Genomic DNA, 288,358 nt, shown 5'->3' with positions numbered 1-288,358 from the left:
AATAAAAGAACTAGACAACTTCCAAAGATAAGACTACAAATCTCAAAATGCTCAAAGCAATTTCCAACACAAGTCCAGCTAGAAGACCCTATCAGTCTAGGACAAAGCAACCACTAGGACTTGACTAAATTATAAACCATAAGTAATAAGATGCTAGGAAGATATTTATTGGCTGGTCCTTATGCTCCTGCATCAATAAAATTATCTCACATTTGAAAGTTGATAGTACTTACCGTCTCAGGGTCCCAAATCCTGACAATATGATTATCAGTAGTGATTAGCTTTCGTTGGTTGGAGTTAAGAGTTTGATGCCATTTGATGTTTAAAATTGGGCTGCCATACCTGTAAACAAAATTACAAAGAGCAAGAACCAGCACATTAACATTAGACATTAAGATAAATGTTAATCATCATTGCATTATAAATGTCAGCCACCTACTAGAGAACTTACATATGATCCTTCACACGCACTGGATATGAAGACCGCAAGTCATAAATCAGTACCTATATATAGAAAATTACATATTAGTGATTAGTGAAGTCGAAACACAAAACAAAAACATTAAATTTGTTTCAAAGAAAGGAAAGCCACGATATGAATGAGTTCCACAGAACAAAGTATTGTTCTATGCAAGGACGATAATGCAAATTTCAATATTTTTCTTGACAAATCCAAATTATGAGATATTTTACTCTACCTTTCTAACTAGTCTATTAGAAGATCAGGATCCTGGTCTCTTGAATCATCTTTAGTGTTGGCAGTTAAATGAATTTCGGAGGGCATAATTTTGTGATTGATTGTACATCAAATACGAGTGGACGGAAACCATAGGGTGATTGTTCTTCAGGGAGTGCTCCTAGAACATGCTGAGGCTTTGATTTTCCAGGTTTGACGGTAGAGCTAAGAGGAAGAGGAAGAGGAAGTCTGAGTCAAGGTTTGGGGGCCAGTTGGAAGAGTTGGAGCATTCACTGCAGGTGAGAGTGAATGTAGTGAAGGGTTTAGCCCACTCATCTGTACCCCATCAGTGATGGTCAACACTATTGTGAGAGTTGGGCACTCGGGCTAGACTTCTGGGACCCACCAAAGGATTCAATCCTTTGTTCTTGATGATAAGTAGCATCAAACACAAGGATTATGAGCAGGAAAAAAAAAATCCAGCTGCTTTATGGTGTTCCAGAGAGTGTCAGAAGAAGTAAGGAGTATTGAGGTCCTCTAGAAAATAGGACCTGGAAGGAGATCTAGCATTTAGGTCATGCTAGAAAGGAAGGCAATCGAGTTAGTTCAGGTTTTTTTCTGTGACCAACACAAACAAGTGATATTACAGGTAATCCTGACATTTGTGAAAGGGAACTAACTCAGCTAAAAGTGGAATTTATTTTTTTTAAAAATACGTATAAATAAAGAAAAATAATTGTTTCTACTTTTGTGACTAGAAGGCAAACCAGCATGACAAAGCCCATATCCTCCATATCTCATCAGAAGACCAACCAGCATGTTGAATATGCACTCACCAATGAGTGATAAATAAATTTGTAGCAGAAAGTTGGAGCAATGCTGTACCACTATCAGCTATTCTTGCTGGTGGCATATGAAAAGAAAACTTTCCACACACACACACACAAAAAAAAAAGATAGATAAAGCCATGTGTGGCAAATGCATATGAAGAGTATGAACATATTGGAACTTCTATACATGTAGTGTAGTGCAGACATATAGCAACATTCTATTCTCACTTTTATAACGGGAATATAGATATCTAGCAATCTTCATGGAATAACACAGAATTTGATACATGTATATATATAGCCAGTTACAATCCATTGCAAATTGATATTTTAATCATACCTTTCCAGCACTACTTCCAACAGCCATAAGGTAACCTTCATCTCCATCAAACTCGATAGCTGTAACTTCCTAGAAACAAATGAATATTGTTAGAGAGCTTAAGGATATTCCCTTGGGGGGGGGGGGGGGGGGGGAGAACTCACCTAGATAACATCATAAATTGAAAACTACAAATCACCCTGCTCAAGAATAACATGGGATATCTAAAAAATAAAAGGACTTCCATCTTCCTATATTGTTCTTTTCTTCAAAATTACAGAGGAACAAAATGATACTAGAACTCAAAAGGAGATTTAAAATAAGTGAAGCACAATACTATGGTAAGGCCATTGGTTTAACTTCAGCATGAAAGACATAAAAGGCATGAAAGGGCACGGTAGATGGTCCATACTAACAACATTTAAGAAGACATTCAATTCTGTTAGCTTTATAGATTTGTACATACTTAGCTTTGTAAATAGTTATTTGCTTTGCTTTCCTAATTTGTACCTCATAGAGCTGTATATATACCTAACACATGAATAAAAAAATGAACATTTTTTCTCTCCTACTCAAAACATCGTATCAGAGCCTTCAATGCTACAAAAACCCTAACCCTAATCCTTAGCCAGCCACCTCCCATCATTGCTGCTATCCACTGCCAGTCACCCATTTCTCTCCGGTCAATTGCGTGTTGTTCTCTCTCCCTCTCTCTCTCTCTCTCTCGCTGTCAATTGCGACCATCCACCACTGGTGACCAACTTGCACTTCTCTCTGTCGTGCTTCTCTCTCTGCTGTCACCACCATCAGTTGCGACATCCATCTAGCAACCAGATCTGCTCCAACAACTAGATCAGCAACGTCAACACCCATCTACGACGATGACCCATCCAACAACCAAATTTAACGACCCATCTGACAATTGAATCTGCGACAACCTATCCGGTAACCTTTTCTCTGTCATCTAACGACCCAACGACTAGATTTGTGATCTTCAAATCTACGATTTTTAGATCTGCAACTTGTGACCTCCATTTCGCCTCTTCTCCACCTGCAACCTTCAAATTTGCCTCAGTAAGTCGTGGTCTCAATTTGTGAGGTATGGGATCGTCCAATGCTGGTGCATCAAATCCTAGAGTGGCAAGTTCGTCTTCACCTGCAAATGTTCCTATGATTGTGCTGTCATTTTCTGGTATTCCTGCTATTCCCACTGAAAAATTGAATGGCAAGACCTACTTATCATGGTCAGCCTTCGTTGGCATGTGGTTTCAAGGAAACGGTGTGAGTGACCATCTAACTATGAAGCTATCTAATACCACTGAATTTGAAAGGATTGTATGGGATCTCGTAGATGCACAATTGGTTACATTGTGGTGGCAGTCAATAGATGTTGATTTAATCCCTTTATTTCATGTCTATGAGAACTATTTTGGCATTCGGTCCCATGCTCAATAGTTGTATACTAATGATATTGTACACTTATACAATATCATTAGTAATGTGTTCAATCTTCAGAAGGGACAAGGAGATTCAAATGTGGCTACCTGCTCGGGTCATATTTAGTCTGATGTGGCAAATTAATGCAATGCTCCCTATTACAAGTAATCTTACGGAGCAAAAGAAACAAAATGACATTATTTATGGTGCTTACCCTAGAAAGTCTTGGGGCCGATATAGAGGGTGTTTGTACCCAAATTTTGAGTAGTCCAACTACACCTACTATGGAAGAGGTGTTTGCTCAAATTCAATGTAGCACATAAGACTTTTTCTGATGTTTCAATTGGAGAACAATCCATACTTGCCTCTCAAACTCATGGATCTTCTTCCGAGATTAGATCTAGAGGTGGTCGTGGTAGGGGTGTTGGCCATGGCTAAGGTGGTAAGCAACCCTATTATAACTACTATCGTTGCCTTGGTCATTATAAGGATACGTGTTATGCATTCCACAGTCAGCCTCCTAAGGCAAATGTTATAGTTCTTGAGGGTGCAAAAGTGTAATTAGTGGTACCTCATACTTCTTCTCATATTGAGAGACCGACTCTTACAAAAACAATCTCTGTTGGGGTGTTATCAGAGCATCGTTAGTTACAAGCGATTCAGCAAGCATCTTCTCCTATAGCTTCTATTACCAGGCATCTTCTCCTATAGCTTCTAGAATGCAAGTCTGTCAATCAGGAAAACATGTTCATACTTCTTACTAGAGTCGTCTTAATAAACAAGTTGATGCTCCTTTTGATCTGTACACCCTAAACAAGGTTTGCCCTATTTTATTACATTCGTTGATGATCATTCTCATTGTACTTGGCTTTACTTAATGAAAGATAGTATTGAATTGCAATTTTTGTTCACTTCTTTCTATAATGAAAATCCTACTCAATTTGGTTGTCCAATTTGAATTCTTTGAAGTGATAATGCTATGAAATATTGTTTTACTACATTTTAGGCTTTTCTCTCATCTCAGGGTATTGTTCATCAGTTTCTCTTGCCCTTATACCTTGCAACAAAACGACATGGTAGAACCTAAAAATCGTCATCTCATTGAGACTGCTCGGGCACTTCTTCTTCACATGCATGTTCATGTTTCCTTTTTAGGATGCTACTTTTCTCACCTCTAGTTATTTGATCAACCATATGTCATTCTCCATGTTGAATGGGGTCATTCCCATTCTCTACTTTTTCCTTGTGATCCCATCTATCCTATCGCCACTCGTGTTTTTGGATCAACTTGTTCTCTTCTGATGTCACCTTTTTGAGTCTACCCCATTTTTCTCTTCTTCATCTGATGTCTCTTACTCCTCTCATGAAGTTCTTCCTATCCCATCTTTTCCTTCTCTAGTCCCAATCCTTGTTCTTGCTCCTCTTCAAACTTATAAACATCATTCTAAGCCCTGCTCCTTTTCAAACTTATAAACATCAGTCTAAGCCACTATCTGAGCCTCCTATAGTACCTCTACCACCACCTCTTGCAAATGATGATCTTTCTCCAAATGGTGTCATTCTTCAGTCTCCCTTTAGTTTTGTCCATTCTCTTGTTCCCCGTGATACGCATTCCACTCAAAATCCTCATCCCATTTATACATTTGTGAGTTATCATCATTTGTCACCAATTTATTATGCTTTTTGTCTTTTCTCTTTCTTCTATTTCTATGCCAAAGACCGACACACAAGATCTCTCTCACCCTAGGTGGTGCAATGCTATGGAGGAGGAGATGTCTACCTTACGTCTGCCTTACTACCTAACGCAACATGGGATTTAGTGCCTCTCCCTCTGAGAAAGTCTACTACTGGTTGCTAATGGGTGTTTACTGTTAAGTTTAATCCATATGGCACTATTGATCGTCTAAAAGCTTAGTCTAAAAGTTTGATTTGTTGCGAAAGACTATACTCAAGTTTTTAGCCTCAATTATGGTGATACATTCTCTCCAATGGCTAAGATTGCTTATACTCATGTCTTTCTTGCTATAGCAGTTATTCAGCAATGGCCTCTTTATCAATTGGATATCAATAATGTTTTTCTTCATGGAGACCTTCAGAAGGAGGTCTATATGGAGCAACCACCTAGGTTCATTGCTCAAGGGGAGTCTAGATTGGTATGTTACCCAAGAAAATCCTTATATGGTCCAAAATTGTCTCCCCAATGCTGGTTTAGTTGCTTCAATTATGTCATCCAGTCCTTTGGTTTGACTAGAAGTGAAGTTGATCATTTTGTGGTTTATCAGCATTCTACTAGTGGAGTAATATTCTTGGTAATGTATGCAGATGATATTGTTATTACAAGTGAAGAAGAGATTGGTATTTGGGCTATTGAAGACTCATTTTCACTCTCATTGTTAGACCAAAGATTTGGGAAATTTATAATATTTCCTTGGCATTGAGGTATAGTATCTCAATCTGTACATGGTGTGTACATTTCTCAGTGGAACTATGCCTTGGATATTTTGAAGGAGACTAGTATGCTTCATTCCCGACCTATAGATACTATTATACCGAGACAAGAGGAGCCATTAGAGGATCCTTAGCCATATAGGAGATTGGTTGGGAAGTTTAATTACCTCACCATTACATGACCTGACATCTCCTTTGTTGTTAGTGTAGTGAGTTAGTTCTTGGACACCTCTTGTGATGGTCATTGGCATGCTTCAGGTTAGTTGTCCTCCAAATAGACACTCTACCTCAAGCTATTGTGTCTTAATTGGAGGTAATTTAGTATCTTGGAAGAGTAAGAACCAAAATGTTATAGCTAGTTCTAACAAAAAAGCAAAGTATCAGGCCATGGCTTTAGCCACATGTGAGTTGGTTTGACTCAAGCAACTGATTAAAGAGTTGAGATTTGGAGATCCAAGGCCTATTCAACTTATTTGTGATAATCAAGTAGCCCTTCATATTGCTTTTAATCTAGTTTTTTCATAAGTGAACTAAACACATAGTGATAGACTGTCACTTTGTGAGACAGAAGTTGATTTCTAGAGAAATTAATACCTCAATTGTTAGCTCAAATGACCAGTTGGTTAATCTTCTAACAAAGGCATCATTTCCACAACTTGACTACATCTATACCAAGCTAGGCATAAATGATGTTTACGTGCCTACTTGAAAGGGAGTGTTAGCTTTATAGAGTTTTACATACTTAGACTTGTATGTAGTTATTTGCTTTATTGTCCAAAGCCATACCTTGTAGAGTTCTATATATTTAATTTTTGTCTCTTACTCAAAACAAATTCCATTGAGTTTGTTATCAAGCTCCACTTTGAGAAAACACCTTCTCAAGTGAAATCTTTTGCCCATTTCAATAAGCATCAGTAAGATTTACTCAAAATCAACATACACAAAACAGAGAAGCTACCTGGTCAATATCACCAGCAGGTGCAACAGCATTTATCCGACCAACTGAAGATCTCACTCTCATGTCAAAGCATTCCACAGCACCATCATCACCGCCACAAGCAACTAAGCCATGCAGTTTGCTGAATTTGAGGGGGGGAAATTATCTTCTCTTAAACTGGGAAGCAATTGCCAAACTCAAAGCAAACAAACTGCTGACTTATAGACCAATACAACATAATGTACAAGTTTCACGAACCTTCGAGTCACTACATTCAGTGCAGAGGACTGCGTGTTCAGTGAGGAGAGAAAACGTCCCTGGGAAGAAAATATTCTTGAAAGGTGATTGTACATAAGCAAAACGAATCTAATACATAGACGAACTTTGAATGTTCCCATGCAAATAATGGAGGAATGAAGATTAACAAGCCCAAAAATGATTCAGATTAGAATCTGAAAATTTGAATAAACAATAGAAGAAAATTCTAATAAATCTGTAGCACATACATACAACAAAAGATAAAAGAATTCTCACTTTCCTCCTGGTTAAGAGCGAGAGATTGCTCACGGAATATGTTTTGCCGAAGCATTAACACAGAAATTATGCCAAATTACCTCAAACTATGAAGAAGTCCCTGAACTTATCAAAGTTGAAAGAAAATATAAGATGGAAAAGAACCTTGGCTTGTAAATTCTTGTGTTTTAGTGTTTGTGAGGCGAGAGAAATGGGAGAAGTTTGAAAGTGCCAAGCTTTCGATATTTTTGCTTGACAATAAGAATTCCAATATCTTTATTTACTCCATTTAATTTCTATTCTTTTGTTATCTCCCCCTCCTCCTTGTGCAAGGTTGTAGCACATCCACATAAAAACCAAGTTTTTCTGAAGGGCCAAGACTACATTGTTAAATTGCTAGTGATTAACAATTAAAATTATATCTAAAAAACATTAAGGCAATGATTAAAACAACAATAATTTAGCTCTTCCTCTACTTGTTCAAAGATTACTGTTCAGAATGTTTAACCTGTTCCCCCTTAATCTTTTAAGAGCCAACAAAATAAACAGCTAACTTGAGTAAGAGTTTTATCTATTATAGCTTCAGAAGTACACATAATTCCGTCAGTTGGCAAATAAGAACAAAAAATGCCTAAATGCCCACAATTGGTAGTTGGAGAAGAGCAAACATTGATTGAAGTACAGAAGATGACAGCCACTGCTAAGTCAATAGAAGGCAATTACCATCTAGGGAAATCAATAAATGATTTGCCTCTAAAACAATAGTGACTATAGGTCCCTAAGCATGGATGTTTCTGCCAGTCCTCATTCCAAACACACAGAAAATTATCTTAAGAATCATGGAAAGCATGCTCATTCAAATTGTGATATATCCAGTTAGTTCTGGTATTCTAAATGCAATCACATTCTATGCAATGAAAGAGATTTTCTTCTCAAAAGAGTTCTCCTATAAGATGCCAATACAGATGAGAATAATCATACTAACAGATTCGGGACCACTATAAGATGAATTAGTTAGGCTGAAAACCTGTTCTAAATTTATCCTGTACAAATCTGGCGAAGAGGCAGCACAAATCAAGTCACATGACCAGCAATCATATGCAATATCCCTTCCCATCCTGTTTAGAAGAAGAAGAAAACAATCAAAAAAGAATGGTAAGCATACTCTTAAAATGGATATATGGATACAATGGTTAAAACACACCCTCATGAGTTACCAACAACCACTCAACCAGTTCAAGTAAATGCCAAGTTGCTAACAATACCAAACAGGTGATTCCTTTTCTCAAAAGCACTCAGTTCAAGAGTTTTAAAAAAAGAGGAATAAATACGAAAAAGTAGGACAGAGAATAAGAGAGAGATCTGCTGAACAAGAAACCAGGGAAGGAGAGAGCAGAGGTAAGAAACCAAAAGGAGAGAATCCACACGGGGGAAGAAATCAAAGGTCAGAATAATTCCACAAACCAATTATGATACCACCTATATGACAAATTATATCCAATATCATTTTAATATAAAAAGAGGGAAAGTTACCTGTTTTGGTTGCGTCTGTTTTATTTAAATGAATTAATAATTTTGAGCCAGCAGTTATGCAGATCCATGTCCTTTTTTCAATTATACTTTTTGTCTTCCTTTATATAGAAAAAGACTTCACAAACCAATCCCAGAATTTTTTATTTTAATTTGCATACGAATTAAATAACAAAAGCAATAGATTATAATCTAGGGAGAGTGGAGTTGCCGCACCAGAAAATGTAAAATAATTGACAATCAACTATAAGAAACAAGCTTTTACATGGTCAAGTTAGAGGGAAAATAGGCCATACATAATTATTTTATTGGATGTCTAATTTCTAGAAAATTTTAATTCCAAAGCACTTTAACATAAGACGCTTGTCAACGCAACTCCAAAAATTCACTAATGTTTCATACCACATCCCGATTTCCACTTCAAATAACATACAATCTGCATCCCAAGGAACATAGATTTTGCCTGGTTGAGAACATTAAGCCATCTTCTAGACAAGGAAGGAAATAAAATACACTTTAATATTAGCATTGCATGGACTTTCAGTTCTAGGCCCATTGTATAAAATTCAAAAATAATTGATAAAATTGCCAATATTAAATTAAATATAGTGTTTCCTCTTTTATCCTTGATTTATGAGTTCAAAGCAATTTTATTTGATAGTAAGAACATGGAAAAGGATAACAGTATACTTGACCAGTCAAAAAGATAAGCAGGAAAAAAATGAAAATATATACATAGAAAAAGGAGAAAAAGAACAACCTTGGAATCCGCAAACTGTAGTGACTCCCATATTTTGCATGCAGACAAACAGAACGATCAGCACATAGAAATGCAATCTTTGAGTAATCATCTGCCAACACCTTTTTAAGGTAACAATTTGCTTAGTTAGCATTGTTGAAACAGGATAAGTATTGAAAAAAGATACACAAATAAAATAAACTAGAGCTTTTGGAGTTGCCATCAGCGAACACCTGTGAAAGTAATAATTCCTTAGTTTTTCTAAACATTATAGGCATTAAATAATATGCAAATAAACTATATCTTTTCTAGCAACCTGACCGGTTAAAGTTAAGTTTGAAATGTATTCTAGACACAAGTATAAACTGCAACAAATTCTACAACCAAAAAATCACATGGGGTCAAATTGCTACTAACTTTTAGTCAGGAGCCTACCCTTGCAACAGACAAAGAAGAGCCTGGTTTCTTGGCTACTAGAAGAATGTATTTTAATCTTCTATAAGTAGTATCTGTCTGCCTCCATAAGAGAATTACAAGGCAGGTCTTTGCTTTGATGTGTTTTATTTCACTGATGTGGAGGAGATACTGAGGGTTTCCCAATTACAATGATCTGTATTACACCATCACCTATTTGCCCTAGTAATAGAAGAACCTATTTGCCATGTCCAGGCCAAGGTTCCATGATGAATGCTATCTGTATGATGGTGTGATGGTGGATGACACAAAAGAGGACATGAACGCATGTCATAGTGCATGTTATTTCAATGACTGTGTGTGATGGTGGACGGGACAAAAGAAGACATGAATACTAAGTCCAAGATATAGAGGGCATTTTAGAATCTAAAGGTTTTGAGTTGAGTGAAAATCAAATAGAAGGAATGTAAATTTTTAAAAAAAAAATTAAGTGTTGATGATATAGGAACACTAAAAGATCAATTCATATGAAGAAAAGATCAATTCATATATCTTGGATCAATCATTGAAAAAGATGAGATTGATGAGGATATTACCCATAAAATCAAGGCAAGATAGTTAAAATGAAAAAGGTGCATTCAATGTTTTATGGGATTTGTAAGATTTCATTAAATCTAAAAAGCAAATTTTATAAGAAAATTATAAGACCACATTTGTTGTATGGCACAAAATGTAGGACAATAAAGCACTAACATGTGCAAAATATCATCATAACAGAGATGTGGACATTAAGATAGATCTACACAACCATACCAAAAAAGGCAAAATTAGAAATAAGGTTATTTGTGCTCCTATTGAATATAAGATGTGTGAGGCATGATTAAGATAGTTGAGTCCAATATAAAAAAAAAAATTGAAAATCATATAAAGAGCAGATGAAATGGCACAAGTATTAGTAAAAGAGGTAGAGAAATACCAAGAAAAACTTAGTAGAATACAGATGTGATATTAGTGATAAGGGCCTTAACCGACTCATAAAATGGCATAAAGGTTTCATATATATTGTTGTTGTCATTGACTACAATATCTCATCCTTCTAAATCTATCTGTGCATATAGAACTCACATAAAAAGAAAATAGGGAAATGGAAACATTTAACAGGAAAAGGAATAAAATGAGTCGAGAACAACTAAACAAGAAGGTAGGAAGTTTCTCAAAACTCATATACATATATAAAAGAAATCCCAATGGCATATTAATAATAGTAGATTACATGTATTTGCTAGGTGTTTGTTACAACCCTCAGGTAGAGGTAGAACTCACCCTCAAAACCTAACTGTTAAGGGGAGGGTGCCCAAGAGGTTATAAACCCCACACTAGGAGCTAGAACTTCCAATGTGGGACGAGTCTCATACCCTGCAGTGGACCATAACATACCACCACGCCCCACAACTCGGCGCCCATGACAGCAAGTTGTGCACTAGCCATTGCTAGTCCCGGGCGAACACTGCAATGCCTGCGTCACCTCTGTCGCTGCTCGCTTGAACTGGGAGCCATGGGGCCGACTCTGATACCATTGTTCCAACCCTCGGGTAGAACTCACCCTCAAAAACTAACTGCTAAGGGGAGGGTGCCCAAAAGATTATAAACCCCACACTAGGAGCCTGAACTTCCAATGTGGGGACAAGTCCCATATCCTGTAGTAGACCATAATATATTGTCACGAACCTAGGGTTCGTGATCGTTTAAAAGAGGAATTGGAAGGAATTGAGGGGGGGAATTAAGGGAGAATAGTATAGAGAAGAAGATTTAGGGAGAAACGAGAGAAAGATAGGGAAATTAGAGGGAGATTGAGAAAGAATTCTAGAGAAAAAAATGAGAATATTCACTCAATCAATTTAAGCATAATCCTTCCAAGATAGAGCCTAACAGCCTTACACATACTCCCATGTGAAATATAACAACTAGCCTAACTGCCTATAGAATAGGACAAAGCCCTATAACAAAAAAACAAAAAAAAAAAAAAAAAAATTACAATTATTGTATATTGCATGCCAACTCCTACTATTATATTTACTAAACTATCCTTGGGGTCATGATAATTACCCCCTCCTTAAGAAAGTTCTTGTCCCCAAGAACTTACAGCAAGTAGCCATGGCTCTTCACCCAATTCCAGCCTTCTCCATCTGTTTCATTCCTCTTTTTTTCTTTCTCCTCCTAGGTCTCTTCTTCTTTGTTCTTAGGTTTCCAAGATCCATCCCAAGCATAATTTGGCTCAGAACTTTAATAGAAGCAACATGATCAACCTCAATGACTTTAGGTTCAAATCTGTGAGTGTTTGATGGAATAGCAGACCGAAACTGTAGAAGGTGCTTGTCTCTAAGCAAGTCCTTCACCTGAAAGAAATTTGTAAGAGGCAAAGGAAAGATGGATTCAATCTTGGATGGATCATTAGCTGACTTAATTTCTACTCGAAAATGTGAATGTAGCACATTAATCGTCTTCCTTTCAACATGACCACTCAAAATTGTCAATTCTGGCTGCTCAAATTCCAAGAAATCCATACCCTTAATGTCCTCATATGGAGGTTCCCCAACAAACAAACCATCTTCCCTTGTCCGTAATTCAGCCACATCTTCTTTCTGTTCCTCGGAATATTCTCAAAGCTCACTCTCAACATTTTTCTCCTCCACTTCAACAACACATTCTTCTTTTTGCTCACTAGAATATTTCAAAAGCTCGCTCTCCACAGCTTCATTCTCTAAGAATCCTCTGTTACAATAATTGAATTTTGATGATTGCTTGTTTGAATCAATCATCTTCTAGTGGTTGGTCATTTGAAATGTTTCTTCTCGATTTCTCAAAGAATTCAGCGGGAAAGTTGTAGTGATACTTCTTGGTCAGTATCCTAGCAAACTCCTGCAACTACTCTCGTATCATACAACCAAATTCCTCGCACGTTTTGCTAACCCAAGGGTCTAATGACTGTTCCCGAGGGTCACTTGCTAAAATTTCGAATTCTGTCGAATCCACCAATCTTTGGAATAATTAATTCATCGAGGTCGCCTAGATCTGTTGGGTAATCAATCTCCTCAAAGCAATTGGCAACCCATAATCGACTTCTGTGGCTTACGGCTAATGAGTGCCACCTCACCCACTGCTTCAAGAAGTCGCTTAGACTTAATCTGCCTCAAATGGAACCTGCCAAGATATGGGTCTGCTTCGCCTTCAATTCTGGACTCGATTAAATCAAGTAGAAGGAGTTGGCGACTAAGAAACTACTCGATTAACTCAGTTGAAAATTTCTCTAGACTGAATCGCACTCGCCGATGTTCGATTGTTCCTTAAGTTCGGTCAAACTCGTGCTCTCTAATGGAAAGCTTCGGACCCAATTAGTGATGTATCAACCTCTCGTCTACTTCCTTCAGTTTCGCTCTACCTGCGATCACTTCCAGTCCCGAACCTCTTGCCAGTGATGCATCAACGCTTCCTTCCTCAAGTTTTGCCTAATCACCTACCTCTGATTGGAATTTCTCCCGAATTCTTGAATCGCTCAAGGCTCTAATTCAATCATGACTTCCTTTTTCGCCAGCATCAGTGCCCTCGTTCTTCACCCAATCGTCGTCCAAGGGCCACAGAACCACTGACTCCGCTACGATCTGCGCGAAGTCACTGTCAGAACTCCCTTGACCTGCATTGTCTTCAATTCTGAGCCAAAGCTTGCTTTGCTCCACTTTGCCTTTCGAATCCGAGTTCAATTCCGAATTTAGTCACCGCTTCTTCCCAAACCTACTGCCAATGACTGTTGGATTCGCTTCCCTTGAAGCTCATACCTCTGTAATTGATCAACTCAATTATTTGATCAATTCTACAGCCGCTTTCGGAAACACCTATTGCACTCGATCGGTTCCGCAATCTTTCGCTAGAGTCAAGGGGTTGGCCTAAACCGCCTGCACTTGCCTGCTGCTACTGGATTCCATAGTCGCCTTCTAATTTTGAGAATCAACAAAGAAAGCCACTGAAGAACGATGGCTCTGATACTAATTGTCACGAACCTAGGGTTCATGATAGGTTAAGAGGAATTAGAAGGAATTGAGGGAGCGAATTAAAGGAGAACAGTATAGAGAAGAAGATTTAGGAGGAAACAAGAGAAGAGAGGGAAATTGGAGAGAGATTGAGAGAGAATTCTAGAGAGAAAAATGAGAATATTCATTCAATCAATTTAGGCATAATCCTTCAAACCTCAGTTGTGGCTTATATAGAGCCTAACAACCTCCTACATGCTCCCATGTACAATATAACAACTAGCCTAACTGCCTATAGAATAGGACAAAGCCCTATAACAGAAAAAAAAAAAAAAAAAAAAAAGGAAAGAAATTACAATTATTGTATATTGCATGCCAACTCCTATTATTAAATTTACTAAACTATCCTTGGGGTCATGACAGTGTTGTACTTTGCTATTGTACTATTGTACCTATAAATAAGATAAGAGTATGTAGAGAATGATATAATTGTGAAATGATATATTAAATTCAAACCCCTCTCTCTCTCTCTCTTATATTCTTCTCAATTTCCTTTCTATACCCTAGCCCAATCCTAGGATGTGACATTTGGTATCAGAGCCAACGATTCTTGGTTGTCATTTCCAGTGATTCTTTGTACAAATTCCGATCCAACTTCATCAAAGATAGATCGTAATCGATTAGAGTAGCAAACCCAATGATGCCAAACCAGGCAATTTTCAATCACTTCTCAGTTAGAATTGTGAAGGCGAGGCAAGAGGTTGATTCTCAACAGTGAGTCACGAAGAAGATCCAGGTGAATTTCGGTTGTTGTTCCATAGCGATTGGATCTAGGTCACTGCATGTGATAAAGGCGAGTCAGCAAAACTAAGAATAAGCAATTCATAGGGAGTTGCAATGAGAGCCAATCGAACTCTCGAGAAGCTAGTGTTAGGAAGGCAAATCAGAGTCGATCTCAAAAACAGTATCAAATCAAGGCGGATACAATTGTGGCTCGAAATTGAAGGAGAAGCAAAGCAGCCAAGTAGAGCCAACTAATTCCAACGAACTCTGAGGATACATATAGGTTGATTCTCAACAATAATTTCCAACGCTCCTCGACTATTAATTCCGGACGATACTCGGTTGTTGCTTCTCGACGCTTCTTAGTGGTTAGTTTTCGATTGGTCCTCAGTTGTGAGTCAAGTGATTTGCAGGCGACCTTCAAGATTAGGACAGATTCAGGTGGAGGCAAGCTACCATCAAGAAGAATGGGCCGCACTCAAAAAAGGACTCGGGAAGAATGCGTTGCAACAAGAAAAGAAATCCAAGAAGGACGCAATCAACTCATTAACCTCAAACACAAGCTGGATGATTTACTAATTCTGTTTTCACAGAAGTTCCAAGTTAGTATTCTAGCTAAATGTTTTCCCAATGAATATTTTGATTCCTTAAAAAGAAAATTTTTGAAAGGCAGTTTGTCTGTTTGGAATTTTTCTACTGCAGTTGAGGAAAGACCTGAATTAGAGCAGACAATTCAGGATGACAAAGAAGGAATGGTAGCTACCAGAGACGTTATTAAGGCTCCACTGGGAAAGAAATTTATTGAAATGAATTCGATTACAATTGACAATAAACCAGAAGAAGAGCTAATAAATCAAGATGTGCCTATTGAGAGCTAATAGGAGAAAAAAAGAGGAATTATTTGATGAATTGATAGAGGAAGCAAAGTCCATTGCAGTACCCCAAGTGCCTAGTCCAATATCTTAAGAACCAGCTAATATTCAGGAATGGAACCTTGAGAGGCCTGGTCCTGAGAATGAAGGTTCTAGGTATACTACTCCCTTGCTCTTGTCTTCGAAGAGGGCTGAGGAGTCCATGACTTTGGTTAAATTAGGCGTCAAGATGACATATCTCACTGTTGTTATGAATATGTTTGATCTTGAGCAATATGAAAGTCTTGTTGTCATTTCAGCTGGAGCAGACTAGTTTCTGGTGCTGGTCCCAGAAGAGGAAGAGCAAGAGAACAGGAACGTAAAAGGAAAGAGGAAAAAGCCTAGAAGAAGAATGAAATAGATAGAGAAAGCTAGGATAAGATGAATAACAGTGGCCAATCATTGTAAGTTCTTGCGGACAAGAACCCTCTCAAGGAGGGGGAAATTGTCACATTCACAAGGGCATATTAGTAATAGTAGATTACATGTATTTGCTAGGTGTTGTACTTTGTTGCTTTACTATTGTACCCTTTAGCTAGACAGCCTATGATTAGGCTAGAGTATGTAGAGAATGGTATTATTGTGAAATGATATATTGAATTCAGACCTCTCTCTCTCTCTCTCTCTCTCTCTCGTATTCTTCTCAATTTCCTTTCTAAACCCTAGCCCAACCCTAGGTTATGACATACATATGCACCTTAATTGAAGGAACAAACTCATTAGAACCTTCAGGTTTCAGAACAAATTTATCTCCAAAGACAGCATTGTTAACAGGCATAATTTATGCCAAAGATAAAGCTACGCTGTCAAAGATTGAAAGAAATGTCATCCTAGTGTCCAGAACCAACTGTGCCTGGAAAAACAAGTTGGATTCTCTTTTAGCAATTAAGCGCCTAATTACCTAAACCTAGCATCACCTTTCTACCAAATAGAATGTTATGATCCATCAAATAATGCCAGGGCACACAAAAGACAAAACAATGTTTATCATTTGTGTATCGGAGAGAGTATGGAAAGGCCAAAAAGTGGATTAAAATTGTCATGGCAATAAGCAATGTACTTCATCATTAAGCAATTAGACCAAAATCAAAAACAACAGTCACAAAATAATAAGTATTAGCAGGCAAGGGGCTCAGTACAGGATCAAAGGGCACCCTATCCTGCACCTGCTTGGAGGAACCCATCCCTGTCTCCATCTCAATGTAGGATTAACCCCACGATCTGAGTAGATTATATATAGCAATTATCTTGTATTGGTCACTAAATGAATTCCGCAAACTAGAGAACAGCAAGTCATACATATGCATACTGCACAAAAGAATTACCTGAAAGTTAATTATCTCAGACACTAAGTTCCTTTCAAACTTTAAAGATAGTTCCCTCAATTCATAAACTTTGACTTGTGGCGGATAAATACCTGGAATCAAAAATAAAATAGGCCTAATGGACAAAAACAGAATAGCCAAAAATTTTACACAAAAACATCCAAAATATCCTGTATATTATAACCTCCCAGCACCTGATGCAATAAGATACTCTCCATCAGGAGTTGCCTTGATTCTGGTTGTTGCTGTTTCAAACCTCAAATCCTGAACTAATTCCACCCTTTGCATATAACCTGTAAACAAATACAGTAGATAAAAAGTCATAAATGAGAGAATAACAAAAAGAAGTATGATCTATTTTTCACGTCAGACTACTTGAATCGACACTCTTGAGTAGCTCAGAAACCACATAATGGTGTCAAACTATGCTAAAATATCCAAATTCCTGAAATGTCTAGCTCTATTTTGCAACATCATCTTTATTGAGTCCAAAATAAAATGTTGACCAATATAGTACTCTTAACATTCTACATCTGAATTGGCGGCTTCAAAGGGGGTAAAAAGTCAAAAAGAAACTAGAAAATAGAAAATCAGGGATCAGTAAATACCATAGCTACGCATATTTTTAACTGAGTTCAAACAAGGGATCTATAGGATCAATATGATATGAAGTTACAAGGGTTTTGAACGAACCAGTAACTAGAACTCCTAATTACATGGCTAGGAGCAAGACAATTTAATGCAAAAAGTGAAAAAGCGTAAACGGTAGGAGTACTACCTTTGTCTCCGCGAAGGCCTCTCCGCTTCTTGGAGGAAATCCAAGTGGGCAAGGACCGGTGCTGGGAAGTAACAGTATACATCTTTACTCCATTTATGGAGATCGACTTGAGGTTCCCTCCCTGCCCCTGGTTCGCCATGCTTTGACGATAACTATTGCTTCCTCAGCTACACCACCAATCACACTGATATTTAAGAGAGAGAGAGAGAGAGAGAGAGAATCCGGTTAGTATTTATACCTAGGGCTCCTGTCCGCTGTCAGAAAGAAACTAAACCCCGACCTGCACCCAGCCGGGCGAACTTAATTTTAGGTTTTAGAGCAGTGAATATCGAAACTAAAGAAGGTGACGACGGAATCCGGTCATAGGTCTGGAAGAACACTGGTCGGGGAAGAGGAGGAGGAAGTAAGAGCTTTCGGCAATGAGCGATTTTGTCGATGGCGGCGTGAGGACCAGCCACGGGTAAGGGCAGCGATGTTTTGATGGCGGCGACAACCACCGATGTCTTATGTTTTCAACCCGGCTGTAATGTTTAGGAATTATTATATATATGCATGTTTCCGGAGCGGGCACTTGGATTGGACGAACAGAGAAGGACCGGATCCCCCCTTATATTAATTAAGTTAGCAATTTATTTTTTATTTTTTTATACAATTAGCATCTGTGATTTTAACTAAAATTGAATCGGACGGATTCGGTGCAGCATGAGAGAGACCTGTCACTGTTATTTCAGCTGTATATCTAAAATGTACTAATTTTTTACAAAAAAAAAAATCAAAGACAAAAATATTACTGTAAGTAAGTGGTAAATTTACTCAAGTCTGTTGCACAAGACTCGCTAAGGCAATGGTGGTTATGGCAATGCAATATTATGAATGTAATAATTTTTACATAAGAATGTTTCGTTAGATTAGTATCATTCTTTATTATTTATACTGTTAGTATCAATTTTTATAATTTTTACTAAAATACCATTCGAGAATTTTGATAGAATTCTGTTGATCTAATTCTAATTAATAAGTTTAGAATGCATTAATTTTTATAAGTAAAATAACAAAAGGTCTTTATGTCAAAACTTTTGTTAAATGTTAGTGGAAAAACTTAAAAGAGACCTACCAATTAGAATGATAGGTGTATGTAGGTAAGTCTCTTTCAACCAAAACTTAAATACTATGGGATATTGTTTTGGTAAAACTTTTAAACTAACATGAATTATATAAAAAATCAAAGAAAATTAATATTATTTTAATAAAAAATCATTGTATAAGATTTACTAGACATTATGCATTTTCTTAAATAAAAATACCTATAATTTGACCACACCTAATATAAAAAAAGACTCGTCAATTTATACCTACTCATTATAGACTCAAAATATCACCCGATGCTAACATTACAAATAAAAATAATAGTATTATTAAATTTTTAAAAAAAAAAATCCAACACGTGTTTGCAAAAATATCATACTTCAACATAATAAGATTTTTGTTTAAAATTTATATTAAAACAGTATATATTACAACTTTGTTGAGTCATGAATGGATTTATGTGATGCATTTTTGTTTACTATTTTGACATAAGTTGGTCATTTCATTATGTTTGCGCCCTTGGCTTCAAGTCCTAACATCACTGGCCATAACAATGAGCCTGAATAGCAAAGATACCCATACATACACTTCTTTTCTTCTGCAGATCTTCTAACTGAAGTTAAAGACAAGAAAAAACCACCTCCATTTTCTCTTATGCCGACTGATTTCTAATAACAAGCTAGAATGTAACTGCATAATCAGTAAAAAGCTAAAGAAAATAGTAACATAAACACGATAAAGATCATGTCATCAAGCAGTTACAGCAGCTAGCTGCTTCTTAATGTTGAGGATCTCCATGCCGTATGCAGCCAACTGGGACTTGAGCTTCGCTGCAGCGTCCTCATATTTCCTGTTCATGAAATTCAACTCTTCCACTGCCTCTTTATACCGAACACTAAATGCTTCCATCTTGGATTGTGTCCCTCGGAGCCTCATCCTAAGTTTTGCCTTTTCCTTGCTGTAATCGGCTTCATTCTGTTCAAGCAGATAGGAAGAAGAAACTCAGTTAAATGTAAAAAGGGATTCCAAAAACCCAGGCCACTTGTAAAGGTACATTTTGCAGCTGAAAAATTTGTGTTTTGATCAGTCACACAATTGATTATCAATAGGGGATTAGTCCTATTAGGCACAGTTTTATATTCAGTTGAGCTTTTGAGAACAGAAACCGAGTTTGGCGAGTGGATATCATATAGCTCCTGCAAGCCTCAATCACACTACGGACTCTAAATGCAGATGGCCAAAAATAATACATTAATAAATAGCCCTTCTATTTGCAAATGAAATTGTGTTGGTGGATGAGATGAAAGAAAGCTTGAATATGGAGCTCAAGATATGGAGAAACCCTTAAAATCTAGAGGTCATAAGCAGATTGAAAACCAAATATACAAAATGTAGTTTAATAAAAATAGCATGAATGATGTTATGGTAGTGCTGATGTTGCTAGGGAGGATCACCAAGTACAACCGAGCATCAAACGCCTACAAGAGCAGGGCCTTAATCCACCGGAATAGCCTCCAAAGATCAAGTTAGTACTCGGAAAGGACTTAGGATGAACATTATAAGGCTCACATATGTAAAGTTGTTGGAGACAGCTACATGTTGAGACTTTACCCTTTATATAGGTCTAACTCCCAGCAATTGAGCAATATCCTTAACAATATCATCCTCTGAGATTGCCAAGTGAAATCCACGGCTAGATCATCTCTCGAGATTTTTGGACTATGAAATAGGATATCTCAGGTGTGGATTGCTTCTCCGAATAACAGAAGAGCAAATAGGCCATGTGTCACCTTATCAGTGAGAAAGTGGCACATTCAAATTGGTGAGTCACGTGGCCTTTGATGATTTGCTCCTTCTTGAAAGGGATATTTGGGGGGTGAATTTATAAATAAATATAGTGTCAAGTCCTCCTCATCACTTGCCCTCCACACTCCTCATGTTGAACTCGCCAGAGATCAAGTGGTGGAGTGCTACAAGTATGAATTCTTCCATCTCTTGCTCTTCCTCCAACTCACGCTCACTTCCCAAGGCAGATATCGAGATGAATGTTTAGGATCACACCACACCATCAATCCTGGGAAGGACGAGCAAGATAAGGTGTCGATTGGTGTTCCTCCTCAAACTATAAATTCCTATCTCATCTTCCTTACCTCACTTCCAAATGCAGATCCATTGTTAAAAAAAGCGAGCTCATGTTCAGCGCCTCCTCCAATGTCTCCCTTAACATAGGTATGTCTTCTGCTAGTAATTCCCAAAACCAAAAAAAAATCTAGTGTTAGGGCAAGCTCAAAAAAAATCCAAGCACCAAAGAGGTTAATCTTGAGAAATAGCTCTAGCAATAATGGAGAGTCGATAAGTGATAGGCCCTCAATAAGGCCTCAGGTAAAAATTGTAGAGAAGACTAAGGTTTCCTCCCATCTTACCAAGCATAAGGTTAAGGATCTTCCTAACAACCTAATCGAGGACCACTCGATTCTCAGTAGTAAAGACATCAACTCCCTATTTAGGGAGTTCAATCAGCCCCACTAAGGGGACTGAACCTTCCTTTAACCCACCCTCTTACCATCATGTTCAAATTCCTCGACTTAAGCCCCTCCCAAGTTGCACCAAATGGGTGGAGGAACTTGATCTCCTTCCACCTATGTTGTCGACGAGCAAAATCCATTCTTCCCCATGCTTTGTTATTGAGAATGTTTAGGGTGTTAACTTTTGATAAGAATAAGGCTCGATAAACTTTCATTGTTGCCCCTAGGAAGAAGTTCAGCATTGATAACCCCTCTGATCAAGAGGTGGAAGAAAAGATACTTCTTAGTGTTACAGATATAGAACCTAATTCAATTTATGAAACCTATGCAGAACTAGCACAGGGGTCCTGTATTAGGAATCATGTTCGAATTAGAAACCCAAAACCTAAACAAATTAGGAATCCCGTTCAAATTAGGAGTTCTATTTTTGTCCTAGTTTTCATCTATAAATATGTGGGCATGACTCTTATAATAAAATAAAATAAAAAACCTTCAAAATAATGAAAAACACCTACACCGACCATGAACATAAGCATTCTTTGTCAAACCACTTAAATTTTTTCTTTTCTGTGTGCAATTTTGTTCAATTTTCCCTAACACTTAGTGTAACACCCTGTGTTACTAGTATTAAGAAAATGAGTAAGGAAGTGAGAAACTTCCAAAAATGCCTTTGAGAAGGTAATGGATCTTTGTGAATAATGGTGTCCCTATGAGAGGGGCATTTTGGTAATTTGGATAGTAAAGTCCACTAAAAGGTAATTTGGTAAATTGAAAATAATTCCTAGGTGGAATTAAGTATGGAAGTGAATTAATTTCCCATTTTTGAATTTATGTGAAGATAAATGGGATTAATAATTCATAAAGGGCATTTTAGTAATGTGGAGTAAAATTCTATAAAGGAATTAAATTATGAAAAATAAAGAAAATAGTGAATATTCAATTATGTGTGAAATAATTGATTTTTTCCTAAATGGGTGAATTAATGTGGTGATGCCACATGGATGGCTTGGATGGAAACTTGGAAGGCCAACATTAGTGTCTAGAGATGACACTTGGCAAAATCTTGTTCAAGTAAAATGGTGGGATTAAATAAATCCAAATGTTAATGGATCATTCATGTAATGATGGTGTTGGATTAAAAAGAAAATCCACATGAAAATAGTAAATGGTCATCATTAATGGTTGGAAAATGTGGGATTTATATAAAAGAAAAAGAAAGTGATTATGTCTTTCAAGATGATGGGCTTAAAAATAGTCCAAATTAAATAAATAGAAAAGAAATTCTATTTATGGGATTGGAAGGCTTGATCCAAGGGTAGTGGATGGTTTTTGAAAAATCCAAAGGCTTGGATTTAAAATGAGAAGAGCACATGGATTGTGCTTTCTTGTGTGGCTAAGATCTTGTTTTGGAAAGTGAAAGAAATTCAATGGTGGATATTTAAGAAGATTAAAGGGCATGGAGTGTGTTTCTTTCAATGGCTAAGATTTATTCTTTAAAAGAAAAGTGTATGGCCAAGATTTATTCTTAGTAAAGTGCATGGATTGTGCTTTTGGTGAAAGCTTAGGATTTATTCTCTTAAATCCACAAAGATCCAAGAGTGGGGATTTAAAGAGAAGAAATGGCATGGATTACCAAATATTAAAGAAATGAATGGTTGAGATTAAAGTTTTTAAAAGCACATAGATTGTGCTTTCTTTGGATGGTTGAGATTAAAGCTTTTAAAAGCACATGGATTGTGCTTTCTTTGGATGGTTGAGATCTAACCTTGTAAAGTGAAATATAATCCAAAGATGGATATTTCACAAGATTAAGTGGCATGGATTAAGCTATTTGTGTGCTTGAGATTTATTCTCACCAAATAAATCCAATGGCTAGGATTTATTCTTGAATGATTGGGTGCTAATATAAATAGACTAGTATATGGAAACCCTAATCCTTTTGGCAAAGTTAGTGAGAGAAATGGAAGAAGTCTCCCATTTTGTGGAGAGGAAGAAAAAGAATGGAGAAAGAAAGAATGTCTTCCAAGGAGGAAGATGGAGAATAAGGTAAGTGTTCTTCCTTTGGGAGTATATAAGTTCCCTTTTGTTCCATTTAATGGTAGCTTAGTTTCTTTAAAAATTTTGTTTCAAGGAATCTCTTAAGGAGAAGAGTTGAAAGGAAGCTTGGAAGAGTTTAAAAGCTTCAAAGAAAGGAAAAGGGATGGGAAGCATGAAAAGTCTTGAAAGCAAAGTTGGTGAATCTCATAAAAAAAAAGAGGTAAGGGATAGCCCCATGGGATGGTGGCTTTGCATGGTTGTAAATATGGTTCATGAGAAAATATGTGTGCATTGGCATGTTGTTTGTGTTTAAGGACCTATGGCCATGAGGTTGTGTGGGGTAGGGTAGTTTTAAGCCTCAAACTAAGGTGGTTCTGAGGATGTAAAAGCCCTAACTTTATTGCATTGCATGCATTGGCATCACATTTTATATTCATGTTCATACTTATTGTCATTGCACCCTTATTGAACTTAATAGCTCATGAGGTTTTACCCTCAAATATAGATTGTAAAGGCATGGGAAAAATTAAGACAAAGATGAAATGGCATGTGGACGCATGGGAATGAAGATTTAAGAACATAGTATGGCTTATGGAAGGCTTGTGATGTATTTTGCTATTGGTTGTGGCTTGTTGAAGCCTAAACATGTATTGTAAATGCTAGGTATGATTTTATTTTATTTTTTAGATGAGATGTTGGCTTGTGGCATGTGGAAGCCAAAATATTGGTGTAAACTTCATATTTGGTTTGGCTTTTGGAAGCCTATCTTGTTTATTTGATTCATGTGGCAATGAGCCTAAGAGTCGTGTAAGGAGTATTATTTTATTTGTGTAAGCTTTGGTGGGAGAAAGTGAGTATTTGTGATGTATGGATGGTGTGTAAAATTTGGAGAATTTTGGGGCAATTCTTGGTTGATTATGGGCCCCAAAGGAATTTTCCAAAATAAAGGAATTTTGGGTATTTTTGGAGAAAATGCCAAAATTTTTGGAAATTTAAATTATATGAGTTTTTCCTCCAAAATTGGTAAAAATCAATGGGTTGATTGAAATTGTGAATTTTATGAAGCTCGGTGGAATTCTTGGAAGGAAGAAGAATTAAAATAAATAAAAATGGCGATTGGGACAAAATTAATGAAAATTAATTAGTCAAGTGTGGTATGATTAAACCTCAAACCTGTTAGTGGATCCTGGGGTTGAGGCAAGGGAAGGGAAGGACGAAACCTAGTTCCCACCTAAGGTGTTTCGTGTTGAAACATAGTCCGCCCTTCACGAATGATCGGGCATGTGAGTAGTTCGGTTGATTGTTCACGAGTGGCACTCGTAAGTGGGAACGGGGTGTCACACTTAGTGTAACAAAAAATGAGGAATAATTTCCATTTCTAACTGAGTGGTCCCTAAGCTGGATTTGCACTCCAAAAATTAAGCCAATCGAGTCTTAAAAAAAAAAAAAAAAGCATGGCAACCCTAATTGTGTTAAGAGTACATTAGTGCCCTCAAACTAATTTCCAAGCAGACCTTGGCCTTAAGTTTCCTTACATTGGGTCCTAGATCCAAGCACATGAAAACCTTAGGTTGATTATTTGCACTACACCTTTTGTTTTACGGAGTTATTTTCTCCTTATATTTTTGCTTGATGCTAACTTGCTTAATATTCTTTGCCTTTTGCAAAAGAAATGGTACAGGAAGCTTAGCTATGGGGTACTTTGAAAGCCCAACAGGAAAATGCCAGGAATAACCGTCGACAAGCTCGACAAAAAGGGAAGGGGCGTTCTATAGGGCCAGAAAGGGTGACAGAGAGGGGGCAAAAAGACGAAATTGCCCCTGCCCACTTTGCAAATTTACAAAGTGAGCCACTGCTGCTCTCTCATCTCCCCTCCCATGGTCGCTGCCTCGCCGCTGCCTTCGCCTCGCTATTATGCCTCGCTACCATGTCGCCCTGCCTCGTCGACCATTGTTGCATCTGCAATGGTCGGCGAGGCGATGGTAGCGAGGCGCAATGGCGGGGCGAAGGCAGCAGCCATGGGAAGGGAGAGGAGAGAGTAGCTGTGGCCCACTTTGCAAATTTGCAAAGTGGGCGGGGGTAATTTCGTCTTCTTACCCCCTTTCGATAACCCCATCGGTAAGCGTGTCTGGCTCTCTAGACTTTTCCAAAAGGGAAAGAGCCTCCAAAGAAGAACAAAACTAACCCCATAGGCTCGACTTCCATGACTGTTCCCCCCAAGAAATGAGTGCCCTATGCCAATTCAAAGTCAAACATACTCAAAATCACCAACCCTTCATTAACCCCTACTGACATCCAAGTCAAAAACACTTTCTAGGGGTTCGAATGCCTCCAATCCTCGATAGAACCTGCTGCCCATCCACATCCCCTGCTGGACAGTCCGAGAGAACGCTGTTAGCACTAACGAGTTCATAATCAAAGAGCTAATCCACAAGCTACCATCCTTTATCGGCCATCACGCTGTTGCTAACCTAACCCTTGAGACCATCGAGGCCACATTATGCAAGAATTTTGCCCCAACCATTATTTATATGGCTCAGTTACAAACATTGTTTATTCATTGCAGAGTATCTTTCTCTTCTTCGCCTTCTTCAATAAGTTTGCAGCCAACTCCCAAAAAGTAATGAAGCTCGACCAACAATTGTACCTAAAGACCAAGGAGATGGAAGAAAAAGAGGTCAACCTCTAAGCAAGGCAAAGTCTAAGGACAACAAGGTCCCTTCCCCTGAGAAAGAATGAGCCAAGTCGTAAGAGAAGATGAAGGTCGTTGAATCAACCCTAGCTACCAAGGAGCACTAGCTCGAGTAATTAATGGGTAAGGTAAAGGGACTAGAATATTTTAACCCTCCAACTTAGCCAAAACACACTAAAGGCTCATTTGGGTGGGTACCTTTTCTCTTTCAGGCTTATTCCCACGGCTCTACGCGGTGTCTATGGATTAAGGAAAAAAGGTGGCAGAGTTAGGGTTTTGGGTGAATAACAAATGGTTTTGGTGCTTTAAATGAAGAAGGCCACTTCTTGAAAGAGAAGAATCTATCCGAACTGAACTATTGAGGGTTATTTCTTAAGTCCATTTAGTGAGTGGAAGGGAGGATCGGAAAAGGTCATTTGAAGGGGTTGGGTTTTTTTCGTCGCACTCATTTAACGAGATGCTTTGCTCATTGATTTTTGGATCCAATGTTCCCCAAATTAATTTTGTGGCAACTCGAGTTTGGGGCAGTTTTGCTCCTCCAAAAGTGGAGTTGTTTGTGTGGCTGGTCATTTGGGGGAAGATTGACACTAATGTCAATTTGGGTAGGAAAGGGATTCTACAAGGGAATGACCCACTTTGTGTCTTTTGTGGCTCTATCCCGGAATCTGTGAACCACCTCTTCGTCCACTGTGAGACTGTCTTGTGCTTGTGGCGACAAATTTTTAGATGGTGGGGCTATGAGTGGGCCTGTCCAAGATCAGTTGGGGGATTATTCATCCAGTGGGCTTATTTTGCTTGGGGTAAAAGGAAAAATAATATATGGAAGTCTCTTTTATATGTAGCGCTATGAACAGTGTGGCAGGAACATAATAGGTTAGTTTTCAAGGATCGGGAGTCAGGTGTGGTTGATATCTTTAACTTGGTGTTAGCCAGGGTTGGTGGCTTGGATTAGAACTGTGGAGCCATTTTTCCCTTTCTCAGTGGACCAGGTCATCATGTCTACTTCTATGCTCAACCGATAAGTCTTTAGGTGGCTTCGGAGTCAGTCTTGGGTGGCATGGTCTCCCTAATGGCTAGGTGTTTTTTTTTTTTTTTTTTAAAGGGGTGGGGTGGTAATGGATTGTATGGTTTTCTCTTGTTCTTGTTCCAAGTTTTTGATGGGTGGGTCCGGTGTTTTCTAAGGATCATTGTATTTCTCTTATGGTTTTAATTAATAATATTTGTGCTCACTAATTTCAAGAAAAAAACTGACCCTACTGCCTTTCTCAAATTTGAAAACTACCTCCGAGCTTAGCTACAATAGGTCTAGAAGATGGGGTTCACCCAACAGAGGAAAGAGGTATCCAAAACCTTCCTAGACTTGGACCTCAACAGGTTGTGCTTGACGAAGATGCAACTCAAGAGATGTAGAGGTAGGTTGCAAAGGCAACAATAGTGACTGAGGAGTAGCTCGACGATGACTAAGTTACCAAAGAGGTTGGGACCTTTGTAGATGAAGTAGGCAAGGCCCTGCAGGGCCATGAGGAGTGACCAAAAGATGGAGCTACCAAGTAGATAGGCCTAAGTAGATATAGGATTTCTGGTTTCCTTGGTTGATTTCCTCCAAGTTGAGAGATGTAGAGGCAAGCAACAACAGTGACCAAGGAGTAGCTCGACAATAACCAAGTTACCAAGGATGCTGGGACCTTTGCAGGGGGAGTAGACAAGGCCCTAAAGGGCCATGAGGAAGAGTGACTAAAAGACAAAGCTACTGAGTAGATAGGCCTTCGTAGATATAGAATTTCTTGTTTCCTTGATTGATCTCCTCATGTTGTAAAACTTCTCACTTAGGTAGTGTTTGTTAAAATGAGTAAAATAAGAGTTTATCAAGATAATTTATCTGTAAAGTACAAGATAAGTTATCCGAAGGGAAAGAAGAGATAAATTTATCTTGAAAGTTCTAAATAAGATGTCATATAACTTCTTTTCAGAAAATTTAACAAACATAATGAAAAACACTGTTGTCTGAAATACTTTTCACATCCCACATTTTTCAATCTATATCTTAGTTAACAAATGCTATCTTAATGAATAAAATTAAAAAAAAAAAAAAAATCTTGAGCATATCAAGTCTAATGCTTGTCTTCACGTACTTTACCACTTACAATGTTTCTTATCACATTGCCTTTCAAGTTTTTATTGCTAAACATAAGTACTTAATAACCATGTAAAATTTCAACTTCCTCTACCTCAAGAATGGTGCACCTTCTTCTGAAAGACTGACCGAGCCTTTATGTAGCTATCACAAATACCCTTGTGAATCTCCCTCAAGAAATAGCCTCGAAAAGTCAAACACACGGAAACAGAGGGTAGCTGAATGGCTTCTTATACAAGTCCAACCCAACGAGAACAAACTTCATCACTTATCACTTTAAAGCTCGAGCCTCCTACTCATTTTCAAACAATTACCCATGAACGAGATATGAAATGATGTTATCCATCCAACTTGGCTCTAGAGTCGAGCATAAAGCCACAACTACTTCTTTAATGCTTTTTTTAAGGTAATAACTCAACGAGGATTATCCGAGATGTAGTCAAATAGGTCAAGGATGCCACTTTTGACAAAGTGTTGACAAACGTGTTCTTAGAGAAGAGGATATGCTTAATTTTGAACAAGTCAAACTGCGTTATAACCTCCCTTACAAGGTTTAGATAACAGGTCATGCTTGCCTTTATTGCTTCATACTCCCAGAAACTTGTTAAACAATAAGATTGGAGTTCATCTGGACCACAAGGTGCTCACCCCCCAACTGTCATGCTAGTTTGAATACAAGTTTACCCATAGGCTCAAGTATTTTTAGCCTAGACTCTCCAAGAGGTAGCTAGCAGAGGTTGTAGTGCCCTACCAAGCAATCTACCTACTAGGGGAGGCCATGTAGCATTCTCAGGTAACTTTCTAATCCCCTTGAACTTTATCCACCCCTTAGGGGTTGGGAACTTGAGCACCATATTATAAGCTGAGGGGATTGCTTGCAAGGCACTTGAGACTAATCTCTCCAATATCATATTATAAGCTGAGGGCATATTAGCAATGAGGACATTCAATGTCACCACGGACTCCATAGGTGTAATCCCAATTGTGATTGGCATATGGATGTGATTATCTGCCTCCACCACTTCACCATTAAATCCAATTAAAGGGGTCCAAACTTGCTTAAGGTCAACTCTATCTTATAGTCCATACACAAGTAAGCATCTCAATAGAGAATCTAAAACGAGCTCTCTATATCCACCGATATTAATTAAACCACACAATCGACCACCTTAGCTAAGATAATGAGAGGGTCATCATAATTTGGCTCGCTAATGCAGATCATCAATTGTAAACACAATAACCTCATCACACCGAGGCCTCTTTAGAAGCAACCTTAGTCGTTGGGGTGGGCCCAAGCTGCTAAGATATGGATGATTAGGGGTTGTTTCGGCTCTTCAATGGGATGTTTCCCTTCTTGTCTCAAAGGAGTTCAAGAATGGTCTCAACAATTGTGTTGCCCTTATCTATTGCATGTTTGAGATTGACTTCGTTCCCTGGGGCACTTAGCTTACTGCAAGGGACATGATCATCTTCCTGAACAATGTAGTTTGCGAGGAACCCTTTATCTATGAGGTCTTGAATAGCATCTTTTAACTGTAAGCAGTCATCTGTGTGATGGAATCGACAGTCTTGTATCGATTCCTATTAATCAATGGTGCTTGCATTTTCCCCAACAGGTGAAGAATGTCCTTGTGCCAAATGTGCATCAACATAGCCCAACAACAACTATTAAGGGGGAGGAGTTACCGAACTAGACTTCGCCAACTATTTAACTAACCTAAATGGTCATATGCTTGACCCGATGGTCATCAGGCTGATGCTCAAGGGTTACCTTCACTTTCTTTTCCTTTTCACGAGCTACTCAACCTTTTTCGCCTGATGGATGTCGTTGACATTGATATGCTTCTAGGCTTAGTTCAAAATTTACAAGAAAGACTAAGAAGGCATCTTGGATAAAGAAAGAGAAAGGGTAAGGCTTTAGGCCATTCTAAAACACCGCTATAGCTACCCCTTAATCAAAATCATGAATACCTAGGGTCTCCTCATTGAAACAAGCCAGATATTCTTTAAGCATTCCCCCAATGTTTGCTTAACATTCACTAGAGTCATTGAAGTCTTAAGATGCCTCCACCAAGATGCAAAGTAAGTGAGGAACTAAGTCTTAGAGTCCCTCAAACTCGTGATAGAGTCATTTGACAAGCTCAAATACCAAATCTGAGCATTACCTCAGAGTCTAGTAGAGAACACCTAAAACCATATGCTATCAGATGTAGATTAAACGAGCATATGGGACGAAAAGAGGTCTATATGATCACCAGGATCAATTAAGTCATTGTATAGCTTTAAGGAATGGGATCCTAAACTTCTTAAGAGGAACCTCGACTATGATTAAGAGGCCAAGAGGTTGATTCAAGCTCCACATTTTTTTTTTTTTGGAAGGGGGGGGGTTCTCTCGCCCCTTCTTTAGGGACTAAATCGCCTTCTCCAAAAGTTGAATCAGTTGCTCTTACTCAGCCTGCTTGCCTTGGGTGTGACTATGAACTGAGGAGGCAAAAGCCTCCAACTTCTTTTGCTTCTTGCTATTAGAGGGTCTTTCTCCCTATCACGCACCTAGGGTTTAGAAAGGAAACTGAGAAGAATATGGAAGAGAGAGCAAAAATGGAGGGAGAGACAGAACAAAAACAAAGAGAATTGAGGGAGAACAAAGGAGATTGAGAGAGAGAGAAGACTGAATTCAAACTTTCATTCCACAATGTCATTCTCTACCTACTCTAGCATATTTATAGGCTGGAACAACTAAAAGGTATAATAGGTAAAGCAACAAAGTACAACACCTAACTAATACATGTAATCTACTATAACTAATATGCCTTTGGGGTCGTGACATTCCCTTAGAGTCCCTCCTAGATTCTCAATGCATATACCTATCCTACTCTTGCCCTTGTTCATGATGCTAGGAGTGGTAAGCCAAGGGGTTATGGTATTGTTGTGCTTTTGTTGCTCTTAAATAAAGCCACCAAGTATTTACATGAAATAACTAGACCTATAACTTAAGATTACCGATTCATTCAACAACTTGCTCAAGAGGAGGAGAAAGTGGAGGACCTCTATCAACATTTAAGGGAGCTTTGTAATACCCTAAGAGCCTAGAAAAATGTAGTATATATCGAGGATAAGTAAAGAAGGAAATAACACTAGCTGGATACCTTTTGCACTGAATGTAGGCAAGGAACTCTCAGGTTAAGCGTGCTTGAGCTGGGGAAGCTCAAGGATGGGTGACCCCCTGGAAAGTTTGTGTAGACTCATCAGGATAAGTTGTTCCGATCCTTCCTATCGCTCGATGCAAGATGTTACAGGTGGTATTAGAGCTGACCCTTAGTGAAGGCGATCCAATGAGGGCGAGAGTGGCACCAGGGCTCGAGGGCCTGTACAACGAGCGGCTTCTGGCAAGCTTCTAGGATGGCAACCCCAAAGGGGAGAAGATCTGGGACCAGTTGCACGGTCGCATGACGTGACGTCATGTGCTCAATCGCGGAGAATGAAATACCCCAAGAGCCCAAAAAAAAGTAGTATATATCGAGGATAAGTAAGGAAGGAAATAACACTAGCTGGATACCTTTTGAGCTGAATGTAGGCAAGGAACTCCCGGATTAAGCGTGTTTGAGCTGGGGAAGTTCAAGGATGGGTGACCCCCTGGAAAGTTCGCGTAAGCCCATCAGAGTAAGTTGTTCCGGTCCTTCTTATCGCTCGATGTGGGATGTTACAAGCTCAGTGTTGTCTACTTTGTTGGCTCCAAGCTAAGGGCGCATAGCGAGGAGGCATGATAGAGTGTTCAAGAGTCTAATTGTGCACGTTACAAAATAACCTAGTCCCCATGATGGGCGTTAATTGATGTTGTTTGGAAGGATCACTAACTACACCAAGCATCAAACTCCTGAAAGGGCGAGGCCTTAGTCCCCCAAAATAGCCTCCAACAATCAAGTTAGTACTCAAATAGGAGTTAGGATGAACACTATAGAGCTCACATAAGTAAAAATGTCAAAGACAGCTATATGTTGAGACTTTGCCCTTTATATAGGTCAAACCCCAATAGTTAAATGAGATTCTCAGCACAATTATCCTCCAAGATTGTTGAGTGAGAGCCTCGAAAAGATCATCTCTCGAGATTTTCAAACTATGGAGTAAGATACCCCAGGCGTGAACCACTTTTCCAAGTAATAGAAGAGTGAATAGGTCATGTGTCACCTTATGAACGAAAGGACACATGGCACACTATAATTTGATATTACTGTATTTATTGCAAAATATGTTCTCCGATGATAAGCCTTATAGCAAAGATAACAATATATAGGCCAAGGAAAGAACAAATTAAGAAAGCTATTAACAACTAAATCTCTAATCTAGGAAATAATTTGAAAGAGGAATCAGCTATGAAAAGGAAACAATGCAAAAGGAAATATCGGAAATCCTTCAAATTTGATTGTGATATTGCCAATCTTCCAACATAATTGGTAGGACACGTGGCATGCGGTGATTTGCTCCTTGGAAAGGATATTTGGGGGGGGGGGGGGGTGAATTTATAAATAAATGTAATGTCAAGTCCTCATCAATAATACTTGAAGATCAAGTCATACTAAAAAAAAATCAATTGAGATTTCTTAGATCAATCATCCAAAAAGATGGGAGATTGACGAGAATGTTACCCATATAGTTAAAATGTAAAGGTACATCCAAAGTTTTATGTGACAGTAGGATTCTATTAAAGCTAAAAAGAAATTTTATGCTATAAGACTTGCAATGTTATATGGCACAAAATGTAGGACAGTAAAACGTCAACATATGCAAAAAATAAGTGTAACAAAGATGAGATGTTAAAATGGATATGCAACATACAAGAAAATATTAAAGTGGCTCCTTATAAAAATAAAATGAGTGAGATATGATTAAGATGGTTTGACCATAAGAAAAAAAGACCAAAAAAAAGCTTCTATAAGGAGATTGGATGGAATGAAACAACCATTTACAACACAACAACATATCCAGCCTTTATCCCACTATGTGGGGTCGACTACATGAATTCTAGACTTCTATGTAGGTTACGCCCCAACAGATAATTTGTCTAGAATTCATATTTGGATCCAACTAGGTTTTATGCTGGCTGTCAGCTACCTAACGCAACCCTCCTCCTTTATCCGAGCTTGGGACCGACAGTGGATAACATCCCCTGGCGGAGTAATGATGAAATAAAGTTTCAACACCATCTTCATATGGAGAAGTTTCATGAGATGGTGATGAATGAAGATAATTGATATAGTTGTGTTCCATCGCTTAGTTGACAACCATTTAACAAAAGAAAAAAAGAAAGAGCAAGAAAAACTTGGTAGGAGCCCTTAAGTATAATATAAATTATAACAACCTTACTGAAGACAATGTCATAGATAGAAATAATTAACTAGTTATAAATTATATAAGTGCCCACACATAATAAGGTTAAATATTGTTGTTTTTTTCCTTTTCAAAATGAGGGAAAAAGATTACCAGGTCAACATCCAACATATGAATGACATGGCACCATGGCCCACATCAAGTTGACTAGATGGTGGAGGCTACGTAAAGGCTTTGTTGAGGATCCTACCTTGCACCCTTTATACTTGATAACTTGCTAGAAACATCTAGCAAACTTACAATATGTACTGCATATTTACTTGTAAACGATGCAGAATTGCATACCAGAAAAAGAGTATTCATAGACACTTACATTCTGCATCTTGACTTCCAATTTGGAAAGACAATGAGTCAACTCCTCAACTTCAGCCGTTGCCTTCGATAACTGTAAGAAAATAACCATCTCATTCCAGCTCTCAAAAAAATTATGGCACCATAGGCAGAATTCAAATTTCAACAGACCCAAAGGATTAGAATGGGTGGAACTTGAAAATCCCCAGGCTTCTAAATGTTGATCATGGGCTTAAAATCCCTCCTTTTAGGAAGTACCCCACTCCGATATCCTGTGCTATCTGATATTTTCTAGGTGTGTGGTACACTGACAGTCTGGCAGGATGGTACATGCCCTCAGTCGGACACCATCCCCCTGTGCCAAAAAAAAAAAAAAAAGAGCAAAAAGTGCAACAAGAAAAAGGAGAGACAAAAAACCAAAGATGTACCCTTTCATCGTGACTTTCACCACATAATTTCAATTCAACCTCATGGGTCTGCTGCTCTTCAATTTGAGCCATCAACTTATCCCTTTCCTTAGTAATTCTAAGAAGCTGGTCTTGAAGTATCTGCCCATGGAAAATACGTGATTACATAGCAGCAACATGAATCTACAAATCAAAGTTTTGATCTCTTTTGACAAACACTAATTAATTAAAATAAGTTTATTAGGTATTGACCAAAGAAGAAACCTGGAGTTCATCTATCAGAACTGATCTCTTATCTGAATCTTTGACTTGATTTAAGAAATATTCCTTTTCTTTCTTGAGCACACTCAATTCTTTCTGCAGCTTCTCTACATCCTCGCAAGCATCATGATGATTCAAAGCAAGCATGTCTAATTTTGACTTTAAATCCTGCAGTAAGACTTAGTTAAATAAGGCTGGGGAGGAAATCACAGTTAAATGCAGTACAATCAAATGTACTTTCTGTTGCCAAAGAATTTTGAGAACAATATAATACTACAGATGAACTTACTTCTTCAGACCTTTTGCTCTGATCTCCAGCCATTCTAAGCTCATTTCTTAGCCTCTCATTCTCTAAGGATTTCTCCATACTGAAGCCCAATTAATAATGAACAGTAAGACTGTTGTTTCCTTAATTGGTAAATAAAATAATTTGATTTGACCCAAAAGGAGAAAGTCATCAACTTGCATTTTTCTTCTTCATTCAGTTTTCTTTTTGGTTGGCTGGGCTTTTCTGGGGCATAGAGTTGTGGGTTGAATTGGAGATCTGGGGGCAATTATAGATTCCTTTTTTTTTTTTTTTTGTTAAGATAACTGGGGACGAATAGGTTCTAGGGCGCACATAAATCTAAATCTAATAGCTAATTTTCTTACATAATTCATTTAAATTTTTTCAATAATTTAAATGCTACAATATTGGAGATGCATGCCAAGAATTATAAGCAATGTGATTGACAATATATATCTTAGTTCTTTATATATCTTTGTTCTTCTCCTCTTAGCTTATCTCCCATATAAGAATTATCTGATAGTGATGTTCTCCTTTATCTCCTTCTATGCCTTGTCCCACTTTCTCTTCATATCTGCATCTTCTACTTGTATGATTCTGAGTCCGTTTGAGAATTCTTTGGCTTTCTCCATTTTCTAATCCTTGCTTCCTAACATTTCTCTATCTATCTCTCTGTTGATTCTTCTCTGCTACTTCTCTGACATCCTGGTTTTCTGCTAAGTAGGGATGTAAATGGGTCCCAATTAACCTCATTTAAAATCCTCTCAGTTAAAACTAGTATGGAAATTCATAATTGGGGGATATAGGCATCAGGCTTAATTGAATTAGTTACTAAAACAAGTATGCATGTCTTTTCTATTGCTACTATGTTTGCAAGACTTTATCAAAAACTATGGTTGAAATTGATTCTATGCATTGATAAATATTAATGTCCTCAAAACAAAAATGAAAAAGGGTGTACAAAATTTAAATTTGCATAGATATAATGACTAGGTTCAACTAATCTATATGTTTGCTCTACTAAAAATGGTATCTTGAAGGAAATGCTCTTGTGATCGTACTTGGGAAGCTACTTAATGTCAGAAATGGCCAGGAGTTCGGAACAGCCAGGGGAATGGTAATTAAGTTGTAGCAATTGATGACATCACTGAAAATCAAAATGACAACAAAACCTGCACGTCTTCTCTAATTCTGCAATTTGCTCAGAGCTTACTAATCTTTCCCCAAGGGCTTTGCATTCTCCTCTACAGGATGCCAACTCATTTCTCACCTGAAAGTCATCAGCAAAACATACAAGAGATCAGCTAGTAAGCAAAGAGAAGAAATAGTTTCAGATCTATTCATTGTCACCCATTACCCAGAAATGATGTCGTTTTTGCTGATGTGTCCGTTATTGGACACATCAGTCGCCGCATCAGCCACCACGTAAACAGGGGCACACGCTTGCTCAATCGAGGATAAAATTGAAAGTTCAATGACCAAATTGAAGCAAATGTCAAATCAAGATAAAATTGATGTAAAGTTCAAGCTATATTTGTCTATTCGGCCTTCTTTGAATCATCCTTCTGAGTAGTCAGTTGTAGTTTATCTTGGACAGCACATTTAGGGGACAGTGTTAGACGGAGTGTGTTACCTAGAAAAAGAATCATGTCTCTAGGCAGACCTTTGGTGAGAATATCAGCTGTTTAATACTGTGTAGGAATGCATATGATCTCCACCTTTCTATTTTCAACTCTCTGACAAAGGAAACATCAATTTCAATATGTTTGGTGCGTGAGTGAAGGACAGGATTCTCAGCAATGTTTTTGGTTGGCTGCACACGAGATTATAGGAGTCTAAGAGGAATAGCCCAATTCAGTGAATAGAGACTTTAGCCACAAAACTTCAGTAACTCCTTGTTCAAGAGCTCTATATTTAGTTTCCCCAACTGACCTTGCTACCACTGACTGTTTTTTGAAACTCCAAATTAGGAGATCATTACCAAGATATACACACAGTCCACTCGTGGATTTTCATGTTACTCTACACCCAGCATGATTTGCATCTGTATAAACCTCAATAGATAGATTAGAGGGAGTGAACAATAGTCCTAATCCAACAGTCCCCTTCAAGAATCTGAGCAATCTTTTACAGGCTAGTCAATGTTGTTGTTTAGGAGAAGATAAAAATTGACTGATTTTATTTACCACAAAAGCAATGTCAGGTCAAGTGTAAATCAGATATTGTAGTGAGCCAACAATAGTTCTATATAAAGATGGATCTGAAAACATTTCACCATCATCTGTCATAGGAGTCCCCAAATTAACTGGTGTGAAACATGGCTTGCAGTCTTGCATACTAGCCCCTTTCAACAAATCAACAGTATATTTGGATTAAGATAGAGACCTTTGTTGTCCCTATAAGCTTCAAACCTAATAAATAATTCATAGACCCAAGACTTTTGAGAGCAAAATGAGTGTCCAAATCATGAACAAATACTTAAAGTCCTAGGATCTGAACCAGTTATAAGATTATCATCACATACACAAGAATGAACAGAACAGATTCCTATTGTTTCTTAATAAAAAGAGAAGCATCAGAAAGTGCTCTCACCAATCCCCTGTTTTGGAATGTTGTCCTAAGCTTTGCATACCAAACACAAGGGGCTTGTTTAAAGCCATGTAGAGACTTCTTTAGTTGACAGACATAGGAAAGATTTTCTGAGCTAACAAGGCCTTCAGGTTGGGACATGTAGACTGTTTCAAACAAATCTCCATTGAGAAAGGCATTGTTCACATCAACTTGTTGAATATCCCAACCAAACTGCTAAGGTAATAAGAACACGTATAGTAGGTGCCTTTACCACTGGATTGAAGTTTCAACATAGTTTATACCGGGATTTTGGTGGAACCACTTAGCCACTAACCGAGCTTTAAACTTCAAAACTGGCCCATTTGGATTGTACTTGATATGAAACACCCATTTACAGCCAACAAATTCATGTTGAGAGAGTAAGGAACAAGCTCCCATGTACCATTATCTTGCAAGACATTAAACTCCTCTTGCATAGCTTTAACCCACCTAGGATCCAAGAGAGCATCACTACTTCAGCTAAGTTCTACGGCACTCACTAGAGCAAGAGGTGAAGTGGCCAGAAGTTGTTTGGTTTTGAAGCGATTGATCATAGGATGGATAGAAGGAAGAGATTGTGGCTTAGGTTGCTTAGGTTGTGGCTTAGATGTTGTAGGTAATGTGGAAAATGAAGGAGAACTCTGTTGCAGCAAAGCATGCATACAAGGTGAAGAAGGAGCAGGAGACTGTACTACTTGAGGATTAAGAGAAGAAAATGAGAAAAAATGAACTGGGAAGGCTACGAGAAGAAGAAGAAATAGACTGAAGTAGATGGAAACAGGGTAGGAAAAGGGAACTTGAAGGATTAAACTGAACATGTCATGAAACATAAAGTCAACCCGTGGGATGTAAGAACACGTACCCAGCTTGCACATGACTATATCCAATGAAAATACATTTGGTGGAATGAAAATCAAAATTGTGTTCGTTGTGGGGTCTAAGGAAAGGAAAACAAGCACACCCAAAAGGTTGAAGGGATAGGTAATTGGGTTGCAACTCATCTTAATTTGAGAATTATATTTAATAGTTGCAACTACTTTGTTAACACTTCTCAATAGTCCCCATCATGAACCATTCAGTAAGTCTCTTGATAGGAACAATGCATAACATCCTTGGGAATACTTTTTGCAAATCCTAGATGTGTACCTTAGAAATTTCTGAAAATAACACATCACTTGCATCACCAATATAAAGTATGCTACAGATAGCTTTTACAACTAAATAACATAGTAATAGTGATAAATTAGAAATCAAGTACGAGTAGATTATAATTTGGAAGCTTTGCCTTTTCAAATGTTCAATTTTAGGTAAAATTGTTCAGATCATAAGTAAAATTGCAACTTTCTGATATTAAATTCAGAAAATATATTTAAAGCAGCAATCTTTTGATAGCCATATCAATTTTCTTTCTCACTTATGTCAACATATCCATGCCTCATTCCATGTCTATGGTCCTAGGCCTCTAGAATGACACATTCAATGTCTAAAGTAATCTCCTGTATTAGCTATCAAAACTGACTGCAAGGAGTTTCTCATACGGACTTTACATATGCATGGATTTGATTGTGTTTAGTAATTTTTTTCCCCTGTAAATGTGTTCAGTAATTTACTTCCCGCGAGCAGCCGAGGCTAATTTGGTACTACGAAGCCCCAAAACAGAATACTGTATGATTTAAAAATTGCAGTGTCTACACAACTTTTTTCAAGATATAGATCTTAGCAAATAGTAAGTCCTCGTGGATAATGATAAGCTCAGACAAGAACAGAGTAAATCTTTCCAAGAGATGCTGATATATTCTTCAACATTTATTTAAAGATTAAATTTTGAAGTACCTCTGACAGTTGTTTAGATAAAGACATAATCTCAGCATGGTGTGAATTTGATTTCTCTTCTATGGCTTTGATGGAAGCTTTCTCCTTAGCAGACCATATGACCTTCTCTTCCTCCATTGCCATAAGGGCTTCAGTAAGTTGCTGCAAGACATAACATAGAATCAGGCAACTGATGGTACACCAAGATGCGGATTTTCATTGAAGTCTCTAAGTTGCACGGTCCAACACTCAGCTTTACCATTGCCAACTCTTCCTTTTCTTCAACCAACATCTTAGTAGAAGTTTCCAGATTCTTGTTATACGAACTTGATTCTTCCAAAGATATTTGCTGGAACAACAGAGAAATAAACAATGACAGACTGAAAAAATGGAAGCAACTTGCCGAACTACTTCTGATAATATGAAAAGAAAAAGTTCTAAATAACTAAGAAATTAGACATCACCAAGGACAGGTAAAACATGGGAAACTTACAAGGGCTGACACCTCTTCCCGCAATTCATTCAGTTCTGAATCTGAAATATTCAGAAGTTTGGATAAGGCTTGCAGGTCTGTAGCCAAACTTTCAGCTCTAGAAACAGCCATTTCCTTCTCCTCATTCGCTGTAGCTAATTCCTCTTCCAAAGAAGCAATAGTTGCCTCCATCTCAAATGCAAGGACCTCCAGCTTCTTGTAATCATCCTTAACAATAGTAAATTGAAAAAAAAAAAGTCAAACTCTGCAACTCACCAGAATCTCACATATTTCACTACTGAAAAATGGGAAGAAACATCAAGACTTTTGCTTGCTCTGATACCATGTTGAATTGTTAACTACCATCTAATTTAAAAGTTTAAATTGTTGGATAGAGGGTTAAGTTTATCTTCTATACTATTAATTTACTCTCAACAGGGTGATATAACCCTACAAGCTTAAGAGTTCAGTTATTAAATTTCTAAGCCCTAATCTGGGTGTTGAGATTCCAGTGACCAAGCTATAAAACCACAATGACTCTCTGCCAACCCACACAGAGCAGGGAGCCTCATGCACTAGGGACAACTTTTTTTTAAAATATATTTATGTCCTAATACACTACATCACCCACCCAAAAGCCTGAGCTGCTGAATAACATGGCCATCCTCTGTCTAAATGTTCAAACCTAGAGTCCATTAGATCACTTCTATTCTTTGTTTAACATGCTGCAGATTTCATAGATTTTCCATGTGCAAGATCCATCAGACACATGACATAATCTATAAGTAAGACTTCATGCATATTTAAACCTCCACATTCTTCACCACCATATGAAGAAAAATCCAGGCGAAGCAACACTCACAGCAAATAAATGATGTTGATGTTAACACAGCAGACGGTGAATTGTACATCTATAATTACACATGCAGCAGAAGCTGTTTAAAATGAAATCCACAAGCTTTAAATAGCATAACACATCCAATACACTTGCTTTCCTCAGCTAGCACATATGCACAAAACCATAGGCCATAGGCATATTTTAGACCACTTTACAGAACCAAACATGTGACTCCCACCACACAATTTAAGCATAATAGCTTTTGCTTTCTGGAGATAAGTACCCATGAAAACTAGGAGCTGTTTCTCCATACCACTTTGCCTCTACAACAGAGAATTTTAAGAGGACTTTTAAAAATAATTTATTTCTGAATGTCTAACCGAAGCCCACTTCTTTATCACCTGAAATGTCTGGTCACAGGAAACAGCAAGACCCTTTGCCCTTTTTGGATCAAATAAATTTGAACCCCGGTCAGCAACCACATCGCATCTCCTCCCAACAAGTGACTCGCGTTTGGTGATATCTCGTTGAATAAGAGCTTTTTGGCTATGAAGTTTCTTTATTTCTCTCTCTGCACACGCTTTCTCACCCTAAATTTTGGTTAAAATGTCAACCAAGAAATTTTAAGATAAGTGCCACATAAAATCAAGGCAGAAGCTATTAAAACCTCGAGTTTAGTTTTCTCCTGGAGGGCATTCTTAAGCTTGGATTCAGTCTCTCTCAACTTTGCTTTTGTTTTCTCAAGATCTTTTCTCATATTCTCCTTCTCTCTAGCCAGGGATGAAGATGATAAACATGATATTTCCTTATCAAGAGTTTGAATTTGGGAAAGGAGCTCGGACTTTGCTACATCATGCTGTTCAGAAAGTTCCTATAATAAATGTGAGCATGTCATTAACAAAAAAAAAATGTGAGCATGTCAAAGACAGACAAAAAAGTATAATAGACATGAAAATAACATTCTTTCTTAGACAAGTAACATACAGTTAATGCCTTAGCAGAACTTTGAACATTTTGTCTTAGTCCTTCTATCTGATTCTGAAGATCTACAGATTGATTGTGCAAAACAAACTGCAATCAACCATCCAGAATAAAAACTCATTAGAATTTCTTATGCGATAATAATCACAGATATCACAGGGTAGACAGCTGCACCTTCTCATTCTCAAGTTCACCAACTTTCTGCTGCATGCAAAGATGCAATTTCTCGTGGTTACTAACAAGAGATTTTAGTTGAATCAAGTACTGGCATGCCAAAGACTTAAAGTCCTGCATCTTAAAATCATCTAAAAATGAGACTATACAAATAAATGGAATAATAACTACACAAATTGAGTAAAAGGATTTCATTAGTGACCAAGAAGGATCACCCACAAAGAATAGGTTCAGAACAGAAGAAAAACTCTGCAAAGCATCATCAACAACTAAGGAGACACTGTCAGCTAGATTTCTTGAGCTTTGTACTTCCAATGTTATTTCTTCAACTTCCATTATTAGCTTTGTCATGAAGTCAAAATCAGCCATCTAAATTAAGGTAGAACAAGATAAGTTTCACATACTCAACCAGGATGGAATTAATATGATGACATCTTATATGATGAACACGCGAGAACCATAAAAAAAATGTTTAAAAAGAAAAGGATGCTACATCAGTTGTTTTAATAGATTCCACTGATGCAAGCTGTTTGCAAGCAATTTTAGCGTCCTCCTCTGCATTTAAAAGCTCTCTATAAAGCTGCAAGAAAAATAACACCACTAAGAAACAGAAAGAACAATAAGCCCAACCAATTGCAGATACAGCAAACCTCAGAATGCTTGCAATGAACATGAAACTTGCCACATGAAAATGTGAAGCAGGCAATAAAAAAGTCACAAATTGAGAAAGGTGAGAATCAAGTGAATCTTCCAAAAAGAAAACCTGAAGCACAGAAACTGAGCACGATCACTGTTGACAGCAAGGAAATGAATAAATGAACAAGATCAGAGTGGAAGAGGTGGAGCAAGAGAGAACAAATTGCACAGTAGCCTTTATTCACCTGTTGGCAGAGGAAATGCTACAAAATATACGCAGACATGCTCCTATCAAAATGCCTACTCCTAAAGAAAATTAAATTAAAAAAATAAGCATAATTTTAACTGGAAAAATATCAGGAAAACAAAAGAAACCAGATTGACAATTCAATAGTTTCACTTCCCTTTCAAGACATTATCAATTTAATAAAAATAAATCTTTGATGATTTAAAACTTTTTTTCAGAAACTATAGGAACACAATTTGCAAAAACTGACGAGAAAGAAAGTCAACCCACCCCACCCTAACCACCACTCACACACACAAAAAAAGAAAATAAAGGTATAAAGAAAACAAAAATAACACATAAATAAATAAATAAATAAGACTATAAATATAGCTTAATAAATAATACAACTGAAAGAATGATAAGACAAAATCTTTCATACTTGAATTAAGAAATGGGATCAGACCATCAAGTGCAGAAGTAGTGCATCATAATCCAATTCACGATTGGTCAAAGCTCCTTTTCAATTAGCCAAGCATATATTCAACAGTTGAAAGCAGTTGGAAGCCAAAAATTACTGTGATTTTGTGCTAACATAGTACAGCCACAAGCTGAACAAGCAATGCACTATTACCTTCTCATACTTCTCCATGGCACATATGTTTTGCTCTGTTGCTAACTCAACAACACTATCCAAATTTTGCTGGCTTGAAGATTTCTCCATCTCTAACAAATTAATCTGCAGAACAGGCATAAAATGAAATAGTGCCAAACCAAGTATACAAAAGTTCATAGAATAACAGAATCAAAGAGTTTGTTATATAAATCAAAGATTGAGAACCTTTTCCTGGAGTTGCTTGATAACAAGAATAGCCTCTGCCTCCCTCAAACTTTTGCTTACATAACCAGGAACAGTACTTTGATTAGGATATAAATCGGTCTCAGTCAACTTTCTTGTTAAGTAATCAATTTGTATCTCGCTCATAGTCCTCTGCCAGCAAGAATCAGAATCGTGAGATTCTACAGCATGTAATCATTTACAAGAACACAAGCAACAAGACTATGACCTGAGCTTCAAATTTTAGAAACAAATCTTCATAGTCTGCTTGAAAGTCTTCTAACTCATTGCTCTCCTACCAGAGAAACAATTACTAGGTAACAAAATTGAAACAAGGAAACCAAGGGAACAATGATGAACAAGAAAATAAAGAGGAAAAAAGAAATGCTACATACAACAAGTGAGCTTTTCTTCCTGACCGGTGCTTTTTTCCTGCTAGTAACATGTAATAAAGTGCGTGGATCTGGAAGCACACACCTCTCATCTCTGTTATTGCTACACTCTTCCTCTAGAGCGAAAGAGTTATTCGTGCCTTCTTCATTTACTAGTTCTTCAAAAGGAAGAAGTGGTCCCACATAACATTTTGATCTCTCGGGTTTCAGAGCAGATGCCTTTGCATGAACTTCTGAATTCAACTACAGGGCATGAACATTAGATTCTATGCAGTACGCACCAAAATATTGGATACTTTTTAATTGAAGATAAAAAGTATTCATGTTTTAGGTACAGCTTATATACTTATGCTAAAAAGTAATTCAAGAGCAGCCTGACTAAGATAAAATTTAAAAATATATAAATGATTGTATATGTTCATGCTAGAAATTTGACTGCAACCAGAAAGTTCTAAATGTAAACATGGTTGAAACTGAATCCTTACAAGTCAATATTGAAGTAAGGCGTAGAGGCAGCGAAGCATATTATGATGAGATTTTAACCCAACTCCCAACAAAGCCCCAAAAAGAGGTCAGGTAAAAATGATCTCTTTCAATCATCAAGCTTCAGTAAACCACATGCTATGGTGCAGAAATCAATTTAGAAGGAAGCTACTCCCAACTCTGACTCATCTGAAGTAAAGAAGAAAATATAATAATACAGCAAAGAGAAAGCAGTTCGCACTCTTCTATAATATTACATGCCATCAAGTTTCCTCATTATCTCATTTGTGATACTGTAGACTTAATTGATTCACAACATTCTTTGAATGTATATTGGAGAAACGGACAGTCAAATTAATCAATCATACAAACAAGCATTTTGGGCCACCTTATTACTTTTTGTCCCACCAAAGTTATAATCTCTACAGAATTTAATTCAATATATCCAAAACCTTTCCCATATAAGAACCAAGAGGAAATAAAATAGAAATAATATGACAAGAATCGAATGTCCACAATACATGTCATTCTCATTGTCATCAACAATAAACAAATTGCTCGCATCCCAGCCATCAGCCAATTTGTGCTTAATGTATTTCCTGCACTTAGTGTCAACTTAAGAAAATGAGTCTGCTGCTTGAGCACGTTTAAAACATCTTCAGATGAACACAATAAAACCCATTTACTTGACAGTCAACTCAGTATTTATTCTTAACCTCATTACCAGCGATGAATTAGTAAAAAGAGGATATTTCATGATCATTGTCATTCTGCCCAGTGAATAACTTCTTGGATTGGAACCATTTATGTGTACATTTTATCATGCAGCTGCTTGTAGCCAGTAACCACTCACCTTCCCAAGAGTCTCCCTTGAAAGATTACCAAAGCACCAAGTATCTCGCCTCTTCCCCTGCAGCAGCCAGAAAAATTGGGCAACAGAGAGATTGAAAGTCATGAAGAAATATACACAGGCATGTGTGAGTGCGCCTATATGTGGGTGTGTTTAAGTAGATAAAAGAGGTATGCACAGAGAAGAGAACAAGTGCAAGAAAAAGAATTTAAAACAAATAGCATGGTATGGATGATATGGGATGAATTTTAAGAGATTCAGTTATGAGCAAATGAAAGCCACTTTACCTATCAAATAAACTATGAGGTAAGGGTTTGAGGAGATGTGAACCCTCTAAGAGCTACTTGGCTACTTCTTCAAAGAAGACGACAAACAAGGAGTCTCTTCTAAAATTCTCTAAGCTCAAATCTAGAGTTGGACATGATCCAGGCTAGCCAAACATGATTTTTTAAAATAACTAGAAATAAAATTTCTTGAATCAAGGCCAACTCCACATGATATCAAACATAATCTCAAATTTCTAAACTCAGTACAGAATAATTTGGAAGAAGCCCAACCCTGCCTGTCCTGTTCACAACATGATGTGAGTTGACTTGACATTGAATTCCGGGAGGAAATGTTATGCTCCAATGCAGTAGTTGAATAGTTGTCAACCAAACAGCTCATGCCCACTCGTCCATAAAAGTTTCCCGTTGTTCACATGATTTCAGATATCAACATCAAGTTATATACCACATCCACAACTTGTCCAGGATTTGTTTTATATATATATATATATAAAAGTTTCCAACAAGAACATTATTGGTAATCCAGTTGCATGCCATAAAAGAAAAGATAGCTTTTCAGATTCCAAATAATAGGAAAACCATTGTAGTAATCTATGTTCTTTTTTGGTTCACAAACGTCATTGTGTGAGACCAGCAAGAGTATCCACCCTATTCAACACTAACTACTGAAAAAAACATCTTCTCCGCATTTCAATCACATCTAAGTGCAGACTGAGTGCTTTAGTCCATTCTCTGACCGGAAACTAGAGGTGTAAGCCCCCAGGTGTTGCCAGTGCTTCCATATAAAGCTGATTGAACTGATAATGGCTTTCAACAGCTGAGATATCACAGCAAAGCTAGAAAGGAAATTGAGAATTTAAAAGTTAAAACCTACCAGTGAGAGCTTGAATTCTTTGTAAAACATAAAGGAGCAATGAATGATCATGGAAAGGCACAGAACACAACATGAGATGACAATATGCAAAGCTGTGTTATGGGCTAAGTCGAGTTCTAAACTTCTTCCAGAGTGAGGCATGTAATCAAAGTCAAGCCTAAAATTCTGCTGATCTCAGCTGTCCGGGCATCAATGTAACACCAAGGCCTATAATGCTGAGGTTTACCAATCTCTGACCCCACTCTGTTCTGCCAACAATTTGGTTAACCACACATGAGAAAAAGAAAAAGAACTACAAGTCCCTGAAACTCAACACAACTGAACAAAAGCAGAAGCATTCATAGACACCTAGACTTTCTGATAAGAAATTTTGAGTTATGTCAGAATTTAGATTTTGTTTGAATAACTTAAATTTTAAGATAATGTTTAAAAACAAGGAGGGTAAAAGTTGGATTTCACCCCCTTGTCAAGACCCTAGGTTTCAAATCCTGGATTACTAGTTGACAATCGAGAAAAAAGAAAGAAAGAGAGATAAAAGAGACAATTTAGGGAGCAAACAAAGAAAAAAACAGAGGGAAATAGAGAATAGATAGAGAGAAAATGAGAGAACTTCAATTAACTTCTTGATAATCCTGAATCTAAGTGGCATAGCTTTATATATGGCTATCCATAACAGTTATTTACGGCAATTACTTGATATTTGCAGCAGTTATTTACAGCAGCTTTGGTATTTACAACAGTTATTTGGTTATATTGTTAACAGATTCTGCTAACAGTTGTAACAGTAAAATAAAACTTCAATTGTTGCTTTCTACAATTCTACTATCTCCTAATTCTTTGAGTCACGATATTTCCTTTTCCTTCAAAATTTTCTTGTCCTAAAGAAAATCAAAGAAACTAAGCAACTCGAGGAAATTGAGCTAGGAGATTCGACGGAAATTCCCAAGTTTTGTTATCCGGGTGCAAATGGATCCATAGAACAAGTACTTGAATAAGGGAAACTTGGTTCTTGTAGATGCTTCTTGAATATGGCCTTTTCTGTCAATTACAATAGAAAGCCTTCTCTGTTGCCTGCTTAACTGTTATAGGTTGTAGCATCTTCACTGTTAGCCTAAGTTCTTCACCAAGGCCACTTATAGAACTCAAATCAAAATATGCTTCCGAAAGAGAGGGGTTGGTAATGATCATTAGTGATTTAAGTTCTTAAAACTTGGTTTGATATTCCAAAATTGCTCCAACCTATCTCAACTTATTGAATTCTTCTATAACATTAATCATTTTCTTGTCCCCAAATCTGTTGCAAAATTTTTCCACAAAGTCCTGTCAAACATATTCTTCTCTAAGCCTCACCCAACCTTGAAACCATGCATCAGTTGCATCGTTCAAGTAGGCTGAAGCCAGGTTAACCTTTTGAGACTTTCCTATGTTGTAGAACTGAAAAAACTTCTGGCATCTCCTTACCCACCATCTAGGGTTCTTGCAATCAAACATAGGAATCTCCAATTTTAGCATAGGAACAACACTATGAGTATAGGAATTATTCACTGAATTGTTTTCCATCCTTCTATCATTCATCCTATCAGCCATAAACTCCCTGTCATGCATATTTTCAACTTCTATTACAGGAGCTCTAGTTTGTTTGAGATTTAAGCCATTACCTTCCAAGATTGGATCCCCATTCTCCTTGGGCGGAAAATCCTCTAGTAGGCTTAACTATGGAATCTTGGAAAACATCTGCAAGATTCCGTCCAACCTCTTGGCCAAACCCTCCATCGAAGCATCCAGCTTGTTTTCCAAAGATTGAATACTTTCCTGATTCTTACTTGCCCTAGACTCTAATGCTTCCATTCGAGTCTACAAATTGGTCACCAGGGAGTTAACCCGGTTGACCTGCGCCTCCAATTGTTTCATTCGAGTACTATCCACTATAGCTCCAAAACCTATAGATGTAGTTTTTTGAGAATAGCAATCCAAGAACCAACTACTCTAATACCAATTGTCAAGACCCTAGGCTTCGAATCTTGGATTTCTAGTTGACAACCAAGAAAGAAGAAAGAAATAGAGAGAAAAGAGAGAATTTAGGGAGAAAACAGAGAGAACAAAAGGAAACAGAGAATAGATAAAGAGAAAATGAGAGAACTTCAATTAATTTCTTGATAATCCCAGATGCATAGCTTTATACATGGCTATACACAACAATTATTTACAACAATTACTTGATATTTACAGTAGTTATTTACAGCAATTTTTGCATTTAAAGCAGTTATTTTGTTATATTATTAACAGATTCTGCTAATAGTTGTGACTGTAAAATAAAACCTCAACTGCTTTCTACTATCTCCTAATTCTTCGGGTCATGACACCCCTCAGTGCCCATCCTCGAAACATCTTTGAGGACAATCATTGTCCAAAATTTTATAGCTCTTGTGATAAGATTTTAGTCTATAAGTAGGTATCGATGATATAAACAATTGGCATGGCTGAGTTTGAATAAAATCATCTGATCGTCTTCTCTCTCGAGTCTCCCTCTTCTTCTTCAAGTCCTTTACTTCTTCTTCTCCCTTCCCCCAACTTCTTTTCCCTCTACTGCCTCTGGTTTCCCTCTCCTCCTCCTTGTTTCTACACCTTCTTTCTATCCCACATCACCTTCCAACTACTATGAGGATTGAGATTTGAAGTAGGAAAAGAGTCATTATATGCTAGTGATAAAGATGCAAAAAGAATAAGTAGAGCCTATGTCCAACAATTATGGACTTGTCAAATACAGGCCCATAAAAATATGTTCTAAAATGTACAGATGGACAAATGGAAGAGTAGGTAATAGAAGGCACAAACCTAGCACAAAACTAAAACAAAAATGACTACACAAAACTATTCCAAGCCCTAGAACTCCTTTCTCTGGACAGACCATTGTTCAGTTTCATACTCTTACATAATCATGTTAAACTTGGTGGGCTTTTCACCCATTGACAAAAATATGTAATATAAGAAAAAAATAATAATAATCCAGCAAATTAACATATGGAGAACAACACAACGGCCCCATTTGGCCTTGAGGTGAGGTGAGTGGGTTAAGGTGAGGTGAGTTTGATTACATAAAAGTGTTTGACAGAAGATTAAAGTTGAATTGAATTAGAATGGTATGACTAAAAAGGATGTAAAAATTATAATTACATATAAATATGCATAAACTAATAATATATAAATTTTATTATGACATATAAAGTATATTTTAACAAATCTTTGTATAATTTGATCAAGTTGAGTTAAGCTATGTTAAATGACTAAAAATGGCATATAACCAACTATTGGTATATTACAAAAAGGATTACTTATGCAAACTATCTTATTTAAAAAATATATTTTAATAAATTTGTCTATAATTTATAATTACAGAATATCTAATTAATATGAAAAATATTTATTTTAACAAAAGAAACAAAGAAAAGAAATAAATTTGGTTAGGGTTTTTATAGGACATAAAGGAAATTAAAATTTGTATTAGTTCTTTTAAAAGGGTAAAATGGGTATACTGAAGGAAAATTTTATAACTCACCTCAACCTCACCATTTTGGTGAGGTTGAGTTTAGCCAATCTGAACTCAATCCAAATGAGTTGAGTTGAGAAATTTGTAGTGTTACCAAACACTCAATTTTGTAGTTAAGGCTCAAACACAACTCGACCCACCTCCCACCTCAATGCCAAACACCCCCAATATTGTAGTTAGTAACTCAGAAAAGAACAACAAAATAGAGAGGGGAAAAAAATCAAGAGAAATACAAGCTGACAAGATTTCTACTACATGCCTTCTTCTGCTGATCGCATTTGTCATCCCTATTTGAATACAACACCATTGAACTCAAATTCTCAATCTTCTTGGCTTGTTCTTGCAGTCTCTTTTCTCGTTCAGCTTGGGCTTTCTTTTCCTCCTCCAACTCCATAGCTATCCTCTCCCGCTCCAGTTCAGTCTATAAAGGAAGAATTAGAACATTTAAGGTATACAACTCTTTATTCCAAAGGAAAATCAACAAACTGAAAGACAAACCTGTAATAATGTATTCCGTAGATTGAGAATCTCCTCTTCAAAATGTTCTGAATGTGAACCCTTGGATACAAGAGACAGATTTAACAGTTGATACACTGAAAAGTACAGGTACAAGATAAACCATACATAATAATATATTATCTTCACACTTTCTTTTTTTTCAAATCAGCAATGGCTACCTGCAGTTTGGCCTTGAGCTCCTCAATCTCTTTCTTTTGACGCTTTAGCAAAGCAGCATCTGTCAAGATCTGCCATTAAAATTTTTAACCCATTGAGATTTCCAAAGTAAATGAGAAAGACAAGTTAATACTAAGAAAAACGTATTCCTGATCTCAAATGTGCATAGTTCTAACCAGTAAAAAATATCTTGGAACAAAAAAATCAAAAAAGATGATTGAGAACAATTTTGTTGCAATAGCATAACCTCATTCACATGAGCACAGTTTGTCACACGCAATGCTCTACTTGCAAACTGGAGACTACTTTTAGTCTCATCAGCATGAATCTGCATCAAATTAGCATGGTCAGGAAGTAGAAGAAAACTATGTATAAGTAGCACATATCAGAACATGTACGTATCAACTAGTCACAAAAGCAAGGAAAAATTGAAAAGTAAGCTAATTTGGTGCCAGTATATATTTCCATTCAGACATGGTAACAAACAATAAACTCACTTTTAGGTAAACTCGGATCCTTGTGTAATTGTAAACTGGAAAAACAATCAAGTAATCAACTGTTGAGAATAAAATAATAGTATAAAAGATAAATTTGACCCTCTATCTAACAACTTAGCTTTTAGATCAGACGATGGTTAACAATTCAACATGGTATAAGAGAAGGCATAGCTCTTGAGTTCAAACCTCACCTCCAACCCACTATTTAAAATGTTGCACATTGTGGGACCAGTTATCAATGAAGCTTGGCCACATGTGAGGGGGTGTGTTGATAATAAAATAATAGTTTAAAAGATAAAATTAACCCTCTATCTAAAAGCTTAACCTTTTAGATGAGATGATGGTTAATAATTCAACATAAACAATGTTAAATTTTGAACAAACACCCAGTCACATGGCCTCATTTGTTAGACTTTGCATCAAATAATACTATAGGCAAGGAGCTGGAAGCTGGTAAAACTGTTCAAGCACTATTTTAGCGTAAAGCATTGAAAGATATCCATACCATCAATGTTAGAGATATGAGACTTCCCCAACCCCCACAAACCTATAACACTATGAATGCCCATTTTAAGCAAGGAAAAGCAAGAAGCATTTTTTTTTCCATATTACACACGCACAAAAATAAAGAAACAAACCAAGGAGAGAAACTATTATATCAATAATAAACATGAATAAAAGGCTTAGGAACAAGCTCTTGACCTTACCAGTGAAGAAAGGAAGAGAATGATAATTTCACTTCTATAGCAGACAGCTATGAGTAAATTTAGGTAAAATAATTTATTAATTTTTCTTTTACATTTCAGTAAAATAGAAAGAAATAGAGAGTTCTTAAAAAAAAACGTAAATCCTGAAATTATACGGCGGTGAATTGTGTCCTTGAACCACATAAAATCTGTTGGACCATGAACACCCTCAGAAAAATCAATCAGCTGGCCGTCAAAAATTCTGCCAATCAACTTTCAAGTCCCACTTGACAAAGCAAGCTTATAATGGTTCATTCATTTAGGCCAAAAGTAAGCCTCACACATCAAACCATGAGTTTGTAGCTACCAATCACAAAGCAAATGGCTTAGTTTGAATTTGATTCCCCACTTTGTCAATGAATCAATGACCCAAGACTAACTTACAGAAATGTTGTTATCCAAGGAGAGGAAGAAATGGGAACCCGAGATGACAAATCACTAATTTTTCAAACCCAAAATAAAAGCATTCTGGTAGGAGGTTTACCATCAGGAAGGTTTCCAAATGACATATTTTTCTTGCCCCCTATGAAGACAAGACATCTTGAGGAAAACACGTGAGATAAAACTTCCAAGTGCAAAAAATACTTTAACAAAAAAAAAAAAAAAATAGGGGAAAAGGACAAATAAAAGGGATAGTGAGTGAAAACACTTTTGATAACTGATAGAATATGGACAGCCAGAACCTTCGATTGATATTAAATGAAAGTATTTCTTCTGTCAGAAATCTTTGAGGAAATGAGCATGAAAAACAGAAGAAAACATAAAAATAAAAAAACTCAGAATTTCAAGTTGATATCACATGTAAACATGGATTCACATATTTGTACAATCATCATCCTTCTTAGGTAGGAAAGAATTTCAGTGAATCATGGTACAGTCGTCTACGAAGTGTCACCTGAGCAAGGGTGATATTGCATATGATTGCGGTGTTTGCATTTCCCCCTAATGCAGGTTGTAAAATGCGTGTAAGTTTACTGTCTCGATAGGGAACATGACCCCTGCATCAGATATTGTTTGATGTATATCAGCAATAGGATAACAAATACAAAATAGTTTTCTGAAACTAGTGCAGAACCTACCCTTGGCTCTCAGCACCTTCACTCAATTTCTTGATTACAGTTCCAAGGGTCATCAAGCTCTTATTAATGTGGGAACCCTCTTTCAAGCGAACACCCTCTGCACCAGTCTTTGCAGCACGCTCTGAACCAGCAAGATCCACTAAGTTCTGGCAATAAATACCACATCAAAGTAAGAAAGAGAAAACGAGCACAAAAGTGTATATCAACCCAAATGATTGATGATCACCAAAATTATTAAATTATATTGCGAGAAGAGGTAGAGTTGCACAATACATACCAGAACAGATACACGGACTGCATCACAAGAATTGCTTGCATCCTCATGTTCACTTCTCTCTCTACTCTCAATTATCTACGCAATAGAGAATAAGGGGGATAATATTGCACATTAATAAAAGTGAGGAGGACATAAGGAATAGTAACTTTACCATGCGGAATATTGTATGCGACCTACTACTGTATATATTCATGTTTGTCTCCCCAATATGCCGGTGAGCTGTAAAGTGATATTCAAAGGAGAGGGAGGAAAAAAGAAAAGATGTTAAACCAATATCATTTGCTTATACCTGTAAGATCTAGAAGTTAGCACAACCTGATGAAAGAAACTGACAAGGCTGAAAAAAATCCATAGTTAGAAAAGCAAATCAACATGCATAATGTCTGAAGTTTCTGTAACATTAACAGAAAAAAATTGCACGAGTACGAAAACATTAATTTTACCAGAAGAACAGAAACCCAACATGTCTAGCTACAGTTGGCACCCTAAAAAAAAGGTCCCCTCATAGCACTCTGGGTGTATTTCATTTTTGGGTGGAGGTGAAGAGGTGCTGAAGTGCCCTTAAACACTATCTTAATAAGAACTTGACAGAAAGAAATGTACAGAAGCTTACATTCTCCAAACTCCATAAGTTCAAGGACTTGCTCAGGTGAGGCAACAATTTCTTCTCTTAAACCAGCAACAAATATCCCCCGCTTCATATATGAAAGAAATCACCAAGTATTTAGCGGGATATCTTTTTGAATATTTATCCAAATATCATTACAGCTTAAACCATAGCAAGCCTTACCTCAATGCTTTCATGAATCTGCAATTTTCGGTGCTCGGGAGCTAATAAATCATTGATCTCCTCATTGTATATCTCCATATAAGACATTCTCAAAAGAAACTCCCGGTCCATATCCTAAGAATGTTAAGATTATGAGTGCAAACAATCAATGCAGAAGTTATTTCGACCTCACTTCTTTAGGTACAAATAGTAATACTATGGTGATCACACAAAGATTAACAAGTTTACTGGTATCTCGATAGAAGACGTTGTAAAATGGAAAGTCCATTATAGAAAGAAAATACAATGTGTTTTAGTGCAGTCCAGCAACTACCATTTTGAGGTCAAAACAATAAGTAAAATTAAAAAGTCACTAGACGACCATTAGTGTTAAGTGAAAGGCCAACTAACAATGGGATTCCCCCATGAGTAGTTCAAATTGCAATGGCTATAAAATTAATACTCATCCTATTGGTAGATATTAAATATTAATCTTCAGTTTTCCTAGTTTATAAAATAATAATATCTCTGTAATGCCTTAAAGTGCACAAGCACAAAACAAAAGTGATATATAAGAAAACTGAAATAAGTAATTAATAAATGCAAAAGGTTGAAATAGTTCTGCCTACCTCATGTATGATATCGAAAACATCGCTTACAGCAAGTGGTATAACTCCAGGCTCAGAACTGGATCCTCGCATAGTATGTGTTTTTCCACTGTTAGTTTGTCCATAAGCAAAAACAGTACCTATAAAATGGCAAATATTGCCTTCAAACACTCATAGGAGAAAATTGGGAGAAGGGTTGCATTTCCTGAGCAGATATGAGTTTTCAAATAAATTTGCTAGCTAAAACTATAGATTTTTATAAATTAACAGGTAACAAATTGTTAATCTGGATCATTTTTCATATTAGTATCTACTCTACACATGCCCCCTTAAATGTGGTCATATTTCAATGCATAATTGGCAAAATACATGCAACTATTCAAATATGAGTTTGGTGGTAAGGTTTGAGTGCAAAATACTATGTTAAATCATTATCCAATACCTCTTTTAGAAACTTAAGTTGTTAGAGAGACAAATAACTTTATGTTTTGTATTAATATTTTTACTCTAAACACAAATAATACAAGCATTAATACCCTTCAAAGCAAAAGACACCACAGATAGAAAGGCCTTAGGATCTATAGTTAACACCTAATTAGCAATCAAGAATGCCATGCTTTGAAAACAAACAAATAAGTTCTACACAAAATGGAAGGACCAAAGCAGAGAAAACTATTTTTGGCATATAAATAAAGTTCTAAAGCATGGACATACATGTGTGAGTGTTGTACTTTAAAAAAGGTAGACCATGATCTCATTCCATCTATTCTACAACTTTTCTCTTTTCTTTTTCCTATACTTATTAGGCTATTCTTCCTCTTAATAGCAATAATGTGCCCAACATGGGCCGGGCAGACTAGTTATAGACTGTTCTATGAGAAAATATGATGGCCACTAAGATTAGAGTGAATAACCTCACAAGGTGAGAGGCGAAGTGGTCTTTGAATGTGAGAGGCAAAGAGAGAAAAAGTACAATAAAAGCCAAGAGAAAAGCTAACCAGTAGTGACTTCAAACAAAATGCATAAAAACAACAATATATTGATCCAACAATATGGGGTTGGCTGCATGAATTCTAGCTCACCAATCAAAATTTCTATGGGTTTATCTTCTATAAGGCCTTTATAACCCATATCATACCTAAAAGTCTTTCATCAAGTTTTTCTTAGCCTTCCTCTACCTCATTTGCTAAAGACTTGATTCATTCCATCTACTATCCTTGTAATATCCTCTATTGGTCTTTCTTCTAATATGACCAAACAATCTTAATCATATCACGTGCATCTTTTCTTCAATAGGAGTCACTACGACCTTATTACGAATAATTTTATTTGTAATTTTTACTTTTTCTTGTATATTGTATTGCAGCATCCTCATCTCCATTACGTTCATATTTGCACATATTAATACTTTATTTCCCAGCATTCCATGCCATACAATACAACAAAGCTAGTCTTGTGGCTATCTGATAAATTTTTTCTTTTTTCTTTAACAAAATCTTACTATCATACAAAATGCCATGTGCACTTTTTTCTATTTTAATCATCTGGCCTTAATTCTAGGGGTAACATCCTCACTAATGACTAATCTCACAATCTTCTTGGATGATTGATCCAATAAACCTAAACTGGTCTATTCTTGAGATAACTGGATCTTCAAGTTTTATCATGACATCATCCACACTTTTTTTTTTTTTACTAAACTTATAATCCATATATTCAATTTTTAGTATGCTTGGCTTGAAACCTCTAGATGTACTCCTCTATACCTCAAGCTTAGTATTCATGCTTCCTTCAGTCTCATTCAAGTAGCGTACATGAAGGTACCTCCATTTGGATGTATTTAGTGAGTTCGTCCATTACTGGAGCAAAAAGACAAGGACTCAATGCAGAGCTGTGATGTAATCCGATTGTAATTGGAAAATTTTCAATATCTCCTCTACATGTTCTGACGTGTTTCTGCTCCATTATACGTGTCCTTAATAATATGCATATATACAATTCCAACTCCTTCCTTCCCAATAACTACACATATGGATTTATATTTACGGCTGGTCCCAACTCCGCATAAGGGAATCAGGTTAGTTAGGTAGCTGCCAGCCAACATAAAACTTGTCCGTCCGCTCAAACAGCATAAATTCTAGCCAAATGGAACGCACAATGAACTAAAAAGGAGCAAGCAAAAGAAGAGCGACGTTTACGAATAAAAGAGAATTGAGTGTACCGTTGAATCCACGAACAGCGGCGGCGACAATGTCTTTGGTCCGAGACTCGTAAACCTCTCGAGTCTTGCAGTCCTCTCCGAATATCCGATCTACAAATGGCACAAATGTTACTTTTCAGAGAGAGGAACGAAGGCAGTATATCTACTGAGAGGGAGGGGGTTTCTGCAATACCAAATTCGAACTTGGAGATGGAGGGGTGAGTAGGGAAGCAGATGGAGTTGCCGGAGATCCGCCAGGGGCTTGTCTTTGCTTCCTCGGGAGAGAGCGGCCTCGCCCTCACCGTCACGTGAATTCTCTCCATAGCTGAGAGAGCGAAGGCAAAGGAGGGTCGGCACTCGGGATAGGAGTGTGGAGAGGATTTTGCCTTTCTCGGTTCCTCTAATTTTCCCGCCTTCCTCTTTCGCGTTGCGGAATCTGGAAAAGGGATTTTACTGAAAGAGCCCCCGCCCCCCGCTCGCTTTTTTATTATTTGTTGAATAATGATAATGATATAACGATATTCCATTATTAACACAAGGATAATTTGAATAATTTTGTCATTTTAAAAATAACCTAAATGGATTGTAAGTTTTTGTTTTTTTTTTTTTTTTTTTTTGGTTTGAATTGTATGAGATAAAAATAATATAAATTCATTATAATTATTATTTATTAAAATTATTTTATCTTAATTACATTTGAACGAGTAATACAATATCTATAATGTTAATTAATTTCTTAAAATTATATCAATACTTCAAATTTATGCAAAAAAAATAATACTTACATTAATATTATCAAATCAATGCTGTCAACACATAAAATGAAGTTTTTATTCATAAGAAACTAATAAAAATAAGGCACTTAGTGGAATATAAATACTTAAATAGAAGTATTTTAATTTTATTATATTACCGTCACTAATTTTATCTTGTTAAAATTTGTATAGAATATATAGTTGTAACGTTTTATTCATAAATGAATCTCAAATTATTTTGTATTTTGAAAATAGTTTATTATCAAGCAACGTGTTAAAAATTTATAAATTATATAACATGGCACAATTACATTAATAATAGTGTTAGAATTTAACTCATAAAATACTACCAAATCTCTATATTCGGCAATACAAACACCAATTCCCTCTTGATTAATGAATTACACTATTTCATCTTGATATTTATCTATGTTATATAAGTAAATACCATATTTTATTGTTATAAAAACTTTATTAAAAAATGTTTTTAAAAATATTTTTTAAAAACATTACCCTTGATGTTTAAGGGTAATGTTGTTTGATATTTATCTATGTTATATAAGTAAATACCATATTTTATTGTTATAAAAACTTTATTAAAATTGAACAGCATTAGTTTACTTCCTAATATATACGAGGATCGTTGATGTTTATAAATTTTAAAATATCATTAAATTTTCTTATTTTTAAAAGTAATTTTATGGGAAAGACTTTATAGATGCTCACAGTAAAGATAACGATAAATATGTACAGGCAGCAGAACAAGCCACAAGGCAGGCAACTTTGCAAATTATATTATTATTATAAACAAAGCCACGAAATACTAGTAGCTGGCAGAGAAACACCAAGAGCTCTTAGCAAGAGCTCTTTCTTCTAACAAAGGCCATCTAATTGCGAATTTATCCTACCGCCAAGCAGGCTGTGTATCCTCGTCATTTCCTCATCTCCCTCGTACAGATTACAGAAGAGCAGAGAGCATATATACAAACTGTTTAGGAGGAGATTCACGATGAGAGGCCTCTTATATACAAGAGTAACATTTTCGATCCTGCTGCTGGACCGGGAAATATCAGACCTGAACGCCTATCCTCTGAGCAACCTGCATTAAGAAATGCAGCAGCACGTCATTTTATTGAGCGTTTTAACGCGCTATGTATGGGGTCAAAGAAACATGCCCGAGTCGCTATTTTCTGCAAGTTGATTAACATGCGATTAGTGCTAAGCACCGGCCTTCGTTACACTTACACCCCTGTCGGTTGTAAGAAAAAGCCTCGTGCAATATAGCAGAAGCAACCTTCTAAAATAGGTCAAAGGATACCGGACGACTTTAAAGAAAAATTCACCTACTTCGTATAGCAAACAGAAGAGTAAGTGAATTTGTTAATACCTCTTTGAATGAATAAACGTCGCTCCCCCAGAGCCAACCGTCACATCCTGCATCTCTGGCACCCCATATATCATTTCTGCGATCATCCCCTACATGAACAGCATCCTCAGGCTTTACTCCCAACAACTCGCAGGCTTTCAGAAAGATGGTCGGATTTGGCTTCTCTGCTGCCACCTGTTTGAGCGAGAGGGAGTGAATGAGTGATTTAATGCAAAATATATAACAGAAAAAAGTAAGAAGAAGGGAGAACAACAACAACAATAACTATAATAAGAAAAAGAACATGGAAAGGAGGAAAGCAAAAGAGAAATAAATAGACTGACACCTACTTCAGCTGACACTGCCACGGCATCAAACCAGTGATCACAATTCAGAGCCCGCAAAAGAGGTCTTAAACGAGTGTCGAAGTTTGACACGACAGCCAACTTCACACCAGCATTTCTAAGAGCCTTAAAAACCTTTTCAGCATCCGGATCACAGAGGTGCCATGCCTTCGGATAGAAACAAATGAAATTAACTTAGAAAAGACATGATTGCAATCTGCAACTAAAGCTTCAATTCGTATAGCATGTAAGCTTTGCCCAGCAATTATTTATACACTTCCCACCACCACCATCATCATTCTCATCATAAGCCTTAATGCCACCAGTTGGCGGCAGAGTACATGTGTTTTTACTAGATAATGGGTCAAGGAGTAAGAAATTATTTTGAAAATAAACCAGCTAACCTTTTCAGTGGTGTAATAGTTATACAACTCCTCAAAGTACTCAGAATCTGAACAGCCAGTTGAAGAACTGACTATAAATTGCCAGAATGGCCTCCCATCATTAACATATCTGCAATATGATAAGCACATTCTTTAGCAAGTTATTTTACAAATTATATTACAAAAAAACAAGTGAACAAAATTTCAACGACTACAGCAAAAGGGCAAGAAAATATTTTGCTTCAACAATGTACTCTAATCTTAAACATAACATATTTCCTCTAATTCTAGAATTCAAAGGAAATGCATCAAAGTCCATGACAAACTTAAGATTTAAGAATCACAAACAGTTTCTTAAATGGCTCGTGGAAGATAGCCCAAGATGCAAGCATAGCAAGAGATTATTAAGTAGTTCCTGCTAATGTAAATAGAAAAAAGGCTACAACTTGAATGTCCATGTTTTGGTTACTGGCAACACTCTGAAGTTTAGATTATTTTTTCCATCTTTCTTGTCAAAGTAGCCACTAGAGAGCAACCCTAGAAAATGTAAACCCTATGATTAAACCTCTATTAACTCTATTCATTAACTTCTTAAGCTAATGGTGAAAGCTATGGAAAATAATGAGAGTCTTGTATTTTTATTTTCTCAATGTGGCCTCTTGAATGCAATCACAATTTTCCCAAGTGTCCCTCTGCATAATGATTTATCTTACTGATGAAGAGGAACAAAATGAGAGAGATATGTCATCAGGGACCTGTATAGGTTGACAAATTCTGACCAAGGGATATTAAAGGAATAGAATATAGGTTGCTCATTTAATCATTTGTACACTGATGCCGGTAATGCTGGGTTACGATAAGATGTCCTTTCTGAAAAACTCCAATGCGCCATTGCCCCCCTCTCAAATAACACCCCCCCCCCCCCCCCCCCCCCCCACACACACACACACAGAGCAAATGAAGGAAAAGTAAATGAATTCATGAAACTCACATGGGATGGGGCATTTCCAAAGAAAATTGCAACTTTCAATTTAGACTATTTTGGATAAAAACAATTGTCAAATTTCCAACCATGTGTTTTATGAGAAAATGCTTCAAGAATAGGACTAAGCCGAGACAGTTTAGAAATGTTGGACGTGCTATAAAAGGACTTGTTCAAAAAGATTGGGTTTGTTCAAAAATGAACTTAGTATTCATTCAAGTCTCCTTCTTAAACTCAAAGGATGTGATAGGAAACTGCCATCTGCATTGAAAGAATTCAAACCCCCCAAAAACAAAGCATATAAACCAATTGAGAAGAGTACTACAGCTGGCGTTGCGGGTCAGTTTTCTGTAGTTTCGCCAACCTTGTGAAGAGAGGAGAAGCCAGAAAACAGGACTGAACACAAAGAATCCAAAGCGACGCTGGGAACTAGGATTTCTAATACAAAAAAATAAAGTTATCATAACTTCAACAGGACAAATGAAAAAGTTACAATTCTTGGTTTACCGTTGGGTACAAAAGATTACAGCTAGTCTTCTACGTAACCTTAAATATTAAATATTTATATAGGTTGTCCTGGTTCATGAGGCTCCCACGGCGGACGTGATTTTTACCTAATTTGAGCACGTAAGGGACGGAGCAATCTCACCACCGCCGGCCCTCTCTAATACATAAATATATATATATAGACACATATACATACACATATAATAATAGGAATATCCAATGGCAATGAGATTAGCTTTGAAAAAGTAGCAACGAATTGACAAAAATTGCGTCAAGGACAAACACAGTCACCTAAGCCGAGATCTACCCCAAGGCTGCTCGTAAGCCTTGCGATATCTGTTCAATATCTCAGCTTCGGAGTACTCAACGCCATATTTCTCACCGATCTGCCTGTAAATCTGCAATCCGAAATGCATAGAACAAGTTGGATTTTCAGTAGGAGAGAGAGAAACGGAGAACGAACGGAATTAACAAACACATTCAATAATTAAAGAGAGAAGGGGGACGAATGGATGGAATTGTGCCTGAGCCATGGGCTGAGAAGGCACAACGAGAGTGCCGACGGCGTCGACCAAGAGAGCCCTGTGAGTGACGCCGCCGTAGAGCGCCCGCCGGTCATCCTCGTAGTCTTTCAGAGCCAACAGTCTCCAACCTGCAACCTCCGACTCCAACGAGGCCGCCGCCGCCACCGCCGATGAGAATGACGCATTAGACTGTCCTGCAACTCCGCCTGAGCGAGAGCCGGAGGCGAAACTGGGAGCTTTGAAGGTTAAGCTGCTCAGAATCCTACTGATCTTCGTCCTCGTAGCCATTATTGCTTCATCAAACTCTCTCTGAATCAATTTTTTTTTCCTGCAAATCCTCTCTCTCTGGCTCTCTCTTTGAAGTCTGCTATTTTTGGTGCTTTCGACTCGGCTGAGGGGAAGCGTTTGACACTATGAAGACGAGGGAGTGGATGGCGAGATAGCTACTAAAACCAGAGAAACTGGAAATGACTTTTAAAAAGCCCCAGGATGCCCATATTATTACGACCCTACCCTCCGGACCACCTGTGCTGCTGTGATGGTGACTTTCATCCTCATCCTCAAACGCTGGGTGATTTTAGTTCAAATTCACGCAACTTTAAATTAAACATTTTTAGTAATTGCGTAATTGAATAATAAATTTGAAGTGTTACGTTTCCAATAATATGGCTTTCGGATAATTTTATCTAATTCCCAATAATATGTCATCAGTTAATGTTACTAAAATCCTAATAAGAATAATACTGATTAGATACATTGAAAGACTAAACATACAATTTTTTTAAAAAAAATTGATAACATAATTTAGATTTTTATTTTTTAAGCTGTTAATAATAAATATTTATAAATTCATATAATTATATGGTATTAAATAAATTCCCCAAACATCCAGAGCAATCATTGAAGGAAGGCTTAGCTGCAGAACCACAATGTAATAGAAGCGAATGGTCTGTGCAATGCTGTAAATGGACACCCAGAAACGAAACCGGGCCACCAGTCCCGGAAAAAGACGGAAACCTGACGTGGCAGACGGGGATTCCAAACGTTAGGCCCATATCGCAACTGTGGGCCCCCGGCTTCGGTTCATGGATCGTCTAGACGTCCCTCTCTCCAGTCCCACCTCCCTCCCTTCTCTTATGGGTTATGGCTCTAAGCCCTTAATCCTGGGGGACCGCTTGCCAACCTCGCTTGGCTGATATCTTTGAGCACGTATACATCAATATATATGAAAAATAAGTTAAATAACCACTTATTGAGAGTATGTATATTTATTAAGCTAATTGACGTGCGATTGACTTCGAATTAAATAGTGTTATAAGATATAAATATTAATAAAAGAATAGAATTATTTTGAAACCAGAAATTGTCATCTTCAATTATCTTTTCGAAGTGCACCGGACGGAACCTATCGACCACTATCGTAGCCATCCATCAATTTGCTTTGATTTCCCAAATGGCAATGGCTATGGCTGCGTGTCATTGCCAAATGGCTAATTTTTGAATCAGGCAGGCCGGCAGGCGGCCGCATCCCAACAACACCCAGTCCACTCCCAACGGCCATTCAAATCCTTTTGGATCCCACTCCCAGTAGATTATGCTCGTTCCGGCAGATCCTATTCATAAATTAAAACAAAATAAAAACTCAAATTCCTTTTCAAAAATATATCTTTTAAGAAAATGCTTTTTGATTTTTAGTTTTAATTTTATAATTACAGATTTTTTTAAATATTTTATGTTCTATGATATTGCTGAGAAAAAAACACGCGGTACACCAAACGTCATACGTATGCAAAAGCGGAATTTTTATCTTTTGGAATAATCTATGAAAAATAAGTTAATATAAAAGGAATTAAAAAGAAACATTAGACTACTTGTGTAAATATGTATCTTGTGTTATCTTGGTAAAAATTTTATCTTTTATATAAATTAAACCTCTAATAAGTACGTAAGATCCTTAACACAATCATCCTCCAATATTGTCAAACAAGATTCTCGATAACATCATTCTTGAGATTTTTGGATTGTGAAATAGAGTGCTCTAAGCGAGACAATTTATTCAAGTAACAAAATGAGGTATGCGATAAATAACTAACACTCTTTTAAGTGTCATGAGACGACTTCTTAGAGAAGGGTATTAAAAATATATTCATAAATAAATGATCATTCATCATTTTAATAAAAAAAACATAGTATTCATTTAAAAAAATAAAATATATATATTAATAATATAAAGTATACTAATATATGATATATTAATTATTGTAAGATAATAAATTAATTATGGGTAATAATTTTATTATAAAAAATACATCATAATTTTATTTATATGAATATAATATATTAGCAGGTAATTTTCACTATTATTTTCAGTAGAATAATTAATTTTTGATAAATGTATTTTGTTTCAAACAATTTACACGGTGTTTAGGTCTTGAGTAATGACAAACGCATCACATTTTATGATATTTTATCAACAAACAAAACTGTTATGAGACTAAGAATAATATTTTTTATTTAAAAATAAGATATATTTATTAAAATTTAACCATTATCTTGTTGCCCAACATTTCCTATACTAATGTACTTTTTTTCAACAAAGTTATAATATTGTATAGTGTATTAATAATAATAATCACTCATAAAATTATTTAAATATAATATATTAATACAATGCTAAAACATATTATATTAATAAACATTAATAATTACAATTATTTTAATATATTATATTACTAAAATAATTATAAAAATACTTAAATAGTTAAATATATTAATGAGTAAAAATGACAAATTAAGGAAATTAAATAAGCCAGGTCTCTATTCATTTGGTTTAATCAACTGATCTCGTTCAATTATTAAAATAGTGCTTCCGTGCATTGACAATATTATGATAATATCAACCTTTAACAGCTTTTTCTTCTTTTTTAGAAAGTTAGAACTTTAATAATTTTAAAAACTTGCAAGTACAATTTTAACTTTATCTTCATGATATCTGGCTGAGGCTTGCTGCTTGTTTAATATTCTTTCGTCTTTTTACAATAGTAAAAAAAAAAATTGATATTAGTTTTCATCAAACACTATTCAAATAATCATACTTGTGCAACTTCACTATTCGTGTTTTTTATTTTGATAAAAAAAAAAAGTAAATCATAGACAAAACCAGCTCAAGAGGTTGGGACTCTAGGCTATTATTAATTTAGGACTCCAACCCCTTAATAAAAAAATTAAGAATTAAGAATTTATTAATTTTATTTTAATAATAAAATTAAAATAATTATTTATTAAACTCAAAAGATTAAGATCCTAGGCACATGACTTACTAGTCTATCTCTTGAGTTGGCCTTGATAAGTGAAGTTTTATCTCACTACGTAGAACGAGAATCGAATTTATAATCCATTAATACGAATGCAACATATCATTTGTTTTACCGCTTAACGGATACTTGAGACCAACACTCTTCATTTAATAATTCACCATTTCATTGATTTCTCTGCTAAAGCAAGTATTGTCCTTGTTTTTTTTTCTTTTCATATGGGTAAGTAAAAGAAGTATTGTGACTAACAAATTTTCACCCCCTAAATATTCCCATCATTCTTTTCATTATGCTCTTTTGGTTTCCATTTCCATTTAGAATGCCCTAATACATATATATATATATATATGTGCGTGTGCGCGCGCGCGCAGTTCAGTTCTTACTTCTTAGCTAGGAAGCTTTCTCCATTTCTTGCATCCCCACAAAGGGCATGCTTATTGATCCAATCCACAGTTTTCCATCTCTCTCCTTCACCTCACTCACAAACTTCCACCCATTCCTCCTTCCATCTTCCACCACTTCCACCACTTCTCCACCCTTGCTTAACCTCACCCCCACCAACCTGGATCCGGACCCGCTCCACTTCCCAAGAACGGAGTGCAGCTTCGTGAGATCAAACGGAGACACTTCAACCACGGCTCTCCCGACCCGAGAAAACGACAGAACCCATTTCAGAAGCTGCCCTCTCCTGGCGTGAATCGCCACCCAAAACTCTCCTGCCTCGTTCCTCTGGATGTTGTCCGGAAATCCCGGCAGCCCGCCGGCGAAGACTTCGACCCTACCGGCATTTGAGCTTTGGAGCCAAACCTTCAGAATCCGGCAATTGGTGGTGTCGGCGACGAGAAGGAAGTCGCCGTCTCTGCTCAGAGCCACTCCATTGGGGAAGGTGAGGTTGCCGAGAATAACGGTTGTTTGCCCGCTTCCGGGATCGTACTTCAATAGCCTCCCCGTGCTGTCTCCCCTGGCTATCACCGAGACGTAGTTCCTGGGAATTAGTAGTTATAGTTATTAAAATCGGACTGGATGTGTACAAATGAAACAGGTCGTTGGACTACAAACTGGTAACTAGATTAATTCAATTCAACAAAAGTTGTGAATGGATGCTCATGGGGTATAGCTCAGCGATTTTAGCCATTATATAGCCTATCATAGGTCTTGTGTTCGATTCTCGCTATTGAATTCCGTAATTTACCTCTCTTGAAATCTTAGAGTTAAACTACAAAGGACTCCTAAGAAGGGATTTCACCTTTTAATCCTAAAAATCGTGAATGGACGTACAAATGGAGGGGTGTGGAGAAACACTCAAAAATTGAAGATTTAAACCGTGCGATTCATTTGTTTTCTCAAACAGGGTTTATGAGTAATAGGTTAGCAGTTGAATGAATGAACTAGTTTAGTACCTTAAGTTTAATAAATATGACTGAATTTGATGGTAAATAAATGGAGGAGGGAGCATTATTGTTATATACCTCCGGCGGTAACGGGAGCTGCTGTCGGTGAAATAGACAAACCCAGTTTGTTGATCAATGTCCAAACCGTTGGTGAAGCCGAAGGGGACACCGTCAGCTTCAGTTGCAATGGGGGTGGCCAGGCCGCCCTGGGGGCCCACAACGAGCAGGCCCATGTAGGCATCGGCAATGAAGAGATTGCCGGTCCTCTTGTTGAAGCCCAGGCCCAATGGACGCCCACAAATGCTCTCCCTTTGCTCATGCTCGCCGTGTTGTGGTCCCCCACCCTCGCACCCTTCTCTGCTCCCAGCAAGCATCAACTTACTGTTGTTATTTTTCGCTTTGGTTTTTGTTTTTATTTTCAATAATAATACAACTTCATAGTTGGTATTACGACTTCCAGCGCAAAAGAAAATCGTAATTAATCAATCCTGTTGGTGTTTGGCAAGCAAATTAAATTCAGCAAAACCTACCTACGTACATACAGCCTTATTATATACACCGATTCATGGGAACCATCACACAAAATGCATTTGGCGCACGATGTTGATGATTGCTCCGTTAGGGCAACAAATTTCAACGAGACAATGCCACATGCATGAACACCATCGAATCATGGAAACGGCACGGCGAGGCCTGGTAATTAATGAGATGAGGAAAAGGTCATACCTCTGCGCAGAGGTGACGGCGAAATCAATCCACCGCCGCTCGTCTTGCAGCCACTTGATGATCCGGCCGTCGGAGACGCCGGTGTACGGGCCACCGCCTTGCGGATCGAAGGCGAGGCTCTCTGGTCCGGCCGCGCCAGCTATCGGAATGACATTCCGGAGATCGGATTCCTCGTCGACGCTGGGAAGCGAGAAGTGGTCGAGTACTGAGAGGAAGGCGGAGAGGAGAAGAACAGTAGCAGATGTGGTTAGGAAGAGCTTGGAGCCCATGGCTTTGGATAGAGAATAAACCGGAGCCATCGGTTGCTTCAAGAGACGACGACAAACTATCAAACAACCATGGCCAGATATAAATCGTACCTTTTTAACTTTCATGGGAAAGCTCGAATAAATTAATATATAGTTATCATTCTATTCGGAATTTTATTTCTAAGTGAATGTTTAATTTTGGGTTAACACTTAACAGTGGCTTTCGTAGGGGGATGCAATTCAAATAGATTGAAACACTTCCTATCTATTTGTATTAGAAGTAATTTTTTTTTATTTAAGTTCGTTTATAAAATAAACTAATTTAACTCAAATGTATTTCACAATTGAGAAGGTATAAGGAATTCTGTTAGTCACAGGCCCATTTCATTTGGATCAATAAATAAGAAACAACATTATATATTATTTATAACGCCATTTGAATGATAATTTTTCACAAATATAACACTAAAATAAATAAATAAATACATATATACCAAGGTAAGCACTGATCATCCAATCCACAGCTTGAGCTTCCCATTCTTCTCCTCCACTTCGCTAATCAACCTCAAAACTGTTGCCTTCACTGTCTTCCAACACCTCCAAAACTTCACCCTTCTCGCGTAGTCTCATTGCATTGCAGTGGCATGAGGCTTTCCTCCCACATGCAAAATGCAAGCAGTGCAGCTGCTTGAAGCTCAGTGGAAGCTTTAGGAGCGTTTTCTTCCCAATCCATGGATTTTAGAAAGTCCAGCGTGTGACAAGAAGCCCCTTCCTGGAATGCAAGGCCACCCCAGAATTCACCCTTCTGGTGCCTTCTTATGCTGTCTGGAAAGCCCGGTAGCTCGGCAAAAACATCCAAGCTTCCCGTAAGTGCTCGGGCCAAGGAGCCAAAGCCTCAGGATCCTGCAGGCCGCGGTTTCAGCCACCAACACGAAGGACCGGCGGTCTTCGCTCAGACCTAGGCCGTTGGCAACAGCAAGACCTCTTAAGGGAACCCTCACTTCTTTGCTCCACTTGTCGTATTTCATCAGCCGGCCAGATTTCTCGGACCCGAAAACTGACGACATAAATTGCCTGCATATATAACCCAAAAATGGAGGAGCATCATAGGCTACGTACTTTGTTTTGCAATATCCAGCTCAAGATATCCAGGGGGGTTGTGAAGGAGGATAAAACCAGCCATTTTGATACTGGCCATTTGAAGGAATTCCTTGAAGATTTCATCGAAATATACATCCTTTTTGCCGGCATCTAAACGAAAAACGATGAATTTTAGATTGCCACTTATTTCCATATGGAAAAGTAAATAATGTCATAGAATTTGGGTTTTCGTTTTTACCTTCTGCTAAATAGCATGCTGGACTCTGTAAAGTAAGTCCCATCTTCTTGCTCATCAATGGCAATATCACTTGTGAAGACCAAGGGCTCCCTTGAGGCTTCAACTTCTGAGACCAGCTGAGAAGCCAAACCACCACTTGGCCCTACTAGTAGAAGGCCAAAATAGGCAACAGCGATGTAAAGATCTCCAGTTTCTTCTGCTCAAAACGCAGCTCTAATGGCCTTCCACATACATGCTCCCTTTCAGATGAAATTAGACCAACACAAATCCTTCCGTCGCAGAAACAATTCAATGGTTCAATAAATCAAAAACAGATCTAACAATGAGATGACTATCAAACGATAAGAATGAACATTACTATGAGGAGGTATATGTATGATTCAAAAACAGAAACTTAGATTTATACCCAATCCAATCCAATCCCGTCCAAGGACGGACGAACAAATCATCCGTTATTACTTATGGGGACTGGTCCAAGCGAAGTCAACCCAACCACGGTGAGTGTTCGGTATCTGCCACATGTGTGGTGGAAGCACCCAACACAGTAAGGAAAAGCAGAGAAGTTGTACCCGCCTCCTTCACACCTCTGCTTCCAGAAATCCAAATGAGGCTTTCAGAAATTCAATGGTGGCTGTCCAAAGCTGTCCAGAAATTCAAAGAGGTAGCCAGAAGCTGCCAAGTGATGTTAGAATTTGCGGCAGCCAGAAGCTGTTAGAATTTGCAGCAGCCAAAAATTCCACCAAAAGGTGCCAAAAAGTCAACTTGGTGGCAGCAATTTTCTGCCTATAAAACCAAGAGCAATTGGGAGAAAGCTAAGTAGAAAGAAGGAGAGAAAAACAGAGAGCAACAGTGAGCAGAAAAATTCTGGGCAGCCTGCGCAGCAATCGGTTACTTTTTGATATCTCTGTATCTGGTGCTCCAATCTTCACAATTTTTGGAACACAACTTCACAACTCATTGTTTTTCAAATCCAACGGTTAAGATCGAGATCCAATGGTCTATCTGGGAGGAAGTGTGTTCAAATAGTGATGGTTTTTGGTGACATATTACCTTGTTGTTTTTGAAAAGTATTTCAAGAATTTTTATTCTTGAGAGAATTGTGATTCGGTTGATTATTTTGTTACTCTTGAAAATTTTAGTGTGCCAAGAATTATTGAATTCTTAAGGATTTGTTGTGCCTTTACTGTTGTCTAGAGAAGAAAGATTGTACCCATTATTTGTTGATAGTAGAAGTTTTTGGGTGGACAGCGGTTTCATGGTTTTTACATCTTATGTTGAGGGGGTTTTCCACACAAAAATTTGGTGTTCTTGTGATTAAGTGATTGCTGCACTTATTTTAAATTATTCCATATCTGCTTGATTTTTATCTTCTATTAAGTTCACACAAGAGGGAAAGTTATTTTATTCAACTGTGATTATATGATTTGACGTGTTTTTCTCCCAACAAATGGTATCAGAGCTTGGTTAGTTGTCTTGTGATTTAAATAATTGATGTTAATACAAGCATAATGATCAATCTGAATGGTTCTAATTATGCTACATGGAAAAGAAAAATGAAAGATCTTCTTTATGTGAAAGGTTATCATATTTTTATATTTGGAATTGACAAACCTATAGATAAAATTGATGAAGATTGGACTTTAATTCATAGGTAGATATATAAGACAATGGGTTGATGATAATGTGTTCAAACCATATTGTGGGGAGACACATGCATGGACTTTATGGAGTAAGCTCGAGCAAATTGTATGCTCTAAAGACTAGAAATAACATTTTTTTTCTTGATAAAACAAATGATGGCTTTGCGGTATCGAGATGGAACTTATTTGACAAATCATTTGAATGTTTTTCAGGATATTATTAATCAATTAGTTGCGATGGGTATTGCATTTGAAGATGAGATACAAGGATTATGGCTCTTTGGTACTTTGCCAGACTCTTAGGAAACATTCAGGACATCGTTGTCTAACTCAACTCCAAATGGTGTGATCTCCATAGACTTGGCAAAAAGTAGTATCTTGAATGAAGAGATGACAAGAAAAACGAACAGGAGTTCTTCGCAGTCAGATGCGTTAGTTGCTGAAAAACGAGGGAGGAGTCCAAATCAGGGGTTCTAAGAATAGAGGCAAAAGTCGAGGTAAGTCCAACAAATTTGTCAACGTCGAGTGCTATAACTATGGTAAAAAGGGACATATTAAGAAACATTGTCGACTATTGAAAAGAGACAATAAAGGTGACAAAGGTAAAGAAAAGAAGAAAGATGACAAAGTTGATAGTGATCAAGTAGCTATTGTTGCAGGGTATTTCTACCTTGTTTATGATACTGATATTGTTAATTTAGCTTGTTATAATACTTCTTAGGTAGTTGATAGTGGTGCTACCATTCACGCTACATCTCGTAGAGATTTCTTCGCATCTTACACAGCCGGTGATTATGGAGATGGAAAATGATGGTTTGGCAAAAGTTGGGCGTATTGGAGATGTGTGTTTGGAGATCGACAATGGTATGAGATTGATTTTTAAAAATGTAAAGCATGTTCCTGGCATGCGATTGAATTTGATTTCTATTAGTAGACTCGATGACAATGGGTACTACAGTACATTTGGTGGTGGTAAATGAAGACTTAACAAAGATTCTATGATAATAGCGAGAGGTGAAAAACAATCATCATCATTATACTTGTTGCATGCCAAGTTCTCCATAGACATGATTAATGTAGCGGAGAATGACGGTACAATTGAACTGTGGCATAAGAGACTCGATCATATGAGTGAAAATTGAATGAAATTGTTGGCAAAGAAGAATTTCCTATCTGGAATGAAGAGTACAAGATTGAAAAGGTGTGTTCATTGTATGGCAGGGAAGTAGACCAGAGTTAATTTTAAGAATCTCCCTTCTTCACAAGCGACAGGTATACTTGACTTCGTCCACTTAGATTTGTGTAATCCTATAAAGACGAGGACAATCAGAGGTGCTCTCTATATTGTGACCTTCATCGACAATCATTGATCGAAGACGTGGTTCTATACCTTGAGGTCAAAAGATCAAGTGTTGGATGTGTTCAAGCAGTTTCAGGTTTTAGTTGAGAGAGAGACTGGAAAGAAATTAAAGTGCATCCGAACTAACAATGAAGGTGAATATTTATGATTGTTTGATGAATATTGCAAAAAATAGAGCATTCGATATCAGAAAACACCACCTAAAACCCCCAGTTTAATGGTGTGCCTGAAAGAATGAACATGGCATTAGTTAAAATAGTTAGATGCTTACTTTCATATACAGGGTTGCCGAATCATTTTTAGGATGAAACATTTAATACAACTGTCTATTTGTTGAATCTATCATCGTGTGTTCCATTAGACTTGGAAGTTTCAAATAAAGTTTGGACAGGTAAATATGTCTCTTATGATCATTTGTGTGTGTTTGGATGTAAGACATTCATGCATATTCCCAAATATGAAAGGTCCAAACTTGAACTAAAAACACAATAGTGTATATTCGTGGGCTATGGTCAAAATGAGTTTGGATACATGCTATATGATCTGATTGAGAAGAAGATCATTTGAAGTTGATATGTTCTGTTTATTAAAGATCAAACCATAAAAGATATTAACAAAACTGAGAAGTTAGTGCCAAATTCTTTTAATGATTTGGTTGACTTGGATACAGTTTATTTGACACCGTACCAACACATACACAAATTGAAGAAGTTCAGAATCACAGGCAGGGTACTGATAAGGCAGATAATCCTGTTCAGTTTGAGACAGAAGATGAAGCTCATGAGTAATCACCTATATCAGAAATTCCAACAGTTGTTCCTCCAAGGAAGTCTATTAGAGTTAGGCAACCTTCCACTCGATATTTTCCTGATGAATATGTGATGTTGACTGATGGGGGAGAACCATAGAGCTTTAAGGAAGCTATGGAATATGAACATAAGGAGGAGTGACTTAGTGCAATGAAAGATGAGATGGAGTCATTGCACGAGAATCATACTTTTAATTGGTGAAGTTGCCCAAAGAAAAGAGAGCTTTGAAGAATAGATAGGTATACAGAGTAAAAGAAGATGAACACAGTTCACATATGAGGTATAAAGCTAGATTGGTTGTAAAAGGATTCACTCAGAAAAAGGGAATCGATTTTGATGAGATATTTTCTCCGGTTGTGAAAATGTCTTCTATTCGTGTGGTTCTTAGTTTGACAATCAGTATTGACTTAGAAGTTGAACAGATGGATGTGAAAACAACCTTCCTTCACCACGGTGACTTGGAAGAAGAAATATATATGGAGTAACTAGAGGGCTTTGAAGCAAAAGGAAAGGAGAATCATGTATGCAGATTAAGAAAGAGTTTATAAGGCTTAAAACAAGTGCCAAGACAATGGTATAAGAAATTTGAATCAATTATGGAGGAGCGAGGTTTTTAGAAAAACCACTTCAGACCATTGTGTGTTTGTGTAGAAGCTGTGTGACGAAGATTTTATCATCTTGTTGCTCTATGTTGATGATATGTTGATTGTGGGAAAGAACTTAGCCAAAATTGTATAATTGAAAAAACAACTCAGTAAGTCTTTTGCTATGAAGAATTTGGGACTGACGAAACAAATTCTTGGTATAAGAATCACTCGAGATTGAAGAGAAAAGGCATTATCTTTGTCTCAGAAGAAGTACATAGAAAATGTGCTTCGAAGATCTATATGGATAAATCTAAAGTTGTTAACTCTCCTCTTGCTACACATTTTAGATTGACCAGTCAACAAAGTCCTACAATAGATTCAAAGAAAGATGATATGGCACGGGTTTCATATGCTTCAGTAGTAGAGAGTTTGATGTATGACATAGTGTGTACAAAGTCAGAAATAACTCATGTAGTTGGTACAATTAGTCATTTTCTTTCTAATCAAGAAAGAGAGCATTAGAATGTTGTTAAGTGGATTTTGAGATATCTATATGGAACATCTGGGGTTAAACCTTACCTTTGGGGATGAGAAACCATTATTGGTTGGTTACACCGATGCTAATATGGCCAAAGATGTTGATTTTCGAAAATTTACTTCTGGATGCTTGGTTAAATTTGAGGGTGGAGCTGTGGTATGGCAATCTAGGTTACAGAAGTGTGTTGCACTTTCTACTACTGAGACTGAATTCATTGTAGCTATAAAAGCATGCAAAGAGTTGTCATGGATGAAGAAATATCTTCAAAAGCTCAGTTTCAGGCATGATCAATATGTATTGTTTTGTGATAGTGAGAGCACTATTCATCTCGGTAAGAATCCGACATTTCATTCAAAGTCAAAACATATTGATGTTCGATATCATTGGATATGTGATGTTTGAAGCACTAAGGCTTTGGAACTTGAAAAAGTTCACACAAATGATAATAGAGTTGATATGTTGACAGAAGCATTACCAAGGGATAATCTTGATGTTATCGCTCCATAGCTGGGATGACAACTCCTTCCACTACATGAGGCGAATGGGGAGATTTGTTGGGTGTTCGCCACATGTATGGGGGAAGCATCCAACACAGTAAGAAAAAACAGAAAAGTTGTAACCACTTTTTCACACCTCTATTTCCTTAAATTCAAATGAGACTTTTAGAAATTCAACGGTGGCTGTTTAATGTTATCCAGAAAATCAAAGAGGCAGCTAGAAGTTGCCAAGAGATGTTAGAATTTGCAGCAGGCTAGAAATAGCCAAAAATTCCACCAGAAGATGCCAAAAAGTCAACTTGGTGGCAGCAATTTTCTGCCTATAAAACCAAGAGCAATTGCGAGAAAGTTGTGTAGAAAAAGGGGAGAAAAACATAGAGTTGTAGAGAGAAAAATGGAGAGCAACAATGAGTGGAAAAATTCTAGGTAGCCTGTGCAAGAATCGATTACTCCTTGATATCATTACATCCCGTGGTCCGATTGTCATGATTTTCAGATAGCAACTTCACAACTCATTGTTCTTCAAATCTTACGGTTAAGATCGAGATCCTACGGTCTATCTGGGAGGAATTGTGTCCGGACAGTGGCAGTTTTTGGTAAGATCTTACCTTACAATTTTTGAAAATTATTCCAAGAATCTTTATTCCTGAGAGAGTTGGGATTGGATTAATTGTCTTATTGCTCTTGGAATTATTTTAGTGTGCCAAGAACTATTGAATTCTTGAGGATTTGTTGTGCCTCTAGTGTTATCTAGAAAAGAAAGATTGTACCCATTATTTGTTGATAGTGAAAATGTTTGGGTGGACTCCAGTCTCATGATTTTTACTCTTCACATTGAAAGGGTTTTTCACGTAAAATTTTGGTATCCCTGTGATTAAGTGATTGTTGCACTTATTTTAGATTACTCCTTATCTACTTGATTTAACTCTTATTAAGATCACACAAGAGGGAGAATTATTTTATTCTACTGTGATTATTTGATTTGATGTGTTTTCCTCTCAACACAAAAAAGGCTAATATTGCAAGTAATGTTACAGCCAGAATCAGCTTCGCCTTCATTTCTACTTGAAACCAGCAATTGGGTTGTGCTTTGCTTAATAAAACGGCAAACGAGTTGATGACTCTATTCTTAAGCAACCATTATTATAATGATTATCTTTTTTTAATATATATATATATATATTACATTATATTTTAAAATTAATTAATTAATTAGCTTATCTGCTTGTGTTTTAAATGAATATATGTATAATTTTGCAATCCCATGCATTTAAAAAATCAATAAAAAAAACTTTTGTAAATAAAAGTAATTGTACCATAAAAAAGGGCAATAGCCATAAAAAGACTCATTTAAGTGAGATTGCTTTGCAATTAGAACTTCATTGTCTCGAACCAATTGATCGAATAGAATGTTGTGTTGTGTTGGAAAGTCTCCTAAATTATGGGATAAGGTGAACGTGGAAATTTTATAAATTAAATAAAAAAAAAAGAAAAAATATTGCAAAATCAAATCTAGGCCAAGGCTTCAACAACTTACATACTAATTTAATTGAATTGTCATATCACATCACATAATTTTGTGACCAGTTGTAGCTAATATTTAGGCAAATTCATTATGAATTGTGGTGCCATAAAATTCTTGAGTGTCCACCTAGGGGGTATTTTGGTCATTAGATGTCTATGGGTATTTTGGTCAATAAGCCTAAGGCGGGCAAATCCCAAAAGTGGTTCCGAGCCAGACACGTTTCTTAAGAAGAAACCGTGGTCAAATAACCAAAGAAGCATTGATAAAGGCTATTAGATAAATATCCAAGGCTTGGGAGGCAAAAAAGTCATAAGAAAAATATAAGAAGGGATTCCCATATAAATAACATGGAAAAAAGAGAGACCGGGGGGGGGGGGGGTTTAGGCATTTTTCTGGAGTTCCCAGCCTTATTCCTTATCGAAGAGAATTGCCTCTCTCTCAGGGATGGCTTTCTTCAAAATTGGCTCCCCTCGGAAAGGAGATCAAGCTCCAAGCAGTGGACACGCTCGCATTAGCCTCTCTCAGAGAGGCTGAAGATTTCTTAGAAAGGATATAAAGCTTCCGATAATTGCACAATGCCGATCACCCCTCCAGCTTCTCAACAAACAACTTCCAAAATTCTCAGCCCTCCCGGGAAACCAGTTCTCGGGCAATGGTCAATCTCCTCTTAGCAGTAGCCTGATGCTTTCGGGAAGGCTTCTTCGCGAGAAGTCTCTCTCTCTGTGTAATATATATATGTATGTACATAACCCACTTACGTGAGTAGTAGCCAGATAGATGGACCCATGGGTTGTGACATGGTGCAATGGCATGCCATGCTATTATAATGTACCCTCAGGTCCCTATATCACATTATGTTCACACAACGTAATATATATAATGCTTATATGATACCACACATGATATGCCTATAAGATGTAATATAATATGTTCACGTCCATGGAGTGCAATGTGTCATCTAAGGGAATAGTGGTCAAATAAGCATTACCTCGAGGCATCTCCCACTGAACTCGGAGTTGCGCTTGGGCAGGTCCTTGAGAGGCCGAGACCCTGCTTCGACAGCACACCGAGAGGCCTACCTTCTCCCGAAGGACCCCTTAAGTTGTCAAGTCCTCCGGGGGGATTCTTCTCAAACCCACTCGAGTGCTACTAACAAGCATGTCCATCTGCAGCTCCCTCTAACAATACCTTGATGAAGCCTCCTTATTTAATATCCTAGTATTTTGAGAATAAAAATAATTAAATTTTTTATATTTAAAATATTTTTAACATCCATTAGAGATTATAATTGAGAAAACTAATGGATTTAGAGTTAATGGGCTAAGTTGAAAAAGGAAAGGCTAAGTAAATGGGCTTAGAGCTAGTGGGCTAAGTTGAAAAAAAGGAAATGCTAAGTAAATAGGCTTTGAGTTAGTAGGCTAAGAAAGTGAGTTTAAAATTAATGAACTAAATGAAAGAATAATCTATTTAAAAGAAGATTTAGTGAAAAATAATTAAGGTGACAAAATAATTAAAGATAGTGGATGAAATAATTGAGAAATGTAGGAGATAAAGTAGGATGTGGAGAAATAATTAAAGATTATGGGTGAGATTTAGTGAAAAATAATTAAGAAAGATGACAAAATAATTAAAGATAATGTGTGAAATAATTGAGAAATGTGGGAGACAAAATAGGGTGTAGACAAATAATCAAAGATAATGGGTGAAACAATTAAGAAATGTGAGAGACAAAGTAGGGTGTGAACAAATAATTAAAGATTATGGGTGAGATTTAGTGAAAAATAATTAAGAAATGTGACAAATTAATTAAAGATAATGGATGAAATAATTGAGAAATGTGAGAGACAAAGTAGGGTGTGGACAAATAATCAAAGATAATGGGTGAAATAATTAAGAAATGTGGGAGACAAAGTAGGGTGTGGACAAATAATTAAAAATTATTAGTGAGATTTAGTGGAAAATAATTAAGAAATGTGACAAAATAATTAAAGATAGTGGGTCACTACAATTATGCTAAACTTAATTCAACCTTCTATAAATAGAGGAAACTTGAAAGGTTTGAGAACTTAAATTAGAGAGAGAAAGCTTGTAAGAAAAAAGATTTGAAAGTGAGAGAGAGATTTGAAAAAAGATAAATAAAGAAAATAAGAAAAACAAAATATAGAGAAAAATATCAAAAATTCCTAGAAAAATTCTATAGGCTGGATTCAGTAGTTCTTGTGAAAATTTGTAGTAGAAGGCATCGTTAGATATGCAAACTTAGGCTTCGTTGCAGTATAGAAAAATACCGAATCGCTCCACGGGAATGTGAGTTATTTTTGAAAATTTCTTCAAAAATTTCAGAAATATGAGAATTATATTTTAAAATTGTTGATGATGAAATTGGAAGAGAAATGTATGATTGGTATTTATTATGGATTTTTTAAGCAATAGATGCTTGAAAATCAAAGAGAAAATGAGAAATAAATAAAATATGAATTCTGAAAATTATGAAGAAATTTTTGGGGCTTAGGAAATTTTTTTTAGGAATTATTGTGAAGAGAAATTGAGAAAATTTTATGAGGAAATACTTATTTCATAATATTGAGGAAATAATAGGAGGAAATAGGAGAAATCTGCTTTTTTTAAATCTTGAGGAAATACTTCCTCATAATTTTATGAGGAAGTATTTAGAAATTTGATTTTTTTAAAGTAATTATGATGTCCAGGGTATGTCAAGATTCATAATTAAGTACGATTAAAAGTCCAACGCGAATTTGAGGCAAAATTATGCTAAGGGCAAAATTATCTTTTTTCAAGGTAAGTGATACTATTCAATTTGATTTAATTTATGAAATGGACTTGAAATCCTTTTTCAATACAAAACTCAATTCAGGAAAGCTTTAGTTATCATGTTGACATGTCATGATATGTTATGCATCACGTAGATTGCATTTATATTTTTTGATGATGATAGATGCATATGAGCATGATGAGATTCACAGTCATATGTTGTATGGGTTTGGGATTAGGTACTGGCTTCGTTACTTTGCCAAATGTGCACCCATACACCCCGGTCTGACAGGGAGACTGAAAAAATAGCGGGTAATCTTAAGGTGCAGTCGACCCAAACATGAGAGTTATGATTTTATGTGCATTACATACATACATGAGCATTAAAAGTTTTGTTTCCCTTACTTAGATGATTTGTCATCAAACTTGGGTTTTACCCCTAAAATATTTAAACGTTCCAGATGGAGATTGTAATAAAAATGATGATGAATGAGGTATGAAATGGTACTTAGCAAAGTGCATGATGAGTCGTATGATGAGTTGAATGTATGTTATGTAACTCATATATTTAAGTTCTGCTACTTTGAATTATGAACGTTTTGAGGAATGATGATGTAGAACCTTATTTAGGGTTAATGTTAGTTGAGAACTTATGTTATGTATTAAGTCATGTTGAGAAATTTATATTTCCTTGATGTAAGAACTAATTTATGATTAATGTTATGATGTTAGATTCGATTCTAACTTCCGCATTTGATATTTATGATGATTCTCCTTGGAGATAAATAAATGGAAATTTTGGCATGGATAAGAGCAATGATATGGTTTAATCTTAGTTTTATATATAAAAAAAAATTATTATCTCAGAATTGTCCTAAGTGTTAACGTGCTTGGAAAACGGGACGTTACACCTTAACTGGGTAAGGTACGACTATCTTATATTCAATGATAGTATTAGTGTTATCCCTTTATTTATCGTACTGCTTTTCTACCTGTACTGACTTAAGCATCGGAGGGCATACGAGGGTGAGAAATCCCTGCATGCCTTCTAATCTGTTCTTGTGAGCACAGTTAGGCCTCGAGTGCCCCGGAGTCAACTATTGAAAGTGCCCTCAGAGGTCCATTTACAACCCCAGCGAGGATATTGGGGACCGGAGCTACTCAACGTCCAGTTCCACCAGCAGACTCATGCCAGCTGTCCACCTCGCATTGCCTCGACTCCAGCTCTCCCTCAACTATAAATTTTAATTGTTGTATTTTGGCAACAACATGAACCATCAAAGGAGAAGATCTGTTCAGGAGAAAACTTAAGTATGGAAGAATGAATATGAATTTCTCCCATTCTCTTGAAATAGACTCTGCAATGGTCTATTTATAGTAGCTATTACAACATTTAATTGCCATGCATACAATTTGTTAGAAGTAACAAAATTAACATACCAACTAACTAAATTAGTTATAGTTTATAATCTCTAACTAACAAACTAAAAGAATAACAAATTTACTGTAATAGTCTCTATATCCCCCCTCAAGTTGGAGACTGTGGGAGAAGCAATCCCAACTTGGTCGCAAGATAATGATGATGAATCGAAGATAAAGGCTTGGTGAATATGTCTTCGAGCTTATTAGTGGAGGAGATGTGGAGAGGCTGAATAAACCCACGTCTAAGGTGCTCTTTGACTAAATGATAATTGATGTCTAAATGTTTGGTGTGCTCATAAAATACGGGGTTGGCAACGATGTGTAATGCAGCTTGATTATCACAGTATAGGAGAATGAGCAAATTTAAGGGAACATGAAGTTCCTTCAACAAATATGAAATCCACGGCAATTTGCACACTGTTGAAGCCATGCTGCGATATTTTATCTCAGCAAAAAAATAGGAAACAATATTTTGTTTCTTTGTTTTCGAAGAAATAAGAGTTGTTCCAAGAAATACACAAAGACTAGTAAGAGATCTCCTTATAAAGACATAAGAGGCCCAATCAGCATCACAATATGTTGTAAGAAAAGGATGATTAGATGTTGAATAAAAAGGCCCATAGAAACAAAACCTTTGAGGTACGTGAGAACATGAATGGCAACATCGAGATGAGGTTTTTGTGGGGAATGCATAAACTGGCTCAAATTCTGCATGGATATCAGGACAAGTTATATTTATGTACGATAATTGGTCAATTAGTTTGCAAAATTGATCTGAATTAGAGAGAAATATACATATATATATATATTTGAGCAAACAAACTTGACCTGGTGTAGCTTTGGAATAACCAGAAGGTGGCTGCATAAATACTTCTTCTTTGATAAATCCATGAAGAAAGGCATTGCAAATATCTAGTTAACAAATAGGCCAACCTTTAGACGTTGCTAATGCAAGGATAATCCTTACGCAAGGACAAATGGCTTGAAACTATTTGCAAATGGGTTTATGCCTTGAGATTGCTCACCTATTTTGGTTCCCTTTCCATTTGGTGGTTTATCGTGAATCTTCCAACATGTCTTCCTAGTCTATCTTGGTTTTCTGCAGAAATCACATCTTAGTTGGGACTTGTCATTAATCCTACTTTAGGTGTTCTTGCGGCTAATAACTTTGATTATTTTAAGATCCAATTTTATGGACTCTCTTTCAATCTCATTTAAAATTTTGATTTTAACAACTATGGGGTTAAAAGTCACAAGTGCCAAGCCTTTTCCACAAACCTATTAGTACTAGGTGTCTTGTTTCCCATTATCACATGTCTACAACTTTCCTCACAACGAACTTCAATAGACATCTATTTGATAGGAGGAAAAGGATTTCTTTCAATGATACATCCGCATACTTCATCAAACTCAAAATTAAAACCAACAAGAAATTTAAATACTCAAATGATATCCACCATTTTCTTGTAGTTGTTAGAATCATCCATGGATTTCCATTTATAATCATGGAATAGATCAAGATCATGCCAAATCCTTTAAAGATAATTAAAATATTTGGTGATAGCTTCCTCACCTTGGCGAATTTCGACAAGTTTCAATGTCAACTCATAGACTCGTGATTGATTTCCTAGGTCTAAGTGCATCCGTGTGACATTGTCCCATTGCTCATTTGCAATTGAATAACACATAGTTTACACTAATGTCTTAAACCATGGATTTCACCAGCTAGGTCATGACTATTGGGTTCTCAACATTCCAAGTGGAGAAGGCAAGATTCTTCTCATCAAGTTTCTGAATCTCTTTCGTGATATATCCTATATTTCTTTGCCCCCTAATATACATTTGGACTTATTGTAACCACTGCAAAAAGCTAGTTCCATTAAGTCGAATAGTGGTGATTTGAATGGGGTGATTTTTCACTAAGATCCAATAGGTTTAAGATGTGATAGTAGATGTTGATTCAGCATTAACGTCGACATGATGGAACGATAATGAAAAAGAAGCTAGGTTTGATTTGTTTTTTACTCTAATACCATGAACAAACAGAGAGATATCTGATTGGAACACCTTTCTCGAGTATCTAAGAAATAGATTACTCGAGTAGGGTATGGCTTACTTGATTGGAAGAAAAACTTGTTTAGTTTATCGCTCTCTCGAATAGAAAAATATATATAAAAAACAATCTACATCGACACAAAAGTAGGAGAGAATTTGAGACAAAACTTTAGAAGATAAAACATATCAGTAGTTTTTATCTTTAGAAGATAAAGCACAACAGTAGGGCAAGTTACAACAGCTAACTGCCGTGTGTGCAGCTAGTTAGAACTAACACAATTGAACCTCAAATTATAAACCCAACTCTTAGGAGTAGAACAAAAAAGATGAAGAAGGCTGGCCATAACGAGGGAATTCATTGCAAATTATAAACACCAAGGAAAGGCATAATCACCGACCCAATCCACAAGCGGCCATCTTTTTCCTCCACTTCACTAATGAACCTCAAATTTCTGCCTTCACTGTCTTCTAAAACCTCCAAAATTACTCCCTCTTCGCTTAATTTGATTGCAGTTGCATGTGGCTTTCCTCCCACTAACAAGTAGTGTAGTTGCTTGAAGTTGAGAGGGAGCTTCAGCAGTGCTTTCCCAATCCACGGATTTAAGACAAACCAGTCCGCCACAGTACCCTTTTTCGCGTGGAGTGCCACCCAGAACTCGCCCTTCGAGTTGCTTCTGACGTTGTCTGGGAACCCGGGTAGCTCAGCGAACACATCTGATTTTCCGGAATTAGGGCCATTGAGCCACAGCCTCAAGATCCTACAAGTCAAGGTCTCGGCTACTAGTACAAAGGACCGGTCCTTGCTCAGGGCTACGCCGTTGGCCGAAGCAAGGCCTCTCAGTAGAACTGTGACTTCTTTGCTTGTTTTGTCGTATTTCATCAACCTGCCAGTTTTGTCACCGCTTAGACTTGATGTCATAAATTGCCTGCATAAAGACAAACAATTCGAGGTGATTCAGAGTTTGATCAATCGATCAATGAGTTCTTCCCGCTGTGCAAATAAAGCATTTTCAGTGCTTTCGACAATGTGGCACTTCACTTACCTTCTATGAAAGCTTGTGCTTGTTTCTGTGAAGTAAATCACATCTTTGCTCTCATCAATGTCCATGTCATTTGTGAAGCGTAAGGGCTGGCCTTCGACTTCTGAAACTACCGGAGTGGCCAAACCTCCCTTTGGGCCTACGACTTGAAGGCCAAAGTATGCATCTGCAATATAAAGATCTCCAGTTTTTTTGTCAAATCGTAATCCTAACGGCCTTCCACATACATGTTCCATTTCTGGTGCAAATGGACGGACACATTCCTCCCTTCACAAAATAACTTAGAACGGTCATTGACCCAAAATTTCATCTCAATAAAATTATCACAGTGAAATAAGCAGAAATTTTATTTTGATCAATAGCAGCTTAGGCAAATTGGGAGGTCTCCGCCTAAGGCTATGAAATGCGTTTGTATAACCTTCATGGCATGAAATCCGGATTTACATGCATCCATTGTAAAGATTAGTGTGGAGAGATATGAAACTAATTAGGAAATTTCAATGTTATAGTCGCCTGTGCAGTGACACACATTAAAGGAATACTTTATGGTGTGTAATTTAGCCCTTAAAAGTATAAATTACGGTCTAATTAGTTGAATTCGAAGCCTTTGCAGTTTGCAATGTCCTGTGGAGACTTCTCACTTATCAATGTGTTGGTTCTTTCAATGGCCGTAAATCGGATTCCGAAAGTAGTAGTATTCTATTCAAAGCTTTAACTAGATTGGAAGGGGAAGGAGACATCAGAGAAGACACATAACTCTACATTTTCTGTGGAGATTTAAGTTGAATTAGGACCAGTTTGGGAAGTTTTATCACGGCATTTTTCATCATCAGCTTAAAAAACCTTTAGAATTTCATTTCCTTATTGTCTGAAATTCAAAATGCTAAAGAAAATCATCTTTTCACCTTATATTCCCAATGTAGAGACCAGTATCGTATTGACACCTTCTGTTGAGATCTCACCACCAGAAGGCAGGGCTCTAGTTTTCAGCAATGCATATATGATTAGAAGGGAAGTTGCACATGCAAAAGCCTGGTGAAACAAAGCTCGGGAATTTTGTAGCCTAGACACTGGGGATTGAGATTTGAGATCCCACATGCATTTAGCACACCCTATGTGGTGTGACTGATGTCTTAGGGAAGGAAATAGGGCAACAAATGAGATTCAACCACGTGAATGGTTGACAGAGAAATTTGAAGTACAAACTTGGATTGGGTGTTCAACCACATTAATTTACCTACCACAGTAAAGGGAATTTGTGACCAGAGAAAATAGATGGCCTACATACATATATATATGTATGTATAAGCACGATATCCCCAGAGAATCTTGCATTTAATTCTAAGAACAGGTGGGTGGATTCTGAATTTAATGAATGACCTTTTGATGAAAGCAACTTCTATGTCAACATCACGACAAATTAATCAAAAGAAGATAAAGCGAACAAACAGAAAAAAGGAGGACGAATTTTAGCTACCTTTGGGAAGATGTGAAAGCAAAATCAACCCAACCGCGGTCAACTCCCAGCCACTTGAGGATCCGGCCGTCGGCGACGCCGGTGTAGGGGCCTTCGCCGTCGGCATCGAAGGCCACGCTTTCAGGGCCGAAGGCGCCTGTGAGATGCACTATCTCCGCCGTGTGGAGGTCGTCATGGGAGCCCGGAACAGGAGGCGGAGTGAACAAGTGGGTGGTGGTGAAAGCTAGAAATATGGCTAAAACTGCAAGGGCTGCCGCCGTCAGGATCAGTCCCGTGCTGTTCATGGCTTGCCTGAAGAAGATGGCGACTGGATTGGATTGGATTCTCAGGAGGAAGAGGAGAAGAAGTAGTAGTATTATTAGGAGTCAAACGCTCTGATTGGCGCTTCAACTTCAGTGCATCTCATTGGTTGTTGAAGTTAAATTCCAATTTCACCCTCGTATTTTGTCTAATTATTTCATTATCTTAGAAACCCCCCTCACTAAATTTTATATTTTATTACTATTTAATTATTAAATTTTAAAATATTATTTATTAGTCATTGATATTTTAAATCTGTTGCTACTTAATCATTAAATTTTAAGATATTAACTACAATATCTAATATTTCAAAATTATAAACTTAAAGTTCAGTGACTAATAAGTAATAAGTGAGAAATAATTTTAAAATATTAATAACTAGCATGCAATATTTTTAAGTTTAATGACTAAACAGTAATAGTTATGAAATATTAATAACTAACGTATAACATTCAAACTCTAATGACCAAATATGAACAAAATTTAAAATTGAGTGATTATTGATGTGACGAACCCCTCAACCACGTATAATTTGATACAATTTGTTTTTCATTTTCAAATTGGTGTGTAATCTAATAATAGCCTAATGATTTTTTTATTAATTTATTAATATATATATCTATATAATTGTTATGTTATATGCATCACACAACATAATAATTATTCGATATGGATAATTTGATAGAAACGGCATAACATTCTCCTCCGACTAATAAATATTGTCTAATATGGGCAAAATATCAAGTCTATATATATATATATATATATATCCCGTGACAATGAAGCTTAAGTGATGTTAAGGCAACTTCATTGATTGAACGAGTGGACTCGTTTATGCCTTAGGACCGAACCCATTAGATTTAACGAGTGGACTCAATCATTCTAATTTGTTTGGGCTTGAATGGCCCAATACCTGTTGACTGGATACTGGGCGGGCTTGTGTTTGTGACTTATCACTTAGACAAAGCCCAATGCTTCTTTTCACGTATAATATAAACTATAGACTTTCTTTGCCATTTAATTAATCAAATATTTTCAAGAAATGCAAACGGATACAGCTGTTATCTTTTACATTTATTAAAAAATAGAAATATCAAGAAAGGCGAGAAAAATTCTTAAGCATAATTAATATTTCTATAAATAAATAAAATTAACGAGCCAAAACCATATTAAGGCTAAATTATATATGTAGGGATTGTTGTTTTAATTACTAGAAACGAAAAACTAATTTCAAACCTAACTTTGGAACAAATCCATGCATGTGATGAAAAGCAACCAAATATATATATATATATATATAAATGGATGGGATCAAGTAGTGTGACCTTATGAGACAGCATTGAGACACCCAAACATGACCCAGAAGGCCTCCTTAAGGGCACATTAATTTCATAATCCAAGCATCACTATGGGCATAAAGCTTTCGCCCATGAATTATATATTCTGCTAAAGATTGCACAAACCAAACAATATATGCTTTGGTGCATGAACCTCATTTGATGCCAATAAACCACTCCAATCCAATGAGCTGGAAAACTCAACTTGTAAGAGATCTCCTTGTAAAGGCACAGGAGGCCCAATCAACATCACAATATGTTGTAAGATAAGACTAACTAAATGTCGAATAAAAAGGTCCATAGAAATAAAACCTTTTGAGGTACTTGAGAACATTAATGGCAACATCGAGATGAGGCTTTTGTGGGGAATGCATAAACTGGCTCAAATGCTACATACATGGATATCAAGATGAGTTATATTTATGTACAATAATTGGCAAATTAATTTGCAAAGTTGATCTAAATTAGAGAGAAGCTTCCTTTCATTAGATGATCCAAATCATTACCAACCAATAAAGCATCATCCACATACACAAGCAATGCAATGAAGTGAAGGTTCGACTTTCAAATGAATAAGTAATGATCATGTGGTGACTGAAGGAATCTAATGTTGAATAGAAAGATGGAGAATTCGACACTCCACTGCTTAGAAGCTTCTTTCAAGCCATAAAAAAAAATATATTTGAGCAAACAAACTTAACCTGGTATAGCTTTGGAATAACCAAGAGATGGCTGCATAAATACTTCTTCATTGATAAATCCATGAAGAAAGGCGCTACTAATATCTAGTTAACAAATAGGCCAGCCTTTAGACGTTGCTAACGCAAGGATAATCCTTACGCAAGGACAAATGGCTTGAAACTATTTGCAAATGGGTTTATGCCTTGAAATTGCTCACCAATTTTGGTTCCCTTTCCATTTAGTGGTTTATCGTGAATCTTCCAACATATCTCTCTCTAGTCTATCTTGATTTTCTGCATAAATCACATCTTAGTTGGGCTCATCATCACTCCTACTTTAGGTGTTGTTGCGGCTAACAGTTTCGATCATTTTATAATCCAATTTTATAAACCATTTTTCAATTCCACTTTGGGGTCGAAAGTCACAAGTGCCAAGCTTTCCACAGACCTATTGGTACTAGGTGCCTTGTTTTCCAATATCACCTATGTTAGTTTCAAATGATGACAAATATATTTAATTGGGGGGTGAATTGAGATTAAGGTAAATTATTCGATAGCTTAAAGATCGATTGTTTACAGAACACTATGTTTCGAAATTTAAAGGAGTATATTTCGAAAACAACCTTTATGTTAAGTAGGTTTCGAAACTTACTATATATGTTTCGAAACTTTCCTTTATATTTTACTTATTTCAAAACTTTTAGCTTTTGAAAACGATTTTTTTGAAAATTTGAACAGTAATAATATGCAAATAAAATAGTAAAACGAGAGCACATGAGATTTATAGTGGTTCGGCAATCTACCTAGTCCACTATTTTCAACCTTATCCACTTGAAGAATTTTCAACCACAATCACTTTCACTAGTGATCAAACACAATAAGAGTTTTACCACGATTTACCCTAAAATCTTGTACACGATAAGTTTTATGTCTCAACTCAAACCTTGACACACTGAGTTTTGAGACTTAACTCAAACCTTACACTACAATGAGTTCTAAGACTAAACTCAAACCTTACACTACAATGAGTTCTAAGACTAAACTCAAACCTTATAAACATTAACAAGATAAATAAACTTTATCTTTTACAGCCCAACAAATTGAATCGCAATAAAATGTCTTACCAAATGGCTATACAAACCTCTTGACTTGAGGTAAGGAGAGCTAGAGAGATGAGACTTCAGATTCAACTTGCTTCTCATTTTCACACCACAATGGACATTAAGGATTGTATGTATATGGATCTTTTTTGAGAGCTTGTCAAAACAATTTTGTTCATTTGTGCTTGTGTATGTATCTTGTGTCTCTTGTATGTGTGTTCTCATGTATATCCTTGTCTTAATGCACCTGCTATTTATAAATGGTTACCTGATTTATAGCCGTTAGAGACAAGATTTAAAAGAAGGTTTCGAAATATAGCTTATTGGTTTTAAAACATACATCACATGTTTTGAAACATCCAACCTTTACAATTGATTTTGCATTGGGAGACAACATGAGTAGGAGACAAAGATTTATGCTTGCTATGATTTTGTTTTGTTCTCCTCTTTCAAAATTTGAAATTGAAATCTCAAAACATGGAGATTAAATTAAAAAAGCTTTTGAGAAGCTTTAGGATGTAAAGGAAATAAAAAACAAAAAGCAACTCAAATTTTTAAATAATCTATTAACAGACAGAGGTTTCGAAATATACCAAGTAAATTTTGAAACATAGGCTTAAATCTCATAAAGGTTTCGAAATATGATATGCAAATTTAGCAAACAATGAAACTTTTTAAAAAAAACATTTCAAAACACGTACAGAAACATGGCTGAACAATGTTTCGAAACATAGATACCAAGTTTCGAAACATGATGCATGAACTAGAGATATTTAAAGTAATTTGAATTTTTGCGCCAAATACTATTTATGCATGTTTTGAAATATATAAAGCTTATTTTGAAATATGATATTAACATAAAAGATTTTTTATTTTAAGATAGGTTTTTCATTAAACACTTTTTCTCATATATCAAAAAATACGATACAACAACCTAAATACGACTTTCCTCACGACGAACTTCAACAAACATCTATCTGATAGGAGGAACAGGATTTCTTTCAATGATACATCAATGTACTTCATCAAACTCAACATTAAAACCAACAAGAAATTTAAATACTCAACTGATATCCACCATTTTCTACTAATTGTTAGAATCGTCCATGGATTTCCATTTATAATCATGGAATAGATCAAGATCTTGCCAAATCCTTTAAAGATAATTAAAATATTTGGTGATAGTTTCCTCACCTTGGCGAATTTCAACAAGTTTCAATGTCAACTCATAAACTTGTGATTGATTTCCTAGGTCTAAGTACATTTGTGTGACATTATCCCATAGCTCATTTGTGGTTGAATAACACATATAGTTTACACTAATGTCTTAAACAATAGAGTTCACTAGCCAGGTCATGACTATTGGGTTCTCGACATTCTAAGTGGAGAAGGCAAGATTCTTTGCATCAAGTTTCTGAATTTCTTTCGTGATATATCCTATATTTCTTTGTCACCTAATATACATTCGGACTGACTGTAACCACTGCAAAAAATTATTTCCATTAAGTCAAATAGTGGTGATTTGAATGGGGTGATTTTCCATTGAGATTGGGGAGGTTTAAGATGTGATAGTAGGTGTTGATTCGGCATTAACATTGAACATGATGGAACAATAATGAAAAAGAAGCTAGGTTTGATTTGTTTTTTTACTCTAATTCCATGAACAAACAAGGAGATATCTGATTGGAACACCTTTCTCAAGTATTTAAGAAATAGATTACTCGAGTAGGGTATGGCTTACTTCATTAAAAGAAAAACTTGTTTAGTTTATTGCTCTCTCGAATAGAAAAATACATACAGAAAACAATCTACATCGGCACAAAAGGAGGAGGGCATTTGAAAGAAAACTTTATCAGTAGTTTTTATCTTTAGCAGATAAAGCATATCAGTAGGGCAAGTTACAACAGCTAACTGCCGTGTGTGCAGCTAGTTAGAACTACCACAATTGACATACTAACTAAACTAATTAAACCCAACTCTAAGGAGTAGAACAAAAAAGATGAAGAAGGCAGGCCATAACGAGGGAATTCATTGCAAATTATAAACACCAAGGAAAGGCATAATCACCGACCCAATCCACAAGCGGCCATCTTTTTCCTCCACTTCACTAATGAACCTCAAATTCCTGCCTTCACTGTCTTCTAAAACCTCCAAAATTACTCCCTCTTCGCTTAATTTGATTGCAGTTGCATGTGGCTTTCCTCCCACTAACAAGTAGTGTAGTTGCTTGAAGTTGAGAGTGAGCTTCAGCAGTGCTTTCCCAATCCATGGATTTAAGACAAACCAGTCCGCCACAGTACCCTTTTTCGCGTGGAGTGCCACCCAGAACTCGCCCTTCGAGTTGCTTCTGACGTTGTCTGGGAACCCGGGTAGCTCAGCGAACACATCTGATTTTCCGGCATTAGGGCCATTGAGCCACAGCCTCAAGATCCTACAAGTCAAGGTCTCGGCTACTAGTACAAAGGACCCGTCCTTGCTCAGGGCTACGCCGTTGGCAAAAGCAAGGCCTCTCAGTAGAACTGTGACTTCTTTGCTTGTTTTGTCGTATTTCATCAACCTGCCAGTTTTGTCACCGCTTAGAATTGATGCCATAAATTGCCTGCATAAAGACAACAATTCGAGGAGATTCAGAGTTTGATCAATCGATCAATGAGTTCTTCCCGCTGTGCAAATAAAGCATTTTCAGTGCTTTCGACAATGTGGCACTTCACTTACCTTCTATGAAAGCTTGTGCTTGTGTCAGTGAAGTAAATCACATCTTTGCTCTCATCAATGTCCATATCATTTGTGAAGTGTAAGGGCTGGCCTTCGACTTCTGAAACTACCGGAGTGGCCAAACCTCCCTTTGGGCCTACGACTTGAAGGCCAAAGTATGCATCTGCAATATAAAGATCTCCAGTTTTTTTGTCGAATCGTAATCCCAACGGCCTTCCACATACATGCTCCATTTCTGGTGCAAATGGACGCACACATTCCTCCCTTCACAAAATATCTTAAAACGGTCATTGACCCAAAATTACATCTCAATAAAATTATCAAAGTGAAATGAACAGAAATTTTATTTTCAATAGCAGCTTAGGCAAATTTGGAGGTCTCCGCCTAAGGTTACAAGAGGCGTTTGTATAGCCTTCATAGCACGAAATCCGGATTTACATGCACCCATTGTAAAGATTAGTGTGGAGAGATATGAAACTAATTAGGAAATTTCAATGTTATAGTCGCCTGTGCAGTGACACACATTAAAGGAATACTTTATGGTGTGTAATTTTGCCCTTCAAGTATAAATTACGGTCTAAGTTGAATTCAAAGCCTTTGCAGTTTGCAATGTCCTGTGGAGACTTCTCACTTATCGACGTTTTGGTTCTTTCATTGGCCGTAAATCAGATTGCGAAAGTAGTAGTATTCCATTCAAAGCTTTTACTAGATTGGAAGGGGAAGGAGATATCAGAGAAGACAGAGAACTCTACATTTTCTGTGGAGATTTAAGTTGAATTAGGATCAGTTTGGGAAATTTTATCAGGACATTTTTCACCATCAGCTTAAAAAACCTTCAGAATTTCCTTACTGTTTGAAATTCAAAAATCTGAAGAAAATCAACTTTTCACCTTATTTTCCCAATCTAGAGACCAATAAATATTCAGTGTCGTATTGACACCTTCTGTTGAGATTTCACCACCAGAAGGCAGGGCTCTAGTTTTCAGCAATGCATATATGATTACAAGGGAAGTTGCACATGCAATGATGAGAATCATGGAGGGCCGACTAACAATGATGCAATCGGACAAGTCAACCATGTCGGAATTGGATGATTGACAAGATTTGTGCATAAAAAGGAATGGTTGTTGATTGCAAGATTTGAACGCATGATTGATTGATTGATTGGTTAATTGATTGACAAGATTTGAGAGCATAAAAAGGAATGGATGATTGATTGATTGATTGAAAAGATCTGGGAATATAAAAGGAATGATTGATTGATTGACCAGATCAAGTTATTTATTTATTTTCTATGTAATTTAGGATTTTTATTAGTTTCTATGTAGAATTAGAATTTAATTATTCACCTATTTAAAGGCTTTTCCATTGTAAACATTAGACAAAGATTATTATGAATTTTTAAATTTGAGAGATCCCTCTCTTCAATTTTGTTCTCCAATGAACAAAACTTCAAACTTATCAAGGGAATGATTCCTTTGTGGTGTTCAAAACCTGAACTTATTAAAGATCTGGGTAGTCTTTGTGGCGTTCAACAATTCTTGGTTCTTGTTTCCACGTAATCAACGGGTCTAGATTTTAATATAGTCTAGGTTATTGGTTTGTGAATCAACGGGTCGGGAATTCTTTATCTTCTATCCGATTTTGGCTTTTCTGGGGTTCGTTTCAATCTTTTGTGGGTTCCTTTGGCCTTATCCCATCGTGAGTTCACATCATGCAAAAGCCTGGTATAACAAAGCTCGGGAATTTTGTAGCCTAGACACTGGGGATTGAGACTTGAGATCCCACATGCATTTAGCACAACCTATGTGGTGTGACTGATGTCTTAGGGAAGGAAATAGGGCAACAAATGAGATTATGTATGAATTACTCTTGTTGAAAATTATAAAGACAGCCCAGTTTCCATAATACCCCATTAATCTAAAGACATATCATTTCAAAATATTTATAGAAAAAGGAAATTTGTGTTTGCCCCTTTTGGATATCCATTATCATGGATAATTTAGCAAAACCTAGCAGGCTTATATATCTAAGTCCTACACTGGTTCTGATATAAGGACTCTTCCTTTTCTTTTTGGTTTTTTTTTTTTTACGTAATAAGCCTAATCAAATAATTTAGACAACTAAAATTTCCCATTTTCTTTGATTTATACAAAATTATTATTAGTATTATTATCATTCTATCAATTGAAAAAAGCATAGTGATGAAGAGTTTTCAGAATTGTCGTAAAAATAATCTTCTGACCAGCATTTTCATCAAGAGAATATAATGGCCACAAAGGGTATTATGATTATGGAATAGAGCTACTGATACAGCTAAGGGGGAGGCTGAAGGAGAGGGAAACAGGAGGAGCAACAGAACGAGGGGATTGCCGATCGGCCAAGAGAAAAGATATATGGACTAAGAATTTGTGTTTGGTTGCTAAAGAGAATTAAAGAAGTCCAGATTGGCAGAAAAATGGAAGCCGTCTGAAGATCGACTGCATTTCAGCTGCATGCTAATTTGAGACTGAAGAAGAAACAGCTTGATTGAAATCAGATATTGTTCAACTGTGAAGCTCCAGTGGAGCTGATGAAAAGATGGTCAAGTAACAACTGACTTGCTCTGCTCATGGTGGTTGCACTTTGGTAATTATTATGGTTGTTAATTCTGCATGTGGTCGTCGTACTTCGACAGTTATGCTTATTAGTTCTGTTGGCTAAGTGAGTTAACTTGAAGCGAGAAGATAGAGACTTGTATAAATTGAATGTTGTTGAGTAATCAATGGAGAGAATATTAATTCATTCTCAAATTTTCCCCTTCCTGTCTGCTTCTCCTCCTCCTTTCGTTCTTTCTGATCTTTCATCATACAAATTCTTCCGCAATTCCACTGCTGACTGCTAGAAGGTTGATGATCACTTGCTTATTAAGCAGTGAGCAAACTCTTATCAACTAACTAACTTGTGCAAATGTCAAGTTCTAGACGCAATCCGAGGATTTCAGGTTCAACAAAACATCAATCCTTGACCTCACTATGTGGGGATGGCTACATGGAACCTATCTCATCAATCCTCTTACGATTTAAGGGTTCAGATTGGAATTAATTGCTTCAAGGGAAACATACCAAAAAAAAAAGGCAAAGAAAAGAACAAAATAAAAGAAAAAGAATCTAGCAATGTTATCATTATTCGCTATTTACAACAATTCCTAAAATACACAAACAACATAGTAAGCCTTAGTCCTAGTAGATGTAGTGTTCAACCACGTGAATGTTTGACAGAGAAATTTGAAGTACAAACTTGGATTAGGTGTTCAACCAAATTAATTTACCTACCACAGTAAATGGAATTTGTGGCCAGAGAAAATAGATGTCGTACATACATATATATATGTATGTATAAGCACGATATCCCCAGAGAATCTTGCATTTAATTCTAAGAACAGGTGGGTGGATTCTGAAATTAATGAATGACCTTTTGATGAAAGCAACTTCTATCTCAACATCACGACAAATTAATCAAAAGAAGATAAAACGAACGAACAGAAAAAAGGAGGATGAATTTTAGCTACCTTTGGGAAGTGGTGAAAGCAAAATCAACCCAACCGCGGTCAACTCCCAGCCACTTGAGGATCCGGCCGTCGGCGACGCCGGTGTAGGGGCCTTCGCCGTCGGCATCGAAGGCCACGCTTTCAGGGCCGAAGGCGCCTGTGAGATGCACTATCTCCGCCGTGTGGAGGTCGTCATGGGAGCCCGGAACAGGAGGCGGAGTGAACAAGTGGGTGGTGGTGAAAGCTAGAAATATGGCTAAAACTGCAAGGGCTGCCGCCGTCAAGATCAGTCCCGTGCTGTTCATGGCTTGCCTGAAGAAGATGGCGATTGGATTGGATTGGATTCTCAGGAGGAAGAGGAGAAGAAGAAGTAGTATTAGAAGTCAAGCGCTCTGATTGGCACTTCAGCCTCAGCGCATCTCATTGGGTTGTCGAAGTTAAATTCCAATTTCACCCTCATATTTTGTCAATTATTTCATTTTCTTAGAAACTTTTCCCCCACTCAACCACCATACAATTTGTTTTTCATTTTCAAGTTGGTGTGTAATCTAATAATAGCCTAATCATTCATCTCATTAATTTACTTTCGTATACATATAGAATTATTATATTATTTACGATAAACAATATAATAATTATTTGATATAAATAATTTAAGAAAAATGACATAACACTCTCATAAATATTATCTAATATAGGCAACATATCAGACCTATAAATTAGAGGTGTTAAAAAAAATCGGTGCACTGCAGAAATCGATCAAACCGAACCGAACAAGATTGAATCGATCAAATTTTTTTTTGACGGTCAAAAATGGTTTGAAAATTGTCCAAACCGTGTAGTTAATGGTTTGGATAGTAGGCAGTTCGGTTTTAAACCGAACCACCCAAGAAAATATAAAAAAAATATTTTTACAAAAATTATTCGATATGGATAATTTGATAGAAACGGCAAAACATTCTCCTCCGACTAATAAATATTGTCTAATATGGGCAAAATATCAAGTCTATATATATATATATATATATCCCGTGACAATGAAGCTTAAGTGATGTTAAGGCAACTTCATTGATTGAACGAGTGGACTCGTTTATGCCTTAGGACCGAACCCATTAGATTTAACGAGTGGACTCAATCATTCTAATTTGTTTGGGCTTGAATGGCCCAATACCTGTTGACTGGATACTGGGCGGGCTTGTGTTTGTGACTTATCACTTAGACAAAGCCCAATGCTTCTTTTCACGTATAATATAAACTATAGACTTTCTTTGCCATATAATTAATCAACCGTTTTCAAAAAATGCAAACGGATACAGCTGTTATCTTTTACATTTATTAAAAAACAGAAATATCAAGAAAGGCGAGAAAAATTCTTAAGCATAATTAATATTTCTATAAATAAATAAAATTAACGAGCCAAAACCATATTAAGGCTAAATTATATATGTAGGGATTGTTGTTTTAATTACTAGAAACGAAAAACTAATTTCAAACCTAACTTTGGAACAAATCCATGCATGTGATGAAAAGCAACCAAATATATATATATATATATAAATGGATGGGATCAAGTAGTGTGACCTTATGAGACAGCATTGAGACACCCAAACATGACCCAGAAGGCCTCCTTAAGGGCACATTAATTTCATAATCCAAGCATCAATATGGGCATAAAGCTTTCGCCCATCAATTATATATTCTGCTAAAGATTGCACAAACCAAACAATATATGCTTTGGTGCATGAACCTCATTTGATGCCAATAAACCACTCCAATCCAATGAGCTGGAAAACTGAACTGTGGTTCGTTCACACTTAATCCACTATGTTACTGTTTTCATAATAAAGAAAGTGTTTGGTGTGGCAGATTCAAAAATTATCTTCAAAAAAAAAAAAAAATGTCAGAACTTTTAAGTTTAAAGCCTTTGGTATGAACTTGACAGTATAATCCAATTTTGTCAAAGCCCTGTCCCGATGGGGGAGAGGTCAATGCCATGATAAAGTTTAATGTAATTTCAGATCAAATATTGTTTATTATTGGTGTAAAAAGTTATCATTGATTTAATTGATTTCTATGTGAGTTGGAGGATCCCTATTTTTCTTGGGGAGGGAGAGGGAATTTAAAATTTTGTACCCAGTTTAAGATATCAAGTATTGAAGAAAGCAAAATTTGACTCATTCTCACTTTTTTGTTATTCTATATCTTTTATTAGGTTAGGATTTGATCAGGGTTTTAAAGTTAATCACTATTCGACCCATTCTACAGTTGTAATCTTTTTTTTATTCCTTTTTGATTTTGAGATGATATTGAAAATCTTCGAGTTTGAACTTGCATATGCTAGTCTAAAACAATACAATAAATCCGTAATAAATGTCATATTTGACTCTTGAGAGATCATGCCTTTATATAACCAAGTCAAAAGGTTAATATATGCCAAATTAATATCACATGGATGGTCAGATTTGATCCCATAAACGAATTAGGTAAGCCAACTATGGGCATGAGCATGAGCCTTTTGTTGTGCTCCATGCTTGAATAACCTTAGGTGTTGAGTTTTGAGTAAACTCAACCCTTTTAAGCCTCCTCTTATTAGGGCTTCAGATTAAATCAGAGCTATTGTGGGCATAGGATTTTAGCTAAGGAAGTGGAGATCTTATCATCAAAATCTAAGGTTTAGTTAGTAATTATATTTTGTGCCAATATATTCAAATTTTTTAATGCAATCTCAATGGAGTTCAATATTGTACTATGCTATGGACTTTGTATCAACAGCTTGGTTTGGTTTGACACTACAAACATAAATTAATAAAAACAACTTATACAAAAAGGAATATATATATATTTTTTTAATTAGAGAAGGTGAAGAAGTTAGATTAATGCCAAATTGTTAGGGCATTCTAAAAGATTAGAAAGTATGAGCTTTTTCAATGAAACAAAAATGATGTCAGAAAATAAAATTATTTAATATTGACTAAATTATTTAAAAATTAATTTGTGAGTAATTTGATCACTTCATCTAAATTTATTTTATTTAAAAATAAAAAATAAACCATAACTCTCAAATGCTGTACATATCTCTAAACAAGATAAAAGATAATTCCCACCAACTCAATCAATAAGTAAAGTCAAACTAAAATTTGAAATTGAGACAAACCCAATCTAAACAAAGAAACAAAACTAATCTAAAAATTCAGCTTTAGAATTCATCGTATCTTTAATAAACACAATTTTTGTGACAAGGTGGAATTTGGCAACAATGATAAATGAAGCTTGATTTGGAACTTCATGAGATGGATCAACTGTAATATTATATATATATATATAGAGAGAGAGAGAGAGAGAGAGAGAGAGAGAGAAAGAGAGAGATGAATTGGGTTAGGATAAGAGCATAGGAATGACATATATATAATATATGTATATGTATATGTATATGTAAGTGTGTAAGTCATATGGAGGGAGGGACGGGGAGGGGAGCGGAGGGGATTAAAAGAAAAGAGCGGTTTGTTGGGGATCAGAAGAGAAGTTAGAAGACATGGACAAGGACAGGGTGGCTCCCCAGCCCATGTTGTTGAAGGAAAAGGAGACCCCACAATCACAATACCGGCGAGAAAGAATCATCATGATTTGAAAACTCCCCCATCCGAATCCCTTTGTTTTTATGACCAAATCCCCCCCCTCCCCTCCTTGGAATGAGTGTTTGTTGGGACCATCTCTTTTACTTTACCTCTCCCTCCTCCCTCCCCAAAATATATATACAAAACAATTTATACATATATACCATTAATAGCATGTATAAGTCTTAAAAGATTATTACTCCCTGATCCTAATCAGTGAGATGCGATGGTTTTGGAGAAGAAATGATCTCAAGATGATTATATATTTGGATTTTATGTAATCAGTATTATTTGATAGATTTAATACTTTGTATGGTATTTATAAGATGTGAGGGCATGGGATAGAGACAAATTACATATGAAAGAAACCATATTCGACTGTTGTTTGTTTACCAGCCAACTCTTTTTGAGCTTTTGTTACTAATAACAGTACTGTGCATTTTTCTTTCCAAATTTTTAACTTCACCGAAAGGTGAAATCTCATGTCACATAAATATAACACGGAGATAAAACATTCTCTCTCTCTATATATACTCATTAACCTCATGCACAATCTGTTTTAACATATCTAATTAGCTACAAAAACAGACACTTAGCCACAAATCGATGGTTTCCAAACAAATGATGCTGTGTGATCGATCACATTATTTATGCGTTGATTTCTTTTCTGTCCAAAAAGTCTTGATCAAACAACCATTCTGGGGGCTGCATAATTTAATTAATTTCCTCTCTTGTACCATGCGTCGACGACTTTATTTAATTAAGATATGCTTAATTAAAATAACCCTTTACTTGATTTGTATGATCTCCAAGAAGATCTCTACAAGTTGAGTATATTAAATATTGGTGCGCTAATTGGATGGTTGTGCTTTGTGCGGTGTATCTGCCCAATTTGGATGATAATTTTATCATAATTGGATGGTAATACCTTCCAACTAATTAATCAAACATTAGCAGTAAACTAATCGACCATGCTATGGAGATCTCACAAGATCTGTTTCTCACCCAATCAAACTAACTTTGAAAGTTGTGGACAAACAACATTTTTGGCCTTTTAGGGCTTTACAAAAAGACATTTTCTTTCTTTTTCTTTAAAGCATTTCTCGACAGTAAGCTGGGTTTTAATTACTTGAATTAATCCGAATCCTATTAAGAAGTTAAAAATGGTTCATATATAATTTAAACTCCATGCAATGGAATGATAGCCAGCCATGCAAATATGTCGAGAAAATTAAATGAGTTTGTGGGGTCTAAACTAATGATATTCAACATCTCAAACCCCAAATGGGAAGTGTTCTAATTAATTCTATAATATCGTTCATAAATGTGTTTTTAGAGGATCTGAACATGTCTACTAGTTCTGTCATTCCACGGAGGGTTGACCTAATCCATGATTGTTTTGCAAGTCAAGTTAACATGATTATTTTCTTTATTTGGTTTGGTTCATTCATTTTTTTTATAGACTAATTATATTATTAATTAATTAAATTGTGTTCTTGCTCTAACCAGGCAAAATTAAAACTCTACATCTTATTATTGGTTGGTTAATTTCATTTTTTTTCTTAAAAAAATTTCAAACAATATATATTAACTCTTGCTCTAATTAAGTTGCTCTAAAGCATTAATGGGTTGCCCTGGGATTCCCTGTCCATGAGAGTTTCCATTGCTTGCTTATTTTATAGTAGCTTATGGCCAAACGCCACTTTGTTCATTAAATGTTGGTAATAATTTATTTATTCACTGTTCAATTATTAATTTTATTTGTTCAATGAGATGAGATCCCAAAGTACTTCATCCAAATATCTCAAAAAGGTTCAGTTTATCAACTTCTTACAATATTACTTAGTTTGTTGTTTAATCATAGTGTGTAATAATTAAGTTCCTATGCAGATCAGAAGTCATATTTTATTTATTTATTTTCTTAAAATAACTCAAATTAATTAACCAAATATTTATTCTCATATATATAATCAAACCATTAGTCTATCTCATAAAAAAATAAAATAATTTACAAGTTAACATTTAAATAATTCTCATTGTGAAAAAGGAATTAGGCAAACATATATATATATATATATATATGGTCAAACACAATAAACAAATGTCTGACTTAATACACTTTCAACTCCTAAATGTCAAAACCCTAATCCTCCAAAAAATTTATTTTCCTACACTCATGTCATTGCCACTGCTGACATTTAGATATATTATTCTTTTCACCCAATATTCTTACAAATAAAAAGGAATAAACAAAGAACAAAGCCAAATATTTGATCCAACTCAACTCAACAGTAATTAGAGAATCATATCAATGGTAACTAATTAGGTTTTCTGTGTGACCAAAATGAACCCCAATTAGGGTAGCCTTTTGGGCATGGCATTAAATCAAACATTTGAAAAGGAGACCAAATAGTGGGAGAGAGGGGACCATACAAAAAGCTTGAAGCAAATGCTACGATTGAAATGTGGACATACCATGTGATGATGATGAGATGGTGCCCAATCTTCTCATTTGCTAGATATGCCCATTTCCACTCTTTCCAATCCAAACATAGTATCCCATGCGCCAGCTTCTAACACAGATTTTTCCAGTCAATTGTCATAGTCTTTGAAAAGGATGAAGATACTCCTACAGTTCGGGAAAGATTATACAGATGTATCTAGTAAACCTTTTTTTTTTTTTTTTTTCATTTCTTTAAATTTCTTCTTATAATTATAGTTGGGTAGGTAAGACTTTAAATAGAGATTATGTTAGTTGAAATAAATTGTGTTCCCCTATTAATTAATTGAATTGAACATATTTGAAAAAGACTATTAATTAAACCTGTTTAAGTAAACATGTAAAGTTTGAACATAGAATCGCTCAAATCGATTATAAACAAACTTGTTAATTGTTTGGGTATAGTTAAAAGTTACAAACGCATTGTTCGTTTAAAAACAAGTACATATACAAATTATTTAAGATTTATAAAATCAAACCCATTTCTTAAAAGGGGGCTTATATAATAAGTAACATTATTCTAACTGTTTGTTAATTAAATTTGAATTAAGTTAAAATGGGGGAGTTGGAAGCAGAAGACTGGAACAGCATAACATGTTAAATGGAGTGAGTTTGATAACATGTTAAATGAGGCGAGTTTAAAGAGGTCTGGATGCACCTTGCAAAATTGCTAATGTAAAAGGAGTGAAACTCAAAAATAGAATCAAATTGGGGACTACTACTACTCGGCTGCGCTACGGGCTACAGCATGTGGGAACGTGGGGAAGGGTGTGAACGGTAGGATGTGGCACAATATTTGGAGGCCTACATAATCTGGGGATTTGGAGGCATCGAGGGAACCAAGGAGCCAATTTTGAATTGTCTGAGGGGGTAGTAATAATAATGAGACAAGATCCTCAGACAGATCTCTTAGGTCCTTCATGAAGTGAATGTCTTTTTAATTAATTAATTAAACACACACACACACATATATATGGATTGGATGGTGGGGTCATTTTACTTGATGATGAAAGCTTCAAGCTGAACATGCACGGTTCCATTTCACGGCCCCCACCCTCAACCGCTGGAGTCTAATTGGAAATGTAGATGTTGATTATGAATGCATAATTTTGTTTCAACAACGTTACTCTAATGTTTATGTAAAATTAGACGTGGAATTAAAGTAGAATAAAGATCAAAATATAAGAGCATGACAAGCAATACGTTGGAGTTAGTATTAGTAGGTCACGAGTTCGATACTTGATTTAGATAAGGATTAAAGGTCTGCTTATGATTTATCTCATTTGTCAAAATTTAGAGCATGAGCGACGAAGGATCGCACAAAAACAAAGATATTGAAGTTGAGAGATGATCGATCCCATGTGGGTCACGAGGGTCTATTATTTTATAAACCGATGAGTTTGTGTTTTGCTAAAATTTTGAGATATAATTAGTTTTATAACTGGGCTACTCTTATTTTTGTAACAAAATTTATTTTTTAATTAGATTCGATCCATCTTTAATATAATAATTATCACTTGTTGACAAAATAAGAGGTCGAACGAAAACGATCACTTGTTTAAAAATTGTTTTGAAGGAAGAGACGAGGAGAATTGGATGGAATCCAATCCCCACTTCCTTTTCTCTCATATTTGTAAAATCTCCTTTCCTAAATTAGAGGGTAGGGTGTGAAAGTGGATTTGAGCTCTTTTTTTTAATTAAAGATTTGATCTTTTACTTTCTTTTCTTTTATATCATGCATTAAAATTTAAAATATAAAAATTATATTAAAAATTTAATATTGAGCAAGAAGAATAACTCTTTTCCTTTACTTAAATAATCGAGCAAGAAGAATAAAATTTCATTGTTTTCTTTTTCATTAAACGTTCAAATAGAAGTAAAATAACTTCTTGCCTTTCCTCTTATTCCCTTTCCTCTCTTTTCTTTCATAAAACTCTCCAACATAGCCTTAGAAATAAAATATGTCGAGAAATATTTGATAGTGTAATTATCCACTTATATTAATTGTAACATTATAGAGCTTAATCATGCGTACATGTGAGTTGAATCTAAATACCATCACTAATTGTTTCATAATTTAAAACTACATCCTCGTTAATACAAAATTAAACTTAAAATTAAAAATTCATAATTGTTGTTGTAATGCATAATCACAAAAGTTGATTATTGACAAATTGGGGCACGACACAAGAATTGAGACACCCGATACTTAATGAATTATTAGGATCACGTATTAAGACGTCGTTAACTCAATTGAGAATTGCGTTTGCGTTTTATCACCAATGTGTTGGTTAAAATATTTTTGCTTCACACGTTAGTTTGCCATTTACCCATAGAAGGTGATTGAAAAGAAGTGTGAATGGCAAAAGGCTTGTTTTGGTGAAACTAATTGCCATTTTTGTTGATGAGTGAAAACTGAAAAGTGCCAAGGAAATGAAAGCAAAGCAAACCCCAAGACAAGAGGGGGGTTCTTACATCCCAGAAGCAAAGCCCTAAGCCCTATCACAACTCTAATTGTGACCGACCAACCAATGCATTAATTGAGACAATATGTACCCATTAACACAAACTAAACATTTTCACACCCCCTCATGCTTGTCCCTTCACTATACATCTCAAATTTCTTTGTGAAACATATTGTTGTTGCCTGTGACACAACACATGTAATTTAACAAATTATGTATTAGTAGTTGACATTGACATTGACATTGAGGAGGGATGGAAGTTAAAAAGTGGAATAAATTCTGAATCATGATGTAAAATTAATTAAAAAATGGGAGGGGGGGGTTGGGTTTGTATTGGGTGGTGGAGGGCAGGCGAGCACAGCACGGGGGATGAGGCATGCCGTGGGGTGTGAGGCGGGGGGGACTTGGAAATGGCTTGGCAGGAAGGCAATCTAGCCATGGCAGCGAGGATTACGTGTCACGGGTTGTAGCAGAAACCTAATATTGAGTTTGTCGGGGAATCTTTTCTTTGTAGCTTCCAACCAAAAACAGCAACCCACCGGATTATCTGCACTACCGTACTGTGGGCTATCTAGTATTTTTAACTGCTTATGAGTAAAAGATAAGATTCTGTAAATTTAAGGCTCGAAATATTTGAGAGATGGTATGTTATTTGCGTATGTTGTTTCATACAGTCTAAGGGAATTTGGGCCTCGAGGCGTCACCTCCTGGGGCCCATGTCCCATCTCTTAAATTATCTCCATCATATCTAACATATTATTTGACATGAATAAGATAATAATTCTATAAATATTTTTAAAGTCAAGATATATAATAGTTAAGATAAAATTGAGAAAGTCTTTAGAACACATGTCAAATGGTTGAGTCACGATAAGTTGAGATTCGCACCAATAGATTGTGGGTTCAATTACTTGTCCTGTTTAATGAGACCAAGTCTCCACTTCTAATTTACCTCATCTATCGAAATCGAGAGGATGAGTGGTAGGAGATCGTTCAAGGACAGTAACCCCAAGATAAGATTGAAAAGTATTTTAAAATTTTTATTAAATTTTTTAAAATACATTAAATGATACAAGTGTCATTTTTTTTATCTGTAAGTGTCGACGTTCAATTTCAGCCGACCCCGATTCGTCTTGAGCCGGGGTGAGTAAGTCTAAAGTGCAAGAAGAAGAAGACAAAGATCTCGGACGTGAATCGACACCAGAATTTTTACGTGGTTCGGCCAGAACGATGCTTACTCTACGATCGCACTCTGATTATTTTCTCAGAATGGTATCTGATTATTCTCTCTGTCCCCGCCCCTCATGATATTTGTGATTCTTATTTATACTGAGGGGTTTTTATAATTTAGATAACATACAGAAATACAATGATTACATAATGGGGGACAAATAACCCTTATCGTCTACACAAAATCAGGAGTGGGATCCTCATTATGAGGGGCATGGGCTATTGCAGGTAAAGTGAATAGTTCCTACCTCTGATTTCTCAGCAGCTTTACCACTTATGCGAGTTGGCAGTTTTAGGCCAGCGACCTGGACGGTCTAGCGAATTGAGGGTTTTATAGTGAGCCTATTAGTCGATCGTTGAGAGCTCGCTAGGAGGTTTTACCAGAAACTCGCAAGATGCTTGCTTTACGGGATTTGGACTTCGGTGGTGTATGGATTTCATTTGATGAGGTCGTCGGAATTTTTCGAGCTCTAGGTGATTGAACCGACCTATTAGACTGAGTCTGGCCCATAAGGAGTGATGCGGGAATAGCGTATAACAGTAAGAATCAAGATAAATTTATCTCTCAATTTATTTAAAAAAATCTAGAAAAAAATTTATGTAATTTTTTTTAAATTATTAAATAAATTTAACAAACATAATAAAAATATTTTTCATATCCCATTCTCTTTCTTTGTTAAAGCACTATTTTAATATAACTTAAATATGGATATATGGTCCTGAAAATGAGGGATATAATTGTCGTTTTGATATCTTCTGGTGTATGACAGCATTTATAATTGAAATTAATACTAAACTACTGACATCTTTCAATGGTAGAACAAATAGTCTCTGACGCAATTAATTATGTACGTCTTGATAGCAATGGAACTTACATCTACATAAGGTAAACATACTAGGATTATTCTAGTTTGGCGGTTTACATATGAGTTTGTCGAAGGAGGTTAAAAAAACCCAAATATCCTCGTTTAATCTCCGTCTCTCTTCTTCTTCCTTCTCTCTTCTTCTTCTTTCTCCCATGGTCGTGGGATCATCGACCATAAATTCTACTGTCTCGCCTCGCACCCATTGTTGCCTTGCTGCCATCGCATCGATGCCTCGCAATCATCGTCTCGCTGACCATCCCTGCATCGGATAGTTGGTGAGGCAACGATAGCTGCGAGACGTTGATGCGATGGTAGTGAGGCAAGGCGACAGCGTTGACGGTCGTGCGACCATGGAGAAATGAGAGAGAAGAGAAGCGAATGTTAAGTAGTGACATCTCTTGCAAAATTGTATTGTGAGCGAGAATATTTTAGTCTTTTCGACCTTATTTTATAAGTCTCTCGATGAGAATTTCTGACCCTATAATAGAATTCTAGAACCTTATTATATATATATTTAATAAGTATCGTAAATAGATAACTCATTTCCCACCTTAATTCTAAATGTCTATATATAATTAGCCATCATTGGCTACACTGTCTCTATCAAGTGTTGTTGTTTTTCACAAATTTGCTTAGGATGAAGTTATACACGTTATACTCACCATTTTATATTTGTTTTATCTCAAATTTTTCTATTGGGTATTTTCAAAATAATGTTAAGATTTCTCAAATTTTTCTATTGGGTATTTTCAAAATAATGTTAAGATTAAAGTGATAATTCTAAATAATAGAAGACAAAAAAATAATCAAACTAAACGCGAAGAAGACATAAAATTTATAGTGATTCATTCTCAATGTGAGAGTTAAGTCCACTTTATCACCATTGCAAATTTTTTCACTATAACTTAATTTAAAATTACAAGAGAATATAACTTTATATAAAAAAAAAAATTAAGACAACAAAAAATACATGTGTAAAAACTTAGAGAGGTTTACCACCCTTGGTATGTAACCTATATATACGTGACTTATGTGTGTTAAAAAAGATATCGTGTATAGTAATGTTAAGAGACATGCATACATATTAAGGGGTTATGTTGTATGAAAACAGAAATGAGAAACGTTTTCGATAGGAAACGGAAACGTAGAAACAGATATTTTTTTAAAAAATTAAGCATAAATAAAGTTCAAAACGGGAATAGGAAACGTTTCGAAAATGTTTCAAAAATAAGGAAATAACTCTTATAAGGTGCTTCCGTGCAACTTAACTAATGGATTTACATTTTTAGATACTTGAATGCCATGCCATGGTGTTAATGGGTGCACAAGGGGCTAAGTAAATATGAGGTTTACTCTCTCTTTTAATACTAATGATGTATATATAATTTATACTTGTATAAAAAAATGTAACTTCGTCAACATCACTTTTATCATCAACTGACTCATATATTAAAAAAATGGGTATTGGATTGCTAGCTTTCGAATTTTGCACATTATTATAATATATATTATTATAATAAAGAACCTTTGTGAATAAAAGCTGATCTAAAGTCAAATATACTGATCTGAATTAAAGCATATTAAGTTATTATTACAACATTAAATTAAAGTGTATGAAAAACTAACGTTTACCTGAATGTTTCCTTTGGTAAAAGGAAGAAAGGGGCAGCCTTTGTAAGAAAATGTGACCGATAGAAACGCAAAAAGAAAAGCAAAAGACGGGTCAGATGTGAAAACAAGACGCTGGTACACAAACACATAATTACTTTTGAGAACTTAAAAGAATAGAAACGTTAATAATAATAATAATAATAATCATATTGATTGAGATGGGAGATTGTAGCTTGGCAACACCCACCAAGTCTCTCTTAACGGATGTAATACGTCTTTAAATTGTTTGCTTCATTCTCTCGTGCAGCTGTGTAGAGTAATTATTTATATATAACTCAACACAGAAAGTAGGTTTGTATGGTCGACAGAATGAGATCAATTTGGTTGGGAAAAATATATCAAACAATATTATTAATTGGATCATATATTATATTAGTTGGGGGGGAAGGGCAAACGTCGCGTTTAGCCGAGCAGCCTTAATTAGGTGAGATGGGAAGGGCCAAGGGGGGATGGATGATGGATGGGGGAGGGGAGGGGATGGGGGCATGGCATGGGAAACAAATCTTAAAAGGGAATCAAAAGAAATAGCCATCTCTTTGCACCACTCCCCACCTGCTCGAGATATGGTAATCGCACATGATTTCACACCTCCCCTTTGCTTACCTCACCTGTATCTCCCCCCAGGATTTTCCTGCCCCCCCCCCCTTCTTCTCTCCTTCATCATATATATATATATATATATAAAATATAATCCCAATCTCCACAATCAATACAATAATATTATTATTTATATTAATCTCCCACTGCTCCCCCTCCCAATTCACTCTCCCTACATTTCTTCCAGTCTTTATTGCCCCCCCCCCACCACCTCTTCTTTGCATCGCTTGCCTTGCAATTCAATATCCCAAGCTGGAAGAAAATCAAATCTTCAACAGATCTCTGGATGATGCCCCTTGAGATCTTGCTTTCTGGGTCCCTGATTTTGCTGGGTCTTCTTATTTAGAGAACCCGAAAAAGAGAAGGAACCAATTGCAATTTGCAATCTTCTGCCTGTTCTTCCCCTTCTTCAGTTGCTTGCTTTTGGATCTTGAATTGGAGCAATGGGCATGGCGGCAGAGTCCCAGTTCCATGTCTTGGCCGTTGATGATAGCATCATTGACAGGAAGCTCATCGAGCGAATCCTCAAGACCTCCTCCTATCAAGGTACTTTTTGAATATCTTTGCTTTGGGTTAAATAAAAAAAGCAAGTTCAATGTCGAGGAGTACGTCGATGATAGTGCAATGGCTGAACGAGCTTCCGGACAGTTACAATATTAATTTTCCTGTTCTGGTGCTAGTTAATTGATTTTTTCCATTGCCGGAAAATTTTCTTGATGGCAGTTACTACAGTGGATTCTGGTAGCAAGGCTCTGGAATTCCTGGGTTTGCAAGAAGACAACCAAAGCCACCCACATCTGCCGTCTGTTTCTCTAAACAGTCATCGGGTACGGGTTTGTTTCCTCTCTCTCCCCCCCCCCCCTCTCATTTTCCCGGGATTTTGAAATTTTCTCGGGAAAACTACGTGATTGCATTTTCTGGGTTTGCTCAATTTCTGTTTTTCTGGGATTTGCAGGAAGTGGAAGTGAATTTGGTTATTACGGATTACTGCATGCCTGGAATGACGGGCTATGATTTGCTCAAGAAAATCAAGGTAATAGCTTTAGCTTCATTGATTCCTCTCCCGAAATCTTTACCAGCTTCCATCATTTTCCTTTCCCGGAAGGCAATCCATTGCAAAATTTTGCCCACCAAGTTATATCATTCCGAATTGACAAAGCTGGAAAAGTTGCCCGCATACGCGTTCTTTTCTCGCCATTCGTCTTTAATTTGATCTATCAGAATCTTTTCCAAAATCTCCACACCTAGAAAATCTTGACAAGATAACTGTCATTTCAATCAATCTTCCATAGATTTAATTTAACGAATTAAAAATGCGCCCCAATTTTTGCAGGAATCGTCGGCTCTAAGAAACATACCAGTGGCAATTATGTCATCCGAAAATGTTCCTTCCAGAATAAGCAGGTAAGAATAAATTGAGTTTCAGTTTCAATTTCATTTTCTCAGTTTGCATATTTTTTTTTTCCGGGAAATTGTTGAAACTAACTTGTGGGCTTTCTCGATCAGATGCTTGGAGGAAGGAGCAGAAGAATTTTTCCTCAAACCAGTGAGATTATCGGACGTGAAAAAGCTCATACCCCACATGATGAAAACGAAATCCAAGAGTGACCCAAAGCCAGAGACCCAGAAAATCCGAGAAAATTCAGAAGTTCCGGAGATTCAACCAAAGCCCAGCAGCAGGCCCAATAATCAGACGAAGCCAGAAGCGCAAGAAAATCAACAACAACAAAAAGAAGATCTAGAACAACAACAGCAACAACAATCTAACAGTAACAAGAGGAAGGCCATGGACGAAGGGCTTTCTCCGGACAGAACACGACCCAGATACAGTGGCCTGGCCGTGGTGTGATCAGAATCAAATCGAGTACTTTTTACCACTTTCTTTCTTTTTACGTTTTCTGGTTTTAATTGATTAGTTGTATTGTGGGTCGATAGAAGAACAGAAGATGAAGAATGTAGAGAGAGAGAGGGAGAGAAAGAGATCCGTCATTGCGACGAGGGGGGATTGTACACAGTTGCCGTGGTGGAGGTGGAGGTGGAGGTGGAGGTATATTTGATTCCAATTTTGTTTTGCTGACTTGAAAAGAAAATGAAAAAAAGAAAATGACTTTCTGTATTGGAAATGTCATCATTAGCTGTTGTACAGAAGTAATGGAGTTGGCCTTAGATTCCCTCCCCTGCCCCTATCCCTTTTTGTGTCGTTATTTGCCTTTTCTTTTTCACTCTTTCCTTATAAAGAAAGAAATAAAAAGTAAAAACGAAACAAACAAACAGAGACAGACAGAAAGAGAGACTTAACATATGTGTAATGTGTGGGTATTTTGGGGGAGAAAAAACAAATAAAAAAAAGAGATAAAATTTAAATTATCTTTCTCTCTTCTTTTCTTTTTTCTTTTTCCATAATCCCCCCTGATAAAATATTGCCTAACATAGGGTAGGGAGGGATCCCCATAAATCAAGGGACAATGTTATCCTTTACCTCTACATTGTCGTCTTAAAAAGTGGTCTGTCTGTAAGAGTGAGTCCTTTTCTTTCATTCTTTAACAAATAAAAACTGAACACTACGTAAAAGGGGATTTCGCTTTTGAGAGTTGGGAGGACACTTTTAACACATTATCCTCCCGATGGTTTTGGCCCTTTTTGTTTGGTTGGTTACGATTAATTTTAATAACCCTATAATAATAACAACAACTAATAAATATAAATTATAATAACTCTCCTGGCCTTACCCCACCCCCACACTTGTTAAGTCAAATTGCCATCTCTAGTGGCACAAGAAATGGAATGGAAGAAACAACAAAATTCAACCCAAATTTTGGGTTCGGATGATGACAAATACGATTAGCACACGGCATCAAAAAATTTGGGCCCAGCCCAATCTTACTAAACATACTTTGCACTTGAGATGGCTATAATTCGGCCCATTAACGTAGCATATTTGGGCCCTTGTACAAAGACATTGTAATATATTATTACCTCTCTACCCATCCAAAGCAAAAAATGGGCTTCGACAGGTCCATCCCAATATGTTGGGCCGCGTCCGAGGAAGAGGCTGCTGAAAGCCGTGAGCCTGAGCCAGCCGAGTTCCCTATGTGGAGGGGAGTATGAAAGCCTTCGTGACATTAACTGAACCGAAAGCGAGAGAGAGAAGTCGAGAAGCCACGCCGGCCGAATCTAGACGCCGTAGGTTAGTCTTTTTGTTTGCTTTTGTTATCGTATCCTGATTTTGTCCTTTTTCTTGTCTCTTCTTCTTTATTTCTCTCTTTCTTTCCAGTCTGTTAATCTAGAAGGTTGCTGTTTTCTCCGGTGATCCCGGAGTCATTATCCCTTTCTTCCTTCCTTCCTTTCTCCTTGCTTAGCTTTAATTGTACCTCAAGCCCTAACTGAAACAATCAAAGCATCAGTTAATCTAAGCAGAGAGTCATGTAGAATTGACCTTGACCCGATAGCGAAACCAAACAGACCAGAAACAGAGAGCTTCAAATACCTAATTCGAACCCAGAGCCGCGCCATATTGACCCGACTCAGCTCAACCCAGATTTGCCAAACTTTAAACTTTGAACTCGTATAATTTTGAACTCTCAGATTTAGTTAGTGTCACCCCTCTTTGTGAAGAGACACCCCTTCCATTCGATTGGATTAAAAAGTCTAATGAATTAAGATTTTTTAATAGTCCAAATCATTTCGGGGCAAAGAAAAATTAGATAAAGTTAATTCAAATTAGTATTTTAAATTATAGTTTATAATATAAAAGATATTTCTACAACTTTTAAGTATATTCAAAAGAGAAATTCATCCTTCCACTATTAGCCCATTTACACTTTAATGGTGTGTTTGATTAGAATGATAGAAAAGAAAAATATTTTTTAATTTTATAAAAATAATTTTCACCTTCCCTTAATTTTAATTTTTTATAAAAAATAGTCAAAACATACTTTTAATTGTTGTATCATAATTTTTTTTATAAATATGGTAAAAAAAATTTATGATAATATTTAGTAATCAAACATATAAATATGATAATTTTTCTTTTTGATGTGACATTTTCATGAAAAATAATTTCAAGTTATTTGTATCGTAAGATATGATACCGGAGTATTGTTTCATATATACTGCTAAGACCCGACCCGTTTGAATCCATATTGTGTAAATCCATCTATAATAATGCGGACCAAATCTATTGAGTCCAAACCCATTAAATTCATTTATTAAATAAGACGGATCTGGGCAGACCGGTTAGGAGAATGAATGCCCAGATCCATCCATTCACCAGTCTCAATCAGTCTCTCTCCTGAAATCGCAGAGACGGACTAGGGTTTCCAGCCACCGCCACGGCTACGGCCACCGCAGACCGACTTGGGCCACCGCCGACTATCTCCGACACTTCTACGTTTCTCCCCTCAGCCCGACGCGTCCACCTCCGGGACCGCCGACGAAATTCCTCCTCTCCGTTCTTCGCTCTGCCCGACGCCTCCATCTCCGGCACCGCGACCCTCCGCCGGCCACGGCACCACTCTGCCAATCTGTTTCAAAAACCCTAATCCCAATCTGTTGGTCGGCCGCCCCTTTGCAACTCATCTCGCTCGTTTTCACTGCAATTCTGATAGTGGTATGGTTCTCGTCTCGCCTCTCTCACTCGTCTTCTCTGTTTAAGATTGCAATGAACTAACTGATTAGGGTCTTTTGTTGGATTATCTCCTAATGCTTGCTTTTGGTTGTTGCTCAAGTGAAGGGTTTCAGATATAGGCTGGTATTTTCTTTGACTGTTGTTCTGTCTTCTTCTGGTTCTATTGTCATGTTGCTGTTGGGTGAGGTTATGCTGGTTTGTGAATCCTTTTGTGTTTTTGGTTGGCTCCGTTTGTCTTTTCTGTTCCATTCCTTGTTGCATCGTATTGGACTGCCTTCAAGCTTGTGCTGCGGCATAGTTTGGTTCGGCGTTGCTGCTTCTCTGTAGGTGCTTGGTTGATCGATATTTTGTTCTATTTGTTGTTCACTTGTGGCCCCTGCTCTTTAGATCGGGCTCTTCCTATGTTTATTATTGCGCTGTTCTTTGGGTTGGCCTGCTGATTTCTACTATTTTTCTGTGAGTGGTAGTGCATTTTTGGTTCAGGCTGTGTTCCTTTTGTAATGGAGTCTATCTGGAGCCTTATTCTGTTAATAAAATTATTTTTGTTTATAAAAAAAGAGAAAATAATCAACTAGTTAGTTATGTGCATACTTACAGTGGTTGTTGATTTCAGTTTTTCAACAAACTGGAAAAGGGTGGTCTTTGACAGCTATCTACATGCATTCAGTAATATGTGCCTGCTTCTTATCTAAACTTTGTGCATATGTGGCATTGGATTTTAGCTGTTTCACTTGCGAGACTAAAAATTTGAATTAAACATTGAATGAATCATAAGTAATCATGTCATTGCATGGTCTCAAACTATATCTAAAGTATATATTATCAAGAATTTGTTTTACTTCTTCCCTTGTTTTTGTTTTTGTCCATCCATCTAATTAAAGAACTTGTTAGTAGAGCATGAAATTGGTTTGGGGAGTTTAGATGGGATACCATATTTTGACTTTTGATAATAACTACTTATAATTACTTTGTCCTACTCTATACTACATATATTTTCTTAATTATAGGTATTCAAATATTCTTTTTTGGTTTCACTTCACAAAAATGACTATATATGACTAATTTCAGAATTCTTGAAAAATGTTTGTTGATATTAGTCATTCTACTATTGATACTAGTGGCAATGAAGATGTTGAGTTAGGAGAGGACACAACTGAAGTTGTTCCTAAACGATGAAAAACATCAAAAGTTGTTATGATCCTGAGGGGGTAGATTAGTCATTAGGAAGCTGTTGTAAACTGTGTAACAAGCTATGGTTAGGTAGTTAGAACAAGCCTAACTAATTGGGGGGGGGGGGGGGGTGGCAGTTAGCTCTCCTCATTGTAAGAGGTGCCTTATAGGAAGGCTGTTGTAGAAGGAAAAGGCATCGATTGATTGAATAACAAAATTCCCTTCTCAATTTCTCCCTCCATCTCTCTTGTTTCTCCTCTCATCCTCTCTCATTCTTTCTCTCCCTAAAATTTATACCTTTCTTTCGGAATTCTGTCAATTACCCAGCCCTTAATCGAAGGGCTTGACAATTTGGCATTAGAGCCGGTGACCTTCGGCAGCTCCCAAGTGCGATTCGAAGGCGGTAGTGGATCGCAGTGGATGGCGAAGGAATTCTACAGGAATTGATGATCGGAAGTGGGTGGCGAACTTCCTAACACCATGGTGGAAGGCACCCGACTAAAGCAGCTTGAGAATCGAATGGAGGCTCTAGAAGTCAACTGTCACGGCAATGCTGTGACAACCCGCAGCTTCCTTGGTTTAGTGTGAACCTAGGTAGCGAACTAAACAGAGAGGGGGAATGGGGAGGGAATTATAGAAGAGACGTGAAGGAGAAAGAGAGAAATAAGAGAGGGGATAACATATTCTTTGATTGAATTTCTGAATAGCTTTTATAGAAGAGAGTATAGGCTTATATAGCTTAACCGAGAGTGCTGCCACAGAGGATCACTCCACCTCTAACAAACTATTTTGTCTTATTTTAACATTTAGACACCTGGCAGATTCTGCCATAACAATCTTCCTAGCTGGAAAGTAAACCCTAACCAACTATCTAGCTGGAAAGTAAACATATGCAAGGAAATAAAATACTGGGAAATACATATAGGAAATAACCGATCTTTAGCTCGAAATTTTAACCGCAACCATAGCCTTTTCTGGTCTCGTGACATACCCCTTCCATCAAAATTTCTTGTCCTCAAGAAATACTCAAGAGGCCAGCCGTCCTTGGAAATTGCTGCATCAACGTAGGTAGGTACTCCCAGGTGTCCTCCTCGGGTGGTTTTCCCTGCCACCTGACCCTAACTTGAATGAGGGGGCCCTTTGATGGTGGATTACCCTCCTTTCTATTATGGCCTCTGGTTCCCTCGAGCCCTCCTTCTCCTCCGGTAGAGTTGGTAGCTCTTGGCTGGCTCTCTCATTTCCAATGGACTGTTTTAGCAAAGAGACGTGAAAGACTAGATGGATCTTGGTTCCCTTTGGCAACTGCAATCGGTAGGCTACCTTGCCTATTCGGGTTGTGATAAGGAATGGGCCAAAATACTTAGGGCTAAGTTTAGATACCTGCCCTTGAGTGATGGCCTTTAGATGTGGGTATCTTAGCCTCAAGTAGACTCTTTCCTCTACTTTAAATTCTCGGTCACTTCTTCGTTTATCCGCATTTTGCTTCATTCTATTTTGGGCTGCTGCAAGCTCTTGTTTCAGTTGTCCCAACACCTCCCTTCTCTGTTGTAGGTATTCTTCTACGACGGTGGTTGTTGTTTGCCCTCCGGTGGCTAGTAGGGGAGGTGGTTTATACCCATAGACAGCCTCAAACAGAGTCATTTTAGTGGAAGCATGATGGCAAGAGTTGTACCACCACTGCGCCATGGCCAACCACCTATGCCAACTCTTGGGCTGTCTCATACACATGCATCTTAGATAGGTTTCTAAGCTTTGGTTAACCCTTTCGGTCTGGTCGCCAATTTGTGGGTGGTATGCTGTTGATAGGCTAAGTTCGATACCCACGTTTTTCATCAATTCCTTCCAAAAATGTCTTGTAAACACCTTATCCCTATCTAAAATGATGGTCTTGGGGACCCCATGTAAAGCCACCACCTAATCCATAAACACCCTGGCCACCTCTTGGGCCATGTAAGGATGAGATAATCCTGCAAAGTGTGCAGATTTAGTTAGTCGATCCACTACCACCAGCACACAATCCTTCCCTTCTGATCTTGGTAGGCCCTCTATGAAATCCATGGACAAACTCAGCCATGGTTGCTCTGGAATCTGCAAGGGCTGCAATAACCTTGGGTAGGCTACATTTTCATGCTTGCACTTCCGACATATGTCACAACCCAGCACATGTTCCTTCACAGTTCCCTTAAGTTGGGGCCAATAAAATAATTGCTTAACCCTCAAATAAGTATTTTGGATACTCGAATGTTCCCCCATGGGAGATTCGTGTAACGACTGCAAGATGGTCCTCTTAAGCCCAGCCTTATCGCCCACGACTATCCGGCCCTTGTATCTCAACAATCCATCCTTGAGAACATATCCTTCCATTTCACTACCCTCCACTGCTACCTTTTCTAGAATTTCCCTGATGTGTTCATCCTCATCATAGATGCTCACCACTTCATTGCACCACTCAGGTATAACCATAGTGATGGCAGCATTGAAAGATGAAACAATTTTGGGCTTTCGATTCCTTAATTTCTACGAGGTTTCGGTGAAATTACAAGAGGCGCAATTCCAAGATTGGAAGACCGATTGGGTGGTAAGAGGTAGACGAGCAATTTTGGGCTTTCAATTCCTTTTACCACTATTAGTTTTTGTTGAGTCTTGGTGAATTCCAAGATTGCAACAAAAAGTGCAATTCCAAGATTTCTCAATTCTTTCTCCTTTCTCCAATTGAATTCTCAAGAAGGTGAAATTAGGAAGGCGATGGTTCATAGCTACTGCATTGTAACTAAGGTGGAGGATTTTGGTGAATTTAGAAGCTGATAATAGGTGAGCTTGATGGCCGTACAAACTCGATCAAATTTAGGAGGGGGAGTTCCATAGCGGAAGTAGTTTCAGAAGCAAGCCATGGACGCAAGATTTGAAGAAACATGCGCTAAAATCAATAGACAGTTGGGGTGAAATTATGATCATGGTGGCTAAACAATTTTAGATTTGCGTTCCACCTGAGTTACTTTCTAAGGAGTATTTGGATCCAATTATTTAGAGAGAGATTAGAGCTGACAACAAGTGGAGATCTTGACATTACTCGTCCATGGAGTCAACTTTCAGAGATAAAGGAAAGCTCTAGGTCCACAATAGGACCAATTTGAGCAAGCATTGGAAGCATGCCTAATGCTCCTAGTTGGCAGACAATAGGTGGATTAAGATTAAATCAAGTAAGAGATGAGAGGCGCAGTGAAGAACTCAATAACTTAAAACAAGAGGGATTTGTAACAGATTATAAGGTTAGGTTTGAGGAATGGAAAGTGCTGATGTGCAACTCCCATCTGACCTTGAATGAGTCTTACTTTGTGTCGAAATTCATTAATGGTCTTGACGATGCGCTAAGGCTGAGTGTGAAAATGTTTTGTCCTACTACGGTGGAACAAGCAACGAAGAAGGCAAGGTTGCAAGAATTGGCACTTGAAGCCATTTATAGAAAGCATGGGCTGCCATTGGAAAATTATTGTAAGAGCAGCTCACAAGTTTGTAACGGGCCACATGTAGCAAAAGGAGTTTTGATGGAACAATTCGGACCAAAACAACTTTACAATGGCTCTAAGGAAGGTGATACTGAAGCTGTTGAGGGTGGACAAACAACCGATGAGGACTCAGACCAAAGACAAAACTGGAGGCTGAGGTCAAGAATGGTTTTGAGGAAGCAGATTCTAAGAGTGTGGCTTCTTTGCCTTTGGTCTTGGAAAAGACTGAGGACTCACGGGTTAAGATAATTCCAACCGAAAAAAATCTCCCTGTTGTTTTGAGTAATTTTGATCTTGGGCAATATGAAAGTATTGTTCTCATGTCACCTAGTGTAGCCCAGATTCGGAAGATGAAGGAAGAGAAGGGTGCTGCCATTTGGTTTGGGAGTTTTGATATTGTGGAATAGGAGGTTGCAGCCATCTGGTTCAGAAGATTGGACATTGGAGAAGGGAGCCTTGACATGGCAATCCTTAGAGTTTACATTTTATTTTTTGCGGGAAAAACAAAAGCAATAGAATGTAAGAGAAGACCGGACAAAGCTTAGAAGGAGAAAGAAAGCAAGGAGAAAGAGGAGAAGAATAAATCATATTGTTAAGGCTGGAATTGGCTGAAGAACAGGGTCTGTAGCTGTAAATTCTTGGGGACAAGAATTGTTTGAAGGGGAGGGGATTGTCGACCCTAAGGTAAATCAGTAAAGGGGCCGGTGGTAGCCGTTAGTTGGTATTTAGCTGGGGGTTAGGGGGTTAGCTAACGGTACTGTTTTGCTGTTGTGTTAGTTGGGGGTATTGTTATATTGTTAGAGTTGCTATTATGGTAGTTTCTAGAGGCTCCATAAGAGACCTAAGGCAGTAAGAGGAAGGATCATTGATTGATTGAATAAAACCTTCTATTTTCCCTCTCACTCTCTTCTCTCCTTCTGTTCATCTGAATCCTTCCTTCTCCTTCTCTAGTTCTCCTTCTTTCTGATCTGTTTTCTCCCTCCAATTCTATTCTTTCTTCTTCAATTTCCTTTTCAAACCCTAGGAAACCCTAGGGTCATGAGTCTCGTGACAATGTTGTCTCTCACAATACTATTACAGAAAATGTTCTGAGTATCTATGAAGATGAAGAAGAAGAAAAAATATACCAATTATTGGATGTGCTTAAGTGCAGATTCACTATTACAACTGATATTTGGACTTTGGATAATCAAAATTTTGTTTACTGTACACTATGTGACTGATGAATAGGGATTGAAGAAAAAGATTTACGCATATAAATCAATTGAATATCCTCATGGTGGAGAAACACTGTTTGGGTTTGTTAAACAACAAATATTAGAGTGGAATATTGTCACGACGAGACCCTTCTGAGACTTGAATTTAATTTTTTCTGCTTAGCTTTATTGCTGTTAGTTATTATTTGTTGTTGTTATTCCTTAGCAGAGTAGCTGACTTTCTATTAGGCCTTTTAGAAGGAAAATCGGTACAGCCAGGCAAGGAATCCCGAGTTTGTTATGGGAGTAGACCCCACCTGGCAAGGAATCTTCCCCAGGCGTGAGCATATATCCGCCTACCCTCAACGAGAGGGAGGCATGAATGAACATTAGAATTCCTATTGTTTCCTTCTCTAAATTCTCTCATTCTCTCTATTCTTACTCTCTCTGTTCTTCTTTTCTGGATTGCTCTCTCTTCTTCTCTCTTTCTCGCTGATTACTGCTCCTTGCACTAGCATCAAGCTCTCCTAATTTGCATTGGAATTAGGATAAGGCGTGTTGTCTGGCCAAGCCGTGACAATCTTGGTATCAGAGCATCGGTTCTTGGCTGAAGCTGCAACTTGAGAAATGGCGGAAGGAACTCGCATGAAAAATTTTGAGACGCAATTGCAACAGGTTAGCTCAACTGTGTCGGAATTTCAAGGGAGGATCGACCAGCTAGAGATTTGAGGAGAAAGGAACCATGAAGCGATTGTAGCAATGGATTGCAAGCTGGAAGGGTCGTTGGTGGGACTGGAACAGAGGTTGGAAGGATCTATGACGAGGTTATGAGAGGACATGTAGCAGTTTATGCTCATGTTTACACGCCAGAATACGGTAAGGATGGCTCCTGACTTTCCTCCGCGCGAGAGGGACGGCCCTGTTTTACCGAGAAATAGAATGCACAGCAGGGAAGGTACGCTCGAGATGGAGGTAGAGCATAACGAAGAGTTAGAAGGGGTCGTGGGCAGAGAGAGGATTGAGCAGCCTCATGGCCATCCTCTGGGGTTCACCATGCCTAGGATGGAGATACCCGTGTTCGAAGGAGCTAATCCCTGATGGTAGTTGAGGAAGTGTGAGTGGGTGTTCAGCTGGCACAATATACCCAGAGGACAGAGGGTGCTGCTAGCCGCCGCCGCTTTAATGAAGCGGTGGATGCCTGGTTTCAAGGATGTCTAAGCTTGAGGGGAGATTATACGTGGGAGGAGTTCTCTGAGAAGCTTTGTGAGCGATTCGGAGAGAGGAGTATGGCAGACACGATAGAAGAATTCAATAAGCTTAAACAAACGGGGAGTGTAGAGGCCTATTTGCAGAAGTTTGAGGAGTTAAGATCATTTATGATAGGTCACAACCCACATTTCTCCGAGGCTTACTTCGTGTCAAGCTTCTTGAGCGGCTTGAACGAGGAGCTACGACCAATGGTCAAAATGATGAAGTCGAGGACGGTGGAGCAAGTGTTGGAAAGCGCCCGACTGCAAGAGATGTCGTTGGAGGCACTAATGAGGAAGCAGAGAATGCAGCAGCGGGGAGTGAATATCGAAGCCAACCTTGTCGAGGGAAGGAGTTACCCTCGCGATGCGGCAAGGGGTAACCAGGTGGTCAAAGGTGCAGGTGGGTCGAGCTCGATTCCTTCTGGGGAACAATTAAGAGAGCAAAGGAGGTTGGCTGGCCTTTGCTTTTGATGCGATGACAAGTATCACCCAGGACAGCCTTGCAAGAGGCAAATTCTCTTATTGGAAGGAGACGAGGAAGAAAACCAAGAAGAGGAAATAGAAGGAAACAACAAGGAGGAAGTAACAGAGGACAATGGGGAGATTTCCATTCACGCTTTTGAAGGGAGTGACTAACAACAAGATCATTAAGGTGGGAGGACACTGTAAAGGTAATGATCTTATGATTTTAATAGATAGCGGAAGCACCCATAGCTTTCTGGATGAGAACACCGCAGGAAGGCTAAAGTGCCAACTCACAGGGACTCTCCTTTTGAGTGTAACGGTAGCTAACGGCCAAAGAGTGTTGAGTAAATCAGCATGTAACGGGTTTTGTTGGGAAATGCAAGGAGAAAAATTCGAAATAGATCTGAGGCTCCTGCAGCTAAGGGGCTGTGATGTAGTCCTAGGGGTAGATTGGATGAAAGGGGTGAGCCCATCAGTTTCGATTTTAACAGGATGGAAGTGTCCTTTGAGAAAGAGGGAAGGAAAATGACATTGTCCGAAGGAAAGGAGGTGGGAATGTGCAAGATGATGTCGGGAAGGAGACTGTAGAAGGCGATCAAGGGGAAATGGGGGTTCTGGCCACAACTTTTTTCGATCATGGCAGTAGAGGAGGTTCAGGCAGGTCCAACATTGCAAGGAGAGACGTGCCTAACTGTTAGTGCATTCCTGGGAGGTCCCAAACAGGTACGTTACTTAGACCTCCTTAATAGATTGCTGGCTGAGTATGAGGATCTCTTCCTTGAACCCCAATCACTTTCCCCTACCCGAGTTCATGACCACGCCATCCACCTAAAACCACTAACTGAGCCTGTCAACATTAGAGCCTACCATTACCCCCCACTCCAGAAAAATGAAATTGAAAAATTGGTGAGGGAAATGCTTAAACAAGCCATCATTCGACCCAACCAAAGTCCCTTTGCTTCTCCCGTCCTTTTGGTTAAAAAGAAAGATGGAACATGGCGGTTTTGTGTGAACTACCGCCAACTAAATGCTATAACCATCAAAGATAAATTCCCTTTGATAGAAGACCTGTTGGACGAGCTACACAATACTCGGTTCTTTTCTAAGCTAGACTTGTGCTCGGGCTACCACCAAATCCAAATGAAACTCGAGGACATCCATAAGATAGCCTTTAGAACTCATCATGGGCATTTTGAATTCTTGGTGATGCCCTTTGGACTCACCAACGCCCCATCCACTTTTCAATCCCTTATGAACACCATTTTTGAACCTCATCTTCGAAAATTCATATTGGTATTCTTTGATGACATACTCATTTATAATCTATCATTTGAACTACACTTATCTTACCTTAGAGTCACCCTTGATATCCTCCGATCTCACCAGTTGTTTATTAAGAGGTCCAAGTGCGCATTTGGCCAAGGGTAGGTGGAGTACTTGGGACATATTATATCCCAAAGAGGAGTGAGCACAGACCCTCGGAAGGTGGAGGCTATGGTGGCTTGACCAAGGCCAAATTCAGTCAGGGCTTTGAGAGGGTTCTTGGGTTTAATCGGGTATTATCGCCGGTTTGTAAAGAACTATGGGATAATTAGCAAACTGCTAACGGAATTGTTGAAGAAGGGGGGTTTCAGCTGGGGACCCAAGGCAAAGGAGGCTTTTGAGGAACTAAAAATGGCCATGAGTAGGGTGCCAGCTCTTGGTCTGCCAGATTTCAGCAAGGCTTTTGTTCTGGAGACCGACGCTAGTGGAACTGGAATTGGTGCGGTCCTAGTTCAAGAGGGAAGACCACTAGCGTTCCTAAGCCAAGTGCTGGGTCCTAAACACTTGGAACTCAGCATATATGAGAAGGAGTTCCTAGCAGTTCTAATGGCTGTGGAGAAATGGAGGCACTACTTAGAGGGAGGAAGATTTATAATCAAGACTGACCATGAGAGTTTGAAATTCTTGCTACAACAAAGACTTCAAACATAGCTGAAAAAGAAAGGGATGGCCAAGCTCATGGGGTTGGACTATCTTATTCAGTACCGAAAAAGGAAAGAAAACGTTGCTGCCGACGCACTTTCAAGGTGCCATGAAGAAGGAAGTTCGACAGCCATAACCGAAGTGATTCCCTAGTGGTACCTTGAGGTAATTGACAGTTATGATGGGGATGAGAAGCTTAAACCCCTGCTGGAGGGGCTAGCGTTGGGGGCAGACGTGGGGAAAGGATATACCTTAAACCAGGGGATGCTGAGGTATCAGGGAAGGGTAGTAATCGGGGATAAAGCAAACCTAAAGGAGAAGATATTTCAGGCCTTACATGCATCGCCCATGGGGGGACACTTAGGAGAACAAAACACATATTTAAGGGTGAGGCGAGTCTTCTATTGGCCGAGGATGAAGTCGGAGATTAAGGGGATGGTGCAAGCTTGTGACACTTGTAAAAGGTGTAAATCAGAGACAGTAGCCTACCCCGGGCTATTATAGCCTTTGCCTATCCCCGATCAGGCTTGGTCAAGCGTATCAATGGACTTTGTGGAAGGATTGCCAAGGTCTGAAGGGAAAGATAGCATCTTAGTGGTGGTGGATAGGTTGACCAAGTTTGCACACTTCATTGGATTAACCCATCTATACACAGCTCAAGAAGTGGTGAGAGCCTTCTTGGATAGGGTGGTTAAATTACATGGGACTCCCAAGACTATAATTTCAGATCGGGATCGAATTTTCACCAGCATAATGTGGTAGGAATTGATGCGATCAATAGGAACGAAGCTAAGCATGTCCACTGCCCATCACCCTCAAACGGACGGCCAAACCGAGAGGGTGAACCAAAGTCTTGAGATCTATTTGAGGTGCATCTGCCTAATGTAGCCCAAGGAATGGCACAAATGGCTAGCCTTAGCTCAATGGTGGTACAATACTTCCCACCATTCCTCCATCAAGATGACCCCATTTGAAGCCTTGTTTGGGTACCAACTGTCGGTTATACCTACAGCAGAAGGCGAATCCAGGGTAGCTTCAATGGATGACTACTTGCGAAGGAGGAGAGAGGTGACACAATAACTGAAGCAGGAATTGGCTTCAGCTCAAAACCGCATGAAGCAGTTCGCGGATTGAAAAAGGAGCAAACTAGAGTTCGAAGTGGGGAACAAAGTATACTTGAGGTTAAAGTATCCTCACCTTAAGTCCCTCACTCAGAAAAAGGTGACCAAGCTCAATCCTAAGTACTATGGGCCATTTCCTATAGAGGCTAGGGTGGGGAAGGTGGCATACCGACTTCGGCTACCAGCAAGATCGCTCATCCACCTGGTATTTCATGTATCTCTTCTTAAGAAGGAAGTGGGTGAGCAGCCTGTCAGTGCAATCCTACCAACCATTCCCATAGAGGCTGGGCAAGCCGTGGAACCCGAGGCTATTCTGGAGTGAAGAGTGATCTACAAACATGGCGCTCCACTCATGCAAGTGTTGGTTAGGTGGCAGGAAAGACCTCCGGAAGACAACACCTGGGAGTATCTACCAGATCTCCTCAAGCAATTTCCAAGGGCAACTAATCTCTTTAGCATTTCTTGAGGACAAGAAAATTGTTAAGGCAGGGGAAATGTCACGAGGAGACCTTTCCGAGACTTGAATTTAATTTTTTCTGCTTAGCGTTATTGTTGTTAGTTATTATTTGTTGCTGTTATTCTTTAGCAGAGTAGTTGACTTTCTGTTAGGCCTTCTAGAAGGAAAATCGGTACAGCCAGGCAGGGAATCCCGAGTTTGTTATGAGAGTAGACCCCACCTAGCAGGGAATCTTCCCCAAGTGTGAGCATATACCCGCCTACCCTCAACGAGAGGGAGGCATGAATGAACATCAGAATTCCTATTGTTTCCTTCTCTAAATTCTTTCATTCTCTATTCTTACTCTCTCTGTTCTTCTTTTCTGGATTGCTCTCTCTTCTTCTCTCTTTCTTGCTGATTACTGCTCCTTGCACGAGCATCAAGCTCTCCTAATTCGCATTGGAATTAGGATAAGGCGTGTTGCCTAGCCAAGCCGTGACAAATATTGATTTTTTTTTTGAATAGTGGTTGATAATTCCTCCAACAATGATGTTATGGTGAGGCTTTTAAAGAAGTGGCTTGCAAGCAGGCTTTGTTACCCTTGGATGGAAGTTTTTTTCATGTGTGGTGGGCACGCATATACTTAATTGGAGGTAGAGGGTTACTGTCTGGATCAACTTTTTCCAAACAAAGATGTGATCTCACAGTCAGTCAAGTTAAATTACAAGTGAAAAAGAGTGTTCTTATGATTGTCCCCAGTAGATGGAACTCCACATGCTTAATGCTTGAGATTGCGTTAGAATTGAAAGATGCTCTGTGTCGTCTAGTGAAAATTGATACCAGTTATAAGCATAATCCTTTAGAAGAAGAGTGAGAAGTTGCAAAAATAATTTGTCAATGCTCAAAAGTTTTCTATGAAGCTACTGGTCGTTTAAGAGGAATTGCATACCCAACGTCAAATATTTTCCTCCCTAATATATGTCAAATTCAACTCTGTATTAAATTGCTTACAAAATAGAAAAATAATTACAGATTTCACTAAAAGAAAAGTCTTTGTATTAACAGAGAAACTTCTCAGTATTTTACAGTGACGAACACATTTACATGAAGAGAAGAATTTTCATAAAAAATTTGAATTTTTATGTAAAAAATAAAAATAAACTGTGCAGAAAGGCCTCATTGGTGAGGGTGACACCTCTATATGCTGACAGAACGAAATGATTAAAAATAAAACATGAGGAATCAGAGGAAAAAAAGAAAAAACAGAGAACTAGAATCTGACGGAAGAAAACAAACAAATATACAGCAAGAAAAAGTAATAATAAAGGATCAAGAAAAAACCAGATCTATTTAAAAATATTATTCTTATCAATATTTATAACATTTAAAAATAGTCTATTTAAAAGGTCATCAAGTCATATCCCGAACTACATTCTGTAAATATATTTTGCATTTAGTTTTCCTATAGAACCCTTTAGAAGTTTATCTAAATTAGACTATGTCATAGCCCAAGGGTATAATTGTAATGGGAGGTATAAGGGTAGATGGGTATAATTGTAAGGGGTAGTATAGTGGCAGAATTGTAATACTTCTGGTTGCCAATTCAATTGGCGCGCGCTTGGGCAGTTGCCTAACTGCCGCGCCCCACTTGTAAGTCCTATAAATAGAGACAAGCTGAGGATGGGGAACTCATGTGAGGATTATTCCACTGACTTCCTTTCCCTCTCATTCTCATTCACACTTCTCTCGTTCTCTCTACATTCTGCTCTTCTCTTTCCCTCCCAAACTCTTCCCGCCTAATCGTCCCGTCCAGAATTCTGGAAGGAACCTCTTCTACAAGGATCGAGCGTGACATTTAGTATCAGAGCCCGCGACCTGGCAGAGAGGATGGCCGATGGAACGCGAGCAAAGCAGATGGAGGTAAGACTGGACGCGATCGAATTAGGATTGTGACAACACCAGGAACTGGTGGATGATCGGTTGGAGACGCTGGAGTTAGGAATCCGGAATACACAAGAGGAGATCCACAGGAGTCGATCGGAATACACGGCTACATTGGATCGAGCCGTGACTGGATTACGAGAGGAATTCTCAGGTCTCAGCCAACAACTGTCGGCGGCGTTGAGCATGTTTGCTAGGCAGCCGAATGTCAGCTTACCGACGGATTTTCCCCCAAGGACGACAACGGCACCAATACTTACTGCACCGCTGAGTAGGCAGCGACCACAGGAACCCACGGAGGCAGGGGAGGGGGCCTAACATAGGGTCTAGGGGGTAACAATTCCGTTCAGACGGGGCTGAGGATGGAGATTTCGACCTTTGATCGAGATAGACCGAGGTGGTGGATACGCAGATGCGAACGAGTGTTCTATCAACATCGAATCTCAAAAGGTGATAAGGTATGTATGGTCGCCTCCTATCTTGATGATGTAGCGGATGCCTGGTTCCAAAATTGGAGTCGAGGTAGGCTGGACTTGAGTTGGCCAGAGTTTGTTAACCAATTGTGCAGAAGGTTCGGAGAGAAGACCAGATCGGATGTAATTGAGGAGTTTAACAAATTAAAACAGAATGGAATAGTGGAGGAGTACCAAACTAGGTTTGAAGAACTAAGATCCCTGCTATCCCTATCGCAGCCTTACTTAGACGAGGAATATTTCGTTTCGAGCTTTATCAGTGGTTTGGATGAGTTAATTAGACCGACTGTTAAGATGCTATATCCCACAACTGTGGCACAAGTAGCTGAGCAAGCTAGACTGCAAGAGCTTGCAATGGAAACGTTTGCAAAGAGACATAAGCTGTCGACCAAAAACAGCAGGGAAGATCACACCTATGGGGGATATTACAGGGGTAGTAGCTTACAGAGTCCGCGGGGAGGACCTATCAGTAAGGTTCTCCAGCCAGCGACTCAACCGAGAAGTCTCACACTGGACCAAAAGAGGCAACTAGGCCTATGCTTCTGTTGCGGTGAAAAGTATGGGCAAGGCCACCAGTGTAAGAAGCTACTACTTACCATGGAAGGTCAGGAGGAAAACGAGGAGGAGGAAGCGGATATGGATGAAAATGAAGGAATGTTGATGGAAAAAGAGGGAGGTGAGATATCAATGCACGCTTTGTAGGGCCAAGCAGTTGGTAGAGTGGTGAAGGTGACTAGGGTGGCTCGGAAGAGGAAGATAGTCGTATTGATAGACAGTGGCAGCACACATAGCTTCCTAGATGAGACCACAGCCCATAACTTACAGTGTAATCTCCAGGAGACTCCACCACTGTCAGTATTAATAGCTGATGGGACAAGAATGGTTAGCCAATTCCGATGTAAGGGCTTCAAATGGCGGATGAGTGGAAGGGAATTCTCAGCTGATTTGAGAATCCTCAAGTTGGGAGGATGCCATGTGGTATTGGGGGTAGATTGGATGAAGACGGTGAGCCCCTTGATATTTGATTTCAACACGCTGGAAGTAACCTTTAATTTGGAGGGCCATCAGGTTACCTTACATGGGAGTCAAGAAACAGGGGATTGTAAGGTGGCTTCAGGGAAACAGATCCAAAAATTGCTAGAACAGGGGAGTACTACCGTGGGGCAGTTGCACTCCATTTATACAATGGACGTGGGGACATCATCAGAGGAAGAGCAGGAGCTTGCTGTACCCAGGAACACTACTTCAGCATTGGTGGACAGTAAGGTACACCTTCCTTTGCCCATCCATAATCTGCTGATGGAATTTGAGGATCTGTTTGCTACTCCCCAAACCTTACCACCCCATAGAATCCTTGACCATTCCATTCACCTTAAACCCAACAGTGAACCAGTCAATCTAAAGGCCTACCGGTATTCTCCCATACAAAAAGCTGAAATCGAAAAACTCATAAGAGAGATGCTGTCCCGAAACTTGATCCAACCAAGCCAAAGTCCATATGCATCTCCCGTCCTCCTAGTGAAAAAGAAATATGGAACTTGGAGATTTTGTGTAGATTATAGGCAACTCAATTCACTAACCATCAAGAACCAATTTCCTATACCCATTATCGAAGATCTGCTAGATGAGTTAACAGGCGCTTCCATCTTTTCTAAGCTTGATTTAACCTCCGGCTACCACCAAATCCGCATGAGATCAGCCAATTGTCCTAAGACAGCCTTTAGAACCCACCAAGGGCATTACGAATTCTTGGTAATGCCCTTCGGCCTCACCAACGCGCCCGCAACCTTCCAAGCGTTGATGAGCCATATTTTTGCTCCTTATTTACGCAAATTCGTATTGGTTTTTTTTGATGACATCCTCATTTACAGCACCACCTTGGACCAGCATTTAACCCACCTTAAACTAGTATTTCAGATCCTCCGATTCCATCAACTATATGTGAAGAGGTCTAAATGCTCTTTTGCAGAAGGACAGGTTGAATATTTGGGTCACATTATTTCTGGCCGAGGGGTTAGTACTGATCCTCACAAAATTGAAGCTATGAAGGCCTGGCCCCGGCCAAAGACCCTGAAGGAACTAAGGGGTTTCCTAGGCCTAACTGGTTATTACCGGCGCTTCATACAAGGCTATGGAATAATCAGTAAACCCCTGACCACTCTACTTAAGAAGAATAACTTTGGGTGGGGACCGGAAGCTGAGAATGCTTTTGAATCCCTGAAAGCAGCCATGTCGCAAGCTCCCACACTGGCTCTGCCTGACTTCTCCAAGGAATTTATTTTAGAAACAGATGCATGTGACTCCGGCATAGGGGCCGTGTTGAGCCAGGGAGGGCGTCCAGTGGCCTACCTAAGTCATGCATTAGCTCCTCAACATCAAGGCCTCAGTATATATGACAAGGAGTTGTCGGCAGTCCTCATGGCAGTCGAAAGGTGGAGATACTACTTGGAGGGCAGGAAATTCACCATCAAGACGGATCACGAGAGCCTCAAATTTTTAGCACAGGAACGGGTACACAACCAGTTACAGAGGAAGGGCATAACCAAACTGATGGGTTTTGATTTTACCATCTTATATCGCAAGGGAAAAGAGAACAAGGCAGCCGATGCTTTGTCCAGGAGAGATGTTCCAGCTGCTTGTCAGGCCATTTCGGCTGTAGTGGCAGATTGGGTGCAAGACATTGCCCATAGTTATGACCAGACCCCCTGGATTAAAGAATTACTTATCCGGCTCTCCGCACAAGCCACTAAGGATTCACCCTACCAATTAAAAGGGGGATTATTGAGGTTCCAGAATAGAGTGGTGATTGGGGACGATGAATTGTTGAAGACCAAAATATTACAAAGCCTGCATGACTCCCCTATAGGGGGACATTCTGGGCTCAATGTAACCTACCAGCGGATGAGGCAACTCTTTTATTGGAAGGGACTAAAGAAAGATGTCACCAAATTTGTTACAGAATGTACTATTTGTCAAAGGTGCAAACATGAGCAAGTTCCTTATCCTGGCCTCCTTTAGCCCTTGGAAATACCCTCATAGGCCTGGGAACTCATCTCCATGGACTTCATTGAGGGATTACCAAAATCGGAAGGGGCGGACACTCTTTTGGTGGTGGTGGACAAGTTAACGAAATTCAGCTACTTCCTCACCTTGGCCCATCCATTCACAGCCATGGAAGTTGCACGGAAACTAATGGATTCAGTGTTCAAAGTCCATGGGCTGCCTAAGGTAATAATTTTTGATCGAGATAAAGTTTTTACAAGTCAGTTCTGGAAGTCCCTATTTCAGGGATTAGGTACTAAGTTTCATCTCTCGTCTGCCTACCATCCAGAAACCGATGGGCAGACTGAAAGAGTCAATCAGTGCCTAGAGACCTATCTTCGATGCTTATGCGTGTCCAAACCCAAGAGCTGGAGTCGTTGGGTAGCCTTAGCCCAATGGTGGTATAACACCAACTACCACACGGCACACAAGCGAACCCCTTTCGAAGCCTTGTTTGGGTACTTGCCACCCATCATCCCAGCGGTAATGCATTATTCTCCTCAAGAGACATCTGCAGACCAGTACCTAAAGGACAGACAGGACGCTTTGCTTACTATTAAGCAGGAGTTGGTCCTAGCCAGCCAACTGATGAAGCAGCTAGCAGACAAGCACCGCACCGAGAGACAGTTTGAGGAAGGCACCGAGGTATACTTAAAGGTGAAGCGATTCCAATAGCACCTTTTTCACAAAGGACCCATCTCTAAACTCAGTCCTAAATTCTATGGGCCTTTCAAAATTGTGGCAAGGGTAGGGCTGGTTGCCTATCGTCTTCAGTTACCAGAAGGAGTAGGCCTCCACCCCGTCTTTCACGTTTCCTTATTAAAAAAATCCATAAGCCCGTCTGACAGCTCCAGCACCACACTGCCGACTCCACTGGAAAATGTTGAGTCCACCGCCGAGCCAGTAGCAGTCTTGGCTAAACGGGTGATCTACCAAAACCAAGCTCCCTTGACGCAGGTTTTAGTGCAATGGTCCCACCTACATCCGGATCATACCTCATGGGAATACCTCCCTGATCTCCTGCAACGTTTCCCTCGAACCACCAGCCTATTGTAATTTCTTGGGGTCAAGAAATATTTTACGGGGCGGGAATTGTCATAGCCCAAGGGTATAATTGTAATGGGAGGTATAAGGGTAGATGGGTATAATTGTAAGGGGTAGTATAGTGGCAGAATTGTAATACTTCTGGTTGCCAATTCAATTGGCGCGCGCTTGGGCAGTTGCCTAACTGCTGCGCCCCACTTGTAAGTCCTATAAATAGAGACAAGCTGAGGATGGGGAACTCATGTGAGGATTATTCCACTGACTTCCTTTCCCTCTCATTCTCATTCACACGTCTTTCGTTCTCTCTACATTCTGCTCTTCTCTTTCCCTCCCAAACTCTTCTCGCCTAATCGTCCCTTCCAGAATTCCAGAAGGAACCTCTTCTACAAGGATCGAGCGTGACAGACTATACTGTATATATTTGTACTATTATATAAACCCCATCATTGATGGGTGTGGATGGGGTTTGATTAGTGTTGATTGGGGTTTTCTCCATCTCTACAACAACCTTGACAACAAAGATAGGGTCAACGACAACCGAATATCAGAGAGAGAGAGAGCCATTGCAACCATGTTGGAGATGGGGTTTAGCCATGTTAGAACCCCATTAGTGATAGGGTTCTTCCTTGGCGACAAGGTTCTCCATCATCAATGCATTTCTTTTGGAAATGATGAATCAAGATAAGGAAGGAGGAGAAAAAGAGAGGGAGATGAGAGTTCGTCGCCAATGCTTGATCAAAACTTAGAGGGCATGCTGTCTACGCTTGGGCAAAAACAAGAGAGAAGAAAGAGATTGTCACTGGCGATAGTTAGAAATGAGACAGAAGGCGAAAAGAGAGAGTGGGGAAAGAGAAAAGGAGAAAAAAAGGGTTTTTAATGTATATGACGGTATTTTGGTCATTTTGAAATATTTAACAACGGTTGACTAACGATAGGGGGAAATTCAATGTGATATTAAAGTACAAGGGTATTCGTTGTATATTTTCAAATGTCAGGGGCTACTGTATACCATTATTGTAAACCTCGAGGGTTCCAAATACATTTTTCCCTTCAAGAAAATTATGGATGGAATTTTAGGCCTAGTTTCAAACTCCAATAACTATTTTTGAATTTTAGTGAACATATGAATTTCCATTCTCTCTAAGCTTTGATGCTTTCTTTGAATTGCTTGATGTTATTCTAACCCTAGGGGGTGATGCCTATGGAGCTCTAAGTGCAATCCTAGAAAGCCTCTGCTCTAATCTTTTAATTTCAAATTTTGATTTTTTTAACCCTACTTCCTGCCCTGTTTTCAACCCCCAAATCTCAACTTTTCAGCCATATTTTGCCTCAAAATTGCCAACCAATATGTGCCATGCCTAAAAACTAGTTTAAATTTAGATAAGATTTTTGAAAGTTGGAATAGTGGCTAATCAAAGGTATTAAGGATAATTATACAGGATTAGGTTAAACATTATATGGAGCGTGAGAACATCATTTGGAGCCTTCTAGGATAGATGCTCGGGTAGCTCTCCACTTGTCATGAGAAAAGAATAACTATAGGTGTGATGAATGTTTATCGTAAGGCAGCCCTCATAGCAACAACTTCTGGGGATGGAAATGTTTACCTGCCCTAGTGAATACCTGCCAAAAGTGCCATCTTGGGTATTAAAATTTATCCATTGATGTAGTTGTTGGGAGTAAATATAAAAACTCGTTGAGGACGTGTAAGGGTGGGTATAACGTCCCCAAGTTGACCCTGACCTTCTTATATTTATATTAATGAATTTTTATCGATTTATAATTACAACTTAGAAATTTGAAAACAAAATGTGTAAAAATCCATAGGTGTTCATCTAGCCCTCACTATGCAGATCTGCAAGTCGTCTTTTGTAAGACTGTAAGTGTTCTTCTCTTTTAGTCATTTTCTCTCCTCCTCTCTCTCCCCCTCCCCTTGTTTCTCTCTTGCAACTTGCTCTCTCCGTGTTAAACTCAAATTGCTCACTAGAAAAGCTCTTAGGAAGAGAAACTAGAGTAAAGCAAGGGGAGAATGCATAATCATTTCTGCAGCTTATAGTGCTAGTTTGCCTGCTTTCTAGATTGTGTTTTTTGTGATCGTGCTCCTTTGAATATAAAATTTCACTATGGTTTCTACTTTCTTTGGTTGGTCTTTCAATTTTGCTGTTTTTTTTTTAGTTTTATTTTGTGTTGGGTGTTGCTTTATTCATGGTGGTTACTTGGTTTTGTTTATGAGTTGTGCATTCATCATAATCTTTGTAAAAGTTATTTTTCTTTTGTAGTGGAACAAAATGAAGGAGACAGATACAGGACCAAAGGATGAAATAATGGAAGCTCTCAAGAAAGATCAAAACAAAATTTTAGATTTGGTATGGACGTCAAGACCTCTCCCCCCCCCCCCCCCCCCCCCCCTCACTCTTTTCCTTGTGCTTGGGGTGGGTTTGGTATTGGTTTTGTGTTGAATTGGCTAAAATATACTTGCAAGTATATTTTTGTGATATTTTATTATATGTTTTTGATATATTTTTGTTTTACTAAAAAATGTGAGTGAAATTAAATAGTGGTGTAAAAAATTGTTAGAAAATAATTAAATTACAAAAAATAATTTTTTATCTATTTTTTGTTTGGAATTTATGGGGTCTCAGGCTATCCAACAAGTATGGGTATGAGGGCTAGAATGGAGATTTGGGGATAGGGATGGGGGTGAGGGCCGTCCTTATCCCCAAATACTTGTATGAATTTAATTGCCTACAAATGGGTGTTTCGTGTTAAGTATAATCTTGATGGATCAATTCTAAAGTACATGGCTTGGTTAGTAGCTAAAGGTTTTTATCAAAATCTTGGTATACATTATGCTGAAACTTTTAGCCCTGTGATTAAAGCTCCTACTATCTGTATTCTTCTATTATTGACTGTCATATTTGGCTGGGATATTCAACAAGTTGATGTGAGCAATGCTTTTTTTTATGGTAATTTGATTGAAACTATATACATGTATCAGCCTGAAGGATTTGTTAATCCTACTTATCCTTCTTATGTTTCTCAACTAAAGAAATCTTTGTATGATTTAAAACAGGCTCCTCGAGCTTGGTACACAACTTTGGATGGCATTACAAAACTGGGTTTTGTAAGAGCAGTTTCTGATGCTTCTCTTTTTATAAACAAATTAGCTCAATTGTCTTGTCAATTCTTGTGTATGTAGATGATATCCTTGTCACTGGCTTTGATCCTATAGCTCTGAAGTCTTTTATTCATGATTTGGACTCATTTTGCTCTCAAAACCCTAGGTTCTGTGAATTAGTTTTTGGGTTTTGAAGCCTATAGCAATAAAATTGGTGTCTATCTCACTTAGTCGGTCAGTCCAAATATCCTGTTGATTTGTTGAAAAAGACTGCTATGCAAGATTGCAAGCCATGCTCTACCCTAGTTAATTTGGGAGCTTCTTTGACTAATGGTGGAGAGTTATTTTCTGATTTATCTCTATAGAACTATTGTTGGTTCCCTGTTCCCTATAATATCTAACCTACACCAGACTTGATATTGCTTTTGTGGTGAATGAACTTAGTCAAATTTTGTCATCGCCCAACAACAACATTGGTTGGCCTTCAAAAGGTTATTACATTACCTAAAGGGAATAGTTGGGTTAGGATTATTGTCCACACCTTCTACTTCTGATTTGTCCATCACAGTCTATATTGATGCTAACTATGCTGGTTGTAAAGTTACATGAAAATCCACAAGTGGGTTGTGTGTTTTTCTTGAAAATAATCTTTTAATTTGGAGTTCAAAGAAGCAGTCAGTGGTTGCCAAGTCAATTGGAGAAGCTGGATATAGAGCTATAGCACAAGGAGTTACTAAAATTTTATAGTTGAAATTCTTATTTTTTGAATTTGGTTGTCCACTTTCTAAAGTTCCCAGTGTCTGGTGTGATAATATGGCAGCCAAAAGCATTGTCGAGAATCCTGTTTTTCATTTTCATACTAAACATATTGAGATTGATATTCGTCTTGTTCAAGAAAAGGTTGAGAATGGTGATGTAGAAATCAGATATGTTCCTACTCAATATCAGATTGCTGATATTTTCACTAAAGGTTTACCAAGAGACATATTTCTCTTCTTATGTCATAAACTTGGCCTCAAAGTGTCTTCTATTTTTGCTGCTGCTCCAGACAAGAAGCAGCAGACCTTTCCCCTCCAGATTTACTTAAAGTTCCAGGGTCTACTTTGAGGGGGAATGTAGAAGAGAATTAGTTTTTCTGTCATCTAGTTTGTTATATTCTGTTAACAGTTTGTTACAGTTTTCGTAAAATTAGGTAGTTTTTTGTTAACTTTTACAGTTGTACAAATTCAGTACAAGAAAATTGTACTTCAACAGAATCAGCTGACGCAAATTGAGAAGCTCTTTTTGTGAAAACCCTAGCTTTGAATTCTCTTCAGTTTTCTCTCTTCAAATTCTCTTCAATTTTCTTTCTATCTTTTCTATTTCTACATTGAAACTCTTGCTTCAAGATTAACAGACAGATCAAGAGGCAAATAGACACCATAAGTGTGAGAGATCAAGAAGGAGATTGATAGAGGGAGTGAGAGATAGAGATTGACAGAGAGGGTTTGAGAGATAGATCAACAGAGAGAGCATGAAAGACAAAGATCGAGAGAGAGAGAGAGAGAGAAAGAGAGAGAGCTTGAGTCGAGAAAGAGATCAAGACTTGAGAGACAAACACCTCAAGTCTTTGAGAGGGGGAGAGTGTGAGAGATGGAGATTGTGTGAGTGAGAGAGACTGAAATGACAGCATTTGGTGGCAGGTGCAGTGGCTGATGGTGGCAGTGGTGAGTGAGGGCAATGGCAAGTATGTAGGATTTAAGTAGGTTGAGGAGTGAGAGGGAAAGAGCGATAGAGTGATTGGTAGAATATGATTTGGGTATTGGGAAAGTTAAAACAAAATAGTTTAAAAAACAAATCAGAATGTATTTAATTTGTGGAAGAAAGACTAATACTTTATTTTATTTATTTTTTTGTTTCTTATTGCAATGTTTACATGATCTATTATATGTGTATATATATTATTATATCATATTATACATATTATAATATAATATATTATATACACCCTATAAAAAAATTATATATATGCCCTGCTTAATCTTAAACAAACAATAAACAAGCTTTACATCAAATTATAAACAACCTTGTTTATGAACATAAATGATTCAAGGTGACATATGTTCGAGCTCGACTTGTTTGTTAACTGAGCCTCAAAATCTTCTTCATTTTTGTTCAATTATTTAATAAACAAACATAAAAGAGCCAAAACTAAGATTTTTCAGTAGTTGTTTGGCAGGCTGTTAGCCAGGGAGCACTGGAATTCGTTCTTTAGATGAATAAAAAATCTCTCACAATCGCACCCACTCATGAATGAATCAACAAAACAGAAATTACAACAATAGCGGAATTGAAAGTAATAAGAACAGAAAGCAAACCACTCAAGAACACAATTCTTTATCCTGGTTCAGTTCATTCTTGGAATGAACCTACATCCAACTTTCAAACACTCACCGAGAGCAGTCTTCTTTGATTGAAAACGATCAGTACACAGCCTACTCGAGTACAATCTTGCCTCTCACTTGAGATTACAAAGAACTACCCAAACTCTAGCCTTTTCTCTCAATTGAACAGAATGCACTTGTAGAATGATGTGTGTCAAGCGTCTACCCCCTACCCCTTATTTATAGACTAAGTGGGCGGACAACCGAATACAAATGATCGGGTTTGATATTACCAGTTTTACCCCTCAACTTAATAGAAATTACAGTTGAATAAAAAAAAAACGCCTATCAAGTATAAGATGCTCGACACTTGACTACTTACTCCCGAATCCTAGACTTTACTCGAGGTAAACCTTTAACAAATCTCCACCATTTGCCTTGAGTACAATCCAATCTTTAGAAACTGATCTTGCTCTCTTTTGGGACCTGCTTTAAAACCTGATCATTTACACAATCAAACATTAAGGATCTTTAAACAATGCTGAAATTTAGACAAAGGAACAGCCTTGGTAAAAATATCTGCTGCATTTTCTTCATCTGCAACTTTAATTAGGTTATCTTCTTCCTTCTCAAGGATTTTCCTGATGAAATGATACCTAACATCAATATGTTTGGTTTTTTCATGATGGGCTTGATTCTTTGCCAAGTGAATAGCACTTTGGTTGTCACACATCAACTTAGCCTTAACATCTCTTCCTAGGAGTTCACTAACAATTCCTTTTAACCAAAGGGCTTCCTTAATAGCTTCGGTTACAGCTACATACTTAGCCTTAGTGGTGAAAAGTGCCACTACATTCTGCAGGTTTGTTTTCCAGCTTATGGTTGAATCCCATAGCTGAAAAACATAACCGGCAGAGGATCTTCTCCTATCCAAGTCTGCTGCATAGTTAGCATCCGTGAACCCTAAAATGCTAGGCACTTTTTCTAATTTTGCTCCACCATAAACTAAAGACATATCTAATATTCCTTTAACATATCTAAATATCCATTTTACAGCATTCCAATGAGCCTTACCCGGATTTTCCATAAACCTGCTAGATACACTTATAGCATGGGCCAAATCCAGCCTAGTATTGACCATGCTGTACATTAGGCTCCCGACTGCATTTGAGTAAGGGATTCTACTCATTTCCTTAATGTCCATTTCATCAGAGGGTGACTGCTCATGGGATAGTTTGAAATGCTGAGCAAAGTGGACTGAAACCTCTTTTGCATCAAGCATATTGAACTTCCTAATCAACTTACTTAGGTAGGACTTTTGAGACAATACAAACTGCCTTTTCTACTTATTTCTACTAATTTCTATGCCTAATATCTTCATAGCTTCTCCTAATTCCTTCATTTCAAAGACTAATTTTAATCTCAGTTTTAAGTTTTGAATTTCTATGGCTGATTGGCTAGCAATCAACATATCATCCGCATATAGAAGAAGATATATAGATATTTCATTAGGCATATGTTTGAAATATACACAGCTATCAAAAGCACTCCTCTTAAACCCTTGGACTATCATAAAATAATTAAATTTCCTGTACCACTGCCTAGGTGATTGCTTCAACCCATAGAGAGATTTCCTTAGCAAGCATACTTGCTCTCTTTTCTCTCTAACTTCAAACCCCTTTGGCTGTTGCATTAGAAAATTTTCTTCTAATTCTCCATGAAGAAGGCAGTGGTAATATCCATTTGATCTAGGTTAAGATTTAAGTGTGTTGTTAAGACAAGTAAGATTCTAATTGAAGTATGCGTCACCACTGGTGAGAATTCTTCATTGAAATCTATTCCGGGCACTTGAGTGAGCCCCTTGCCACTAACCTAGCTTTTATACCTAGGTTTGCCTTCATTTCCAGCACCTTCTTTAATTTTATATAACCATTTGTAGCCTACAACCCTTTTCCCTAAGGGTCTATCTACCAAAGTCCAAGTCTTATTTTTTCTAAGTGACTCTATTTCAGAGTGCATGGCTGCCAGCCATTTATTATAGTCTTTTGTCTTCATATGAAAGTGGCTCCTCATCAGTCTCTTCCATTGCACTTGATAATGCATAAGAAACTAAATTTGAAAAACCATACCTTACCGGTGGCCTTATATTTCTTCTTTGCCTATCTCTAGCAACATTGTATCTTACATGGCCTAGTTCATTTTCTATGCTAGATGACCCTTCACTCTCTCTTTCATTTTCTGGTTGCTGGTTCTCAGGGCTGTCTAAGGCATTCTCAAGGGGTTCATCCTGCTGTTCAACTTCCACAGCTTTTAGTTTCCCTTCCTCATCCTTAGTAGTCTCATCTATTTTTGTATCTTTTACGGTGGAATTTTCATCAAATGTAACGTCCCTAGTTATTATAGTCCTAGGCATGCCTGATTTCAAACTCCACAACTTATAGCCCTTCACACCAGTGGGATATCCTATAAATAAGCACTTCTTAGACCTAGGTTCTAGCTTTCCTTGCTTGACATGTGCATAAGCTAAGCATCCAAACACCCTTAAGTGTTCCATTCCAAGCTAGGCTTATGACCTGTCCACATCTCATAGGGGGTTTTGGTAATTTTGCATGAAAGATCATGCACCTTACCTTTTCTAGCAAGATTCTATTCATCCTTTCAGCAAGCCCATTTTGCGGCTTTCCTAAATATACATAACTCACACTTATCTAAATCTGTAAGTTTTCCATCTCCTAATATCCCTTGTTTAGCTAACTCCCTAAGACCTAGCTCACTAATGTGCACCATCCTAATATTCCAAAGCTTTGACTTATCATAGGTTTTCCCTTTAGTGATAGCAGCTTCTCCACATAGTGTGGAGGCCTGCAGCACATAAATGCCATTATTTAGGATTGCTTTCATGCTTATTAGTGAACCTCTAGATACTCTTGGGACTCCACCATCTCCTCTAGAGGAGTAACCATATCTATCTAGCTCACCAAGGGAAATTAAGTTCCTTTTTAAATCTGGAACATATCTTATAGAATTTAAAGTTTTAATGGAACCATCATGTAATTTGATCCCAATATCTCCAAGACCCTTTATCCTACATTCTTGATTATTACCTAGCAAAACTTTACCACCAGTTATGTCTTTAAAATTCAATAACTATTGCTTATGTGATGACATGTGAAATGAACAACCTGAATCTAATATCCATGCTTCTTTATCAGCATTTTCGAATACAACTAGTGCATCTGCACTATCATAATCAAACTCACAAATAGATGAAGAAATTTCAGAATTAGTTCTCTTTAAGAAATCTTTCTTTCTCTTAGGGCAATTCTTTTTTATATGCCCTTCATCATGACAGCTGTTAGAGATGAACACAACACTCCCACAGATTTCCTCAACTCAATAGCTCACCTTAATCACTCTCACACCCGAGAACACAACCGATATATGAAATGCACAAGAGAATAAAAGAAACAACAAGAACACGAAGAAATTTATCCTGGTTCGGTCTCAGAATGAGACCTACGTCCAAACTGCTAATGCACCTCCAATCCACTATCTTGAAAACCCTTCAGGATGATTACAAAGAGAACCTTAATTCTACCCAGCCTATATACCCTAAAAGCTAGCAGAATTCCGAGATTACAAGACTATACCTAGCCTTTCTCTCATCCTCTTGCTCAATCCCAAACACAAGATAGAAACCGAAAATAACCCTTCTCGGAAGTATTATGCATCTAACTTTACAACAGACAAATATAACATACAAATGCTGCAATACAATGTTCCCGTTTACACATCTATCCTAATCTAATACAAATGACACAACAACAGTGATAACACTTTATAGTTTTTCTGCCATTTTTAGATTTTGACCTAGATCTACCCCTTTGCGTAGGGTCTCTCCTATCGAGTCTAGATCTAATCGAGAGAACATCACCAACTGAATTCTTTCCTTCTACCTTTTGTAGTAATTCTTTTGAATTCAAGGCTCCTATCACATCGTTTAGGGGAGTATCCCTGCCATATTTTAAGATATCTACAAATGTTTCATATGATTTTGGATTTTGGTAAAGAATGTAACAAGACTAAATCTTTATCCTCATCATCGTATTTCACACCAATATTTTCTAGATCTAAACAAAGTTTATTGAAATTATCTATATGTTCTTGTAGCCTTTGACCTTCATTCATTTTAAAGGTGAAAAACTTAGATTGCATTCTCTTTTGTGTTTCAGTTTTGAATTTATTTTCATTTTTGTGTTTTGAGTGTGTTTTGAGATTTTAAAAAACGCGTTCTTTTTGTCATTCTGAAAACCTGTTTCTTAAAATAGAAAACTAGAAAACGCATTTACTTTGAATTTTTTTTAAAAAAATATCTTATGATATTTTATTTAATGAATTTGATTATTAAATAATAAAATTAACTCTTTTTATTGAAATTTTACTATTAAAATAAAACAATAAATTTGATTAATGAATTGGTGACATACATCTTAGCAATAATTTATATTAAATTATACACTTAATAATATGCTATATGTTATCCTATATTTTTAATTATAATATAGATATACTACATTTTTTAAATTTTAAATAAATATATAATTTTATTTTCAAAATTTAAGAATAATTTTTTCTTATTTTTTTCTCTTCTTTTCTTTTTTTTCCCCTTTTCTTTTTTTTTTTTTTCTATTTTCTTCTTCTATTCTCTCCGGTGCCCTACATCTTTTCCATCACCGACGACCACTACCGACCGGAGATTCACATGATCAGAGCCTACCATTAGAAATTCCAAGCCAATAGGGTTAACATACACAAAAATGGGCCAGATTTAATGGTTAGATTTTCATAACTCTAATTTTTAATTTTCGACCCCAAGTGAAGAACGCACTGCCACTGGCCATCATGGCCGGTGGTTTCCGAAGATCAGAGTCAACCACCCGACACCCAAGGGCCCATCGTCCAACATACCCAAAAACCAGCAAGATCCATAGCCAAATCTCCATAGATCTAAGCTTAAACGTTTGACCAAACTCAACACCCGCCTATATATGCATTGCTAGTCACCACCAACCATCGTGGCTGATGGTTTTCGGCGATCAGAGACAACCACCCTGCACCAAAGGGCCCATTGACCAATGTACCCAAAAACCAGCAAGATCCAACGGCCAAATCTCCTTAGATCTAAGTTTAAACGTTTGACCAAACCCAATACTCGTCTATATACGCACTGCCAGTTGTCACCGGCCACTGTGGCCGGTGGTTTCCGGCGATCAGAGGCAACCACCTGACAAGGGTCCATCGACTAACATACTCAAAAACCAGCAAGAAAAGGAAGAGAAGAGGAGATGAGACAAAACCAACAACAAAACGACGGAGGGCACTTGACGGTAGTGATGGCGGCGGCGGGCACGATCGATGGCTGAAGGAAGATAAGAGAGGAGAAAGGAGAGAGACGAGAGATGTTGCGTGTGCAAGATTGGGGGAGGGGTGTGTTTTCCATGTTTTGGTGTTTTCAGCCTGTTTTGGCTTAAAACACCCAAAACAACAAATTGTTTTGGGTTTCCTTTTCAAAAAAATTTCTTGTTTTCGAAAATGCATTTTTGTAAATAACAAAGTAAACGCGTTTTCAGTGTTTTGAAAAACTGAAAACTCAAAATGAGTTAAAAACAACAAAGAAAATGCAGCCTTAGCTTCAAAATACAGCTTACTTGACAAAGATTTGGTCATGTAAAGACACCCTAATCTAAGCTAAAGTTCTGCTACTATTGTCATTTTAGACATCTCTCGCAACACTTTATCCCCTAAACTCAAAATCAAAGTATTATAGGCTTTCTTGATAATTTATTTCTTCTTTTCAACAAAATAGGTGGCAGACATTAGAGTTTCTCCATCTAACGCTTCTTCCAGTCTTAAGTTCCCTAAGAAAGCCCTCATTTTCATTTTCCAAAGGCCAAAATCATTTTGGCTATCAAAATTTTCAATATCATATCTAGTGGCAGACATATTTGATGCCATTTCTATGACAAAAAACTAAATCCAATGAAATCTTGGCTTTTCTTGAAGTAGAACCTGTGCTTTGATACCAAGTTGTTAACCAGGGAGCGCTGGAATTCATTCTTTAGATGAATCAAAAATCTCTCACAATCGCACTCACTCACTCATGATTCAACAGAACAGAAATTACAAGAACAATGGTAGAATTGAAAGTAATAAGAACAGAAAGCAAACCACATAAGAACACAATTCTTTATCCTGGTTCAGTTCATTCTTGGAATGAACTTACATCTAGCCTTCAAACACCCACCGAGAGCAGTCTTCTTTTATTGAAAACAATCAGTACACAGCCTACCCGAGGACAATCTTGCCTCTCACCTTGCATTACAAAGGACTACCCAAACTCTAGCCTTCTCTCTATGGAACAGAATGCACTCGCAGAATGATATGTGTGTCAAGCATCTACCCCCTGCACCTTATTTATAGATTAAGTGGGCAGACAACCCAGTACATATGACCAAGTTTGATATTACCAGTTTTACCCCTCAACTTAACAGAAATTACAGTTGAATAAAAAAAACTGCCTATCTAGTATAAGATGCTTGACCCTTGTCTGCTTTCTCCCGAATCTTAGACTTTACTCGAGGCAAACCTTTAACACAAGTGTATAGGTTCGTTGGTTTAGCATCAAGGAATTGACTCATGTTTGAGCAATAGATTGTTAAGCTATAGCTTTTTGCTCCTTTTTTGTTAATTTTTATAGAAGACCTTCTTTCTCCAAAAAACTTGTAAAGCAGCTTCTTGGTTTGAATTTGAAGATAGTTGTACATAAATAAAAGAAATTAAAATAATTTCTCTGGTGGGAGGATGTTGGACTAGTGAATGAACGAGATATTTGGGCTATCACTTTTGGTTGTCCCTGTTTTCACTTTATATAGTGGAGAACGACTCCCCACCTAGTAGGAAGAGGGCTTGGTGTGTCATAATGGAGAAGATCTTTTGGCTTCCTTGGTATCTTCTCTTTAAATAAAATATGGAATACGTTAAGTAGAAATGGTAAATTTTCAAGTTGTTTGCTTGTGTGCTCATTAAAGTGTTAACTAGACCACCATGTTAAGTTGAGGACTATAAAGTTTACATAATTCACAGTTCGAGATGCATCAAATGAATAGAGTACCATGGAATTAACAATGCACATCACCCGTGCTTCAGTAAACTGTTTATTTCTACCACGAAACTGAATAGTGAGGTTGTCATAAATATATTAACTTTTGCTATCATTAACTGTAGTATCATTTTTGATTTATTCTGTTGATTTCATTCTTCACAGTTGGCTCTTCCGATTTTATGATCCATAGAAATATCAACTGAAAAGTAAAAACCATTTTGTCAATTCTTCTAAGTAATTGTATTTCATAAATTTTGAAATTTTCTTGTGTTACTTGAGTTAGGAGCATAGAATTAAGGTTTTTAGAATTAGAAACAAGATTGATCGACTCAACTATCCAACTTTGTCTATTTTGAATACTTTTGCATGTCAATTGAGATTTGATTGCATTTTGTCTGTTGTTACTGATTTTTATACCCTTATACATTACATTTAAGGTTCTTCCCCCCACCCTTTTCTTAAATGGGCAACTTCTAGTGCCTAATTTGTAAAATATCTATCTGTTGTCATAAACAGTTAAGCCTTACCTGTCTTAATGAATTTTTCAGGTGCAAAATCTAATAGAGAGATGTCTACAACATTACATGAGCCAAAAAGAAGTTGAGAATACTCTTTCAGCTCAGGCAAAGATAGAGCCTGGTTTTATTCGACTTGGTAATATTATCTTCTCATATATGCCCTTGCATTGTGAACAATTTCAATCAAGCTGAATACTGAGAAGATGTATTCGAGTACCTTAGATGAAGTACCTAAGAAGGATTAAAACAAGTAGGAAGAATACTCGATTGAAAGAGGACTGCTTTTCCTGCTTTTCATTGATCTCTAATATGGTATATATACACAAATACAACTGAAATATCTTCCTAAAATACAGGAATACATTTGAATTCTGATATGATAAGATAATCGAAACTGAATTCTCTGCTTGAATTATCTGCTAAGGACTGTTTAATCCCCTTCTAACTTGGAGCCTTATCCTCTTATCTTGTGGCCTTCTCTTATCTCTTATCACCTTAAACATCCCAACATCCTTATCACCGAGCCTTATCCTCTTCACTTATCTCTTATCTCCTATCATTTAACTTGAAAATATCCCAACCTTATCACCTGGTTTTTGGCTATCAAGATTTCAATTTTTCAATTATTCCAACAATCGCCATCAAACTAGTGAATAGATATCAATCATTCCCAACTTGCCAACTACGAACTCGAATGCTAGTTTGGATAAGGTTTTGGTAAGAATATCAGCTTGTTGATCTTTTATAGAGACATAAGATAGGATAAACACCTCTGAGTCTATCTCATGTTTGATGAAATGTCTATCAATACACACATGCTTCATCCGATCATGTTGTATGGGGTTGTGGACTATGCTTATTTCTGATTTGTTGTCACTTTACAATGTCACGACCTCAAGGATGGGAGGGCAATATTAATAAATTACAGTTGTACTAATTATTGTTAACAAAAGTGAAGAATAATCCAATCTTACTTTATTCCAATTGTAGGGATTACATATATACATGTCTAACAAGCTAATTAGGCAACTTCCTAATATAGAAGATTAGAGAAGATTCCTAATCTACTTTAGGAAATTATATACAGTAAAGGAAAAATCTTACAAGAGTAATCTACTGAAATATACAAGGAAATAAACTATAAACAGAAACAACAACAATCAATCAATCAACAACATATGAAAGAATAAAGAATAGGAAAGAATCCACCATAGCATATCTCGTTGATCTCTAACACTCCCCCTCAAGATGGTGAATGGATATCATGTATTCCCATCTTGTTCAATATTTTGTGGAAACATGGACCCAGTAAGCCTTTAGTGAGAACATCCGCTAGCTGTTCGCCGGTAGGAACAAAAGGAGTACAAATTAGGCCACTTTCAAGCTTTTCCTTGATGAAATGTCTATCAACCTCAACATGCTTGGTCCTATCATGCTGGACTGGGTTATGAACTATGTTAATGGCAGATTTGTCACAATAAAGGCGCATAGGTGCTGTCTACTGAACTTTCAAATCTTTCAAGAGAATTTTTAGCCATAGGAGTTCACAAATACCTAAAACCATTGATCTAAACTCAGCCTCAGCACTTGACCGTGCCACCACACTTTGTTTTTTACTCCGCCAAGTAATAAGATTTCCACCCAAGAAGGTACAATAACTTGAGGTGGATCTCCTATGCATAAGTGACCCAGCATAATCAGCATCGGTGAACACTTCCAGTGACAGGTTGCTGCCTTTTTTGAATAAAACATCTTTACCAGGAGACCCTTTAAGATAGTGTAGTATTCTGTGGACAGCTTTAAGGTGACTATCTCTATGATCATGCATAAATTGGCTAGTTACACTTACAGCATAGGCAATGTCTGGTCGAGTGTGAGACAAATAAATGAGTCTCCCTACTAGTCGTTGATATGAGCCTCTATCCATTGCCTCTACTTCAGTATCAATCCCGATCCTATGGTTTGGTTCAATGGGTGTCTCAACTGCCTTGTTGCCAAGCATTCCGGTTTCAACCAAAAGGTCCAACACATATTTATGCTGGGAAATGAATATCCCCTCTTTAGATCGAGCCACTTCAATTCCCATAAAGTATTTCAACTTCCCTAACTCCTTGATCTCAAATTCTTTTGCTAGATAGCCTCTTAAATGATCTATACCTTCTTTGTCATCCCTGGTCGCTATAATGTCATCAACATACACCAACAATGTTGTTATTTTTCCTAAAACTGAATGAGAAATAAATAAGGTATGATCGCCTTGACTTTGCTTATAGCCTAACCCATAGAGGGCCTTTTTCAGCTTGCATACAACAGTCTCCCCTCTTGTTTTCACCTCAAACCCTGGTGGAATGTCGATGTAAATTTCTTCCTTCAACTCCCCATGTAAAAAAACATTATTTACATCAAATTGATGTAAAGGCTAGTCATACATAACTACCAATGACAACAATACTCGAACATTGTTCATCTTTGCTACAAGAGCAAAGGTATTTAGGTAGTCTACCCCATATGTTTGGGTATACCCTTTAGCCACCAGCCTTGCTTTGTACCTTTCTAAAATCCCATCGGATTTATATTTTACAATAAACACCCACTTACATTCTACTGCTCTTTTTCCTTTAGGAAAGTTAACCAACTGCCAAGTTTGGTTCTTTTCAAGGGCTGCCATCTCAACCATCATTACATTCTTCCAATTCTCACTATTTAATGCTTTAGACAAGGTCTTTGGTATAGGAATGGAACCAGGGCTGGTTAAGAAACTTTTATGGGCAGGAGACGAGTGAGAATAAGTAAGCAACAGATGGAGAGGATGTTTAGTGCAAGCTCGGGTCCCTTTCTTGAGGCAATAGGAATATCCAAATCATCAGGTATAGATGCAGCTTGTTCATGAGTAATTGGCTCAAATTCGGATGTAGCTAGGTTAGGGGTGACATAGGCTGAACTGGGAGAGTAACAAGTTCAGAACTGTGGTTACAAGAGTCCAGATTCGATTCTGATCATGTAGCATGCATAAGCTTATGAATTATAGTCTTTCTTCTAGAATACACCTTTAGTGGACTAGAATATGGTTGGTGTGTTTCCCTGTTAATCACATTTAGAGAATCCTTTAAGGAATCCTTTGACAGATGTTCATGAGGAGTAGGAGGAGATACGGCCATATTAGACTCTTCTAGAAATTCAGTCTCCCCCCTTAGGATAGGAGTTACTGAAATATGAATGTTCCTCCACAAAACTAACATCAGCTGAAACAAAGAAGCATTTGGATGGATGATGAAAGCATTTGTATCCCTTTTGAGTAGGAGAATATCCAACAAAGATGCACTTAAGGGCTCTAGGATCTAGTTTACTCCTATAAGGTGAGTGGTTATGAACAAAAACCACACATCCAAACACTCTAGGACTGATCCATTGGAGGGCATGAAATCTGAAATTTTTTTTGATAGGAGCTGAATTGGACTGACTGAATTGAGACTTCTAGAAGGGAGCCTATTAATAGGCTGCTTCTCCCCAATAACATTTAGAGACATTATTGTGGAATTGCAAGGCCCTTGTGACAGCTAGAACATGACCATTTTTCCTCTCAGCTACCCTATTTTGTTGGGGGGTATAAACACATGAACATTCATGAATTTTACCCTTATTTTGAAAGAAATTGGACAAAGTTTGATTAAAGAAGTCCTTGGCATTGTCTGTTTTTACTCTCTTAATTCCAATCCCAAACTGATTTTTAATCATACTACAAAAATTAGGAAAGATGTTGCATACTTCTGATTTGGACTCTAAAAGGTAAATCCAAGTCGCTCGTGTGTAATCATCAACAAATATAACAAACCATTTAGTTCCGGATAAATTTAAAAAAGGTGAGGGACCTCATATGTCACTATGGATCAAATCAAAGGGATGAGAACTCTTATTATTATTGAGGGGAAAAGAAACCCTCTTGTGTTTAGCAAATTCACATACATCACGTTGAAAGTTCTTAGCTCTAGTCCCTTGAACAAAGAGTGATACATAACTTGAAGAACTCTAAAAGATGGATGCCCTAAACAAAATTATGAAGCCAAAGTTCATCCTTATTAGATTTAGCTAAAAATGATGTAGGAAAACACTATCCCATCTTATTTTTTCCACTAGGATCTTCCAGATGATAGAGGCCATTCTTTACCCTAGCACGCCCAATCATCTTCCTCGATTCCTTTTCCTGAAATTCACAATAGGAAGGATAGAAGATGAGACGACAATTAACATAATGGGTTAGCTTTTGAATGGAAACTAGATTTGTACACAGCTTGGGAACATGCAAGACACCCCTTAGGATTAGGTTACTGTAAATGAAAATGTCCCCTAGGCCTGCTATTGTGGTTAAGGATCCATTGGCTATAACAACTTTCTTGGTACTAGGGCATGGTTTATAGGACAAAAACTTGGTAGAAGACGGTGTCATATGGTCAGTTGCTCCGGAGTCAAGAATCCAAGAGTGTTCAAAGGTCTTGTCTGAAACATATAAATTAATTGAGATAGAAGTTATACCTGTAAGTGCTACGTTTGATGAACTTGCATTTCCACCCAAGCCTTTCTCCAGTGATCCCAACAAGGTTCTTAGCTTCTCTATCTCCTCCCTTTTTAATTCCACCAGATCAGATTGATCTGCAGCCTCCTCCTCTATATTTTGGTGATTGTTTGCTACATATGCTTGCCCTTTTGATTGTCCTCCTTTAGTTGGTTTACTGTGAAGTTTGCAGCATTTGTCAATTGTATGCCTGGGCTTCTTGCAATAGGTACACCATAGGTTGTCCCTATCCAGAGTTTTAGCTAGATCAAGATTCTTCCTTTCCACCCTTCCTATCCTCTCCTAACCATGACCCTTTTAGAGTCAATAAGGCTGAGTTTTTCACCGGTTGTTCTTCCAGCATTACTCCTCTTCCCTTACTATTGAGATTGCTTCCTTTAATGAAGGTAACTCAGGTTTACCAAGAATTTGAACCCTCACTGCATCATACTCAACCTTAAGGCCTGCCAGAAAATCATAAGTTCTCTCCTTCTCTACACACTTTTTATGAATAGCAACATCCTCACTACACTTCATTTGGATGCACTGATAGTGATCCAACTTTTGCCACAAGGTTTGCAACAAGTTTGCATACTCAGTCACTTTTTGAGTTCTTTGTTTAGTGGCAGTTACTTTAGTCCTAATTTCAAAAATCTGAGTAGCATCATTTACCTTAGAGGAGGTTATCTTTACTGCCTCCCAAATCTCTTTGGCAGTGGACAGAAACATCATTGTGTCGTTGATTTCTGGAACCATTGAATTCCAGAGCCAAGACATAATCAACAAGTCTTCTTCATCCCACAAGGTGTATGCAAGATTGCTCTCCTTCAAACCAGTCCAATCAAGTAACTTAGCTTCCCTTTGCCCTTCAGAAACATCCTAATAAGTTGGGACCACTTAAGGTAGTTTTTTCCATTCAAACGGTATGCAGCTTGAATGTCTTGCAACTCACCACCAATAACTCCCCCATTACTGGAACTACCCGAGAAAGGGACCTCGTTGGTACTTTCAGATTCACCGGTTTCCGTCATGGCTTTAGGTTATAAGAGATGATTGGAACAAAGGATGATTCGGTTATCAAAGAACCGAGAATGATAGAACTTGAATCAAAGATAATTTGGATTTCAAGCGGCTGGGAAAAAAATAATTGGAACGAGTATAGAACCCTAAGGCTCTGATACCATGTTAACAAGAGTGAAGAATAATCCAATCTTCCTTTATTCCAATCGTAGGGATTACATATATACATATCTAACAAGCTAATTAGGCAACTGCCTAATAGAGAAGATTAGAGAAGATTCCTAATCTACCTTAGGAACTTATATACAGTAAAGGAAAGATCTTACAAGAGTAATCTACTGAAATATACAAGGAAATAAACTATAAACAAAAACAATATTTAATCAATCAGTAACATATGAAAGAATAAAGAATAGGAAAGAATCCACCGTAGCATATCTCGTTGATCTCTAACAATTATATTTGTAATAGTCATTTATATTTGTAACAGTTAGTTAGATGGTATTTATTGTAATAATTAGTTATATTTGTAACAGTTAGACGGTTAAGGAGAGACTATATATGTAACCTAAGGTGATAGGAGAAGGGCATTGAATAACATAAGTATTCTTTTGCCCCTCTCTCTCTCCCATTCATTGATTGAGGAAGCAGTTATTAAGTAGAATATTGACTTTGTAACAGTTAGTTAGACCATTTTTCCTCCCAGCTACCTCATTTCTTAAAAGAGTCTTTCATGCCCTCTGCATCTAAGTAGAATATTGACTTCCAGAGCTCTCCAGTTAAGCAATGATTCAGGAAGCAGTTAACTGGCCCTATTATCCACAACAGCTACATGCTGTCTTTGAACTAGATTGTCTATAGTGAAAATTGTCTGATGCATTACAAACCATACAAAATGTTCTATCTGGAAAGGGGCGTTAATGGATAAATTCATGAGTCTTTTAGTGCCTCATAGGTAATTTTCACCTAAATCTTCCTTGACCTAAATGACTTCCATTTAATCTGATCAACCGCCTTTTTATTTCCTTAAGAATTGGCTCATCGACTTTTTAATATTGTAATGACTTTATAAAAATTCTCTTAACGCATTAGTGTCCTCACTTCCATGGTATCCAAGTGTTGAGATGCTATGCCCAGAATGTAGTAGAAGCACCTGTCAATTCTTCTTTGTGCATCAGTAATATTGCCAATGTTCATCCATTTTCCTTCCCAAGCAAATCTAAGGGGCTATTTAGTTGTGGAAAACAGTCCCAGTTTTCAAAAAAGTGTTCCACAGAAAACAGAAAATTAGACAACTTGCTCAAATACAAAAAAAATTCCAAATAGAAATTGGAGATTTTGGAAAGCACGGTTTTCCTCAAATTTTCCCCCAAATCAAAACATCTATCCAGGTTACACAAAAGAAATTAAAACATCTGTCCAGGTTTAGAATATATGTTCCAATTTTCTAGATTGATAATCAGTTTTCTGTATTTCTAACGTTCGAATGCTTTTTTTCAAATTTTCCATGAAAAACAAAAAATAGAGATTTTATAGAAAATTGGAAATCTTTTTCTGCAATTAAACCTCCTCTAAAACTTCACACGTTCAAATTCTAACCATTATCTATACTATTCTGCAAAATGATAGCTACTAACTAGGTACTGTTCCAATCTCCTTCTCAGTCACTACCACTTTTATCCAAGTAGACAAGCACTATCATATTTAGAAGATGCCATCCTTCTCCAAACCCTGTTTTGCAATCTCAAATAATACCTTTATAACCATTTATGAAGATTCTATGGGGTGTTTTATCTGCAAATTATTTACATGGTCATACAATTTTGTTACAACTATTATGGGCTTTTCCATCAGTACATATGGAGATGAATTTCTTGTACTTGTACCTTATATGTAGAAAACAAATTTAGAAGATTGCTACTTTTCTTCCTACATCCCTCAAATTATGATTTATCTCTGTTTTTTCTCTTCAAGAATTTGACATATTTGTCCTCTAGTTTGGGAGAAGCTTGAAGAAGGAAACCGGGAGTTTTTCAATGCATATTGGCTAAGATTGATGGTGAAGGAGCAAATAATGCGATTCAATTGGTTGCTTGAGAAGCAAGTTGAGTTTATGCACCGTAAAAGTCCAACTGATATTGCTTCCTTGCCTATGTCTAATGGATCTCATCTTCCATCAAGTAAGAAATTTTCACCATGCTTTTTTTTTTCATTGTGCCAGATTACATGGCTCAGAGTTTGTGTTAGGAGGAATTGTTACAAGTGTGGTTTTTCTTATTTTTGATGTATTACCAAATTTGCCTCTGTAAAGGTATCTTAAGCTTTACAGAGGAATTCTATTTGTTGTTTTGTTTGTTCTTAACCAAATTTGTCTCTTTCCTATTGTATCCATTTATAGCTTAGGAATTATTTCCATTTTTATTATAGTCAATATCCTAGATTAGGAAATGTCTTCTGTATATATTTTAGCATCCTAGATTAGGAAACTAATCCTGTATATTCTGCAGCATCCTAGATTAGGAAAATGTCTTCTGTGTATATACCTTAGAGAATAATGAAATCAGCATGAGAGTTATTCACCTTAAAACTTTATCTTGTTCATGGTATCAGAGTTTGGTTCTACCGAGACGATGTAACCAGAAGAACCAATCACAATAGCCAACACAAACCTTGAGCATGCAACCCAGACTACTGCAGAATCCTCTACCATCTCCAACCCACCCACCATTTGCGAGTTCCATATCAACCCCTCTATCCTTCGACAGTTATTCTTTGCAGATTACTTAACACAGATTGAACAGGACAAATTTTCAGGGATGGTCTCAATCTATTACTCTCGTAATCAAAAGCAAAGGAAAGTTTGGGTCTCTCTAGAGCAATTTCGACTCCATCAAAGGATACAACAGATTATCAACTGTGGGAGGCAAAAAACTCAATTGTCATGGCTTGGTTTATTAACTCAATGGAGCTAAGGATTGGACGAACCTACCTATTTTACAAGACTGCTAAAGAAGTATGGGAGGTAGTTTAGGGAATATATTCCAATCTTGAAAATACAACCCAATGCTTTGAGATTAGGTCTACTATTTGCACTACTAGACAAGGTAATCTTAGTATCACCGAATACTGTAATACCTTGATGGAGTTATGGAAAAAGATGGATCTTTTTTATAATCCTAGTTGGAAATTTCCCACTGATTGTCTGAAGTACAGTAAGATGCTGGAAACGGAAAGGATTTTTTATTTTCTACAAGGGTTCAATGCTGATTTAGATGAAGTACATGGTTGATTACTAGGCACGAAACCACTTTCATCCCTCCAGGAAGTGTTTATGGAAGTCAAAAGAGAAGAAAGTTGAAAACATGTAATGCTTAATTTTTCTGTGGACTCAAGTTCAAGCTATGCACTTGCTATGTTTAAGCGTGAAGAAAATACCTCAAAATCCTTGGACAAACAGTGGTGTGATTACTATGATAAACCTTATGACACAAAGGAAACATGCTGGAAATACATGGTAAACCAGCAAATTGAAAGCCAAAAAATAAAAAAGAGAAAGATCAATCAGCTTATACCACTATAGTTGCTTCTGAAACCGAAAAAGGGATGAGCTTGAACCTAACCACTGAACAGCTAGATCTCCTACACAAGCTATTGAGCAATACACATCTGACTAAGGGACCAAACACCTTAGCCACTAATCCAACAGTCTCTATGGCATAAAAGGGTAATATGAGATACTCATTATCTAGAAAAATGAATGGGAATTGTTGGATAGTAGATACTAGAGCCTTCGATCATATGATAGGTTCTATGGTTATAATAAACAAGTTCCAGCCTAGTGATAAGAACTTGAAAGTTTTGATGGTAGATGGTACTATGTCTTCGGTTATGGGATAAGGGACAGTTTATGTGTCTGGTTTGCAATTGAAATCTGTATTACATGTCCCTAAGTTAAAATGCAATCTTCTCTCTATTAGTAAGATAACTCAAGACGTGGACTGTATTGTGACTGTATTCCCTTCTCATTGCATATTTCAGAACCAATCTTTGGAGAAGATGATTGGCAATGCTAAGGAAAAGGATAGGCTCTATTATGCTTCAAGAGATGTTGCTTTCCCGAGACATTAGTCACCAAATAAGCTTTTTGTTATTTTCAATTCGGATGTTATTTTGTGGCACAAATGTCTTGGACATCCAAACTTCTCTTATCTAAAATTATTGAACCCTCTTTTGTTTATCAATAAAGAGAAAGTGTCATTTCAATGTGAGCATTGTATTCTTGCCAAACAAGTGATTTAATCCATCCCTATACTCCTTCCAAACCATTTTACCTGATTTATAGTGACATTTGGGGAATTCCACGAACCCCAAACTTGTCTGGTGCAAGATGGTTTATCACTTTCATCGATAACTGTACTAGGGCCTATTGGGTATTCCTTATGAAAGAGAAGTCTGAAGTTAGTGCTATCTTCCAAAGCTTTCATAAACTCATTCTCAATGTGTTTCAGTCTCCTATTTGCATTCTTAGAACTAATATTTGCTGTGAATATTTTTCCCATCCATTTACCCAATACCTCATCACTCATGGGATTTTCCGTCAAAGAACTTGTCCTTACACATCTCAACAATCTAGGGTGGCTAAGAGAAAAAATCGCCACTTACTTGAAGTTGCTCGCTTGTTAATGTTCACTAGTTCTATCCTAACAAATATTGGGGATAAGTTGTTCTAACTACTTCTTACCTAATAAACCATTTACCATCCAAAGTCCTCAACTACTAAACCCCTTTAAGCACTCTTATAGCCAAATATCCTCATTTTTTACTCTTAACCTCTTTGTCTCTCTCCCAAGGTGTTTGGTTTAATCGTCTATGTTCACAATACCAACTCTACTCACCACAAACTTTAGCCAAAAGCCCTCAAATGTATCTTTGTTGGCTATTTACCTACTCAAAAGGGATACAAGTGCTATTGCCCATTTTCACAAAAGTTCTTGTTATGTCATTTGCACTAGACTAGGATTTTATGTGTAAACAGATGTTTCTTGTATGCCTGCATTTGTATGCTTCTTTTCTGTTTTTAGGGTTAGAATATGTATACTTCTAGAAGGCATGTTTCTAGAAGGATGGCTGACCAAATTAGTTATTTGGTATTTTTGGTCAATCGGTCAGTCAGTTAGTTTATTGTAACTCACAACCCTATAGTCTATAAATAGGGATCGTGGGACAAGGCAGTGCGTGTGCTTCATTCCGAGAAGGTTTTCTGTTTTTATCTTGTGGATTGGGATCGATTGAGAGGCTGAGAGTAAGGCTGAGGATAAGTCTTGTAATCTCAGGAATCCAGTTAGCTTTTAGGGTATATGGGCTAGGTGTGGATTCGGGTACTCTTTGTAATCATCCTAAAGTTTGTTTCAAAATAGTGGATTGGAAGGAGGCAGCTTCAGTCAGGACGTATGTCTCATATTTTGAGACTGAACCAAGATAAATCCCTTTGTTCATTACCATTTTCGTTATTCTTGTTTACTTCGCTTATATTGTTTGTGTTCTTGGAGGTGGTGAGTGATTTCAGCGAGCAATTGGGTTGAGAGAATTAGTGGGATTGTTGTGTCCTACTCTAACAACGTGGTATCAGAGCCAAGAAGGCCTCGACGGTGATCAAGATTTTCAAGAAACTTAAGGAGTCAGAATCAACTCCAAAAATCGACATGGTACCAATTGCCTCAAGATATGATATCAACAAATTCGATGGGACAAACGATTTTGACTTGTGGAGGATTAAGATGGAAGCTCTTCTCTATAGTCAAGGATTAGAGGGAGCTTTGGAACAAGAGAATAAGACAGTAGACTCGATATCTAGGAGAGAAGTACCAGTGATGTCTAAAGAGTAGGAAAAGACTCAGAAGGAAATCAATAAAAAAGCCTACAGCATGCTGATTCTAAGCCTAGGAGACAAAGTGCTTAGAGAAGTCTCGAAGTGGAAGACAGGGGCAAAAATCTGGAAGAAGCTTAAAGACTTGTACCTTAAGAAGACCCTTTCTAGCTGTCTATACCTAAAGGCCAGGTTCTTTAATTTTAAAATGTAAGAACCTCAAAAATTGCATGAACACATAGATGAATTTAATAAATTGTGCCTAGACTTAGAAAACATAGGAGTGAAATATGAATATGAGGACAAAACTTTAGTACTTCTATATTCACTACCTAAGTCCTATGAGAATTTCATAGACATTCTTCAACATGGCAAAGATAAGCTTATGTTAGAAGATGTCATAGGTGCATTAAATTCTAAAGAACTAAGGTTTAAGATGAATGATAAATCTTCTCCTAGGGATGCTTTAATAGTTAGGTCAAGAAGCTCTAAAAGAGACCAAAAGAATAGGGGTAAATCAAGGTCTAAGTCTAGGACTAGAAAAGGCCCAATAAAATGCTATTATTGTCAACAAGAAGGTCACATTAAGCAGTTTTGTCCAAAGAGAAAGAAGAACCTAGCCGAGAAGGATAATTCAGGAGGAGGGGCAAACTATTGTGACTTAGGTTATGATAGTTCTGAGGCCTTAATTGTTAGTGAAAATGCAGATAGCCTAGAGTGGGTCCTGGACTCTGGCTGCTCCTTTCACATGACCCAAAGAAACATTGGTTACAAAACTTTAAGGAAATCAATAGAGGAAAGGTCTTGCTTGGCAATGACCATGAATGTAAAGTTCAAGGGGTAGGAGATGTTAGGTTAAAGCTTCATGATGGCTCCCTTAGAATCCTTACATCAGTAAGATATGTCCCTGAATTAAAGAGAAATCTAATTTCTCTTGGTGAATTGAATAGGAATGGCCTTAAGTTTAAGGGTGAGGGTGGAGTTGTCCAGATATCAAAAGGATCTTTAATATGTATGAGGGTTGTTTTAAAAAATGGCATTTATCTCCTACAGGCCACCACATTATGTGGTGAAGCTGCAGCAATGAGTATTGACCCTAAGTCCAACGCAAGTTTGTGGCATTTAAGAATGTCACACATCAATGAGCAAGGGCTCGAGGAACTTGCAAATCAAGGTATTCTGGATTTAGGGTAGTCCTTAGAATTAAGCAAGTGTGAATCTTGCATTTTTTGGAAGGCAACTAAGGTTAAATTCAATAAAACAACAATTCACTCATCAAAAGCACCCCTAGATTATATATATTCAGACTTATGGGGTCCAACTCAGTCATTAACTCATGGGGGTTCTCGGTATTTCCTATCAATAATAGATGATTATTCAAGAATGTTGTGGGTATATGTCCTAAAATCTAAAGATAACACCTTTGAGACATTTAGGACATCAAAAAGTATGGTAGAAAATCAAAAGAGCAGATCAATTAAGGTTATAAGAGCAGATAACAAGTTAGAGTTTTGTAATAGAGAGTTTAATCAAATGTGTAAGGATGGTGGAATCATTAGGCACCTTACAACTCCTGGAAATCCCAAGCAAAATGGGGTGGCCGAGAGAATGAATAGAACTCTCTTGGAAAGGGTAAGATGTATGTTTTTTCTTGCAGAATTACCTAAGTCTTTCTGGGGGGAGGCTGTTGTAGTAGCAACCCATGTTCTTAACAGAACATCCTCCAAAACCATAAACCTCCGAACCCCTTATAAAAGATGGACATGACATAAACCAAGCCTAGACCATCTTAGAGTGTTCGGATGCCTAGCCTATGCTCATGTGAAGCAAGGCAAATTAGAGCCTAGGGCCAAGAAATGCCTGTTTATTGGTTATCCATTTGGTGTTAAAGGCTACAAATTATGGAACTTAGAACCAGAAGGACCGAGAACAATCACTAGAGATGTGACATTTGATGAGGAGTCTACCATAAAATTAGGAAATAATGAATCTTAGGCTGATGAGGAAGAAAATAGAGAGGTTGTTCAAGTGAAGATCACTGAAATTAGCCCTAATTTACCTCAAGATCAAGGTTGTTAAAATCATAAAATTGTAAAAGGGTCTTCGATATGTAAAATAGTAAAATCGAGTGCGATTCAACTTCAAAATCGTAAACTCATAAGAGTTTTCGGTGCAAAAAATCGTAAAATCGTACCCGTAAAATCGGGAGTTTAACAACCATGCTCAAGATGCTCCTAGAACTGAGCATAATTTACCTGAACTTGAACAAGTAGATGACCAGGACCAGGACCTTGAATCTTCCCAAATTAAAGGGGAAGATGGTGACAGTGATGTAGATTCCAACCTAGGGGATCATCCTAATCCCAATAGGTATAGTGTGGCAAGGGATCGGCAACCTAGAACCCGTAGGCCACCCTAAAGGTATGGTTACTCAGACTTAGTGGCATATGTCTTTACTAGTGCAGCAGAAGTTATAGGAGAGGAATCCCTTACCTATGAAATGGCAATGGCCTCAAAGGATGCTGACAAGTGGTTGGCAGCCATGAGGTTAGAGATTGCATCCCTCAAGAAGAACCATACTTGAGAGCTGGTCAAAAGACCAAAAAGGCAGCGAGTGGTAGGCTGCAAATAGCTGTACAAAATTAAAGGGGCAGAAGAAAATTCTAAGCTTAGGTATAAAGCAAGACTGGTTGCTAGAGGCTTTACCCAAGTGCCAGGTATTGATTTTAATGAGGTGTTCTCCCCAGTTGTGAGACACACTTCTATAAGAATTCTATTAGCCAACACTGCTCAATTAGATTTAAATCTTGACTAGATGGATTTCACAATTGCATTTCTTCATGGGGAACTAGAGGAAAGGATTCTAATGGAACAACCAAAAGGTTTTGAAGCTAATGGAGAAGGTATGCCTTCATAGAAAGTCCTTGTATGGGCTTAAACAATCCCCAAGGCAGTGGTACCGAAAATTTGATTCAATCATGTTAAGCCAAGGGTACTCTAGAAGCTCCTATGATTGTTGTATCTATTTTAAACATATCTCTCCTAGCATTTCCTAGCATTTCAAAACATATCTCTCCCGAGAGGAAACACAGACATATTGCGGAAATGGGTTTAACTCTATTAGCTTATGCAAAAATGCTTTTGAAATTCTGGGCAGAGGCTTTTCTCACTGCTATTCACACAATAAATTTGTTGCCTGCAACTCCTCTCAAGTTAACTACTCTATTTGATCGCTTATACCTTCAGTCACCTAATTACCTATACCTCCAACTTTTTGGATGTGCTCGTTTTCCCTATTTTAGATCCGACAAAAAGCACAAATTTGATTTTCATTTCACAAAATGTGTATTCATTGGATATAGTCAAACTCAAGCTGGTTATAAGTGTTTGCATCCATTGGGTAAAGTGTATGTATCGAGACACGTTCAATTCAATCCAAGTGAATTTCCATTTGCTAATTTGTTTCCTTCTCGATCATGTCAATCGAATATTGTTGGGGTGTCAACTAATGGGTTATCCACCTCTTTCTTTCAATCTTTTCCTTCTCATTGTTCCCAGGTAACACCACCTTTAGCTCTTGTCCGAACTTCTTTGAGTTCTTCTTCTATTCGGTATGCTCATCCCCCATCTGCTCCACCTTCTCCATTTGTTCTGTTATCTCATTCTCCATCTCCTACACCTATAAAGCCTGTTTCTAAACCTATTACTGCACCAACACCTTCTATTCATCCAATGATTACAAGATCTAAGTCTAAACAGTTAGTGACCTCTTCACCTCATGCCTTAGTAAGCTCTCTAGAACCAAATTCAGTTCATGAAGCTCTTTTAGACTCACGGTGGGCTAAAAGCCATGGAAGAGGAATTTTCAGCTTCACAACATATACATGCATGGGATCTTGTTCCTCCTTCTGCTGATATGAATTTGATTGGTTGTATATGGGTTTTCTGGGTCAAGTATAATTCTGATGGGACTATTCTTAGACAGAAGGCCAGACTTGTTGCTAAAGGCTTTCTTCAAAATCCGGGTGTAGATTATGTAGACACCTTTAGTCCCATAGTTAAAGCTCCTACCATTCATGTTTTTTTCTCTTTATCAGTATCTTTTGATTAGGAGATTCAACAAGTTGACATTAATAATGCCTTTTTGAATGGAGATCTCACTGAAGATGTGTTTATGACTCAACCTGAGGGGCTTGTTGATTCTAAATTTCCCACACATGTTTGCAAGCTAAGAAAGTCTCTTTATGGACTTAAACAGGCTCCTCAAGCCTAGTATACAAAATTATGAACTGTTTTACAGAGCTGGAGTTTTTCTAAAGCCATTTCGAATGCTTCATTATTCATTAAATGCACTATTGAATTTGTGTTGTTTATCTTAGTTTATGTTGATGACATTTTATTAACTGGTTCTAATCCTATTGCATTGAAGTCTTGTATTCATGATTTGGACAAGCATTTTGCTCTTAAGACTCTTGGACCAATTAGTTATTTTTTGGGCTTTGAAGCCTATAGAAATTCCAATGGTTTAGACTTAACCCAGTCCAAATACACAATGGATCTATTAAAGAAAGTTGCTATGCAGGACTATAAACCCTGCTCTACACCTATGGCCTCGGGTGTTTCCTTAACTGATGAGGTTGATTTGTTTGCTAATCCTTCTTTGTATTGTACTATGATTGGCTCATTGCAATGCATGATTTATACACGACCAAACATAGCATTCACGGTTAATAAACTGAGCCAATTTTTGTTTGCTCCTAGACTGCAACACTAGTCAGCTTGTAAGAGATTATTGAGATATCTAAAGGGAACTATTGGTTTAGGATTATTGTTCTCCTCATCTTCTAAGGATATATCTCTAGCTGTTTACATAGATGCAAACCATGTTGGTTGCAAAATCACAAGGTGATCTACTAGTGATCTTTGTGTATATTCATAGTTTTGAAAGGCGAGAGACGCATCCAGGCGCAAATGGTCCTGGAGCCTGAGGCGCGAGGCACACAAGGCAAGGCGCGCCTTTGCGAAGCGAGGCGCACCTTTTAGAAAAAAAAAACTCAAAATCTTGTAAAATCATAAACAACTATCAAATTATCAATAATAACACATGCATATCATTCATGATTCATCATCTTCAAATTCTAAACTAACAACATCAAAGTTGATTCATTCATCATGTAAATTCTAAACTAGAAACATCATCAAAGTTTAAACTCAAAGTCTCAAACTCAAACTCAAACAAGTACCAATCATCATGTAAAGTTCTAAACAAACACATAAACACTACAAGTCCACAATCAAGAAAATGTTTTCATTTTGAAAAATGTTATTTTTCTAATTCTGGAAGATTAACCCATTATAAGGAGACATATAAGAAAATATTTTCATTTTGAAAAACTATCTCTCGGTATTTTGATAGCTGATATTCATTGTTGTTAAAATGATTTTTAATGAATTTTTCAAAAAATAGGAGGTATGTATTTTGGGGGTGGTAAAATCGCTAAATCCCGAGTTTGTACTAAAACCAAAATTCTATTTTCTTATTATTATAGATTTTGATTTTTTAGATATTTTTATTGAATCTAAATGGGGGGTACTTACTTATTTACATTTATGTATTAAAGTAAATGGAAGGTAAAATATAAATTAAAGAAAGTGTGGACATTTACTTTGGTTTTATGTAAATATGTTGTAATATATACATGTTGGAACCGAGAAGAGGGGAGGCTGGAGAAGAGAAGAAGAGAGGATGCAGGCGCGGCTAGAGTCGGGAGGAAGATGGAGTGAGGAGCGAATTAGGCTGCCCGGGTTTTAATTAAAACCTAGGTTTCATGAGGCACACCTCTCACCCCGATGCCTCACTGTGCAAGGCGAGGGTCTCGCTGAAATTGCCTCCCCTCGGCCTAGGCGAGGCGCCGAATTGGCGCCTAGGCGCACCTTTAACAACTATGTGTATATTTGGGTACGAATTTAGTTGTGTAGGGTTATAAGAAGCAATCAGTAGTAGCTCGATCATTTGGAGAGGCTGAATATCGAGTTGTGGCTCTAGGTGTTATTGAACTTTTGTGGCTTTGATCTTTACTTTTTGAATTGGGTTATGCATGTTCAACCACATCCATTGTATGGAGTGATAATTTAGCTACTAAAAGCATGGCAGAGAACCATGTTTTTCATTCTCAAACTAAACATATCGAGATTGATGTTCATTTTGTGAGAGAGAAGGTTGAAAGTGGTGAAATTGAGATTTGGTATGTGCATGCTACTCATCAAGTTGTTGATATTCTCACTAAGGGACTGTCAAGAGATCAGTTTCTATTCCTTTTGTAAGAAGCTTGGTTTGGTTTTATCTCCTACACAGAACAGTCCTAAGTCTACTATCAACATTTCAGAAATAGCTCACTCCAAGGAGTTTGATTTGAGGGGGAATGTTGAAGCATATACCGAATAAGTGGCTGATCTCTTTTAATTGTTGATGAGTTATATTTGTGTAGGCTGTTATATTGTTATGTTTCTATGCTGTTCATTTATTTTTCAGCTTGCTATATAAACTTGAGTAATGCTGTCATTTGTACGTTTTGATTCATTTCGATAATTGAAAGTTTCTCTCTCTCGCATTTCCTTTCTTTTCATGTCCTAGTTTCATTACACACCCTGCTGTCTCAATTACAGAAGAAAGTATGCACTGAATCTAAAACAGATCTATATTTCCTAAATAAATAATAATAATAAAAAAGAACAGTTACTACATGCTGAAAAACCATCTGTTTCCTGTCACTCATTGTACTCTGTTTATGGTTTTTTTTTTCCCCCTGAATCATTCTGCTAACATTACATGTTTTTGCAGAACTTTCAGTTCTGGCATTCATTTTTCTGTATTTTTGTTGTGTAAGAACTTCATTTGCTGTTTCTTGAATTCAAAAGGCTATGATGCATGATCAATTTTTTATGTTCCAATTGATGGTATTTATTAATGGCTAACCTTGGTAGCAACAGCAAGGTTCCTCCTTTGTGATTGGGAGGCCATGGGTTCGAATTATGGAAACAATCATTTGCAAAGCAAGGGTAAGGATGCGAGTTAGAGCAACCCTCCCTTGACCTGCTCTAGCAGGGTGCCTCTTTACTTAAATTTGTATTTATCTGTAGCAGTATCCACCATGAGACATTTATTTTATAGTTTCTTCTCAAGTACACATGCAACCTAATTATTTATAGAGAGCTTGACATTGGAACTCTGAAATTGTTCTTGAAGTACAGGAGTGGTTCTGTTTGTGAATAGTACATTAATATCTGCTTTAAGTCTCTCTGAATTTGCAAGTCAAAGTTGTACTCGAGGGTCTTAGTTGGCATCAACTTCTTGCAGTGCACCAGAATTCTGCCTGTTATCCTTCAGATCATAGTGGACCTGTTATGAAGGCAGATAACATGCAGCAGGCTATTGGTTCAAGTTCACAGAATGCATTCCCTATTGGGGGGTCATCACTGCAGCAGTGCGTGCAAAATGCTGTTGACGTGTCTGCTCATGCTGGAACTGATGTTTCAGCAAACATGCTGTTGGCTCAGAGCTCAAATGTGGGAATGATAGAAGGAATTAATGGGGGGATGATAAAGTCCGAAGGTAACCATTATTCAGGCATTTATCCTTTCATGTATGGGAGTGGCAGTGATGTCCTTGAAGCAAGTGCTGGAATTGGAGATGCATTTGTCTCAACTGTCGGCTGTCTAGAATCCATCTCACAACCCCTGAATGAACCCCTCCTGGATGCTGATGGTTCAACATTTTCATTTCCAAGGCAAATTCCTCAAGCATTCAGTTTTTCAGACTTGACAGCAGACTTTTCTGATAGTTCTGGTTCTCTCTCTCTCTCTCTCTCTCTCGCAAGTTGACCCACTACGTTTCCAATTATAGAGATATGTAGAATTTTTCTTTCTTCCTTTGTCTTTAATCTTTCTAGTCTTTAAGGTAGAAGAGTTCTTTATCATTTGACCTATTAGAATAATCTGCAAACTGTGCTTCAGAATAACTTTGATATGTTGTTTAATCACAACCTGATACCATTAGGGTAACATGCTGAGTTTCACATACAATTCTGAGTTGTGATTATGTATTTGTTGTCCACTCCCCCTTCCCCCTTCTTTTCTTTTCCCCTCCCATGCAGATATACTAGGGAGCTACTCTGGGTTGCCCGTCCCGGATTTTGATACGAATAGCTTCTCGGATCCTCATGGCGGGAGAGGTCAAGGTAAGAGTTTTTAGTTTGTCATTTTATTTCTCTATGATCACCAGAGAAAATTCTTTACGCCCTTGCCTGTCGGGGACAATAAGAGGTTGGAGACGATATCTGAAGGCTTGAGTTATTATGACGATTTTGGCAATGAATGATTTGAGTTATCCAATGGTACTCTTTGTCATCTGGTAGCTAATCTAATGTTTAATTGTATAAAAGACTTTTATAAAGTTCACAAACTAAATCTGGTTACGATTACACTACATGGATGCGTTTTCCATGAATCACATGTTTGACCATAAGCAAGTTTCAGTTCTGCAGATGCAATTTCAACGTGCTCTTTTCCAGAAAACTTTAGCTTACTGATTGGCACGAGTTGATTTGTTTATGTTGTTGGATTGCTACTGGATACACTCATGGGCAACATATTTATAAATGCCGTTGCCATATTGTGTGTTTTAGACCAAATCACATATTTGTCTATTTATACATCACTCTTTACCCAAAGAACAGACTTATATCTGATTATTTTTGAATGGCAACACATCTGCTTGACGTCCCTTTCTCCTTTCCTTGCTGCAGGAGCGACGCAGAATGGTAGTTGGAAATTGTTGTAAATATGGCTGAGTAGAAATTGCAAAGGCACCATAATTTGGAGCTTGCTGAAGGGTGGATACTGTTTGGAGTGTGATGCTTAGGAAGTAAGTTGATAGTGATTGGTGACACTGACGTTAGGTTTGCTTGCTTTTTTGGGGAAGGCAACAGAATATGTTTCTTTGAGACTTGTCTATATTAGGCTTCTCTTCTCATATGAACATGAATATGAAAATGGTGGTGTCTATATCTGAATTTCCCGTTGAGAAATAAATAAGTAAATAATGCGTTTTACTTATTTCTTGTTATTTATATATATAGGCATGGGTCGTCTATCTCTCTTTGGAATTTATTCTTGTTATTTATTGTAGTGGTGGTTGCATACCATATCCATATCCATACCCATAGGAAACTAACTATGTGAAATATCAATACTTGACCATATGGGTTGTATTGGTAAAAATGTTAAAGATGTTAAAATCTTAAGTTATTATTTTGCTTATTAAAAGTTTATTATGTTTGTCTAGGTTTATAATTTTCGTTATAAATAAGAAATGATTAACAATAATGATGATTATTTAATATTTAAAATTATTAATGTTATATTTATCAACGGCTTAAAATTTTTATTTTGTCTCTCTCATATAGAAGTGACTCTTAGTGATCAGCAAAAGATTATCAGGTGACTTCGAATTTTTATTTAATCTCTTTTTCTCTCTCTTAATAACTCTTAGTGATCGATGAATTTTTATTTAGCGACATCAAATTTTTAGTTATGCATCGTACTGTTTTTAAGTAATGATTGGCAGAAAACTAAGGGAGTGGGAGGAGAGAAGCCAGAAAATTGAGGGAGTGGGAGAAGAGAAGTGTAGTGTAGTGAGGTGTGGTGTGGGGTGGGGTATCATAACACATCATTATGAAGTATCAACTTCCAACATGGGGGCTTCATTAATAGAAGTGGGTTTCAAGTTCACAGCTATGAAATTCATTGACAATAACTCTTTTATAAGTTGGAGATGTGTGTTAATTTCTAAACATATCTCCTAAACCCTCGTCAAAATAAAGAAAATCTCAAATTCTGTCTTATTGTTATTATTGTCATTATTAAATATATTAAATTTACATCTTTTTATTAAAAAAAATTATAGATATGTAAGAAAAGATTATTTAACTTTCTTCAGGTCAATTCACGTTAATTTTTATATTTCGTTTTAATTTTTTTTATTCATTCATGTAATATTTTTAAGCAGATCGAACAATCGGTTCGATTCGTTATTGTAACAAGTCAAATTTAATCTAATTTGGCTTACTATGTAAAATAGAGTCGGGTTGAGTCCATAACCTAGCTCAACTTAAGTTCTTTGAGGCTACTTAAATATATTTTTTAAAATAAAAAAAGTTATAATTTCTTATATTATAACTATTATTTTAAAATATACTTTAACTATTTAAAAAATTATATAATATAAACAAAATGTTACAACACAATAATAATGAATATAAAATACATAACCCTTATCCATATGACTAAGTTTCAAATCATATAATAATATAAGTTACATTATTATAAAATTTTAAAGTATAACAATATAATTGTTTTTAAGTTTTATAAATATTATTGATAAGAGTATTACAACATAAAGTGAAACTACTAAAAAAAAGTTTAAATTTTCAAATTTTTTAACTATAAACTTCTAAGTGAAAGTTGTATTTTTATATTTTTTATAAAATTAATTTTAAAAATATTTTACAATCGAGTTGCTAACGAATTTTTGTTGAGTTCAATCCATTTAATCTTGCGAACTTAAGTTATACATTTCTTACACAAATCAATTTATTATATAAATGATTTATTTTTTAATTGATCCCATCATTTAAAAATTAAAATAAAACTAAATAGATTAATTTGACAACTCAAACAAAATTTTTTTCTTAACTTTATTATAATTTTTATTTTATATTTCAAATTCATTATTCAATGTTCATTCTCCATAATCTGAATTTTGTTATTATATTTTAACATTCATTATTATTAAGTATTGGATGTGAATCTTCTTTAGAATTAATCTTTTAAAAAAATCTTGTAACTGTTTACCCTCCTTTTTACCTGCAGTTAGTTTAACTTTGTGGGGGAGGTTGGGTTTTGAAACATCGCAATGCCAGGTGGCAATTGAATGAAGCGACACCTGTCACAAAAATTTGAGATAAGTGAAAGATATATAATATATAAATAAATTTTCGGACATTATAGTCGGAGTCAAAGTCCTATTGTCAAGAAGAGAATATATCCTTTAAACAAACAATTTAACTTTTTTAACACAAACACTGTCATTATTTATTTAAAATTTGTATTTTTTAATGTTTTGTTGGTATGAATGAAAAAAAAAATATTCTTGATATTTTACGAATCACATTATAAATTATATTATATAATTAAAATATTTAAAATATTATTTATTTAAAATAACGAAGTAAGGTGATCAGATTATATAAAACGGTAAGACACGTAATTAAAATATTATTTTAATTTAAGTTGACAAAAAGTGGCGAGACGAGACGAGAGGATAAGGTATATGAGATATTTTTATTATTTAAATAACATAATAATCCAGGTGGAAATGGAATGGAGCACGCCACGCCGAGGCCCTAGTGTCAGATTATATATATATATATATATATATATATTAGATTTAAATAGAGTCCCAGTCAGCCCGATGTCTCTAGTAGCGGGGCCCGCCCACTCTCTGCCCCCGCGCCAACACGCGTCTGCGCTTCGCAAGCTGACTCATCCCAATACACTTGAAGAAAACGCCATCCGTTACCACTACCAGCCCCCCCCCCCCAAAAGCAGAGCCCATTCGCAATAGAAAAAAACCACTTCCCTTCTCTTCCCTCTTCACTGCCCGCTTGCACTTTCTATTTCTTGATCGACGTGGAGAGTCGAAGCTTTCGGTGAATCCCCCACCAGGCTAATTCTTGATTTCAAGATTGCAAGGTGATCGATCTAGCTAAAAACCCTTCGGCACCTGAATCAAAACGAGAGAGAGAGAGGGCGGGAGAAGCCGACGCCGGCCGCAGCTAGTCGCCGCAAGTTAGTCGTTTTGTTTAATTTTGTTTTCTTCTCCTGATTTTGTCCTTTTTCTTGCTTCCAAGCCCTAACTGAAACAATCAAAGCACCGGTTGATCGAACCAGAGAGTCATGTAGTGTCGACCTTAACTCTATTGTGAAACCAAACCGACACAGAAACAGAGAGCTTCAAAGCCCTAATGGAAAGAAAATTCCCCTTCGTTCTCTCCCTTGAACCAAGTTATTTTTTGGGAAAATAAGAGGTTACTTTGATGTTGATTATAGCCACAACCTCTATCTAGATTCTGAATCTCTTTTTACGGCTCATGCTATTGGTAAAGCATATAAATTTCATATTTGTACAGTCTCTTAGCTTATGCTTATTTGATTGGTTTTGGGGCTCTGTGAATGTGTTCATCTTTTTCTGGAGAATGTTCTTGTAGGCCAAGGAGAGCCTTTATTATTTTGGTAGCAAGTTGTACAATGAAAGGGAGTTTTCATCCCATCCCTTTGTATGCAGAGATCATATAATGATGCCATTTAACTTTATACATGTTTGTAGACAGAATACTAGCATGTTTTCCTTGCATTCTGAGACTAACTGACTAAGTAGAAGATATTATGTGATATAATGCTTAATACAATTACATTAGATTTCTCAGCCATATATATAGCTTGGGATAGGATGGAATTTCTGGATTCAATTAATTGCCAAAGAAAAGTTAAGAGCATCTTTCCCAACTCCCTCTGTAGAAGAAAATTGCTTAAAATTTTACCCCATATCTCCAGCCAAATTACTCAATTTGTTGCTGAGCTATAGGTCCAGAATTTTGGTTCTACTTCCTCTCCAATTTTATCGTGTCCTATTTTTGAGGGAGGAAATACTGGGAGTTCTTGCTTGAGGAAAGAGTCAAAACACATTTTCTTCTTTCGTGATCTCTCTCTCTCTCTCTCTATATATATATATGTATGTATGTATGTATATCTCTATGATATATATCTGATTGCTTCCTATTTTTCTAATTGATGGTTTTTTTTTTTTTTTTTTTTTTCATTTTGGGAAGACAGGAAAACTGAACTATTTATGATGAAATAAGCTAGCATTAAGTAGTGCTTCTATTCTAGTATTTTGTATAAAACAGTGTTCAGAAAATCAAGATAATTAAAAATCTTAAGACAGAAATGTCATTATATCCATGTATCTCATTAATATCACTAGCCAGAGAAGCCATTTCCTGGAGCTTCAAGGGCTTACTAGAAATTCCTAGTTGACAGTATTTGGTAACTACCTTTATGATAACACGGATTCAGGCAAGATCTTCTAGCAACTACCATTATGGTCGAAAGGATTCGGGTGAGATCCTTTGATTTTGCATTTAAGCTTCATTAAGGCAACAAGCTTGTTTCAAGCTGGTTGGCCAAACAGAGAAAATTCACTGCCTTGAATTTTATGGTATATTGTACTCGGCACGTTAAAGGTTCTCCTACATAGATCTTAATGCCCTTGTCAAGGGACCCAACCTGCCTGCCTGATCTTTTTGGTGCTTGGTTTGGCCTATTCTGAAGCTGTCTTTACTTGTAATACCTATCTGCTGCCTACCATTCCATGCAAGCCCAATAACTGCTTAATAAAAACTTGATGCAAGATGTAACTGACCTATATGTCACTGTGTGACACAGCTAGTTAAATATGTGCATTGTGACTGAATGTGCCACTTGAAGTGGCTTATCAAGGGAAAAAAGAGTCAAGCACTCATTTACCATATAGCACGACCTTTCATACTTCTAGTCCAGTTGCACAAAGTAAATACAAATTTCAAGCATTTGGTTTTCTGGGGTCTACCATATGGGAAATATAGAATAGCTTAATTCTTGGTGATGTTCTTGTAAACATGAAATATTGTGGAGGAGAAGGTATGTTCTTACATGGACTTGTGTATAGGTCTCGGATATGGGTATCTATCTAGAGGTCAGACTTGTCAATTTCATAATTTTAGAATATGGGGAAATGCATCCGAACGTAAGACATGGGTTGGAGGATATGACATAGGTTATATTGATGCAAATATGAGATTTATTAGTAAAATATGAAATGTATGGAATATGCAAATATGAGATTTATAAATTTACAATTCTTTAGTTTTGGTCATTTCTTTTAATTAAAAAAATAGTTAACCACACCTTAAGAAGAAGTGGGAAAATATATTAATTAATTAAAATAAGAAAAATATATTAATAGAATGCGAAGAGTTATAAAGTCATTGAATATGAATATTATTATTGCACCGAGACCGAAGATTGTACTTTGGCTATTGTTGAGACCAAATAAAATTTGTCCTGCTGTTCAACTGTTCTGTTCAGTCTTTTCAAACCCTAAAGAGAACTCAAAGAATTTATACAACCAATTAAAAGGATTTACATATATTTAAACATTAAGAAAAGTTTGCAAGAGATATATACCACATTACAAACCCTAAATAGAAGTCAAAGAAGCAACAACAGTCGCCTTCCCCTACCAGTGCCAGCATCATGTTGTGTGACCACTAGTACAATGCCTGAGAATGCTGAGTCTGTGTGACATTGGTTCTTGGTGGAAACAATCATATAGCATGGAATTTAGTAACCAACAATATATTAAGACGGAACAGCTGGAATGTGTTGGCTGTTTTAGTAATGTAATTCATTTGCAATATGGTTTTTGTCCTATATAATCTAACAAAAATTGGAAGTTCATTGCATATCTCCTTTGATTTTCTTACCCATCCTTTGTCTTTCGATTTTCAAATATGCTGGAGCCACTAATTTGATGGCTATGCTCTGATATTTGATGTAGGTGATACATACGTATATCTCCATCAGCAAAAGCTGGTAGCATGAAAAGTGAATTGCCATTTGTTTCTTTTCAAGTTAATTAATCTTTGGTTTTAGACCTGGGAAAATGTCCAGTGGAGAGGTTAGAAAGGTCTCACGGGAAGACATACAACTGGTAAGCTGCTGCTTTGATTTTTTTCTATTGCAAGACTGTTGTTGGACTTATATTCTTTTTCAATCAGTTAGCTGACGTACTGTTCCAAGCTAATGAAAAGGCACTGTGAAAAATTGTCTTATGAATCTTTATCTTTCTTTAGGGAAAATATAGAGGGGGAAATACTGTCTAGTAAACAATTGGAATAAATACTTAATTCTTCTTTATTAAGAAATTATTTTACATAACATTTATAGTACCTAGAGTATCTTTACATAAAATTCAACTGATAATCTTTCTTTTTTGGAAAAAATGTTTAACATAAATACTGACTCTTCCTTGAGTTTGGTAGATGCTTGGCTGGTCTTCTGGCCACACCTATGATAGACTCATGTCACTAAAGTCCAGACACTGTCACCAGCTTTAAGTTGCTGAAAGTAGGATGGATTTCCATGCTGGCTAGTCTGGATCAATCTGTCATCTGTCCTATAGGGCAAGGCTATACAATGGCAATGGCTTGGTAGGAAGCATTGAATCTGGAGGATTCACCCAACGAACAAGGAACTTTTGAATCTATCCATACCTGGCAAAAATATTCTGCTTATCCAAAGAAATGTCAAATTTAAATTCGTGTGCATGGTAGAAAGATCATGGTAGTGGGACTTTTGATTTGGTTGAGAGGGACAGAATTGATCAACGTGAGGTTCACTGGGAGCAATAAAATGATGTAGCCAGCTAAGACCTTTATCTAACTCAACCTGTTCAATGAGCTTTACCCTGTGGTGAGGCAGAATAGGAGGAAGAACTAGCAATGGAAGGTTGAGGATCTAGTAAAAGGCAAAGAGGTTTTGGGAATGCCTTAGGGATAAGGTCAGGGAATGTATCATTTAACGAACATGCTTCTTTCTGAGGTCCCTTGGAATCTTTGTCATTTGCTATAACAATTTCTTCTACATCAGGTTCAGATTTTTCTTAGTTAATAACTGGAATTTCTTGTTCGTCCTTGTTTACTCTGTTTTTGTTCCATATATTGGGTGGCAAGAATGCAAAATTTTCAGCTAAAGTGACCAAAACAACTATGGTCAGAACACTAGGGTGGCATACTATGCAAACGATCATGTATTTTTTTTTTTGGGTCAATACTTAAAAAATATACAGCAATCACCAATTCACCCTACAAATGGTCTCTGCCGAGCAGCAGTGCTTTCTCTCCAAGAAAGTTTGCTGCTGAGTTCATAGAAGAAACATGCAAACTAAATAGTATCTGCCTCCATACAAATAGTCTCTCTACTCTTTCCTGTTCATCACAATTGAGAATCAAAGAGCAATTGGAGAATCCAGCATTGAAGGTGAGTTTTCTACATTTTTCTATTTTGCATACTTGGAGTTGGTGTTGTACTGTTTTGACATTAATCTTGAAGAGGAGGATAATTTGATATAAATTTTCTCATCATTTTAAGACTTTATATTGATTATTTGAGTTTACGACTTATGCAAGACTTATAGTTAATTTTGGATCCTTGATAGCTTATTTGAGTGTCATACATGATGCCAATGTTTGTTAAACTTTGGTTAAAATTACTGTTGAAATATTTTCTTCATCTTATAGGTATAAACATCTCTTTGATTTTGTTTTTTAAGCTATTTGCAAATTGTTATTCACAATTTGGAAATTAGGCCTTCCAATCCACGATACTTATCTTGATTATACAAGTTTTATAGTTGAACAAAATGAAGAGGAGAGAGATGGGAACAAAGAATGAAATAATGGAAGGTCTTAAGAAAGATGGGAACAAAGTTCTAGATTTAGTATGGAACCCAAAGCCTTCCTCTCTCTCTCTCTCTCTCTCACACACACACACAGAAAAGCAAGGAACTTGGCTTTAAAAGCTGAGTTAATCAGTGAGAGGACCCGCAATGACAACTATTGCCGGTATAGTGGGAATGACAATAAACAAGCAACTTTTAATAGAGGCAAGCCGGTTCAATGAGTGAAACCTTCTAATCCATCTAATGTAGTCGACACCAATAAGGCTATAACAGGAGGAAACATTCGAGGTACTACTTTTAACCCTCTAAAACCCACTAATCCGTATGCAAAGCCTATTCTTTCAAGTGCAATGAGGTTGGGCATAGGTCCAATGATTGTCCAAGGAGAAAGACTATTAATATTGTAGAAAGGGAGGAGGAAAATGTTGAAGAGGAAGTATATTGTGGGCTTGATGGGGACGATGATGAAGGAGAGTATGGGCATGAAGAGATACATGTGTAGTGAGGACATTAATGTTGTCTCAAAAGAACGAAGATACTACTTAGCGGCATAAGTTTTTTCGCACAAGATGTACGGTGAAGGGGAAGATCTTTGAGCTGATCATTGATAGTGGAAGTCAGGAGAACATCATAGGAAGAGATGTGGTGGAGAAGTTGCAGCTAACTCCTGGAAAACATCCAAACCTTTACATGATCGAATATATCAAAGAAGTTGGTGGCATATGTGTGGATGAACGCTACAAGGTGCCTTTCTGTATTGGTAAGTACTCTGACAAAGTTTATTGTGATATCGTTGATATGGATGCTTGCCATATTTTATTTGGGAGGTCTTGGCAATTTGATGTGGATGCTAAGCACTTGGGTAGAAAAAACACATATCAGCTTGAGAAAGAGGGTGTGCATTATACTTTGTTACCCATAGTGAAAAAGAACCAAACAAAAGCTTCTAAAGTGGAGGGGCGGAATTTTCTTACCAGTACTCATAAGCACATGAGTTTGTGAGGGAGTGTAGGGATACCCAAGAGGTTCACTTGTTGGTTGTCAAGGGGGGAGCGTGAGTGAGCCACTGAAGGTGAATCAAATTCCAGTGGAGGTGCAAGGATTATTGGAGGAATTTCATGATGTGGTTCTTGAGGAGTTGCTTAATGAGCTACCTCCTATGAGGGATATTCAACACCACATTGATTTGGTTCCTGGTGTTAGCATGCCTAACCTATCGCACTACAGGATGAGTCCTAGGGGGAGAGATTTTGAGGGAGCAGGTAGAGGAATTGTTGAGAAAAGGGCACATTCAAGCTAGTATGAGTCCATGTGCAGTGCTGACATTATTGACACCAAAGAAAGATGGGAGTTGGAGGATGTGTGTTGCAGCTAGCAACTTAGCCGAGCAAGTTCAAGTAGTCCAGGAAGATGTCAAGCAAAAGTTGTACAAAGCTAATGAGAAGTACAAGGCAACAACTGACCAGCATAGGAAGCATAAGGTATTTGAGGTTGGAGATGAAGTCATGGTATTCTTGAAGAAGAAATGGATTCCAGCAAGAAAGCAAAACAAGCTCAACCCAAAGAATTACGGTCCTTACAAGATTACAAAGAAGGTCAATGACAATGTTTATGTTGTGGATTTGCCTAATCATATAGGTATTTCCAAAACCAAAACATTCAATGTTGTTGATCTTTCTTTGTATTTGTTGGATGTTGAGTTGTCATATTCGGATCATAATTCGAGGACGAATTCTTCTCAAGTGGAGGTGAATGATACGGTCACCGATCAAGACCTGGCCCAAGATTGACACTACCCAAACTGGGCAGCCCAAAATTGGCCCAAACAATAGCGCCTAAACAGTAGCGAAACTTCATAAATTTTAGGATTCTACTTTATGTTTGATTAGGGTTTTACTTCTATTAGGATTCTGGTTGGATTTTATTTACAAGTATTAGATGGATTAGTCGAACGCTATATATATATGCTTAGAAATTAGGGTTTGTAATCAACTTTTTATCAATTCAATTACAACAGCCTATTCAAGTTTCTTTCTAGCAAAACAAGTTCAGTTTTGCGCCTCTTTGAAAGCCAAGCTTTGGCCATTGAAGGTTGTTTTCAAGGGTATCTGTTGGACGAGATCAAGATGATTTGAGATTCAAAAATAGGAGATTGATAAGATAAGGATAAGTCATTATCCTTGTAGAATAGTTGTTGTAAATTTGTATTTAAAGTTTATATTTTAAGTTTGGTTTGTTCCTAGTTTTTAGGAGATAAAGAATCCTAAATCTTCTCCTAAATTATAGGAGATAAGGGTTCCTTGTGTATATATTCTTTATTATTCTTCTAGAATTAATCAATCAAGCATTCTGTTTTTGCTTGTTTCATGGTTGTTAGGATTAGGAGCTCTTAGAAACTCAATTAATACTTCTTGTTTGCCAATTCTCTCAACACTCCTCACCCGAAATCAACCCACAACAAAAAATATAAATTGGAAATGAAAGAACAAAATTAAACAAAGAAATAACGGAAGAGATACAACCAAACCAATCAGTAGGCGCAAGATATATCTTGGTTCGAACTGATCAAAGATCAGTCCTACATCCAGCTGCAAATCCTAAGAGCAATCCACTAGAAATCAGTGAAAACATATTACAAGAACCCTCCACTCTCTATCACACAAGTACACTGCCCTCTCACAAAGATTACAAAGACTCTCTTTCTCTCAAAGCCTTATCTACCCTCTCGGCAATTTCACTTGTATTCGGGGACAGAATTGAATGAATGATTTGTTATGTCCAACTGCCTACAAACGCCTTCTATTTATAGACCATAGGGGCGTTAATTACAAAGTTTAATATTTAGCCTACACAAAGACTAAAATAACCTTCATAATAAAACATCTAAGTTATCTACATTCTAACTTAGAAATCCAGTCACATTCACTCTCCAAATGAGTTCTATTGTCTTCTTCATCTTCTAGACAGATTACTTCATGCAAAAAATCCAACAATGGTATCAGAGTCAAGGCTTGACAAACAACATTAAGGCTTCATTGTTCTTCTTCTCTTCCTCAAAAATCATGGCCAATATTCACCAGAATCCTACCCTAACCGAGGCATCCGCTTCAAGCTCCCCGAACCTTTTTCCTCCTTCTGTTCTAGCCCCTTCTTCTCAGAATCTACCGACTGCCTCAATCGATAACCATTGCATACAAATTACTCACCACAAGTTAAATGGTAGTAATTTTAGGGAATGGTTTTAGTCGGTTTTATTGGTGATCAAAGGGAAAGGAAAATCCGACTATCTCACAGGGGATATTCCTGCTCCTCCTACTGATTCTGCCACCTATGGTGCTTGGAAAGCAGAAAATTCAACCATAACGGCATGGTTGATCAACTCGATGGAGCCAGAACTAGGAAGGACTTACCTATTTCACAAAATTGCCAAGGAGATTTGGGATTCGTTCCAAGAGATGTATTCCGACTTGGAGAACTCCTCTTAAAACTTTGAAATAAGGTCAGCCATTAGGACAAGAAGGCAAGGTAACATAAGTGTTACAGATTATTTTAATATATTGGTTGAGTTATGGCATGAAATTGATTTATTTCATACTATAAATTGGGAGTGTACTGTTAACAGCAAGAGGTATTACAAGATGATTGAAAAAGATAGGATATTTGATTTCCTTCATGGACTTAATACTGATTTAGATGAAGTAAGAGGCAGGATTTTAGGAACAAAACCCCTGCCATCTCTCAGTGAAATTTTTGCCAAAGTGAGAAGAAAAGAAGGTCGACAAAAGGTACTTCATCAACTCAGTGATTTAAGTATAAACCAACAAAATTCTGCTCTTGCAACTGTTAAACCAAAGGAAAACTTTTTGAAAGGAGAAGGAAGGGAAAAACAGTCATGCAACCACTGTAAAAGGCCATATCATACTAAGGCAATACCCGATTAGTCTATGTTGCGGAGGCATCCAGTGAGGACAGAAGTAGGACATATTTAAATCTATCAGAAGAACAAATTCAAGCCCTCTATCAATTGCTAAATCAAGGTACCAGCCCTACCAACCCCTCTACACATCAACATACTGCATCCATGGCTCTACAAGGTAATCCCTATCTCTCCTTGACCACTCACAGACTGCCTAAGGACACTTTGATAATAAACACAAGGGTCCTGTAAAGATTCAATTGATATTTCAATGGTTGATGATACTACATACAGTGGGTCATGAGACTATTTGTCTTCCAAATCTAAAGTTAGAATCAGTTTTATATGTGACTAGGTTGAGTTATAATCTCTTATTAGTGAGTAGGATTACCAAAGATATGAATTGTAGAGTGATAATTCTTCCCTCATGTTATGTGTTTTAGGACCAAGCATCGGGGATGATGATTGGCAGCAATGTTCAAAAATGCGCTAGGCGCTAGTTGGGCGCTAGGCTGGGGCCTAGCGCCTAGGCGGCGACTAGGAAAAATGATTTTTTTTTTTTTTTCTAAAAACCTTTTGATTTAATTTGATATTATTTTCAGGTAAATCAAAGTTGAAAAGACAAGTGAAATAATGGAATTAAGACTCAAAAAATAAACTATTATATTAGTTATAAATTCAAGAAGGTAGAAGTAGCAATAATATAATATAAACCATATCCGAAGAATCTAAGTCTAACTATCTAATTGGTCTTCTTCCTCTCCATATTCTTCCAATACACGATCTTCATCGGACTCAAAATCAAATTCATTGATTTCTTGCTCATCTTCTTCTTCTAATTGAAAATCATCTTCATGAAGCTCTCTCATCCTAGAACTTCTTCGAGCTTGAAGCATCTCGTCTGCTCCTGATGCTTCACCAACCACTTCCCAAGTGAGCCCCGTACCAGGCTCAACTTCTTCATCATCTTCTCCATCAACGATGCATCCTTGTGCATTACTAGCATCACTAGCAAGTAGCACATCAACATTCCTTTCCTTCTCCCTTTTGTGCTTGTTCATCAATTTTGCATTAAATTGAACATAGACTAGATTGTTCAATCGATTCACGTCTAGTCTATTTCTTTTCTTCGTATGTATCTACATAAATAAAATAAAAGCAATATCAACATAAATGATAACTAAATAAGGATAACTAATTGATAGTAAATAAATATAATTCATATATACACTAACCCCTTCAAAAGTGCTCCAATTTCTTTCACAACCAGATGAACTAGTGGTTAACGAGAGAATCTTTCTCGCCATTCGTTGCAAGTTTGGAGTTTGATTTCCATAAGTCATCCACCATGTAACTACATAGGTCAAACAAGTATAAAGTAAACAAATTTAATTTATACACTAATACACAATAGAAAGTATTAAAGGAATTTTATACCTGGATTATAATTGTCATCATTTTTCGCACACCCTTGAGTTGCCCACGATTTTCCAAAAGCTCCATCTTTACGAGTATACTTTGGCAACTCAACATTTATAACATGGCCTTGCAATTCACCATCATAATGATAAAACATCTCCACACAGTTAAAAAGCCCATCCATCACTTCATTATCAAGTTGTATATCCATATCTTTGAAAAAGTAGTAGGGATTCAAAAGGTAAGCTGCAAAATGTAGTGGACTATCTAGCCTATCTTTTACCCTTGCTTCAATAATCTCCATAATAGGCTTATAGTTCTTTTCAAGATTATTTAAGGCCTCCTTAATATCTTCCTTTGCTTGCTTAATCTCTCCACATAAAAAGCCCATAGAAGGCTTTCTATCTGCATCAACAATTCGAAGCACCTTCACCAAAGGTGCAAAAACTTTAAGGCATATAGTCACACCATTCCAAAAAGCAATGCTCTTCACAGTAGCATAGGCTGCTTTCCCTTTAACAATCTTCGACCATTTGCACTCCTCCCATTAAGAGCTGGTAAACATTGCCCTCAGTTGAGCCTTTTTCTCCATCAAACTCTGTAAAGTCAAGAAAGCAGAAGCGAATCTAGTGACTCCTAGTCTCACTATATCCCTCTTCTTCGTAAATGACTTCATTAAGGACAAGGTCTTATGGCGTGCATAAATGAAGATTGTGAAACTCTTGGCCTGATCAATGACTTTCTTATACTTCAACAGTTTTCCAATACTTTCAAGCATCAAATTGATGGTGTGAGTAGCACATGAGGTCCAAAAGATATTTGGCCTCTTCACCTTCAATAATTTTGCCGCTCTCATATTATTGGCAGCATTGTCGGTTACTACTTGGATGACGTTTTGTGGCCCAACTTGCTCAATGCATTTATCCACATACTCAAAGATAAGTTCACTTGTATGTGCTTCATCTGAAGACTCTCTAGAAGAAAGGAAAGCAGTACCTGCATTAGAATTAACACATAGGTTCATGATGCTCCTCCTTTTTCTATCTGTCCAAGCATCTGTCATAATGGAGCACCCAATTCATGCCCACTCTTCTTCATGCTTCTTCAATAACTCTTTTATTCTGTCAACTTCCCCCTTTAATAGCGGTTCCTTCAATTGGTATTGACTGGGAGGTTTGAAGCTCGGCCCAAATTGACCAACTGCCTCAACAAACAATTTGAAGCTATCATTGTCAATCACATTGAAAGGTATACTAGCTTCATACACCCATCTAGCACAATATTCACGAACAGACTGTGTTCTCTCTTTAAATAGTGTTTCACTAATAGTTTGTTGCATTTGGGTCATTCTCGCACTCAAACAAGTTTCAGGGCTGATGGAGCTAGCAACTTATCCATAGGGCCAAGAGTACGGGACGTTTTTCTGCTACCTAACTCTTGCAATTCATCTTCATCACCCCCTTCCACTCTTTCAGAGATATTAACAGTTGATCTCATCAAATCTTCCTCCTCCTCCTTATTTTTCCTCTTATTCTTTGCCTCGGCAATAGCATTCTTACATTTGGCTTGATTTGGAGAAGATTTTGGACATGCAAAAACATTTCCAGAAATGTGGCCAATGTGTTCTTTTACTCTGTAAACACCTCCAGACATAATTTTACCACACAACTTACATTTAATTTTATCCATATTCTTCGGATCAATTAACATTCCATACTCTCATCCGACATCATTTGACTTCCTTTTAAGAATTGAGGAGGCCTCGGACGATGCTCCCGTACTTCCAGTCCTATCCAAATCATTCATTTCACTTCCTGTTTTCTTGTTTTTCCCTGAGTATTGAATAATATACATTGAAATTTAATTAAAACTATCTAATGAAATCAACAGTTGCTGCTTGAAGCAGCAAGCTGACGCAGCAAGCTTGCTACTTGAAGCAGTAAGCTTGCGTATTGCTTGCTTGCTGCTTCAACAAGCAACACAGCAAGCAGAATGCGTTGCTACTTGTTGTAGCAGCAAGCAGCAATGCATTCTACTTGCTGTGCTGCTTGTTGAAGCAGCAAGCAAGCAATACGCAAGCGAGCAACGAGCAGCAAGACGCGATCGGCGACGAGAGAGAACGACCAACATGTGAGGTCGGCAGCAAGGTCGGCAACAACGAGAGAGCAAGACCAAGAGAAGAGATCAATGGCGGCGACGAACGGCCAAGAGGAGATCGAAGGCGAGAGAGAGAGAGAGGAGCCGCAATGAACACAACCAGAGAGAGAAAGGGGATCGGGAAATAGAGAAAGGGAGGGGGAATTAAGGTCGGCCCAAGACGCACACGACCTAGGTGGCCCAGGTCGTGCGCGACCCAGGCGGCCGCCCAGGTGGTTAGGCGCCGCCTGGTCCGCCTAGGCGGCACTGCGGCCTGATTAGTCGGCCATGGCGCATAAGGCTACCAAGTAGCCCTAAATCGCTACGACTGGTTGCCGCTCAGTGCCTAGGCGGCCGCCTAGGCCGAATTTTCGAACACTGATTGGCAGTGCTGAAGCAAAAGATAGACTCTACTAGTTGACAAAGAATACTTCAGTCTCACCTCATTCTAATAAAACAGTCATAACTGTTACCTCCAATGCCAAAATTATGTTATGGCATAAACGGTTAGGACAGCTTTCCCTATCTTAGATTCTTGTATCCTCAGTTTTTTATCAATAAAGACCATATTCTTTCTTGTGAACAATGTATTCTTGCAAAACAATCAAGAGCCCATCATCCCATTTAATCTTATAAACCTTCTAAACCGTTTCATTTAATCCATAGTGACATTTGGGGTCCCTCTAAACATCCTAATCTTTCCGGTTCAAGATGGTTTATAACTTTTATTGATGACCATTCTAGGGCATGTTGGGTGTATCTTATGAAAGATAAATCAAAAGCAAGTTGCATATTCAAAATATTTCACAAGTTTGTTTTGAATATGTTTCAAACCTCTATTTGTATCTTTCGAACCGACAATGGTCAAGAATATTTTTCTCATGACTTGACCGACTACTTACTTGAGCATGGTATTTTGCATCAAAGTTCTTGTCCCTGCACACCACAACAAAATGGTGTGGCTAAAAGAAAAAATCGACATCTCTTAGAAGTGGCAAGGGTTATAATGTTTACCACTCATGTGCCTCATTCATTTTAGGGGGAGGCTGTTCTTACAGCCGAATATTTGATAAATTGTCTCCCTTCTAAAACCCTCAAATTCAAAACCCCTCTTGAAACCCTTTGTGAATCCTATCCTAATACACCCTTCTTTTTTTCCATTGAGTCTAAAGTTTTTGGTTGTGTTGTGTATGTTCACAATCACAGTGTGTCTCGAACAAAGTTAGATCCAAAAGCCCTTAAATGTGTTTTTATTGGCTACTCTCCTTCACAAAAGGGCTACAAGTGTTATTGTCCCATCAATCGGCGGTTTTATACATCCACCGATGTCACTTTCTATGAGGATCTTGCCTATTATTCACGCACTGGTTCTCAAACCAATCCTACTGATCCCCTTCTTGTTTCTTCATTTTTTCCTCCTTTTTTGCCAGAATGTTCTCAAGGGGGAGAATTAATCCCTGATAAGATCCTAGCAGCAGCAGACCCTAAGCCAATTTCTCCAACTCCTGTTCAGTCATCACCCATATCTAAACCCGTGCAACCCTTATCTCCTCAGTCTCAAACTCAAGAGCTTACCAGTCCTCCTTGGCTTGTGTATTCCCGAAAACCTAAAGGTTCATCTGAAGTCTAGCAGGGTCAATCATCCTCCCTTGATAATGGTCTATCAGAAGGTAGTAAAGCAAGCGCTGATTTAACAAGGAATGAGACTGAATTAATAGAAGAATATGAGGATCAACCCAATGGTGCTATTCAGGATGATGGGCTAGACTGGGTAGTACCTATAGCTCTCCGAAAGGGTTGTAAAATCTTGTGTTAAACATCCAAAATATCCTCTGTCCAATTATTTAACTTATGCAAAAGTGTCTCCTCAACTTAGAGCATTTATTGCAAGGCTTGACAATGCTGAAATTCCTAAAAATATTCAAGGAGCTATGGGAGATCCTAAGTGAAAAGCAGTTGTGATGGAAGAAATGAAGGCCTTGGTTGGAAACGACACTTGGGATATGGTTGAATTACCCCTAGATAAGAGAACCGTGGGATGCAAATGGGTGTTTACCATCAAGCACAATGTTGATGGTAGTATTAAAAGGTATAAGGCAAGGTTATTGGCACAAGGGTTTACTCAAACCTATGGGATAGACTATGAAGAAACTTTTGCTCCTGTAGCTAAACTCAATTCTATTCAGGTACTCTCAATTGCTATAAATTTGGATTGGCCTTTGTTTCAGTTTGATATAAAAAATGCATTTCTCAATGGGGACTTAGATGAGGATATCTACATGAAAATTTTACCAGGCTTTGAAGATGAAATGGGCTGAAAAAATCTCTATATGGTTTGAAGTTGTCACTTCGGGCTTGGTTTAAGAAATTTAGCCTGACCTTAATTCGGCTTGGGTATAAAAAAATGACAGGCTGACCATACTTTGTTTATCAAAACCACAGAAATTGGAAGAAAGTCTATACTAATTGTCTATATTAATGATATCATTATAATAGGTGATGATGAGCAAGGTATCAAGACACTGAAAGAGCAACTAAGAGCCGAGTTTGAGGTGAAAGACCTAAGACTCATGAGATACTTCCTAGGAATGGAGGTGGCTAGAAGCAATGAGAGCTTATTTATCTCTCAAATAAAGTACACCGTGGATTTACTCAAAGATGCAGGTATGCTGACACGGGTACCCATTAGACAAAGGCTGGAAATTTGAAGAGAAGGATGATGATATCCCAGTTGAAAAAGAGAGATACCAAAGACTAATGGGCAGGTTAATCTATTTGTCTCTTACCAGGCCCGACATAACCTACATGGCAAGCAAGATCAGTTAATACATGCATTCTCCTACAAAGAAGCACATGAATGTTGTGTTTCATGTGCTTAGATACCTAAAAGAGACACCTGGAAAAGGATTGATGCTTAAAAGGACCAAGGAACGAGAAATTGAAGCATTTGTTGATGCAGATTGGGCAAACTCTATAGAGGACAGCAAGTCAACAACTAGTTATTGCACTAAGTTATGGGGAAATGTTGTGACCTAGAGAAGTAAAAAGCAATCAGTGGTTTCTCTACACACGCTTTACACACTGCGTCACATTTGATCATTGAGGGTTTGTTTTTCTTCTTATTGTTGCTTATGTCTGAGATGGGTTTGGTGTCAGTTCCTTGTTGAATTGGGTAAAATATACTTGCAGGTACATTTTTGTGATATTTTACTCTACGTTTTGTCATATTTTTATTGTATTTGAAATGTGTGAGTGAAATTAAATAGTAGTATAAAAAATTCTTAGAGAATTATTTAAATTGCAGGAAACAATTTTTTTAATATATTTTTAGTATGGTATTTATCAAGTCTTGAGTACCAGTCGAATAGGAGGACTGGAAATGGAGATTCAAGGATTTTGTTTTGTGTGTGTGTGTGTTTTTTTTTTGGGGGGGGGGGGGGTGGGGGGGGTGTTGTCCTACCCAAACCATCTCCATTGCCTTCCCTATCAACTTCAGCTGATGCAGCTCATTATTGCTGAAGCAGCTCTTCCCTTGTCATGAGAAGAGAATGCTTCCATAGCAGTGACACAAGGTTGCTATGGGACCCCACACAGTAGTAGCTTCAACTACTTTGGGGGTGCTATAAATAGGACTCTAGAAGATGTGCTGAAGCATAAAATGGTAGAGAGAGATGGAGGAGATTAGAGGTAAAGGAGAGAAAAAGAGAGAAGGAAGCTGAAGGAAAAGGAGTAGCTGCAGGGAGAAAGCAAAGAGTTGGGGAAGGAAAATGGGTTGATCTCTTCACCTACAATGGTTGATCTAAGATGGATTATATGGTTTATTGTTTATCTTTTTTTTGGTACTTAGTTATCATATTAAATGTTTATGCATGAAAGAATCGTGACAATGTAATAACTTGATTTGCATGTGTGCATGATGTGTTGCCCATAAAAGAGCCGTTGTTATGGAAATGTCCATAATGTGGAATGTGGAAAAGAACATACCGTGCTTCCAGGATAAAGACTCGACTCTGTCCAGTGTGGAACAATGTTGACCAAAGAATGTGCTTTCAATATAAACGTAGGGTGAACTCAAAAGTAAAATGTGTTTAGAAAAGAAGCTACCATTATGTTGTGTGTGCTTGTGCAGATTCGACCTCTGTCCAGCATGGAACAATGTTGACCAAAGAATGTGCTTTCAATATAAACGTAGGGTGATCCCAAAAGTAAAATGTATTTAGAAAAGAAGCTACCGTTATGTTGTGTGTGCTTGTGCATTGACTATGTGTATGCAAGCCATATCTAGGCTAATATGTATATCACCATTTCAACTAAGGAAGATCTTGGAGAGGAAGGTGTATTTGCAAGGGAGCTTCTAGCATGATGTATCTCAAAAGTGTGTGTCCTTGAAGCATACACAATATATTGATTTATTAAGCCCCCATTGACATTGAGTTCTCAACGACGTTGAGGTGAGCTCACTACCAATTTTGTTGAGTTTGAGGGCCTGAACTCAACCTCATTGTTTTGTTGAGGTTCAGTTTGAAAACACAACTCACACCCTTTTAAAATAACTGATACAAAATTTAATTCCCCTTATGTCCCTATAAAAACCTTAACACAACTCACTATTCACCATTTTTGTTTGCTTCCTTCTCTTACTGAGGAGAGATTTCCAGCTACCACTACTTCAGCGGCCACAACTGATGGAGGAAAGATCTGTAACCCATTGTTGGCCAATGGGTTCTAGATCTGCTGGAACCCATCAGCCTGCATGTGGAGAAGAAAAAGAAGAAAGTGGGTATGGCCTCTTCAGATTTGGTTGATTGATTTGGAATTGGGCAGAGGATATTGCAGACAAAATTGGGTTTAACCCCAATTTCCTTGGTTTCTATGTGAGGTTTGTCTTGCAAATCCTTCAAATTGGTTTACAAAGGAATTGGGCACAGTGAGTTTTCTTGCAAATTGGTTTACGTACAGTGAATTTTCTTGCAAAATTGTAACCCAGTTCTTGCAAATCAATTCAAATCGATACAATGAGTTTTCTTGCATAGGTGATAGAAATTAAATGAAGAATTCTGGAAAGAGTAAAAACAAAAACATTCTAATAAATAACAAAGAAAACTCAATTCATTTCCTTGACAGTGAAACTGTAAACGAATTTGGGGGTTTTCTTGTGATTGATCGGTGATGTTTTCAGATGAACAGGGCTCGCTTGATTGGAAACACCACTGAAATGGCTGGTCAAGTGGCAAAGCTGAGAAGATTGTGGTTGGAATTTGGGGCAGATAATGGTGGAGTTTGTGAAAGGAGAAGGAAGGAGGTTATTGGCAATGGCAGTGTGAGGGAGAGAGGGGGAGGGAGCATTGGTCAGTGATTGAAAGGATCTCAGTTACTACCATGGTTTTTCGTGAGCAGGAGAGGGAGAGGAGATGTGGATCTCTCTTTAATGGATGTTGTTTTTTTTGCAACAACATCAGCAAGGGCTCTTCTCTGGTGATGGAAACAGCAATGAATCTCTGTACCCTCTCTTTCCCCTCTTCAATCAGGCCTTCTGCTCTGGTGATAGCAACAGCGACAAGCATATGTTCCCCCCACCCTTAAAGCCCTGGTCTGGTTAAATCTAACCCAACTTGGGTTTAACTTACGCCATTTGAGGGGGAAACCTGCAAAAGTGGTCTCTGTGCAAAAAAGAGAAAACCACAAGGGCCTTTAAAGACATTTTTAAACCACACAAGCATCCTAGCAAATAGCCCAAACCATAAGGGGCTTGAGTGCAATTTACCCCACATTAAATGTTCATAGAATATGCAGTTCACTATAACACTGAAGGATGGCATGTAGTCTGCTTGTGCCCACCTGACAACTTTTCCCACTTAATCACCGAACTTGCCAGTTGTTCTATCAGATTCTCAATTTTGATTAAAGCAAAATATCACCAACTAGGAGTGGACAGATGACTTGTCACATGTATCATTTTTGTTCTCTCTCTCTCTCCATCTCTCTGAGTTAATGTATGCATCTCCACAAATATGATCAATTTTGCTGTAGTAAATGGCCATAAAGAAGTTTAATCATGATGGACCTGCCCAGAGTTCTATTGTTTCAATTCCTCCAATTAATCCATATCAAAGCCAAATGACATGAAAAATCTACCTTAGGAATCAATATATAATCTTAAATGTTAGTGCTACTACTGCTTACATATTTTAAGAGACCTATTTACCTGCCCTTCTAAGCCAGTTTATGGAATACCATTTCTTAGTACAATAAAAAAAGGCTGTATTTGAACTAGCTACTGGAAACTCAGTTACCTTTTACTGGAGTTAAGACCATGGTATTGTAGGATGTTTAATTCATTACTAATTTTCAGTTTCTATCCTTCTAGGGTGCATTGAAAAGATTTTACGTTTCCACTTTTGATGTTATGCCGCAAATATCTTCTAATTTCTTTGAAACTTGAATTAGTCATACCTTCCCAGTTTCTTGTAATAGCATTAATCAATGTGTTTGCTATTGAAGCTGCCTCTGAAACAACTTAATGACTGGATTTTAAAGGAGAGTTTCCTGTGTGCAGACTTTGAATCAATAAATATTTGATCAGTGCTTTGCATGTATTGATTTCTGAAGAAAATTTCATTTCTCAGTTTCAATAGCTATATCTGTAACCTACCTCTGACAGTGGACCTGAGCTATGTGCAAATGATGGGTAGATATATAGCATGTATTGATCGTACTTGTGGCTTTTTGCCAGGAAAGGGTAAGCATTCAGATTTTCCGATTATTAGGGGTTTCATTTTGATATTTAGAGCACCAGATGTCATTGGTGGATCTGTTCAAGCATGATACTGATTTCTTCCAATACATCAATATGCCAAAAAGAATGAAGAGAACATTTATTTATTTATTATTATTTTTTTGGGGGGTGGGGGGGGGGGGTCATGTATAACTTTTCTTGACTGGTACAACTTGCGCAGCATTAGATATTTCACCTTTGTGGGGGTGGGGTGGGAGGTAAATGTTCTGCAAATAAATGGCTGTGTCATTTTTCTTTTGACTAGGGTGATGTGCTTAAAAAGAACAGTGACACTGCTCTAGACTCATGGAGATAGATTCCCTTTTTGAAAAGAGAGTGGGTGGATCCTTAAGGAAGCTTCCCATCACTGAATGTACTTTGGTCGTTGGTTTGCACTACAGTATATAGGAAGGGGAACGGAAACTGGAAACAAGAAGGAAATGGAAAGTTTATTATGAAAAACTATCTCATATTCTTCCAATTGATTCTCGGAGGTTCCCAGAATGTTTCTCTCATCAGCATCAGCGAAATTTAAGAAGTGTTTCTGAGGCATTTGCAAATTGTTTAAGTTTTCTTGCTAGTGCTGTTAACATCTAGAATTCAGGGAAACTATTATTTAACTACAAGATTGTTGTAGTACTTCAATTTCCCTACATGTTAAATTTGTTCCTTAAAGGTTATCCAAATTTGTACAATTGCAAATGTGTGAAGTATCCGTCACCTAATTATAAAAATAAAAGTAGTTGAATTTATTTTGCATTTTAGATTAAAATTCAATAACCATTGTGGCTTGTTTGTAGATTTTCTTTATGCTTCATAACATGTCTATATCAATTGGGTAAGGTCTGAATGAACATATTTCTGTTTCCATATTTTCCAATGGTTTGACAGAAAAGGCATTTAAAGTGTAAGTTAACTAGATCTCATGTTAAGTTGAGCACTATAAAGTTTTCATAATTCACAATTCCAGATGCATCAAATGAATAGAGTACCAAAGAATTAACAAGGTGCATCACCTGTGCTTCAGTAAACTATTTATTTCTACCACTAAATTGAACGGTGAGTCATAAAATATGTTAGCTTTTGGTATCATTAACTGCAGTATCACTGTCCATGTATTCTGTTTATTTCTTTTTTGACTGTTGACTCTTCTGATTTTATGATCCACAGAAATATCACTGGAAAGTAAAATTTTTTGTCAGTATGTCTAAGTAATTGTATTTCATAGTATTTGAAATTTTCTTGTGTTGCGTTAGGAACTTAGAATTAAGTTCTTAGAATTTAGAAGCAAGATTGATCAACATAACCATCCAACTTTGTCCATTTTGAATAATTCTGCATGTCAATTGAGGTTTCATTTCATTTTATATTTGTTGCCATAAACAGTTATGCCTTACCTGTCTCAATGAAATTTCAGGTGCAAAATCTAATAGAGAGATGTCTACAACTTTACATGAGCCAAAAAGAAGTTGTGAATACTCTCTCAGTTCAGGCAAAGATAGAGCCGGGTTTTACACAACTTGGTAATATTATCTTCTCATATGCCATTGCGTTGTGATCAAATGTGAAACAATCATAATGTTGAGTTCTTCAATTTTTGTTTTTCATTCAAGGATTTTATCAATTGTCTAATTGTATGCTGAAAATATTTCCGTTCACTTAAGACAAAAATTTGAGTCAATTAGTCAATTTATATCAATAGCACCCCCTTTAATGCCCTCATAATAAGAATTTACATATTAAAAGGGAAGGGAGGAGGACAACGTTGATTAACAAGAGTTATTATAGAATTTTTGGTTGGTATGCCTATGTTTTTTCCCTTTTTTTTTGGTTGAGTTATCAATGTCAATTGATAGGCCGGGCCTTGGATTTAAAGAGATTGGTGGCAAGGGGTAAGTTGGAACCTCCTTTTTTTCTTTGGTGTGCCAATCCATTTTTATTCATGCATCAATATTTTGCCAGTACCATCTGGTGAGGTGATGGGTTTATTGCATTGGTTAGTCTCTAATTGGATTTAATAACGTTGCCAAATGTGGTCTAGTTCTCCAATTTTACTCTTTGAAGGAGACCAACCAAGAGATGGAATCGATGTAACACAGCTTGACAAGTTATTCTTCATTTGAATTAATCCAACGGATATAAAGTTATCCTATAAAATTATATTTATTCACTAAAATATTTATTAAAACCTATGTTACTTGGGCTCGTTTGAATTTGTAAGCATCTGTGTTGCACACTAGCATCATATAAGATATGGTTCTAATATGTCTTGTTGAACATGCACTTAACAAATATGTAAAACAGAAGAACTTTCTATGGAACTATGCATAATACTTTTCTTTTTGCAAAATATATGTATATACACATATAAATCTCTATCCATTATGTAAATGAAATAGGTACTTAAGAAACTTGATGTTGAGTCATTAGGCCCTTCTGTTGTTGGAAATGAGAATTAGATAAATTTGATGCTTAAGACAAATAACACTCCTAAATCAATATTCAAGTGTTGTAATATTGTCTAAAACTTTAATCCGAAATGATAATGACTTATTGTGTTTAATGAAATATGTTTCTAAGTCTGTACTAAAGACATAATTGTAATGTAGCATTGGGACATCTAAACTATAAAATGTAGGCTTAATACATACGACGCCTCCTTGGCAATTAAAAAATATAGCATTTAGTCCCTAATGTGCAAAACCTCAAGATTTTGTATCTCAACTATTAAAAATTGTTGTTTTAAGTCCTAACTGTGATGGAACGTTAACGCGTGTATGAACGCGCTTGTTTCCGCAACTGACATGTCATGTAGATGACCAATTGACAGCATTTGAATGTGTTGATTAGTATGTTGCGCGCCCTCAGCAATTGAAAAAGATGGTGTTTGGTCCCTAATATGCAAAACGTCAAGATTCCATATCCGAATTATTAAAAATTTTACTTTAAATCCTTACCATAACTGAGAGTAAATAGAGTTGTTATCTATGCCATGTAGGACATACACCCAAAAAAGAGAAAGTGTCGTGTCATAAAAGATCTACGTCAGCAAGACACATTAGATTAAAATTTTCCTTTATGGAGAAAAGACCAAATTATCTAGGCCTAAATGAAGATATGACAAAAGACAGAAATACATGGAAGTCTAGAATTTACTTAGCCGACCCCACATAATGGGATAAAGGCTGGATATGTTGTTGTTTGGAGAAAAGACCAAATTATCCATAGCTTAAAAAAAAGCCATAAATTCCCAACACCTAAATCTCTGTATCACTAACCCAAAAAATAGCTACCTTTTTCTATTCTCAATCACAAAAAATAATAGAACTAATCTCCTTCTTTTCTCTTTGTTGAACTTGGTTCCATCACTCTCTCACTCTTTTGTTTATATCCTCTTTTGTGTCTCAAGATAAGGATTTAAAGCAATAATTTGTAATAGTTGAAATATAGAATTTTGGCATTTTGCACATCAAGACCAAATATTATATTTTTTAATTGTTGAGGGAGCACAACAAACTATTCAACATATTCAAATATTATCAACTGATCATTCACATGGCGAGTCATTTACGAAATAGGCGCGTTGATACACGTGCTAACATTCCGTCTTGATAAGGACGTAAAGCAATAATTTTTAATAGTTGAGATACAGAATCTTGACATTTTGCACATCAAGGACTAAAAGTCATATTTTTTAATTGTTGAGGGGGTACCGTATGTATTAAGCCTAAAATATATAATGTATTTCATGGCAGGTTTGTTATGTTTACAAAGTCACATAAAAAGTCAATGAACAGTTTTCATTGGTTTTGGTACTTCTAGATGTGGAATGGACCGAACCCCAAGTCAACTGAACTGTATGTTATCATCTTTGATAGAACTTTACTAGAGCAATAATCATAAGTGTTGGGCTAATCATTACTTGTAGCTGTGTTTTTGTTCTGATGCTTCTTTTCTGGATAAATTACTGGCGACCAAAAAAAAAGTTTGCTCTAAGAATTTTTATCAAAAATGGAGAAATTTTGCTTTTTTCTAGCTAACTTGAGCCCCAAATCATTATGTGGTTAGACAAGACTGCAGTATTTTGGGCCAGGAAGCAAAGGAATGTGCTATTCTGTTTCTCCTCCACACTTTGTTTTCTTCTTGTTAGTTTTGTCCACTTTACTTGCAATTGATGTCTCTCTCCAGAGTCTGAGTATCTTTCATTGCACTGTTTTGGTGGACTTTTTCCTGCTTTTTCCCAACTCACATTGAGATGTTGATTTGTTTTCTGCCCAATGAGATGGGAAATTTTTAATCCCCTATCCACACTTTTTGGCCCAGATAGTAGGGTATGACAGATTCCTATTTGATTCATCTTTCCTTTCTTGAATTTTGGGATTCATGATATGCTGTATTTTATGCCTTGCCAATGTCTGGGATACATATGGAATTGGGTTAAGAAACGTAAGAGAGCAGAAACATTATATTGAATGTGGAGGCTAATTGCTTACTTTCTGCTTTGTAATTTAATGGGTGAATTTCTTGAACCTAAAGCTTCCTATGCATCTCTAACTTGTCTGCTGCAATTATCTTTTTGAATATGTAAAGTTTCTGGGAGATTCTTCTGCATTCTGTGTTTTGTCTATCCCTATGACTGTTAGAGAGCAAAGTGTGAAGTATGTAGAAATTCTAGAAGAAAACTTTTGTATCATGCTTTCCTTTTGTCTTTTGATCAACAATATCAATGATAATGTCACTGTCATGGTCAAAATAGCAAAAAACAAGCACAATGTGAAGCAAAAACAATAATGAAGATGTTTGAAAATGTATGCTAGCATGGAGTGCACAAGCATTTATATGTTACATATATGTTTGTGTTTAATACGCTTATATAAGTTTCTAAGCTTGTGTAAAATGTCTTCTTATTTATGTTTTACATTTTGCTGTTGGTAATAGCATCCTGAGCAAGATGAACTCTTTGCAAGGATTTGATGTGATGTAACCCAGAGAGAGAAATTCAAAAACATTTAGGACATGACATAATATCACAACAATGAAGTAGAATGGTTTTCCATATGTTTACATAAAGATAGACATTTGTTTTTTATAGCTGAATTTTATATTTTATTATATAAAATGATAAAATAATTATTTTCTACATTTTCTGTTGTATTTGCAATAGGTTTTTTGAGGAAAAAAGAGACCAAGGAAAGAATAGATAATCCTATTTCTTCCTCATATTCTATTTTTGAAACCAAGAAATCCATTTCTTATAAGAAGTCCTTCACTTTTCTTTCATACTCACTGCATCCACGTAGAATATTGACTCCCAGAGCTCTCCTCCTACCAAGCAATGGATGAGGAAGCAATTAATTGGCCCTATGATCCATAACAGCTACATGCCATTTATGAACTAGATTATCAATAGTGACAATTTCCCATGCATTACAAACCATACAAAATGTTCTATCTGGAAAGAGGCATTAATAGACAAATCTCATTAGTCTTTTAGTGCCTCATTGATAATTTTCAACTCAATCTTGCTTTACCTAAATAACTTCCATTTAATCCCATCAACCACCCTTTTATTACTTTAAAAATTAGTTCATCCACGTGTAATCATGTAATTGCTTGATAAAAATCCTACGCACTAGTGTCCTCACTGCCAAGATTATTCAAGCCTTGAAATGCTACTGAATGTAGTAGAATCACCAGTCAATTCTCCTTGCTGCATCATTAATATTGCCAATGTTTAGCCGTTTTCCTTCTCCTTGCCAATCCAAACTTTGCACATTTAAATTCTAACCATTATCAGTACTATTATGTAAAATGATAACCATGAACTATGAAGTAGGTACTTTTATCAATCTCTTTCTGAATCACTACCCCTTGCCATCCAAGTAGACAAGCACTATCATATTTTGAAGATACCATCCCTCTCAAAACCCTTTTCTGCAATCGCAAATCATAACTTTATAACCATTTATGAAGATATTATCAATTATGTTACATGGAATTTGTGTTTCCAAACATTGTCCCGGTGTGGACATGACATGACACTAGTACTAGTATGGTATGGAATATGTGTCGAACTCTACATTTTCAGGTCTGTGTGCTAATTTTTGGTTTTTATTTATTTAATTTAATTTTAATTTTAAAAAATAAAAATTAACAATTTATTTTGATTTATTATTTTTGTTAATCTACTTTTAGACTTTTAAAATATATGTTTGTTTGAGATCACCCAAATTACCTACTTACCACTTACCATTTTATCTTATATTTGTAACATAACATTAATTTTTAGTTGTAGAACTAAAAGGTCAAAGATTTATTATTCTCTATCGTATCCTAGTACATGTGTCCTACGTTCGGACACATATTCCTGTATTCTAAATTCATGAAATTGATAAGTTCAACCTTACATACCTGTATCCAGCACCTATACCTGAGTCCATTTAACATACAATATTGATAAAGCTATTATGGACTTCTCCATGAGGATGTATGGATATCAGGATATGAATATATTGTGCTTGTTCCTTTGACACAGAACAAGTTCAGGAAAATTCTTACTTTATTTCCTATATCCTTCAAATTATGATGTATTTTTGTTTATACTCTTCAAGAATTTGACATGTTTGTTCTCCAGTTTGGCAGAAGCTTGAAGAAGAAAACCGGGAGTTTTTCAGTGCATATTATCTAAGATTGGTCGTGAAGGAACAAATAACAGAATTCAATAGGTTGCTTGAGAGGCAAGTTGAGTTGATGCGCCAGATATGTCCAGCTGGTGTTGCTTCTGTACCTATTTCTAATGGATCTCATATGCCAAGTAAGAAATTTTCACCATGCTGTTTTTTTATTGAGCGAGATTACATGGCTCAAAGTTTGCGTTAGGAGGAGTCGTGATGAATGTGGTTTTTCTTATTTTTTGGTGTATAACCAGATTTTCATCTGTAAAGGTATCTTAATAAAGCTTTTTGGAGGAATTGTATTTGTTGTTTTGTTTGTTCTTTTTATTAATTTTATAAGTTCTATAAAGTTAGATTTCACCTAACAGAACACATTCCTGCAAGCTGCTAGCTGAAATCCAGTTGACATCTCAGATTCTGGTTGCCATTTCTTTACTTTAATTGGACCACCCTGCTGTCTTAACTACTGTTTAAGAAAGTATGCAGTGAATCTAAAACAGATCTATATTTTCTGAATTAAAAAAATACAGTTATTACATTCTAAAAACCATCTGTTTCCTGCCGCTTATTGTACTCTTTTGTGTTCCCCCCCCCCCCCCCCCCCCCCCCCCAATCATTCTGCTAACAGTACATGTTTTTCCATAGTTTTCAGTTTGTCTGGCATTCCTTTATCATTTTTCTGGTTTTCTGTTTTTTTGTTTTTCTGTAAGAACTTCATTGCGTATTTCTTGAATTCGGAAGGCATGATCAATTTTTTATGTTTCAATGGATGGTATTTATTGATGGCAAACCTTGGTAGCAACAGTAAGGTTCCTCGTGATTGGGAGGCCATGGGTTCGGGTTGTGGAAACAATCAGATGCGTACGAGAGCGACCACCCTCCCTTGATCCTTGCAAGCGGGGTGCCTTAATGCACTGGGGCACCCCTTAAATTAAATTTGTACTTGTTGTCTGTAGCAGCAGGACCTACTATGAGACATTTCTTTTTTAGTTTCTTCTTAAGTACACATGCAACCTAATTATACCTTAGAAAGCTTGCCAGATATTAGTCATTGGAACTCTGAAATAGTTCTTGAAGTACAGGAGTGGTTTGGTTTGTGAATATGTACATTAATATCTTCTTTAAATCTCTGAATTTGCGAGTCTTTCTTAGTTGGCATCAACTCCTTGCAGTGCACCAGGATTCTGCTTGCTACCCTCCAGATCATAGTGGATCTGTTATGAAGGCAGATAACATGCACCAGGCTATTGGTTCAAGTTTACAGAATGCATTCCCTAATGGTGGGCCATCACTGCAGCAGTGCATGACAAATGCTGTTGATATGTCTGCTCATGCTGGAACAATCGATGTTTCAGCAAACATGCTTTTGGCTCAGAGCTCAAATGTGGGAATGATGGAAGGCATTAATGGGGGGATGATAAAGTCCGAAGGTAGTTTTGGAGTCAGTTCTCCTTACATGTATGGAAGTGGTAGTGGTGTCCTCGAAGCACGTGCTGGAATTGGAGATGCATCTGTCTCACCTTTTGGTCGTGTTGAATCCAGCTCACAACCCCTAAATGAATCCCTCCTTGATACTGATGCTTCCCCATTTGGATTTCTAGGGCAGATTCCTCGAGCATTCAGTTTTTCAGACTTGACTGCTGGCTTTTCTAATAGTTCTGGTTTGCTCTCTCTCTCTCTCTCTCTGCGCATGTAGGAACCCATGGTTGTGGTTGTGTTTTCCATAATTTAAATGAGAGCATTGTTCTAGAAAATGGAGAGAAGTTGACCCACTACTTTTCTCATTCCTTTCTCTTTAATCTTTATTGTTCAGCTTTATTTTTGTCTATTTGTGACATAAGATACAAGAGCTCTTTATCATTTGACCTATTTGAATGATCTGCAAACTATGCTTCAGAATAACTTAAGTATGTAGTTTAATCCGAACCTGATACAAGCAGGCTAACATGCTTTGTTTCATATACATTCCAAGTTTGCAATTTGTGTTTGTCATCCCCTTTATTTTCTTTTTCTTTTAATTTCTCTTTCCCACTTTCCATGCAGATATATTAGAGAGCTACTCTAGGTCGCCCTTCCTGGAAACAGATACAAACAGCTTCTTGGATCCTCATGGCAGGGGAGAACATCAAGGTAAGAGTTTTTAGTGTTTTGTCATTTTAATTGTCTATGATCACTAGAGAAAAAATCTTTATGTCCTTGGCTGTCAGGAGACAATAAGAGGTTGGACACGATATCTGAAGGCTTGAGTTATGAAGATTTTGGCAGTGAATGATTTGAGTTATCCAATGGTACTTTTGCTATCTGGTAGCTAGTCTAATGTTTATAACTGAATCTGGTTACTGCCGCACCATGTACATGGGGTTTGCCATATTAATCACATGTTTGACCATAAGCAAGGTCCTGCAATTTCTACGTGGTCTTTTCCAGGAAACTTTAGCATACTGATTGGAACGTTTTGATTTGTTACTGTTGTTGGATTGCTACTGGATACACTTATGGGCAACATATTTATAAATGTTACCATATGCCATATCACACAGAACTATTATAGAATATATTTAAGATCATGCAATTTATTGGATTTTACTTTTTACCAAGAGCACTTCTATCTGATCACTTTTGAATGGCGACATGCACCGGTGTTCTCAACATATGCTTGATGTCGCTTTCTCCTTTCCTTGCTGCAGGACTTATGCAGAATGCTAGTCGGAAATTTTTGTAAATATAGCGCTTATTAGAAATTGGAGAGGCACCAGAATTTTGAGCTTACAATTTGGAGTGTGATGGTGTGGGAAGGCGTTGGAGAAATGGAACAAAAGCAGAACATGTTTCTCTGAGACTATATTAGGCTTCTCTTAACAAATATAAAAATGATGTTTACATCTCTGTTTGGATGAAAGAGGAGTGATATCGTTTTTATGGTGATGGAAATTGCAGGAGCATATGTGGTTTCGTTTGGAAAAAGAATAGTAGGTTTTATTGATGCCCATCTCCGTTTGGCATCAATTCTTCTCATAAGCCCCTTCAGTATGGAACCCATGTTACATTCTATTACCCATTTAGATGAGTCTATCATTTACATTACTGCAAGCATATCTCTTGCGATGTCTTGCTTATTTTTGTATATGTTTCTTGTCATCTTATGGAAAGTTCACTGGTGCCGGAGACTGCCTGTTTTTTGCTTTTGGCTCACTAGTTTGTGTAATGACTAATAGCTTGGTCGTGCCTTGAAATTTAGATAAGTTTTTTTTTTTTTTCCTCCAAAATAGAAGCACTGTTGTGATATTTTTATGGTATTTGGCTAAAACCAAAGTGCTTTATGGGTATTACAGTTAGTTTTTCCTTGTGAAGCCGAAGGGGAGGAGAGATAGTGATGTGGGAGTAGAAAATAAAATTAAAAGGGTCAATGATATCTAATTTTTGTTTAATCTATTCACAGACCACTTTGACATGGAGTTACTTATTGTGTCTCTTTATTGATTTTCATCGTAATTTTTTATTTTTTTGTAATTTATAAATTTAAAATTTGTATTTTTATAAATAATTATAAATATATACGTCAAGAAATATGAGGAATGTAACGGCCACTATTTGACGGTTTGTTCTTCAGAAGAATGGAATGTTCAAAGATTTTTCTTTTACGCTTTTAGTTGTAAAATTTTTAAATTCCGTTTGATCGAGTATTATTTTGTTGAACGATCATCAATTTATGTTGCCATTTGAATGTATTTCTTATATTTTTTAGCTACAAGTATAAAATGGGTCCCCATGGCTGCAAATGTGTTCCCTAAATAAGAGTATAACTTGTTACATTTTGAGAATTGAAAGTTATGTTTAATTATTAAATTAAGAAATACTAAAATAGTTTTAATTTCAAATCGTATTCTCTATTAAGCACTTTATTAATGATCTTTAAAAGGATTATGTAACAATATTAAAAGAATCAATCAGGTTGAAGTGATAGCTTGTGACTTTAACATTAAATTGTTTTTGCAGGTGATCTTTATAAAAAATGATTCACGATTCACGAACAGGCACCAAAGATGATGAACATAAAATAAAACTAGATAAAGTCATCTATATTTGATTGGTTAAGAACAGATCGGTTGGTCTCACTGTTGATAGACAAGGAGCAAAGCACTGTTTCGTATCTGTGGGATGAAATGTTAATCCCAAGCATGGCCCAACAAACTCATTCTTGAGCCCAGTTTAAGTCCAGGAATGGCCCAAATAAACTTGAATTTTAGCCCAAGCTGAATCGAAATCCAGAGTCCATTCTAATTTTAGCCCCAGATGGCTCAGATCAAAATTGTCTTGGGCCAATTTGGTGTCCAGAACTAGCCCTAATTAAGTCAATGCTCTTGAGCAATTTTACAGTTTATAACCCAACCGTGGCCCAGACTAATGGATACTGGAGTGCCGTGTTACCGTTTCTAAAGTTACATTCCCCTGAGCATGAATAGAATCTATCCTTCAGGAATCTCATATTGGAGTTGGATTTGGTGCCTTTCTCAAGACGAGATCTCGGAGCAACCATCTCAAGACGAGAGACAGTTGATTTGAGAATAAAAACAACGCGTCTAACACAGCAAAACCTAGAGCATTAGACCTCATTTACACATGAATCTTCATCACCAATCAAAAGCAAAGAGCAACACAACACAATAACAATTATCTAAAAGGCACCCATGGACTTCTTAGCAAGCTGCACCCACAAGTAACCACATGACCTCCATCAACGGACAGCTCAGGCATGCACCCCATCATCAACACAAAACTTGACCTTCCCAGCATCCCAAGTCCTCCATCCTAACCAAGCAATAAGAACTGAAGCAATGCGAGGCCAGCATCAAAGACAAAATTAACCACCAAAATCCTATGCTAGGATTAGAAATCATACATCACCCCTAAACCTAGAGAATCAAAAACAAACAGCAAAATCCATCTAATAATATAGATATAGATATATATATATATATATATAGAGAGAGAGAGAGAGAGGCAGATAGACATAACCTTAACCACTGGGAAGAGAAGAAGAGAGCGCGGTGATTTTTCTGTGAAGAAGAGACGCAGACCGGCTAGGGTTTTGTTTGCAGAAAACAAAGGGCAATTTTGTCCAAAAATAGTTGATTCGCCTTCATACAACTTGGGAAAGTCACTTCCCCACCACGTTTGGTGGAAAAGTGCCCCACAAAATGTTAGAAATTTCTATTGAAAAAATCACTTTCATAGGAATTTAGCATTAATGAGAATCACTTTCTCATCAATTAAATTCTAAAAAATGTGACTTTACATTTCATATACCAAATGCTACCTCAAACCCAACAGTATCATGTTATGCACATAATATCAGAGAGAGAGATCCGTCTGAGACTACAAGAAGGTGAGAATCCATAAAAAATACCTTAGCTTCAAATGGGATTTTCCGAAATTATTCTTTGAACTAAGTTTGCCATATCAATCATCCAAATAAGAGTCAAATAAAAAAAAAAATCATCAAAACAAGAATCCTAGTTTGGAAGAAAAATGCAGGCTAGGCTATCCCTTACACTGAGTGCCCTTCATGCACACCTAAATAGGTCCAGTTTCAAGCGCATTATCCAGGTCCGCAATCAAATCGTTTACGTCCTCAATTCCCACAGAGATACGAACAAGATCCTCAGTCAAACCTCTGGCCTCGCGCACTGCACTAGGTATGCTTGCATGGGACATAAAGCAGGGCATGCTAATAAGGGACTTTACACTTCCTGCCAATACAAGACAAGTACATATTACGATGCCAATGTGTGCCTTGCTCCTCAAGCAATCAAAACTACAAATTTGTCTTCGTTTGCCTTTAATTTTAGCAAATAGTTTGAGCGCATAACAAAATTTCCATTCTACGGGATATCAAACTGGGAACATCCCATGTCTAGCACCTGTCCAATGTTTTTCTTTGAATTCTTTCTGCAGTTTTTTTTTTTTTTTTTTTTTAAGGTTTTTGCCAACCCCACTCAGTAGGATTAAGTTTTGGTTTGTTGTTGTAGGTTGTTTAACTTCTCTTCTGGCAAGTTCATTCACGTTCTTGCAGTCTCCACATACCAATTTAGGGTTTGTCTTCATCCAAGAAATTAACCAACTGTGAGTATGCCATGGTGCTTTCTGGTTTCCTGTAGTGTTCTCTTTGCTAGATGTTCTACCTACTTTTAGTTGGCCTCATGACACTCAAAATATACCATTGATTTACTGAATGTAACCTATCTACAAAACCACATTGATAAATAGATTCTGATAGAAACTTGGGAAAAATAAAAAGACATGCTGTGTGATAGTTTTTTGAAATTAATCCTTTCAAATTCCAATCTATATAAAATGTTAATAATATGCTACAACCCAAGATAGTACCAGAATCATATATGTTCATTAATACTTAGTGATAAAAAACTATTTAATGTACTAATAAAATTAGATTGGCTTTAGTTTAATTTCCTTTTGCCCCCAAACCCCCACCCTGCTCCACTTAATACTCTTAAATTTGTATCAGTAAAGAAAACTTGACTCTATTTATCAGGTTTTCTGAATCAAGTCTATGAAACCCTGAAATTCATATACTAATAACAGACTTCTAGAAGCATTACTAATCAAAATACATGTAAATAATATCTATAACTAGTTACAATCATGAAGAAGTTATAAAATTTTACAAGAAGGTAATTGGACAGTATAAGGTACAGTCAAGACTCCAAAAAAATAAAAGGGCAAACAAACAAACAAACAAAACATATCTGAAATCCGAACTTTCAGAAACTTACAAAAGATCTATAAAATATGAGGAAATGTATATTTGTCGCTTAATTTGTCAAGACCATGAACATAACAGATTTTTGTGCAAGTTCCATACTTGGTTTCTTGAATGCATTTTGAACATTAAGGTTTATCTTTGTCATTACATTCTAAAATTAGCCATTAATTCATATTAATGCTCAAAGTTCTAATGCCCACTATAGCAACATAATGTTGTGTAGGAAGAGATCTGATCATCAGTCCAGTCCTAAACTAAGTTTTTACCTTGAGAATTCTTGTGAAATGAAAATATCCTCCTAATGTTATAGAATTTTATTGCTAAACTGGTCAGAGTTAAGCGGGAAAATGATTACCGAAACTGACAGTTATGCTGAAATACTTGGTAGTCTCAACAATGTGCCTTGAGAGTGCAAGTGATCCTGTCAGAAAACTGAGCACTGACCCGGCACCCCTTGCCTGTAAAAAGAAAAAAAGTGAATCATAGGTTAAAGGAAAAAAAAGAGAGAGAGAGAGAGAACAAGGGTACATCAGTCCTGAAGTATTAATATCAGAGCTCAATCCGGTGACACAATGACAGTACCTGTGAGTAGTGTAAAGAGCGCCCAGGATGATCTGGTAAACCAGCATAATTAACTTTCGTCACTTTGGGATGAGAGGAGAGAAATTCAGCAATCTTCTGTGCATTCTCCTGCCAAATATTCCAAAGTGTTATCTAAAAATTGCCAGAAATGATAATAAAATAATGTCATCATTTACAATAGCAGAGGAAATAAATAAATGAACAACCATGACCAAATCTCTGAACAAATTCAGTCCAAGAACTAAGAGCACATTTTGGATTTTGCAGTTTTAGAAAGAAAAACAACACATTTTGGGTTTTGCAGTTTTTGGAAACAACAACAACAGAATAGCAAAAAACAGAACAAAACAAAAAAAAAAAAAAAAAAAACCAAAGCCAGAGAAAATGGATTTCAGACACCCTCGACACCCTCAGAAGGTAATATTATAGATGGTGGAGAGAGTGTTCAGTAACAAAATCCTAGCCAAAGAGTTACAAGATGAGTGCTTCCGCTTGCTATAGCAAATATATTAAGAGGGTGTTTGGCTTAGTTTAAATTATAGGAGCTTTTAAGCTTTAGAGCTTCACGTTTTATATAAAGTGCTTATAAATTGGAAGAACTTATTTGGTAATAAGCAGTGAAATTTTGAATAAAAATATGCTTTAAGCTATCAATAATATGGTTATGTGTTTGGTTAAAAAAAAAGAACTTATAAGCTATCAAAAGTGTTAAAATGATCAAAAAGGACCTATCATCTATTTTAACAGATAAAGCCTCTAAATACAATTACAAAGTAAGGAATTTAATTAATTGTAATTTGAGACAAATTATAACATATATTAACAATAGTTACATAATAAATTTGATATTTAATCAATAAAAATGTTAAATTTATGTTGAATTAATAAATTTATATATTTCAAACTATATATAAACACATAATATATTTTCAAAAGTTAAATTTAACTAAAAAAAAGAAAAAGAAAAACAGGTAGCCAATGGGTTCTGGCGGAACCCATTGCCAATGGGTTTCATTGCCAATGGAACCCATGGCGATGATGGTTTCTTAAATTGCCAACACTTGCCGTCGCATGGGTGCCAACAATTTGGAACTCAAACAGTGTGAAGAAGATGACAATGATGAACAGAAATGAGGAAGATAACGACAATGAGTGGTGAACAGCAATGAGGAAGACGAGATTGTTGTTAGGGACATTTCTTGGAAATTTTAGATTTGTTTTGAAGGTTTTTTTGTCTTTTACTTGGTGAAAGAGGGCCTTTTCTTTCATGTAGCTTATAAACTACCAAAAAATAAGTTGGGAAACTAACTTCTCTAAAACACTGTTGGAAGATCCCATAAGCTCTTACACTTTCACCAAATGCATAACAAAATCTTTAAGGGAGTTTATAAGCTCCCTCTGACCACTCCCACCAGAGAGTCAAACAAGCTCTAAGAAGTACCAGAAAGCAAATTGAATTCTAGTTCAGTTTTTTTATCTAAACTAAGAATATGTTTCAGTTAGTTTATGCATCACAGGAATATGTTTCAGGATATGATGATCACATATCAATGCTGTGTCCTAATGGCAATACTGATTATTTTTCCTTATTAAACAACACAAAGTTTCATGCTAATAAACTCCGACCAACCAGAACAAAAGAAAGGACAGATAAAGAAGATGAATACATTCTAAAACTGTTTTGATGTTTTTTCATGTTAATTTTTTCCCATATAAGAACCTCAGCTTAGGAAGCCCTTGAAAAGGAACACCTCTACTCTAGCAACATTAACACCAACATACATGTAATGCTAGATGGTTCCCCGGTTAGCAAAACAATTCCATCAACATAAACTTGAACCCCACTAACATGGTAGTCGCTTACATATTAAGTTTGGATATGTTTACATAGAATTGCCAAGAGCATTTTGCCCTTACCAGAAACTTGTTAATTATTTAGGAAGGTAAATAGAATCCACCTGAAGAAACATACACATACATGTTTTTTTACCAAATAATAGAGGTGCTGAAACCCAGAAATTGTAGTTCCATGTTTTTCTGTCCATTAAAAAATTCTAGTTCCATGTTATACCCTGATGGGGTATGGCTGTTAACCACTCCTATGATCAATTGTCATTAGATTTTCACTAATGCTTCCTAATTCAATCTACAGTTAACACTCAATATGATCACTGTAAACAATAAGAATGCAAGATCCCAACACATTAATTAGGTGCCAGAAACAATTATGATTGTATATTATGTTCCAGGAAAGGTTTAAAGCAGCACCTGTTGCTTCTCAACACGCAAGGCCATGGTCTTTATGCCTCGTAAGCAGATCCAACAATCAAATGGAGCTAACCCAGAACCCTCAGCATTCTGTAGGAAATACAAGTCTTTTGCCAACCTGATGTGCAAATGTTACCCATATTCTTAAGCAAAATGTAACATCATCCACAGATATATAACTAGAAGGTATTTCAGACAACATCATTTAAGTGCAATAGAATTTCTGAATTTGCAAACAACATAACGTAACTAATGCATGTTAATAGGAGCCAATGTGCTCATATGCACATATATCTCTAACAAGTAAACTATTTTAAACATATGGAATGAGAAAGTATGAACATACACGGATGGGTCATCTAATATAATTATGGAACAATCTTATCAGTGTAAAACCACAGCAAAGGAAATAAGGAAAATAAACAGAAGGAAAACAATAACTGCAAGCAATGATTCTTCCTCTCCCCCCCCCCCCCCCAAAAAAAAAAAAAAAAAAAAATCTTTTCCTTCTCCCATGAACTTAAATTTAATGCCTATCCTCCACCCCTTATGCCAAGCACCTGAGGCAAGACTTGGTATCTTGTGATCACCCTGAAGAATTGGTTTGAATGGCCTATTTATTTTAATTTTTCCAGCTAATTTAACAAACAAAATCATACTATACACCCCAGGAAATAGAAAAAAGACATCCAATGTTCCAACAATCCAGATTCAAAAACCTTTCTCTCAAGACACTAAATGGACCAACTTCCTGCAGTTTGCTCCGATGTAGCCATGTCTTCCTTGTTGTCTCAACCTATATTTCCCTTCAGAAATAAATTTCATAGACTACAATCAAAGTGCACAAGGGCAAGCTTTGGTAGGGATAGTAAATTATTCTTTTGTGACCTGAAGGTCACAAGTTCAAGTTATGAAAACAGCTTTTTTGCAAAGTAAGGGTAAAGTTGTGTACAAATACAACCCTCCCCCAACTCTTACAAAGCAAAGAGCCTTGTGCACTAGGGATGCCTGTTACACTCAAAGTGCACTTCACACTTGAACTCAACTCTCTTGAATACTTACAAGCTGTATTTGTGCTTTTATTTTAACAGTCATGTTAGTTACACTCACTTTTTGAACAATTTTGCTTCCTAACTGCCTAAAGTTCATATCATGATCATAGCAGGTCTATATAGTTCCTTTCAATTCAATATGTCCCGTGTTTACAAAACATCCATGATAAACTTCTCAATGTCCTGATCATTTCTAATTTCACGAGCCAGCATCTCCTTTATTAATCACTGACCCAATCTACAAGTTAACTCAAGAGTTTCTCCTCCCACCAAGTTTTCACTCTATCTATATCAGTATTCCACCTTTAATATGCCTTAGCCCTGCTTAACCCGCCCTCACAGCCCTAGCTTGCGAACATACTCTTGAATGTACCTAGTAAATTAGTTCATAACAAATACAAAAAATAATAATAATAATAACATTGATCTGTGTTTTCTTCTATTTGGAACCAGATTTTCTAACATAATAAAGTAAAATAACTATACCTACAATTTTACATGTATGATATGAGTTATGAGCGTCTTACAAAAGATAAAGTCATAGATAAAAATATCAAGCTAGCTACAATTCATGTAATTGACCACACAGTGGGATAAATGCTTGAATTGTTATTGTGCAATTTCATATGTATTACCACAGATCCTAATTCCAAACATGGGGTGGGTGAGCTATTACTGGCCATCGATACAAACACACGGGTATTACATCTTCAATTGTTTCTCTCCCTATTATGAATAACCTACTCAAGACTGCATTTTATGTACATTCCCCAAAACTGTCAACATTATCTCCTTAATATCCTACAATGTACTTTTTTCCTAGTCACAATACACCACATAAAGGTTTCCTTTTTATTGTCTCCAAATTTGTTCATTAGTTACTATTTGGTGCAATACAGACAAACAAGTTAGTTCCACAATAAACAGAGCAGCTTCAAGATCACCTTTGTTCTTATATATTTGAATCAATGTACAGTTTGTTCATCTGGCACTTTTCTTATAATTCAATATCATGTGAACACATTAGTCAACTAATTACCTAGAAAAATAACACATATATACATATGTACTTAAGGTAAGGACAGGGTAAAGCTCCTTCACAGTGGTAAAATATACAGTTGAAGTATAACCTTTCCCCTTTTACAGCAAGCACACCTGCCATGACATCACTATGACCAGCTATAAATTTAGTAGCTGAGTGCATCACAATATCTGCAACAAAAGGAATGAAGTAACCACTATTTGGAAAACTAGATGAAGCCGCATTCTGCAAACAAAATATCTAGTCCTTACCTGCTCCAAGCTCTAACGGTTGAGACAAAACAGGAGACATAATGCTGTTATCCACCAACACTAGAGCACCATGAGCATGGGCCATTTCTGCTATTTTCTGAAATGAAGCCAAAAAGTAAATATATTATTTCAATATGCATCACCTCCTTGTTAGAAAGAGAGAAATGATACCACTGTTATAAAGATTTTGGATCAAATTCCCCTTTAAAAAAAATAAAACTAATAAAAGAAGGCCACCAAGGTGGTAGCCTAAGTGGCAAGAAAGTTGAAGTGCCCACGGAAAGCTCTCGAGATTTTGAGTCCCTCTGTGGCAGACTCTATCTGCCCCGGGGCATGGGGTCATGATGTTGCGATTGAAGCCTAGCAGATGGTACTGTCAATCCCATGGACGGCACTTGAGTGAAAACAGTGCAAGCAAGTTTTCCCATTGACGGTTGATTGGTCTCACCACCTCATGGGTGAGACGTGGGGCTAGGCATGCTCCTTCTACACCAAGGTGTCCCTTGGTCTCCTGACTGCCACTAGGATAAGTTAAATCCTAATGATGTGTTTCAGGAACTATCTTGGAAGTAAAAAAAACAAATGGATAAATATCCATCACAAGCACAAGAGAAGTGTGTTATTTGTTCCACCAAATATCTGCAAATATCCTTTTTCAAAACATAATACTCATCGAACTAGCCTAAGAAAGCATTCTTTTATTCGCTAGCCAACTGTCAAGACATGCATGTATATGCCTCAGTTATATTGCAGAGGAAGTTAAGAGTTTTAGATACATAAGCGCAACATTCTGTTCTAGAACAATACTAGTACTTGTGAGAAATATATCCAATAATCAGGTGAATTTCCTATTACACATGCAAAAACCTAGAATTATCAGGAATCACACTTTTTGCAAATTTAGTACCTGGTTCTAGTCCCATTTAAATAGGCAGATTACAAATACAAGATAGTACTAAAAAATAATAATTTTGATTTTCAATCAACATATCTTACACGAAGATCAGAAATTTGTTGTCGTGGATTGGTTGGACTCTCCAGCCACACAAGCTTTGTCCATGGACCAATTGCAGAAGCAACTTCATCTAAATTGGTCATATTCACTCGTCTGCACATAATAACAAAAGATCCTATGGGCAGTTGGTGAAAGAAGAGGGCACTCCACTACTTGTCTCTCTTTTCTTTCTCTAAGTAAACAGAAGACAACAGCACTTACTTAACCACAATTCCGGTCTTTGGAAGTACTTGTGAAAGTAATCGATCAGACCCACCATATATGTCATCTCCAGCAACAACTTCCTGGCCTGTTATGGTACCAGAAGTGATTAACATAAGACATGCAGAACAAGTTCATAAGTGAATTTTCACTCCTCTCTTAAAATAAGGTCAAAAAATTTAATGAGAATGAGATATTCTATTTTTCTTATAAACAATAAAGAAAAATTTGACAAGGAGGAAATTTAAGGGATATTTCCAGCGGACAAGCCTCAGCCTAGTAAGATGCACAGACATTCCATCAAACCATCAAAATATCTGTCAAACATGCTACATAGCATGCCTATAGTGATAACAAATTGAGCATTCAAGGCATGTCAAACAAACCAAGTAGTATGTTCAATGACAATGAGTTGTTGGGATCCTTACTTTTTCTGGGTTCTTTCTTTTATGTAAGGAAAATGCTAATTGGTGATTTTTTTTACTTGTAAATTTTTCTATTGTTAAAATATGATATCAACAAGAAACAAATTAGAGAGGAATAGAGAGAGAGCTGAAATTGTACTAACTCCGTTTTCCAAAAGTTACATAAAATGAGAACTAATGCTGATATATATAATCAGCCAACTTCTGATACAAGACTACCGTATAAGCCAACACTTAATTTATAACCAGCAAGCTTAACAGAAAACTAACAGAAAGCTAAACATAGAATAGACTAACTAAACTTTAGTTAGTCATGACACGTGATCTCCAACATCTATCTTTGACATAAAATTTATTGACTGCTAAAATGTTATAGTTGTCATACAATGGCACATCATTGATGAAATGGTGTTACTTTTGTATGTTAGTAGTGTTTAAATTATTATTTGAGGAGTTGGTTTTTCAAATTTTTTATGGTTTCTGAAAATTAGTTTTCCCTACATAATTAAAATGTATAAGAACATAATTTTCTAGCATATTCCATATTTTCTTATATCCCTTATCCATTTCAGTACCCTTACCTGTAACTGAATATATCCCTAATCCGTTTCAGGACACTTACCTATAACTGTAATTGCACTTGTGTTTCTTAGCCAACACAAGATTGCTTCAGAATAGAGCTACTAGGAAATTGATGAATGCACCCATGTGATTGCTCCTTTGAAATCCTATTTGTTGATCCCAAAATAATGTGGAAGCCATGTATTCAAATATCATATACACAATGCATATAAAGGTCTATGCATGTACACACAAATAATGTGCCAAAGTAGAGTGAAAAGGCACCAGTTCCAACAAGATGAGTGACTGCCGCCAAAGCAGCCATTCCACTGGTGAAGCAAAATGCCCGATCTGCTTTGTCAAGCTTTGCCAGAAGTCTGAGAACACGGGTAGAAATAAAAAAAAAATATGTCAAGGTGACAAATTTAGCAATAATCATAATCATAATGTATTTAGCAATAATCATAATCAGACCTTTCCAACACATCCCGTGTAGGATTTCCACTTCTTGTATAATCATAAGGGCCATTTTCTATTGCTGAAGGCTGTGAAACAGGGTGTGGAAACAGAACATAAGTGAAAGCGCAAAATTGAATATGTGATGTGAACAAGATGCCAAGTATAAATATATAATAGCCAACAGCAAACAGAATCAACATAATGATCCACAGGGACCACACTGCCAAGAAAGAAAAGTGACACACAGGTTGACAAAGCAATCAATGGGACTGTAATTCCATTTCCTAATACCAAGATCATAAAGCTTCCTAAAAATTTCAACATAAAGCTTCCTTTACGTACCAAGATCAAAAGCAAAAAATGAAGGTAATAAAATCTAAGTGTGAGAACAACTTCTGCATGCGTTTGTCGTTCTGCTCCCTCCAAATGCGCCATGTTAAGCAAATAGGTACACCCGGTCTAGTCAAAGGCAGGTCCCCGGCTCACCTAGGCACGCGAGCAACTCAAGGTTCCATGGAAGTGCCTCGCCTACCTCTAGGAGAGGCAGCTTCAACCAAGCGACACCTAGGCAAGTGCCTTAGATGAAGGGACAGGTGTCAAAGGCGCTCACCTATGCGTACAGAAAAAGGTAAAGAAGATTTGGCCGTAACAATCAAAAGAGGCATGCGAAGAGACACAAGCCAAAAACAAAGAGGAAAATAATAGCAAAATAGTAAAGAAAGGAGATCACCGAGGAGTAATTGCTACTATTCACGCAATCACCATAATTTGTTGCCGAGATGACTCAATTGAAAACAAAAAAGAAATTAGCATAAAATGCACAGCACCTTCCAACATGCAACTCAAACGAAGGTGCTCCACATATAAAATACCATTCGGAATCACAAATCATCCAGAGTGAGGCTGGATTTTCAGTGGCCCAAGTAGATGAAGAAAGGCATCTAAGTGGGGGCCAAAGCATGACACAATCATTACAACATAGAGCATTTGAAATTTACATGCAACTTACTTGCTTGAATGTGGCAGTTTGATATAGAGGTGTGCTCAAGGCATCATACGGGTCAAAGCTATTCTCAAAGTTCAACAACACTGTTGAAATGCTTGCTTCTTTCCCCTTATCCTCCATATCTGGGACCAATTGACCATGTCAGTACAAGAGGTACCTACAAGAAAAAGTAACTCGACAAAATATTGATACAAAACTGACGATTACGAACCATCGAAGCACTCGGCAAGACCCTCGGCCAAAGCAGACACACTCACATCCGATTCTTCATGCCTCGAGCATCTCAAGTCAAATTCAAATCTTTTCGCATTCGGGAAAGGAGATCGCTTGGCAATCACAGGGTTTTTGAGCCCAAGACCCGCCGGCAGATTCCCGCCCACTAAACCCTAGAAGAATTAAATCCAAAATTCAAACGAGAGACACGCATCCTTAGCATCTAACAGCGCGAAACAAACAAATAAAAGCGAATTTGTCCCAATTTTCTTAAACTCTTCCATATTTCCAACGGAAAAATACAAGTGAAAAAAGGTAGCATCGGATCATCTTTACTTCGTTTCATTTCACGACAGTAACAAAGACAGAAGATTTTACAGAGCAAGAGAGGGAAGCGGAGGTTTACATGGTCATTGAGATCATCTGGAGAAGAGAAGAATGGTGTGAGAGAGAGAGCGGACGCCATGTGAGAAAGCAGTAAAAAGACACAATAAGGAGCAGAAACTATCAAGCCGGCTTGGCTGCTGGCCGCCTCGGCTGCTGAACTGAACTGGCTGAATATTTTATATATATATATATATATATATATAAAATTACGTGCGAAAACTGAAAACCAAAAACTGAATGCGTTATCTGTGCCTGCCTGAATCATATAGTATAGGCCGATTTGATTTGACGTTGCGGGTAGTTTCCGTCTTTTTATCTTCTATTTTTAAAATTTTAAGAAAATAGAGAACAACATCAATCAAGCATTTGACCACTTCATTACGTGTTTTTTGTTTTCTAATAATAATTGCTCTCTTCTGTAATGTTTTTGTGAGTGAGTCCCTTCCCTCTTAATTTTTTAAAAATTATAAATTAATAGATAGACTTATAGAATAAAAATTAAAAAATTAAAATACCCTCGTCTACTTTAAATTAAAAAAAATATAATGTAATATAGACGAAAATATTTTAGTCTTTTAACTTTTATTCTGTAAGCATGTCTGTCAACTTATCTGATACTCAAGAATTTTCTTAATTTTCTTAATCATTTTTACACTCTCTTTTAAGAAACACAAATAATTACAAGTATTAAATCAAATTTTTATGTGCATAAAAATAAAATTACATTCTATTCTATTATATTCTGTAATATATTATGTAGTATCTCATTCTGTAATATCTATCCTGTATAATCAAAATATTGAACATTTGCCAATTTTTCATTATTTCAAATTATAGCTAAGGGCTTCTAATATGGATATATGGAAAGGAAAGGAATTTTATGTTTGTTGTGTTAAAGAAAATAAATATAATTCAATAATATTAAAGTAAATACACACATAAAACTTTATAGTGATATAAGTTTAATTATCCCATAATCCAAAGACATCTATACTTGTATAATTTTTTTTTTTTTTTTATCAGAGTGAAGCATCCATGCCTAGTTTTGCTTTAACTCAGCTAGCAAGGAACCATATAATCTGTGTAAATTACTATAAAAAAAAAAAAAAACCATTTCAGGATTAAATACTTCAAATAAAGATATTTTTTATATAAGACCAAATTTTCTACTTACAAAGGGGTTAGGTAAAAGTTAGTCTTATTTTTATTCTTTTTCTTATACAAAAATTACTTTCCACAATTTAAACACGATTGTCAATAACAAAAATAGATGTATAAAAAAAGGCTAATAATAAATGAGTTAAAATGAAAATTAGCTTGAGTTACAAATATTTGAAACAAAAAAGTGAATATAAGTCCCAATGTTTCCTCATATTTAAATTCATGCACAAGGAAACATGATAGTCCCAGAATTTACATTGTGAATATTTTTTTACTAGAAAAAATTATCAATCTAACTGTGCCATGCTAACAATTTATAAGGGACGACTATTACTAAGATGCTAACATTGCCACTAAAACTGCATAATCAACAACAGTCTCTCTATACATACAAATTTGGAACTGAGATAGTAATCTCATCACTACTCACTTGGTACTCAAAAGAGGTAAATGAGCATTTAGTTTTTTTCTTTTTGAACACACAGACAGTTTAATACAACTCAACTACATAGTATGATTATCTCTTTGCTTCTCAAGACAAAGCCTCCTCCTCTACCTGCATGTGCATGACATTAAAAAGGCTTCCAGAACTGTTTGATTTTACGCAGGAATGCAACTCAAATTAAGACACATAATTGAATAGTTTAGTAATGGAAAATGCTATACCCACGAACAAATTTGAAAAATAATTCTAACAAACTGATATGACACATAATTTCATAATGGTTCTAATTAAAATTAAAAATTATTCATAGTATTGAGTAAATTTATTATTAAATTTAGTTAAAACTTATGAATTTGAGTAGAACTATTACAAATGTATGAAAAATTATTATAAATTTGTATGTATCAAGTCAGTTTATTAGAATTGTTTATCAAACTTATTTGTATTTATTTTCATTTCCCTTTAGTAATGTGACTGTCATTGTGCTAAAATTTGAAAAGGAACATAAAGGCAACTTACAGCTCCCAATCTGATGGCCAACCGAACCATACAAAATTAAGGAATCTGTTAATTTCTTTTAGCAGATCCATCTCCTTATAAGAAATTCAGTCAACAGATGAAGCATATAGATGTGTCTGTGTGTATTCTAGGCAACCTAAAGGTAATTTAATAATGTTTCATAACTTTTTCCATTCTGACCCATCATGCATTAATGTAAAGAAAATTTTCTTAAATAACATAGTACAAGATATTTCTATAAATATTGGTGTTTATTGATTGTCTTTTATTTCTTTAATTCGGGAAAAGATATTCAGGAAAGGCCAAATCATACTAAGTTCTTATGTTAGAATAATTAAGTTGCTTGATCCTAGAAACGTCTATGAATAATTCCTTTCCAAGAAAAGGCTAGGGTATCTGTATGTTAGCAAGATACTAGAAAAATGGAAGCGCAAAAATGCATAGGTGCATTTTTGGTTTTCACCATCACCTATAAAAAAAAATCATGAATCTAGATGCTCAAACCTCTAGGCACCTTCATACTCTTGTTCTGCATGAGAAACCCTCTCGTATAAATGACGCTCATGTGAGGGCAAACACATTCTGTTGCGCAACCCCTAGATTTCAAGATACATTTTTAGTTCCCGAAGAGAAAAAATAATGATCTCAGGCCCTATATGACATCATCTCATTGGATGGCTGCTTCCCACACTTAGCGTAGGTAAGCTGGCCCATGAGGGGCTTGTAGGGATAGGGCAGTGCAAGGACTGCAATGTGGGCCTCTGATGACCAACATTCAGGCCTAAAGATTTACCAAGAAAAGGCCACTCGATGACTGCCCTATTGGCCTTTTCTGTCAGGTCTGGTGCAATGACCAGTGCACGATGGCTGCATTGGGTCTAGGAGCTGCACAAGCTAAGCTGCAGCCATTCGAACATAGAAGCAGGGTGAGTTCTGGCATAAAACTGAAGTACCTGACACAAAAGACTTATACCAGAAGTGACTAGCTAAATATTCAAGTTTCTTTTTGGCATGAGCAGACAGCACATGCAGCTGTAATGACTGCCAAAGGGGCGCCTGCTAAAACCAGCACAGGCCTCTGGAGGGCTGCTTGAGGCTGGGCATCAAATAGCAGGATTCAAGAGGGGTTGCAAGCCTAGATGCCTATTGCAAATGGGCTGCAGACCTGGTAAAATATAGGGAGGAGGCTGGATGCAAGAGATGTAGAGGAAGCACAACAGCTGCTACAGGCTGCAGGATGCCGGCAGGTTTGAGGGAAGATGTGCCTACATTTGGCAGTCGAATGGAGGACCTAGAACTTGGGTGCCATATGAGGACTCGTACTTAAGCTTAGGACACATTTCAGCTGCTTTGGCAAGGTTAAAGTATATTTAGAGTAAGCTTGAAAGGTCAGAAGACAAACTAGCTACTCAAAAATGTCAAGAAGCTGCTAGCTTGTCCACCATCTGCAATCTAATTTCTTCAAAAAACACCCACTAGCTTTGAAATGAAAGTTATCCAATGGAAAAATTATATAATATCGTGTATGTTATTCAAGAGAGACAAATTACACTAACCATCCCTAAGGCATAGTTATTAAAGGCGCGCCTAGGCGCAAGGCGCCTTAAGGGGCCAGTTTGGCGCCTCGCCTGGGCTGAGGCAAGGCGGTTTCTGCAAGGCGCGCGCCTTGCAAGGTGAGGCGCTGAGGCGCGCCTCATGAAAACCGCGCCTGCATCCTGCCTACATCATTTCTTTCTCTCCTCTCCAGCATCCCCTCTTCTCAGTTTCAGCATGTATACATCACTACTTATTTACCTTCCATTTACTTTAATACATAAATGTAAATAAGAAAGTACCCCCCATTTGGATTCAATAAAAATATCTAAAAAATCAAAATCCATAACAATAAGAAAATAGAATTTTGATTTTAGTACAAATTCAGGATTTAGCGATTTTACCACCCCCAAAATACATACCTACTATTTCTTGAAAAATTCATTAAAAATCATTTTAACAACAATGAATATTAACTATCAAAATACCGGGAGTTAGTTTTTCAAAATGAAAACATTTTCTTATATGTCTCCTTATAATGCCCTAATCTTCCAGACTTAGAAAAAATGCGCTAATCTTCCAAACCTAGAAAAATAGCATTTTTCAAAATGAAAGCATTTTCTTGATTGTGGACTTGTAGTGTTTATTGATTGTGGAGAATACTAAAGCTATTCCAAAATTTCCTCCATCAATAAAACAAGAGATTGGAGAGTACATGCAAAAGAAGAAAAATAACAAGGAATCAAGGATGAGCAAAATATGGCACCGTAAGATGATGATTTTCAATTTGGTGAAGGGTATGATGATGATGATGATTAAAACTTCTTTATTGATTGTGGACTTGTAGTGTTTATATGTTTGTTTAGAACTTTGCACGATGGTTGGTACTTGTTTGAGTTTGAGACTTTAAGTTTGAACTTTGATGATGTTTTTAGTTTAGAAATTGTATGATGAATGAATTAACTTTGATGTTGTTAGTTTAGAATTTGAAGATAATGAAACATTAATGATATGCATGTGTTATTATTGATAATTTGATAGTTTTTTATGATTTTACAAGATTTTTAGTTTTTTTTCTAAAAGGTGCGCCTCGCTTCGCAAAGGCGCGCCTCGCGCCTCAGGCTCCAGGACCCTTTGCGCCTCGCGCCTTTCAAAACTATGCCCTAAGGTAAGGCCAAATTAGAGAGACCACCCATCCATTTTAAGAAATTGTAGGGACCTCCCCTGCTGAAAGGGGGGGAAAGGGGGTAAAATGACCAGTTTACCTGGACTTTTCAAACTCTCTCTCTCTCTCTTAACAGAAAATTTAAAAAAAAAAAAAAACAGATGGTCAAGGGTTGAATGAGTTGTTGAACCCAATATTGTTGCTATAGATGGGGGAGGTGGAGGTGGAGGGAGACAGCAACAAAGGGGGTGGGGGGGAGCGTCACCACCATAGAGAGGGAGGTTGCTAGAGGAGAGAAGGGGAAAGAGTGTGGGCATTTTGGGTAATTTAAAAATTACAGTTTTTTTACGACAAAGTGTTGAAACTTTTTAAATCTCAAGGTATGGAGAGTAATTTTTGAAAACAGAGGGGTGGTCGATTGAATTAGGCCTTACCTCAAGGGTGATTAGTATATTTCGCCTGTCAAGATATAGACATCTACTATTTTTGAAGGAGGTAGAATTTTATTGATGCAAATAAAATTAGGAACATTATAGCCAATAAATGACCCAGACAACAAAACCCACGGAACGCTACCAATATAGACATCTACTTCATTCAATTCCTCAACCAATTTAAGACTTAAGAAGAAACACCCAAGAGTATCAAGGAAAGCAATACTCCCAAGACAAATACCACAAATTCTTGTCCCATTAGCCAAAATAATACATATGATGGGAAATAAAAGAAAGTCACCTTTGCTTTGACTTAATATTTCTTCTAGCTGAGGTAGAAATATCAGCCTTTTGACCCTTCCTGCCAGTCTCTGTAGCTTTTGATTTACGTGTGCCTACAAATGTAAGAATATTACCTAGAATTTTACATGTAATAAGAATATATAATTAATGGAGGACCTTACAGTTTAATCTACCTCCAACAAGAATGGTGGGGGATTGAACTTCATCTTCAGACTGTTCTGATTCTGTCACCTCACTGGAGGTCTGAGAATGTTCTTTCAACTCAACTTCGGTTCTTGATACATCATGCAAGGGCTGGTCAATCTCTTCCAACAGTGGATCAATGACTTTGGAATCTGTTCCATACATAAGAAGTCAATGTTATAAACTATCACAGAACATCAGCAGCAGGAACTATTTATGCGAGAAGAACCACTTATGCAGATACAAATCCACAGGTAACAAAACACCACAGCATGATACAGAGAAGAGGTTTATCAAGACAAAGAGGTATGCCATGAACATACACGGATTAGTGCAATTATCCACATAGTCTGTCTATTTGCAAATAGCCAAAGCCTATCCATGTTGCAAATTTGTAACTTTGCATTTGAGCTACTTTCTTCTCTATAAAGTATTCCAACTCTTAAGATCTCCTATATAAAATAAATATATGAATCCCATGGAGGCTAAATTTATATTGATCTACGTGGATAAGGATATCAAACACAAACAAAATACAACATGAACGTGCAAACAAGGCATTATATGCTTTCAATTTTTGAAACTGAGTTTGCAGAAAAAATGCTCTGCTGTTCTACGATTAACTCCCTACTCTTCCTCAAATTTGGAGAAAAGGGACCTAGCTAGATTCTCAACCTCTGATGAACCCACAGAACATCTTTTATGCTGAAAGGACTGAAAGCTATTATTCCGCACTTGGCAGCCATATTCTCAAAGCCCGTACCCCTGCCAAAGAGACCAGACCTCGGGAAGGCATCATCTAAGCTGGGAGGCTTCACTGCCCTCCATACTAGCAGCCCAGATCTCTTTTGTGCTCAGCTTTGCAATCTTGATGCTTCCGGTGATTGCAAAGCTTTTAACTCTGGTGTTTACGCACACAATATGAATATTCTATGCAAATCAATCATCAGAAAAGCCATAAGGGACTCCTAAAGCATGGAACCATCCTTATAATTAATGGCATACAATAAGAAAGGGTAAGAGAATATCTTATATATGTTCAAAATATATTTTAAAATAAATGAATAGTATATTGACATGCAAACAAGAAAGTACAAAATCAAGCTGGGGCATACCGAGCTATTGTTCAAAATATTGGTAAGTGTAAGAATGGGATCCACAAAAGAATGGAACCATGACCATTTATGGCAGCATGCTTGCAAGAACAAAAGATTGTAGTATTCTTTCTAAAAAAAAATAGTTGATTATAGGAGGATATCTCATATTTCCTGAAGTACAACAAAGACACCAATAGAACATAAATAAAATGAAACAAGCTGAAAACTAGGTAAGCCAGACATCCTCATGAGTTGATGAGATATAGAACGATAAATCTGGCATTACAAGCATAAATAGACTTATTGTTTGAATTTTGTATGTGAAAAGTTTTTAGTGCCATTCAGTCACATACCAACCTGTATTTTTCTCAGACCAATACAAACATCCCCACAACTTTGGTTACTTTAGACTACAATGCAAACATGTTAAATCTGCATCAGGTCCCAAAACCTCAAGCATGGCTTCACTTAGAGGTAAAATGATCTAGTAATCAATACAAGGTAAAATCACAGCTGCACAAACATTAATAACATTGCACCAAGCGGTTCTCAACTCTCTCAAAATAGATTTCAGGGCTGTGAGCAGATAGCACCCTTCAATTTTAGAAACAAGTTAACAGTTTATCTCACTGTAATCATATCACAGGGCCAAAAGGAAACAAAAAGGAACTCTAGAAATAAACTCTAAAGATCAAAAAAAGTTTAAAGATTAGGAATATGACGGTGACATGGTTGTGTACCTACCTTCAACAATTTCAGATTCTGCATTTCCCTCTCCATCTTTAGACAACACAAAATTTTCTATGCTACTCATTTTTTGTTGATGAATTTGGGCATTTTTGGCAGTAAGTTCTTGTTCCTTCTTCTCAGTGTGAAACTTAACAAGCTTCTGCTCAAACTCCTCAATACATGATTTCAGTTCGGGTTTTGCAAACTTCTTTGCCTGATTTAGAGAGAACATGTTAAAAATGTTCAATCTATACAGAAAAAACTGAACCCCCAAAAGCAGTGCATTTGATAATACAAATTTCAACACCTTGTTAACAATATTTCTGAAATTATCCAGCACAGGATCTTCAGATAGAATGTGCTCATATGTTTTAAATGACTCCATCAGCTTCTTCATGCCTTTTTCAGTGAATGTCAGCTGTGAGAGACAGTAAGATATATATTCCCACTGCCTCGTATCTGAACCAAAAGTAGCACCAAATGATCAATAACAACTTTTAGCCTCACTATAAAAACCAGAAAACAGCTGGAACTTCAGAAAGCAATCAAGAAAAGAAGAATATGTATATGTGTGTGTGAACAACAAAGAACTGCACAAAGCAACTTTGGTAAATGGATAGTCAAAGGTCATTTCGGGATAATGATGAAGCACAGGTCAGAACCACAGGTCGTCCTTGTAAATATATGCAAAACCCTGCAAGCAGCTATATCAAAATATGGTTCAAGATGATGGGCAACACAACATGTAGAACCTCCAGTTCTCTCTGCTATCTGTGTACATATGTGCACAAGTGCCTCCAGGGAACAATAAGCAGAACAAGCTACAAAGTCTCAAAGAAGAACCCAATGCTAAAATTTAGTTAGGTCATGAATTCAAACATCAAAATTCAATTTTAAAGGCCAGAAAATTGGGAATGGTCAAATAATTACAACCAGAAATTACATGCACTGGCATCCATCATAAGACCTTTTCCATAACAGTTGTACCTCCAAAAGCTTCAACAGTTTGTTTGGGAAAAAAGGCTACACTAGGTGGATAATAGCAGAGCAATGAAAATAGAAATAAAAAGGGGAATGGAGACAAATTTGTGCCAAGATGAATAATGTGGGGCATAATGGTAGTTTCTGCGAAGCTTGACACGTTATTTTGGGATTCTTACCAGTATCCAGCATGTAAAATGGCATGTTATCTTTCCTAGCACCTTTTTTGTGTATGGACACATCTAGGACACATGAAGACAAATTGTATTCATGCTTGGACACAACAGACCTGCATATCCATGGGTAAACACCTTAGGATATGGCATGCCTCTTATAGAAATTTTCACACATGATGCAGGAAAAAATTTGCAAATACAATTATTTTTTGGACAAGGAATAATAAAAGAACTTAGTCCTAAAGACAACTCCAGCAAGATATCTTTTACTTTATATTTTTGAATATGTTTATATTCTCAGTCAATGGTACATCATTTGTATAGGATCAATTGCTTTTTCAACATTTTTTGTGTTTTTTGGTTATTATGTGAACTAATCTTACTAATAAAAGATGTAAATAAATACTAAGATTTGTAATATCCTATTGAGAAAAGGCAAGGCCACTCAGAGGCTGGAAAACATCAATGCTAGCCCATTCCCTCCTATCAGAAGTAACCCAGCGTTGGCAAGCCCATTCTGGAATATAACCCACAATTCCTTTCATATGTGCAAAATAACAATACTGATGATTATTCAATCCATATGATACATCTTTAAAGCACTGAATTTGAATTATATATATAGAACGGACAAATCTGAATGCCCTAATACATTCATATATTGCACAATGACAAGAATGAAAAGGGGGTATATGTCTCCAATTGAAAGATTGGTAAAACAGAATATGACTGCACAGAGTTAGAGTGCATATATTAAGTACTAAGACCACATATAGGTTGATCCTGCCTCATCTGGAATATCTGAACAATGCATAAAAAAGGTTGAGATTCAAACATCACAATGCAGTTAATAAGAAACATTGGTCAAGCCTTTCTAATTTAAACCCCTCTACATGCTCTCCCAAATTGTGAACACAACAATTATGCAGACTAGATTTGCCTACTTGTTGCACAAAACTATCAAGTCTTGTTCTAAAAGGACAAAATAGAAGGCATCAGATTAGTCTTAACAAAAGAAGAGAACTAAGAAAATTGCAAATGGCCAAACCTGTGACTCCGCTAAATCTATTGCAAAGCTTCTCAACAAGAGCTTCCATTTGTTTGTCCTGAAGAAGATTTAAAAGAAATTATGTGAAGTTGTAATCAAAACATATATCTTGGTCACTGACACTAATTAACCCATACCTTTTTGATGGAACCAATTAAAAACTGCATGATATTGCAGAAGGTCTCCTTTTTCAAGTTCTCGTGGGATAATTTGCCAAGAATATCTGGTAGTAGATTATATATTGGATTGTTTCCTGTAGGCAAAGATGGACATCTTAAGGAATCACAGAACACACGTTAGTCTTTAGTAGAAAAATAGCAAGAGAGAACATTATACCTTTCTTAGACAACTCATGAAAGAAAAGTTTGGCTAGATTTGAAATCCTTTCGTCTTCATCTTCTAATCGCATTGCCATCTCGTTTACATAACCTTTCACCTGTTACGTGTTAACAATCAGACTTTGAATGATCAACATTAAAAGAAGAAGATAAAAGAATGTAGAATAAGCCTTACAAACCTTCATCATATCATTTAAAATGAGATGAGAAAGAACTAACACAGCATTCTTCCTGACAGAAACTGAAGCATCCCGAAGGCGCGCGTATACATTCTCTGTCCATGGCTCCAATATATTAGGAAAGCGAACTGCCAGATCTCCAAGAGCGATTGTGCAATTGGAACGAACAGTTTCTGATGGTGCACTTTCCACAACAGTGAAGAGAAGCTGAAGATTTGCATCACTGAAACCAATTTAAAATGTCACTGTCTGTCACGTATGCAAACATATATAGAGATAGACAGAGGAGAATACTACCAAAACTCTGCATCAATAATCATAAATCGACATAAAGCAAGCATTCCAGAGACCTGAAGTTCAGGATACTGGAAAAAAAAAAAAAGCAGGGATTACATTAGTTTGTGAAACAGTCACTGTAATCAGTCAGGCAGTAAAAACATAAATGGGCAATTAAACTACGATGTTGTCTTTTTTCAGAATTTTTTTATGAGAAGTGGATCAGTATATCATGCATTTATATTTACATCACAATCATACATTTGAAAACTTAAACAACCTCTATGGTCTACTCATTTGAGAACTCTACTAAAAATAAATACTCTCATCAAGCATTCATTTTATTTGTAAAGCTACAGATGCCCCATAAGAATACATGAACATATTAAATAATTCAACTAATCACCTTCTGCATCAAGTTAAAATTTCTACATAGTTTTGACAGGAAGGGTGCACAATGTCCTATCAGGCTCTTGTCGATAGAACCACCAGAAACAATTTCTTTCTCTGCTCTTTCTGACAGGGTATCAAGCATTGCATCTTCAGAGGCAGCAAGACCTAACTCTGCATTGATGCCGTTCTCCTTCAAACCCATGGAACAAATACATTAAAGAAATTAAAGAAAACTCTTTTATTTGATAAATATAGACAATAAATAATATATAGCTGAGTAGAGAGAACACGAACAATAGTGATCTGTTCTAAGTGGTATTGAAAATATATCTCACCTTTGGGGCATCAACAGCTGTTTCAGAATTATTTTGAGCATTCTGACCCTCAGCATCCAGTTTTTCTTTCTTTGCTTTATCTTTCTGAATCATCCGCACACAAGATTCAATATATACCAATTGGTTCATGGCAACTTGGCTTGCAACAAATAGATATCTACTAAGTTTTGTAACTTGAACTGTGGTAAAGACACTAGTAGTACCATCATCAGCATCTTTTTGCACCTCATCTCCCCCAGAACAATTGAATGCAGAGCTAAGAGATTTCTTCACTAGATCAGCCGCTAAGGTTTCAGGAGTTGGATGAATTGCATATATTGCAGCTATTGCTCTATCAGCAGCAGCATACCATATGTTCTCTGGAAGCCAGAAGTCAGTGACTAAACTCTCCAAAATACCAAATACCCGGTTCCCGTTAGTTGACAATAATTTTTTCTTCTCCTCCTCAGACAATCTCTGAAGAGCAAGGCAGGCTGTTCTGGCAAGCAAAGGTTCTGATTTTGCCCAGCGACCAAACCCAATATCAATGATGTCCTGTAAGTGGGAACCAAGAACCCCAGTTGAGGATTTTGCTGCCATGCACAAAACAGACAACGCACTCCGGCTTTGTTCAGCAGTTGTTCCACTTATATTAAAGCAGAAGAAATCCCACAATGCAGATATCTGTACAAGGCAAAAAAAATGAAAAGATCACAAACTATTAACTCATTAGATCATGGGGGAGATAGCAAAACTCCAGGACAATAATAAAACGCTTATATCAGACTTAAATTGCAATTACCAATTTATAGAAAAAGGATAAGCAGATGAATACTGACTGGAGAGCAGACAAACATACAAAAACCAAAATGTGGTTCAGAAAACAGCCTTGAACTTCCAACCAGAGTTCACTCAAGCACAGTAAATATGGTTTGATTTCAGGCACTCCTTGATGCCATTTTAAATTTGATTTCTGAACATGCCACATCTAAAACTCACATGAATCTTTTACATAGAAATCCATAATGGCACTCCTCAATGTGCACTCTTTCTATGCCTAATTTGCTGATCTCTGGAATTGCATTATTGTGCATCGGAAAGTGAGCACCTGACTCCAGGTGTGCATTACATAAACAAATATGTGCTCATGATGGTTAAAGTATAACCAACAGGTGAAAGTAATGTAGTTATTAGATGACTAAGAATCTCTAGGCAATTTGATAATCTGAGTTCCAGTTACGTAGTGTAGATATTTGGACAGAAGTTACAGATTAACTTCTCTCATATTATTATTCAGATTAAACAACTTTATGCACAAATAGTAACTACTCATATGGTGGCAGTTAAACACAGAAAAAACTGTCACTTAAAAAATGAATAACTGTATCAAAAACTGTCCATATAGTTTGCCTAACTACCTAAAGCTGGGCTGTAAATATTAGGAAAGTCCAGTTTGGATCTTCACATCTTCAAATTGGATTTTTAGTAGATCCTTCTCCACATTCAATTTTTCTTTATGAAGTGTTTGTCTATTTAGGTCACTTTGAACATGTTGAATTGTTGTCAATATCTAGTTTAGACAACTAAGATATTGGGTAACTGAGAGATCTCCTTGACAACGCCTCTATTGTGTCTTTAGTGTCGAAACACGTCTCCTTTGCAACATCCTAGATTTCTTGTGTTGTTTTGTAGAGGATGAAATTACTCCGATTTGATGTGTTTTTAGGGTTGGAATACAACTCCTTCGTGGCATTCTCTTGTGCCATCTTGAGGATAATGAAATTTCCTATCAAGTGCCTTTTATGAGAGGCGAGCACTATCCTCTTTTACAATGGTAGCTTTTGATGGGTTCAACTATAACCACATTGTGCTTTTTCATGGGATCAAGCAATAACCCTTACAATGCTTTTTACACTTGAGCTGAAGTAATAACCCATACAATGCTTTTTTTATATACTTGGACTGAAACAATAACCCTTACAACTAAAATAAGATAAAGCCACCGTAAAGGCTAAAGCAACAACCTCCAGAAAAATAAAGACAACTTGCCATACTCGTTGTTTAACTCTTTGATAGATTATTGAAGATAATCTATCTTGATTTACTAAAAATGGAGAGGAATACAACTGGAAAATCAAGTAAATGAAAAGAAAGTGGACTTTCAAGAGGTCCACACTCTCCCAATATCTTCACTACTCCAAAAAATAACCCCCCCCCCCCCCCTATTCTACTATCTTTCCTATTTATATGTTGTTTGTTGTTTTCTCCCTTTCCCTTATCACTATTCTACCCCTGCTTATTCTGTCTTTGGTAACAAAATTGTATGGGTCTTCTATCACTCATTTGTGGCAGGCAGATTTTTTAAAAACTCTGAGGTTTTCTTGGCTTAGTCCGTGCAAATCACCTTCTTCAGATATTTGGCGAGGCAGTGACAATAGGGACGGTCACAAGTGTTGTCATCGAATGACCACATGATGACGACCAGAGAATCAGCCTTCTCTGGTGCGACTATCTGCCTTCTCCATGAGTCCGCCTATGACAAACATCTACCATATTTAATGCTGAAGTGCTGCTTTGTGCCGTGTTTTTTCATCTTCTCTGATGACTGCAATGGTTGTTCGAGTTTTGTGCTACAAACCCTCTTGTCTTCCTCGTTGATCTTTGTTCTTAGACCCTTCACTTCCTCCGACGTAGTTTCATGATTGTGGTCGGCTATCCCTTCAATGGCGACGATTGTGATTGTGTAAGGGCGACATCAACGATGACGGTTGTGGCTAGGGTTGCGGCTATGGTAGACAAAGTTAAAAGAGATGAAGGAGATATACAGTGGCCGACAATGGCAAAGAACTTTGCCATCTTCGCTGCTCTCTCTCTCCCCCCCCCCCCCCCCCAACTCTTCGTCTCACTACTCTAATACCATATAGATATTTGGACAGAATTAAATTCTCTTGAATTATTATTCAGATTGGATAAATTTATACACAAATAATAACTACTCATAGGATGGCAGTTACACATACACAAAAATTACCACTTAAAAAATGAATAACTATATAAAAAATTCCCCTATAATTTGCCTAACTACCTAACAGTCTCTATTTCTTGTACATATTTTTCTACACATAGGTTCAACAATCTTAATACTAAAACTGATTTTTTCCTCAAACAATCAAGGATGTATGCATTGTGTGTATTTCCTAACAAGTGTAAGTCGGGGCTATTGAGGATAGCATTGGAATTGCACTAGTGACATACTCGACTTTTCCTTTACTTTTAAGAACAAGAAAGATGGACTAGAACCATTTGCTTAAATTGGTTCCATTTAATTTGTGTTAAGTAATCTGGAGGGAATGGTTTTTGAGAGATGATGGATGGAAAGGGTTTTGAATAGAAGAAGTTATACCCTCTAGGGAAGTGGATGATGAGGAATTGGTAGAAGGATTAGTCTCGACTATTGATGGCTCTGATACCATGAACAAATTTAAACAAACTGAATAACAAAAAGTTGTATTCAAGTAAGTATCTGAGATGAATAACTCAAGTATGAAGAAAGATTTACTCAAGTAGGAAGAGGGAATACTCGATTGAATAGGAATGCTTTATCTACCTTTCATTGAACTCTAGTATGGTATATATATACACGAAGACATCTAAAATATCTTCCTAAAATGCAGGAATATATTTGAATTCTAATATGATAAAGATAATCAAAAAACTTAATCTTTGTTCTCTGCTAGAATTATCTTCTACTAGCTATTTAATCCCCCTTTTTTCGGAGCCTTATCCTCTTATCTTGTCACCTTCTCTTATCTCTTATCTCTTATCTCCAATCACTTTATCTTGAAAATATCCCAACAACTTTATCACCTGGTTTTAAGCTATGATAGAGATAATCAAGAATCAACTTTTAATTTTTCCAACAATAATAAAAGAACTGTACCGCGCTTGCAGTAATATCACCCTTGGATACCAAGCCACCAACCATGAACTCCAAAGCTGCTAGATCTCCAATATTAGAATCCATAGCAAGAAATAAAAGGTTTTTAGCTGTTTCTACTGGGTTTTTCCTTATATATATTGTGATGAATGCATTCTCCACAGCTTCAAAAATGGACTTGTCCTGTGAAAATACCTGTAAGCAGCCAAAAAAATATGCACAGTCCATTATCAACTTAAATGCATACAAGAAATCAAGGGTACTAGCAATAACAGGAAGGAAAACTACTATAACTTGCATGCTGGATAGTTGCATTTTGTCCATATACACAATTCACATTAAAAGTAAAGCCTTACCAATGGCAACATCTTGAGGAGACAGGATTCTGATCCATCAATTTGAAATTGCTTGCACCGCATTAATAACAGAATTGTGTTTTCAACATCAGTTGCAGAAGATGAAGCCATCAGTTGAACAAGGGTTGGCATTGTGGCAGATACACACTTGGAAAATCTCAATCCTGCCTCCAGAGATGCAACCAAGGTCCTGGTTTGCTCCAAATTCCCCAGATCTGGGACAGAACTATCTTTTGGAATAATCCTTTCTTCTACATGAGTCAAGCAGCTGTCAGTTAAACTCTCTTGCTGCTCCTTGGACACTACTTCAGCACCTAGATTATCAAGTTCACCATCTCCATTGCAAGTATCATTGTCTGATGAAATGCCATCCAAAACTGTATCTGAAGTGGTATTTGGTTCAATCTCATTTAACTTCTTCTTGTACTGCTCCAAAGTTGCTTCAAAAGATGCTATTCGAAGTTGTGGACCAAAAGGGTTATGTTGCAACATCATTATAAGTAGATTTAATGCAGACTTTCTAACAATTGCACTCTTGTCCTCCAACCTTCCCGCAGCTACTGCTGCAACCTCATTCCACAAACCAATTGGTATGGAATGTTCTTCACATAGTTCAGCCCAAACTTGAAGAACCCGACTCCTAGTATAAGCTGAAACATCCCTGCACCGTTCAACCAAAATATCCAACATTGCTTGCTTAGTTCGAAGGCGAACAGATTTAGAACTTACTTCACCCTCAACATCCTTAAATGCCTTAGCAACCAATTTTCCTAGTACCCCAACAAGAGCATTCCTTATCTTATAAGATTCCCCGCTAAAGTGTGGGACTAAAAGTCCAATATTAGTCGAAACCAACTTTGGCAGCCTGTCAGCAAGCTCCACAAGAAATCGCCCAATATTTTCAGCCCCAACTGTGTCCTTTACATAATCTTTTGGGCTTGCCCTTCCAATCTCTCTAATGAGGGAGGTGGCTAGGCTTCCATCAGCATACTTTTTCTCTGCAGCAGCAACCGTATCAGCCAAGTGGATGATTACAAAGTCATATTTGTGAATGAGGTGCAAAATTGAAGCACATGCTTGTGCCGTGTAATGGTATTTGGTGGCGCAAGCCCCAATTATGCGACATAAAGCATCTTTTGATTCTGAATGTTTTAACAGCGTCCCATTCTCAAACAGTGAGAAGAAATTTCTGAAATAACCAAACGAGAAAACATAAACTGAAATGTAATTGGAAAAGAAGAGCATAAAATACATAAACCCCGATGTAACGGAAATAAATTATTGACTCACTTCACAATAAAAGACAAATAATTTTCATCTGGCTCTGATGATCCAAAAAGCAAAGACAGATTGATCTCCAGGGAATTAGCAATCAAGTTTAGCATCCTGGCCCTCTGGGGTTCCCAATTCCACGAGTCTATAGGCCGTTTCTTCCGACTACTTGCAGCCACCTAAAATAATAAACCCATCTGAGCACTCAAAATTCAATCACAACCTCTTCACACGGACTCGTGGATACACACATGAAGACCTCGGAATTTACCAATTAAATTCACATAGAACCTTCAAGTCACGTACCTTGGAAGTGTTGTTTGAGCCAGTATTGGACTCTTCGATAAGGACAATATGGATGAGGAAAAAAGTGTAAATTTTGAAAGCATTTCGATGAGAAGCGACCCGATCGAGGACAGGAGCCTCCTCCTCCTCCTCGTCGGGGGATTGACGCGATCGCGACAGCAGATCAACATTTGGCAGCAGAACACTGAAGTTGGAGCGAAGACTCTCGACAAGATTGAACTTGCAAGACGTAGTGAGGCTCTTGAAGCCCTTAACCAGCGAGTACACGCGATCGAACACGTCTTGATCTTCGATGCAGAAGAGCTCCTTGTCAGAGAGATCGAACGACACCCCTGTTTGTAATGAGATAAAACAGAGGAAGAAAATTAGGGGAGTTTTAGGGAAATTGAGGAAATAGTGAGGAACAGAACTAACCTTTGACAAATTCCTCGAGTTGAGAGGGGCGGAGGGAGGCGACGGCGGTGTGGTTCTGGACGGATAGGCGGCCGTCGGTGTAGTCTTCCTCTAGGGCTTGCAGATTGGGGGGAAATGTGAAATTTGGAGCCATGGAGAGAGAGAGAGAGAGGGAAATCGAATTCGAAATGGAACGAAGACGAAGAAATAAGCGGGAATCGATGAGTCCAATCAAATTGGGTCGAACCATATCTGTGTCGGGTATAGTATAAATTGGGTCGGGTTTATACAGTGTTGGTACCCGAGCAGAAGCCATGTTAAATGTTAGTGGGTGAATGGCTTTTTTTTTTTTTTTTCATAAAAAATGAAATGGAAATTATAAAAACTGGAACTTTCCTAAATTGACCCTAACTTATCTATTAGTTGGTTTCTAATTTTTTTTCTTAAATTCGTCGTTAAATTTTTTGATACGATTTATTTTATTTTTGAAATACTAATTTTTAATTTACTTTATCCTTGAAATATTATTGTTTCATCCAAATAAAGAGATAATATGTAGAATGAAAATTAATGAAACATTACTTTTGCCTTCTGACATTTTAACATTAGTTATGCTTAAAAATTCAAAAAAAAATGCTAAATTTTAAAAATTCAAAAAATAAATTTAAATATATTTAACATTGATTATGATATTTAAAAATATCAAATGTACAATTAACACTTATCATTTCATCGCGAGGTATAATTATTATTGAAATAATAAGTAAATAATAGTTTCATCCATCAACTTTATGCATTGTAATAAATAATTTATTTAATTTTAATTTGTCACGTAACAAGGACTAAATTTGTAATATTGTTACAATTTTGTTGATTCAATCAAAAAATTTAGATGTTGTAGATACATAAAATGAAAAATAAAATGGTTGATTGCAAATAATGCCTTTAAAGTTTGGTATAATTGCAAGGAAATTCCTAATATTTGAGAAATAGCAAACGCCATCTTGTTAAATTAGAGGATAAAATGACCCTCTTACCCTTTATTTTATCTCATTTATTCTCATATTAAAAGATTAAAAATAATAATAAAAAATAACCCACACCATATATCACTTTTGTGATAGCGTTACCGATAAATCCATTAAGTTTTTTGGTGACGCTAGTGATGAATCCATATAGTATGATAAACTTATATTTATATTTAAATAAGTGAAAGAAAGACGAAGAAGAAAAATGAAATCAAACAAAAATATAAACAGAAATAATGGGTGAGACATTTTATCTAGCTTTGAGATGTTAATTTCAAACCCATATATAGGTTTGTTATGTGTATTTTCTATATCACTCCACATGGGCCGAACTCGGTCCGATGGACCGGCCCAATCACCCAAAGCCAAGAAAGCCTAGACGACCTCGCTAAGGAAAGTCCAGCCATCACTAAAATTTGAAACTCATAAAGCGAATACCTGGCGAGCTCCCGATGAGCTCCCAATGAGCTCCCAGCAATCGACTAACGAGCTCCCGGCAATGTCCTTCAAATCGTTGGACCATCCAGGTCGCTGGCCTAAAACATCTAGCTCGCGTTAGTGACAAAGTTGCTGAGAAGTCAGAGGTAGGGTCCGTTCACTTTATCTGCAACAGCTCATGCTCCTCGTAATAGGGATTCTACTCTCGGTTTTGTGTAAGTGATAAGGGCTGTTTGTCCCCATTATGTAGTCTATTATATTTTTATATATTATTTAAATTGTAAAGACCCCTCAGTACAAATAGGGGTCGAAGGGGACAGAGAAAAATGGGAAGATACTGTCATTCTAAGAGAATAATCAGAGTGCGATCGTGGAGTAAGCACCGTTCTGGCCGAACCACGTACAAATTTCAATGTTGACTCACGTCTGAAACTTTGGTTCTTTCTTCTTCTTGGCATTTTGGATTCACTCACCGCGGTCCAAAACAAATCACGGTCGGCTAAAATTGAACGTCGACAAGGTTTAAATAAGAAAAATAAATAAAAAATGAGAATAAGAAAAAAAAATAGAGAAAAAGACTTCATGAAACATTTCATTAACCCTATATACAGGTTTGAGATGAATAATTATCTCATATTTAGATTTGAAGAGAGAAAGAATGAGAGAGAGAAACTATTTATTTTGAATTAAGATTTAAACTCGAATAAGAGATGAAAAAATAAAGAGATATATCAAGAGCGATAAAGAGATAAGAAAAAATCAAATTGAGACATTGAGAGTAGATGTTTACTTTCATTGTTGTCGCTATCATCATTGCTGCCATGAATAACCTTTGTCACTATTTGTAATACCCGAAAATTTCTAAATGACTCAAGAATAAATTATATTGGGGCAAGAAATGGAATTTACAGATAAATTGAGCTTATAAGGTAATTTCTTATCGTTACGAATAACTGAATCAACTACAGGGAGTACCCTAGAGCTTAGATGTCTAAGGATACAATATGGTATTGACGAGTATTTCAAGGCATAATTTATGGCATCGAAAGAAATTGGATTAAAAACGATTTTTGATACACCTAAAATACAATTATGATTCAGACTGAAAAACAGAATAATTGTAGGGGATTTTTGAAAAGTCAGAAGGTTCATAATTGGTATGTAAAACAACCGTTCAGTGGTTTCAGGAATAAACAAAAGGGTTTAAGGCCAAAATGAAAATTCGAGCCTAAGTGCAATTTCTCAAAATTATCAAATGGAGGTCGAAATGACGTTGTTTCCGAATCCTCAGGGATGAAATGGAAGGTTTAGGAATTGAGGATCGTAACGGAACTATTGGGAAGCTCAAGGGCTTTAAGAAAATGATCAAAGTTCAAAAAGAGAAAATGTAGGGGTCAAAATGTATTTTTTCAAAAGTTGGAGATGGAGCAATCTGCCATGGCTGACCAAGCTTCCACCACCACCTCTTATCACCGAATTCGATGGCGGAATACTCGAGGAAAGTGTCCTAGGATGCTCTTAGGTCGAGCATTGATCGACGACAATCACGATGATGGCCAAAATTTCAAGAAAAAACGACAAGAAATCTATTTGATTGTTTTGTCAAAGCTTTGCAAGTGGCAATTTTGGTCTAGTAAGGTTGCTTCCAGGTCGATCTAAGGGAGGTAGAGGCGTCTAGGGCATTGGATTGAGTGTCCATGGGCGTTTCAAAGCTTAACTTCGGCTATAAATATGAGGGTTTGGGCCGAGATTTTTTTCTCTAAGTTTGAGGATTCAAATCGAGGGTGTTAGCGAATGAATTGGGGCTCCAAACCATAAGGCTTTTTTTCTCCATGGTCTGAGGATGAATTCTGGAGAATTTGAAGCATTTTGGTGATAGTTTTAAGGGTATTCGAGGCTTGGCCGGAGAAGAAGGTGGACCGTCAGGCGGAAGCTTCGGTCGGCTCGTTGAGGGCCTTATAATGTTCATTTCAGGTTGAGAGTTGTGCCATCGGGATCGACTCAAGGAGGGGAGCAAGGTGGTGAAGGAAGCCAGCATCGTCGATGTGCCGGTGCCGGAGAAGATGACCGGCACGTGGCTTGCACGCCCTAGTCATCACGCGCAGACCACGCCGTCAGCGCATGAGGACTCGTGAGAGCTTGGAAAATTGTGCAAAAAATCTTGAAAATTATGGGAAAATGTGATCTCGAGGTTTGTGCAAAAAAATTTTGTGTTTGCCTTTCCGAAATTTTCTTTTGAAGTTCTTAGAATATTATGAATTGTTATGTAAAAAATTGGAGAAAATAGTTAAAGAAGTATTTATTCAGAAATTTAGAGAGGAAAATGGAGGAAAAATAAATAAATTGAAGTATTGATATATTCCGTGAATAAATATGATTTATAAGATTGTTGTGCTCGAGATTAAGTGATTTGTGCAACTTTTGAGGGTTGGCACGAAAATCAAGGTCGGGCACATAAATCGAGGCGATTGGCATTTTTTGAGGTATTTCGAACTTCGTGCTAAATGTGAGTAGTTTTATCTTAAACCTGGTTTTATGAGTGGTTTTACTCCAAAAGCTTATACATGTTATGTATTGTCTATGTTGAGCATGATAGCCATGATAGTGACTAAATTATATGTATTATATGAGCATCATGTCATATTTATACATGTATTGTTGCATGGATGGATTATTAGTTTTGCATGGCACGATATTATTGGCATATTAATACTCATGCATGGGATTGGGATGTCACCCTGATAATGTAGCCATAATTCCCTAATGACAGATGATGGAACAACGTTAGGATTATCCAAAAAACAGGTTGGGATTATGCCTAAGGTTTCGTGCTAGGCTGATAAGCCAGGGAAGTTACACTGGGCATATGATTGTTCATGTTGTTGCATCATACATTCATGTATCATGTTTGTCAACCTTCACTAGAAGATTCATCTTCTAATTGGGTTATGCCCCTAAAACATTCAAATGTTTCAGATAGGATTACAGTTATAGTAAGGAGATGATTGACATGTAACGACACATGATGACGTAGTTGATGGGTTCAACGAGTTGTTCTGGTATTCGTTTTTTCACGAGGATTCATAATATGTTTTTTGTCACGTTTGGAAGTTTGTATTATATTGATGAACATGTATAATTGTTACGGTTTAATATATTTTTTTTTGTTAGATTACGCGTTATCACTCACACCCCCGTCGAACTTGCCCCAAGGTCATCATGAGGGAGGTAAATTAGGGATGTGCCTGGGTAAATCAATGATGTTTAATGTATTTTTGAGCTATCAATAGATTGTATCCGAGGTGTTTAGTTGTTATCTCTTGATGATAAATCTCCATGTATTTAAGTATTTGATGATATGTGATGTTTTACACTCGTGATTAGTTTTGATAATGAAAAACATCATTTGGTTTTGATCCCCAAGTCACGAGTCAAGTTTATGGTTTTCAACAAAAATCAATTTCAAATACCTATGTAAAATGAAAATCGAATGATCTATACTTTTTTATCTGGAAGATTAGTACATTATAAAGAGACATATATGAAAATGTTTTTATTTTGAAAAACTATTTCCCGATATTTCAATAGCTAACATTCATTAGTGTTAAAATGATTTTTAACGATTTTTTCAAGAAATAGAAAGTGTATATCTTGGAGGTGGTAAAATCGCAAAATCCTAAATTTATACTAAAACCCAAATTCTACTTTCTTATTGTTATGGATTTTGATTTTCTACATATTTTTATTGAATCCAAATGGGGGGTACTTTCTTATTTACACTTATGTATTAAAGTAAATAGAAGGTAAAATATAAATAAAACAAAATGTAAATATGTTGTGGATTGTATCATCAAAGCAATCAGTGATTTTTTATCTTGGCAAACTGTCAACAGTTTGTTTCAAGATGTTGACAGTTTTATAAAACTGTCAGCAATTTCAAATCTTTCTCTCTATGTCTAAATGTCGACAATTCCTGCATAAAAAATGTCGACAGTTCTTCACCAAATGTTGACAGTTTATATCCTATATATCTTCCAATGGCTAGATTCTCTACTGTTCAAGTCTCCAACGGCTATATTTTTGAATGAGCTCAAGATTCTCTATAAATAGATATCAAATGGATGAATCAAGATAACCAAGAGAGATCATTACAAGCTTACAAGTGTTTATTCTTCAAGTGCTTCATCATTTCATTTGTTCTTCATTTTTCTCTCCAAAGGCTTTGTTTATCATTTGTATTATATTGTTCAAGTCTTGTGTTTATATTGAGAGATCTTGTAAGTAAGAGTGTTTACTCTTAGATCATCTCCTTTTATTATTCTTGGTTTTCCTAACTTGTTGCTAGAGGACTTGCTTGTTTAAGCAAGAGGTTGTGATACCTAACTTGGTGCTAGAAGGCTTGTTTGTCTAAACAAAAGGTTGTAAATTCCTAGCTTATTGCTAGAGGGCCTATCCGGAGAGATATGAGGTATTTAGTAGATTGGTTGAAAAATCCTTAATGAGGAATTAAAGTAGTAGATTAGGCTTGGTTTAAGCCGAACCACTATATATCGTTTTGTCTCTTGTTTGTTTGTGCTCTTCATTTCATTTATTGTTCCAAGCATTTTAATAATCCCCACTTGCACTAAAATCTCGTTTTTCATCAAAAAGATTTTTAAGTTTAATAAATTTTTACAACTCAATTCACCTCCCTCTTGGGTATTAGTGCTATTGCTATTCAAGCCTAACAATATGATGGTACGGATTCTTATGTTATGATTAAGTGAATTCGGTTATATACCATATCAGGTTTCGATTTTAGTTTTCACATTTATGATGATTACCTGTCTTAACTTACTGATTCTTATTTTAGTATGCTGAGAAAGTAGAATGAGATCGTCAAGGAATAATTTATATTGAGTTATGTTAAAAATATATATACACATATATCCTTTAAATTCTTAAGTTATTTAACGCCCTTAAAAAGGCAGGGCGCTATACTAGTGATGTAACCAAATGCTTTCACCATCAAGTGCACATTGTTGCCATAACCAACATTTGCCATTATAGACTAAGAGCAAGATAAAAGAAATAGAAAGGGGATTTAAGAAAATTGAGAAGGAAAAATACAAAGAGAAAAATAAGAGAATGAGATTAAATATAAGGGTATTTTTATTATTTTTATAAAATTTAACTATGGTTAACTAATGGTAGGGGGGAAAACAATGACATATTAATAAATCTCAATGGTATTTTTTTGTATTTTCTTTAGGGTAATTTTTGCAATTACTTTAAATTTTAGGAGTACTACATAGAGTTTTTCTAAATAAAAAATAAGGAATAAATACTTGTCGGCAGCTGTTACTTAATATTTTGAAAATTTATATATAAAATTTTGGCATATGAAGAGAACAATCTATTTGATTTAGATGGGAATTTTATGAGATATTGAAGGACAATATTTTAAAGAAAACATGATTGTTGAAAGAAGAAGAAGAAACCAACGATAGGTTTGAAAACCTAACAATTCCTAAAGAAAAAGAAGAAATACGTTATTTCTATCATTGGATTGGTTCGCAATAGTGGTTATCAACAATGGGCACTAATAAACACTGTTTATGTGGCTTTAAATTTTTGTATGTTATGTAACTATCATGTCATGATTTTTGATAAAGTTTATTACGTGTTTGGTTTGAAAAAATTGATAAGATATCATAATGTGTCAAAAAGACGAAAATATATATGTTACTAAAAATTAACAAATAAAATTTATAAAATACTATTTTTTTAATAAAAAATTATAAATTAATGTCCAACTAATAAAATTATTTTCATTATACCTTAATAAATTATATACAATTATTAAAAAATATATTATTATAATATATATGTTGTAACATATATATATGTATATATACAGAGAGGCAGGCGATGAAAGGACGATGGAAGAGTAGGGTTGCAATCGAGCCAAGTTTCGATAAGCTTAGTTAGGGCTCGACATACCAAACTTAGGCTCAAGCTCGAGTCAAGCCTGGAATCGTGGCTCAAGCTTGAGCTTACTAAACATAAATCGAGCTTGGGCTCGGCTCTATTAAAAGTATAGATGGGGTAGACCAGATCCATGATAACGTTGACGTGTGTTAGGTGACACAAATAGGAGTCGAGATCGTCTTTAGGCTTGTAGCGGCTGTGGAGCATGTGGGTGAAAGAAAACGCCGATGAGCAGTTTCGGTGGAGAGGGCTGATAGACAAGTGCAGTATGGGTTCAAGAGTAGAGAAGCCGGCGACCATGGAATTGATCTTGGATGGGTCGGTTTCAAATTTGACCTTAAAAAGGACAATGTGTTTGATGATTTGGGCTTACATTTTGATAGCGAAGGGTTTGAATTAGAGAAGCCAAGGCTTAAGAAAGGGGAGAACAGGGGAACATGAAGAAGATGGAGACTATTGGAGGAGTGAAAGAGAAATAGGAAGAGAAAAAAATAGGTTTGTTGGAAAATGGAATTGCTGTGTGCTGGAGAAAGGAAATAGACAAAAATGGATGGGAATGGGTTTGTTGGGCATAGAGAATAAATGATATATATATGTTAAATAAATGATATAATGATAATTTGTATATATATCTGTATGTCTGTTAAATAATATATATTTTCGCGAGTTAATTGTGAGCCTATAATCGAGTTGAGATTTGTTGAGTTCAAATTAATTCGTTTACAAATCGAACTTCAAATTTAGGTTAAACATTGATTCATTTATTTTAATGAACGAACTCAAACAAGCCTTTACTAAATCGAGCCCAAATGGCCTAGCTAATTTGCAACCCAATGGAGGAGGCGCGAGCGACAAACGACGACAATGGACATGGAAGGGGCGGACGGTAGTAACAGACATGGGGATGGGTCTAGAAGTGGCGACCGACAACGATGGAAGATTTGGAGGCAATGACGATGATGACGACTAAAGCTGGAGGGAGGTGGCGACATAAAAACAATGAGATGACAGAGATGTGTAGATTGGAAATTAGAAATTTGTGTGAGGGTAAATTTGTTATTTAATTGGTCAATGCAAAAAATTCATAGGAGCTTATTTGAAAAAGGTGGGGGCCGACTTATCTCAAACGTTGTTAAAATAATTTATAAGGTTGGTAGTGTTTAACCTCTTAAATATTGTTAAATGCATAAAAAAGATAAATTATGAATCTTATAAGCTAATTTAATAGCTTATAAGTGGTTAAATTGATAGACCAAACACGAGAAAAGATCTTTTATCTAGATCAAATTTACCCGATGCAAACATACAAAAAGGGGATGGGGCCACGACCCCTCCCTCATAATTTTACCTGTGTCAAGCAACCCTACACCAATAGTCACAAAGGGGGCAAAAACCGCGTTTTATGCCTGACAATTTGGTCAAAAATTTGGACTGAATTAGCAATGTTTAATGGTTATTTTATCATATGGCGAACAAATACATAGTTGTCACCAATAGTGCGACAAGGGGAAATCCCCTAAACACCCTCTTTGGATTTTTCCCAGGACCGACTCAAGGCCGACTACTCGAGAGACTTAAAAATCATTATCCTTGTACATATTCAGGACGCCGTTTATTTTTGCCTAAACCTGATTCTGAGAGGGTGAATTTGTAAATTCAGCGTTCTTTAGCTATTAAGCTCGGCGCTACCGGCTGGCCCGGGGGCTGAGCTCCCGGAAGCCGAAGCGACTATAAAGAGGAGAAGAGAGGAGGGGGGAGCAGATTCGAACGGTATTTCTACGCTCTCTCGGTGGCCGTGCCTGTACTTCGCGGCTATCCAAATCCCTTGAAAGTAGCTGCAAAGTGCAAAGCGACTCTATCCTCTCTGCTAAATCATTGTTTCCTCGGTAAATTACCAAACAAGGTAAACCCATCGACTCTTCTGGCAAGATTATAATAATTCTAATATATGCATATTCTGTGTATAAAATATTGAATAACAAGCATTGATCCTTATGTGGGGTTTTTTTTTTTATGAGAAATGGGCGCATCAAGTGTTTGATTGTTTGTCACTGTAAGGAGAAATTTGAAGGAAACCCATTGATTGACTCATCTTAAAAGAATATATGCAATTTCGGTGTGGATTTTCGAATAATAAGCCTTGATCCTTAAAACATTTTTTTTTTCTGCATCAGAAAAGGGTTACTGTGTGTAGATTACTTTCTCAGTTTGAGGAATTTGAAGATTGGGAGAAAAATAAGGATAAGCCATGGCGGTGCCATGGGGAACCACTCTTTGGATGGCGAGGATGGTGTGGATGGCTCTGAGTGGATGGGTCACATCTTGCTTGATGGTGGCAGACGAGATCGCTAGCTCCCTCCGCTCCGGCGACATAGGTCCTCATGTCGGTTGATTGAGGAATTTGTACAGTTAATTAACCTAATGCACTGGTTTGTGCCTGTTGATATGCTGGTTAGTGTTTGATCTTTTATTTCTTTTTGGACATTCAAAATTCAACCTCAGCAGGTTTTGTATTTATCTGATCTTAGAAGTGAGTGACTCAATAATGTGATTTCCAATTGCCCGGATGACTCTGATTGTGGTATTTTGGGTAAAGAGATGTGTTGTGCTGTTTCCTATTTTGGGAAAGTTCAATGGGTTGAAACTGTTGTGTTTGGTCTGATATTTATTGTTATAATACGAGCAATTTCTTCATAAGTTTTACCACTGTATACAAGTTTGAAAATTTTGTTGGTTTGCATTCCCAATTCGAAATCTTGTTAAATATACATCTTTGACGGATTAGGCACATGTATGGGATGTTTGATTAAGTCACTTCTATACTTGCTGATTGGTTTGTATTTTTTCTCTTGTTGTGTTTCTTCCTAATTGTTTGTGGTGACTCATAAGAATAAGATTTATAGAGACCCAAAGCCAGATTACATTGGTGAAAGCGCTGAATTTTGAATTTTATCTCAAGAATCATTGCGGTACAAGTAATTATGCATGTAGCATTGAACTTAATCACAGATTAAATGCTTTTAAAGCTTATGTAAATTGATAGTTTACATTGCATAGCAAGGATTGAAAATTCACTATTTCTTTACCGTTTTAATTCTTTTCTGGGTTGGCAATTCAATTTCAGTTTATTCATGGATAGTATGTTGTGTCAACAACAGAAATAGTTCTGGAATTGATCAAAGATTACTTTGTGGAGTTACCCTGATTGGCAATCTAGTGAAAACCCCTATAAACTAGCTTAAAGTTGGATTGCTATGTGGCATGAGTGTTACATTTTGCATGAACTTTATATATGCATTAGTAATAATCAATGTCTATGTTCTTTTAAGACTAGTGTTGTTGTAACATTTGTATTAGATTAGATTAAATGTAATCATGTATTTTTTGTATTGCTGCATATCTTTAATTCCTGATTTAGTGTTAGATTTAATTGTTCTTCTAGAAGGTCTGTTTCTAGAAGAAGGCTGCCAGCTTTATGTGTTAGTTATTCGGTTAGGCTGTTAGTTAGTTTTATTCCTTGTGCTCAACCACCCCCTATACCCTATAAATAGGGGTCGTGGATAGGTTTGTAAGTGAGAGAGTCTTAGTGTGCCAGAAATCGTGAAGGACTGTTTTCAGTTTTACTGTCTTAAGTTGGGTTTGAGTGCGAGAGGTTGGGAGTGGCTGGTTCTAGCTTGTATTTCCTATAATCCCTATAGCTTTCAGTGTATATGGGCGGGAGGGATTAAGCTCTCATTGTAATCATCCTTGGTGACTTCAAGATAGTGGATTTCAGTGGCTCCTAAGCAGTCTGGATGTAGGTCTTGGATTTCAAGACCGAACCAGGATAAATCTTGCTGTTGTCTCGTGTGGTTGTGTTGTTCTCTTTTCTGTTCTTTGTTATCAATATATTCTTGTAGTAGGAAGCTGGTTGGGTTGAGAGAATAGAGTGGAAAGCTGTGAGATACTCTAACACTAGTGTTCAAAGTTTTGCTTGCCTATTCCAATCCATGTTTGAGGGGATTTAACTCTTTGAAGAATCAAGTATGCACACTAAAATAAATGCATGTGTACTAGACACTTATCAGACAATTTTTGTTAAAAAACACATCAAACTAAGTCTCATTCTTGGCACATAGTGCGTCCAGATGGTGTTTAACTCTGTGGGCACGCTGAAATCTTCCAGGCACATCTGACAGCATGCCCAATGGTGATGCTTTGTTTGAAACTTGAAAGTGCATCGAGTTGAAAGTTGAAAGTCAAACTTCTTGCCTTTTTCTTTGTATGTGTGTGTGTGTTTATTTGGTTCCTAGTAAAGGTTGGTTGTTGGTTGGTGTTTTTGGGTTGTGCATTTTCCTATTTTTGATGATGAATTTATTTACTATTGAATTGGAACTCCTTAAATTTGTAAAGGGCAAGCATAGCTTGACTTTTTTTTCAAAATTAAAACTCCACACTCACACACAAAATCAAACTAAAACTCCCTCTAAATAATTTCCCAAAATAAAGCTCCCCTTGCCACTACACATCATCAAAGCTTGAGAGAACCCTGAGGAAAAACCGCTGGCTGAGCCAGGCCAGCAGTTTCAGAGGAGAATTGCTGGTCAAGTAAGCAGTTCCTTACAGCGTGGGAACCGGAACATGCAGCGATTCCTCTTTTATTTGGGATAAAACCACTGTCTGAGTGACAAGATTATAAAAAAGACTTCTGCTTGGTGAAATTATATGGAAGAAGCATGAAGGATCAGGTTTCTATGATGTATCATTTGCTAGTTTTTTGCTACAATGAGCTGTTGATGGTATATAGGAATAGTGGGACAGCTGTAAATGCTTCTGCTTGGTGATCTAGTTTCAAATATCCCTCATTCTCTAGGGTCAGAGTGTACAGTTTAGATCTCCTTCCCATCATTTCTTTCAACTGCTCTGAGTAATTGAATCTGCACGGCATTATTCCTCATCTACTTGCCATGAATTTGATTGTCTACATTACTACAATAGCTACCTCTTGACATAGCTAGTTGTTATTCAGATGTTATTCCTATGCCTTCTAGTTTGAGAAGGCAACAAATGTAACTTCCTTAATGCTTGCCTAAGCAAAAGAACTTGATATGATTTGTGCACCTGTACTTATTATGGCATAATAACAGTAGTAACAAAAGAAAGTAATTCATGCAGCTGTTCGAGCCAGGTGACTCCTACTCAGGTCAGGTTTTATAAGGGCAGATTTATATGTGAGTTGTCTTGAGCTGAAATTTAAATTTTGAAGGGCAACTCACAATGAAATTTAAATTTTGAGGGTAAATTTTTAGCCCAACTTCAATCTAGTCCACCCTAATTTCAATCCAGCCCAGTCCAATTTTTTCCATCCCACCCCTACCTAAATTCTTAGATCCGCCCCCGGGGTTTTGTCGTGATTCAGATTAAGCTCTTTATGCTTGGTTTTGTATTCCCCACTCTGCTATAATTGAGATGTTTGAATTTTTATGTTAAACCAATGAAAAAATCATCCCAGAATGCTTCTTTCTGATAGTTGCTGTCAGCTTGTTGGCTAATATTACATTTAAGAGCAATCAGACAGTGACCCTGAAATGAGATTAGGCGCCTGTTTGTTTGAGGTTGCAATTCTGCTTGTTTTCTTTCTTTTGGCTTTCATTTTTGATGATTGAAGGGGCTACTGGAAGATGACAAATCTTCTATTTATCTCTTGCCATTTTGGTATTTTTTCGAACCATTCAGCTACAGAGGCTGCTAAGTAGAAAGATTCCAGAGGACTGTAATAAACAATTATAATATTTTAGACAAGAAGTCAAGTATCTCCCAAATCAAGCCAAAAGACACAAGAGTCCTGAGTGAGAAGAAGATTGAAAAAGTCATACCACATGATTTCAGGTATTTTAGTCGCTATTGAAATTTAGAAAAATGTTGTATTATAAATAAGTTTAATAGATAGTTTTTATAAATTAATTAATTTAATATAAATAAATCTATAATAATTTTATTATAGTCTTATCTAAGATTAATAATAAATTTAATTATTATTATTAATTTTGAGTAAATTTATTATAAATTTAGATAAAAATTATTATGAACATTGTGGAACTTCTTCTTGGCGCATTTGAGGTGCAGCCGCCGCCGGCTCCTTATTCCGAACGCTAACTCCGGCCGATGACATCGCTGTCAGTGCCCATAATATTCAGAACTTGCTTCGCTGCTCTGATGTTGGCTTCCGATTCAACCCGTAGCCAGAATGGTGGCATGTTTTAGGTTCTCCATAGCTCTGAAACACGGTGGAGATCCTATCATGTATTCCCTTTTGGGGTCTGTTCGAACGCTTGCACCTATGGTGCTCAGTATTAAGCTTCAATATCAACCCCAATCCTATCTATATCACACGGTAAATCAATTAACAGCTGCTGAATTATCTCTTCAAAATGTGGAACAGTCGAATCGGATGATCACGAAGCTAAGCAGAGAGGGTCAAATTACCGAAGCACGCTGGCTGTTTGATAAAATGTCTGACCCAGATGTGATTGCATGGACTAGCGTCATCTCGGCTTATATAAATCGCGGAATGATTCGGGAAGCGAGGAAATTGTTTGATAGGGCGGATGCTAAGAAAAATGTGGTCACTTGGACTGCCATGGTTAGTGGTTGCATTCGGACGAATCAGATTTCGGAGGCAGAGAAGTTGTTCGATAAAATGCCTCAGAAGAATGTGGTTTCTTGGAACACTATGATCGAGGGATATGTGAGAAATGGTCGGATTGATTCAGCTTTGAATCTGTTTGAGAAAATGCCTGACAGGAATGTGGTTTCTTGGAATACCATGATAACTGGATTGGGTCAGTGTGGGAGAATTGAAGAGGCTAGGAAGCTATTTGATTGTATGCCTGAAAGGGATGTCATTTCTTGGACTTCTATGATTGCCGGTTTGTCGAAGAATGGGAGGATTGATGAAGCCCGGATGCTTTTCAACACAATGCCCCACAAAAATGTGATATCGTGGAATGCTATGATCACGGGATATGCTCAGAATTCAAGGTTGGAAGAAGCTCGTGATTTGTTTGAGAGGATGCCAGAGAAGGACACTGCTTCATGGAATGCGATGATCACAGGGTTTATCCAGAATGGGAATTTAAGGAGGGCGCAGAAGTTGTTCGATGACATGCCTGGTAAGAATGTCATCTCTTGGACATCCATGATTACGGGGTATGTCCAAGACGGTCGAAGTGAAGAGGCGCTAAGAATGTTCTTGAGGATGCAGGGGGCTGGCGGTGTGAAACCAAACGGGGGAACTTTTGCGACCGTTTTGACTGCTTGCAGCGATCTAGCTGGTCTCAGTGAGGGAGAGCAAATTCATCAGGTAATTTGCAAGACACAACATCAAAGTAGTTCGGTTGTGACATCGGCACTTATCAACATGTACTCCAAGTGTGGGGTGTTGGATATCGCTAGGAAAATGTTTGACGACAGGCTTGCAAGCGAGAGAGATTTGATCTCATGGAACGGAATGATCGCGGCTTATGCTCACCATGGATGTGGTAGTGAGGCGATCGGCTTGTTCGAAGAACTGAAGAACTTAGGAATCAAACCTAACGATGTTACATATGTGGGGTTGCTCGCAGCATGCAGCCATGCCGGGTTGGTGGAGGAGGGATTAAAGTACTTTGCCGAGCTCATAAGAGACGGCTCCCTGCAAGTTCGGGAAGATCACTATGCTTGCCTGGTTGACATCTGTGGTCGGGCGGGAAGACTGGAGGAGGCTTTCAATGTGATTCAATGCCTCCAAGTCGAGCCTCCTGCATGTGTTTGGGGGGCGTTTCTTGCGGCGTGTAATGTTCATGGAAACACGAGGATGGGAAAGCTGGCTGCAGAGAGGCTTCTGAGGGCGGACCCAGAAGATGCAGGGACTTACACGTTGATGTCAAATATATATGCCGCGAGAGGGAAATGGAGAGAAGCTGCAAAATTTAGGTTGAAGATGAAGGAGAAGGGGCTGAAGAAGCAGCCAGGTTGTAGCTGGATTGATGTTGGGAATAGGGTTCATGTGTTTGTAGTTGGCGATAAATCTCAGACCGAAGCTAATCTTATTTATTCTTTACTTAATGGACTGCATACGAAAATGAAGAAGGCGGGCTACATATCAAAGGATGATTCTCTAATGGAAGAGGATTTTTTGGTAACTTAAAAAAAAGTGTTTATAGTACAGCCCAGAACGGTTTGGAGTGTCAAAAATGCTCGTGTATGATGAGTGGATTGGATTAGCCTTCCGGGGGATTATATTTACCACAGAACCCTTGATGCTAATGTAATAAATAGCAATACAGTTGATGTCAGTTTTGCATTTTTCTGAGTCCTGCATGTATCAATAAAATTAATCAAATATATAAGGGTCTGGGTCAACCGAATTTGTGAACTTACCTCTCTACCGTTGAAATGAAAGGGGATTAATATTCAACAACAGGGGTAGGGGTAAAGATGTAAAATTCACTGGGTCAGCCCACAAAGCAGTTCTATTCTATCTCACTACCCTGTTGATAAATATATAACTCAATTCAAGCCAATGACCGGGTGGTCCGTGAGATTTTCATCCTTGAGCAACGGCAATATTCCTTACTAATCATCATAGCCTGTCCTGTGTAAAGAGCTTTACCGAGTAAACATAGTAACTACTGATCAACTAACTAACTCAATTCAAAAAAGAGATCCAAAAAAAAAAAAAGAAAACATTCAAGTGAGAAGCCATTTTACAGGGGCAGAAAAGCCACGCAGAGTCCACTGAACTCAACCCAAACAAACCGCAAAATTCAAAACAATTGAAATGGCGCTTTACCTTTACAAGAAATACAGATGTTCGCAGTCTCCATTACCTACCAGCTCATAATGACACCAGAAATAAATGATAATTTAGATTCATTCTCTACCATACCACCAGGACTTGGAAAATACAAGAGAAGAGGTCACTGGTGATGCTATGACTTCCAGCCAGCTACAGCAATGCAATCTCAGTTTTCTGAAAAAGAACCTAAACAACTCGACTTTTCTTCTCTGAAACAGAATATGGAAGAGCCAGGAACATCATCATCGAGCACAACAATCGTCCACTATTCTTCCAGCTACTCAACAGAACCAGAATTGAAATTAAGCTGCCAACTCCATATAATTCAATAAATTAGACACGCCAATCAAACCTTCAGATACTTGCTAAATTTCCAAAAAGCCGTCCCAATTCATAGATTGAAAATATCCGGGTCTCAATAAGTTCAATTCAACCGCTGTAATGAATCTAACCTGATGTGTCAACTTCCTTCCCGTAATCATCCTCATGAATATGTCTCCTCAACCTTCTTATCCAAATACCATAATCCATGGGATATGGTGTCCCAGATAGACTATCAACATAGTCGGCAAATGCCTTCAGGACAGCAGAGATATCCCCAAGCTTCTGCTGGATCAACCGTTTTGACCAAGAGTTTTCTCTCCATTGCAGTGCCCCTTCAACCGAATCCAAGTTTGGAAAATCCCCACCACTTGAGAAGTACAACAGATAGACAAGGCTCTCCGCATCAGAAGCTGAACACAATTTCCCCTCCTGAAGAGCGTAAGTGGATGAGAAATGAAGATTCATCGCTGGGCGATCCCTCTCTTCTAAAATGGCATGCCCCCATCCAATGAGGACATAATAAGGTTGGCCAAAACCAGATTTCACGCAAATAATGTTCTCAGGCCTGATGTCCCCATGCCGAATTCCAGCAGAAGCAGCAGTTGAAAGTGCAGATAAGCAATCATGGCAACACCTAATAGCCTCATCCGTGCCGAATTGGTCACTTCTTACCATTTCAGCTACTGTTTTTCCAACTGGACTTGTCACAAGAATTGGCGTCCCACACAGAGGATGGTCACAGTTGCCGCCTTCATTTGGTCTACACTGGCCAGGATGTATTATCCTGCCAGATGCACTCAGCTGCGGCAAATACTTGCTGGACAGACCCTTTTGTTTCATAACTGTCAATACTTTAGTTTGCCTCTGAACTTGATACCACAACTTCATATCTTCCCACGCTGGTTCCAACTGAGAAGGATGCGAACCAACATACAGAAATAAAGAATTTCCAGGATCTTCCACTGAAGACCCAATATAATACATAATTTCACCATCATTCAGAACTTCATTGATCTGATAACCTTTTCGCCAATTTGAATCCTCCAACCATAGAACAGACCCTATATCTAGCTTCATTGATTTTTCAGACTCCAATTTGACAGATTCCTCCTGCACCTCAACAATTTCAGGAGAAACACTGCGCTGCTGGAGCCGGAATAAACCATTTCCATTTACTCTGCTATCTCCCAGCTGCCTTTCAGTTCTTCTGGTATGGAGCCGTAAACTGTGGTCAGCAGCTAAATCTTCAACTGAGTTCTTGGGCATTCCAGCATACTGCATGATGCAATGGAAAGTTGCAAAAAGCACTTGTAGAGCACCAATATCCCCCCAGTTCGCATTTCCAAGTTTGTTCCAGATCCTATCAACATTGGAAACTGAAACCTGTGAATAATTTTTTATCCACTTAGCAGCACAACCATAGACATTATTCAAATCACACTCCAATTTATTCACATCTCCTTCAACTTTTACAACGCCACCATATTGAGAATCAACAAGAAGAACATATACAGAATTTGAACTAGCAGGGACATTTGATCTGCTGAGGTTTCTTGATAATAAAATACGAAGAGCGAAAAATAGAGCTTCACCTATAACGGAGGAAAAAGCCTTTTGGTCACTCTCCACTGCAAGGCTCCCAATATCAGGCCTAAGAAGTGCTATTTCAAGAATATCCTCCCACTTTCCATGAGGATGTCTCGGGTTTTTTAGCATTATAGCTGTGGCACAAAGACCTCCAAGTTTTCCATTAGAAATTGCCTTCTCAGCCTGGTAAAATTTCAAGTTTGCATCATAAAGACATGCAACATGGAAAGGCATTGGCTCATCCTGGCTCCAAAATGCCTCCCACAACCCCTTCACGCATGCGTGTAAGAAATCCTCAATAGCAAGATAAGCAGTTTCTTCCACAGCACCAGATGTTGAAGCATAAACAGCGCTAGGCATCCGAATCAGCTGCTGAAAAGTAACCCCTTCCAATGCATAATCAAACTTTTGAAGATCTATCAACTCAAAAGGGACATCAAAGGCAGCTGTTCTATCTGCTGATTCTTCTGTTATTTCTTCAAACCAGTCCTCAAGGTTGGCGGTCAGGATTTCACTGTCGACAAACCTATGAAGGAACCCCTTCCAATTCTGATGCCTACCACCTGAAGAAACACTTGATTTTTTTGCCACTGACTCTACTGATTCATGACCTGGGGATCCACCTATCAAATAGTATTTATCATATAGGTCTGTCAGCTATATTTTGGGTTTCTCCTCCATTTATAAAACATGCTAACCAGGTATTCCAACAATATCAGCAGTTCAATAGTCACCACAATGCTACCATGATCTTATAAATAGAAATAACACAAATAAATGAACTGGAAAAAAAAAAAAACACATTCTAATCAGGCATTCCAAGCATGGTAGAAAAGAATAATTTGAACTAAAAAAGTTATGGCAGACGTGTGTTGTCACTTCAAGCATGTTGTGCTGTTTTATGTTCAGACCTTGATACGCATGTTGTTGCCACTTCATTATTAATGTGAGTTGTGCAACCTTTATTCTCTTTACTGCACCTTAAATTTAACATAATGCAACTAACTATTTGGTTGCACATCAGCAGAACTGTTGGAAAGTTTGATATACATTGTTGGGTGCCTCTTTTCTAACAAAGTTTTTGGGGCAAGTTATCAAATTAGGCAAAGGTCATACGGACAAGTTAATTTGGTGGCTGGTTTACTGATTCCCACACAGGCAAAAGACAAACTTGGCTTGAATCAAAATAACCCCAGGAGATGCTGCCCTTAACTGCACAAACCTAGAGCCAGAAACGTTTTACATCGGTAGCAGACCATTGGCCTCACACATAACATTAAATACCAACAATCACCAATAAATGCAGAACGTCAGATTACAAGGGTATTTCAGCTTGACCAACATACATCAAGGGACCATTTAGCACCATTTTCTTTCTTTCTTATTCTGAAAATGGTGGTCTGAAAAGTAGAAAAAAAGAAGTTAGTTTAATAATGCTGTGGTACTGGGTTGGTAATAGCTAAAAAAAAGCTAGCCTTTTGTTAATCGTTTTACAGTATTAAGATTCAGAAAATGATAACCCTACCCTATCTTAGGGAATAGTTGCTTAAAAATGTAAAAATATCATATCTATTCCATTTCATGAAAAAAAGAAAGGCCAAAAAGAGCACCAGCTTGTGCCTTTTATTTTGGTTTTTTTTGGGTGCTATTTCAGTCCAAAAAGCTTAAAAAAAGCTATCAACCAAATGCCTTCAGATTTTTTTTAGGGAAAAAAAAGAAGAAAAGCTTTAAAAAGTGGTTCCAAACAAGCTCCAATGATAGTGGCCCCAGTTTTTCATTTAGGATATACCCTAATTGCTTCAGCTGCCTTCCACAATAAAAAGACTCAATTCAGTTCACGTGACAAAAACTACTTCTGCATCCCTGCCCTCCGGCTGGTTATCCGTAGAACAATTTCAAAACATTCACATTACCAAAGTTCGATGAAATTTTGAAAGAAAATACAAGCAAACTGCATTTAAAAAGACAATAACTACTTGTGCATCCCCCACCACATATCATTTTGGAGGGATATGAATAGGAACAGTTTCAAATTATTCATGCGGGAAAAGTGGATGAAATTGCCAAACAAGATGCAGCAGATGATAATTCCAGATCAGTCGAAGGACTTAAAAGTCAAGATACTAAAGAGGATAAATAAAATAGATCAAAGCAGATATCGTCCCAATTCAAGTTATTTGACACTAACAAGTATGCAATGATAAATAGAACAAAACACAACATAAGAAAATCTTCCACAAAAATAGATTACTCCAAGGGGGTAGGCAGTGGAAAGAAGGAAATAACAAAATCACATAAGCAATAATACCTAAGAAATTCAAAATCTATATTAAGCGGTATAGAGGGGGAGGGTGGAGAGAAGAAAATTATGTTTACAGAATACAAGAATCACCTTCTACGAAGGACAGGAACCTTTTGACAAATTTAGGTCTCTGACGGAAAAAGAACATCTCGATCTGGTAATCTACTTGAGATTCAAGGTCTCAAAATTCTGTCTAATGCTCCCCCTCCCACTGTGGTCTGAAATTTTCCTCTCTGGTTTAATTTGTTTATTACAAGATATAATTTATGTAGGCAACAGTTCACCCCCATTAATTACTACGTACGATACTTTAGCCTAATTTCTTTTTTTGTCATAATTGAATAGATATAAAGTTAAACGTACTCTCACACTAGTGGGTCCCACAAAATTCATGGCTGGCCTTATAACAATATAAGGAAGCAAAAAGGATCGATGCTTGCTTATCAAACACTGCCTCCCAGTAAAATAGAAAGAAGAAAATAAAGAAAAGAGCTTCCGCATAATAGTTTACTTTTTTTATTACGTCTTTGTGCTGGCACTCATATGTTCAATATTTTACATGGTCCACCATGCTTATGTCATTCTGGTTAATGTTTTCAGCTCCTTTACATTTCAATTCCTTCAAATGTACATTCAAATTCTTTATATATGAGATTGAAATTGTGGTACCAAATTAAAATAAAATAAAATAAAATAAAAAATTCCCTTGAATGAAAAAAATAATCACCGCTACCAGTTTATGATCCTTGAACCTTTACCACACTCATAGCACTAGGCACCAACTAGGAAGATAAGAAAGTTTTTCAATAATCAAAAGAATAAATAGAAACATCACCTGAATCAAAATAATAAGTATCCTTATCAATTGACAATAGTTGCACCTATACCAGCATCATAAACTAAAAAAATGCATACAAAAATTTAAAGAACAAAACCATCTTGGTTATTCTAGTCTCAGTTTAGTTTTTAAAGTCATAGCGAAGTTAAATCAAGATAATAGAGAAATGATCTCAAATATTGTAGAGAGGTCTTTGTCAAGACCCTAGGTTTTGAATCTAGGGTTTCTAGTTGGCAGTTGTGAAAGAAGAAAGAAAGGAGGAGAGAAATTAGGGAGAAAACAGAAAGAAGAACAAAGGGAAACAGAGAATGGATAAAAAGAAATGAGAGAACTTGAAATCAATTCATTCATAATGTCTCAATACAAAGTGATATAGCCTTATATATGACTGTGCTCAACAGTTAATTGGTTACATTGTAACTGATGTTACTAATAGCTTATAACAGTTGTAGTGGTTTGTTGCCAGCTACTATAACTGTAATAATAGCAATTGAAACAACTTCAACTACTTTCTACTATCTTCTATCTCCTAATTCTTCTAATAACGACATCCCCTTCCCTTCAAAAGATTTTTCTTGTCCTCAAGAAAATCAAAGGAGGTGAGCAACGCATGTGTCATGATTTTTTTTGTACCTCATGGAAGGCTGCTTTCCGCTATCTTCTATCTCTGCCTTTATTTAGCAACTCAGTCAGAGGTTTGCCTATCAGCCCATAATGCATAATAAACCTCCTATAATAGCCCTAGTTAAAGATTGAGTAACATTGTGGTAAGCAGCTTTTTAGACTCTGCAGCTTTACTCAGCCTCTTCTGGTTCTCCCACTTACACAGCTTGTATTGAGAACATTTGAGCCACTTGAGTCATCTTAGTCTTGAAGAACTTATGTAATTTCTTCCCCAAAATCATTTTATAGGCTCCCATCTCCAGGCTACTAGTGAGAGTTACCTTCTTTCCTTCCTTCTCAAAAGTGACCTCCAATTTATTGAAGTCAAATATAATTGGATTGATTGTTCTCATCCAATCCACTCCTAATACAATATCACATCCACCTAATTTTAATTACTGCAAGTCAATGATAAATTCCCGCCCTTGCATTTTCCAACAAAAGTCGATACACTTGGATTTACTGTACATTTTACTTCCATTTGATACAGTGAACGACAAAGGGAAAATATTCTTCAACTTAAAACACAAGTCCTTGGCAGTATTTTCGTCAAGGAAACTGTGTGTACTGCCACTATCAATCAATATCATCAACCTCTTATCTTTTGCCATGCCTTCCGCCCTTATGATTTTATTAGTGGAATACTCCTTTAAGGCATGCAATGAAAATTTCCTATCTTCATTCTCAATGGAAATGTTATAAGTGGCTTCTATTCCCTTTGTCAATTCTTTTTCTTCTTCATTTCTACCTTCCAATTGCAACAACTGCCATTTATATTGATTTCTAGGAGAATATTTTTCTCCACATTTATAACAGAGTCCCAACTGCCTCCTTTGTTTTGAATTAGAAGCCTTTGTCATATTAGGATGATAGGAAGATGAAGGATCTTGGAGAGGCTTTTGCAAGAAATTCCCCTTATTAGTTCCAGAATTGAAGTTCTTGGTAACCGATGAAATTTGTGCTTCTTCTGACCCAATTCCTTTGTAAGGAATTCTATGCTTCTTGAATATGGCCTCTACTGTTAATTTCTGCAGTTTGTCCTTCTCTGTTGCCAGCTTGATTGTAGTAGGTTGCAACATCTTCATTGTTGGCCTAAGTTCTTCACAAGCCACTTGTAAAACTTGAAACAAAATATGCTTCCGAAAGAGAGGGGTTAGTAATGATCATTAATGATTTAAGTTCTTCAAACTGAGTTTGATATTCCAAAACCTTTCCAACCTATCTCAACTTATTAAATTCTTCTATAACATCAATCATATTCTTATCCCCAAATCTCTCGCAAAATTCTTCCACATAATCCTACTGAACACATTCTTCTCTAAGCCTTGCCCACCCTTGATACCATGCATCAGTTGCATCATTCAAGTACGTTGAAGCCAATTAACCTTTTGAGACTCTCCTATGTTGTAAAATTGAAAAAACTTTTGGCATCTTCTTACCCACCATCTAGGGTTCTTGCCATCAACATGGGAATCTCCAATTTTGGCATGGGAACAACACCATGAGTATAGGACTTATTCACTGAATTATTTTCCATCCTTCTATCATTCATCCCATTAGCTATAATCTCCCTGTAATGCATATTTTCAACTTATATTAAAGGAGTCCTAGTTTGTCTAAGATTTAAGCCATTACCTTTCAAGATAGGATCCCCATTCTGCTTGGGTGGAAAGTCCACCGGTAGGCTTAACTATGGAATCTTGGAAAACATCTGCAAGAATCTGTCTAGCCTCTTGGCCAAACCTTCCATTGAAGCATCCAGCTTGTTTTCTAATGACTGAATACTTTCCTGATTCTTGCTCACTCCAGACTCCAACGCTTCGATTCGAGTCTGCAAATTGGTCACCAGGGAATTAACCTGGTTGACCTGCGCCCCCGGTTGCTTCATTCGAGTATTGTCCGCCATGGCCCTAAACTTGCAGATTCAAGCTGTCGTGGTTAGCAGTCTAAGAATCAACTGCTTTGATACTAGATTGCCAAGATCCTGGGTTTCGAATCTAGGGTTTCTGGTTGGAAGTCGTGAAAGAAGAAAGAAAGGAGATAAATTAGGGAGAAAACACAGAGAAGAACAAAGGGAAACAGAGAATGGATGACAGAAAATGAGAGAACTTGAAATCAATTCATTCATAATGTCTCAGTACAAGGTCACATAGCCTTATATATGGCCATGCTCAGTAGTTAACTGGTTACATTGTAACTGAGTTTACTAACAGCTTATAACAGTTGCAGTGGTTTGTTGCTAGCTGCTGTAATTGTAATAATAGCAATTGAAACAACTTCAATTATTTTCTACTATCTTCTATCTCCTAATTCTTCTAATCATGACGGTCTTGTTCAAAAATTGAAGATGAAGAGATGAAAGTTAGAGAAAAGGGTTAGAATAAATATCCACTAACAGTTTCTAGTCTCTCTCGGAACTCTGCTTGGATTCCTATTTATAGTTGAAGCCCTAACAAAGGAAAAGGTTGCATAAGGTAGCCAACAACCAACACATAAAACTCACTGGATTAAAAACATGAGTTCAAGACAAATGAACAAATTGATGGGGCATAACCTTCTTAGCAACGCGTTACATTGCCCAAGTGCAGTGAAAAATGAGCTAGGGCTGCTATATTGGTGCCTAGATGTAGTGTAAAATCTGCAAGAGTTGTCACATTTTCAAGGACAAATGGGCATTCAGAAGTTAGTCTAAAATCATAGATTAAAAATTGGATTATGGAATATTGAGACTTTGATAGGAAAACCTATGGAAAGTGGGGGATTTAATGATTAGGAAAAAACTTAGCATTATGTCCTCATATTAAATGACTTATTAACTACCCAAATATGCTACTTTCTTATGAGACAAAAAGTGTAACATCCCGCATCGAGCGATAGGAAGGATCGGAATAATTTACCCTGATAGGCCTACACGAACTTTCCAGGAAGTCACCCATCCTTGAACTTCCATACCTCAAACACGCTTAACCCGGAAGTTCTTTGCCTACATTCAGCCCAAAAGGTATCCAGCTGGTGTTGTTTCCTTCCTTACTTATCCTCGATATATATTATCCTTCTCTGGGCTCTTTGGGGTATTATATTCTCTCCCCCTTGAGCACATGACGTTTTCGTCATGCGACCTTACAATTAGTCCCAGATCTTCTCCCTTTAGAGGGCTACCATCCTAGAAGCCTGCCAGAAGCCACTTCTTGTTCAGGCCCTCGGGCCCTGATGCCACTCCCTGCCCTTATCGGACCGCCTTCACCAAAGGTTGGCTCTGATACCATCTATAACATCCCGCATCGAGCGATAGGAAGGATCGGAACAACTTACTCTGATGGGCCTATGCGAACTTCCCAGGAGGTCATCCATCTTTGAACTTCCCCAACTCAATCACGCTTAACCTGAGAGTTCTTTGCCTACATTCAGCCTAAAAGGTATTTAGTTGGAGTCGTTTCCTTTCTTATTTATCCTCGATATATACTACCATTCTCTGGGCTCTTTGGGGTATTACAAAAAGATCACTTATGTTATGAATATTATAAAGTTACATAGGGAGATTGATTGACCCTTACATAAATTTATGGTTATTGATGTCTATATCAAAAAAGGGAAGAGAAAGAATGGTAAACAAAGCCCAAGAATCATATGATGAGATCTAAAGGGTGAAAAACAAACTATTTTCAAGGAAAAAGTATGTGGTAGAAGAGGTTGGACTATAAAGGAGAAGCATACCAAATGTGGATTCAAATGTGTTCCTAAAGAAGTCTCATTGAAGGTTGTAGAGAAGAAATGAGTCTAAATTGCTTATGTATAGGTTACTAAAGACATGTATTACTGAGCTTTTCCAATCAAAATTGGATTACATCAAGGATCTGCATTAAGCCTTTATATCTTTGACATTAATAATGGATAAAGTCACTAAGCATATCCTGACAAAGGTGCCTTGATGCATGTTATTTGCAGATGCCACTATTTTATTGGCAAAGGTTGCTCCTTTGAGACCAAAAGATCATGGGTTAGAGTTGTGGAAACAATCTCTTCGTAAAAAAGGCAAGGGAAAAGTTGCATATAAATACAACATGCCCTAGCAAAGTGGGGATCCTAGTGCATTGGACACGCCTTGTTCCTAGATCACAAAAATCCAATCAAATCCTTATCTTGCACACTCAGACCATGAGTTAAGCAAGTTTCATTCAAGTCCACCTTAGACTGTTGTTGTTCCAACCTCTAACCAAAAACATTTCTTTGGAATTAGACATAAAACTAAAGTCTATATGACCCATTAAATTATCATCTAGTACATGGTTGTGAAAGTAAGTTATAAGATTGAAGCACACGGTGATGGGACCAAAACTCTTAAACAATTTATCAAAAGATCTCAGAAAGAAAATGAAAAGATTTCTCCATGGTTGAACATATGGTAGCCACTTATAAAGCCATGTCTCACAAAGGTCACGATAAAGGAATTGTAGGTCAGCCAGCCTCCTCATCTAGAACAACAAAAATCACTTGGAAGATTAACATTGAATCTGCATACACGTGCATCATGGCACGACAAAGGCATGGTTATATCTCCATGGTTAATGAAATGGTAGGTATTCTTCTGAAACCATGTCTCATAAAGTTTATTGTTAAAGCTTGTAGGCACCCAACTTGATCATTTGTAATAACAAAAATCACTTTAAGTCACCATCAAGTCTGCGCATGGAACACCATAGACATGATTATGGAGAAAGAAAACATCATAATAATATGTGGTTTTGAAGAGCAAGGGGAAAAACTAGGTGATTTCATAGAGGGTCAAACAATTACTAATTCTAATGTTATGCAAATCAAATTATGATTATTAATTTGGAAGGATTGCAAACAGATTTTTTTTTTTTTTGAAATTTATAATCACCTCATATGCCATTCATGTGATATGAGAAGCCAGCTTATAAAAAACAGAGACATTGGACATACTAATTACAGTTTTGTCAGAGATAAAGGAGACTATGTTCATGAAACAGTGAATCCAATAAAATTCTTTACTCCATTGTTAGTGTCTATAATTTCTTTGCACATCCAATAAACCAAAGGGAAGAAAGTATAATTTTCTAGGGCTGATCTGAAAGAGGGTAAAAGTATGATAAGCAAGAACCCATGAGGCAAACAGATTATGTGAAGTGGCAACATTCAACTGATGAAACACCTTTTAGATGGCAGTTTCATTACAGTTGCTAAATGGCTCAACTAAGATTTCATTGGACAGAGCAATGAGATGAAAGTGATGAGGGATACATGGAATTCTTGAGCTATCCATTAAAGCAAGGGACCATTAATTGAATAACTACTTGTGGAAAAATAAAGAGCGCTGCACACACACAAATCCAAGATGATATGGTTGCCTTTTAGACCATGAAGCATGTATGAGACATACCAAGTTGCCTGTAGATCGAGAAGATGTTGAAGATAAAATATATTCTATAAAAACAAAGGCTTTCCATTTTCGCCACCAAAGCACCACAGTTGTTCGATGTCTTGAAAGCAAAATCAAATTGACTTGTTGAAGCCTTGTGAAAAGGGCCATATCACTAGCAGATGCTCTAGCAGTTAAGTTACATAGGCAGTGGAAGACAAAGGAAAGCATCACTAAAGAAAATAAAATTGACATGGTCCAATAATGACACATTTCATGCGATGTTCGGGAAGATATAATTACAGAATTTCTACTTTTTTTTGGCACATGGAATTTCTGCTTTCTCAAACTAAAAGCAACCAAACCATGATTGGATTATGGATATTATTGTGCTGAAGCCATTTAAATGGCTGCATTGCATATTTATCCTACACAATGGAATTATGAGAGTTCCAAAAGTTCAATTTCAAGATAATTTGTTCAATGGCTGTGCTAAATGCTTCAAAGATAGCTCAAGATAATAAACTAAAATTGGACAAATGATGCCAGCTTCTTTTACTGAGAAAATAATATTCTTTCGTTTATGTGTATAACCATGTATCCCTTTCCATTGAATGGTTATATGGCACTAGCTTACAACCGAGTGGTTACATATTTGCCACTTGCCACCTTCTTGTTACTTGTGGCTGTTCCATTCCAATAGTACAATTAGGTAACCTCATTAGTGAACTCTATATAAAGGTTTTGAGGAATCAAAATTTCTGATTTTTGTATTTTTTGTTGTAGCTTTATTTTCTACTTCCTAGAACTTGGTTTTAAGCCACATAGGTGACAGATTTTGAGTTTAACTTGCTACATTGTGCAAAACCTGATTTTTATACTATCTGTTGACCCAAGCCTTAATCAAGGGTTTGTTGAAACTTGAAACCAACAAACAACTATATCAACAGCATAACCAGTGGTCTATTTTGACAACATTGAACCTAAGCAGTGGATATGGCATTGCACATCACATTTAAAATTGTTGAATGAAAGTTCATTTTGATTCCATTTCCATGGGGTGGATTCATGGCAACAAACAAACTAATAAAAATTTTCTTTTTATTGTTGGAAGTACGATTGGCTATGGCAGAAAGGTTGAGTTTTCTGTTGCTCTCTAGGGAAATAGGGTGTTGGAAGGCAAGCCTGAGGTCCTTTCATAATGTACCTAACCTTGTTGGTAACAACTTGAGCATTTTTAGGATGTGAATATGCATAAAGGCACCTGTTAAATAGAAGGAGGACTGATCTGTCATGTACTGTGATTGTTCTCCTAAGCACCTCAATAAACCTCGGTTGTTCAAGTATGGGGAAAAAGTTCACCCAGAGAATTAGGTAAAAAAAAATAGTATGTTCTTAAATAGTTGCCTGGTTCTTAATAAATTAGGCGGTGTGTTGATATATGCATTTTATTTTAATAATCCTATGGATTGGAATATCAAAAATTCTAGAAATGGACAAGGGGTCACAATGCAGCAGAATGCCTAGCCTTAATTTGTCCGACAACACACAGAGAGAGCATTTCGGAACTGCATATCCGAAAAGAAGGAAGAAAATCCACATTAAATGGCACAGAACACGCTATAGCCGATATAGTCGCTGCAATTCCAAATTAGTCAAGCATCTTCCGATTCTAAAGATACCGAATATACGCCGCCAGTCCAATCACGCAACAATTCAAAAAGCCGGAACAGAATCACGAAAAAACGGAACAACAACAGCGAAAAAGGCTCTCAATTAATTCGAATCCGGTCAAAAAAAGGCAAAAAATCACAGCAGCAGCCAGATTGAGAAACAAGAGCAAATTTAGGGCCAGAGAGAGAGAGAGAGAGAGAGAGAGAGAGAGATCACCTTCCATCATGGAGACTCGAAGAAGAAGGATCGAATAGCTTCAGATCTTGGACGGCTAAGACAAGACAACATCACAAACAGATCTGTCTGCACAGTGGAATCGACGAACAGCCGGCCGGCCGGCGAGTGAGACAAGTAAAGCAAAGCCCCTGCCCTCCTCTCGGCCAAAAAAAAAAAGGCGGAATATAATAATAATAATAATAATATAATAATATAATAATAGCAGCAAGTAAGTATATGAAGAAGAAGAAGAATAATAAAAGCTGCGGTCAGTGACTGACTGGCTAAGTGTGCCTGTCTGTGTGTGAATGGCGTGATTTGGTTATATACAATAAGCATATATATATATAAACTTGGATTTTTGGTTTTCTTCCTTCTCGTTTATAATAATATAATAATATAATTTATTACACGACACAGACAATACCCCATCATTGCAACACGACACATTTGAGACTTCTCTCATCATCTCGCAATACTTTCTACGCGTGAGTCAGAGTCAGTCAACAATTATTAAAATACTATATATGTTTCATGTATAATTCTTTTTTTTAGCTGAGAAAAAAAATTAAATATAGAAAATATTTTTAATATTTATCTTTTTCAACGTATTTATTAAATTTATCTAATAGTTCTTTAAAAAAATCAGGTGATTTTTTATCTTAATTTTTTTTAAATATACTTATTTCTCCCTCTTCAAGACAAGCCTATTTTGGTCCTTATCAATAAGAAAAAAATGACGCTTCTGCCCTTTAGTGTATTTCAAAAAATTTAATAAATAATTTAATAAAAATCATAAAATGTTTCTTAGTTTTATCTTGATCATTCTATATTTTGGTATGAAAAATATCTCGCCCTTATCTTGATATTATTTTATATTACTTATTTTAACAAACGCTACCTTACTTGACTACACACAGAAGCTCTTCAAAAAGAGCTCCCAGTATGCCCCCACCAATATGGTGTAGCAGTAAAGTATTTGAAATTTCACATAAAATATTGAGATTCAAATCAATGTACTGATTTAAAAAGTAAAATTATTGTTGGAAGGTAATAGTAAAGCTAGAAAACAAGTCCCGCATGAACTATATTGGGTCAAACTCTGAATGTGTATAAATTATATCTGTATTCAAATTTACATGACGGTGCATTAAAAAAGAATGTCATCCACCATTGAGAATTAATTAGGCAAAACTCGAACACTCAGGTTAATTAAAAAAAAAAAAAAACGCTGCCAACATTGAAAAAATTGATAAAATATTGAATCTGTTCAAATCAGTTTCAATAAATCACATTTAAAATTAAAATGCGGTCTGTCCCATACGTGGTGCTATAATATCACCATAGTTTAATAATCTTATATTCAAATATTGAATAGACAATTGATAATTTGGTTAATTTAAAACATAAAATATAGTTTAATTTTTTTTGTTAATATTTGCGTATTCAATATCTAAATGCAACACAATATATATATATATATAAATATATATATGTCTTACCAATATGTCCACACACCAGACTGGGTGAGGCTGGAGAATCATTAACCAGCACCAAACCTGAATCAACATGAAGCATTTGAAATTTGCAACCGCTGTTTTTGTTATAAAATCCATCAATGGACTAAATGAAAGTCAGGTTAAAATCCCATTCCTTCATTTCATATAATACCCAATAATCCACAACAGTTTAATCTTAAACCACAGACCCCAAGTCGGCCAAAGAACTCAACTTTCATAATCTCTTCAAACTTTTCTTTCTTGCATCCATCTTCTTTTTGTCTGCCTGAGCTTTCACCAGGCCTACTTCCTTCTTTTGCGTTGCCTGCGCTGCTGTTGACCCACCGACTTCAGTTTCAGTTGTGGAATGCAAGGCCGGGGGGGCTGGGTGGTCCTGCCCCTGCCCGTTTGCCCCTTTGGCAAAAGTGGTAGAAGAAGCCAATGGAGATGGCGATGGCGATGGCGATGGCGATGGCAATGCAGCACCTGACACAGCATTCTTCTCATCAACGTTAAGAACTGATGCATTGGACTGGCCAACATTTAGGGCAGTAGTTGACTCCGAAATGGCTCCTGTTTTAAACTTCGGTTTTGGTTTAAGAGCATGAATTCCAGTGTAGAGCCTGTGCATTGGGAGAAATGTATGATACCCGTCAGCACCACAACACAACATAGAATTTCATAGGAAGCATTCACAACACTGCAGTATGTGCATAATGCAAGTACTATCATGAAATTAGTTCTAATCATGAGGATCTAATATGCTACGAAAAGGTAAAAAGAATTTTGACTCCAAAACACCGCCAGGAGGTAACCACAGATTTCAAGTGTAACAGAGTAATCTTGGAAACTCATACCATAACTTAAATCGATACAAACACTGTGCAAAAGGAGGAGGAGAAGAAGAAGAGAGCTTATGCTAATTAACACGTATTCACATGTACAAAGTTCCAGAACAATCGTCCAAAACTCTTGGTTCATATATTAGTCTAACCCAAACTTTGGATATCCCATAAGGATTAGAAACTACACAAGTCTGATTGGGAACTGAATGGCCAATATGGAAACACGTGACAAATGAACTTGACCAACAGAGAATCAGAGCATTGGTCCCCAGCCAACCATTGCTAAACTATGTTATATTTAGCAGTTAGCACATACATGTTCTATCATATTCTATTGATAGCAAAATTTGACCAAAATTCTGTTTTACACATTGCCAATGATAAAGAGAAAAAGGGAAATGTACCCAACTAAGGGAAGCAAAGGCCAATTTTGGAAAGACTAACAGATTAAGGGCCAATCTTGGAGATGACCTTGGTTGACCAAATATTTCATGTGTTCAACTCCATTTGTTCAAGAAAAAGCTAACAAGAGGATTAAGTATAACATTGCACCTTTGAGTGGGTACACTCCAGGGTGAGGTTAGTCTTTATAATGACTCAACCTCATATTTTTCAGTAAAATTACTACTAAAGAAGCAATTGACAGCAGATAATATGCTATGAGAAATTGGTAATCCTCAATCAGTTCAGAAATTGGTGTACAGGTTCCAAAACATTGTAAGAAATCATCTCGAGATGGTGAACTCAATGATTTAAAGCAATCCCAAAATCTTTTTAGGAATTATTTCCTTGAAGAAATTTTTAAGAAATATAACTAAAATCAAGAACAAACATAACTAAAATCAAGTACAACATAACTAAAATCATATTTTTAGGATGATTCTCCTCTAATGAAAAAAATATTTGCAACAAGAGATTCCTTGTGCCGCTTGGAGGGGTCGGTGGCAACAGCCATCCAGTTATTTGAGAGTTGGAATCAAGGAGGCACTATTAAAATGTCAACTGTTTATAATCACTTTTGTTGAGAGAGTTTAGGTAGAATAGAAATTCTCTCATATTTATTCCATGCGTATGACACCCTATATATACAAGAAGTATGTTAATAAATCTCCTAAAAACTAGGAATGAATAACAGCCTAATAAGTAAAAACAATAATCTTCTATAATTTACAGATTTATACAAAATATTAAAACTTAAACTTGATTTATTTTCTTAGGCTTCATGCTTCCTTATCTTCTTATCATTAACCGCCACTTCTTATCTTCTAGATGAAAGGCTTCTTTATCCGTAATATTCCCCCTCAAGATTGAGAATGGATATCATCCATTCCAAACTTGCTAGTCAACTTTTGATGCATAGCTGTAGGCAACCCTTTAGTGAGAATATCTGCAAGTTGTTCACAAGATGATATATATGGAGTACATATTAGACCACTATCCAATTTTTTCTTAATGAAGTGTCGGTCCACCTCAATATGCTTGGTTCTATCATGTTGTACCGGATTGTGAGCAATACTGATTGCTGATTTGTTGTCACAATATAGTCTCATAGGTTCCACCAAAGTGATCTTCAAATCATCTAACAAAATTTTCAACCAAAGTAACTCACATACCCTTAACGCCATGGATCTGAACTCTGCCTCTGCACTTGACTGGGCCACCACACTTTGTTTTTTGCTTCTCCAAGTTACAAGATTACCCCCTAGAAAGGTAATCTAGGGGATAATCTTGTATAGGCTTCAAGTATCCACCATTGACCCTGCATAATCTACATCAGTATAGGCTTCAAGTATCATACTTTGTCCCATTTTGAACATAATGCCTTACCCTAGTGTCCCTTTCAAGTAATGGAGTATTCTAAAAACTGCTCTAAGGTGAGTTTCTTTCGGACTATGCATGAATTGACTGACCACCCCCACTGCATATGCAATATCTGGCCGAGTGTGAGCTAGATAAATTAGTTTTCCTACTAGCCTTTGGTAGGATTCTTTATTCACTTCTTTATCTTCCCGAACCTCCCCCAATTTATGGTTGAATTCAATTGGAGTAGTAGCAGCCTTACAACCTAGTAGCCCGATTTCTATTAGCAAGTCCACAATATACTTTTGTAGAGAAATAAAGATGCCCTCTTTTGAGTGTGCAACTTCTATGCCCAAGAAGTATTTCAACCTCCCCAAGTCTTTAATTTCAAACTCTTTAATTTAGGCATTCCTTTAATCTAGTCATACCTTCTTCATCATTTCCGATCACAACAATATCACCCACATATACCAGTAGGACTGTTATTCCCCCTGTGGCCGAGTGATGGATGAAGAGAGTATGGTCTCCTTGACTTTGTTTATACCCTAAGGTAAGCATCACATGGGTAAACAGGCCAAACCAGGCCCTAGAAGACTGTTTAAGGCCATACAATGATTTTTTTAGTCAGCACACTACCTTCTCGTGAGTATCTGTACTATAGCCCAGTGGTAAGTCCATGTAAACTTCCTCCTCTAGGTCTCCATGCAAGAAGGCATTTTTTACATCATATTGCATTAATGGCCAGCCTAGGTTAGCAGCTAGGGATAGGAGAACTCTCACTGTATTTAGCTTTGCAACTGGGGCAAAGGTGTCTAGATAGTCAACGCCATACACTTGGGTGTATCCCTTTGCTACTAACCTTGCCTTATACCGGTCTAGGGTCCCATCGGATTTGTATTTGATTGTATACACCCACTTGCATCCTACCGGTTGTTTTCCTTTGGGTAATTGAACTAGCTCCCAAGTGTTGTTTTTTTCAAGGGCTACCATCTCGACTTCCATGGCAGTCCTCCAATTCTCATCCCTTATTGCTTCGGAAAAATGGTTAGGAATTGGAATGGTATGTAGGCTAGTTAGGAAGGTTTTGTGTTGGGTGGACAGTTTGGAGTAGGATAGGACCAGGTATAAAGGATGCTGAGTGTAGGTCATGGTGCCTTTTCTGAGGGCTATAGGCCATTCTAGATCACTGGGGGGAAAAGTAGGCGTACTTTGAGGTGTATGATGTTCAGTTATAGATGCAGTGGAGTCAATAGAAGTGATAGAATTGCTACATGTTGGTGTCACAAGAGAGCTGCTGGTGTCAGTGCTGGTAATAGGTGCAGAGGAGGAATTAGATTCTTGGATCTGCACTGGGCTAGTAGCTAGCTTCTGCCGCCTTGAGTAGACCTGTAGGGGGGAGGAGTACTTGGTGAGGTTTCCTCTAAAGCCTTGTCTAGTGTATCCTCTGTAGTAACCGGATCTGGTGAGGAGGTAGTTTGAGGTGAAGGATCTAGAGATCAGGTAGAGATATGACTGGATTTTCCTTGGTAACTTTTTTACTGTCATGAGAGTGATCAAAATAGGGAGAATTTTCCACAAAAGTAACATTAGCCGAGACAAAGAATCTTTTGGAAGGAGGGTGGTAACACTTATAGCCCTTTTGGCTGGAGGAATATCCAATAAAATTGCATTTCAGAGCGCGAGGATCTAATTTGCCTCTATTAGGGTTGTGAACATGCACAAATGATACACACCCAGATATTTTTGGTTTCCAACAGCTGGATATATGTAAATCAGAAAAATGATTGCATAAGAGTTGAAGACGGTTATAGGATCCAAGAGTTTGAGATGGTAGTCTATTAGGGTAGTGGCTATTAGAACAGCCTCTCGTCAATAATTTTTTCGAACATTATGGTGGAAAAGTAGTGCCCTAGTTACAGCCAATAGATGCTCATTTTTTCTCTCAACCACCCCATTTTGTTGGGGTGTATAGGGACAAGATGATTCATAAATAATTCCTTTTTGTTGGAAAAATTGTGCGAGGGATTGATTGAAAAAATCTTTGGCATTATCAGTCCTTAGCCTCTTGATTGGCACTCCAAATTGAGAACTAATCATGTTATAGAAGTTAGGAAAAATAGTGCTTACTTCAAATTTGTTTTTCATCAGAAACAACCACATTACCCTAGTGTAATCATTTGCAAATATTATGAACCACTGTGTCCCAGAAAGATTGGGAACAGTTGCAGGGCCCCAAACATCACTATGGAGAAGAGAGAATGAACTAGAGGTTCTTTTATTGGATGAAGGGTAAGACACCCTTTTATGTTTAACAAATTCACAAATAGGGCAATGAAAGTCTTGAATATCACAACTCCTAAACAAAGTTGGAAACATAACTCTTAAGAGTAAAAAACGAAGGATGACCAAGACGATGGTGATGTAACCAGATTTGGTCCTTATTAGATTGCACCAAACAAGACACAAGATTCACCTTGTCCTTGTTTTCTTCCCCATTTGATCCATCAAAGTAGTATAGGCCAGCCCTAGCTTTAGCAAGCTCAATCCTCTTCTTCAACCCATGTCCCTGAATTTCACAGCAAGTAGAAGAAAAATTAACACTGCAATTGTTGTCTAGGGTAAGCTTTTGAATGGAGATGAGGTCGGTGAAGAGTTTAGGGACATGGAGAACATCCTTGAGAGTTAGATGGTTATTAAGGATAATATTTCCTTGGCCAGCAACAGTGGTCAAGGAGCCATCTGCCAGGGTTATCTTTTTAGAGCTTAAACAAGGGCTATAGGTAATGAAACAATGGGATAAAGGGGTCATGTGATCTGTTGCCCCGGAATCAAGAATCCAAGAATTAGATTGGGTTATTTCCGAAGCATGTGGGGTAAGAGAATGAGCGGACATACCTGTAAGTAAAAGAGAACAGGTACCTTTTTCTTTTCTTTCAAGAGAGTCTAGAAAGTTTCTTAGCTTTTCAATTTTTGCCCGATTGAAATCCAAGCCATCTACCTGCTCCTTTTGTTCCCCTTGCTTGTGTTCTGCCTGCTATTGACTGCTGGCCATATAGGCTTGATTTTTGACCCCAAGCTGTCCTCCTTTAGATGGTTTTCCATGGCCATATGGTATGCCTTGGTTGCTTGCAAAAGGTACACCATAGAGAGTCTCGAGAATCTCTATCGCTAGAAGTTTTATCTCCAACAGCCTTCCTTTCCTCCTTAGGACCTTGGTTAGGACCTCTCAATGCTATTAATGTTGACTTTTCTATAGGAGCAATGTCTAGCATTACTCCTCTTCTCCCTTCTTCAGCTCGGATTAGAGAGATTACCTCATTTAGGGAAGGTATATCCTCTTTTCCAAGTATTTGAACCCTGACTGCATCAAACTCCATATTAAGACCTGCCAAGAAGTCATAGGTTCTCTCCTTTTCCACAAATCTTTTATGTAAGGCTGCATCTTCACTACATTTCATCTTTAGGCATTGATAATGATCTAATTCTTGCCATAGAGTTTGCAGCACATTAGGGTACTCAGTAACAGATCTTACCCCTTGCTTGGTTGTTGCAATCTTAGTTCGGACTTCATATATATGTGTTGCATCCTTCACTTTAGAATATGTGAGGTTGACAGCCTCCCAAATATCCTTAGCGGTTGTTGAAAACATCATCGTATCACTTATCTCAGGCATCATCGAATTCCAAAGCCAAGACATAACTAGAGAGTCCTCCTCATCCCATGCAGTAAACATGGGATCTCCTTCTTTAGGATCGGTTCTAAGAGATGACTTATCTTACCTTTACCTTTGAGAAAGGTCCGGATAAGCTGGGACCACTTTAGATAGTCTCTCCCATTCAACCAGTAGGCCGCCTGGAGATTTTGTAGTTCTCCTCCATTACTTGAGTTGTTAGATCCAGTGAATGGAGCTTCTGATGGGTTGCTTGTTTCAACCGCCTCTTATGTAGGATTGGTGTTGGAGATGGCAGACATCTTAGGAAAAACTTGGACTTACTTATCGGGTGATGAACCAAACAAATGAAGGGAAAAAACCGATGAGAGAATATCGGGTGAAGAAGAAAGTCACAACTAACTTTGATCACTTCAAGAAACGGAACAAGAAAAACAGGCTGGAATGGTACTAAGCAGCGAAAAAAGGCAATGAAGGCCTAAACAGAATTCCCTAAAAACCAGGCTCTGATACCATGTTGAGAGAGTTTAGGTAGAATAGAAATTCTCTCATATTTACTCCATGCGTATGAAACCCTATATATACAAGAAGTATGTTAATAAATCTCCTAAAAACTATGAATGGATAATAGCCTAATAAGTAGGAACAATAATCTTCTATAATTTACAGATTTATACAAAATATTAAAACTTAAACTTGATTTATCTTCTTAGGCTTCATGCTTCCTTATCTTCTTATCATTAACCGCCACTCCTTATCTTCTAGATGACAAGCTTCTTTATCCGTAACAACTTTCGTCCAAAGGGATCCAGTAAAATTTGGGCTGGAGATGTTTGGAATTCAGCAGTGCCCCCTAAACAGGCGTTTATCTTATGGCTCAGTACTAATTCCAGATTGCTTACGAAGGACAACCTGCATTTTCTGGACATTGAGAGAGGTTGTGGGCTTTATGGTTCATGCGATGAATCCCACCAGCATCTATTTTTCTAATGTTCAATGAGTTCGGGGATTTGGGGATAGATTAAAGCTTGGATAGGCATTTGTCGATCTATGTCATCTATTGCCAGAGCTTTAAAATGGATCCAAAAAAGTGGGTTGAGGATCTTCTTGGCAGCCTAAGGCCAAAAGAATATAGCTCTTACTAGCACAGTCTACTACTTATGGACATCATCGTTTGTAGGGTTAAAACACAAGTATACAAGACCATTTTTTCTTTTTATCCTTATGTTTTAACTCATTTTGAATCCCTCGTTGTGGGTTATTAGTCTTGGTCCTTTCATTTGTTTATCCTGGGTAAGCCCAGTGTATTTGTATAGTCCATTTTGATCAATGCATACATTTATTTACTAATAAAAAAAAAAAGTAAAACTGGTGTTTTGGTAAGATAAAAATGCAAAGAATTTGCAATCCGTGGACTTGAATTTCAAATGAAATAGAAATACTATGACTTTATTGCTTTCAATCTAAGAGGGAAGCACAACTAGAAGAGAGGACGGAAGATGCTTACCATGGGTGGAAGGGAAACAATTTTTACCTGGCTTCTCCTATTTTGGAAGCAAATCAAACTATAAGATGCAAATTGCTTTTAAGTATCTCAAACAATTTGGGATGCACATAATCTACCTCAACCGCATCATATTATATAGCACATATTGGCACTATCGGGTTAACATTTCACCCACCAAAAATCTGCATTCAGGTAATATAGCACCAAAGACATTCACGCCCCCCCCCCCCCCCCCCCCCTCTCAAAAAATTATTCAAAAATAATTAGCACATATTGGGATGCACATAATCTACCTCAACCGCATCATATTATATAGCACATATTGGCACTATCGGGTTAACATTTCACCCACCAAAAATCTGCATTCAGGTAATATAGCACCAAAGACATTCACGCCCCCCCCCCCCCCCCCCCCCCCTCTCAAAAAATTATTCAAAAATAATTACAGCAGATGAAACTAAGCAAATGGTTCACCTTGCATGCCTTGCATACTCCTCATAATTTTCAAGCAACATCTTTCCAGCCTGCTCATTTAAAGCTGACTCTGGATATGGTTCTATCAGTAGACACCTGACGACCTGTCACATACCAGCATCCGAGCTTAATGACACAAGACGTGTAAATTCAAAACTATAACTCTGAACTGCAAATAGACTTACAATCAGAACATGCCGTAAACCAAGACTAGGGTTCCAATCCTTTTTCAATGCATTGACACAGATCTCACCATTTGTTGCAATGTTTGGATGGAAAATCTTAGTCAGAAAGTAACCTAAAATGAAATTCCAACAAAGAGTAACGGATATGTAGTTGACAAATAATAAACATGCTTGAAAACACCAGAAAAAGAGGTTGACCACAGCTGGCTGAGAACCATACAATTTGCATGGATTTGTAAGCAGATGATTATTAACCAGAAAACATCAGTAAAAAAATATCTAGGATATTACATTAAATCCTTCAGGCATTGTAACTCAAACTATAGCCAGAATAATTAAACAAATTTTCTTTAAGCTACCAAGCAGTAATGAAAACAAATGGAAAAATTCAAGTACCAGTAAAAAACAAAAAGCATTGTTGCAATACTATTTTCACAGTTCTCAAATGACTATTTTTACAGCTTTTGAATAAGTTTAAACTTATAAGCCTCAACAAACCTTTGGGAGGGGAATGCGGGAAGTCGTGAGACAGTATCAACTTCATGCGGAAAATACCATTCTCATAGGGAGTTCCAGCTGCAAGGTTGAAATTTGTTCAAGTCCAAATACTTGATATTTTAAAGGATCAGGTAATGTTGGAGAGAAACATAACATACCTGGGCCTTCAATATCAGCATATATGATTGAAAAATCATCATCATTAACACCAACTTTAATACCCTCCGGAGGAGTTTCATCCAGATTTTTCAACTCCTTAGCAAGTTGTTTTATGACATTTGGTGGAAGATTTTCATTGGTTGCCTAACAAAAAAAAATCCAGTAAGTCTCATTAGATAAGAGTATTCTTTGACCTTGAATTACTGAAAAGAAAATATCCAAATTTTGTATCCTATCCAACTGCCAGAAAGCTCAATGAATGGTAGGGTGATATTTTTGGCAAATAAAGTTGGAAGTTTAAAACACAAGACATATGTCACCATCATCAAAAAAATTTCTAGTCAACCACCAAGCAATTTTGACCACTGAATAGATGCAACATAATTCAAACAGAAGCATAACAGTTTAGGTCATTCAAGTTTAAATCTTCCATTACTTGCTCAGGCAATAATACAGCATTGATTGAAAGAATAATGAAACAGTAGAAAGGAATCATTTAATTTAATTGTGATAGAGAAACTCAGCACCCATAAACTCCAGAAATGCACTTATGTTCTAGAAACTGAGAAAATTACCATAACCACCCAAATAGTACTGCAGTCGTCAAACGATCTAAAGTGATGTAGCCGATGTGATATCAGAACTCCAGATGACACGCGAGGACTTCTCCAATGTTAGTTTCTAGACAGATAATTGAGCCACCACAGAAATCCTACAACATAAAATTGATTTTGATGCTCAAGATGCAGTCAAGAAATTAATAAAGATTAAACATGGACATCTTTTTCAGCACAAAGTAATCAACTACAGCAGCATAGAGTAAGCATAAAAGATTAGGGAGGTTTGCTGACTCTGACATTTGCTCATAACAGGGAAGTAAAAGTCATTAAAATAATAGTGCCTAACCTACTATAGCTGCAAGTTAGTGATATGTTAGGAGAATAAGAACCCAGGAACCTATTCATTGGTCACAAACATTACAGCAATGGAATGGAACTTGGTTTAAAAAAGTTCTAATTCTTTGTATACCATTGTTTTACACTCTTGAGGCAATTAGAAGCACACTAGTTATAAACTCAAAGGAACTCTACATTCCAAATCAGGTAGAATTGTTTTGGGAAATAAGAACTCCTAATTGAGCACAAAAAGAATCCAGTCCATACAGTAATCAAAGCAGTATCAGAGTAGACATCCATTCTGCAGATATGAACTGGTTTACAAGTCAGTTATCAATGGAACTTTTGATATCAACCAGGCATATTTCAGTATACAGCAATCAACATCAATCTGAACCCCTTAACAAACGTGAAGCGATTGCCGATCAGTAGCATACAAGTCTTAAGAACAAAATAGAGCTCCATATCACAAAGTTAGCTAGAATCATATTAGAACCAGTCCTACCAGGAAATTTTGGATAGGTTTATGGCAAGCATAATATAAGCAGTAAGATAAAGCAAAATTAGGGGCATGCAAACTTCGGGTTTTCCAAAAAACAAATGGAACCGAAGTGCTCGGTTTTTGAAATGCCTCAACCAAGCACCTCAGTTCAGTTTCTTGGTTTACCAAACCATAATTTTTATTTTGTAACCAGAATTTTGCAACTCTTTCAATTAACATATTTAGTGAAAACCATGGAAGCAACCCTTGGGTAGCCAAACAAGAGGCTAAAGATTTTGCAGAAACCATGGTTATTACCAAAATTTTGCAGAAACTGAAGAAAGAAATTGAATGCAGACCTCAAAAGATTGCTCATTAATGGCAATCCCCAGCACAACATATATTAAAACTGATGAATTAAACAAAGGCTAATAATAACTTTCCAAAACCCAAAAGATTGAAAGAACCCAGGTCGGTCCTCTACAAATCTAAATGTACTGCTATTCTTAAAGGAAAACAAAGCCTGACCCATATCTAATATATTTATGTTTGGTATTTAATCTATTGAAGCTAAAATTATGTTGACAAGAAAACAAAAAAGAAGAAAAAAATTGGGAGTGAAAGAACAACTATCATCCACAATGCCAAGATCAGAGGAAAAAAAATACATTAAATACAAAAAAAAGTGAAATCAAACAGCACTGGCGGATGACAGGAGTGGTCAGAGTCGGAGGTAGGGTTATCACTGTGAGGGAGAGTGAGAGGTGAGAGTGGAAGGTGGCAGATCACCGGTAGGGTTAAATGTACAGTTAGAATAGAAAAGGTAATATGGCTTGGTTGGTATCAGGTCTGTTCCTCCGCTCTATTAACCAAAACCAAAACTGAACTCCTCAGGTTTGTAGAATTGTCAGGAACCTAACTGTTTCAGCTTATCGATTTGTGCGGGCTATCTGCACACCCCTAATTATTGCAAAATCAGGTAATCAGGCCCACCGCATCCACAACGGATGGATGCATATTCAGGCAAATTACTAGCAATCTACTGTAGTTGGATGACGGATGACAGGATATCTCCCCCACCGCCACCAAAGGTGCGTCATGGAGGGATAACTCATCAGATTTTCGCAAAATTAAAACTTTCCACAAAACAATTTCCCAAACTAAGACTCCAAGAAAACTATGTCCTAAAGTAAAACTCTCTGCCACATTGGCACTTGCCTTGTTGAAAGAATTAGAGAAAAGAGACTCAGCCAGTGGTTCCTAGAGGAAAATGCTGACTGGGCCAGCAGTTCCCGCTTGTGGTTTCAATGGGAACCATTGGTTGCCACATTAGAACAGCTGGTTGTGCCACAAATTCTCTACTCAGTTCTCTCACACCAACCAATGCAATATTTGTGTGATGTGGTCTATGACGTGATGTCAGATTTTTATTTGGTGAGGAAAGTCTTAATTTTGTAAAAAAAACTTGATAACCTGTAACATAATCAGAGAGTCTATTTGGATGAAAAGTACTAAGAGACTAGTGGTCCGTATAGCCCAATTAAATGAGCACCAAAACAAATCCCATAAATGCCAACTTGAACATTGCGAAAGACAGCTTTCTTCCCTTCCCCTTACATTTGGGAAACAAGTGGTTATAATTCATGACTGCATTTCACCTATTTCCTAAGTAAATATCTCGGCTTCAACATTTGGGAAGGAGTTAAACATTACCACAGAAATTTCTCTAGATGTAAATTTTTTAGACCAAATCCCGATGTTCATAGTTTACTTGGAGGTCAGAACTCAAAACTCCAATGGAAGTTTTCACAGAAGAATGTTTAGAATTGCAAAAAGCCTAGGTAGTTTCCTTATAGGCAACTAGCTCAAAATGCACCATGCTATCATTCACTAAAAGTTTTATTAACTTCTTTTTTATTTTTTCATTTATAAGTTTGTATGCCTCAAAATAAGAAAAGAACATGAAGCAGTAAAAAGAAACCATCTCTTAGCATGCACACAGCCACACAATTTCATGCACAGAGCATCTTATTGTGATAACCTAAATTTCAGTATTTTGACACTTCCAGAATCCTTTTGCTAGATATAGCATTTCAAAGGAAATAAACAATACTTGAGAAGATGCATTGCCAACGACAGTAGCATCATACCAACAATCAAATAACCAATGCATAAGCTATAAAGATCCATTGTGACTTCTATTTTGAATCTCCAAGCATAGTATCAGATGGATTTATCTATGTGAAATCAGCCATAAAAAAATATTATCAGTCAACATTTTCCCACCTATCATGGACAAGTGTTATAACTATCAAGTAGAAAGGCTCAATCTGCCATAGCAAGCAAAATATTTTTGGCATATAATTATCATCAATTTATCTAGATAATGAGTGGAGCAAATGCATTAGGTGCAGGCTAGATAACGATTAATCTTAAATCCAACTTTGGCTTCCTGAAAAGAATAGGATATAAAATATTCAAGATGATGCATAACGCAGAAAAATGGTATAAATGCACTAGAAATAACAATTCAATGTTGTAAACAAATCCAGTATCCTTTCACAGTCCAAATGAGAGAACGGAACTGAAATACTACGCATTATCAACATAACACAGAGAAATCTCATTGCTATTATGCAATATCACCAAAAAAGGACATTACTGCCAGAACCTGGACACCAATAATGAATTTGACCTAAAAAATAATATTTCACCTTTTCATGAACTTACCTCAAATCCATGAGGTGTTAGTAAAGTCGAGTCATTGGATTTAGTAGGATAACTTTTGAAATAAAACCGACATCATCACAAGCAAAATATTTCTTTTTCCTTGTTACTCATACAGCAAACTACATCTAATCTACTGATTATTTTCCTTTGTTTTACAGCTGAAAAGGAAAAAACTCCACCAACAATAAGTCATATGCAACAGGATAAAACCAAATAATGGAAAGTTCAATCACTTCCAAAACATTTTGAGGGTTCACCACACAGAAGGAAGATGAGAAGTTATTCAAAGAATCAATACATAGAAACACACAAACGTGCATACACACATCCATAAACAAGACCAGTGTCAGCTCGAAACTGAAATGAAAAGAAATGGGAAAAAAAAAAAGTCAACTATTAAAAGGCAAGTCATGTAGAAATCAAGTTCTATTTGCAGGCCAAAAGCTTCGCCACTTTCCCCTTTTTTCCCCACACCTGAACAAAATAAAACCGTAAACAGATGAAAATCTAAATAATCTAGAAAGTATCTCAGCATGTGAAAGAACAAAATCTGAGGCAGGGAAGTAAAAGCAAGCAGGGGAAGGACAGTGAGGACGGTAATCACTTATTCCCTTGTCAAAACCCTAAAATTAACATACAAGACATAAACATAATGACCCATTTAAACACAAAACTGTGCCATAATGGGCATCGGACAAAATGTAAATCATGTTTTATGCCCAAAGTACCAAAACTCAACACATATTATGACATAAATCCCCAATAGCCATATATATATGTGGGGACAAATAATTCACCCAATCTACAGCAATAGCGTGCACAGAGAAGAAAAGGGCTTTCTCTACTATTCGAACATAAAATAAGATAAAATAAACAAACGCTTTCAGATCCAGGAAAAATCAGAGGAAACGAATCGAAACTCGAATGCCTCATCAAAGCCCCAACAAGAATCCCCCTTTGTTGTGTGTGAGTGTGTGTGTGTGTGTCTCTCTCTCTCTCTGTCACAACCCAAGATGATACTCACATTTTGATCTATACACATTTTATTTACCGATCAAAAAAAAAAAATCTAAACTACAACAATGATGATACTCACACGAGTAAAACTCAATTCGGAAGAAACGGGTCCAAAAAGATCACAAAACCCACAGAGACACCATTCAAACACGAATTTGGTTTAACTAATAAACACGCAAAGCAATTTTGCACGCGAAACCCAGATGAGAAAATCCATCGAAATCACCTCTGAGAAACGAAAAAGTGAGAGTTCAAGAAACAGAGCGATGGGGGGAGAGAGAGAGAGAGAGCGAGAGCAGTGATTTTAGTGGGTTTCTCTCTTCCCTCAGAGCGGAGGCAGCAAATACCACAAATTGAGAAAACGACCGCTCCTTTAATGAAAGATTAATTGATTTGGGGACAAAGAAAGTTTCAAAAATAAAGAAATCAAAGAATACCCACAAACGAACAAACGATCCCCAAAATATATTACCATAAAACATTCAAATTACACAGTGCAACGGAACAGTAATCAAATCCAAACTTATTTGGGGATGACGTGTCCTCGATGATCCAGTCTGGTGTGTATTTCATAGCCGTTGGATTCCATTTTTGGGGTTCATCTATTCGCTGTATATTCAGGGTGGGCCCACGCACCGCAGCGGAGCGTGACTTCAGTCTCCTCTCACCTAACAATGCCACCAAAGTCAATCATCAGAGCGAGGCGTACCCACGCTTCACGCGCGTGGTGTGGATCGAACGGCTGCGTTTGGCCCTCAATAAATAAATACCAAAATTATGTTCATAGTGAAATTTTATTACAAAAATAAATTAAGCTGATGCTACTTACATATTTAGGTTAATATTTATGTTGATATTTTATAAATTAATAAAAAATAATTAATTATCAATACACTCCTTATTTATATAATTTAATTAGAGGTGTATTGGTAATTAATTAATAAGGTGTTAATGTAAGTGTCAGTCGAAATATGTAAGTAACATTACTTATATTTTGGTTTCAGGGCACAAGTGAAATTATTAGATCATGATAAACTGAGATTCGTACTAATAAGTCATGGGTTCAATTCATTGCCTTATGCAATGAGTCAAAGACTCCACCCAAGATAGTTAAAATCGAGATTTTAAGTGGGATAAAAAAAGAGTTCATAAAATTCGATAGTAAAATCGTAAGATTTTAAAGACAATTAAAAATACCATTTAATTTGTATAAATATATGTTTATAATAATATAATTTTATATAAAATAAATTAATATCATTTAATAACTTTATTATTCCTTATTATAACTCGAAAGATAATGCTTTCAAAATATAACTCAAAACTAACATGTTGGTATAGCCAATTTAGAGGCAAAATATAACTTAAAATTCTTTAGAGGATGATTTCAATATTTTCTATTAGATTTAAGTTACAATTTATACTTGAAGCGTAAAATTGTTTAGGGGTCTCTGAAGCGTAAAATAGTAAAATTGTACACCTAAAATCGGGATTTTATAGCATTTTATTCCAGATAAGATTTTACATGGGATTTGAATTGTTTGGGGGTCTCCGAAGCGTAATATCGTAAAATCGAGATTTTAACAACAATGACTCCACCTACGATTTATCTCTTCTACCAAAATCGAAAACATGAGCGGCAGGAAACCGCGAAAAGATAATAATCCAACATTACTTATATTTTTTATATCCTTTTTATGCACACAAATATCTTCAAATTTATTTTTAAAGAAAAAAAAAGGACTTGTGACGATATAGGGTTTACCATTTCAAACTTACATTGATAATTTGGGTGCTAATTGGGGGTTGCATTTATCCCAATCCCATCAAATAATCACTGTAGAGAGGATAATGATACAAAATAATAGAATTGAGGGACAATAATGGAGGGTTGCATCCGCAATTATAGGTCAACAAAAGGGACCCCTCTCTTGGCTCCATATTCCACAAAGATGCTCTCTCCAGCCTTCCTCGTTAGTATGCTCTTCCCTAAAACAAATCATCACATTTCAAGACTAAATCAACACTCCCTCCCTACCCTTATGAATGTGTTGTGTGCATTTGTCAACGAGACCCACTAATTTTAGTGATAAACATTAGGTTGATGAAGCGATCATTGATAGATTGTTAATAGTATTGTTAAGAAAGTCTTAGTATGATAATTGTTAAGACTTAAAAAACTCTCTCAACAACATCCGATGCATTCTCTCTCACTCTTGAGCAATTGATGGGTTATCCCTTAAAAACATGTTCTTACTAAATAAATGGGCTGTGACTCAAACTATACTAATCAAAGCAACTGTTTTTCTGTTAGTCAAGCCCATTGAACATCTTCTAAATTTCAGTAATATCACTAGTCTTGTGTCATCTTCTAAACTTCAGCAAACATCACAAGGCCTTATATGGTGAGGATTTATGGTATATGTTTTCATTTTTAAATGTTCAATTTAATAAATTGGTGCCCTCCTTTACTTTTTTTTTTTTTTTTAAATATTTTTTTGTAACACTAAAGATGCTGCTCCCCGGCAGTTCCCAATAAAAAATAACAGGACGGTGTGAGCTGGATTTCAAGCGACAATAATTCTGAAAAAGAAGTATATATTAGCATTTTGCAAAGCCAAAAGTTTAGGTAGGAAGTGTCTGAGGTCCGAAACTTGTCGGGAGGTGGGGCCCATTATAACGTTAACATATCGGGAAATTCGAATATGCCGACGCCGGGATGAGTTGGTGACCGTTGGGGGGTCGTATTCCGACCCGCCAACTAGCCGTTTGTGGTTCAGGCTATCGTTATATCCAGTCAATGTGTTTCAAATATTCGGGTTTCTGACCAAATCAATCCCATCATCAGAAATAGGAAGGTGACGCGGCCGATAGAGTTTAGCTTGTAGAAGAGATATATTTGGATGAAATAAAAATCTATCATAGCGTATGGCAGCCTCCCAATTACTACTACCCTTTGGGTGGTAAAAAACTTTAGGCCAGGATACTTATGAAGCATAGTGGGAGAAAGAGAAATAGTTAGTTAATCACAAACAGGAGGTTCAAAATGTGATTTTCAACCAATCAAGGTAGTAAATTTAACAGTCTTATCGCGAGAGCAATGTATTTTCCCACCAATGTTCCGATAATTTCTTGCAAGGCCAAGGCCTCAGCCTCAGGCAAAAATGACTACTAATAGCATTGGCAACAAAATACAGACTGGGTATAAAATTGACAAGTGCATCAAAAGACAAAATACAATATTTTTCCCGTTCCTCAGCGCTACCTGATAAGGTAACGTTGAATAACTTCAAACTCAATTCGACACTAGTACAATTTTCCAAAGAACACCACACATGACATTACTACATTCTTCCCAAGTCATTAAGCTACACAGAATAGCACGAGCCATAAATAAATAAAAACAAAACAAAACCAAACCAAAGGACACTCCCAACAGAGTCGTTGCGTTAGCAGACACATCATAAACAAAGAGTGGAATTCCACCACGCCCAGCATAAACAGACCCCCCACTACTACATTTCCTTAAGGGCTTCACATTTTCAAAATAATTCAGATAATCAAAATGGTGAAAGACCGATCTTCTACTAGTTAAACCTTGTCCATCAGTTGTTCTTAGGTCATTTTTTCCACTTCTTACAATGATCACAATTTTTGGTCCTTGTTTTTTTCACCTTTCTGGAAGGCTATCACTTGGCCATCATCACCTTAACAAACTCCTCATAGTTGATTTGTCCATCGCCGTCAACATCAGCCTCCCTAATCATCTCGTCGACTTCTTCATCTGTAAGCTTCTCCCCTAGGTTCGTCATCACATGACGCAACTCAGCAGCAGAAATGAAACCATTTTGATCCTTGTCAAAAACTCGAAACGCTTCTTTCAGCTCCTCTTCAGAGTCCGTATCCTTCATTTTCCGGGCCATTAGATTAAGAAACTCGGGGAAGTCAATGGTGCCGTTACCATCAGCATCAACCTCATTTATCATGTCCTGCAGCTCAGCCTCGGTTGGATTCTGCCCCAGTGACCTCATTACAGTTCCAAGCTCCTTGGTGGTGATGCAGCCTGCATTCACAATTTGGTTTGTTTGGTGAGCACAAATAAAGGGGTAAATCTTTTAATGTTCCATGAAGCTGCCAAACAGAATTCCATATAATAATTGATAACTCAGGATCAAAGAATGTGTAGGCATTTCAACAGTTCCACAAACACACCACATACCAAAATGACAAAAAAAAAATCATTGGGGCTTCGCAGTATGAAGCCAGACCTCAAACTTTGACAAAACAACATATTGCACAACTATAATAGCACTTAACATGGCATGATTCCAAAATTTAGGAACAAGATGTCAACTGTAGGAACAGCCAGCAGACGCAGGCAGATATTTAACCAAAACTAAAACAGATTACAGGCCTACTGGATTCTATGGCTGCTGGGGGGGGGGGGGAGGATTCATAGTCAGGAAAATAGACGTAATTGTACCCACATAATCCTAAACAAATAGACCATACTAGGAGAAACAAATCTTGGTTAGGAAAATATATGTAACATATGCTACAGTTAAATGTCAAAATACCACCATGGGATTTGCACCAGTTAGGATGCTGTTAATGAAATACTGGAAATATACGTGTGAGGTTTACTTCTACTGTTCAAGCAACGGATCCATTCACTGCAGTATAAAAACACAAATATAATATTGAAAGAGTTGATACAGTTGCAGGCAAGCGCGTGCACACAAATATATAAGCAAATTTACAGTTCAAACTACAAAAAGTGCTACAAGTGGATCAACAAGTTCCATATGATTGGAACCATCGTAAGCACAAACATACCGTATGACATGAGCCTGCATACAGTTTTCAAAAGAAAACTAGACTCTTAAGGCATTAGCAAATAAATAAAATCCTTTTACTTATCGATGGGTACATCTGCATAAATGCATGTGTGCGCGTGTGTATATTTAAAATAACCATCACTATATTTGGGAATGGAAAATTTATACTTTACAATATCAAAACAGTATACAGGGTAATTTCCAACTGACAAATATATTTCTATCTTACGATATAAGGTAATAATAATATATTAACAATGTTCTACATGTTCAAAAAAGAGTAAACATAAGTTCCTAATGGTCAGATTAAAAATACTTATAATTTTGCTTTGGCTACCAAGTTATGCTCTTCAACATCTCCAGTAACTGTGTGCAAGCAATTGGAATGTCTCAAATTTCAATTATAGAAAAGAATTAACAATGTGAACGTGTCATTCTTGGTATGCAATTTAGACAGGACAACTTCTTGGAATTGCCTATGCTAATTAGTTTGCACTATTTCTTTAGCATGGATGCTCCAGATATTTCCATAATACTGCAAGGGATCGCTTCCTCCAACAAGGAAAATAATTACATGAAGATCAACTATCCATTCCCTGCAATGAAGACAACAGAAAATAATTGTTTATTTATTCCGTGTTTGTATCATCTATTTGTACTGGAAAGACATGGAGCCTGACCAGTAATGCGATGACGTTCCATGTCCCTAAGTCAACATTACCAGGTAACATGGAGATCGCAAAGTCATTTATAAACACACACAGAATATCCAAATTCTGTTTTGTTTTCAATGGAACCAAAAATAAAAACAAAGGTGAGTTATATAAGCCGAGACAAATTATTATAGTAACTGACAACATAATTGCATATTTTAGGCTTAAATCCGTGTTTCCAACGTGATATAATTTGATAGTCAAGGAGCGTTGGATTGTTGACCTATAGCCTAAAACTTCCGTATGACAAATTGCTGGAAATTCTAATATCAATCACTTCCAAAAACAAAGAAAACAACAAAACCTAAAAATAAAGGAATCAAGGTGGCGAAGCAAATAATCATCTATACGTCCACTAAAAGAACGAACGCGCCATCTTGAACGATGCAAAATCAGAGGTGATGACCGCTTCAAAGCAACAATCAAGCGCCACAAAGCCCTAATCCGTTTATTTGCCTCATCAGAACAGCAAATTAACAACAGAACACGCACAAACTAACTAACAAACAACAGATCAAAGAACGAAAACACAGCCACGAGTTGAAATCCAGCAATAATTCAAAAGAACGACTAGATCTGACTATGGAAAAAAAGATAACAAGGCAGGGGAAGAAGAGGCGAACCGTCGCCATCCTTGTCGAAGAGGCTGAAGGCCTCCTTGAACTCGGAGATCTGGTCGTCCGTTAGCTGATCCGCCATTTTCTTCTTGCTCGGTTGGTTGTGGAGAAAGAGGATAGCGAAACCAGAAACATATATGGATCTTCCTTCGGACAGGGCCTGCGTTTTATATCGGCTCGATGCGTGGCTCCGCCGTGGGAATGTACCCGGACGTGATTGGTTTATCAATTTTGTTTCATCCGTGATTTCCGCGTTGCCCCTCGCTCCTTTTTCCGTTTATTGACCATCGTATCGTGTCGTGCCCCCTTTTTTGCTCTAAATACAAAAAATTGACATTTATTTAGTCTTTTGCTCTAAAATTATTAAAAGTAGTATTATATTACATTACCTAGTCCTAGTAACGTTTTTCATTTGCCTCTATTGGTCAGTAGATTATTACCCAATCTTCAAATGCTACACTTGAGGCCTTACATGTTACAAATTTATATTTTTCTCTGTATAGATATTAAAATAAAATCATATACCATCTTCCCCACTGTAAGTGTCCTTCCATGTCATTTCAGCGCCAGATACTTAACTCTCAATTTCATTTCAGAGAATCTGAACAAAGTTGGAGGGTATAACCGTAAACTCAAAAAATCAACATAGAAAGCAGGGAGCCTCTATAACCTACGTGAGGACCACCACAAGTACCGTACGGACGCGCGCACAAACGGGCCAGGTCGGGCTACATTAGATCACAGACTCACAAACCGAGATGAACGGCTCCGATCTACCTCGAATCTCAACCCCAACAGAAGCATCCCGATCCCCCGAATTAAACAAATCACCATTCCACGTGGCAATCGGTCGATCTCCGAGAGAGAATTGAAAATTATTATTTTGTGGCGACGGATACACTGAATGATCTCTCTCTACCTCTCACGTGAATGGAAGGTTGGGCTCTTTTTTCTCTGATGGATGATAGGGAGAGAGAGAGAGAGAGGGCAGCCACAACGCGGTTCATACGCGTTTTCGCGTTGCATCGTTGGCATTTCGGGCGTTAAGTAATCGGGAGCATCTCTGCCACGTCATTGCCCCGTCGCTCTCGCACTATTCCCCGGCGGTTAAGAAAGTAAAAGACAAAAATTGTAATTTTGTTAACTAATCGTACATATGGAATTATATGTTTTTATATATATATATATAAACACCAAAAATAAGATAATAATAAAAATTTAAATAAAATATAAAATATTTTACATCCAAACAAACAGAGATTTAATTATAAATTGTTGGGTTGATTTGGTTTTTATTTTAATTTAAATTGAATTGAAATTATTAAAAATTTTAAAAACATAACTTATACACTCAAATTTGATATTTTAATAATATTGTGTATTAATATATTATATTAATATAAATATATAAGAGATTAAGTTAAAACATGGAGCGAATTTGATCGGTTGAGACCATTGCTTTTTTTTTTTTTTATTTAAATATATTTAAATCAAGAAAGGCACAAAATTGGAATGCCCTTTAGCACTTTCCTTATTTATCATTCAATTTCCTGAAATGCCCTTCTGCTGCGGTATGTGTAACGTTCTAAAGACCCACCCTATCAATACCAATTTATTAACAAACAAAAAAAAAGAAAGTAAAAAAAATAAAAAATATGCAACACAAATCCCTTATAAAATTACTTAAGTGCACACTATGTTTCCGCAAAAGATCAAACTTATTAACGAGCAAGTCTATATTAATACCAAGAGTAATTTATTTTCAATGTAGATAATCGCAGTATTTACTAAAAAGTCATTCTCTATTTTATTACGAAGTGATATTTTAATAAGTTTCATTCTTAAAAAATTTGTTCTATTGTTGCTGTAGAAATTAAAGAGTTAACACTAGACGAATCAACCTATCAATAAAAAATAATGACATGATTTCTTCATTTTAACCAACATTTGATATAATTGAAAAAAAAATTAAAATTCTGAAATTGAGAATTAGAGATTAAGTCTAACTTTGGATTTAGACTTGGCCTTAGACTAGTTGGGTTAGCCTTGAACAAAAAAATTCATTATTTTTTTTTTGGACCAAAAAGTTACTTCAATATTATTCTTTTAAAAAAATTAGGTGGGCTCCAGCCCACCCTTAAAGGTGAAATCCCTCGCCTTAAGGGTCTCTCCCCATCGGCCCCACATATAAGGAGAGGGGGTTAATCACGAAATTCAACGGTCAAAAATTGAACACGGGATCTGACTGACTATATCGCAACTACAATCCAAACATCCTCAAAACATACTTGCTCGCAACTGCTGAGCTATCCACGTAGGAGCGGCTCCGACCCACTCTGCTCATGGGTTGAATCCGCCCTTGAGACTAATGTCTGAATTTTTTGTTCTTTCCTCGTCAAACTTTATTTCTTCTTAATAAAATATTTATTTTGAAAAGTATCAAAATTCCCTATTAATATGATCTTTTTGGGGACGACGATGCCTTTTTTGTTCACATTCTTCGGCACCTAGTCACTATCTTTTTCTCTAGATATTTTTCATGTCGCTCATCTTCAAGTCCCCACCATCTCAATCAATGTGTTGATCATTCCTTTCATACTCTAAATGTTCCATTTTACTTTTCTCATTGCAGTTTTTTAAATTTGTGAGCAAATTCATTTTGCATTATAGATCTTAAAGCTTCATACATGTCTGAAACTTGCTCTTGTGACATGTGTGCATTCATAGAAACTTCCTCATTCACACTATGTGGGTTCCAATTGATGAAGTATGAAACTTTTTTTAAGTCTCAGAAGCCCTTGTCTCTAGTTCTTTTTTTTTTTTAAGTTAACGTACCATTACGAGTTCTCTTGCTGTTTGGTCCCACGATTTTAACAGGAGAGATAAATCATGAAATTTAGTAGACAGATTTCAACCTTTAACACAACCGCAAACGTGAAGACGACAAATATTTTTTATTTTTCAAGATTACTTTTTACCTGCTAAACTATCTCCTGACCAGAGCTCAAACACAGAACCTAAGAGCTCAAAGAGCAACACTCCAACGGTTTCTTCCTTTGCCAATTGATCTACGCCTTGGGGCCTTCTCTCTAGTTCTTTTACCTTATCTACAATTGGTTAAGTCAATAAATAATATATATATATATATATATATTGAAGGGTCCTTACTCTTTATCCAATTTCACCGATGCTTCCCTATTTTCCTACGTGTCGCCTAGTAATGCTTCTCTTCCTTTCCCCTCATCAATTATAAAGGGCATATTGTTAAGAAAATATATAGGTTGGAGGCTTATGATGGATAAAAATTTTAGATATTTCGAAAAGATACTTGAGTTGATCTGTTGCTTTATAATGATCTTATATTTTTATGTAGAAAAATGCTATTAGTATATCATTGTGTACATCTTGGACTACATAATAATGTTCCAATGTTTAAAATGCTCTCACCCAAAGTGCTGAGACGTAGTGAGGCAAAGAGTATTTATATCATTTATGTGTATTGTGTAGTCTAAGATGTATATAAATAATATATAAGTAGCATGACTTTTATGTAAGAGTATGCTAAATATTGCCTTAAAGACAATAGTTAAGATGTAATAAATGTATCTTATTTTCAAATAATGTTTATTTATTACACCTTATTTTTACTTACAAAATACTCTCCACTCTGATTGGTTGATGAAATGTTACAAGATACTACATTTATTATCAGTTAATAAGCGTATTTTGTAGCTAAAAATAAAGTGTAACAAATAAATTAATATTATTTTAAAAATAATATATTTATTACATTTTAATCATTACTTGAAATACAATAATTAACATTACCCCTTTGTCTAATTGTTCTATTTTTCTTCCCTCCATGGTTGAGCCTGCGCTGATTTAGTTGAATGGCGCCAAACTATTTCAGGCCTAGATGACTAGTCATCAATTGTTGATCGTGTAGTCTTATTTGAATTGCTTCACGTGGCAGTTGTTTACAAGCCATAAATCACCCCTATATTGTTCATTTCATAATTCATTAATAAAACAAAACCCTTTTATGACACATTGATGAAGGATATTCGGATCCGGCCTCAAATTTTAAGGAGTTCTAAACGAAATTTTATATAATCTCCTAAATTTAAGCATATTATATATTTTATTATATATATAGGCCCCTAAAATTTTATATGAAAGTTTCCTTGATTCTTTCATTTATTATATATTTTATTATATAATATTATATATATAAATAACAACATGCTACTTTATTACATCAAATTTGTTACCCATTAATTGTGACTTTTTTTCTTGTGAAAGCCATCTCTCTGTCTTCTTTTCATTATTTTAAATTTTCTAATTTAAAATTAGTTAGATCTGAGATGGGCCCAAACCGCCTAGATCTAACACCGACCCTGAATGGGGGGGTTTTATGCGATCACCTTGATTTTCTACCCTCAAGTTCAGCCTTGTGGACATTGATAACAAACCTAACATAATCCAAAACTTATAGGAGCCTGATTTGCCTATTAGCCCTTTATCATAGATTCAAGGCCCAAATGGGGTCCATGAATAGTTCTTTAGACCTATGGTCGCATTTTAATTAATTACATGACTCCATCTAGGCCACTTTTTTTAGTGTAGTACATCTATATAAATGTATAATGCCCAATGAATGAGATATGTCATTTATTACACTTCTATTGCATCATTAATGCATCATTTCTAAGCATAATGACTAATTTGAACATTGAAAGATTTATTAAAAGACTAAACCTTTCTTATTTTTTCTTGCAATTGTATTTGGGATGTGCTCTAGCTCGGGAATTATGAATTGGGTGGTGATGGATCCTTCAATATTTAAAACATAACATAAATTAAATAGTCAAATAATAAGTTTGTAAATAATATAAAATCCAGGACAAAGTTCTAAATTGGCTATAATTCTTTCAAATATGTTGCTATACTTTAAAAAGAATTAAATAATTACTACATTTTAAGATTTTAGGTCATGTAAATCCTTGAAATAGATATCATTTTGACTTTCCTTAAACAATCATGTAATTTCATCAAGGCAAAATGCTAAATTTACCCCGTTATGCTTTAAAAATAGATAAACAAACCATTATGCACATATGGTAGATGTCACTAGCTAGGATGCTTTGGATAATGTTTTAACTCCATTCAAAACTTGTGTGTGTAGAATGTAAGTTTGAAATCAGATTAATTAGTTTAGAAATTTGAGTCATCTTCTATCTAGTATATATCAGATTTATTCTTTTCTCGTGTCAAATTTATTCGATATAGACATGCAAGGGAAAAAAATTGGGCCCACACCCTCTTTCATTTTGCTTGGGCAACATGACATTCTCACATGGTCATGTTATTTGTACAGAAGATGGGTTACTGAAACATTTACAGGACAATGAAAATACCCATTTTGCCCCTGTAATAATTGACCTAATACCATATCTCTCTCGCTCTGTCTCTCTCTCATTCTCCCTCTCACACCGTCATCTGCAGCGGCAAAGCGACGATAGCGACTGGTGAAGCGGTCGAGGCGACGAGATGAAGAAGCAGAGGCAACGGGACGAGGCAATAGAGGTTGCAGTGGTGAGGCGGTGGCAAGAGCAGGCAAGGTGGCTGAGGCAAAAAACGACGATGGGTGATCAGTTGCAGTGGTGAGGGAAGGGGGGAGAGAGAGAGAGAGAAAGAATGGCGGTGGGTGATCGGTTGCAGCGGTGAGGAAAGGGGGGAGAGAGAGAGAGAAGGGGATGAACAAAATATATCAGGAAATATCGTCCCTGTAAAGTATTCTCGTACAAATAGCATTTTCCTTCTCACATATATATACTTAATTTTTTGTCTTCACAAATTAATGCACAGTTTATTGTTGTTTTGATACAAACACCAGAAGAGCTCACAGCTTCACAAATATGGCACAGAGAGAGAGAGAGAGAGAGAGAGACTAAGTCTCTACAGCTGGCTGCAACAAGAAGGCAGCATCGGCGTTCTCGTCGCTGCAGTACAAGCAAGGATGCTGCTCCGTGATTCCCTGCTCTCGCAGCACCTTCCTCGCCATCTCCACCATCTCTCGGTTGCTCACCGGGCCCTTCTTCTGCATCAACACCTTCTGCACGGCGTTGCTGAACGCTCCGAACGCCGTGCCACCACCCTCCGCCGCGCTCACGTCGGCCGACGTCTCGTTCGCCTGGCACCCGCTCAGCAGGATCCCCCGGTCGGCCTTCAGCGGCCGCAGTGAAGGATCATCGAGGTCGTGCCGGATGCGGAACCTGAGGCTGGCCTCGTCGCCGAAGAACTCCAGCAAGTGGGTTCCGATGTCGGAGGTGTTTATCGATGTCAGGGAAGCGAGGTGGTCAAGAACTGATTGGAAGGGAATGGCTCTGGTCTTGTATTTATAAGGAGGGGCTGTGGCCTTGGGGTTGAAGGAAGAAGGGCCGATCTGCTCCTTCTCCTTGTCTATGAGGCCGCCGCTGTGGCAGGAGTCGGAGAGGATAGTGAACGTCGCTCCGGCCGGCAGCCGGTTCACCAGTTGACGGAAGTCCACGTCTGCGCATTAATCATCAAACCGATTAGTTTTGGGGTGATGAATTCGTTTCGGTTTTTGACTATAATAAATCCGCTATCTCCTCTTCGATCTTTGTTTACATAAAAATCAGACACTGGCAAAGCTTTCTTTACAGGATGGTGATTGGAGGGCTCTCTTATTTTACTTTTTAATTATTCTCTGTTTATAATTGAGAAGCAATGAGAATCAAAGGGAAATAAGTTTCAGCTCTGGAGAAGAAGAAAAAATCATAATCGATCATTAGACTCTTGACGTCCCTTGCGAGCTAGCGGCTCTACCACTCAGCCCTGAGGGATGGTAGAGCAATCAGGGAGTCTACAATGGTCAAGAGTCGAACACGGGCATCACTAACGGGAGGACGCAAAATCTTTCGTGCACGTCCTGGCCCGCTGGGCTCTGCCCCTGGGGCATCATTAGACTCTTTGTTACATAGAAGACGAACAAACAGCCAGCCAGTGACAGACTATATATATATATATATATAACACTGACCGGTGATGAGATTGAAATCACAGGGAACGATTGCTTCGTCCTGCTTAAAGGGATGCGCCGGCCACGGCGACGGAACGCGGGTGCCGTGGCCGCTGTAATGGAAGAAGAGAACGTCGCCGGGCTGAGCCTGCTCCACCATTCGAGACAGCGCTTTCTTGATGTTGGCGCCGGTGGGCATCACGGGGGAGCCGGGTGAGTCCGTCAGCAGCTCGACGTGGGTGCGATCAAAGCCGAAGCGGCCGATCAGCACGGCTCGCATGGCGACGACGTCGTTTATGCAGCCGTGCAGCTCGTGGGGCGTGTTTGGGTAGTTGCACCCCACCAACACAGCCATTCTCTTCCCTCCCTTCCCCATTAAAATTCCCAAACAAACAATGTTGACAAACCAAACAAGTACTTGAGATTGCCTTTCTGTTGGGTTCTATCTGTCCATTCTTCTCTTGCTTCCCATGTCTATATATACGAAGTAGTGATGAAGAATTGGGCAGAAAGCATTGCAATGCAACCCAAGGAAGTGTCTTAAATTGGTGGGAAAGAGTATTGTTTGGACATGAAAAACATAAAATTTAAAGAAATGTAACTTTGAATTGGTTATGTGGTAGACTGACAGTGACAGTAGAGAGGTTTTTTAAATTAAATAGTGAGTAGATGTGTAGATGGCGTACAAGCAAAAGGGCCATGAAATGTGGTTCTTCCATTTTGGATGCTCCATCCGTTTTGTCTTCTGCTGGCTTCTAAGGCAACGCCTGCAAATATATACGATGGAATTGCTTTTGAGCAAAGAAATTAATGAGAAAAGCTCAAGCCACCTTTTTTCCTATTATTAATTATTATGGCCACAAGTATTAACTGTCAAAAGTGTTGGGCCAGCCTGGCCCCCAGAGGGTTGGCCCATCAGGCCCATAGTCCTGCCTAGGTCGGTCCTGTTGGTTTGTCCAAACGGGCCAGCCCAACGGGCCATTTATAACTAAGGTACTGACAACTTAAATAAACAAAAACTTAATTACAAGCCAACTCTAACCCCCACATTCACGCATTCTACTACTCAATTGACGAGGCAGAGGCTTTTGAATTTTTTTATTAATATTTTTATATTTATACTAATATAATATAATAATATTAAATATTATCATAAGTCTCAAATTTTAAATATTCAAATAATAGTTTTGCAAGAGATAATAATTTGAGTTTAATGCTTCTACTTCCCAAATGATTGCTACCTAATACCATAACATAATTAATTTCAAGTCTTCTTCAGCACCAGCTAATCAAAATAATATTTAATCCAATTAGAATATCACCCCATACCATCATTACATATTATATTTATATTTTATATGGATTTTAAATTGATGAAACTTGACTTTATTTTAATTTTTAAATTTATAAAAAAAATTAGGCTAAAGGCATAATCAGCCCCCTCACCTTTTATCATTTAACCATTTAACCCCCTTAACTTAAAGAAGGACCTGTTAGTCCCCTCAACTTTCAATTTTGAAGATATTAGATACCTCAACTACTAATTTTGTAACAAATACATACCTTACTGCAACAAACATTTGGGAGTGAGTTACACGTGGTGGGCCCCACATTAATCAAGCCAATTGGAGCATGCCACGTGTCTCCATCTGCAAGAGAGGAAGAGGCCGACGGATGGGGGCAGCGGCGGCAGCAGATAGCCGCCTGAAATGATAGAGAGAGAGAGAGCGAGCGGGACTGACAGAGAAAGAGCGAGATGGGGGCAGAGAGAGGAAGAAGACGACTGCCCCCCTTTGACGCCATAGCCGGCCACCCGCCCCAAATCGACGCCTGCACCGCCCCCCGACGCCATAGCCGGCCACCCGCAAGAGGAATGCTAGTGATATAGAGCGAGAGATAGAGAGAGAGAGCGAGAGTGAGAGATACAGAGAGAGAGAGAGCGAGAGATACAGAGCAAGAGATACAGAGAGAGAGATAGCGAGAGCGAGAGCGAGAGAGAGGTAGAGAGAGGAAGAAGACGACCGCGGAAGAGGAAGACGCCATCGCCGCCCCCCAACCTCAATCGACGCGAGGAAGAAGACGACCGCGGAAGAGGAAGACGCCATCGCCGCCCCCCAACCTCAATCGACTCCCAACGCCCAGATCTGCCCGCGACCCACCTCCCACGCCGCCTCCCGACCCCAATCGACGCTATCGCCCTCTGCCCGCCCACGCCTGGCCGTTGCTATCGACGGCCCCTCAACCTCGGTCGACGCCTCGGACGCTGCTGGCGACCACCGACAGAGATAGCGAGAGAGAGGTAGAGGGCGGGAGGAGAGAGGCAGCGAGCGGGAGGAGGTCGTTGGAGACAACAAGGAAGAAGGAGGTGATGTGCTGCACGCGCCTCAATCGCGTGTGTAATACACGCATTGACCCAGGTGTGTGTAAGATTCAAAATTGGAAGTTGAGAGAGCTAATAGGTCTTTCTTTAAGTTAAGGGGGCAAAATAGTTAAATGGTGAAAGGTGAGGGGGCTGGGTATTACTTTAGCCAAAAAATTATTATCATACATGCAAGATGTATGTATGGATTATCTTGTGAATTCATGTTCATGTTAACATCATAATTATTTTGATATTACTTGTAATACCTTTTTGAGGGAGTGTTTCATGCATTAGTTGCGTCCTTGATTCGCGTAGTACAAGGGCAATAATTTTAGGTAATATTTGTTAATCAAAATATAAACTAAAAAAAAAGTTAAGATATAAAAAATATTTTAAATAAAAATAAATTAAGTGATTTCTTATCTAAGTTTTTTCAGATAAATTTATATTGATCCTTACAAATAAAAAAATATAACGCATGTGTCATCTAATGCAATTCAAAAAATTTAGAAATAATTTGATAAAAATATTAGAATATTTATCAGCACTATCTTGACCATTATATATTTTAGTTCGAAAAATATTTTAACTTTATCTTGATAGAATCTTATCTTATTCATTTTAAGAAACATTAACTTAATATACCCTATATATACCCAAACCCTTATGTAGATGAAGCATAGATTCAACCATATAATAAACAATATAAAAAGGAATATCAATAGTTTAAAATAAAAGTATCAATGTATTGGTAAAAATATAAAAACTACTCATTGTTACATAATAATTGCCACTTATATTGTGAAGTGTCGAGATATAACATGCCCTCCCCCCAAATTATTGTCATAACTGCCTATAAAATGCTATCATTTTCAAATTTTTCATTTTTAGAATGAGAATAGTGAAAATTGTGTTTGGTTTTATAGGGGTATTTGTGGATCTTCATTCATCGCTGCTAAAAATCAAAAGGGACTCAAAGGTCTTGGATTTCGATTAAGAAATTAACCTTTGAATCATTTGTTTGTTCCAGTGATTGATGATGCACCTCAAGGTTTTCTGCTCAAATAGGGCAGTTTTCTGGACAATGTGCTGTGCTGCAGAACAAGGAATTCCTCAAACCATCGAAGGATCCTCAGATCAGGTACTATTTTGATAAACCTTAATTTAAAGCTTGATTGTATGATGTTTTTGGTTGTTAGACAATTATGCATTTTAAGTTGAATGATATTCGTTGTTCAATTCACAAACAATTCAAACGCCGAGGAAGGAGTAGCAACGGAGCAAAGCTCTAGCAGTGCCAAACCCTGACATTCTGGATCTCTATCTTGATATTGTCATTGGGGATCTCGATCTTGATTTTGACTTTGAGGACCTTGATATTGACATTGACATTGGGGATGTTGATCTTGATGTTGATTTTCGAGATCTTCATTTTGACATTGGGGATCTTGATCATATTAATGGAATTGGTGTTGAAGCTTGGGTTACTTTGAAAGAACTATGCATATATATCTAAAATGGGTTATATATATATATACATATCTTTAACTTGATTGCTTCCATTGAACATTGACTTCTCCAGGGATTTGTACGTTCGGCTGTAAGAACCCTCTTTGAGATTTTAGTACTTAGATAAATTATGGAAGTGTGGTATTGTGAATTTGTGATCATGGGCAACTCCCATCTAGACCATGACAAAGAAAAGATGTCAATTGGTATAAATATATGCATATATATATATATATATATATGCTTAAGTATTATTGATTCCCATTCTTGGAGATTTTATTGGATTCTTTCAGACGTGTTTCATATTTCTTGCGATAATCTTTATTTTTTTTAAGTAATTATTTGGTGGGTGCTCTTGGTACGTAGGGTTTGACGTTATATTCTTCATTATTTGAAAAGAGAGAAACTGTTCAAAACTGCTGAGATCTTCGTCTCAGCAACACGAGTTGACAAATCTACGAAAGGTGGTGTATATCAATGCCTTTACCTCACCAGTCAAATTGATTTTCCTTCATTAATTATGCTCGTTGATGGTATTATTATGACAATCTGGACATTATTATGCATTTTCTTCTTAATTATTTCACTTAGCTATTACTTAATGATAAAAATAAAATGGTAGAATCAAAACAAAATACCCGATAAGTATAGAAATGGGAGTGGATCCGACTTTCGGCTCAGACCCAAACCCACCCCATGGCAACTGCTAATAAACTGGTATGGTTTCTAAGTTGGCTCATTCTCGTTTCACCTAAAGATAGAGTTATGAAATTAATATATATGGGTCTTTGTGGATCTTCATTCATCGTTACTAAAATACAAAAGAGACTCAAAGGTGTCAGATTTCGATTAAGAAATTAACCTTTGAATCGTTTGTTTGTTCTAGCGATCGATGATTCACCTCAAGATTTCTTGCTCGAACAGTGGGCAGCCTTTTGGACAGTGTGCAGTGCTGCAGGACTGGAATTCCTCAGACCATCGAAGAATCCTCGGATCAGGAATTATTTTGATAAAGCTTGATTGTATGATGTTTCTGGTTGTTAGACAATTATGCAATTTAAGTTGAATGATATTCGTTGTTCAATTCACAGGCAATTCAAACGTCGAGGAAGGAGCAGCAATGGAGCAAAGCTTCGGTTGTGCAAAACCTTGACATTGGGGATCTTGATCTTGATATTGACATTAGAGCTCTCTATCTTGATTTTGACTTCGGGGACCTTGATATTGACATTGGGGATGTTGATATTGATATTGATTTTTGGGATCTTCATTTTGAC

General features: G+C 37.1%; 16 protein-coding genes and 1 pseudogene across 30 annotated transcripts in view; 5 read left to right on the top strand and 12 right to left on the bottom strand.

Moving 5' to 3' along the window:
• Positions 1-18,201, bottom strand: part of LOC127790058 (uncharacterized) — a 26,523-nt gene extending 8,322 nt beyond the window's left edge. The window contains exons 1-11 of one of the 3 annotated variants that reach the window (XM_052319330.1): positions 17,905-18,201; positions 17,667-17,833; positions 17,083-17,181; positions 16,889-16,980; positions 9,452-9,552; positions 8,189-8,279; positions 6,907-6,965; positions 6,670-6,790; positions 1,848-1,916; positions 452-504; positions 234-342 (exon numbers count right to left, since the gene is read on the bottom strand). In XM_052319330.1, the coding sequence (XP_052175290.1) occupies positions 234-342; positions 452-504; positions 1,848-1,916; positions 6,670-6,790; positions 6,907-6,965; positions 8,189-8,279; positions 9,452-9,552; positions 16,889-16,980; positions 17,083-17,181; positions 17,667-17,805 (933 nt within the window). In that variant the 5' untranslated portion in view covers positions 17,806-17,833; positions 17,905-18,201. Of the gene's footprint in view, positions 1-233; positions 343-451; positions 505-1,847; positions 1,917-6,669; positions 6,791-6,906; positions 6,966-8,188; positions 8,280-9,451; positions 9,553-16,888; positions 16,981-17,082; positions 17,182-17,666 lie in introns of all 3 variants that reach the window. The other 2 variants (XM_052319332.1, XM_052319331.1) reach the window with 2 other exon arrangements.
• A 1,037-nt stretch (positions 18,202-19,238) lies between these two features.
• On the bottom strand, positions 19,239-57,059 carry LOC127790770 (kinesin-like protein KIN-7O). 3 transcript variants are annotated; one of them, XM_052320434.1, is made up of 33 exons: positions 56,835-57,059; positions 56,663-56,752; positions 54,463-54,581; positions 53,855-53,968; positions 53,678-53,759; positions 53,216-53,283; positions 53,065-53,139; positions 52,788-52,933; positions 52,604-52,706; positions 50,713-50,793; positions 50,468-50,536; positions 50,289-50,348; positions 50,050-50,211; positions 45,086-45,142; positions 43,753-43,992; positions 43,587-43,652; positions 43,361-43,510; positions 43,154-43,258; positions 42,151-42,237; positions 41,877-42,026; positions 41,658-41,771; positions 41,487-41,573; positions 41,170-41,373; positions 40,904-41,092; positions 39,686-39,892; positions 39,452-39,541; positions 39,214-39,354; positions 35,943-36,040; positions 34,774-34,852; positions 34,488-34,652; positions 34,245-34,364; positions 33,839-33,910; positions 19,239-19,727 (listed from the first exon to the last, which is right to left on the bottom strand). In XM_052320434.1, exons 1-33 carry the CDS (start codon positions 56,962-56,964, stop codon positions 19,503-19,505), a joined length of 3,945 nt encoding a protein of 1,314 aa, XP_052176394.1. In that variant the 5' UTR covers positions 56,965-57,059; the 3' UTR covers positions 19,239-19,502. The 3 variants fall into 3 exon arrangements, with proteins under 3 accessions (XP_052176394.1, XP_052176395.1, XP_052176396.1); XM_052320435.1 differs by having other exon boundaries at positions 43,587-43,649; XM_052320436.1 differs by lacking the exons at positions 19,239-19,727; positions 33,839-33,910; positions 34,245-34,364; positions 34,774-34,852 and having other exon boundaries at positions 34,510-34,652.
• A 1,110-nt stretch (positions 57,060-58,169) lies between these two features.
• LOC127789530 (uncharacterized) lies at positions 58,170-61,943 on the bottom strand. Its single transcript, XM_052318414.1, has 6 exons — positions 61,503-61,943; positions 61,270-61,376; positions 59,511-59,619; positions 59,113-59,274; positions 58,784-58,957; positions 58,170-58,495 (listed from the first exon to the last, which is right to left on the bottom strand). The coding sequence occupies exons 1-6, from the start codon at positions 61,788-61,790 to the stop codon at positions 58,466-58,468; spliced, it is 870 nt and encodes a 289-aa protein (XP_052174374.1). The 5' UTR covers positions 61,791-61,943; the 3' UTR covers positions 58,170-58,465.
• Positions 61,944-64,966: 3,023 nt separating this feature from the next.
• LOC127789709 (protein STRICTOSIDINE SYNTHASE-LIKE 10-like) lies at positions 64,967-67,263 on the bottom strand. The gene is made up of 3 exons (XM_052318664.1): positions 66,934-67,263; positions 66,286-66,564; positions 64,967-65,801 (listed from the first exon to the last, which is right to left on the bottom strand). Exons 1-3 carry the CDS (start codon positions 67,230-67,232, stop codon positions 65,207-65,209), a joined length of 1,173 nt encoding a protein of 390 aa, XP_052174624.1. The 5' UTR covers positions 67,233-67,263; the 3' UTR covers positions 64,967-65,206.
• Positions 67,264-67,394: 131 nt separating this feature from the next.
• Positions 67,395-69,534, bottom strand: LOC127789710 (protein STRICTOSIDINE SYNTHASE-LIKE 10-like; annotated as a pseudogene).
• Positions 69,535-81,893: 12,359 nt separating this feature from the next.
• On the bottom strand, positions 81,894-84,580 carry LOC127790324 (protein STRICTOSIDINE SYNTHASE-LIKE 10-like). The gene is made up of 3 exons (XM_052319772.1): positions 84,243-84,580; positions 82,769-83,032; positions 81,894-82,651 (listed from the first exon to the last, which is right to left on the bottom strand). Exons 1-3 carry the CDS (start codon positions 84,524-84,526, stop codon positions 82,081-82,083), a joined length of 1,119 nt encoding a protein of 372 aa, XP_052175732.1. The 5' UTR covers positions 84,527-84,580; the 3' UTR covers positions 81,894-82,080.
• A 4,812-nt stretch (positions 84,581-89,392) lies between these two features.
• On the bottom strand, positions 89,393-94,302 carry LOC127790323 (protein STRICTOSIDINE SYNTHASE-LIKE 10-like). Its single transcript, XM_052319771.1, has 3 exons — positions 93,925-94,302; positions 90,375-90,638; positions 89,393-90,258 (listed from the first exon to the last, which is right to left on the bottom strand). The coding sequence occupies exons 1-3, from the start codon at positions 94,206-94,208 to the stop codon at positions 89,688-89,690; spliced, it is 1,119 nt and encodes a 372-aa protein (XP_052175731.1). The 5' UTR covers positions 94,209-94,302; the 3' UTR covers positions 89,393-89,687.
• A 12,662-nt stretch (positions 94,303-106,964) lies between these two features.
• Positions 106,965-108,980, top strand: LOC127790263 (two-component response regulator ORR9). Its single transcript, XM_052319638.1, has 5 exons — positions 106,965-107,392; positions 107,570-107,673; positions 107,802-107,879; positions 108,180-108,250; positions 108,353-108,980. The coding sequence occupies exons 1-5, from the start codon at positions 107,290-107,292 to the stop codon at positions 108,693-108,695; spliced, it is 699 nt and encodes a 232-aa protein (XP_052175598.1). The 5' UTR covers positions 106,965-107,289; the 3' UTR covers positions 108,696-108,980.
• A 906-nt stretch (positions 108,981-109,886) lies between these two features.
• On the top strand, positions 109,887-162,792 carry LOC127790260 (uncharacterized). 7 transcript variants are annotated; one of them, XM_052319628.1, is made up of 9 exons: positions 109,887-110,033; positions 111,150-111,455; positions 131,362-131,448; positions 132,156-132,206; positions 142,274-142,379; positions 149,810-149,992; positions 161,036-161,524; positions 161,832-161,915; positions 162,483-162,792. In XM_052319628.1, the coding sequence occupies exons 3-9, from the start codon at positions 131,371-131,373 to the stop codon at positions 162,515-162,517; spliced, it is 1,026 nt and encodes a 341-aa protein (XP_052175588.1). In that variant the 5' UTR covers positions 109,887-110,033; positions 111,150-111,455; positions 131,362-131,370; the 3' UTR covers positions 162,518-162,792. The 7 variants fall into 7 exon arrangements, with proteins under 7 accessions (XP_052175588.1, XP_052175591.1, XP_052175592.1 ...); XM_052319632.1 differs by lacking the exon at positions 109,887-110,033 and having other exon boundaries at positions 111,068-111,455; positions 161,036-161,465; XM_052319629.1 differs by lacking the exon at positions 109,887-110,033 and having other exon boundaries at positions 111,068-111,455; positions 161,036-161,518.
• Positions 162,793-165,312: 2,520 nt separating this feature from the next.
• LOC127790262 (uncharacterized) lies at positions 165,313-194,405 on the top strand. 3 transcript variants are annotated; one of them, XM_052319634.1, is made up of 8 exons: positions 165,313-165,585; positions 168,395-168,547; positions 185,960-186,065; positions 191,177-191,356; positions 192,389-192,877; positions 193,260-193,346; positions 193,424-193,504; positions 193,904-194,405. In XM_052319634.1, the coding sequence occupies exons 2-7, from the start codon at positions 168,500-168,502 to the stop codon at positions 193,486-193,488; spliced, it is 975 nt and encodes a 324-aa protein (XP_052175594.1). In that variant the 5' UTR covers positions 165,313-165,585; positions 168,395-168,499; the 3' UTR covers positions 193,489-193,504; positions 193,904-194,405. The 3 variants fall into 3 exon arrangements, with proteins under 3 accessions (XP_052175594.1, XP_052175595.1, XP_052175596.1); XM_052319635.1 differs by lacking the exon at positions 165,313-165,585 and adding an exon at positions 165,625-165,896; XM_052319636.1 differs by lacking the exons at positions 165,313-165,585; positions 168,395-168,547 and adding an exon at positions 184,396-184,506.
• Positions 194,406-195,797: 1,392 nt separating this feature from the next.
• On the bottom strand, positions 195,798-207,645 carry LOC127790107 (cystathionine beta-lyase, chloroplastic). Of its 3 annotated transcripts, none has more exons than XM_052319396.1 (14): positions 207,482-207,645; positions 207,074-207,248; positions 206,866-206,984; positions 205,872-205,942; positions 205,683-205,774; positions 204,412-204,499; positions 204,192-204,303; positions 203,196-203,292; positions 203,033-203,114; positions 200,851-200,968; positions 198,583-198,690; positions 198,356-198,458; positions 196,769-196,966; positions 195,798-196,043 (listed from the first exon to the last, which is right to left on the bottom strand). In XM_052319396.1, the coding sequence occupies exons 1-13, from the start codon at positions 207,539-207,541 to the stop codon at positions 196,791-196,793; spliced, it is 1,401 nt and encodes a 466-aa protein (XP_052175356.1). In that variant the 5' UTR covers positions 207,542-207,645; the 3' UTR covers positions 195,798-196,043; positions 196,769-196,790. The 3 variants fall into 3 exon arrangements, with proteins under 3 accessions (XP_052175356.1, XP_052175357.1, XP_052175355.1); XM_052319397.1 differs by having other exon boundaries at positions 195,798-196,025; XM_052319395.1 differs by lacking the exon at positions 195,798-196,043 and having other exon boundaries at positions 196,594-196,966.
• A 1,342-nt stretch (positions 207,646-208,987) lies between these two features.
• Positions 208,988-225,180, bottom strand: LOC127790106 (condensin-1 complex subunit CAP-D2). The gene is made up of 17 exons (XM_052319394.1): positions 225,022-225,180; positions 224,608-224,939; positions 224,320-224,480; positions 223,030-224,218; positions 222,677-222,868; positions 218,758-219,420; positions 218,436-218,612; positions 218,051-218,118; positions 217,754-217,976; positions 217,573-217,672; positions 217,374-217,489; positions 217,237-217,294; positions 215,339-215,490; positions 215,047-215,245; positions 213,196-213,357; positions 213,021-213,114; positions 208,988-209,179 (listed from the first exon to the last, which is right to left on the bottom strand). Exons 1-17 carry the CDS (start codon positions 225,152-225,154, stop codon positions 209,176-209,178), a joined length of 4,023 nt encoding a protein of 1,340 aa, XP_052175354.1. The 5' UTR covers positions 225,155-225,180; the 3' UTR covers positions 208,988-209,175.
• An 8,898-nt stretch (positions 225,181-234,078) lies between these two features.
• LOC127790063 (uncharacterized) lies at positions 234,079-235,003 on the top strand. The gene is made up of 2 exons (XM_052319338.1): positions 234,079-234,339; positions 234,611-235,003. The coding sequence occupies exon 2, from the start codon at positions 234,685-234,687 to the stop codon at positions 234,826-234,828; it is 144 nt and encodes a 47-aa protein (XP_052175298.1). The 5' UTR covers positions 234,079-234,339; positions 234,611-234,684; the 3' UTR covers positions 234,829-235,003.
• Positions 235,004-235,769: 766 nt separating this feature from the next.
• Positions 235,770-240,768, top strand: LOC127790062 (pentatricopeptide repeat-containing protein At2g35030, mitochondrial). The gene has a single exon (XM_052319336.1). The coding sequence runs from the start codon at positions 238,663-238,665 to the stop codon at positions 240,601-240,603; it is 1,941 nt and encodes a 646-aa protein (XP_052175296.1). The 5' UTR covers positions 235,770-238,662; the 3' UTR covers positions 240,604-240,768.
• A 431-nt stretch (positions 240,769-241,199) lies between these two features.
• On the bottom strand, positions 241,200-254,543 carry LOC127790061 (uncharacterized). The gene is made up of 2 exons (XM_052319335.1): positions 254,239-254,543; positions 241,200-243,788 (listed from the first exon to the last, which is right to left on the bottom strand). Exons 1-2 carry the CDS (start codon positions 254,246-254,248, stop codon positions 241,702-241,704), a joined length of 2,097 nt encoding a protein of 698 aa, XP_052175295.1. The 5' UTR covers positions 254,249-254,543; the 3' UTR covers positions 241,200-241,701.
• Positions 254,544-273,180: 18,637 nt separating this feature from the next.
• On the bottom strand, positions 273,181-276,342 carry LOC127790356 (calmodulin-7). The gene is made up of 2 exons (XM_052319826.1): positions 276,175-276,342; positions 273,181-274,063 (listed from the first exon to the last, which is right to left on the bottom strand). Exons 1-2 carry the CDS (start codon positions 276,248-276,250, stop codon positions 273,690-273,692), a joined length of 450 nt encoding a protein of 149 aa, XP_052175786.1. The 5' UTR covers positions 276,251-276,342; the 3' UTR covers positions 273,181-273,689.
• Positions 276,343-281,930: 5,588 nt separating this feature from the next.
• On the bottom strand, positions 281,931-283,911 carry LOC127790861 (metacaspase-9). The gene is made up of 2 exons (XM_052320587.1): positions 283,232-283,911; positions 281,931-282,720 (listed from the first exon to the last, which is right to left on the bottom strand). The coding sequence occupies exons 1-2, from the start codon at positions 283,584-283,586 to the stop codon at positions 282,119-282,121; spliced, it is 957 nt and encodes a 318-aa protein (XP_052176547.1). The 5' UTR covers positions 283,587-283,911; the 3' UTR covers positions 281,931-282,118.
• Between the last annotated feature and the right edge of the window lie 4,447 nt (positions 283,912-288,358).

The sequence above is a fragment of the Diospyros lotus genome, chromosome 14, assembly GCF_014633365.1.
Source record: "Diospyros lotus cultivar Yz01 chromosome 14, ASM1463336v1, whole genome shotgun sequence".
Lineage (NCBI taxonomy): Eukaryota > Viridiplantae > Streptophyta > Magnoliopsida > Ericales > Ebenaceae > Diospyros > Diospyros lotus.
This window is presented reverse-complemented; position numbering and strand designations above follow the sequence as displayed.

What these genes read in the sequence shown, in the direction of transcription:
- LOC127790770 (XM_052320434.1), bottom strand. Translation starts at nt 56,964, where the DNA reads ATGGAGAGAATTCACGTGACGGTGAGGGCGAGGCCGCTCTCTCCCGAG. An exon ending in CAGTCCGTGTATCTGTTCTG is followed by an intron (nt 52,934 to 53,064) that starts GTATGTATTGTG and finishes ATTTATTGCCAG; the next exon opens with AACTTAGTGGATCTTGCTGG. An exon ending in AGAGCAAAAGGTCTGAAGAA is followed by an intron (nt 34,653 to 34,773) that starts GTAAGTTCATCT and finishes GTCTTACTGCAG; the next exon opens with GATTTAAAGTCAAAATTAGA.
- LOC127789530 (XM_052318414.1), bottom strand. Translation starts at nt 61,790, where the DNA reads ATGGCTACGAGGACGAAGATCAGTAGGATTCTGAGCAGCTTAACCTTC. An exon ending in CTTCTCAGCCCATGGCTCAG is followed by an intron (nt 61,377 to 61,502) that starts GCACAATTCCAT and finishes TTCGGATTGCAG; the next exon opens with ATTTACAGGCAGATCGGTGA. An exon ending in ACTATTACACCACTGAAAAG is followed by an intron (nt 59,275 to 59,510) that starts GTTAGCTGGTTT and finishes TTCTATCCGAAG; the next exon opens with GCATGGCACCTCTGTGATCC.
- LOC127789709 (XM_052318664.1), bottom strand. Translation starts at nt 67,232, where the DNA reads ATGGCTCCGGTTTATTCTCTATCCAAAGCCATGGGCTCCAAGCTCTTC. An exon ending in GCCGTCACCTCTGCGCAGAG is followed by an intron (nt 66,565 to 66,933) that starts GTATGACCTTTT and finishes TGCTGGGAGCAG; the next exon opens with AGAAGGGTGCGAGGGTGGGG. An exon ending in AGCTCCCGTTACCGCCGGAG is followed by an intron (nt 65,802 to 66,285) that starts GTATATAACAAT and finishes ACTAATTCCCAG; the next exon opens with GAACTACGTCTCGGTGATAG.
- LOC127790324 (XM_052319772.1), bottom strand. Translation starts at nt 84,526, where the DNA reads ATGAACAGCACGGGACTGATCCTGACGGCGGCAGCCCTTGCAGTTTTA. An exon ending in GCTTTCACATCTTCCCAAAG is followed by an intron (nt 83,033 to 84,242) that starts GTAGCTAAAATT and finishes TATTTTGTGAAG; the next exon opens with GGAGGAATGTGTCCGTCCAT. An exon ending in AGCACAAGCTTTCATAGAAG is followed by an intron (nt 82,652 to 82,768) that starts GTAAGTGAAGTG and finishes GTCTTTATGCAG; the next exon opens with GCAATTTATGACATCAAGTC.
- LOC127790323 (XM_052319771.1), bottom strand. Translation starts at nt 94,208, where the DNA reads ATGAACAGCACGGGACTGATCTTGACGGCGGCAGCCCTTGCAGTTTTA. An exon ending in GCTTTCACCACTTCCCAAAG is followed by an intron (nt 90,639 to 93,924) that starts GTAGCTAAAATT and finishes TATTTTGTGAAG; the next exon opens with GGAGGAATGTGTGCGTCCAT. An exon ending in AGCACAAGCTTTCATAGAAG is followed by an intron (nt 90,259 to 90,374) that starts GTAAGTGAAGTG and finishes GTCTTTATGCAG; the next exon opens with GCAATTTATGGCATCAATTC.
- LOC127790263 (XM_052319638.1), top strand. Translation starts at nt 107,290, where the DNA reads ATGGGCATGGCGGCAGAGTCCCAGTTCCATGTCTTGGCCGTTGATGAT. An exon ending in CAAGACCTCCTCCTATCAAG is followed by an intron (nt 107,393 to 107,569) that starts GTACTTTTTGAA and finishes TCTTGATGGCAG; the next exon opens with TTACTACAGTGGATTCTGGT. An exon ending in TTTCTCTAAACAGTCATCGG is followed by an intron (nt 107,674 to 107,801) that starts GTACGGGTTTGT and finishes TGGGATTTGCAG; the next exon opens with GAAGTGGAAGTGAATTTGGT.
- LOC127790260 (XM_052319628.1), top strand. Translation starts at nt 131,371, where the DNA reads ATGAAGGAGACAGATACAGGACCAAAGGATGAAATAATGGAAGCTCTC. An exon ending in AGACTTTTCTGATAGTTCTG is followed by an intron (nt 161,525 to 161,831) that starts GTTCTCTCTCTC and finishes CCTCCCATGCAG; the next exon opens with ATATACTAGGGAGCTACTCT. An exon ending in TCATGGCGGGAGAGGTCAAG is followed by an intron (nt 161,916 to 162,482) that starts GTAAGAGTTTTT and finishes TCCTTGCTGCAG; the next exon opens with GAGCGACGCAGAATGGTAGT.
- LOC127790262 (XM_052319634.1), top strand. Translation starts at nt 168,500, where the DNA reads ATGTCCAGTGGAGAGGTTAGAAAGGTCTCACGGGAAGACATACAACTG. An exon ending in CACGGGAAGACATACAACTG is followed by an intron (nt 168,548 to 185,959) that starts GTAAGCTGCTGC and finishes ATGAAATTTCAG; the next exon opens with GTGCAAAATCTAATAGAGAG. An exon ending in TAATGGATCTCATATGCCAA is followed by an intron (nt 191,357 to 192,388) that starts GTAAGAAATTTT and finishes AACTCCTTGCAG; the next exon opens with TGCACCAGGATTCTGCTTGC.
- LOC127790107 (XM_052319396.1), bottom strand. Translation starts at nt 207,541, where the DNA reads ATGGCGTCCGCTCTCTCTCTCACACCATTCTTCTCTTCTCCAGATGAT. An exon ending in ACACGGGATGTGTTGGAAAG is followed by an intron (nt 205,775 to 205,871) that starts GTCTGATTATGA and finishes CCGTGTTCTCAG; the next exon opens with ACTTCTGGCAAAGCTTGACA. An exon ending in GCTCTTTACACTACTCACAG is followed by an intron (nt 198,459 to 198,582) that starts GTACTGTCATTG and finishes TTCTTTTTACAG; the next exon opens with GCAAGGGGTGCCGGGTCAGT.
- LOC127790106 (XM_052319394.1), bottom strand. Translation starts at nt 225,154, where the DNA reads ATGGCTCCAAATTTCACATTTCCCCCCAATCTGCAAGCCCTAGAGGAA. An exon ending in ATTTTAACTTGATGCAGAAG is followed by an intron (nt 218,119 to 218,435) that starts GTGATTAGTTGA and finishes TTTTTTTTCCAG; the next exon opens with TATCCTGAACTTCAGGTCTC. An exon ending in AGAATCTGAAATTGTTGAAG is followed by an intron (nt 213,358 to 215,046) that starts GTAGGTACACAA and finishes TGTATGGAACAG; the next exon opens with ATTCCAAAGTCATTGATCCA.
- LOC127790063 (XM_052319338.1), top strand. Translation starts at nt 234,685, where the DNA reads ATGGCGGTGCCATGGGGAACCACTCTTTGGATGGCGAGGATGGTGTGG.
- LOC127790062 (XM_052319336.1), top strand. Translation starts at nt 238,663, where the DNA reads ATGGTGGCATGTTTTAGGTTCTCCATAGCTCTGAAACACGGTGGAGAT.
- LOC127790356 (XM_052319826.1), bottom strand. Translation starts at nt 276,250, where the DNA reads ATGGCGGATCAGCTAACGGACGACCAGATCTCCGAGTTCAAGGAGGCC. An exon ending in CTTCGACAAGGATGGCGACG is followed by an intron (nt 274,064 to 276,174) that starts GTTCGCCTCTTC and finishes TTGTGAATGCAG; the next exon opens with GCTGCATCACCACCAAGGAG.
- LOC127790861 (XM_052320587.1), bottom strand. Translation starts at nt 283,586, where the DNA reads ATGGGGAAGGGAGGGAAGAGAATGGCTGTGTTGGTGGGGTGCAACTAC. An exon ending in TGATTTCAATCTCATCACCG is followed by an intron (nt 282,721 to 283,231) that starts GTCAGTGTTATA and finishes ATTAATGCGCAG; the next exon opens with ACGTGGACTTCCGTCAACTG.